The sequence below is a fragment of the Narcine bancroftii genome, chromosome 14 (assembly GCF_036971445.1).
Source record: "Narcine bancroftii isolate sNarBan1 chromosome 14, sNarBan1.hap1, whole genome shotgun sequence".
NCBI classification, from domain to species: Eukaryota; Metazoa; Chordata; class Chondrichthyes; order Torpediniformes; family Narcinidae; genus Narcine; species Narcine bancroftii.
This window is the reverse complement of record NC_091482.1, coordinates 41,706,742-41,975,803: the sequence shown is the minus strand read 5'-3', so window position 1 is coordinate 41,975,803 and position 269,062 is coordinate 41,706,742. Positions and strand designations below refer to the sequence as shown.

The following is a 269,062-nucleotide window of genomic DNA, read 5'->3' as shown; positions in this document are numbered from 1 at the left end:
ATCTTAGCAATGTAGGGGGAGATAACCTGCCAGAGGTAGCGCCAAAGGAGACAGTGGTACGGAAGGAGAAGAAGGGGAACAAGGTGGTCATTGGGGACTCCATCGTTAGGGGAACGGACAGAAGATTCTGCGAACCTGACAAGTGTTCCCGTATGGTGTGTTGCCTCCCAGGAGCCAGGGTACGTGACGTCTCGGATAGGGTTCAGAGTATCCTGGGGGGGGAAGGAGACCGGCCAGAGGTCCTGATACACGTGGGCACAAATGACGTAGATAGATTGAAGGAGGAGATCCTGAAGAGAGACTACCGTGAGCTCGGAAGGAGGTTGAGAAGCAGGACCTCCAGGATTGTAATCTCGGGGCTGCTTCCTGTACTGTGCGAGGGTGGGGGCAAGAATAATAAAATCAAGAGGTTAAACGTGTGGCTGAGGGAATGGTGCAGAGTGCAGGGATTCAGGTTCATTGACCATTGGGATCTCTTCTGGGGAAGACGCGACCTATACAGGAGGGATGGTTTACACCTGAATGCGAAGGGGGCCAATATACTGGCAGTTAGGTTTAATAAAGCTGTCGGAGCTGATTTAAACTAATTTGGCAGGGGGAAGGGAACAGGACTGATAGGGAAGTAGATAGGAGAGAGAATATAGGGGTGGTTCCGATAGACGGTGAAACAATACGGAATAAGGGAGCTAAAAGTGATAGGAGAATAAGAACGAATGCACCAAGAACCAAGGTGGAGGGAGAAAGGAGGTATGGCATCAAAGTATTGTGTATGAATGCTATGAGAGTAAGGAATAAAATGGATGAGCTTGAGGCGCAAATGGCAATGGGAGGTTATGACATTGTCGGAATAACGGAGACATGGCTGCGGGAAGGGCAGGATTGGGAAATAAATGTTCCAGGGTACACGTCCTTTAGAAAGGACAGAAAGTTAAGAAGAGGAGGTGGGGTAGCTCTGTTGGTAAGAAATGAGATTCAGGTGTTTGAAAGGAAGGACATTGAAACAGGTGAGGTAGAGTCTGTTTGGATTGAATTAAGAAATTGCAAGGGCAAGAGGAATATAATGGGGGTCATTTACAGGCCTCCGAAAAGTAGCTCAGATATCGGTAGTAGTATAAATCAGGAATTAAGAGTGGCATGTCAAAGTGGTAGCAATACGGTAGTTATGGGGGACTTCAACATGAAGGTGGACTGGGATAATCAGACGGGGGCACAAGAGAGCGAGTTTATAGAATGTCTACGAGATATTTTCTTGGAACAGCTAGTGGAAGAACCTACCAGGGGGAAGTCGATTCTGGACTGGGTGCTGTGCAGCGACGCAGACTTAATAAGTGACCTTGATGTAGGGGAGCCATTAGGGAATAGTGACCATGGTATGGTTACTTTTAAGCTGCAATTAGATAGGGAAATGGAAAGGAAGTCGGAAGCATCTGTACTTCAGTTAAATAAAGGGAATTTTGCAGCTATGAGGGAGGAGCTATCCAAAATAAAATGGGAAGATACACTAGCTGGGAGAACAACTGGGGAAAAATGGCAGGTTTTTATGGACATTTTTCACAGGATTCAGGACAAATTTATTCCAAAGTGGAGGAAAGGCTCTAGGAGATGCAAATGGCAGCCCTGGCTAACTAAGGAAATCAAGTGCATTATCAAGTCCAAAGGGAGTAATTATAAGATAGCGAAGCGGAGTGGGAAATTAGAGGATTGGGAAATCTTCAAAGAACATCAGAGGGTAACTAAGAAAGCCATAAGAGACAGGAAAATGAAGTACGAAAGGAAATTAGCAGATAATATTGCGGAGGATAAAAGCTTTTTTAAGTATGTGAAGAGGAAGAAATTGGTTCGGTCTAAAATTGGCCCTTTGAAAATGGGCAAGGGTGAAATTATTACCGGAAACAAGGAGATGGCAGAGGAATTTAACAAATACTTTGGAAGTGTCTTCACCAAGGAGGATATAGGTTATAGTCAGTTAGGGGGTAGTGGTCATGCGGTACCAAGAGACTTGGGGAACTTTACTGGGGAGGTAGGGGATCTAATGGATATCCGGATCCAGAAGCAGGAGGTTATGAGTAAATTGTTGGGACTGAGGGCTGATAAATCCCCAGGGCCTGATGGGCTGCATCCTAGGGTGCTTAAAGAGGTGGCTATGGAAATTGTGGAGGCACTGGTCGACATTTTCCAAAGTTCCATAGATTCCGGGGAGGTCCCTGAGGATTGGAGAGTGGCTGATGTGGTGCCGCTTTTTAAGAAAGGAGGGAGGGAGAAAACGGGAAATTATAGACCGGTTAGCCTGACATCAGTGGTGGGGAAGATATTGGAGTCCATCATAAAAGGAGAAATAGCAGAACACTTAGTCAGTAATAATAGTATAAGGGCTAGTCAGCATGGATTCCTTAAGGCTAAGTCATGCTTGACTAACCTTCTGGAATTTTTTGAGGATGTGACAAAGAGGGTGGACTCGGGAGAGCCAGTGGATGTGGTCTATTTGGACTTCCAGAGGCCTTTGATAAGGTACCGCACGGGAATCTAGTGGGCAAGATCAGGGAGCATGGTACTGGAGATAAGGTGCTGACATGGATAGGAAATTGGTTAAGAGATAGGAAACAAAGGGTTGGAGTGAATGGGTCTTTTTCAGAATGGCAGGATGTGAGGAGTGGAGTGCCTCAGGGATCGGTGTTGGGTCCTCAGTTGTTTGTAGTTTATGTTGATGATTTGGATGAGGGGATTGTGAATAACATGAGCAAATTTGCAGATGACACTAAACTGGGTGGCGGTGTGGGGTGTGAGGAGGATGTAAGGAAAATGCAGAGGGACTTGGACAGGCTGGAGGAGTGGGCGGCTAAATGGAAGATGAATTTCAATGTGAACAAATGTGAGGTTATTCATTTTGGGGGAAATAATAGGAAAGCTGAGTATTATTTAAATGGAGACAAGCTAGGGAGTGGGGAAGTGCAAATGGATCTGGGTGTACTTGTTCACCGGTCACTGAAGGCTAGCATGCAGGTTTAGAAAGCTGTGAAGAAGGCAAATGGAATGTTGGCTTTCATGAAGAGGGGATTGGAGTATAGGAACAGAGACGCCCTTCTGCAGTTGTACAGGGCCCTGGTGAGACCCCACCTGGAGTATTGCGTCCAGTTCTGGTCTCCAAACTTGAGGAAGGACATACTAGCTATAGAGGGTGTGCAGCGCAGATTTACAAGGTTAGTTCCAGGGATGGCAGGGTTGTCATATGCAGCAAGGCTAGAAAAACTGGACTTGTATCCATTGGAGTTTAGAAGGATGAGGGGGGACATGATTGAGGTATATAAAATCATCAGGGGGATAGACAAGGTGAAGTCTGATTACTTGTTCCCAATGATGGGGGAGACGAGGACTAGAGGGCATAGTTTAAGAATACAGGGTAGGCCCTTTAGGATGGAGATGAGAAAGCATTTTTTTACCCAGAGAAGTGTGAATCTGTGGAATGCTCTGCCACAGAGGGTGGTAGAGGCGGATTCGCTGACTATGTTCAAAAGAGAGTTAGATAAGACTCTTGTGGGTAATGGAGTTAAGGGTTATGGGGATAAGGCTGGAAAGGGGTACTGATGGTAATGATCAGCCATGATCTAAAATGGCGGTGCTGGCCCGACGGGCCAAATGGCCTACTCCAGCTCCTATTGTCTATTGTCTTTGAAATCATTCAATGTAAAATACCACTTTGTGCTTTTTATTATGTTATTATCTGGATATCATGAAAGGCTATTTTTTTTTAAACTTTTTGTATACTTTTACCCTTTTCACCAATATTTCTCCCTCAAATAAAAATTATAATTCATTGTAAACAGCACAAGAATTATTATGCTGCATTTGATGGATCTTTTTGGTAGGTGCAGGTAAAGAGTTTAAGAAGGTTCTATATGGAGAACATTGAAAAACTTGGAGACCAGGGCAATTTTGCACATTGGGTCTAAAATTAGCTTGCCAGGAGGTGATGAACGTAGAACATTCCAGAACACTGCAGGCCCTTCGGCCCATGATGTTGCGCCAACCTGTACAAACCTACTGAACAAACGAAACCTTCCTTACCTCACAACCATAACCCTCTATTTTTCTTGCAATGTCTTTTAAATGTCCCTATTGTACCAGCCTCCACCACCTTCCCTAGCACCCACTGCTTTATGTGTTTAAAAAAAAAACTTCCCCCCCTTAACTTTGTACATATGTCCTTTGGTCTTTGCTGATCCTACCCTAGGAAACAGGTGCTGGCTGTCTGCCCTTTATGATTATGAAAGCCATGATTGGTAAGTTCACGGTATTCAGAGGCTTCAGCTACAGAACAATATTGATTGATTGGGTGACAGGCAGAGAAAGAGCAACTTTGAGGAAGAATGCCCTATTGGGAATTAGCAGCTCTGGCCAAGTCGCTCATGCCATGATTGACTGATGCTCAGCTGGGAAGGGTGGTTAAATAGAATTATTGAGGATAGGAGACTCCATTGTCAGGGGTACAGACACATACCTCTTTTGCTACAAACAAGTCTCTGGAATGGTGTGCTGGTTTCCCGGAGTCAGTTTAAGTTAAACCAGTAAAAACATTGCTGGAGAAACTCAGCAGGTCAAGCAGCATATTTTATATTGCAAAGATAGAGATATATGACCAATATTTTGGGCCTGAGGCCCTCATTGAGGTATGACAAGGTATAAAAAGAGCTTAAACTAGAATGACATGGAGATGGGAACCAGGGCAGCAAGTGGAGGAGTTGAGGGATGGCAGATGCTTTGGCAGGTAAGTGTGAAAAGAAGGACAGGAAGGGACCAGCAAATGAACACAGTGTGACTGGTGAGCTGAAGTGTATTTATTTAAATTCAAGTAGCATTATTGATATGGTAAATTAAAAAGCCTGTTTTAGTCCTTGGAATAATGATTTCATAGCCCATTACAGGCTGCAAGGGACAGGATTCGCAGCTCAGTATTCCTGGGTTTCATTGCTTTAGATAGGATGGAGATTATGTAAATGAGGTGGAAGGGTTGCATTACTAACCAGGAAGAGGGCTACAGCCACACTCAAGAGAGGACTGAATGGAATAAGAGGCAGTGTGGTAGAGACCAAAAATAAGAAAGGTACAGAGATGTAGAGGAACAGATATGTTGACAGATAGTGGAAAGGTGCTGAGCAACATGATTGTTTTAGTGGGTGACCAACTTCCCCAATATTGTCTGGGATATCCGCAGTGCTACAGGCTTAAATGGGGTAGAATTTGATGAATGTATCCAAGAGGATGCCTTGAAACAGCTTGTAGATAGTCCAATGAGGTAAAGGGACCTCATCAGACCTTGTATTGGGAAATGACCCTGGCCAAGTGATCAGAGTTTGAGTGGAGGAGCATTTTGGGAACAGTGATCACAAATTTGAAAGTTTCAAGATAGTTATGAATAAGAATAAACCTACATCAAGTGGGAAAATACTAAACTGGGGAAAAGGTAAATGATATTATTAGGTAGGGGTTAGAGAGGGTCATGGCCATGCTAATGAGCTGAGCAGGTGTTTTGAAAGCTCTCCACAAAAAGTATTAAACATATGGTTTAAAAGCTCAAAAACCAGATCAAGGAACTGAAAATAACAGCTCACCCAGGAACATCGAGTAGAAGGCTGATGAGGGTCCTTGAGACTGGGTGAAGCCTGCAGAGCTGGGGAGTCAGCCCAAGATATAGCCACCATCCTGAGCATATTGGAAACTTTATGCAGTCATTTCACAAGTACGGAATCAGCGATTAGAGATATATCAGAGAAGGTCATGGAAATTAAAGAATATGTTGAAGACAGGCTAAAGGCACTGGAAGAAAAACCAAAAATATGGGACACAAAAAAGAAAGAACTGAGGAACAAGATCGACCATATGGAAAATTTTAGCAGACGTAACAAGGTAAGAATCATTGGAATGAGAGAAGGAATCGAGGAAAAATATGCAATGAGTTTCTTTGAAACATGGAGCCCACAAATGCTGGGACAAAATATGTTAAATGTAAAGCTGCAAATTGAAAGAGCCCACTGACACAGAAGAACCGGCGTACAGCAACCACGACCAGTTACTGGGAGAGAGATGCGATCTTGAAGAAGCATATAAAATATTTAAAAAATAATAATAGTGGTAGACAATGCAAAAGTAATGTTTTTCCAGGACTTCAGCCTTGCTTTGGTCAAATAAAGAAAGGAGTTTGAGGAGGTAAAGAGACAACTGCAATCTAAAAACTTTACATATTCAATGATTTATCTAGCAATGCTGAGGGTGGATGTCTCAAGGTAATGGACAAAATTTCAAGAATAAAGAAGTGGAAGAATTTTTAAGAAAGTTATGAAAAGATTAAGGTCACCAGCTGAAAGGACTGAAAAGACCATTTCAAAATGGAATTAGCTGAAAGACATATCTTTTTATTTATACTAATAGTACTGAGAGGTCTTGTTTTCACTGTGAAAAGCAATAAAACACTGTGGTTTATATGGAGAGCTCTGAAAAAATAGAAAGGTGGTAAGGAAAGCAGCAAGATGGGAACTCCGATTTGGGGGGGAAGATGGTGCCAGGAGAGGAGCGATTTTAACAGATGACGCCTATAGTGGCAGCTGGGTGGCAGGACTTTATGTTCTCATTGTCCCTGTAATGCCGGCTGACCACAAGTCCCAGGGGGCCTGCACTGAGATGGCATTGGGAGCATCATTATGTCACTTCTGGTTTTAGTACGGCTGAACTGGAAGTGACTTAAAAGTGATCTAAAAAAGAGATTAAAACAGTTGTTAGCTGATTACAATGTGAGTCAGTGTTTTCCTTTGCAGTTCTGCCTTTAAAGCACCACATTGGTGATCCCAACGGTTCAGACATCTCTGAACCCAATACAATGGCCGACGAACCAGCGTTGAGTGTGGTGGCCATTAAGCTGCCAGTGTTCTGGCCACACAGACCACGTGCATGGTTCATTCACAATTCAACCTCCACAATATCACCAGTGAGGCTACAAAATTTTGGCATGTCACATCACTAGACAAGGAGTTGACCACTAAAGTTGAACCTTTCCTAAGCAATCCTCTGGCAGAAGATCTTTATGAGGCTTTCAAGGCCCACCTCCTATGAACTTTCACCATGATTGAGTCACCAATGTATATAGTTACAGTATCTAGAGTGTAATGACTGTGCTTACAGCGATTGGCTGAGAGCTTAGCCACACCTACTGTCTGGGCCTTAAAGGGTTGTGTCCCTAGCCAGGTCGGATCATTCCGGACTGGTCGGCCACCTGTGAAGAGCTCCTGTCTTTTGCTAATAAAAGCCTTGGTTTGGATCAACAAGTCTTTGGTTCTTTCGATGAGCTCTACACCGAGCTGGAGAGAGGCACACGCCTTCTACATCTAGATGAACTTGGATGTCCCCCTCTGATCTAATGACCGAAATGCTCACACTAGCTGACGGACACTCCAAGTGCTGAATGTTCAAGGCCACATTCTTAGAATGCCTCCCCTGCAATATCGCCTTATTCCTGTCTGATACAGACTTTTCTGACCCTCAGGCTATGGCAAATGAAGCAGACAGACTATACAGAGTCCCCAAAAATTCTGTCCCAATAGTCCAACAGGCAGTCGTGTCTGACAGAGCGACTATCTTGTCCATTTTGACATCCGCCACAACCTTCAGGCAAGAGGGTCCAAGGGCAAGCAGCGGGGTGGGGCCGGAACACCCGCTGATGCATCCGATTGTGTACTTACTCAGTTGACATCCAGGGAAATGGTACCGCCAGCCACCAGTAATGGCCACGGTGGTTGGCGAACACACAGGCCTCTTCTGCGCTGTTGACCAAATCTCCAAATAAAGGTTTTTAGTCGACACGGGAGCCGAACACAGCATCCTGCCACCGAACACCTTTGAAGTAGTCCAATCTACTTGCAGAAAACGGGATGCCTAAACTCAGATACAGCACCAGATCAGTCCGTTAGCTACTAGGACACTCAGCTTACAGGTGGGATTTCACTATTTTGGTGGTATACCAACTGATCCTGGGAGTGGATATCCTGAGGGCCAATAACCTACTGGTCAATGTGAGGGGGTGACAGTTAGTCCATGCCTCCACTTTCCAAACATGCCCACTCTTGCCTAATACATGGCCAGCCCTGTGTGTACAGACCCTGTCCACGTACAAGTTTGCAAATGAGTTCCCTGAGTTCCTTACATGGGATTTTCATTTGAACACCCCGCTGCACAACATCCAACATTATGTGATGATTGAAGGACTGCCCATTCACGCCAAGGTGAGGAGACTCCCTCCTGACTGTTAACAACAAGCCAAAGAGGAATTTAAAAGAATGGAAGAGCTGGGCATTGTCAAGCATTCCGACAGTCCCTGCTTTTCTCCCTACATATGGTCCCTAAAGCAAGCAAGGGCTGGCGACTATGCGGGGACTACCAAAGTCTGAACAGTGCAATGGTACCAGATTACTATCCAATACTGCACATTCAGGATTTCGCTGTGAATCTTCACAGGAAACAGTTCTTTGCCAAAGTGGACCTTATGAAAGGTTACCATCAAATCCCAAGACAGCCATTATAACCCCATTCAGGCTTTTTGAATTTTTGAGAATGCAGTTTGGGTTAAAAATTGTGGCAAAAACCTTTCAACATTTCAATGGACAGTTTTCAGAGACCTCCCCTCATTTTCTTCTACCTGGACGATATCCTGGTAGCCAGCACTATGGAGGATGAGCATGTCCAGCACTTTAAATTCCTATTCCAGAGGCTCTGTAATTTTGGCTTACTATCATCCCAGGTGTGTGACTTTAGGAAGGAGACCATGGACTTTTTAGAGCACAGAGTTACATCCACCAGAGCAGCCCCATTGCAAACTAAAGTGGCCAGAACTTCCCATGGCCCTCCACCGTCAAGAGTTTTTAGGTATGGTGAACTTTTACCACCATTTTATCCCCATGGCTGCCAAGATACTACTCTCATTTTTCCACCTGTTGACCGGCAACAAAAACTGTTAACATGGATGCCTGAGGCAAAGACAGCATTTCAGGAAGCTAAAGAGGCACCAGCCAAAGCATCCATGATAGCACACCCACTAACATTGGACGCCTCCAACACAGCAGTAGGAGCAGTCCTAGAACAGTGAGCCACTCATCTTTTTCAGTCGCCATCTACGTACCCCAGAACTTAAATACAACACTGTAATGGACAGACAGCATCCAACATCTGGTGGCGCTGCTGTGCTCCTTTTTGGAGGACACACTACCTGCCAATCCAGGTCAAAGACTCACCCCAAGCCATCAAGGTGACCCTTGCGATTGGCCCACCTAAATCACCAGGTGCTGCAATCCAGGCAGCCTGCTCAAACTCAGCCTTGACCTTCACCTAATTGGCCCAGGTGAATCACCTTTCCTGACTGCTGCTGAGCCTCTGAAGTTGGCTTTGAACCATTGGCCACAGCAGCCAAATGATTGCCCCCCCAGAACTGCCAGCAGACCTATAAAGGACCATATGCCCCTTTGTTCTGCCTCTTTGGACTCCTTGTGGTACGTAAGTAGCACCTTTCACACTAGGTTGGGGTGAGTCCTGAGGCCAGGTAGCAAGAGCCGTGTCCGTTCCGGTCAAGGGATGGAGGCATGTAGTATCACCTTGATCCTGACTGTTGAATGTGTATGTTCACGTAATTTCCCAGTCACTGTTGGTTCCTCCCTCATTATCCGAAGTGTATATTTAACCCTTGCATATTGTGTGTATATGTGTGTATAGGTTTGCCTAGCATATTGACCTTGTTGTCCCGTTTGCATCAGTGAAATAAATGTGTGCTTTGTACCTCAACTCTAGTCTGGTTCTTAACCTGTGGGACCCACACGAACTTGAACAACAAGCACAATCAATCGGGAACTGTTGGTGCTTTACCTGGCCATGAAACCCTTCTGCCATTTCTGGAGGGACGACAGTTCATTGCATTCACTGACCATAAACCCATCACCTTTGCCCTGTCAAAAAATTTTGGACCCATGAATGGCGAGACAACAACGACATCTGTCTTTCGTCTTAGAATTCACTCAGATATTCGCCATGTGTTGGGGAAAGACAACGTCATTGCAGAAGCCCTTTCTAGACCCGAGATCAGCTCCATCATGGGGGCCTGGACTTGAATGCTTTGGCCAAGGCCCAGCAAAAGGATGCAGAGGTGCAAGCTTCCTGGACTTCAGCTGCAAGGCACAGAAATGGGCTCAGATAGGACTACATTACTCTGTGATGTTTCCACAGGAAGAGCCCGGCCCCTTGTATCCACATTGTGGCACGAAAGACTTTTTGACCATGTAATGGATTGTCGCACCTCTTGATATGCACTACAGTCAAACTTATAACATCCAAATATGTCTGACATGGGTGGAAAAAAAACAGGTCTATTGGTGGGCAAAGACTTGTCTAGCTTGTCAAATGATTAAAGTCCATAAGCATACCAGGGGCCCAGTGCAGCATTTCCTTCCCACCACCGGAGGTTTCAACACATCCACATCAACATTGTTGGACCTCTACCCATGTTGCATGGCCCAAATACATTTTCACCATGGTCGATTGATTCACCTGCTGGCCGGAAGCTGCATCCATGGTTGACATAAGACTTGTGCCAGGACATTTTAATCTACCTGGGTGGCACATTTTGAGGTACCTGTGCATATCACCTCCAACAGAGGCACACTGTTTACTTCTGCACTTTGGGCCACACTGTCACGCCTCTGCAGCGCATGTCTCCATTTCACCATGTCCTACCACCCGCAAGTCAACGGGCTCATGGAGCCATTTCACCAGTGGTTGGACACACTTCCCTGGGTGATGATGGGAATACGGACCGCTTCAAAAGAGGTCTTGCAGGCTTAGTCAGCTGAGCTGGTTTATGGCACACCCCTGTTAGTGCCAGCTGACGTTCCACCCCCGACAACGGTGCTGATTCCACAGCATTGCTTGTGCCACCATCTGCAGGGCATTGGCTCCAGTCTCAGCCACAAGACGTGGCTCACCATGGATCTCAACCCGATGCCTTTTGTTTTTGTCTGCCGCCCAACTCAGGGACAAAGCTTGAGCATCCCTACCTCAGACCGTACAAACTGCTAAAAAACAACAGGTCCACCCTGCTACTGGGCATTGGGTGAAAACACGAGCTGTATACAAGAGACCACCTCAAACATTGCTGAGCTAGTGCCGGTTCCACTGCCGTGTCGCCATGGTCACCCACTAAAAAAGCCTAAGACTCAGACTATCGTACCGGGGAATGATTCTGGGGGGAGGTTACTGTAGCGGCAGCCGGGGGGGGTAGGGCTTCATGTTCGAATCATCTCTGTAATGCCGGCCAACCACAAGTCCTGGGGGCCTGCGCTGAGATGGCACTGCACCCCCTCCACCTCGGGGACGAAGCCCACTGGCTGAGAAACACATCAAGAGTGTCACGATGACACCTTCCAGCTTCAGAATGGCTGAATCAGAAGTGACTTAAAAGTGGTCTAAAAAAGAGCTTAAAACAGTTCTTTGCTGATTACAATGTGAGTCAGTGTTTTCCTTAAAAGGCACCACAGCACCAAAGAGAGGGTTTCTTCTTCTTCGGAAAAATCCACATGCTTTTTTTTCGCAGGCTTCTGAGTACTATTGTCAGTGTCACCATCAGAGCTAGGGATGTGTGTGTGTGTTTTTAAAGGAGAAATGTATGTGTTGTTAATGTCTTTTAATAGGGAAATTTTACAACAGTATTTAGAAAATTGGGAAGATATTATTGTTATACAATATTTGTGTGAGAAATGGTATGGATAAAACACTAAGGTTTATTAGTTTTAATATTACAAAAGAGCCAGTGAAAAGGAATAGGGTCTTGGCATACTTAAAGAAATTAAAAGTGGATATAATCTTTTTGCAGGAAACACATCTTACCAAATTGGAACATGATAAATTAAAAAATAAATTAATTAATAACATCTTCCTTTGGTTCAAAGGCAAGAGGGTGACTATTCTAATTAATAAAAAATACACCAGTGTTCATAGAAGATACCTCAATTGATCAAGCTGTAAGGTGTGTCATGGCACACTGTAAAGTCTATGAAGAAGCATGGACATTTATGAATCTTTTGCACCAAATTATGATGATGAAGCCTTTATGAACGATATCTTAAAAACAGGAGAGAGAAGACAAAATATATTAGTTGGAGGAGACTTTAATTTCTGCTTGGACCCAATACTAGATAATTTTGCAAGAACAATAACAAGGGCAAAAGCAACAAATCCACAATTTTGTATATGAAATCTAAATATTATCAATGTACGGAGGGAATTAAGTCCCACAGAGAGAAATTACTCTTTTCATTCAAGGGTGCATGACTCACATACAAGGATTGACTACTTTTTAATGTCTCCCCAGTTAAAAAGTAGAGTGATAAAAATAAAATATCTAGCGAGGCTTCTATCAGACCATTCTCCATTAACATTAACTATAGCACCAATGGAAAAGCAAGAGTATGTATACAGATGACATCTCAATACTACATTGCTTAAAAGAACAGACTTCTGCAAATTTATAAAGAGACAGATAGAAATATCTGGTGAAACAAATCTGCCATCTACTAATAATAGTTTTCTGATATGGGACATCCTTAAAGCTTATTTAAGGGCACAAATTATATCCTATATGTGTGAATGGGTGCACAAAATTTTAGCTTGGTACATTAAAACAGAAGTCATCAAGAATGATAAATGCTATAAAAACAGAAACAGACACTTAAAAGAAATTAATGACACTTTTAGACAATATTACACAAAACTATACAAATCAGAATTACTAGGAGATGAGAATGAAATGGAAGAATTTTTGCTGAATGTCAAATGTCCAAGTCTGGAAGAGAGAGAAAGGATAGAATTATATATTCCCTTCACAAGGGAAGAAATTGAAAAGACCCTGGGCTAACAAATCACTGGGAGAGGATGGATTTCCTCCTACATTTTATAGACAATTCAAAGAATTATTAATGCCCCTTCTAATGGATGTCCTGGAGCAAGCTGTGGAGTCATTCTCAATTATTACAGTGTTACCAAAAAAGAAAAGGGAACCCACAAAAAAACTTCATCATACAGACCAAAATCCCTGTTAAATGCTGATTATAAGATACTAGCAAAAGCATTGGATAATAGGTTTGGACAACACTTGCCAAAACTGATATATATGGACCAAGCAGAATTTATTAAAGTAAGGTATTCCTCAAATAGTCTAGGAAGATTATTTAATATAATGCATATGGCTAAATATGAATGAAATCCATGTATTACAGTTTCCCTAGACACGAAAAAGGCATTCACCCTTTATTTAAATCACTGGAAAAATTTGGCAGAACATTTATAAATTGGATAAAAACTTTATACCATAAACCACAAGCTAAAATAATAACAAATAATCAGATGTTGGCAGAGTTCCCCTTGAGTAGATCATGCAGACGGGATGTCCCTGTCCCCAGTGCTTGTTATTTAGTGATTGAACTGCTAGCAGAGATAATAAGAAGGGATCTGGATATAAAGGGCTTCAAAGTCGGGCAAGAAGAATACAAAATGTGTCTATTTGCCAATGATGTGTTATTGCACCTATCAAAACCGGCTAAATCTTTGGAAAAATTATGTAACACTAGAAAAATATGGAAGAATATCAGGCTACAAAATATATATATGGATAAAAGAGAGATAATGCCATTAACAAATTTTGAATATGAAAGATACCAAAAAGGAAGTAAATTTAAATGGAAGACTAATGGAATAAAATATAATGGAATAGCAACTGACAATAACTTGCAAAATCTGTATAAACTAAATTATTTTCCTCATCTTGGGAAGATAGAAAGAGACCTACAGAAATGGAGAGACTTACCGATTACTTTGGTGGGAAGGGCTATCTGTGCCAAAATGAAAGTGATGCCAAGACTGCAATACCTTTTTCATCCTATTCCGTTATCTGAAAACTTTTTTTAAGCCACTAACCAACCATATTTGATAGTTCCTATGGAATAATAAGGTACCAAGAATTGCATTGGAAAAACTAACATGGGACTACGGGGTAGGAGGACTTAAACTTCCAGATTTAAAAAAAATATTACCTAGCTACACAGGCTAGATTTCTTGCAGCCTTCTTCACTGAAGACAACCACCAGACTTGGGTTCAAATGGGAATGTACTCTAAGGAGGAGGGGGAAGCAAAGGACTTTCTCTATAAATGGAGTTTCAAATCACTAGACAAAAAGACGGATAACCCCATTCTAATACATATGATTAGAACATGGCATGAAATTAATGAATGTATCAGAAAAAAAGTAGGGGTATCAATAAAAGCACCATTGTGTAAAAATGTATTATTGCCGATGAACATGGGCAATAGAATATTAAATTCATGGTATGACAGTGGTATAAGATATATTAAGGACTGTTACACGGAAGGAACTCATGTCATTTGAACAATTAAAACACAAATACAGAGTGACCAATGGAACTTTCTTCTATTTTCTCCAGCTTAGATCATTGTTAAGAGAAGGATGGGGACTAACGTTGACTCCACCTGAAATTAGTGAAACTGAACGAGCGGTTTGGATGGCGAATACACCCAAACTTCTAACAAAAATATATTATGCTCTTCAGACCAAAAGTGCAAAACCATGATTGCAGAGGTCAAGGGAAAGATGGGAGTCAGACTTGATTTCAGAAAGAAGCTGGTCAGATTGGTGTCAGGGCAGCTGACATCAATTATAAATGCAAGATATGGACTGGTTTTGTATAATTTTTTTGCACCAATTATATCTCACCCCACAAAAGTTATACAGATCAAAAGATGAAATTTCAGAGATGTGTTTCAGATGTGGAACTGAAACAGGAATTATTTTTACATGCTACATGGCCATGTGTGAAAGTAAGACCATTTGGCAAGAAATTGCGTAAAAATTGATCAGGATAACGTGAGTGGCCTTCACGAGCTATATCTATTGGGTAATTCCAGAAATAAGAGACAAATTGACCAAATATCAAATCTCATTTCTAAAAAGATCACCGGCAGTTGCAAAAAAATGTAGTGCAATCACTTGGAAGTCCGACTCCCCTCTACTCATAGCACAATAGACTGTGGAAATGAAAATCACATACACCTTAAAGAATAAATATGGCATTTTTGTTAAGGTCTGGCAGCCATTCCTGGACCATACATGGCCCAGATACAAATAAAAAGGAACATAAAAAGTATAAATGTAACCATTTTAGCTAGCTGCTATAAGCTATGGCTCTGCAGAGCCTATAGTGCAGAAAAGGTTATAGCTGTATGAAGGTTAGCTCAGAAAGAACACGCTGTTCACAGAAAGAATGTCACAAATCCCAGATGAGTGTAGTTCACATTGAGTTTTATTGGGCTCACAGCTCCGCTTTTATTCTCAAGCTGAGGGACATGGTCAAAGACACCTCAGCACTGATTGGTGCATTTGCGATCTACTTTCCTTGATAGGCCAGTTAGGGTCCTTTAGTTGTTGCCAATTGGAGGGCAGCACTGTGGGCTTTGTGCAGTTTGCTGGATTATTGCATTCATCCTTCATTTTGTGAGCCCCCCGAGGGGGCTGTGAGGGGCCACCACACGAATATATATGAAACCAGAGACAGCGGGTCCTTTCCTGTTTTTGGAATACTGAGATTATTGCCATTTTGCATGAGTCAGGCTGATTCTAGGTCCCTTCCACTTGTTTCATTACCTCTAAGAGGTGCAGAATTAGTAGATTATTAAATCCCATAATATTATGTGGGAAATCCATCTTCACCTGGTGCTTTATTATTTGGTAATGTCATTAGTGCATCGTATATTTCTGTGGTTGTCAGGGGTTTTAGTAATTTATTTTGTCTTTCCAATTTCAACACTCTTCCCTAGGATTTCAGTTTGATATAGTTGCTTATAAAATTTCCCAAAATTATCATTTATCTTCTGTGGATTATATGAAATATACTTATTCCCCTTCCCTGTTGCCACAATAGTCCTTGTTTCTTGCTCTGCTTTTAATTGCCAGGCCAAAATTTTGTGGGTTTTCTCTCCTAATTCAGAATATCTTTGTTTTGTTTTCATAATATTTTTTTCCACTTGGTAATTTTGTAATGTGTCGTATTTTAATTTTTTTCTCCATCAGTTCTCTTTTTCCATATCCTCTCTTTTCATTAAATCTCTTTCTATGGTTACTTTATCTTTTCCAACTGTTCTATTTCCCGGCAGTATTATTTTTAAATTTTGTTCGTATAACTAATTATAGGCTTTCATTGCGTCCCATTTGTCTGTTGGTGAATTTGCATTTGTCTCAAAGTATATTTTGATTTGTTGCTCTATATACTCCTGAAAGTCTTACCTTTTAAACAACATAGGATTCAGCCTCCATCTGTATCTTTTCAGGGAAATATACTCCAGAGCAATCGACAATAGCAAAGGTGAATGGTCTGATAAAAGTCTTGCCTTATATTCAGTCTTTCAGACTCTCCCTTGAATTTTGGCTGTCAATAAAAACATATTGATCCTAGAATAAGTTTTATGCCTGTTAGAGTAATTAAAATAATCTCTTTCTTTTAGAGAAAAAAATATTTTTTTATCCAGACATAAGTTTTGAACTCTTAAAGAGGAGGGAGGAGTTTAATACAGCAAAAATGATTTTATGGAAAAAAGGTTACAAATTCATATTAAGACATCCAGCTGTGCTTAAAATATATATACCCGGGAAGCAAAACAGACTGTTCTCGGATCCAGAGGAAGCGCTAGAATTCGCAGAAGGTTTGCAGGACAGAAGAGATGAAGAGGTGTAATAAGAATGAAGAACGGCGATAAAGTATATATAAAGATGTAAAAACAATGTATATGTAAAGAACTAAAGAAGGAAAACTGAAGGGAAGGAAGGAAGTAAGGGTGGAGAAAAAAGAGAGAGACCTTTGTTATATGTGTTAAAAAAGTGTTTTCTGGGAAGGGCTGGAGGGGAAAGGGAAGAATAGTCACTGCAAAATCAGTTGACACTGCGAGCAAGATCGCAATCTGAATGAAAAGGGGAGTTGTGGTTGCCCAGCAAGGGGTAAGGGGCAACTCAGAGAGGGAGGGAACTTTTGGGGTTAAGGTATTAATGGGTGTGGGAACCGCGGGGGTACTTTATGTTTTAAATGTGTTGTCATACATTAAGTTTAATAAGAGAAAACTAAGAGATGAAATTGGGGGAAAGGGGGATGGAGGTGACAAAGAAGTGGAAAAGAAATATAAGCAAGATATAAGATGGCAATGTTGAACTATATGACTATAAACATTAATGGAATACATAACCAAATTAAAAGGAAGAGGCTACTAAATTTATTCCAAATCAGATACTAAATGGAGTTACAGAGAATAGAATGCCAGAAAGACTGGAGATATTTCTTTTGAAAAATATAAAAGGTGGGGAATTGGGTCTCAAATTGGATAAAGCACAAAGGAAATTCATTGCGATGGCCTTGGCAGTAGCAAAGGAATGTGTGGTGTTGGCTTGGAAAATGGAAGAGAGCATGAGTATACAGCAGTGGTGCATGGAGATGAATAGGTGTGTTCCATTGGAAAAAATAACATAATTTTTAAAATAAGGTCACAATGTTTAGACAAATTTGGGGGCCATAAATGGAACATATCAAAGAGGGTGTGCCTAGGACCTCCATCCCCTAAAATGAAAATGATAAGAAGGCAAAACAACTAGATTCAGTGTGTAATAAGTAGTCGGTGCATTTTTCTTGTTTATTTTCCTTTGTGTGAAGATATTGTTTTATGGTTTATTGTATTGTATATGTTGAATACCAATGGGTGGGGGAGGGTAGAGGGGAGGAAGGGAAAGGGGGAAAAAAGGGAGAAAAGATCACTATAAATTTAATGAAAAACCTTTGTACATATTTTGGTTGACATGATTCACAGTGTGAAAAAATTAAAAATTATAAAAAAAAGGTTCTCTGACTGAATTATCTTTCTTCTCAGAGAACACTTAGTCATTTTTTTATAGAACACTTTCTGGACTTCCTGCCAATTCTTCAATCAGAGCTCTTTAACTCTCTCCAAGGTTACAGGTTTCTGCAGTAACACAGGCATGTTCTCATGGAGGCCTCTGGAATCTTCTCACAGACAACTAAACTTCTTTGAAGCTTAAATTATTTTAACAAATTGTTTTTTCCAGATATATTTCACAATCCCAACATTTCTTTGACTAAGAATATAGACGACACTTTCCAAGTTCAATTATTTCCCAATTTCAAAACATCATCTTCATGGAAACAAAAGTGACGATATTCCAAATTACCATCTTATTCAATTCAATAAATCAAACTTTGTAGTTGCAACTGTAAGTAGCTTTAATTCGTTGATAAATACTGATAACCATTTTGCTTATCTTGGTATTGAGATTTTAATAACTATGAGCAACAAAGCATACTGTGACAGAGTATATAGAAATTTTTTTGGAAATAAATTGGGAAAGGTTTCTTAGAGTAGGTTACATGCCAACACTTCAAAACAGATCTTATTTGAAATACTGGAGACATAGTGACTTTCCACACCTTTTTGCAAGAGCTCTTAAGAGTGCCCAAGAGACTTCACTAATGGATTATGTTTATCAAGGCAATGGTTGAAAGAGCAGGCTGGAGGAAAGTTTTTCTGTTGTAAGAGGGTCATATGGTTTTGCAAGCAGAGAGAGTCAAACAGGCTTTCTCTCAGTCTGTGTGTGTGTGTGTGTGTGTGTGTGTGTGTGTTTGTGTGTGTGAGTGTGAGAGAGAGAGAGAGAGTGTGAGAGAGACAGAGATCACTTGTACAGTGTTGAATAGGACAAGCTGGTAAGAAGCCCAGTGTGGAAGATGGCCTAGTCACAGCCCTTGTGGTTCATGCAAGAAGAAACCACTGGCTGTCTAATCTTTAACTTGGAATAAGAGAAACAAAAAGGCACTCTGTGGTGACCTGAATGAAAGAGGTTATCATCTGGAGAACCCTGATGCGGCAAGTTTCATCAGCAAGACACTGAGGTGACTGATGGAAGTACATCAGTTGTGGATGTCTTGGAACAACACATCTCTCTCTGAAAACCAGCAAGAACCTTCCTAAGTGGTAACCGTTTACCTTTCAAGCACCAAAGCCTGGTGAACTTCATAAATGTTAAATTTTGTGCACAGTATAAGAATTGCCTGCAACCAGTGAACTTGGAGGAATGAGAAGTGAGATTGGTCTGTGAACCAAAGAACTTTTCTGAACTTACATACACATTAAATACACGTGCGCTTCGAATTAGAGGGGGGTTAAATTAGGTTAAGTAAGTAAATAGATAAATTAAAGTTTGATTCTGTTTTCATGTTTAAAGATAATTAAAAGCAACTCTTGTTTAAGTAACCATTTGTCTTGGTGAATATCTACTGCTGCTGTGTTTATGGGTCATCTGGGCTCATAAAATTTTATGGGGATCGACTAGGCTCGTAACAATACTATATAATAACGACATTCAACTTTAAACAAATATAAAAAAAGTAAACAAAATAAGATGATTAAGATGAATTCAAAGAAAAGTATCTCGAGAGCTTACATCTGTCTCATGATTCTTTGAAGAATGAGAAAGCAAGCACCTGGTCCGTTCGGAAATTATGATATATAACATCATAGTATCTATGGTAACATTACAAACAAAAATTTTCCTTAAAGGGATAGGAACAAAATTTACAAAAACCAAAAAAAAACACAAGGTTTTAACCTTTACACCTTTATTCAAGAAAAGAAATTCCTTCTTGAGGCTCATATCAGACACATGGAAGCAAAAGGAGATAGAGATAGGAATTACACAAGGCATGGTCAGATTTGAGATAGCCAACATGGCTTTGGTTGTGTCTTTACAAATTTGCTTGAGTTTTTATGAGAAGGCAACAAATGTGGTTGATGAGGTTGGGGCAGAGACATGAACTTTGGTAAGACATTTCACCACGTCCCCCCGTGGTCAGCTGAACCAGAAGCCATAGATGCGTGGGATCCATGGTGAATTCGTAGGTTGGATTTAGAATGGCCTAGTCCATGAAAGACAGAATAGTGGTGGAAGAGCGTTATTTTGGCCAGAGGGCCATGGCTAATGGCATTCTGCTTGGAATGATATCAGGATCCCTGTGATTTATATAAATGACTTGAATAAAACAGTGGGTGAGTGGGTTAGTAATTGGCAGATGATCCAAAGTTTGGTGAAATTGTGGCAGTGTAGAGGCCTATCAAAGTGTATAACAGGCTATATATAGATTGTTTACAGATATGCTCCCACCTATATCCACCTCTGACCTCTTTCCTGTTAGCCTGTCCCCTGTCTCTTCCTCCCTGCTCTCCCCACCTAACAAAGGTACCAGCTTGCTTTTGCTCAGGCACAAAATGTTGGTTATGCTTTACTTCCTATAAATGCAGCGTGACCTGCTGAATATTTGTGTTTTCCACAATGAAAGATAGAAATGCTATTAAGAAATTTTTTTTGTGATGCATGTCCAAGTATCCATGAAGGCAGCAATGTAGTGGTTATGAATGTCTGAATTAGCCAAGCTTAGTATACCAATGAGGCCATAGCTAGACTACTGTGTGCATTTCTTGTTGCCACAGTAAAGGATGCAATTGTCATAGAGAAGTTTCAGCTCACTATGACAAAAATTCTTGGATAAAGTATTTTAGCTATGAGGAGAGATTGGCTTTCTTTCTTTGGAGTAGAAAAGGCGAGAAGGAAGCTGACTTAGGAATACAACATTAAGGGTATAGATGGGGTATATATTGAGCTACTCTCCTGCCCCCACTCACCAGAAAGCATGGGTTTACAGTAAGAGTTATATTTACAAGATAGATCTTTTCACCCAGGAAATGAAACACTGCTGGAGGGTTTGGTGAAGACACTCTCACAAATCTAAGATAGAAGATGCTGGCTGAGTGTAGACAGATGTCTCACTGACAGCTAGCATGGACACAGGTCATACTCCATCACCACATCCCTGTAATTAAAAAAAATCTCCTTAGCATCTTTCACATTTTCAGTTTAAATTAATGAGTTATCTGGAATGCATTGCTGGGAGTGGTGGTAGAGGAAGGAATAATAGGAGCATGGCACTTGGTTGTAAGAAAAAAAGTTATGGGGTGTGGGGAGGGAGCAGGTCAGGACAACCTCATTGTGCACCTGAGGCCATTATGAGGCTGTGAGATCACACAACTATCTGCATTGATGAAATGGAGGTGGAGAAGGTTAACATCTTCAATTTATTCCATATATCAGAAGACCACTTCCAGAAGGGAACATTGAGGCAACCTTGAAGTAATTGCTACGGCTGCTCGAATGGCCATATTTCCTCTGATACTGCAACACTCCTCCATGGGGTCATTATGCTGACAAGCCCTTTGTTACACTGATCATGGACTGCTTGAAAAGCACAAGAAGACTATCTGCACCCGTGGAATACCTCTCTTTTTTTCTTGAATTGCAGTAACTATGAATATTAATGATCAATCCTGCTTTTGTATTCATTATTTATTTTTTCAATTTAATGCATATTATTGTGGTTGCTTTTTTAAGAGCTGATTGTTTGGCTGCAACAAGTAAGAATTTTGGTGTATTTGACCATTGTTCAATACATTCATTGTCATGATGGGCTGATGGTCTCATACTGTGCTGTGCTGCTCCGTGCTCTTAGTTCAAATAAGGTTTCAACAGAGACTGATAAGACATTGAAATACAACAATTGAAAATGCTGTTGATACTAGGGAGGTGAGGCCATTTGAGTATCAGAACAAAAATTAAAATTGCAGATACTAGAAGCTCTGGATCACCTCAAAAACAGCAATTCATACATATGGCTGCTCTTCATCGACTGCAGCTCAGCCTTCAACAACAACAACATTATTCCCTCAGGGCTGGTCAAGAAGCTACAAACTCTAGGCCTCTGTACCCCACTCTGCACCTGGATCTTTGACTTTCTCATCAGAAGACCACAGTCAGTATGATTTGGAATCAATGCCTCATCCTCACTGATCATCAACACAGGCATACACAGGATGTATGCTTTGCCCACTGTTTTATTCATTATACACCCATGACTGTGTCATCAGGCACAATTCCGATGCTACCTACAAATTTGCCGATGATGCCAGAGTTGTTGGCAGAATCACAAACATCAATGAGGAAGTGTACAGGAGGGAAATAGATCAGATCATTGAATGGTGGAATTTCAACACCTTGTGCTCAATGTTAGCAAAACCAAGAAGATGATTGTGGACTTCAGGAGGAAGTCCAGAGAACACGACCCAGTCCTCATTGGGGGCTCAGTAGTGGAGAGAATCAAGAACCTCAAATTCTTGGGTGTCAACATCTCTGAGGATCTATCCTGAAGCCTCCACATTGATGGAATCACAAAAAAAGCTCACCAGCGGCTATACTTTGTGAGGTGTCTGAGGAGATTTGGTATGTCACTGAAGTCTTGTAAACTTCTACAGGTGTACCATGGAAAGCATTCTGGCTGGTTGCATCACTGCCTGGTATGGAAACACCAACACTCAGGATAAGAATAAACTACAGAGGGTTGTTAACTCGACCTGCACCAGACTTCACTCCATCGAGGACATGACATGAGGCGGTGTCTTAAAAAAGCAGCCTCTATCCTCAAAGACCCCCACCACCCAGGCCACTCTGCTACCATTGGGAAAAAAGTACTGGAGCCTGAAGATGACCAGTGCAAGGACAGCTTCTTTCCTGCTACCATCAGATTCCTGAATAATCAATGAACCAAAGACACTCCCTTACCTTTTGTGTACAATTATTTTAATGTTTTTATAGTAATGTTGTAAGATGGTTATAATTGAATGTTTGCACTTTAATGCTGCCACAAACACCAGATTTCATCACTTGTTTATGGCAATAAATCCTAATTCTGATTCTAAAATGTCAAAAAACTTGTATTCAACCTCAATGTGAGTGTAACTTTCATTTGGAATGAAATGGTAAATGTCACGTTCGCATATAATGGTCCAAGGGATATTGTTTCCTTTTTTTTTAACATTATTTACACATTATTTAGTAAACCCAGACCACATGTCCCTTCATGCTTGGGTTTAACTCTATTCTTCACTTCAATTCACCAATGTCACATCAGGTCAGTGGCAAATGCACCTTGCTGGCCCTCCGCTGTATTATATCACTGAGACCACAGGTACACCCAAGTAAGGTGTTGAACATTGACTGCAGCTCAGCATTCAACATAGCATAAAACATAGCAATTAAACATGATCAAAGGGATCTGAACTCTATTCATCCTTCTGCAACTGGATCCCTGGCTTTCTCATCGACAGACCTCACTCAGTGCAGATTGGCAACATTGCCTCCTTGCTGACCGTCAATATAGGTGTTGTTTGGTTATAATAGAGCCTCTATTCCCTATAGGGTAGACCAGTACAACACAGAAACAAGTTGCCAGCCCATCTAGTTTGTGCCAAACTATTATTCATTGGGGATTACATTGACCTGCACCTGGACCATAGTCCTCCACACCTTTCCCATCCAAACTTCTCTTAAATATTGAAATCGAATCAACATTCTGCTGGCAGCCCATTCAACATTCTCTCTACCCTCTGAATGAAGAAGTTTCCCCCTAATGCTCCTCTTATAGGAACATTTGTGGGCAATCTAATGGAGAGGATACTTAGAGGGAAATTAGGAGCCTTTAGAGAAGCATAGTCTTCCCAGGGATAGTCAGCATGGTTTGGAGAGATGCAGTTCATGCCTTACAAGCTAAATTGAATTTTTTGAAGAGGTGACAAAAGAAATTGATGAAGATAAGGTGATGGATGTAGTGCATATAGATTTTAGTTAGGTGTTTGACAAGGTCTCCCATTATAGTCAAGTGCCATGGAATCCAAGTAATCTTGGATGCTTGGATTAAGATTTAGCTTGCTGCAGAAAGCAGGGGGTAGTGGTAGATGGAAGGTATTCTGCCTGGAGGTCAGTGACTAGTGGCATTCCACGGGAATCTGTTTTGGGTACAAGACTCTTTGTAAATGATTTGGATGAAGAAGAGGAACTGTGGGTCACTAAGTTTTCAGATGATACAAAGGTTGGAGGAGTTGTGGATTGTGCAGAAGGGATGCAGAGTTTGGCAGAGAAGTGGCAGATGGAGTTCAATCTGAGTAAATGTGAAGTGATGAATTTTGGAAGGACAAACTTCAAGATGGAGTATGTGTCTAATAGCAAGATTTTTAAACAGTGTAGAGGAACCGAGAGACTTTGGGAGTCAGGTCCATAGATACCTTAAAATTGCTGCTTTTGATTAAGATGGCAGGTCCATAAGGATGATGATACTACATTTGTAGAGTTTGTGTTCAGTTTTGGTCACCTCATTAAAGGATAATGCTTTTTTGAGAGGGTGCAGAGGGGATTTACCAGGATGTTGACTGGACTGGTGAAGATATCTCATGAAGCAAAGCTGACAGAGCTAGGGCTTATCTCTTTGGAGCCACAGAGGATAAGAGGTGACTAAATATACAATGCCCTCCATAATGTTTGGGACAAAGACACTTTTTTCTTTTATTTGCCTCTATGCCTCAGTTTTAAATCTGTTATCAAACAATTCACATGTAATTAGGGAGCACATTCCAGATTTTTTTCAAGGTTATTTGTTTACATTTTGGTTTGACCATGTAGAAATTGCAGAACTTTTTATATATTGACCCCTCAAGGCACCATAATGCTTTGGACATTTGACATTGAGCTAGGCTTGCTTCTAAACTTTTGATCACCTTTAGAGTCTGTAATTGTCATTTTTCAACATGAGGACCAGAGTTGTACCAATGAAAGGCAAAGAAGTCATGATGAGGTTGGAAAAAGAAGAATAAAACAGTAAGAGACAATATTCAAACCTTAGGATTACCAAAACCAACAGTTTGGAAAATCATTAAGAAGAAAGAATGTACTGGGGAGCTTAGTATCACAAAGAGCCTCGCATTCCAAGGAAGACCACCACTGCTGATCACAGAAAAATTCTCATCATAATGAAGAAAATATCCCAAAAGTATGTCTGACAGATCAGAAACACTCTTCCGGAGGCAGGTGTGGTTGTATCAATGACCACTGCCCATAGGAGACTTCATGAACAGAAATACAGAGGCTACAATGCAAACCATGGCAAAGGTGGTATACTTTGAAGCTGGGCAGTTCCTTTGTGTCTCCACACTTTGCTCACCATCACTCTGATACGGGTTAATCTTGGTATCATCTGTCTACAGTCCCTTTTCCAGATTCTTCTTGGCAAACTGTAATCTGACCATCCTGCTTCAGTGATTATTAAATAGAGGTTTGCATCTTGCAGCATAGCATCTATATTTTTGTTCATGAAGTTTTATATGGACAGTAGTCATTAGGCCCTTTTAAACTGCAGCACCTGGGTAGCCCCCCTGGAACCAGGTGCAATTACTGGGCCAAAGCACCTTTCAAATCGCAGGGTGATCAACCCATTAAATCGCCAATCCAGCGATTTAAGGGGGAATCCTGCCCCTGTGATAATGTGTCAAATGATGTGTCACGCACTCATCAAAAGTACTGCCGGTAGTTAAGAATTGAAGTCTAAATGGTGACCAGGAATTATGTACAGATGCTGGCTACAGTGCTGTAGTAGAGCAAGCAGCTATTTTGACCACCGCTGTCAGGTGAATGCAACATTCAGTTGAGGAGCAGCAGGATATAAATGCTGTGAAATTCGAGACATGGTTGGAGGAAGATGCAGAGGATAGGCAGACTGGCATACGGAGATGTAGGCGGCTGGCTTATGTATGCTTCTTTCACCGCCTGATGGAAACCAGAGTGAGAAGGAAGATAGATAGAATACTGTGGGAAACATCCAGTCCAAATTTGATGATGTGAAGTGGTGGACTAATTTCTGAATGTTGAACAGCATCTTCAAATTCATATGTGACCTCCTCAAGCTAGATTTGAAGCATCAGGTTACAAACTTCAGAAGACCTCTGGAACCTTCTGTCCAATTTGCCATTGCCTTGTGGTGATGTGGCACCCCATGTGTTCTTTTTGGTGTTGGTTTATCCACTGTGTGGATGGTCGTGGCACAGGTAACTCGTGCCTTGAAATGGACCCTCAATGAAGCATTTCATTCAGCTACCAAGTTGGACACAGCTGCAGGAGGCTACAAATGGGTTTGCAGATAAAGAATATCCGATGTGCGCTGGGGCTATCGTTGGCACACATATTCCCATCATGGCCCCACAAGATTATGAATCATTCTACTACAACCATAAGGGGTGGCACTTACAACTCTTCAACCTGTTGTGGACCAAGAAGGACGGTAAGAGAATTCTGCACTCTTTAATAGATCTATGCCCATGGAAGTAGGTGCCCACAGGTTGTCACTCATTGCATTGTGCTGTTTGTTTTCAGGTTTACAGATGCATTTGATGGATGGCCCAGCCGCACTCATGATGCTCGGGTGTTAGCCAACTCACCTCATTACAGGAAGGCAGAGGATGCGGTGGATATTTGTTCCCATAGGAAGAACGTATCCAAACCACAATGGACAGATAGTATGCAGGGATGAAACAAATGAATTGGTCCACCATGACACACGTGCACAGACAACAGAGTACATGTTAAATGTGTGCATGCATTAAACACTGGGTGAGCTATATGTGACACTCACACCTCTGTTTTGGACTGCTTATAGGTATCCATGTGAGTTTACAGTGTGGAGATTCCAGCACATCTGGTCGGGGACCCTGCTTACTCCCTCAGGAATTGGCTTATGAAGGGGTTCACATAGCATCATGCTCTCAACCTCCAGAAACAGAAGTACAACCATTATCTGAGCTCAGCATGGATAGTGGTGGAGAATGTCTTTGGTTGGCTTAAAGAGCGATGCAGGCATTTGAGCAAGCAGATGGATTCAGAAGGTCTTTCATTTCTGATGTTGTTATTGCCTGCTATGTCCTGCATAACATTTGTGAGATTAACAAGGATAACTACCTGCCTGAGAGGAACATCACAGAGAGAAATCCTTTGCGTGGTTCTATAGTGAGTGTTGCCAATGCTGTCCGTGATACCATTGTGTCAAGTATGTAAACATTGTAGACTGCGACGATGTCAAAGTTCAGCAGGTAATGTAAAGTTACCATGCAGCAAAATGCAACATAGCTCAATAAAGAATTGTGCTGGCACAGAGTGGAGTGTTTAAAAACTACCAGTGCAAATGTACAATTGTAAAGTGGCCTGGATGTCTCCATTTAACATGTGTTACTGGCCACGTGCAAGTAATATCTAATGTATACATATGCTGATTTAACACCATTCATTCTTTATGTGTCCTTCAATATAAGATCCTTAATAAAAAAGTTGTAACTGACATCATCATATGAATCTTTTAATGAAACAGATGTAAACCTTTCCTTAGCATTAATGTTCCCTGCTGAACATTGGTAAAAAGTACTCCACAATAAAAGCGATAAAGAATACAATAACAGCTAACCCTCATTATTTCAACCCCCCCACCCTGCCGAACAATGGCTTATGAACCTCTATACTTTCATGTCGTTGCAGCAATATAAGCTAACAAAAGACAGCTTTGGTTTAGCTGATACCTCTGCGTGTCTGTGTCCCAACGTAAACATATCAACCATATAACCATCTAACAATTTACAGTACAGAAACAGACCATCTCGGCCCTTCTAGTCCGCACCGATTTACGTGAAACTCCATTAGTGCCACGTACCCACTCCCTTGCCCATAACTCTCCAACCTCCTCACATCTATGTACTCATCGAACCTCCTCCTAAATGATAGAATTGACCTTGCCGCAACTACCTCTTCCAGAAGATCATTCCACTCAACTACCACTCTCTGAGTGAAGAAGCTTCCTCTTATATTACTCCTAAAGTTTTGCCACCTTACCCTTCACTTATGATCCCTTGTTCCAATCTCCCCTACCCTCAAGGGAAAGAGCCTATTCACATCTACTCTATCTATTCCTTTCATAATTTTAAATACCTCTATCAAATCCCCTCTTAACCTTCTACGCTCCAATGAATAAAGTCCCAGTCTTTCTCCACATTCAAGATACTGCAATCCAGGCAACAATTTCATAAGCTTTCTTTGCACCCTCTCTACCTTATTGATATCCTTCCAATAAATTGGAGACCAGAACTGCACACAATACTCCAAATTTGGCCTCACCAATGCCTTTAATAGACTCAACATCACTTCCAGCTCCTATATTCTATGCTATGATTTATAAAGGCCAGAATACCAAAAGCCTTCTTCACCACCCTATCTACATGGGAATCCACTTTCAAGAACGCTGAACCATTATTGCAAGATCCCTCTGTTCCTCTGCATTCCTCAACGCCCTCCCCTTCACTGCATATGTCCTATTTTGGTTATTCCTCCCAAAATGAAGCACCTCAGACTTATCTACTTTAAATTCCATCTGCCATCTTTCAGCCCACCTTTCCAAACAGTCCAAATCCTTCTGTAGTTTATGAAAACCCTCCTCAATATCCACAACTTCCCCCTAATTTTGCATCATTCCCATATTTACTCACCCAATTTACCACCCCGTCATCCAAATCATTATTACCTGCTAATAAGGTGCAACACTGAGCGTAAAAAGGTATGATGCACAGGACATTGAAATACAAAACACTCATTTACTGACAACTACAGCACTGCAGAAAGATGATGGGAGGGGTAAAGGATGTAGGCAATTTCCCCTTGGGACTGGTTGCCATCCACAGCAGCGGGATGGAAGTCCTGCTGTGAGGTGCCCTGCAAATAATGGGTATATTGCAGTTGGGCCTGTATTGGGACTAGGGAGGAGGTGGAAAATTGCTGTTGGGTGATGTTGAGTGAAGAAGAGTGTCGGGGGGCCGCGTGGAGGGGACATTGCAGAAGTCTGGACTGAAGTGCAATGAAGCAGTTTATAAGGAGCACTGTTATGAGCCCAAAGGACCCCAAAACCCAGCAGCAATAGATATTCACCAAGCCAAATGGTTACTTAAACAAAAGTTGCTTTTAATTATCTTTAAACATGAAAACAGAATCACACTTTAACTTAGCACTATTGACTTAACTAACCTAACTTAATCCCCTTCTAATTCTAAGCATATGTGTATGTAATGTGTGTGTAAGTTCAGAAGAGTTCTTTGGTTACCTCATTTCTCCAAGTTCATTGGTTGCAGACAATTCTTATAATGTGCACAGAATGTAACATTTATGAAGTTCACCAGACTTTGGTGCTTGAAAGGTAAATGGTTACCACTCAGGAAGGTTCTTGTCGGTTTTCACAGAGAGATTTGTTGTTCACTGGACACCCATAACTGATTCCTTTTTAATCAGCCACTTCAGTGTCTTGTTGAAGAAACTTTCCCCCTCAGGGTTCTCCAAATGATAACCTCTTTCTTTTAGGTCACCACAGAGTGCCTTTTTGTTTCTCTTATTTCAAGTGAAACATTAGACAGCCAGACCTCTCGTCTTGCATGAACCACAAGGGCTTTGACCAAGCTGAACTAAGTACTCACAACCCATCTTCCAAATGGAGTTTTCCACAAGCTTGCCAGTTTGTCCTGTTCCAGTCCCAGCTGCTGCAACTGACTGTCATATTGCAGGACTGAATTCCCTCTCTCTCAGTCAGAGAGAAAACCTGTTTGACTCTCTGCTTGCAAAACCACATGACCCTCCTAGAACACCAAGTTCCACTCCAGACTGTCTGTGGCTCTGACGTTCTTTCATCTGTTGCCTTTTAACATAACATAACATAACAATTACAGCACGGAAACAGGCCATTAGGCCCTTCTAGTCCACACCGAACCAAACACCCCTTTCTAGTCCCACCTCCCTGCACAATGCCCATAACCCTCCATCTTCTTCTCATCCATATACCTGTCCAACCTTTTCTTAAATAATACAATTGACTCCGCCGCCACTATTTCTCCCGGAAGATCATTCCACACGGCTACCACTCTCTGAGTAAAGAAGTTCCCCCTCATGTTACCTCTAAACCTCTGCCCCTTAATTCTTAACTCATGTCCTCTTGTTTTAATCTTTCCTCCTCTTAACGGAAATAGTCTATCCACATCCACTCTGTCTATCCCTTTCATAATCTTAAATACTTCTATCAAATCCCCTCTCAACCTTCTACGCTCCAAAGAATAAAGACCTAATCTGTCCAATCTCTCCCTATACTCTAGATGCTTAAACCCAGGTAACATTCTGGTAAACCTTCTCTGCACTCTCTCCACTCTGTTTATATCCTTCCTATAATTAGGCGACCAGAACTGCACACAGAACTCCAAATTAGGCCGCACCAACGTCTTATACAATCTCAACATCACCTCCCAACTCCTATATTCCATGCAATGATTGATAAAGGCCAGCATACTAAAAGCCTTCTTCACCACCCTATTCACGTGAGTTTCTACCTTCAGGGAACGATGTACCATCACTCCTAAATCTTTCTGCTCTTCTGTATTCCTCAATGCTCTCCCATTTACCACGTATCTCCTATTCTGATTCTTCTTACCAAAATGAAGCACCTCACACTTATCAGCATTAAATTCCATCTGCCATTTTTCAGCCCACTTTTCTAAGCAGCCCAAATCCCTCTGCAATCCTTGAAAACCTTCTTCATTATCCACTATTCCACCTATCTTAGTATCATCTGCATATTTACTAATCCAATTTACCACCCCATCATCTAGATCATTAATGTATATAACGAACAACAATGGGCCCAATACAGATCCTTGAGGCACACCACTGGTCACCGGCCTCCAACCTGACAGACAATTATCCACTACCACTCTCTGGCCTCTCCCTTTCAGCCGATGTTCAATCCATTTGACTATCTTAAAATTTATACCTAAAGACTGCACCTTCCTAACTAACCTTCCATGTGGTACCTTATCGAAGGCCTTACTGAAGTCCATATAGACAACATCCACTGCGCTACCCTCATCCACATTCCTAGTCACCTCTTCAAAAAATTCAATCAGATTGGTCAAACATGACCTTCCTCCCACAAATCCATGTTGAGTGCTCCTGATCAGACCCTGTCTATCCAGATGTTTATAAGTACTATCTCTAAGAATTTTCTCCATTAATTTTGGTGAAGTCTCTTGGGCACTCTCCAAAGCTTTTGCAAAGGCTCTTGGTGCTGATATGTCTAGCATGGGGCAGAGCGCCAGTATTTTAAATAAGATCTGTTTTAGTGTTTGTATGTGACCTACACTAAAAAACCTGCCCCAATTTATCTTCCCAAAACATAGCTATATACAATACAAACACAACATAATCTTTCACAGCACCATCTCCTGCATCATTGACGTCTGCTCTTGTATGGCATCCTGAAAGGTGGTCAAGAACCCCCATTCGCTGTCCAGGTTGCACCTCACTGCACCCTGTTGATCACCCTGTAGATACCTGTACTGTTCTAGTCTTCTCTTGTGCCACACACGGTCATGCTCCATTTCTCTCATGAAGCTCCGCATCACCTCATTCAAGCACTGTCCCTGGGTGGGTCTCCTCTTCCCCCTCCTATCGAAGCCTGCAGGGCAAAGAACAGAATTTACAGAGCACATGTGTCAGGTCCAAATTAAAAGTAATATAATATTTGAAGGACACTAGCATGGAATGGTGTTCCTGTATGCACTGTTCAGGCTTACTGTTCACATGTCCTGCCTCATCATTGGCATGCTTGGACCACACGGAGTGTCCGTGAGCATTTCTGCCCACGATGGCAGCAGGTCCGTGCTTGACATTCCACTGACATACTGTCATGCACCTGGCTGCTGGGGTCCTCTTCCAGGGTGTCCTCCATCTCACCCCCACCAGTCTGAGCAATTGGCTTGGAGGGGTCCATGGTTTCACTGGGAGTGGATGCTTCAATGGGACCTTCCAGCTGGGTGAATGTCTCACTGGCATGAGGGCTATCAGAAGTCAGTGGGCTATCAGGGAAATAAGGGTTGCAGATAGGCTAGCGCCCCAGATCTGAAGTGCCTACTGACTCGAAGGCCAGTCGAAGTGCCCTTTGCCACTATGAATGTTGTGGTGATGACCTGCAGAAATCTCTTGCAAAGGTTTTTTAGTTTGTTTATTACCTATGCTTTTGTCTTCTTGTACCCTGTCTCCCTCAGCCTCAAGACAATGAGGTTGTGCATACAACCATTATTCATGGTATGAGATAAAAGTTGACTTACATCAGGATCTCCCCTTATGCTGAGCAGCTCTCTGGCCTCAGCTTCCAATTATACACCAGCCATTACTCAAATTAGTAGAATTTCTGATTCAGGGTATTCTGTTTAAATACCACAAAAATTATTGCTCGGAATATGCTTGAATTTATATTTTCCTGTACAATCCCAAAAAGGTGAGCTAGATGATCTGCAGTCACAATTAAGGTGGCATAGACTGCAGGTTTAAGGGCCTGATCTCTAAATGAGCACACACACAGAGCCCACTGTAGCAGATACAATCACCACAGATGAAATGAAGTTAAAAATCAGGATCAAACAATTATTTTGAAACACACTTCTGCCATGTTTTAAAGTCCCCTTTAGCTAACCTACACTGCAGACTTCCCCTCTACATTTGTGCCAATGTGCTGACAAGGTGACACAAGCGTCATCGGAACATTTTCCTTTTCCTTTTTAAATCACCTGTCGACGAGACCTAGGTAAGTTTAACTGGGTTCCCTGACTACGTCTTAGGTTAGGGACCCGGTTGGGTTCCGATGGGGTTGTCCTGGCTGGACCCTTTCAAACTAGTGCATAACTGGGGTGCTTGTGGTGATAGGTAATTACACCACTAGGTCACCACGGGTCATCCCAAGCACTCCAGAGCTACAGTCTAGCGTTCCAGGTTTGTCTTGCAGAGACAAGACCTCTTAGTGTACATATTAGTTTATTAAAGCTGTCTTATATTTGCACTGTTGGTGTGGCTATTGTCAGTACAATTTAATAAACTAATATGATAGCTCCATCCTCAACCGATGGTCAGAACACTTCCAATCTCTTTTCAGAGCCAACCGCTCAGTCCAAGATTCCGCCCTGCTCCAGCTCCCTCAACAGCCCCTAAGGCTAGAGCTGGATGAGGTCCTCACCCAGGATGAGACATATAAGGCAATCGAACAACAGAAAAGTGGCAAAGCAGCAGGTATGGATGGAATCCCCCCAGAGGTCTGGAAGGCTGGCGGCAAAACTCTGCATGTCAAACTGCATGAGTTTTTCAAGCTTTGTTGGGACCAAGGAAAACTGCCTCAGGACCTTCGTGATGCCACCATCATCACCCTGTACAAAAACAAAGGTGAGAAATCAGACTGCTCAAACTACAGGGGAATCACACTGCTCTCCATTGCAGGCAAAATCTTCGCTAGGATTCTCCTAAATAGAATAATACCAAGTGTCGCCGAGAATATTCTCCCAGAATCACAGTGCGGCTTTCGCTACTGACATGGTCTTTGCCCTCAGACAGCTCCAAGAAAAGTGCAGAGAACAAAACAAAGGACTTTACATCACCTTTGTTGACCTCACCAAAGCCTTCGAAAATGTGAGCAGGAAAGGGCTTTGGCAAATACTAGAGCGCATCGGATGCCCCCCAAAGTTCCTCAACATGATTATCCAACTGCACGAAAACCAACAAGGTCGGGTCAGATACAGCAATGAGCTCTCTGAACCCTTCTCCATTAACAATGGTGTGAAGCAAGGCTGTGTTCTCGCACGAACCCTCTTTTCAATCTTCTTCAGCATGATTCTGAACCAAGCCATGTAAGACCTCAACAATGAAGACGCTGTTTACATCCGGTACCACACGGATGGCAGTCTCTTCAATCTGAGGCGCCTGCAAGCTCACACCAAGACACAAGAGAAAATTGTCCGTGAACTACTCTTTGCAGATGATGCCGCTTTAGTTGCCCATTCAGAGCCAGCTCTTCAGCGCTTGACGTCTTGTTTTGCGGAAACTGCCAAAATGTTTGGCCTGGAAGTCAGCCTGAAGAAAACGGAGGTCCTCCATCAGCCAGCTCCCCACATGACTACCAGCCCCCCCACATCTCCATCGGGCACACAAAACTCAAAACGGTCAACCAGTTTACCTATCTCGGCTGCACCATTTCATTGGATGCAAGGATCGACAAATAGATAGACAACAGACTCGCCAAGGCAAATAGCACCTTTGGAAGACTACACAAAAGAGTCTGGAAAACAACCAACTGAAAAACCTCACAAAGATAAGCGTATACAGAGCCGTTGTCATACCCACACTCCTGTTCGGCTCCGAATCATGGGTCTTCTACCGGCATCACCTATGGCTCCTAGAACGCTTCCACCAGCGTTGTCTCCGCTCCATCCTCAACATTTATTGGAGTGCTTTCATCCCTAACGTCGAAGTACTCGAGATAGCAGAGGTCGACAGCATCGAGTCCACGCTGCTGAAGATCCAACTGCGCTGGGTGGGTCACGTCTCCAGAATGGAGGACCATCGCCTTCCCAAGATCGTGTTATATGGCGAGCTCTCCACTGGCCACCGTGACAGAGGTGCACCAAAGAAAAGGTACAAGGACTGCCTAAAGAAATCTCTTGGTGCCTGCCACATTGACCACCGCCAGTGGGCTGATATCGCCTCAAACCGTGCATCTTGGCGCCTCACAGTTTGGCGGGCAGCAACCTCCTTTGAAGAAGACCGCAGAGCCTACCTCACTGACAAAAGGCAAAGGAGGAAAAACCCAACACCCAACCCCAACCAACCAATTTTCCCTTGCACACCGTGTCTGCCTGTCCCGCATCGGACTTGTCAGCCACAAACGAGCCTGCAGCTGACGTGGACATTTACCCCCTCCATAAATCTTCGTCCGTGAAGCCAAGCCAAAGAGATGATAGCTACTAGGATGGAAGCTGCTTCTGCTCCAACCCATCTTCAGCATATTTGGGTACCCAAACTACATACACACCGACAGGGGAGCTGCATTCATGAGCACAGAAGTACAGCAGTACCTGCACGAGAGAGGGATTGCTATCAGCCGCACTACAAGTTACAATCCCAGGGGGAATGGATGTAGAAAGGGAAAATGCCACTATCTGCAAAACAGTCCTCTTGACTTTAAAAGCAAAAGACCTGCCTGTTACTAGATGGCAAGAAGTGTGGCCAGAACCCCTACTCTCTATATGTTCTTTATTGTGTACTGCCACTAACATAACCCCACATGACCATATCTTTTCTTTTACAAGGAAAGCCATGAAGGGCACAGTGCTGCCTAAATGGATGATGATACCAGGATGTGTTCTCCTCCGGAAGCACTGCAGACCCCACAAAGCAGACCCGCTGGTGGATCAAATGGAGTTGAGGCACGCGAACCCTCAGTACACCTTCGTCACATTCCCAGATGGAAGTGAAGACTCGGTGGCTCCCAGGGATCTCGCACTGGCCGGATGTGCAAACAATGTGGAGGAAACACAGATGTCTATGGATCCACAAGGAGTGCAGCAGCAGTCACTAAAACAGTCGTCTATCGAGTCACCCCAGAGGACTATACCACCCACCCCGGAAATCAGGGCCCTGGGTACGTCCGCCCCACAAAATATCACCACCCTAGACATGATGGCAGGACCTAATCCCATACAAGAGGATCCCTAGCCCACATGGCCATCTAGTACTTCCCACTCCCACACCTCCACCAAGAAGGGCCGAAAGGCAGACCGCACTCCCCACCCCTATACCACTACCGAGGAGGTCCAGAGGCAATGGAAGCCACGAAAAACTTTGGACATAAACTTACAAACAAGGGATAACAATTTGAAAGGGCCTATTGACACATGCACACCAGCCTCCTGAAGAGTGTTTCTGATGTGGCAGACAGGAGTGGGGGGATTTTTCTTCATTATGACAATTCATCCCTCTCGTGTCTGACAGCTTTGTACTTAACAAACTTTTCCTGTCCTCTGCTACCCACACAAATGGACACTTCAGCTCCAAGGCCACCGACTTATAGCCAATGGACAGCCGCCCGCTTTCAGCCAATGGGGAGCCGCCCACTTTCAGCCAATGGGGAGCCGCCCTTTTCCCGCGGCCTCGGGCGCCCACTCGAACGGACCGGAGTAAGTCCCGCCTCCACTCCGATTGGACCACGGTCCGCTTCCTACGTTTGTGCTGCTCCGTGTGTCGCTTAATTGGACATCAATCATTGAACGTCATCACGTCAACGGTTCGCGGTGGATTCATGTGGCGTTCATAGACGAGCGGCAAGTTGGAGAGTGCGGGCATGACCATGGTGGTCCCTGGAGTGTGATCTCGTCCCTCGGGCCGCTCTAGGCAGCGGTAAGTCTCACTCACCCGTCTCGTCGTTGCAGCTGGAGGCGGTTGTTCAGCGTGAGGACGATCCGTGTGTCCTTAACCTGTCAACGCTTTGATGGTTGTAGTTGAGCAGAACCAGCAGTAGATGATACTGTGCTGGTCCCCCGCAAGCATCTGGACGGATGCACTCGGCCCTCGGCCAAGGTGTGAACAGAAAGCAGGAAAGCGTCTGGATAAAAAGGTTGGGGAGTCGCGAAGGGGTAGGGGAAGGAGCGCAGGAGGCCGGGTGGGGAGGGAAAAGGGAACCAAAGCTGAGAGGGAGGGGGGCGCGTCCCTGAGTGGGAAGGGGGAGATGGGGGGTTGGGGGGAAGACGCGTCCCTGAGTGGAGAGGGAAGGGGGGCAGTGTCCAAAAATCTGTAGACATGGTTGAAGTAGAAACACACAATGCTGGAGAAAATCAGCCCTTAACCTGCATCTCCTCCATTTCCTGCTCATCTGGCCTGGTTCCCTCTGTGCCCAGATGCAACAAACAGAATCCTCTTCATTCTCACCTACCACCCCACCAGCCTCCTCATTCAGTACATTGTCCCCTGGAATAGGATCCTACCACCAGACAGATCTCCCTCTTTGCCTTCTGTCAGGACCACTCCCTCTTTGCCTCCCTCTTGCACTCATCCCTCCCCACCAGTCACTCCCCCTCCCCCCCCAGCACCTTCCCCTGTGGCCATAGCAGGTGCCATGCTTGTGCCCTCACTGCCCTAAACAGCCCCTTTGTGAAGCACCACCATGGTCATATCCACACTGCAACTCGTCGCTCGTCTAGGAACTCCACACAGACCCACCCTGAACCATTGACATGATGATGTTGATGCAGGACTGATTTACTGCATCCAGTGCTCCCTTTGTGTCTTTAACCTGCTCACCTCTCCTCCCTCCCTTCACCTATCCATCCCTCCTCCCCTTGATTGCTGCTATTCCCTCTCCTCCACCTATCCCCTCCTGTCAATCACTCCTTACTCTTGCATGGATGCCTGGTGACATTTTTCCATACCTTGATGAAGGGCTTAAGTCTGAAATGTTAATGATGTATTTTTACCTTTGCTCTATAAAGGAAACTGTTTGACCTGCAGAGCATTAATGGCATGTGGTTGGAGATGGAATACAAGGTGGTGTTCCTCCAATTTGTTGGTAGACTCTGTTTGGCAATGCATGAGGCCATGGATAGGCATGTCAGTAGGAGAATGGGGCGTGAAATTAAGATGGTTGTCCACTGGCAGGTTCCCATTATTGTGGCGGGCACAGAGGTTTCCCAGTCTGCGTCTAACTTCCGATATGCAGGAGGCAACAATAGGAGCACATGATGCAGCAGATGACAGTTGCAGATTCACAAGTGAAGTGTTGTTTTACTTGAAAGGACTGTTTTTGAGGGAGGGGGAAGTGGGTGTGTATAATATTTCTTGTGGTTGTAGGGTTAGGTGTTGAGGGGGTGATTAGTGGGAAGGGACGTGGATGAGGGAGTGGAGAGGGGAAGATGCCTCTGGTTGAGGGATTACTTTGTAGGTGGCGAATATTGCAGAGGGTAATGTCTTGGAAGCAGAGGCTGGTGGGTTGCTAGTTGAGGACAAGAATTCTGTTCTTGTTCCGTCTTGGGTAGAGGGGGCAGGACAGATGTGCGGAAAATAGAGGAGATGCGGGGAAGCCACAATTTTTTTTTTAAGAAGATGTCCTGGAACATAGGAGCTTATCCTGGAAGTCAGAGGAATTGTGAGAAAGGAATGGAATCCTTACAGGGGACAGGGTGAGAGGAGGTGTAGTCGAGGTAGCTGTGGGAGTTGGTGGGTTTGTAGAAGATGTCTGTGGAGTGTTTGTCTCCTGAGATGGAGACAGGAAGGGAGAGTGTTGCCAGAAATGGACTAAGTGAATTTGGGTCAGGGTGAAAGTTAGCAGTAAAGTGGACAAAGTTGATGAGCTCATCATGGGTGCAGGAGACAGCACCAATGTAGTTGTTAGAGTTGAGGGGCCTAGCCCGTGTAGGGTTGTAGCATGGATTGATCTGCATTGCCACTACAATCACAGATTCTGCAGACTTTTCTGTTTAGCTCCATCTCTAATACATTCTGCAGCATGTATATGGTGAATCCAACAGCTGCTTCAACTAATCCATGCGGTTTAAGAGGAGACACTATACAGTTCCTTGATATCACGGAGGAGTATACTTCACCGATTGCCAACACTTTTTTAAAGGAATATATTGAGGGCTGAAGAGCCTGTACTGTGTTCCCCTTTTAACCAATTAGTTAAAAAAAAAATTCAACTTTGCCTTTGCTTGGAGATTCAATTTAATTTTAATTTGGAGATAAGGCATATAGTAATAGGTTCTCCGGTCCATGATCCTGTACCACCAATATGACCATTTAATCGACTAACCCTACATCTCTTTGGAGAGTGGGAGGAAACTGGAGCACACAGTGGGAATCTCCATGGTCATGGGGAGGACCTACAAACTCCTTACTGATAATGGTAGATTTGAACTTGGGTTACTGGTGCTGTGATAGCGTTGCACCAACTGCTATACTAACCATGCCACTTGAGGTGAAAGGCTGGTGGAGCTGCTGCTCTTATGGACTCGGGAAACAGAGACCAGTTCAACTACAGATGGCCTAGTACAGGCTTTAAACAAGTCTGTTTATTTTAAAATCCTGCGACCGTGACGCCAAGATGGCGGCACCTGTGTTGGCAGCGGCCTCGAGGGTTGCAGATTCCACGGAAGTGCAGAGCACCAGAAAACAGGGAGAAGGCCCCCCCGCATTTGAGAAGGAGTAAAGGAGGAAACCCTACTGGACAGTGACCACTGTCACAGACCAATGAGTGGTTATGCTACTGAAGATCACACAGGCGATAGCTGTTGGTGACTTTTAAATTAAATTTTAAAAATTTAGACATCCAGCAAGTCTGTATAGTCTATTGGAGGGCTGGAGGCGAATCCATGGACACTCAGTGACTTTGAAGGCACTCTTTTCGTCTTCTCTTTAAGGGGTGCCGGGTAATATGACATCTTTCTCATTACATTGGCAATAAACTATTCTTGAATATAATCTAGAGCTGAAATTTGTGGAGGTTGCAGCTTGATGAGATATTTGAGGGTGCTGAAAGTGTCGTGCTTCAACCGATGAGGTAATTCTGTAATAACGTATTTACTTGTACAATAAATGTTATTATAATGATGAAACCAAAATATTTCTTGAAGTTCTGTGGGCCAGATTGTGATTTATAATTTGATTTTAAGCAATGGCGTTTGAATTTTATTACTTTGTTAGGTTCATTTCACTAAGTCATTGGAATATGTCTATGGACTTTGATAATGCAACTTTGCCAACCCAACATGAAGATGAAGAGTATGACAAGGAAGATTATGAACGAGAGCAAGAGGTAACCATCAGATTCCTCTGTCTCTGCCACTTTTTCTATTTTTCTTGGATCCATTTGATTGAATTAAAAGTTACACTCATCACCCATGTCCTCTAGTTCTTGTCAGTTTTACTCTTAGTTCTGGATGGCATTAATATTGATTTATCTGGCTTTCATTTAAACCTCCCCCGCACCCCCCCTTCCCAATCACCTTTCCCCACCTCTATGCCTCTCCCTTTTCCCTGTCTTGTTACGCACAGACATAATCCGTTCTCACCTCTCCCCTTATCAAATCTAATTAACACCTTTTGTTGGTCTCGAATCCTCCCCCTGCCAGCACTGTCTATATTCTAAGATTTCCTGTTTTCTGCTTATTCCTTGAAGGGCTCAGGCCCGAAACCTCGGCAATACATCTTTGTCTCCTATAGATGCTGAAAGACAGCTGAGTTCCTCCAACATTTTGGTGTGTTTTTACTACAATCACAACACCTGTAGACTTTTGTGTTTCATTCTTAGATCTGGATACTGGCTAAAGGAAAAAAACTTCTTAGTTTCTATCCCGTGAATCTCAACATCTTGTATGTCTCAATGAGATCCCTGGTATTTTAAATTTTAATTACAACATGGTAGAATCCGATTCTGGCCATTTAAATGCATGGTGCCCAGTTACACCCAAATTAACCTACCACCCCATATGTTTTGGAAGTTGTGGGGGGGGGAACCTGGAGCACCCATGCAGACATGAGGAGAACATACAAACTCCTTACTGACAGTCCCAGAATCGAACCTGGGTTGATGGTGCTATAATAGCATCGAGTTAACCTCAAGAAGTCTTGCTCAGCCTTGACTTATCTAGGGTTCATTGTGCTAATGCTGGCAAGAAATGGGTGCTTTGGATCGCAGTGTTCTGCAGTTCTGTCATTCAGCTATAGCAAAACGATCAATAAATTGGAAGGGATGCAAAGCAGATTCACCAGGATGTGGCTGCGACTGGAGGGCTTGAATTACGGGGGATGTTTGAAAGGCTGAGCCTTTCTTCCCCAGAATGTTGGTGGCACAAAGGTTTGTGGGTATTGTGTTTTGCATGTATAATAAAGAACTACATTTCACAGTAGGCAATGTGCCTGGTTGGCATGGGAACAAAAAGTAGACTATGACAGAAGACGAGGCATTGTTGTCCCAGCAGCTGCAAGAGGGTTGAATGGAGCCCAGCAAAATATTCCAATATGGTTTCTCTCAGACTTTGCTGAGGATTTTATCCTTTGCTTGTTGCACTGAAAGCAACAGAGACAGATGAAACAATGAAAAACCTCAAAGATACAATACAGAAGGGATGGCGAGCAACTAAGAATGTCTGTCCAATGGGTATTCGGGATTATTCGGCATGCAGAGATGAACTGTCAGTTGTGAAAGTTATGATCTTCAAAGGGAGCAGGTCTGTGATTCTAGTGTGGCTACGCAAGGAAATGCTCCAGAAGATACACGAAGGACACTTTGTTGAGGGAAAATGCAAATATAGAACTCGAGAGATGATGTACTTGCTGAGAATGGACCAAGACCTAAGACAGACCACTGCTTCATGCGAAATGTGCCTTGCCTGTAGATCAAAGAAGCAAGCAGAACTGCTTACAGCACATCCTGTACCAGACAGGCCATACTTCAAAGCTGTAGTAGATTCTTTTGACTGTCATGGGAAGAGTCATATAGGACTGTCGTGGGAAGAGTCATATAGGACTGTCGTGGGAAGAGTCATATAGGACTGTCGTGGGAAGAGTCATATAGGACTGTCGTGGGAAGAGTCATATAGGACTGTCGTGGGAAGAGTCATATAGGACTGTCGTGGGAAGAGTCATATAGGACTGTCGTGGGAAGAGTCATATAGGACTGTCGTGGGAAGAGTCATATAGGACTGTCGTGGGAAGAGTCATATAGGACTGTCGTGGGAAGAGTCATATAGGACTGTCGTGGGAAGAGTCATATAGGACTGTCGTGGGAAGAGTCATATAGGACTGTCGTGGGAAGAGTCATATAGGACTGTCGTGGGAAGAGTCATATAGGACTGTCGTGGGAAGAGTCATATAGGACTGTCGTGGGAAGAGTCATATAGGACTGTCGTGGGAAGAGTCATATAGGACTGTCGTGGGAAGAGTCATATAGGACTGTCGTGGGAAGAGTCATATAGGACTGTCGTGGGAAGAGTCATATAGGACTGTCGTGGGAGGAGTCATATAGGACTGTCGTGGGAGGAGTCATATAGGACTGTCGTGGGAGGAGTCATTTAGGACTGTCGTGGGAGGAGTCATTTAGGACTGTCGTGGGAGGAGTCATTTAGGACTGTCGTGGGAGGAGTCATTTAGGACTGTCGTGGGAGGAGTCATATAGGACTGTCGTGGGAGGAGTCATATAGGACTGTCGTGGGAGGAGTCATATAGGACTGTCGTGGGAGGAGTCATATAGGACTGTCGTGGGAGGAGTCATATAGGACTGTCGTGGGAGGAGTCATATAGGACTGTCGTGGGAGGAGTCATATAGGACTGTCGTGGGAGGAGTCATATAGGACTGTCGTGGGAGGAGTCATATAGGACTGTCGTGGGAGGAGTCATATAGGACTGTCGTGGGAGGAGTCATATAGGACTGTCGTGGGAGGAGTCATATAGGACTGTCGTGGGAGGAGTCATATAGGACTGTCGTGGGAGGAGTCATATAGGACTGTCGTGGGAGGAGTCATATAGGACTGTCGTGGGAGGAGTCATATAGGACTGTCGTGGGAGGAGTCATATAGGACTGTCGTGGGAGGAGTCATATAGGACTGTCGTGGGAGGAGTCATATAGGACTGTCGTGGGAGGAGTCATATAGGACTGTCGTGGGAGGAGTCATATAGGACTGTCGTGGGAGGAGTCATATAGGACTGTCGTGGGAGGAGTCATATAGGACTGTCGTGGGAGGAGTCATATAGGACTGTCGTGGGAGGAGTCATATAGGACTGTCGTGGGAGGAGTCATATAGGACTGTCGTGGGAGGAGTCATATAGGACTGTCGTGGGAGGAGTCATATAGGACTGTCGTGGGAGGAGTCATATAGGACTGTCGTGGGAGGAGTCATATAGGACTGTCGTGGGAGGAGTCATATAGGACTGTCGTGGGAGGAGTCATATAGGACTGTCGTGGGAGGAGTCTTATAGGACTGTCGTGGGAGGAGTCTTATAGGACTGTCGTGGGAGGAGTCTTATAGGACTGTCGTGGGAGGAGTCTTATAGGACTGTCGTGGGAGGAGTCTTATAGGACTGTCGTGGGAGGAGTCTTATAGGACTGTCGTGGGAGGAGTCTTATAGGACTGTCGTGGGAGGAGTCTTATAGGACTGTCGTGGGAGGAGTCTTATAGGACTGTCGTGGGAGGAGTCTTATAGGACTGTCGTGGGAGGAGTCTTATAGGACTGTCGTGGGAGGAGTCATATAGTAGTAACAGACTATTTTTCCAATTACAACACTGCAGTCAACATCCAGCAAAGCAGTTATCACTTACATGAAAAATGTGTTTACGAGGCATGCAGTTCTTTGTGAAGTAGTTTCAGACAATGGTCTACAATTTTCAAGCAGTGAACATGAGTCCTTTTGCCAATACTTGGAGGTTTTGACATAGAACTGCAGGCCCACATTACCCAAAGTGTCATGACCTAGCAGAATTCTGTCAAGATGCTAAAGAGCCTCATGAAGAAAGTGCATGATTGCCTACATTGCCAAGTATCTTTTGGGTGTTGAAATTATATCATGTCTACAGTTTCCTGTGACAGCTCGTTCCAGATACAGAACACCCTGAAGTAAAAGAAGATGCCTCTCGGGTCTCTTAAATCTCTTTCCTTTAAACTAATGCTCCCTCATTGTAGACTCTTCTACCCTGGGAAAAAGACCATAGGCATTCACTTTAACAATGTCATTCATTATTTTGTATACCAAAAGTTCATGCTTAGAAGAGAGAGAAGTATAGGTGTATTGTTTCTTGAAACTGATGAGTCAGATAGTCAGGGTGGTGAAGGAGGAATTTGGCATGATTTCTTTAATTGGGAAGGTATTGAGTGCAATACATACCCAATAACATCATGATTCAGTGGTACAAGATGTTGGTGGGACACAGTTGAGTACTGTGTTCACCTTTGGAGCCCAGCTATATAAAAAATGGCTGTTACATTAAAACAGTAAATAAAACATTAAATATATACAGTAAAACCTCAATAAAACGCGGTAGTTAGGGTCCAAGATTTCATACCACGTTACAGCCGAGTCGCGGAACAGATGTGTATACGTCATGATTCAGGAAGAAGGAAAACAGAAAATTGTGACTCAAACCCTATAATAAGACCTTTAAACTCCACATTAACATACACATCTTGTAAATGAGTCACAAGAATCCATTTTAGAGTTTGTGGCTGTTGGCCTGGCCTCCTAAAATCAATGTTCGGGGTCCACAGACACCTGCGCTATAAGTGATTCAGCGGATTAATGAATCACGTTCTAACGCGGTTTCACTGTATTTAAAAATAAGCAGATAATAGGGAGAGGATAGATGAGAGAATTTCTGTTTGGAGTCTGAGGAAGTACTTGGAGTATTAGGGAATATTTATTGCATGGAGTTCTGGTTGCCTCATTATAGGAGGATGTGGAAGCTTTAGAGAGGGTGCAGAGAAGATTTACCAGGATGCTACCTGGATTGGAGAATGATGAATGGTTGAGCAAGGTGGTACTTCTGACGTTGGAAGATGAGAGGAGACTTAACACGTTTATAAGATTATCAGAAGCATAAGACGGGGTGGGCTGCCAAATTTATTTTTCACCATGGTGGCAATGGCCTATACCAGAGGACATCTGTTTAAGATGAGTGGAGGAAAATTTAGGGGAGATGCCTTTAACGTGGAGAGTAGTGGGTACCTGGAATGCATTGCCAAGGGTGGTGGAGGTGGATATGATAGGAACATTTAGGCAGACATATCTGAGAAAAATGGAAGTTTATGGGCTGGGAGGGAGGGTTAGATTGATGTGGGGTTGGATTATTGTTACGGAGTCCAGAGGACCCCAAAAACCAGCAGCACTAGATATGCACCTCAACGCAGGGTTACTTAAGCAAAAGTAGTTTTTAATTATATTTGAACAAGAAAACAGAATTAAACTTTAACTTATTACTTAATCTACCTAATTACTTAATCCCCCCCCCCCCCCCCCCTGCCCACCCTAATACGAAGCGTAGGTGTGTGTAATGTATATTTAAGAATAGAAAAAATCTTTGGATCACAGTCCAATCTCACTGGTTGCAGGCAATTCTTGTACTGTGCACAGAAATTAGCATTAACAAAGTTCAGTCTTTGGTGCTTAACATGCAAATAGTTACCACTCAGGAGGGTTCTTGCTGGTTTTCAGAGAGATTCCTTTTCCATGATATCCACAATTGATTCCTTCTCAATCAGTCTTGCTGATGAAACTTGCCCCCTGCAGGATTCACCAAATTATCCTCTTTCTTTCAGGCCACCTTTCAGACAGCTAGCCTTCTCCCTTGACCAGACAGTCTTCCAAAAGTTTGCCAGCTTTGTCCTTCTGGAACTGATTTCTGTCTCCTCTCTCTCTATTTCACACCCTCCCTCTCTGAGAGCAAAACTGTTCTGTCTCTGCCTGTAAAAATCACATGCTCTCCCAGGCAAACTGTATGCTGCAACTCTGTTGCTCCTTTGCAAAAATCACTCTGCAAAAGTTCTGCAAAAATTCTGTGTTTTTAAAATGTGTGTGCAAGCTGCTCTAGCAATTCCTCCCAAACCACCTCAAAATACTCTTGTCACATTATAAAGGTCAAGTCAGCATTGTGGGGTGAAGGGTCCATTCTTGCTGTGGTATTTTGTGAAGTGGATGAGGTACCAAATGAGTATTTTGCATTGGTATTTACCAATGAAAAGGACATGGACAATAATGGGGAGCATAATGTAGAGAATGCTCATGTGCTGGGGTATTGAGTACCTCTACTCTCCATGTTAAAGACCTTCTCTGACTTCTCCACTAAACTTTCCTTCACTCACCTTAAACAGAAGTCCTCTGGTATTGACCATTGCCATCCTGTGAAAAGGGTTTTGGCAGTCTAATGCTTCTGATAATCTTTACACCTATACAGTCACCTCTCAAGATCAAGAAAGATGTTTTTCTTTTGATGAACAAATCCCTTGGGTACATTCTAAATATTGAAAGAATCAAGTGAAGAGATTGCTGGGTTCTTAAAAGATCTTTGCATTCTCCCTGCAGCAGCAAAGGTTCTGGAGGACTGGAAAATGGCGAATGCTGTCCCTTTGCTTGAAAAGGGGAAAAAAGAATAATCCAGGAAATTGTAGACCATTAAGCCTCATGTCAATGAGAGGGAAACTATTGGAAAAGATTTGTGCATATTTCAGAAGTCAAAGTCATGTTGAGGATAGTCATTATGGCTTTGTGAGGGGACAGGTCATGTTTCCCCAATTTGATTTTTTTTTGACGAGGTGACGAAGATGGGTTTTTTAATACTTTATAAATTTTAAACCACAATATCGTTACATTACATTAAATTGTACATTATTGTTAAAAATTACATGTAGTAATATTTTCCCATATCCCTCATCCCACACCTCCCACCTCTAAAAATAAGAAAAACCTGGAGAATGCCAAGAGATAAAAACATTTATACAGAAAAATCTATTGGAGGTGATCAAGAAATGAGGTCTTCAGAGAGTCAATCACAGAAACAAACCAAATATTTGTAAATATGGGCCCCATATTTTCCAAAAAATATAATATCTTGCAAATTATGTAATTTTCTCTAACTGTATACGACTACAAAGTTCTGCATGCCATCTTTTCATGCCTAAATCTAATTCTGACTTCAATGATATTGCTATACATTTCCTAGCAACTGCAAAACAATTAACACAAATTTAATTAGATAAATATTTAAATTTAATTTTGGCCATATAATCATAATATTACTCAGTAAAAATAACCAGGTCCTGTGGGAATTTGACCCCAGTAATTCATCTCAAAAAATGTCTTCCTCCTAATCAAATTTGTCTAACTTTAGGACATTACCAAGTTGAATGTGTGTGTATATATATATATATATATATATATAATATATATATATAAATATTAAAAAAAAGTTTCCCACCTCAGAACTATAGCTAAAGCATAAACGTGATATGGCAGAATTTAATCTATTTAATTTTTTCAGAGTCAAATATAACTCATGTAAGAAGTTATATTGAACGAACCTCTATCTTAAATTTATGTTTAGTCATATTATCCTTAGACAAATCCATTCAATTCTTTTCACTTATTTGTATATTTAAATCTAATTCCCATCTTAATCTTGATTTATGCGCCCCAACTTTGGGGGCCGTAGTTTGAAGTAAATTATACATTACTGAAATAAATTTATTTACAGTGGTGTTAGAAATCAATCATTCTAATTCACTTTGATTAGGTAACATCAAAATAGAACCTATTTTTCCAGATAAAAAAGCTTTAACTTGGTCATAGCAAAACAAAATATTATGAGGTACATTACATTTTTTCCTCATTCTTTCAAATGTTATAAATCTCCCATCCTCAAAAGAATCTTCAATCCTCTTAATACCTTTCTGTCTCCAAATCCTCAAGAATCGGTTATCCATTGAAAAAGGAATATGGCTTGACATAAAGGTGTTTATCTAGATATTAAACTTTTCATGCCAATTTCATTATCAATATTATTCCACAACTCTCAATCAAGTGTTTCAACAAAAATGATTCCCTACTTCCAAATAACAGCTTAGAATTCCATTTATAAATAAAATCTTGGGGATCCATATTGCATTAAATTCAAAAGAGGCCCAATTTGAAACATATTTATAAATCTCAATTGAGCTGTTTATAAATAATTCTTAAAATGAGGAAGACGCCAAGCCTCTCAGTCAAATTTCCAAGTCAATTTTTCCAAAGAAATATTTGCATTTTATCTTAAAAATTTTCAAATGCTATATTTAAATCCCTAAATCCTTATAAAATTTTGAAAGAATTAGAATGGGAAATTATTGAAAAAGATATTGAATTCTAGAAAAAACATTCATTTTAACACTTTACCAATTAAAGTAATTAAATTAGGTTACAAAGATGGTTGGTGAGCTTAGGGCAGTGGATGTTGCCAACATGCCTCAGGCAAGTGTTACTCTTCCTCCAGATGTAGTGGACAATACCATGGGTAATGAAGAAGTGGGTGGGGAGGGATAAGCAAACAAGGGAATCACAGAGTCTAATCCCTGCAGTAGGCAAAAAGGTGGGGAGCAGTAAATGTGTTGTTAGGCGGTGTGTGTATATATATATATATATATATATATATATACACACACACATATACACCCACCCCCACACACACATACATACAAGTGTTTTGGATTGATTTAAAAAGGGTGCGCAGTGGGACTTGGGCCTTCTCATTCATTCCCATTCAAATCCGAGTCAAGGGTGGGACTGGGAAACTGTAAAAACACAGAAAAAGACAAAGAAAGTCATTAGAAAAGAAAAGATGAATTGTGAAAGGAAGTTGGCAAATAACATACAAAATGATTTTGAGTTATTTAAAATATATAAAGAGTAAAACTGAGATGGGTAGATATAGGACCGATTTGAAAATTATACTGGAGAAATTATAATGGGTATCAAAGGGATGCCAAATGAACTAAATAAGTATTTTGTGTCATTCTTCACTGAGGAAGACCATAGCAATAGACATGATAGTCAGAGGTCTCAAGAGAATAGAATTAAGTACAGTCAGGATTACTAGAGAGAGAGTGTGTAGAAAGATGAATGAACTAAGGATAGATAAGTCTCCTGGACTGGATGAGATGCACCCATGGGCTCTGAAGAAGGTGGCTTTGGAGATTATGGAAGCATTGGAATTGATTTTATAGAAATTAATAGAAACTGGCATGGTTCAGGGGGATTGGAAGGTTGCAAATGTAGTTACGTTGTTTAAGAAAGGAAGCAGATAAAAGGAAATTATAGACCTATTAGTCTGTCGTTGGTAGTTGGAAAGTTATTGGAGTTGTTCCTCAAGGATAAGCTTATGAAATACCTCGAGGTGCATGGCATGATGGGTTCAAGCCAGTATGGTTTCATGAAGGGAAGATCCTGTCTGATCAACCTAATGGAATTTTTTTGGTTGTAATTCTTTATTTATCGCACTATGAACCATATCAACCAAAACATTTACAAATGCATCTCTTTAAATGCACATGGTGACATTTTCTCTTTTTTCCCCATCCCTCCCTCCCCCCTCCAAAAACAGAAATATTGAACATATAAAATACAATAAAACAACATCTTTATACAAAAGGAAAACAAACAAAAAACACATGTCATCTACTTATACACATTAAACCTGATCGTGTTTATCTTATCATTTTAGGTGGTGGTGGTCCGAGGCTGGCTCTTTCTGTTATGTTCCATGTATGGTTCCCAGATTTTTTCAAACAATGTAACTTTGTCTTTTAAATTATATGTGATTGTTTTCTAATGGAAAACACTTATTCATTTCCATGTACCATCGCTGTATTCTCATTATTTTGTATACCAAAAGTTCATGCTTAGAAGAGAGAGAAGTATAGGTGTATTACACTGAATGCTATGTTGGCGTTCATTTCAAGAGGAATAGTGTATAAGACTAAAGAGGTGTTGATGAGGCTCTATGGGGCACTGGTGAGACCTCATTTGGAGTATTGTGTACAGTTTTGGGCTCCTTAGAAGGCATGTAATGATGTTGGAGAGAGTACAGAGAAGATTTGCGTGGATGATTCCTAGAATGCAAGAACTAATGAGGAACATTTGGACTGTATTCATTGGAGTATAGAAGAATAAGAGAGGATCTCATTAGAAACATTTTGAATGCTGAAAGGATTGGACAGAGTAGAAGTGAATAAGATGTTTCCCTTGGTGGTGAATCCAGGACAAGAGAGCCCAGTCTTAGAGTTAGAAAGTACCCATTTAAAACACAGATGAGGCGTAATTTCTTTAGCCAGAGGGTCGTGGATTTGTGGAATTTGTTGCCACGTACAGCCGTGGAGGCCAGGTCATCGGCGAAGTTTAAGTGGGTGATTGATTGATAGGTATCTAATTAGTCAAGGTCTCAAGGGATATAGGAAAAGGCTGGAACTTGGAATTAGATGTGAGAAGTTTCGCTCAGGGGGATTTGTGGAGAAGATTGATGGGCCAAATGGCCTACTTCTGTTCCTTTATCTTGTGATCGCTTGACTCTGCTAACTTTGAGTTCTATCTAACTCTTTCTTGAAAGCATCCAGAGGATTGGCCTCTATTGCCTTCTGAGATGTAAAAGCTTTTCCTCAACTCCGTTCTAAATGGTCTACCCCTTATTCCTAAACTGTGGCCTCTGGTTCTGAACTCCCCCAACATCGAAAACATGTTTCCTGCTTCTAGTATGTCCAGTCCCTTCTCATCCTTCTAAATTCTAGTGTATATAAGCCCAGTTGTTCCATTCTTTCAACATATGACAGTCTCGTCATCTCGGTAATTAACCTCTTGATCTTAGGCTGCACCCTCTCAATAGCAAGAATGTCCTTCCTCAAACGTGGAGACCAAAACTTCACACAACACTTCAGGTGTGGCCTCACCAGGACCATGTACAATGCAGAAGGACCTCTGCTTCTATACTCAACTCCCCTTGTTATGAAGGCCAACATGCCATTAGCTTTATTCATTGCCAAATGTACCTGCATGCTTACTTTCAGTGACTGATGAACAAGGACACCTAGCTCTTGTTGTATTTCCCCTCTTCCTAACTTGACACCATTCAGATAGTAATCTGCCTTCCTGTTCTTGCCACCAAAGTGGATAACCTCACATTTTTCCACATTAAACTGCATCTGCCCACTTGCCTCATCTTAAGAGTGGATGTGACAAAGAGAAGAAACTGGAAGAAAGAGGTGATATCCTTACAGGAGACCGTATGGAAGGAGGGCAAGGCAGCTGTGGGAATCAGTGGGTTTGTGGTAAATGTTGGTTTATATCTTGACTCCTGAGGTGGAGTCAGATCTAGAAAGGGGAGAGAAGTTTATGAAGTGGTCTGAATTTTGGAGCGGGGTGGAGGTTAACAGCAAATTTGATGAAAGTGGCTGAGTTCTGCATGGGTGCAGGAGGCAGCCCCAATGCAGTCATCAATGTAGTGGAAGAAGAAAGTTGGGGGTAGGTGCCGATGTGTGTGCAGAACAAAGGCCATGTCTCTGCATGATCTCTTTTTACGTACTTGGATACCTGTCTAACAGTGTTAAAATAAATCCCCCAGAAACAACTTTCATTCATGAGAACTGGGTATAGAATTATTGTGGACTGATGTGGAATTGTTTCTGCCATAATTGAATCTGATGGTAACCCTGTGGGTCAGACAGCATTAACTGGATCTCTTGAAGTTGTGATTAGAATCACAGTCATTCAGCAGGGAACTGGCCCTGCAGCCAAAGTAGATAGAGTAGTCCTGTTTGTCTGCATTTGTTTCCTATCCATATGTCTGTCAAATGTTGTAATTGTATCAGTTTCTCTCAGTTCTTCTGGGAGATTCTTCCAGATACAAAAGTTGCTCCTTGGATCCCTCTTAATCTCTCACCCCCTGACCATAAATCTATGTGCTCTGCTTGTGGAATCATCTACCCAGGATATCCATGCTCTTTGTGATTTTTGGATACCTCCAATAAGATCATCTCTCAGCTTTCTGTGTTCTGGGAAATAAAGACCCAGCCTATCCAAACACTTCTTTAAAACTCAAGCCCACCACTCCCAGTAACATCCTGTTGAATCTCCTCTGCATCCTTTCCAACAAATTGATATGCTTCTTGTAGCTGGGTTAACCGGGTCTGCATACAATACTCCCAAATGTGGTCAATTCAATGAATTGTAAAGCTGTATCATGAAATCCAAACTTCTGTGAGTAAAATGCCCTGCTCATGGAAGGCGAGAGATCAAATGCTATTTTTACCATTCTGTCCACTCAAAAGAACGAAGCACCCACTCTTGGGTCTCTCTGTTCTTTGGCCCTCTCCAGTCCAGATCACTGCAATTTACAGTGTATGACCTGCTCCGGTTTAATTTGCCAAAGAGCACTACTTCATACTTGTAACTTGTCAGAGAAGAGGTAGTTTTGATGTATGAGGTGGGACAAGTCTTGGGCATTACTTACTTTTTATTGTCCATGAACAAAACATGGCATATGCCAACTATTTAATTGTTGATTTCTTACTCAGCTACATCATTTGTTGATGACTGATCTTCCTGATGATATGTTGGACGACAGCAGAGACATTTCTTCTCCTGAGCTGAATTACTCTGGTTGCAATGTTAATAGAAGGTTAGTACAAAAATGTAATTCTAATAATTTAATGCCCAGTTGGCTAAGTGGGAAAATGGTATCTTGGGTACATATATGAACTAGAAGAAAGGAAATAAGTGATAAATACCTGGAAAAATAATTAACTGAGATCTAGAATGAAGCTCCAATACAGTAACAGTCATTCTGATATCAGTGTCATTGATGAGAAGAAAACTCAAGAAATTTGGAAAAGAAAATAGAAGAGCTCAGTAGGTCAAGCAGCATCTGTGGAGGCAGAAGGAGTAAGTTGACATATTAGATTGAGGAATAGGAGCATAGGAAGTAGGAACAGGACTAGGCCAAAAATGGCCCATCGAGCCTGCTCCACCATTCAATACGATCATGGCTGATCTAATTTATGACCTAACTCCACCTACCTGCCTTCTCCCCATATCCCCTAATTCCTCTATCATGTAAAAATTTATCTAACCGAATTTTAAATATGTTTAATGAAGCAGCCTCAACCACTTCCCTGGTTAGAGAATTCCAAACATTCACTACTTTCTGGGAGAAACTTTTTCCTTATCTCTGTCCTAAATCTACTCCCCCGAATCTTGAGACCGTGTCCTCTCATTTTAGTTTCCCTGGCCAGCTCAAAAAACCTTCCGACATCTATCCTATCTATACCCTTCATAATCCGATATGTTTCTATAAGATCTCCTCTCATTCTTCTGAACTCGAGCGAATACAATCCTAGATGATTTAATCTTTCATCATAAGTCAACCCTTTTATCCCAGGGATCAACCTAGTAAACCTCCTCTGGACCGTCTCCAAAGGGCTGAGAGGAAAGGAAAGATTGCCAGAAGGCAGCAGTTTGATGGGAGTGGGATATTAGATAGGGTGGGGAAGGGATTATGAAGAAAAAGAACCAAGTGTGAGGAGTGGGTAGGAAAGATGAACAAAGGGAGAAGAAAACTAGGTGGGTGGGTCCACTTTCCCACCCTTCCACACCCATTCTCAATCTCTTTTTTGGTTCCACCCCCCTTTACTCAGATCTCCCCACTGGATTATTCTGCTCTCTCCTCTTCCCTCCTGTCCCCTTCCATTTGGTTCTAACTGGTCTTTATGCCCCCATTGTTGTTTCCTCATCTGATTCCAACACTGCAACCTTTGTTTCTACATCAACTTCCATCTACCTGGCTCCATCTTTGCCCTGAATGACTCATCTTCCTCTACTTGACCCCCTTTTTTTCCCTCTTGCCTCTCTCTCCCTCTGCCTGGCACCTGCCACTCAACTCCCTTGGTCTCCCCACTGCAATACTCTTCCTCTCAATCTGTGTCATCCTTCACCGATCCTTACTGGCCAATCACCAAATCAGCCCCTCCTAACGTGTCCTCATTATACTGCCTAATTCTCCTCTATACTCAATCTTGAAGGATTCCAACCTGAAATGGTGACAATATTTTCTTCCTCCTCTCTTGCAGCTTGACCCACTGACTTCTTCCAGCAGACTATTGTTCTGTGGACCAACTTGGATTGTTTTCATTGGAACATGAGAGGCTGAGGTGTGACCTGATAGAAGTTTATAAAATTATGAGAGGCATGAGAAAATTGTAGTTAGTATTTTCCCCAGGGTTGAATTATTAAATGGTGAGGGGGTAAGTTTAAAGGAGATTTATTCTGCAATTTGTCCTTCCTCCTCCCCCACCCCACACGCACGCACGCGTGCTCGCTCACTCGCTCGGTGCCTGGGAGGCAGAGGATGTTGATATAACATTTGAGGCATTTTGAAATGTGAATGCGGATGATGTACAAACATGACATTAATTAGATTGGCACAGGCAGAGTGGGCCGAAGGGCCTGTACTATTCTTTGTTTTAATGATGTGTGCAGAAAGCAGCTGAACAAATGCTTGGAGGAAGAGCCCAATTGTGATTGACTCTTGGGAAGTAAGGCAGCCAATAAAAGGATATTCAATTTTTAAGAGTGGCTATTTTGGAACAGCCATAGTGGAGTAGCCAGGGCAGCACTGGGATATTGAAGCTTCAGTGAGCAGAGGTTGCAGGGCTACAGCAGGTGAAATTAAGTTAAGGCATTCGAGATGGCAGTGAAGGTCATCTTGTGCTCCTCTACAGGATGTGGGAAATCAGTGAATCATCAGGTGTCTCTGACGACTACACATGGAGTTGCAACTCCTGATTGAGCAGATCAAGAAGCTGTACTTTCAACTGGATATACATTCATAGTATTTGGGATGTGAGGACATCATCGATAAGAGCTTAAGTGAGATAGTCTCGCAGAGCAGGTTGGAACTGGGTGGTGTTATGAGCCCAGAGGATCCCAAAACCCAGCAGCAATAGATATTCACTAAGACAAATTATTACTTTTTAAAAGAAGTTCCCTTCAATTATCTTTAAACATGAAAATAGAATCAAACTTTAAGTTATTAACCTAACAACCCTCTTCTAATTCTAAACGCACGTGTATGTAATGTGTGTGTAAGTTCAGAAATGTTCTTTGGTTCACAGTTCAATCTCACTTCCCAATCCTCCAAGTTCACTGGTTGCAGGTAATTCCTGTACTGTTCACAGAATTTAACATTTATAAAGTTCACCAGGCTTTGGTGCTCGAAAGGTAAACGGTTACCGCTCAGGAAGGTTCTTGGCGGTTTTCAGAGAGAGATATTTGTTGTTCCAGGACATCCACAACTGATGTATTTTAATCAATCTCCTCAGTGCCTTGTTGACAAAAATTACCCCATCAGGGTTCTCTAGATGATAACGTCTTTCATTCAGGTCACCACAGAGTTCCTTTTTGTTTCTCTTATTCCAAGTGAAACATTAGACAGCCAGTCCTCTCTTCTTGCATGAACCACAAGGGCTTCAACCAGGCTGTCTTCCAAAAGCTTTCCATCTTGTTCTATTTCAGTCCCAGCAACTTCTGCTGGCTGACACTTGTCAAGTGACCTCTGCTTCTCTTTCTCTCACACTCTGAGAGAAAGCCTGTTTAACTCTCTCTGCTTACAAAACCACAAGTTCTTTTATACATGATCAATTTTAAAATCTTGATAAACAATATCCTATCATATTATTAGTACCTCTGATATTAATTTGCAGATTATATTCTTGTAATATTAAACTCTAGTTTAACAATCTTCTGTTTCTATTCTTCATTTTATACAAAAACACCAGAGGATTGTGGTCAATGAATATCACAATTGGTTCATGAGAGAAAATTCTGCAGAGCAATATGATTAGTTGTTTTTCAAAAGAGGAAAATTGAATTTTTTTAAAAGTAGGTAACTGGATGGTCAATTTCATTGTTTTTGTAATAAAACTGCACCTGCTGCTCCCACACTGGAATTCACTGCGAAAGAAAATGTTTTGTCAAAATCAGGAGATTTTAACATAGGACAATGGCATAGAGGCATCTCCTTTAAATTTTCTAAAGCTGTCTGACAAACTTTTTTTAAAATTTTTTTATTTTTCACACCATAAATCACATTAGCCATGATACACACTTTTTCTTTTTCACACATGTACAGTGACTTTTTCTCTTCCCCCCCCCCTCCCTCCTCCCAAGCCACCCCCCCACCCCCCCTCCCATCCATTTTAGGTATACAATCTAGGTTACATTAAACCAGTCAGACAATGTTGTCATTCAACAAAAATACACCAGAAATTCTACTGAGTCCATTCTTTTCTTTCCTTCTCCTTCCATCAACTTAGGTAATGTTTGTCCCCGGTAGGTTTTCGCTATTGTATTTAATGTAAGGCTCCCATATTTGTTCGAATATTTCAATATTATTTCTTCAACTATATGTAATTTTTTCTAATGGAATACATTTATTCATTTCTATATACCATTGTTGTATTTTCAAATTATCTTCCAATTTCCAGGTTGACATAATACATTTTTTTGCTACGGCTAGAGCTATCTTAACAAATCTTTTTTGTGCATCCTCCAAATCAATTCCAAATTCTTTGTTTTTTATGTTACTTAGGAGAAAGATCTCTGGATTCTTTGGTATATTGATTTCTGTTATTTTATTTAATATCTGATTGAGATCTTCCCAAAATTTTTCTACTCTCTCACATGTCCAGATTGCATGAATTGTTGTTCCCATTTCTTTTTTTCATCGAAAACATCTATCAGATACTGTTGGGTCCCATTTATTTAACTTTTGAGGTGTAATGTATAGTCTGTGTAACCAATTACATTGTATCATACGTAGCCTCGTATTTATTGTATTTCTCATCGTTCCAGAACATAGTTTCTCCCATGTTTCGTTTTTTATCTTTATATTTAAATCTTGTTCCCATTTTTGTTTAGTTTTACCATTTGTTTCCTCATTCTCCTTTTCTTGCAGTTTAATATACATATTTGTTATAAATCTTTTGATTGACATTGTATCTGTAATCACATATTCAAGGTTACTTCCCTCTGGCAAACTCAAATTGCTTCCTAATTTATCCTTCAAGTAGGATCTCAGTTGGTAATATGCCAGCGCTGTATCTCCAGTTATATTGTACTTATCTCTCATTTGTTCAAAGGATAAGAATCTATTTCCTGAAAAACAATTTTCTATTCTTTTAATCCCTTTTTTTTCCCATTCTCTAAAGGAAAGGTTATCTATTGTAAAAGGGAGTAACTTATTTTGCGTCAATATTTGTTTTGGTAATTGATAATTTGTTTTATTTCTTTCTACATGAATCTTCTTCCAAATATTGAGGAGATGATGTAATACTGGAGAAGTTCTATGTTGTACCAATTTTTCATCCCATTTATATAATATATGTTCAGGTATCTTTTCCCCTATTTTATCTAATTCTAATCTCGTCCAGTCTGGTTTTTCCCTTGTTTGATAAAAATCTGATAGGTATCTTAATTGTGCGGCTCTATAATAATTTTTAAAGTTTGGCAATTGTAAGCCTCCTTGTTTATGCCATTCTGTTAATTTATCTAGTGCTATCCTCGGTTTCCCCACTCTCCATAAAAATTTACTTATTATTTTCTTTAACTCTTTGAAGAATTTTTCTGTCAGTTGTATTGGCAATGCCTGAAATAAGTATAATATCCTTGGAAAAATGTTCATTTTAATACAGTTTATCCTTCCTATTAGTGTTAGTGGTAGATCTTTCCATTGCTCTAAATCGTCCTGTAATTTTTTCATTAGTGGATAATAATTGAGTTTATATAATTGGCCTAGATTTTTGTTTATTTGTACACCTAGGTATCTTGTTGCCTGCATTTGCCATCTAAATGGAGATTCCTTCTTAAATTTTGAGAAATCCACATTATTCATAGGCATTGCTTCACTTTTATTTACGTTTATCTTGTAACCCGAGAGTTCTCCATATTCCTTCAATTTCTTATATAATTCTTTTATTGATAGTTCTGGTTCTGTTAAGTACACTATAACATCATCCGCAAATAGACTGATTTTATATTCCTTGTCTTTTATTTTTATTCCTTTTATATTATCTATTCTTATCAATTCTGCTAGTGGTTCTATAGCTAACACAAACAATAAAGGTGATAGTGGGCATCCCTGCCGCGTTGACCTGCTTAAGTTAAATTGCTTTGATACATGTCCATTTACTGTCACTTTCGCTAACGGTCCCTTATATAATGCTTTAATCCAATTAATATACTTCTCCTGTAAACTGAATTTTTGCAATACTTTGAACAAATAATTCCATTCTACTCTGTCGAAGGCCTTCTCTGCGTCTAAAGCAACTGCTACTGCAGGTGTTTTATTTCCTTCTACCGCATGAATTAAGTTAATAAATTTACAAATATTGTCTGTTGTGCGTCTTTTTTTGATAAATCCAGTTTGGTCTAAATTTACCATTTTCGGTACCTGTTCTGCTAATCTGTTTGCTAATAGTTTAGCTATTATCTTATAATCTGTGTTTAGCAAAGATATTGGTCTATATGACGCTGGTGAGAGAGGATCTTTCCCTTGTTTTAGTATTACTGTAATTATTGCTGTTTTACATGAATCTGGTAAGCTTTGTGTTTCATCAATCTGGTTGATTACATCCAGGAGGGGCGGAATTAATAAGTCTTTAAATATTTTGTAGAATTCTATTGGAAATCCATCCTCTCCTGGTGTCTTATTATTTGGTAATTTTTTTTTACTATCTCTTGTATTTCTACTGTTCCAAATGGTTCTGTTAATTTATTTTGTTCCTCTATTTGTAGTTTTGGTAGTTCAATTTTAGTCAAAAATTCATCTATTTTCCCTTCTTTCCCTTCGTTTTCAGTTCGGTATAATTGTTCATAGAATTCTCTAAAGTTTTCCTTAATTTCTTTTGGATTATATGTAATTTGTTTGTCTTTTTTCCTTGATGCCAATACCAATTTCTTAGCTTGTTCTGTCTTAAGCTGCCATGCTAGGATTTTGTGCGTTTTTTCACCTAGTTCATAATATTTCTGTTTTGTCTTCATTATATTCTTCTCTACCTTATATATTTGTAATGTTTCATATTTTATTATTTTATCCGCCAATTCTCTTCTTTTAGTTGTATCTTCCTTCATTGCTAATTTTTTTCTATATTTACTATTTCCCTTTCCAACTGCTCTGTTTCCTGATTATAGTCTTTCTTCATCTTGGTTACATAACTTATTATTTGCCCTCTAATGAATGCTTTCATTGCATCCCATAGTATAAACTTATCTTCCACTGATTCCGTATTTACTTCAAAATACATTTTTAATTGTTTTTCAATAAATTCTCTAAAATCCTGCCTTTTAAGTAGCATGGGGTTTAATCTCCATCTATACATTCTTGGAGGGGTGTCCTCTAGCTTTACTGTCAATATTAAGGGTGAATGGTCCGATAGTATTCTAGCTTTATATTCTGTTTTTCTTACTCTATCTTGCATACGAGCTGATAACAAAAATAGGTCTATTCTTGAGTATGTTTTATGTCTAGCCGAGTAGTATGAATATTCCTTTTCTTTTGGGTTTTATTTCCTCCATATATCCAAAAGTTTCATTTCTTGCATTGATTTAATTATAAATTTGGTTACTTTGTTCTTTCTGTTAATTTTTTTCCCAGTTTTATCCATATTTGAATCCAAATTCAGGTTGACATCCCCTCCTATTAGTATGTTCCCTTGCGTATTAGCTACCTTCAAAAAGATATCTTGCATAAACTTTTGATCTTCTTCGTTAGGTGAATATACATTAAGTAGATTCCAAAACTCCGAATATATCTGACATTTTATCATAACATATCTCCCTGCTGGATCTATTATTTCCTCTTCTATTTTAAATGGCACATTTTTACTAATTAGTATAGCCACTCCTCTTGCTTTTGAATTATACGATGCTGCTGTTACATGTCCTACCCAATCTCTCTTTAATTTCTTGTGCTCCAATTCAGTTAAGTGTGTTTCTTGCACAAATGTTATATCAATTTTTTCTTTTTTCAGTAAATTTAGCAGTTTCTTCCTTTTAATTTGGTTATGTATTCCATTAATATTTAAAGTCATATAGTTCAGTGTAGCCATTTTATACTTTGTTTATCTTCTCTATCCGTTTTTCCATCATTACCTTTCCTCCTTTTCCATTTCTGTTTTCTTATTTTAAACCCTTTATAAGACAACATTCCTACAACATCAAACATTTTCCTTATTCTCCTATTTATATCTTCTTTAGCCCCAATCTCCCCTTCCCCTCCTGAGTTGTCCTTTATCCCTTGTCGGACAACCACATCTCCCCTCTCCATTTGGGTTTGCGAATTCACTCGCAAGCGTCAACTGATTTTGCAGTGACCGCTATTCCCCCCCACCCAGCCCCCCCCAGAAAAGATTTCACTTTTCATATGTAACAAAGGTCACTCTTTTAATTCCCTCCTTATTCTCTCTATTCCATTACCTTCCCTTATTAATTCTTGTCTATACTATCTATATTTTCCTCTAAGTACAGATACATTCACGTATGCACATTATATCTATTCACTCTTATACCTCTTTACCCACATACATATCAATCGTGATCATTTTTACTCTCTTCACCCGTCTTCATCCCTCCGTCTATTTTGTAATTGTTCTGCAAATTTTCGTGCTTCTTCTGGATCCGAGAATAGTCTGTTTTGTTGTCCTGGAATAAATATTTTCAATACCGCTGGATGCTTTAGTATAAATTTATACCCTTTCTTCCATAAAATCGCCTTTGCTGTATTGAACTCCTTTCTCTTCTTTAGGAGTTCAAAACTTATATCTGGATAAATGAAGATTTTATGCCCTTTATACTCCAGTGGCTTGTTGCCCTCTCTTACTTTTTCCATTATCTTCTCCAGTACCTTTTCTCTTGTAGTATATCTTAGGAATTTTACTAAAATAGATCTTGGTTTTTGTTGTGGTTGTGGTTTAAAGGCCAATGCTCTATGTGCCCTTTCTATTTCCATTTCTTGCTGTAGTTCTGGACATCCTAGGATCCTAGGGATCCAATCTTTTATAAACTCCCTCATATTCTTGCCTTCTTCATCTTCCTTAAGGCCCACTATCTTTGTTATTTCTTCTGTTATAATTTTCCATTATATCTATTTTTTGAGCTAGTAGTTCTTGTGTCTCTATAGCTTTTTTATTAGATTCCTCCAATTTCTTTTTTAAGTCCTCTACCACCATTTCTGCTGCTACTGCCCGCTCTTCCATCTTGTCCATTTTCTTTCCCATTTCTGTTAAGGTCATATCTATTTTATTCATTTTCTCTTCTGTGTTGTTTATTCTTCTTCTTAAATCATTAAATTCCTGTGTTTGCCTTTCTTTAAATGACTCCATGTATTCTTTAATAAGAGAAAGTATATCCTTTATCTTGCCTTTCCCTTCTTCTATTTCACTGTACTCTTCCTCTTCCTCTTCTCCTTCTTCTTCCTCTGGGTTGGCCATCTGTTGTTTCTTTGTTGCCCTTTTCTTCTCTTCTTTCTTGTTTCCATTGTCTTTTGTGTTCTCTTCTTGCTGCAGGTGTTCTGCAGCTGTCGTTGCCGGCTGTGGAGATCGACTCCCCAGCTGGTCCCCCCTCCCGTCGGTGTGTTTTTTTTCATGCGCATGCGCGGTTGCGCACTTTTACTCGGCTCAGCGAGCCATTTTTGTAGTCCACTTTCTACCGACCTGAGGGAGCGGGTTTCTCTCTCCACCGCGGGCCTCTTCGAACAGGTAAGGCCTTCTCCTTCTTCTTCCGTTGTCTTCTCTTCCTACCGTTGATTTCGATTTTTCTTTTTTGTCGCCATCTTCTTTCCACCTTTATACTCACTTTTCTTTAACTTTTATTTCTGTGCCTTTGTGTTTTCCTTTGTTTTTCCCGACTTTTCTGGAGAGTGCTGGAGTTCACCGTCCGGCCACTACTCCATCACGTGACTCCTCACATCGCTGTCTGACAAACTTTAGTCTACAGAAATTTCTCCCCTTCAAAAGGTTAGTTAAAGGAAGAGCAACCTCAGCAAAATTTCTGCAAAACTTTCTATTATATTCTGCCATACCTAAAAACCTTCTCGCTGCTTTCTTGCCATTGGGAATAGGAAACTCAGAAATTGCATTCACCTTAGCTTGAATAGGTGCAACTTTGCTTTTGATAATCTTGCAAACAATTTGTCCAATTCTCTTAGATATTCTTCCTGTGTTATCACTTTTTGTGACCAATTCATCTGTATGTTTTAACCCTTGGATTATCAAATTAATCATCCTTTGGAATGTTGCAGGGGCATTTTTCATGCCAAAAGGTAACACATTGTAACTCCATCCGGTTTATAGGGGTACAAAAGCTGAAATATTCTTTCCTCTCTCAGTTAAAGGCACACACACCAGTAACCCTTGAACAAATCCAACTTGGTAAGAAATTTAGCTTTTCCAATTTTATCAATACAATCATCTATTTTCGGAATAGGGTAAGCATTTGTTTTAGTTACTGCATTAACCTTCCTATAATCTGTACAGAACCTAATAGTTCCATCTTGTTTTGGTACCAGAGTACAAGGAGAACTCCAATCTGAGTTCGAAGGTCTAATAATATAATTTCTTATATATTCCACTTCCTGATCTACGATTTTACTCTTCCGAATGTTTATTCTATATGGGTGTTGTAGAGGTAGGAGAAGCAAGTCCCATAAAACATCACTGATAACCTTTTTTGAACATCAGGGAACAAATTTGTACATTTCAAAATTAATTCTTTCAACTGCATCTGCTCTTGTGACTTAAGATGGTATAACTTTTCCTCCAAATTTTCCAAAATTGCTGAGTTAGACAGGTGCACAGGAAACATGGTTTCTTTAAGGCTACCCTCACAAGATTCTATTTCCATAATCTTGTGATACATCCTCAATCCTGACAACAACTAACACCTCTGATACAGATTGTTCTCCACTACCCTTATCCTCATAATAAGGTTTCAACATATTTATGTGACAAATCTGAGTTTTATTCCTTCGATCTGGAGTGTTAACAACATAGTTAACATAATTCAGTCGAGAAAACATAGCTCTCAAAGGATTGTCATGTGTTGGAAACAAAATCAAAACTTAACTTCCTACCTTACCCTGAGCCATTTCTAAATTATCTTGAGCCAAAGTCCACACTTTTTGTAACCTATCTTTAAATTTAGAAACATAATCCAGCAAGTCCAACTGCATATCCTCATTAACTCACTGTTCTTTTTATCAACATTAAAGGTCCTCTAACCTGATATCCAAAAGGGCTGAAACCTAATGACTCCTGCACACCCTCCCTTGCTGAAAATAATAATAAATGAATCCCTTCGTCCCAATCGTTTCCAATCTCCAGACAACAAATCCTCATCATATTTTTAAGAGTAGAATGAAATCTTTCCAAAGCTCCCTGAGTTTCAGTAAGGTATGCAGATGAAGTGATCTGTTTTATTCCCAACTCATAAATCAACTGGTGAAACAATCCAGATATAAAGTTAGATCCTTGATCACTCTGGATCTCTTAAGGTAATCCAATAACTGAAAAATCTTTCCAGAGCCTTTACCGCCATTTTGGCTTTAATATTTCTTAATGGTATAGCCTCTGGAAAACTCAACGCTGTACACATAATTGTTAATGTACTGATTCCCAGACTTAGTTTTCGGCAGGGGACCTACACAATCCACAATAACCCTAGTGAAAGGTTCCCCAACAACAGGAATAGGTTGCAATGGAGCCAGTGGAGGACCCTGGTTAGGTTTCCCCACAACCTGACAAAAGTGACATGACCAGCACCAATTTACAACATCCTTCCTCAAACCAGGCCAGAAAAATAGTCTCAAAATCTTATTCATGGTGTACCGTGGACTAGATTTAAAATTTTCTTCCAGTAATTTCTTGGAACAACCACCTGATGAATCACCCCCCCCCCCCCCCCCCAACTCTTCATTAGCAGGAATATCAAGAGGTCTCCATTTTCTCATCAACAATTCACTCTTTAAGTAATAACCACAAGCCATTTCTTTAATCTCCTGTTCAGTTTCTGCTTTGTCCCTTAAGACAACAAGATTTGTATCTGTTTTCTGTTGATGAATTAACTCTTTCCTTGACAAAAATAAATTCTTACTCTCACAATTACTCTGCTCTTTCAAAACTATTTCAGAAGCACTGGGCAAATCTCTATCAACTGGATCTTCCTCAGCTCTCATAGCACATGCAGGATATATCTCACAGTCTATTTCAAACTCATCCTTACCAGGCTGATTTGTTCATCTCAAAACTGACCCAACTTTATCCTCTGCCAAATCATTCCCTTATAAAAACACCTTTAATCAAAGTTGTCTCCCCTGTGTCAGTCTTCTGATCCAGAGTTAAAATACTTTCCAACAACAGTGACTGAGCATCCCCAGTATCTCTAAGAATTTTAACTAGAACCTGTAATTCTCCCTCCTTTACTGAAACCAAGCCCTCTGACACAAAAGGTTTGAAAACATCCATGATACCCTTACCAGGTTTGGAGCATCTGCTCTCCTTAAATTCAACTGTTTGAATATATGCATCTGGTAAAACCTCTTTACTCCTCTCTTTTTCAATACTAGACAATTTGCAATTACATGACCAGGTTTCTTACAAAAATGACATACAAATGCAGAAAGTTCTGTCCATTCCCACCTTACCTTCATCTTTTCTCTTAACATTCTTTCCAGACTTAATTTCAGGCTTATTATTCTGCTCCACATTAACCTACTGAACAGGCTTATTAATTGTTCCACATTCACTCTCTGAAAATGCCTACTATTCTAAAATGTACCTTTGTGAATTAGAGCAAAGTCGACTGCTAATCTAGCCATTTTCTGCCACATCCCCATGTCTTTCTTATCCATTTGGAACACACCTTTTAATATCAGTTCTCTCAATCTGTCAAAATCATTATTTATTCCATTTGAGGTGCACCAATGGTCAAAACATACAGATTTTTTTCAGAGCAAAATCCATGTAAGATTAATTCCATGTTTTCACCAAACTCCTAAATTTTTGTCTATATGCTTCTGGAACCAACTCATAAGCTTTCAGTACTGCTTGTTTAACAGAATCATAATTTGCCACTTGCTCTGTAGTCAAACTAGAGGATGCAATTTATGCTTTTCCTTTCACTACACTTTGGAGCATAAGCGGCTATTTCACTTTTGTCCATCTTGAGCTCTCAGCAACCTTTTTAAAAAGCTGAAAATGTGTATCTATATCTCCCTCATCAAAAGGAGGAACTAGATTTACCTACTAGCCGAAAACCTCTCCCCAGGAGTTACAGCCTCAATTCTCTAACTTCGATCCATCTCAATTTTTAACTTCTCTAATTGAAACTGTCTGTCCCTTTCAATCTTTTCCGTCATATTTTCTTTGTTTTTCATCCTCCCTCTGTTTTTCAGCTATCTCTAACTCGTATTTCTTCTGTTTTTTTTGCTTCCTCTGCCTCATAGTCTCTGTTTTTCAGTCTTCAACTCCCTCTGTTTTTCTTTCTTCTTCCATCCTCCATTTTCCTTTTTCTTCTTCTACCCTCAATTTCTCTATCTCAAATTGCAATTCAACAGATCTATCCTCTTGAAAATTTTCTGTCTTTCTCAACAAATTTTCCCTCACCTATATATTTTCCTATAAGTCTCTGTATTTGTATTTTCCTCATCCAATGCTTGACTTCAGTCATCTTTATTGCCTGAGAAATAACCATCAGTTCCTCTTTTGCTCTGCAGGTTATGGTTGTGACAAAAATGTATCAACATCCATTGCTGCTGTTTTCCCAAACACAAGCTTTAAATTAGCTTGAAAAAAAACAATTAACTAATATTACATAAACTTCAATTTTCGATCTGAACGGATGAGTCCCCATAAAATGTTACGAACCCAGAGACCCCAAAACCCAGCAGCAATAGATATTCACCAAGACAAATGGTTACTTAAACAAAAGTTGCTTTTATTTATCTTTAAACATGAAAATAGAATCAAACTTTAACTTATCACTATTGACTTACTTAACCTAACAACCCCCTTCTAATTCTAAGTGCATATGTATGTAATGTGTGTTTAAGTTCAGAAAAGTTCTTTGGTTCACAGTCCAATCTCACTTCTCATTCCTTCAAGTTCACTGGTTGCAGGTGATTCTTATACTGTGCACAAAATTTAACATATATGAAGTTCACCAGGCTTTGGTGTTTGAATGGTAAATGGTTACCGATCAGGAAGGTTCTTGTCGGTTTTCAGAGAGATATTTGTTGTACATTTACTTCCATCAGCCACTTCAGTGTCTTGGCCAAAAAAATTTGCCCCTTAAGGGTTCTCCAGATGATAATGTCTTTCTTTCAGGTCACCACAGAATTCCTTTTTGTTTCCCTTATTCCAAGTGAAACATTAGATAGTCAGTCCTCTCCTCTTGCATAAACCACAAGGGCTTTGACCAGGCTGTCTTCCAAAATGGGGCTTTCCATAAGCTTGCCTGCTTGTCCTGTTTTAGACCCAGCTGCTGTCTGCTGGCTGTAACACTGTACAAGAGATCTCTGTGTGTGTCTCTCTGACTCACTTAGAGAGAAAGCCTGTTTGACTCTCTCTGCCTGCAAAATTACATTACCCTCTCGGAACAGCAAGCTCCCTTCCAGACAGAAGGCGGATCCGACAAGATCTTTTATCTGTTGTCTTTTGTAAACAACAATCCATTAGTGAAGTCTTTTGAGCACTCTTGCAAAAGCTGTTGGCCCTGATATGTCTAGCATGGGGCAGAGCTCCAGTATTTCAAATAAGATCTTTTTTAGTGTTTGTATGTAACCTCTAACAAACCTTTCCCAATTTATCTCCCAAAAGCATATCTATATACTCTGTCACATTAGTCTTCCTGAAGTCCATGATCATCTCTTTCATCTTGTCCAAGTTTAGATGTGGGTTGTTACCCTCATCTGCAAACATTCTGACTCATCCTTCCACTTCTTCATCTAGGTCTTTTACAAAAATCACAAGAGGGCGTCCCACTAGTCATTGACTTCTAGGCAAAATACTTGCTTTCCACTACTATTCTCTTTTTACATGCAAGCCAATGTTTTATCAACGCAGCCAAGGTTCCATTGATCCCATGCCTCTTGACTTTCTGAACGAGTTTCTCATGGGGAACCTTGTCAAATGCCTTACTAAAATCCATATAGATCTCATCTACCGCCCTACCTTCATTGATTTCCTTTTTGGCCTCCTCAAAACACTCAATTGTCTTGTGAGGCATGACCTTTCCTTCACAAATCCATGGTGACTATTCTTGAATATCCTGTACTTCTCTAGATTATCAAAGATCCTATCATTTAGTTTGCGTGCCACTGATGTAGACTCCCTGGTCTATAATTTCCAGGATTCTCTCTATTACCTTTTTTATCTTCTCTTTCCGTTTTTCCATCATTACCTTTCCTCCTTTTCCATTTCTGTTTTCTTATTTTCAACTCTTTATAAGACAACATTCCTACAACATCTAACATTTTCCTTATTCTCCTATTTCTATCTTATTTATCCCCAATCTCCCCTTCACCTCCTGAGTTGTCCTTTATCCCTTGTCGGACAACCACATCTCCCCTCTCCATTTGGATTTGCGAATCCACTCGCAAGCGTCAACTGATTTTGCAGTGACCGCTATTTCCCCCCACCCCGCCTCCCCCAGAAAAGATTTCACTTTTCATATGTCACAAAGGTCCCTCTTTTAATTCCCTCCTTATTCTCTCTATTCCATTACCTTCCCTTATTAATTCTTGTCTATACTATCTATATTTTCCTCTAAGTACAGATACATTCATGTATGCTCATTGTCTCTATTCACTCTTATACCTCTTTACCTGCATACATATCAATCGTGATCATTTTTACTCTCATTACCCGTCTTCATCCCTCAGTCTATTTTTGTCTTTACCCACATACATATCAGTCGTGATCATTTTAACTCTCATTACCCGTCTTCCTCCCTCAGTCTATTTTTGTAATTGTTCTGCAAATTTTCGTGCTTCTTCTGGATCCGAGAATAGTCTGTTTTGTTGTCCTGGAATAAATATTTTCAATACCGCTGGATGCTTTAGTATAAATTTATACCCTTTCTTCCATAAAATCGCCTTTGCTGTATTGAACTCTTTTCTCTTCTTTAGGAGTTCAAAACTTATATCTGGATAAATGAAGATTTTTTGCCCTTTATACTCCAGTGGTTTGTTGCCCTCTCTTACTTTTTCCATTGTCTTCTCCAGTACCTTTTCTCTTGTAGTATATCTTAGGAATTTTACTACAATAGATCTTGGTTTTTGTTGTGGTTGTGGTTTAGAGGCCAATACTCTATGTGCCCTTTCTATTTCCATTTCATGCTGTAGTTCTGGACATCCTAGGGTCTTAGGGATCCACTCTTTTATAAACTCCCTCATATTCTTGCCTTCTTCATCTTCCTTAAGGCCCACTATCTTTATGTTATTTCTTCTGTTATGGTTTTCCATTATATCTATTTTTTGAGCTAGTAGTTCTTGTGTCTCTTTAGTTTTTTTATTAGATTTCTCCAATTTCTTTTTTAAGTCTTCTACCTCCATTTCTGCTGCTACTGCCCGCTCTTCCATCTTGTCCATTTTTTTTCCCATTTCTGTTAAGGTCATCTCCATTTTAATTATTTTCTCCTCTGTGTTGTTTATTCTTTTTCTTAAATCCTTAAATTCCTGTGTTTGCCATTCTTTAAATGACTCCATGTATCCTTTAATAAGAGCAAGTATATCCTTTACCTTGCCTATCTTTTCTTCTTCTATTTCACCATACTCTTCCTCTTCTTCTTCCTCTGGGTTGACCATCTGTTGTTTCTTTGGTGCCCTTTCCTCCTCTTCTATCTTGTTTCTATTGTCTTCTGTGGTCTCTTCTTGCTGCAGGTGTTCTGCAGCTGTCGTTGCCGGCTGTGGAGATCGACTCCCCAGCTGGTCCCCCCTCCCGTCGGTGTGTTTTTTTTCATTCGCATCGCGCATGCGCGAAACTTCGCGCATGCGCGGTTGCGCACTTTTGCTCGGCTCTGCGAGCCATTTTTGTAGTCCATTATTTACCGACCTGAGGGAGCGGGTTTCTCTCTCCGCAGCGGGCCTCTTCGGACAGGTAAGGCCTTCACCTTTTTCCTCCTTTGTCTTCTCTTCCTCTCTTCTTACCGTTGCTTTCGACTTTTCTTTTTTTGTCGCCATCTTCTTTCCACCTTTATACTCACTTTTCTGTAACTTTTATTTCTGTGCCTTTGTGTTTTCTCTTGTTTTTCCCGACTTTTCTGGAGAGGGCTGGAGTTCACCGTCCGGCCACTACTCCATCGCGTGACTCCTCCCTCTCTATTACCTTTTTTAAACAAGGGTAACGCATTTGCCATTCTCCGATCCTTCGGCACCTCCCCTGTGACCAAGGAAGACTTGAAGGTCATAGCCAGTGCCCTAGCCATCTTCCCTCCCTTCCCATAGCAACCTAGGGTATATTGTGTCCGACCTCAGGGACTTGTTAATCATAACATTTTTAAGAAGATTGAACACTTCCTCTTCTTTAATATCAACATCGTCCAGCATACAAGTTTGTTCTATTCCAACCTCACCCTGATCAAGGCCCCTTTCTCTTGTGAATACTGAAACAACATATTCATTTTGGGCCTCCCTAACCTACTCCACCTCCAGGCACATCAGACTTTATTGTCATGAACAAGTCATGAAATTCAGTGTTTTGCGGCTATATCATAGTGCAAACTTTCATAATCTAATTTTGTTACTATAAATAAAAAAAAAAGTAATGAAAAGCCAGTGTCTTTGTTTCATTAATTATTCACAAATCTGATGGAAGTGGGAAAGAAGCTGTCTGTGTGCTATCTTAGGCTCCTGTACCTTTTTCTCGATGGTAGCAGAGTGAACAGGCACGGCCTCCTTTGTTGCTTCCTTTATCCTTTCTGTTGCCTCCTTTATCCTTGAGTGGCCCCACCTTTATTCCCATCATTCTTCTGTTCTTCACATACACATACAGGTAGAATGACTTGGGGTTCTCCTTAATCCTACTTGCCAAGGCTTTCTCAGGCCCCCTTCAAGCTCTCCTAAGTCCTTTCTTAAGCTCCTTCCTGGCTACTATATAATTGTCATGTACCCTTCCTGCTTTCTAAACTTAATGCATGCTTCCTTCTCCATCCTAACAAATTGGTTCACCTACTGTTCCCTTTTCCTACCCTATTTTTCTGTCCCAGTGAGATAAAGCTATCTTGAATCCAGCACATGGTCCCTAAACTTCCTTCTCATTAGTTCTGTGCCTTCACCCTTGACCATCTATTTCCAATGTATTGTGACGAGTTTCTGCCTCATCCCATCAGAATTAGCCCCAATTTAACACTTACCCATTTTGTCTCCTTTTCTCCTTGTCCCTAACCCTATGCTAAAACTCAGGGAGTTGTGGTCACTCTCACTGAAATGCTCCCCTTCTGAGAGGTCCGCCACCTGACCAGGTTCATTGTCCGGAATTAGATCCAGTGTGGTCACTCCTCTCATCGGCTGGTCCACATACTGTGTCAGGAATCCTTGAACACACCTGACAAATTCAGCCCCATGTATCCCTCTTGCATTTAGAAGTGCCAGTCAATATTAGGGAAGTTGAAGTCTCCCATATCAACACCCTTGTAATTTTTGCACCACTTCAAAATCTGCTCGTTTATCTATTCCTCAGTGTCCTAAGGGCTATTTTGGGGTCTATAGACTACAGTGATTGCTCCTTTCCTATTTCTGACTTCCATCCACACTGACTCCGTTGACACTACCTCTCCAGTATCTTCCCTATCTATAACTGGAATACTAAACCTGCCCAGTAATGCTACCCGCACCCCACCTTCTTTAACCTCCCATCCTATTCCTTTTAAAACATCTAAACCCTGCATCAGCCAATCCTGCCCTTCATCCAGACAAGTCTCTGTGACGTCCATTGTAGTTCCACATACTGATCCTTGCTCTATTCATCCCTTTGTTCCTAGTACTCATAGTGCTGGAAATGGGCTCATTTCAAACCTTTAACTGGCTACATTTATGTTTTGTCCCCTTTCTGATCTTCCTCACAAATGCAGAACACATTCTGCCCTATTCTTTGCACTTGCGTCTGGTTCCCATTCCCTTGCCAAGCTACTTTAAACATTCCCCAATAACTGTGGCAAACCTGCCTGCCAGGATATTGGTCCCTTTCCAGTTCAGATGCAGCCTGCCCTCTTTGTAGATGCCCGACCTTCCCCAGAGGATGATCCACAAATCTGAACCTGCACCAACACTTCAGACATGCATTCATCTGCCACGCTTCCTTTTCCTACCCTAACTGGTACAGGCAGCATTCTTGAGATTTCCACCTTTGAGGTTCTGCTTTTCAAACTCTTTCCCAACTTTTTTTTAGCATTCTCAGGACCTCATTCGTACTCCTACTTATGTCATTGGTCTCCACGTGGACTACATCATCTGACTGCTCATCCTCCTACCTGAGAATGCTGTGGACTCGATCAGAGATGTCACTGAACCTGGCACCTAGGAGGCAACATACCATCCAGAAGCCTTGATCTCGATCATAGAATCTCCAATTTGTTTGCCCAATCACTATAACTCTCCTCTTCTCCCCCTTCCTTTCTGAGCCGAAGGGCCGGTCTCTGTGCCAGAGACGTGATCACTACCACTTGTCCCTGATCGATCGTAACCCCTAACAGTATCCAAAACATTTACTTATTGTTCAGGGGAACAGCCACAGGGGTGCTCTGCACTGTCTGTCTATTCCCTTTCCTTCAGCTACTTGCCTCCTGATCTTTGGGGATAGAAGCTCCTGTCTATCGTGGCCTCTGCCTCTCTAATGAAACTGCATCTCCTTGGAGACCGAGTTAGGGAAATGGAGCTGGATGCACCTTTTATCAGTGTAGTCATCAGGGACAATTGTGCTGTTCCAGATTTCTCACATCCTATATTTGGAGCACTCTACAGCCCTAACTATTGTTTGTTTAAAAGCAAAGCTCTTACCTGACCTTTGCTTACCTGAAAGAAGCTAGTCCTCAGTTTCTTCTCGCCGAAGCCTTGCAAGCCAAAGCCACTCCTACCTTGAGCCACTCAAACTTGCCGCTCCTCACTGGAGCCAAGATTATTGAGGCAAATAAAAGATCATGTCTTATCTGACCTTATTAATTCTTGGTCTTCTCGTTGAAGCTACAACATCTGCTCCTCAAACCCAGCAGCCTCTCTCACAATGGCATCAGCAAAATGCTGCATTGCTGAGGCCCAGCTCTTGTTAAATAGCTCCTTTCCTTCTTTGATTCTTTCAAGATCAAGATTCAGTTTACTGTCATAATAATAAAATAGTGTCATATTACATGAAATTCCTTTTTACCTGCAGAAAGGCAGACAGATTCACCACTGGCAGGAATTGCCTAAGTGCCACTTATATTTAGAATTACAGTCAGTCAGAGAGTGAGAGAGAGAAGCAAAAGAGAGTCCAACCATTGGCAACCTGAGTTCCAAATCCCAACCTCCGATACGATCAGGCACCCTTGGCACCTCCTTGCATCCCGGTTGTAATACCTGGTGCTCCTCTAGTGAATTGGAGCCAGTCTCCAGCAGTCCGCAGCCCAGCATGAATCTCCCAACAGCAGTCTCTAGCAGCCCACAGGTTCCTCACCTCGAGTTGCCAGGAGTCCTCAGCCGCAAAGCCCCCTTACTGGTCTGCCACCATGGTCACCGTCACCGGGGTCATCTCCTCCACTTCTCCCTCTCAGTGCACGATCTTCCTGTCCTCTGGTGCCCTACTCCATCCTCCACTTCCCCGGAGCCTGCAGCCCCTTGTGGCTGCTGCTAATTAGTAGGTGCTGCCATCTTGGGCACAGACCTGCGGTCGTAGGATTTGAAATCAACCCCCCCACCGTCGGCTCCCTCAATTGGCTGATCAAAGTCTGTGTGGAGCTGACAGCAGTCAACTGGGTGGCTGGACTCCATGGGAGTGCTGCATGTCTGTTTCCTCACTCCCTGTGAGTCCCCACCACCGGTAACACTTCAGCACTGCTATCTTTTGATTAATTAGGCATGTCAGGAGCAAAGTAATATTTTAATGTTCTTGCAAGAAATTTGCTGCAGCATATGCAAGATTAGCTGGTTACTCTATATCCTGGAAATGTCAAGTGTGCATGTATTATTGTTTAATTTCTTATAGAGAAGAACAAATCTGGGAACAGAAGGAAGATTGGAATGATCAATATGCAAACAACAGTCCAACAGATAAAGTTAGTTATTCTGCAGAAAATCCAGTACCTAATGGAGGGAATAGGGTAAGTTATGTGTCTTCAATAAAGTTATTTATTGAATTAGAAGTTTTGGAGATGGGGAAGAAGAAAGTGATTTTTTTTGTTAGTTTTTGTTTTTTTTTTCACATGTTGATGCTGCACAGATCTGTAACCTGTCTAATTTAAATTAAGATTTTACCAAGCTTTTCTGATACTTTCTTTGTGTGAATTGCTTTGCTGATAAGAAATACAGTGATTGATTCTTAGTTTGATAACTACTTGTTGATTCATGTAATGGTGGAGTTGGGATTCAGTCATTCAATTAATTTTCATCACCAAATGAACATGTAACGCGGTTGGTTGCACTCAGGGACAAGTGAGGAGTACAAACACGCTTTTAATAGCTTACAATCAATGGCCGGTCGACACAATAGACCCCGGGTGAATCTGAGGTAAGGCGGGAAAACCAGGGTTTATATTGGTGAAGGTGGAGGCAAGGAGCCAGCCATCTGAACAATACACAGGCAGTGAATTCCAGTTCACTGCAAACATGTTAAATTTCAACTTCTTGTGCAACTCTTAGCGGAGAATGCACCTGAAGAAGCCTAAGGGAACGTACACACTCGCAGTGTGGGAGGTTAAGATCTGAAATTTATTGAGGCTGGAAAAGCTCTTTTTATAGAGTTAGAGTTCCCGCTGTTTGATTGGCTGACATCAGCCGCATGAATAACAATAGCGGGCGGGAACATTCTTGCATGTTAATACCCTTCTTCCCCAGCCTGTTATTGATCTGTTAGCTGGGCGGCTTGGCCAGTGCTATTTTAGGGCTGCTGGTCTTGTTCTGTTCCAGCTTTCAACCGTGCTGATTTGCTGTGTTAAGGACTGCGTTATTGTTGCTGTTTACTACCATGCGCCGGCTTGATCTCCACAGTGGCAGTCCTCCACACGTGCATATTGCAGAGAGCAAGGATCATTTGCACCAATTCCAATGGGATGCCATTAAATAATGGACATCCATTTATAAAATTAGCTGTCTACCGTCTCCTGTTGAAGTTAATATGCCAACTTGCCCTGGATCTCACACTCTTTGGTCAAGTCTCCTGAGTGGGACATGTGCAGTGCCTCCATTAATAGGTTTGTTACAGCTTCAAAAAAATATAACTTGTGTTGGTCAGACAGGATCTGCCTTTGAATAAGCCATGCTGGCTGGCTATCTCTGATCAATGCTCACTTTTCTAAGTAATCGTGAATCATTTCCCTCAGAAATTTTATCTTTTTACTACTCCACTACAGATGTTACACTCGTAGGTCTATAATTGCCAGGCTTTTCTTTGCTGCTCTTTCTGATAAAGGGAATATATTTGTCATCCTCCAGTCTTCTGCCTGCTCATGCTACACGTATCTTGACTCCATCCTCTTTCCCCTTGTCCATGCCCTTTACCTCTTTGACAACTTCCAATTTCACCAGGCCCAATTATCTGACTTTTCGCCTTGTTTAGTCTCTGTACCACTATATTCCCCGTCAGTAAGGTCTGAGAGCCCACTACACTTCTTGGAAAAATATTGCATCAACTTCCTTCCAACAAAGCTTTTATCTGCTTGGCAGAAAATGCTATCACCTTCAATAATTTCCCTTTTGACACTTCTCATTTCCTTGAAAAAAAGTGTAACCAGCTACTACACCTGCCTTTTGTTGGCTTTGTGGAACAGTGTTTGTCCCTGCACCACTCCCCAACTTTCTTCCTCTGCTACATTGATACTGCATTGGGACTTCTTACTGCACCCATGTAGAACTTGTCAATTTTATCAACTTTATCATTAAATCTCCACCCTGCTCTGAAATTTACCTGGACCATCTCACAGATATCTCTATATCTCTTTTCTTGATTTGCCTCCATCTCAGGAGACCTGCTATATTCATACATTTGCCACAAACTCACAACTGCCTCATCTGCACTTTGTCCCAGCTTCTCCTCCATCACATCTCCTCAACAGATGAGCTTATCATTTCAGGACATCTAAAATGACCTCCCCTCCACTGTAGTCAGTTGAACCATCTACTCCATTTTCCTTGTCTTGGAGTTCTTTGCTTACTCTCCCCTTCCTCCAAACAGAACGGGGAAAGGGTTTCCCTCTTCTTCATCTTTCACTCCATCAGTCGCTGCATTCAGTACATCACCCTCCATCACTTCTGCAGGCTGCAACTAGACCCCATCATCAGGCACATCTAACCCTCCCCACTCCTTTCCACAAGGATCACTCCACTTCACACACAGGAAATGTAATACTTGGTCCTGCATCCCTCCCCATCACCATCCAGGGACTCAAACAGCCCATCCATACGAAGTGAAGATTCACCTGCACCTCCTCTATCCTCATCCACTGAATTCAGTAATCTCAATGTGGTCTCCTGCAGATTGGTGAGATCAAATGCAGACATTATTTTACAGAGCAATTGCACTGTCCACAGTGGGATCCCTCCAATTTCAACTCCCATTCCTGTTCCCACCCTGACGACTGTTCTGCGCCTTCTCCACTTCCAGAGTTAAACAAGAAAGTCTGCAGACACTGTGATTGCCGGTCAATACACAAACGTGCTGGAGAAAGTCAGCAGGTCCTGCAGCATTCTTTATGTAGCAAAGATTCATAACCAATGCTTTGGGCCTGAGCCTTTTGTCAACATATGAGCAGAAAGCAGACAGGTGCCTGAATAAATTGGTGAGGAAGGGGCAGGGGCAGGGGGAGGAGCACAGACCCACAGGAAGGAGATCAAGTTGGATATGGGTGGGAGAGCACAAGAGAAAAATCTTCAAAGTGATGGAGGAGGGGATAATTCTGAATGGAGAGGCAAAGAAATGGGAAGCTGGATGAAAGAAGACGGAGGGTCAGAGAGAGAGAAGCAGGAGGGGTCTGAAGGAGAAGTTGATGTTAATGGATCTGCTTGGATGTGCCCACGTGGAATATTAAGTGTAAAAAAATTTTTTTGTGTTTGGTGACGTACCAAATCTTTGATAACCAATGATTACAGACCACCAATGAAAAGAGCATCCCTCCTTCTCTATCCTCTGCTTTCTTCCACTAAGCCAATTTTGAATCTTTAACAGTCTAGCTCACTTTGGCTCCCATTTGAATTAGCCTTCCAGGCTAATCTACTCCAAGGAGCCTTGCGAAAGACATTGCTAAAGTTTATGTAGATAACATCCACTGCCCTGCCCTCATCAATCCGCTTTGTTACCATCTCAAAAAGATTATCGTACTAGGACCATAGACCATTATAGCACAGAAAAGGGCCCCTTCGGCCCATCTGGTCCCTGCCAAACTATTATTCTGCCTAAACCCATTGACTTGCAGTTCTTAGAATTCTTCTTTCTTTGGCTTGGCTTCGCGGACGAAGATTTGTGGAGGGGTAAATGTCCACGTCAGCTGCAGGCTCGTTTGTGGCTGACAAGTCCGATGCGGGACAGGCAGACACGGTTGCAGGGGAAAATTGGTTGGTTCAAAGTGCATTATTGTTCAAAAATGTCACCTAATTTTCAAAATAACACATGTATATTATAGAATATTTTGAATTTAGACATTCAGCACAGCAACAGGCCCTTCTGCCCACAAGCCCCTGCCCCCCAAATACACCAATACAATCCTTATGTTTTTGAAAGGTGGCAGGAAGCCGGAACACCCGGAAGAAACCCACAGACACATGAAAAATGTACAAACTCCTTACAGACAGTTCCAGATTTGAACGCAGGTTGGCTATTGCTGTAATGTTGCATTAACTACTACATTAACAGTGCCATCCTATGTTAAATTTTTATTAATATTTTCTTTGTTTTCCTCCTGCAGCATTTTATTACAAATGAAGTTACTGAGCATCATCAAGTGAAATATAATCCTTATCCTGTTGCCTGTCTACCTGGAGGCCTCTTTAAAGCAGATGAAACCCAAGGGAGTGACAACGGGTTTGAACAAATGCAGAGCAAGTTCCTGGAGAGTGAAGGTCCATAATAGTTCCTTTGATTTTACGTGCTTTGTTTTTTTTCCAGAAATTATTATAGTTATTATAGATTTTCTTTAAATGCTTGCAAATAAGTTGAGGAAAAAATGGAAGAAGCTGCTTATGTCTTATGTACATGCCATGTTGCTGTTTGCACAGGCTTGCTGTGTGAAAATAGGCCACACTGTTTCATAGAAACAGAATAGCAGTAAGCGCAATGCCTTTACAGCGCCAGCGATTGGGACCTGGGTTCGAATCCTGTGCTGTCTATAAGGAATTTGTACATTCTCCCTGGGTCTGTGTGGGTTTTCCCTGGGGGCTCTGGTTTCCTCCCTCTTTTCAAAAACGTAATGGGGTGTAGGTCATTCGGGTGTAATTGGGTGGCACAGGTTTATGAGCTGAAATGCTATGTCTTTAAAAAAAACATGGATGCTCTTGGCCTACCTTGTTCATGATGCCTGTTTACATTAATCCCATTTGATTGCATTTCCCTCTCATCCTATGCCTCTTCAAGAACTTGTCCAAATGTTTTTTAAATAATTTGATGGCATGGTTAGTGTGAAAGCTGGTACAATGCCATTACAACACCTGCGACCTGAATTTGAATCTACCACTGTCAGTTTGTATGATCTCCCCATGTCCAGGTGGCTTTCCTCCGGGTTTTCTGGTTTCCTCCCATGTTCCAAACATCTTTAGGTTAATTGGTCACGAGTTAATTAAGAACAGTCATGGATCCCTGCCACTCTCCACTCATCTTTGATTCTCAATAAACCCCCATTTATCCCAACTCTGTAGGGTCCTACAGTGTGAAAACTGGGACTTTGGCCCAACTTTCCCATGCTGACCAAAATATCCCACCCACACTTAGTCCCACCTGCTTGCATCTGGCCCAAATCTGTAAACCCAACCTAACCATGTCTCTATCCAGTTTTTCCTTAAACATTGCAATAGTAACTGCCTCAACTACCTCCTCTGGCATCCCGTTCTATACATCCACCTCCTTCTATGTGAAAATGTTACCCCTCAGCTTCCTGTTAAACCTTCTCTTCCCCCCCCCAACCCCCCCCCCGCCAACCTTAAACCCATACCCTCTGGTTACCAATTTCCCGATTCTAGTCAAAAGTCTCTGCCTTCTGTTGGTTAACCAGTTCTCTGTTAATGTCAACATTTTGTCCCCAATTCCTTGTACCTTTTCATATTCAGAAGTCTTGCCCAACCGTGTCTTCTGGATGTCTATCATGTCACATCCACCTGGTTTCCTCTGTTGTATCTTAACTCTTGATGTTAAGCTTCCCACATTTTGCCTACCCTCTTATTTTAAACAGTTAAGTTACATTTGCTGTCGTTCAATTCGCTAGTTCTTGCCTAGAATCCTTAGAATTCTGTTAAATTATTCACCAATATTGTAGCTTCCATTTCTTTCAATGCCCTGGGATGCATTTCATTAGGATCGGGGGACTTGTCAACCTTCAGACCCACTACTTTACCCAACACTACTACCTTAGAACAATTGTACCCATTATTAATTTCACCTTTTCATCTTTTAAGGGACCTTTGTTTACTTTAGCTGATCTTTTCTGTTTTATGTATTTATAAAAACTTCTATCTCCTTTTATATTTTGTGTTAATTTTCTTTCATGGTCTATTTTTCCTTTATTGCTTTCTTAAGAATTTTTTTGCTGCTTTTTAAAGTTTCCTAAAGTTAAAGCTTCTAATCTTCTAATTTCACACTCAGCTCTTGTGAATGGATTGCCTTTTAATTTTATGTCTTCCTTAGTTATTCACAGCTAACCATCCATATCCTTACAGTCTCATTTTAAACTAGAACATATTTTGGTTGAGGAAATATTTTTCATTGAACAAAGGGGAATAGAATGGGATGAAGGAGGAGTTGGCCAACATCAACTGGGAGCATAGGCTGCATGACAGAAAAGTGGAGGATCAACAGAGGACTTTGAAAGATCAATTTCCCTGTCATATAGCCTTGGGTCCCAGTTAACATTATCCACCTCCTTCATCCCATAGTCAAGGAATCAGAAAATAAGTTCTGTGGAAGAGATAGAGAATCCCAGATGGAATGTTTCTTCCTGGAGCCAGGGTCCGTGCTATCTCAAATCGAGTTCATGGCATTCTCATGAGGGAAGGTAAGCACCCAGATGTCGTCCACGTGGCAAATCAATGATTTGGGTAGAAAGGGTGATGAGGTCCCGCAAAGAGAGTTCAGGGAGTCAGATGCGAAGTTGAAGGACACGACCTCCAGGTTGTGATCTCAGGAGTGTTGCATGTGTCATGTGGTAGTGAGTTAGAAATTGGATAATGCAGCTTTACATGTGGTTATAGAGATGGTGCAGGGGGGAGGGCTTCAGATCTCTGGATCATTGGGCTCTTTTCCAGGGAAGGTGGGATCTGTACCAGTGGAACATTTGCATGTGAACTGGAGAGGGACTAAATATCCTTGTTGGAAGGTTTACTAGTGTTGCTCTGGGTAGAGGGTTTAAACTAGATTTGTTGTGGGATGGGAACCAGAATGCAAGAGCAGATAGTGGAGTGGAGGTGGCAAAAAGATGTTGTTAAGCCTGCATACAAAGATCAAAGGGTTGTGCATGATGGGAATAAATGTTATGAAGTGCATCTATTTCAATGCAAGATGTATTGTAGGAAAGGCAGGTGAGCTTACCCACAATAGATCTTGGATAGGAACATGGAATTATGATATTGTGGACGTTAATCAGACTTGGTTGCTGGAGGAGCAGAACTGGCAGCTCAGTGTTCTGGGGTTCCATTATTTTAGTTGTGATAGAGCAGAAGGGATGAAAGGGGGAGGGTGGAATTGCTTGTCGAGGAAAATGTCACATCAGTGGTTAAAAACAAAGGATTGATGGGTAAGAAGAACAAGACCCAGAAAAATAAAACTGAAGAAGCTCAAAAGTCACCGAGATCGTCGACTGCAAGTCCATAAGGGAATGGTGAAGGTGCAGCCACGATATTGGCACAAACCTAAGGAAATAGGGGATCGACACAGGATTTCCAAAAAAAATGATAGAATCTATGAAGGATCTGAGTGAATGATTCTCCAAGGTGGAAGATGTACAAAGAGATGTGGCAGGAAAAATAACTGTAATGACGACAGCGTTTGAAAACCTGACTACTCAAGTGGGCCAGGTTGAAAATGACTTGATAATGACTCAAGTACAGTTAATAACCTGGAGGGAAATGCAAAGAAGTGGAAAGCGGATAAGTCACTGCTGTTGGACAAAATTGACCACATGGAAAATTTCGGGAGAAGAAATAATGTCCGAATTGTTGGGCTGAGAGAAGGGACCGAGGGGAAAGACCCAGTGAATTTCTTTGAAGAGTGGATCCCACAAGCACTGAGAATGAGAAAATTTAAGGAAAACCTACTTATAGAGAGAGTTCATCGGCTCCTTGGCCACAGGAGAGCGGACGACCAAAAACCAAGACTGGTCCTGGTGATAATTTTGAGTTACCGGGATCAGGAGGCAACATTAAGGGCAGCAAAGGCATATGCCATGGAAAACGGTGGCCCAGTCGAGAAGGAAGGAGGAAAGGTGCTATTCTTTCAGGACTTAATCACTAACAGAGACCCTGAAGATTTTATAAAACAGTAATGAATTGGAGAGATTTCTACAAGAACTGTAAAGGGGACCCTAAAATAAATGCAAGAAAGATGAACAAGAATAAAGACAAAGTGAACTGAAAATGTTAAAAATCAGTTAGAAAGTAAAACGATAGTTATAATTTTGAACTATTATCACCCCTAACGTCGAGGTACTCGAGATGGCAGAGGTCGACAGCATCGAGTCCACGCTGCTAAAGATCCAGCTGCGCTGGATGGGTCACGTCTCCAGAATGGAGGACCATCGCCTTCCCAAGATCGTATTATATGGCGAGCTCTCCACTGGCCACCGTGACAGAGGTGCACCAAAGAAAAGGTACAAGGACTGCCTAAAGAAATCTCTTGGTGCCTGCCACATTGACCACCGCCAGTGGGCTGATAACGCCTCAAACCGTGCATCTTGGCGCCTCACAGTTTGGCGGGCAGCAGCCTCCTTTGAAGAAGACCGCAGAGCCCACCTCACTGACAAAAGGCAAAGGAGGAAAAACCCAACACCCAACCCCAACCAACCAATTTTCCCTTGCAACCGCTGCAATCGTGTCTGCCTGTCCCGCATCGGACTTGTCAGCCACAAACGAGCCTGCAGCTGACGTGGACTTTTTACCCCCTCCATAAATCTTCGTCCGCGAAGCCAAGCCAAAGAAAAAGAAAGATATACAGAGAGCTCAACAGAGAGTAAATATTTAGTGAAAGGGGATTAATGGTGCCGGAGAGGGAGAATTTTTTCAAAATGGCACCAAAGCTAAGGGGTTCTTCTTTGGACAGTACCGTGGGCTTTTTTTGCGGGATTCTAGGGTTTCTTGATTATATTACCGTCAGAGCAGGGGCAATGAATGTGTTTGTTAAAAGCAGAAAATCACTTTATTGTATAACTGATCAAAAGGGTCTAATAATAGAGATGAATATGTGCAAATGTAAATATAAATAGAATGTTAAAAAGTCATATCCTCCTCTTTTAACACCAGAATGAGGGAAGGTTTGGAATGGTACATTTTAAGGTGTATGCAGAATCCTGAATGCTCATGAATATCTCTGCTCCAAATTTTGATGAATCCTTAATACAAAATGTCTTCTTAAAATCAGTAGAGGGTAGACAAAATGTACTGATTGGAGGAGATTTTAATTTTTGCCTGATCCTGTCCTTGATAAATCAGCAAGGAGAGTGACAAAGGCAAAAACTGTGACAGTTATTCTATCTTTTATGGAAGATGTATGGAGACAGTTACAACCCACAACAAGAGATTACTCATTCTACTGAAAGGTTAATGACATCTATACACAAATAGATTTTTTTCATTGTGTGCACAATTGAAAAACAGAGTGGCTGAAATGGAATACCTAACCAGACTACTCTCTGACCTTAATGATATTGATGCCTGGGGCGCAAGAGAAATTTATGCAGATGGTATCTTAACTCTACAGACAAGGACAGATTTCCATAATTTATCAGGGAACAAATAGAATTGTTTTGTGAAACAAACAGATGGTTTACTAATATGGGATATATTAAAAGCTTACTTGAGGGGATAGATATTTCATATATGATAAAAATAAAGAAGGAATATATGGCAGAGATCAATGGCCTGTAGAAAGAAATAATAGAATTGGATAAAGAATATCAGAGAATGGGTTTGAAAGAAAAATACAAAACTTTGGTAAATAAAAAATTGTAATATAATACTTTACAAGCATACGGAATATAAAAGAAAATCTTAAAGTCAAAGCAGATGTATTATGAATTGGGAGATCACAGCAATTTTGTCATGGCAATTAAAGGTAGAGGAGACATCAAGGATGATGAAAGCAATTCAAACATAGCCTGACAAATTAACATTTAATCAGAAGGAAATCAATGATGCATTTAAACAATGCTATATGAAGCTGTATGAATCAGACTTGAGAGGGGATTCTACTGAAATAGATGAATTTCTTTCAGCAATTGAACTACCAAAATTGGAAGACAGATCAGATGGAATTAGATGCTCCTTTTACAAGAGAAGAGATTGAATACATTCCAGGCAAATAAGTCACTGGAGGAGGATGGTTTCCCATCTGAGTGTGTTAGAGACTATTTAAAGATCTTTTAATACCTCTCATAATGGAAGTATCCTCAACAGCTATTATTATGGTACTACCAAAAAATAAACCAGAGACCCACTAAAATTGTCTTCATACAGACCTATCTCCTTGTTAAATGTGGCTTTCAAAATTTTGGCAAAACTTGGGCAATAAAATTTTAAATATTTGGCATGGTAAAGGAATTAAATATATTGAAGATTGCTAAGAATAAGGTTAAAACAGAAATACAATCTGTCAAATGGATCCTTCTGTTTTCTTCAGTTGTCCTTCTTGTGAGAGAGATGGGGTTCTACAATGGTTCCCACCCTCAAGTGGAGGGGATGCTTCCACTAGGAAACCCTCCTAAATTTATAACTAGGATGTATTCTGCTATCCAAGACAAAAGTGTTAAACCAGGCCTACAAAGTTCGAGAGAAAGGTGGAAGTTGGATCTAGGTGTTACAATACCAGAGGAATGCTGGTCTGATTGGTGCATGGACAATATGACATCAATGATTAATGTGAGATATGGATTGGTTCAATATAACTTTCTACATCAATTATATCTCATGCCACAAAAACTACATAAATCAAAATCTGAAATATGCTTTAGATGTGGCATCGAAATTGGAAACTTTATACATTCTACATGGTTGTGTGAGAAGGTAAGACTATTCTGGCATCATATCGCTGAAACACTAACAAGAATAACAGGAGTGACCTTCACATACAACCCAGAGCAATACCTTCTGGGCAACCTTGAGTGACAAATTGACTAAATTTCAAATCTGTTTTGTTAAGGTAGCCCTGGCTGTGGCCAAAAAGTCTATATCAATTACTTGGAAGTCCAGTTCTCCTCTACTTGTTGCTTGATGGGCCAAGGACATGAGTAGTTGTATACCCATGGAGAAAATCACAAAACTTAAAAAAAAAATGACACTTCCATTAAGATATGGCAACCATACTTAGATTAAGTAGGGGTCAAATTGTAAACTTGGCCCTTCAAGGTATGTAAAGACATGATATCGCAGAAAAAAATTGAAAGAAATGAGAGCTCTGATGGTATGAAAAGTTGTATTCTACAGATGGGTGGTGGTGTGGAAAATTTATCTTTTTCTTTTGTTTGTAAACATTTAATATATATTTGAATTGTATAGGAGAAATGAAAAAATAAAATATTTAAACAAAAAGGATGTGTGAGGTAAGTGGAAGGCCTTCAAAGGTGAAATTTTGGGAGTACAGAGTTTGTTCCTGTTAGGATTAAAGGCAAAGTTAACAGGTGGTTTTTGAGTGATATTGGGGATCTGGTTTGGAAGAAGAGAGAGGTGTATAGCAGGTATAGGCAATATGGAAAAAATGAGGTACTTAAGGAGTATAAAAATGCAAGAAAAAAAACTTAAGAAAGAAATCAGGAAGGCTAAAAATAGAAAGACATGAGGTTGCTTTAGCAGTCAAGATGAGGGGAAATCCTAAGGGCTTCTAAGGTATATTATTAGCAAAACTATAGTAAGTGACAAAAATTGACCTCTTGAAGATCAGAGTGGAATCAAAAGAGATGGGAGAGATCCAAAATGTTTTTTATTTGCATCATTATTTACTCAGGAATCTGGTACAGAATCTAGGAAAGTGAGGCAAGCAAACAGTGAGGTCATGGAACTTCAACAGATTAACAAGGAGGAGGTTTGCCGTCTTGAGGAGATACAGTTGGGTAAATGCCCAGGGCCTGACAAGGTACTCCCTCGGATCTTGAGGAAGACTAGTGTAGAAATTGCAGGAGCCCTGGAAGATGTATTTAAAATGTTCTTAGCCACAGGTGAGATGCCTGAGGATTTGAGGGTAACTGATGTTCTGTTTTTAAAAAAAAAATGCTCTGAAAATAATCTACGAAGATGGAGGCTGATGAGCCTGTTGTCAGAGATAGGTAAGTTATTGGAAGATGTTCTAAGAGATCGGATATACAAATATTCGGAAAGTCAGGGACTGATTAGGGATAATCAACTTGGCTTTTTGCATCGTACATCATGTTTAACCAATCTTAGAGTTTTTCAAGGGGGTTAACCAGGAAAGTCAATGAAGGAAAAGTTGTCAATGTTGACTTTAGGAAGACCTTTGACAAGGTTCCGCACAAGATGTTGGACAGGAAGATTCAGTCGTTCAGTGTTCATGGTGAGATAGTAAAATGGATGATTGCCTCTCTGACTGGAGACCTCTGACTAATAGTGTGCTTCAAAGATCAGTGTAGTCCACTGTTGTTTGTCATCTATAACCAATGACCCAGATGATAATGTGGTAAATTGGATCTGCAAGCCTGCAGCTGATAGGAGCCATGGACAGCAAGGAAGACTTTTAAAGCTTGCAAAGGGATCTGCACCAGCTGGAAAAATGGGCCAGAAAATGGCAGATGGAATGTAATGTAGATAGATGTGGGGTGTTGCACTTTGAAAGGAGAAACCAAGGTAGGACATATTCAGTAAACAGTAGGGCATTGTGGAGTGCAGTAAAACAGAGGGATCTGGGAATACAGATTCATAATTCCCTGAAAGTGGCGTTACAGGTTAATCGGGTCATAGAGAGATCTTTTGGCATATTGCCTTCATAAATCAAAATATTGAGTGTAGCAGTTAGGATGTTATGGTAAAGTTGGTAAGACATTGGTGAGGCCAAATTTGGAGTGTTTGCAGTTTTGATCATCTAACTATAGGAGAGATATCAATAAAATTGAAAAAGTGTGATTTACTAGCATGTTGCTAGGACTTGAAAAATTGAGTTACAGAGAATGCTTAAACAGGTTTAGACTTTATTCCCTGGAGTGTACGAGAATGAGGGGAGATTTGATAGACGTATACAAAATTATGAGGGGTAAGATGGAACAAATCATAACAGGCTTTTTCCACTGAAGGTAGGAGAGATAAAAGCTAGAGAACATGGTTAAGTGTGAAAGGGAAAATGTTTAAAGGGAACATTAGGAGGAACCTCGTCACAGACTAGTGGGAGAATGAAACAAACTGCCAGCTGAATTGGTAAATACCGGTTCAACTTTGACATTTTTGAAAATTTTATTTATAATCAATAATGTCAAGCATTCAAAATACAATCCAATACATATTTAATCCATAAAATCCCCCACCCCATCCCTATCCCTCCAACCCTACCGAACTCCCTCTAAACTACCTCAAAAAATAAAAGAAAGAAAAGAGAAAGAGGAGGAGAAATACTAAAGCAATACCTTCAATTATGTATCATGGTTTGGGACCACACCACCAATGCATGGGAAAAAGAAATTTAATTGCATCCAGTCCATCTTTTAATGAAGAAAGGATAATTATTTGGTAAATTGTTATTTTCTCAAAAGGAATACATGATCTCATCTCCACATGCCATTGTTGAATATTCAATTTAGTGTAATTTTTCCATGTAACTGTAAGACATTTCCAAGCTACTTCTGAAGCAATTTGAAATTTATCTAATTTTAACTCCAAACTCAATGCTTTAATATGGCCCAATAAAAAATATAGTAGGATCAAATGGAATTTTAAATTTAAACATAACTTCTAAAAATTCTTTGATTTTAATCCAAAAAGGCTTAACTGTCTCACATAACCAAAAATGTTCCCACTTTTATGACATCTGAAACATAGATCTGAAGTGACATTTAAAAAAAATTCTGTGGAGTCAAGTATAAAATTATAACGAACCAATCTATATCTTACATTCACAATTATACTGTCCTCGCATCTCGACGTCCAATCATCCAGGGAAATAGATATTTCCAAATCGTATTCCCATTTCACTCCAGTTTTATCGACATCTGGCTTAGGCATTTCAATATGCAATGAAGTATACATATCTGATTTAAAACCTTTCTTATTATCAGTAAGCAAAATTTCAAATTTAGATCTTCTAGGAAGCCTCAAAGTGCATCCAAATATTTCTAACAGTAAAGCTTCAACTTAATTACATTTAATTCTAGTCAATAAAGGTAAATAATTCAATGCAAATAAATGATTATAATTGCTATCAATAATAATACCCAAATACTTAATATGATCAGACCATTTAAATTTCACAACCTGTCTTCACGACGAATAATCCATATCAGCTAAAGGCATAATTTCACTCTTCTCCCAATTTATTTTATAACCATTGCTGTTCCAAAAGTTTATTTAAAATCTCCAAAGATTGCAAAGGATGTGTTAAATATATCAAAACGTCATCCGCAAACAAGTTTATATTCATCAGAATTTAATAGCACTATCTTGCCTAATCATCTGCGCCAAAGGCTCAATAACCAATGCAAACAGCTGGTGACAAGGACAGCCCTATCTGGTTGATTGAGATAATGTAAAAGATAAATGCATCTGTCCATTTGTCACCACTCTCGCAGTGGGATTTGTATACAAAGCCTTAATCCAACCAGTAAAAAGAGACCTACTTTATCAACGCAGCCTGCGGACTTGATTTCCTCTCAACCCAGACAGCAACGCCAGTCCAGCGGTAAGGTGTATTCAACACCAGCACCGACTTTGCGTGCGGTCGTGCAAGATGGCGCTGATGTGCAGCATCGACCCACTCCCGACCAGGAAGATCAACTGTGCGTGTGCAAACCTTCGCGCATGCGCACAACGCTCGAAGAAGCCCAAGCTTTCATGGGGACCTGGGGAGGTGGGGATGGGGGGAGGGAAAGTGTCCACACCCATAGTCGGACTGAAGTGGCCTTTTTATCAACGGAGGAAGAAGATCAATATTTGACTGAAGGCCTATGGTGAGACAGACTTCTAAGTTTGAATCTGGGCCTTACCAGTCAGATATGTCTTCAAATGCTGATTTGGCTTTGCAAATAAGTCAAGGCTTTTCCATTATGAAGGATCAATTTGCTGAGATGAAAGGGGAAATAGCAACAATTAAAATGAATGTGAAAAAATGTTTGAAAGCAGTGGATAAAGTTTAAAAAGATTGAAGAAGAATTTATAAACTGTAAAGATGATGTTGACTTTTGCAAGGAGAAGATGGGACAGATGGAAGATACATTCACTGGTTTGGAGATTCAGAAGACTGATACTTTGGAGTCTTCCGGAAGATTTTGAAGGTCCAGACCCAGTCCAGTTTATTCAAAAGTGGATTTTCGAAGTTTTGGGAACGATGCATTTTCAGAATTGTCTGGAATTGGACGGGGCTCATCGGACAATACGAAGGAAGCCATTCCCTGGCCAAGCACCATGGTCTATTCTGATTTGTTGCCTGTGTTATCAAGATCGAGAACTGATTTTGAGACTTGCAGTGCAGAATATCAGAAACAATCAGGTGTTTTTTTTAAAAAATGCTGTTTTGAGCCAAGTTGTGAGTAAATATCACAAAGCCGTTCTTTGGTGGAAGGGTTACAAATTTGCTTTCTGTTACCCTGCTGTGTTTTTTAAAAAAAAATTATGGTGATTATCAATCTCATTTTTTTTTCTGATGATGCTGAAGCTTTGGCTTTGCTAATTCTTCACCTGATAATAAGCAGGGTCAAAATTCAGATAAATTTCATCAGTAGCTCGTTGTTATTCTGAAGGGGAAGAACGGTAAACAAGAGATGGAATCTCAGCAGTTGATTGATATTGGTATTGATGATGATAAAGTGAATCGTGATTTAGAGGAAGTGTTTCACACTTGAGATGATTTTTTGTATTATTTTTGATTGTTCGGGGGGGGGGGTCCAACTGTGGATCCTTCTGAAGACGTTGGCCACTTTGTGGCACCTGTCACTCCCGCGTAATTGAGGGAGGTAATACCATTGGATATTAATTTTTTTGTGTTGGGGTTTTTCTTTCATGTTTCCTTTTCTAGAATAGGTTTCTTTTTAATATCAGCACAATTGCAAGGTTGAATTTCTGAAGCTGTATCCAAACCCAGGATTTTGTCTGACCATTCTTTGTTGTGGATCACTGCAGTGGCTTCCGAGAGGGTGGAGAATGTTTATCGTTGGCGTTTTAACTCTTTTTCATGAAACGATCCAGAATTTTGTAAATTTATACGAGACCAAAATCAAAGTTTTTTCAAAATAAATGTAGGTTCAGTTGACTCTAGATTTGTTGGATGCTTTGAAGGCTTATTTATAAGGACAAATCATTAGTTATATGGTTAAAGTTAAGAAACGCCAAATGGCTGAGGCTGATAAGTTGGAGAAGGAGATAGAGATTTTGGAGAAAGATTTACAATGTGCTCTGTCAGAGTATTTAGAAGGGGTTTGGGATAATTGCTAAAGCAGGTTGCATACAAACATTTTAAAACAGAATTTTTGCAGGACTTTTGCGAAGTGCTATTTTGCAAAAGGCAACAAAGTAGCAACATATGGCAGCAGCTTGCCTGGAAGAGCATGTGATCTTTGCAGGCAGAGGGAGAACAGCTTTGCCCTCAGAGAGGGAGGGAGTGAGAGAGAGGAGAGACAGAACTTCGATTCCAGAGGGACAAACTGGAAAACTGACTGCCTGGTCAAAGGAGAAGTCTAGCTATCTGAAAGGGACTCTGTGGTGACCTGAAAGAAAGAGGATCATCTGGAGAACCCTGAAGGGGGCAGGTTTTGTCAGCAAGACTGATTAAAAAGAAATCAGGTGCGGATGTCCTGGAACAAAAGGAATCTCTGAAAACCAACAAGAACCCTCCTGAATGGTAACCATTTGCATGTTAAGCACCAAAACCTGATGAACTTTATTAATGCTCTGTACAAGAATTGCCTGCAACCAGTGACATTGAACTGTGAACCAAATAACTTATCTACATTTATATACACATTACACACACAGATTTAGAGGGAGGTTAAATAAGTTGATAGTAATAAGTTAAAGTTTGATTCTGTTTTCATGTGCAAAGATAATTAAAGGCAACTTTTGTTTAAGTAACCCTTTGTCATGGTGCATATCTATTGCTGTTGGGTTTTGGGGTCCTCTGGACTCTGTAACAGTGCTTTGACTGTAGATTAAAAAAAATATGATTAGTTAATTTGAAATTACAGTATAATATGTTACAAATGTATAAATTTGTAAAACTCTTACAGAGGACTAGGCAAAGGTAACTATGAGTTAGGGGTGAGAGCTCATAAAGTGTTAGCACGTCAGTTAAAAATGGAACAAGTGTCTAGAGCAATAAATGCTATTCGGCATCATTCAAAGGTTACATATAAACCCCCAAGAGATTAATGATGAGTTTTATATGTTTTACGAGAAATTGTATACTTCTGAGTTAGTGCAAGATGAGGATAATAATGAAGAATTTTTATCTGGTTTAACTTTACCTTCTTTGACAGAAGATGTTAAGGAATTGGATGCTTTTTTTTCCCTGTTAAAGAATTAATAGATGCACTTTGATCTATGCCGGGTGGTAAATCTCAAGGTGATGATGGGTTTACTTCTGAATTTTATAAGGAATTTCAAGATTTATTAGTTCCTTTGTTGATGGAGATTTTAGATCAGGTAGGGAAAACTGCTTCCATTCTGGATTCCTTTTCTAAAGCAGTTATTATTGTCATTCTTAAGAAAGATAGAGATCCTTTGAAGATGGGATCCTATAGACCTATTTCTTTGTTAAATGTGGATTATAAGATAGTAGCCAAGGTTCTAGCTAATAGATTGGCTAAATGTTTACCTGATTTGGTTCATGTAGATCAGGCAGGTTTTATTAAGAACCATTATTCAGCGGACAATGTAAAATTGATTTCCTTAATTAGTATTTCTCAGCAGCAATCTGACCAACCAGTGGTAATTTCTTTGGATGTAGAAAAGGCCTTTGATAGAGTTGAATGAGTTTTTTGTTTTAAGGTTTTGGAAAAATGTAATTTTGGTCCTCTTTTTACTGGTTGGATTAAGGCTTTGTATAAACTTTGACATTTAAGAAAAATTTGGCAAGTACATGGATGGGAGGGATATGGTCTGGGTGCAGATCAGTGGGATGAGGCAGAATAATAGCGCAGCCTTTCAGGGCTGAATGGGCTATTTTTGTACTGTAGTGTTCTATGGTTCTATCTTATTGTAGTTTCCTTTGTCTAGGCATAAGGCGCTGTTTGGGATCTTACTTTCTCAAGCTTCAAATGTGTTTGAATTTCAGCCATACCTTAATCATTCTTTCTGAGAGGATCCCTAACAGTGAGTGGTACACAGTAAATAGGACCAGGTCTGAGACCAGATGCTCTCTTGTCGGTTTTGTTACAAGCTGTTCAAGAAAATTCTATAAACTCCTCAAGGCTGCTTTAACAAACTTGTTTTGCCCAATCTCCGTGAAGTACGGTCTTACTTGTCAAGTTGTCATAACTGCCATTGCAGTTTTTTATTTATTGTCTGTGTCTCCATAATGTTGTTATTTGGTTCCCTGTAAATTACTCCCACTAGTGATTTGTTTTCCCCTTGCTACTCTGAACCTCTACCCAGATCAATTCAATATTTGCTCCTTGGATCTTGTGTCATCTCTCACTATCACCCTGATCTCGTCATTAATGAAGAGTGCTACCCCACCTCTTTTGCCTTCCTGCCTATCTTTTCGAGATACCTGAATATTTAATTCCCAATCAGCTCAGGCCTGTTTCTGCAATGGTCACTAGATCAAAATTCTTTTTTTACTGATTTGTGCCATAGACTCATTGACCTTGCTTTGAATACTACATAGAAAGTGCATTGTGATGAAGTGCCCTTGCATGTGTTGATTTTTTAGTCATGTTGTATTGTGGCTCATTTGATCTTTTGCATTTGATTTTGCTGCCTTCCACTTTTACTTTTTTCTAACTGCTGTCTCCATTTTACTTCTTTCCTTCTGCAAAGGTTCCCATCCCTGTCGTATTAGTTTTAACCCACCCCATCAGGAGTCTGCCTGTTTCTAATATGTAATAAACATAATTTAAACATTCTTTTCCTTTTCCAAATCAAATAATTAGCATTTCTGTACAAATTGTGTTCTAAATTGGAGGGATGGTGCTGGGCCCACTATTTATCATCTCTTCACAGCTTGGATGACCATGAGTTAGCGTGGTTCATGAGTGTGCACATGACATCAAAATTAGTGGACAGTGAGAAGGTTATCTGAGATTATAATAGGGCCCAGATGAACTGGCAAAGTGTAGCAAGGAATGACCGATTGTATTTAATTCAAAAAAAGTTCAGGTGATGCACTTAAGTAGGTCTAATCAGGGTAGGATTTACATGGAGAGTGGTGGAGCCTGGGTTGGGGGGGGGGTGTTGTAAAACAAAGTTACTTTGGGATACAAGTACATAATTCCCCGAAAGTGACCACGCAGGTAGACAGGTGTTAAATGAGAAAACCTGCAGACGTTGGTGTTGAGTCCAATGCAAAATTGCACTGGAGAAACTTTGCAGGTTTCACACCATCTATAGGAAGTGGGTATAGATGGCGCTTTCTTTATTCTATAATATCCTAATTTCAAAGTATCATCTTCCAAGGCGTGAGCTACGATATTCCAAATTTAGATCTCTTTAATCCAACAAATCAAACTCTGTGGCTGTAACTTTATGTAGTTTAATTTGCTGATAAAACGGATAAACATTTTGCATAGTTTCGCATTAAGACTTTCATAACGATGAATAACAAAGTATTTACTGTATAATGAAGATATAAAATGTATATAATGAAACTTAGAGATACAAAATGGTATTTAAAGAGATGCAAAAAATTCAAAGAAAAATTTCTTGTGCTCACACTTCATTCATATCTGGTTAAATAATGAGCGAGCCGTTAGTCTGGGCGGATATTTTGACATTATATCATAGTCATTATGTGAAGTAGACAAAGACGATGTAGTCAAACAATAATCATGGCTTTTATTAGCAAAAACTAACAGTACAGTAATGAAAGACAATGGGTGCAGACGCAGTTATACCCAAGGGGAGTGTCTTTAACGGTAGAGATAATGCACAGCCAATGTTAGTATAGCAAGGCTAGCTGAAGGGAAGACAGAGAGCTTAGCAGAGATTCACCACAGTATCTCCCCCAGCAGAAGAAGGGTTAAAATCAAAAGGACAGCTGCTTGGTAAAACTTAAAACTTGGTAAAAACTAAAACTTGGTAAAACTTGCAAGAAATACATGCATACCATATTTGGCATTGAGAATTCTCTTGACAGCCAAAATACGCCAGTAACTAGTAAAGCAATCAAAATATAACATGTTTTATAAATACTGCAGCCTCTTGGGTTGTTTACGAATTGTAGTTGATTTTCTCAGAGGAACAGGTGCAGGTCTTGTACGCTTTGCAACCTTGGGAACTGACACAGGTCCTGGGTCTGTAGTGTGGGAAGGTTGGACTTCTGTACCTGCTCCAGAATTGCCAACGTGAGACAGTGGAGCCTCAGTATGGCCATCTGAATGCTTACTACGGGTCACAGGCTGGGGGATCTCTTAGGCTCACTCTGAATAGGGGTGTGAGGAAGGGGCGAACCAGGTGGGGCCAGATCTCTTAGGGGTACAGTGTCAGTGCTTCCATTTGGGAATTTAACATGAGCATAATTGGAGTTGGTATGTAGTAGCTGAACTGGTTGGACTAGAGCGTCCGTTTTACGCGTCCGAGCGTGGCTCTTCAGCAGCACGGTCCCAGGCTCAGATGAACAGGCTGGCCAGACCATCACAGTTCCTGATTTCTTATGAAAGCAAACACATTCATGAGGTGTTTGATTTGTTGCATAACACAATAAAGACCGAATAGAATGTAGCGCCTCAGGCAGCACCTCCTGCCACCGGTTAACAGGGTAACCATGTGCCTTTAACGCAAGGTTAATAGTCTTCCACACTGTAGCATTAGCCCTTTCGACATGCCCATTGGCCTGTGGGTTGTAGCTCGTGGCATGGCTAGTGGCAATCCCCTTTCGTAGCAGGGCTTGGCACAGCTCAGCGCTCATGAATGCTGAGCCTCTGTCTGTATGAATGTATTAGGAAAACGAAAAACACTGAAAATTCTGTCAAGTGCCTTAATGACAGACGCTGACGAGACATCAGGACAGGGTATCGCAAAGGGAAACCTTGAATATTTGTCGATTACAGTAAGGAAATATACATTTTTGTTGTTGGAAGGTAACAGCCCTTTAAAATCCAAACTAATCCCTCTCAAAAGGTTGGGTTGCCGTATGAGAGTGGCTTTAAAATACTGCGGTTTGGATTCTGCACAAACAGGACAGCTTTTCGTCAGTTTTCTGACTTCTTCCAGGGATTGAGGAAGGTTGTTAGCCCTTATCTAGTGGAAGAATCTTGTGACCCCTTTGTGGCTACTATGGATCTCTCTTAGCCCCTCAAGCTGAGCACTGGCAGCACCTCGAGACAGTGCGTCAGAGGGATCATTTAGCCTGCCAGGTCTGTACTGGATCTCATAATTGTAAGTTGAGAGTTCTATTCGCCAGCGTGCCATCTTATCGTTTTTGATTTTACATTTGTGTTTAGTACTGAATATATAGGCTAAAGATTTCTGATCAGTGACCAGGGTAAATTTTATGCTGGCTAGAAAGTGTCTCCAGTAGCGAACAGCTTCAATGATAGCCTGTGCTTCTTTTTCAATGGCAGGGTGTTTTAGTTCAGGTCCGCGTAACATGCGGGAGAAGAATGCCACCGGTCTGTCCTTTTGATTAAGGGTTCCTGCCAAAGCACAATCTTGAGGCATCAGTTTCCACTTGGAACGGGACCTCTTCGTCAGTGGACGAGAGAGCAGCTTTGGCAATATCAGCTTTAATTCTCTCGAAAGCCTTCAAGGCCATTGAAGAGAGAGGAAAAGATTTAGTGTCAGAGAGCGTGCCTTCGTAGCGTAGTCACGTACCCATTTGCAGTAGTAGGAAAAGAATCCCATACACCTTTTAAGGCCTTTTGCTGAGTGTGGGGGTGGTAACTTCTTAAGGGGAGCCATTCTTTCCGGTTCGGGGCGGATTTCAGTAACTCATTACGGTAACACTACAAACAGTGGTTCTTAAAGAGACAAACACAAAATTAACTAAAAATCAAAAAACACAAGGTTCTAATCTTTACATTCCGGCTCCTAATTATTATAATGGACAATAATGGCTAATATATAATTACTATTACAGATACACAAAGTAACTATAGTAAGTACAAGATTAGAAATCAAAACTTTCGGCTTCCTGTAAAAGATTTTAGTAATAGGCCTATTTAAGTAACCTGTCTTGGTTTTAATCCGCACTTGCCAATCGAATCCTTTCTTATCTGGAACTGTATTCCCAATTTTTCCCAGCAACCAAGAATTTTTTGGTGAATATTCGTCCATATTAATTACAACATCTCCGCATACAAAATTGCGTTTAACTTGAGACCATTTTTGTTGTTCTCGTAATAACATAAAATATTCTTTGATTCATCTTTTCCAAAATAAATCTGCAATAAATTGCACTTATTTCGATATGCGTCTTACATAAATATATATTTTTTGAAATTGACCTGAAGGCATCAAAAGTTTAGATTTAAGAAGTAGGAGATGATTTGGTGTAAGTTCCTCGGTGTCATTTGAATTGACAGATATTTTTGTTATTGGACGAATACTTAAAACATCTTCGAATTCACACAAAACTGGCTGAAGATTGCCATTATTGATAGATTTAACTATTCAAAATGGAATTAAGAATTTTTATGATTGATCTAATCATACTTTCCCACACACCTCCATGATGTGATCTTGTGGGCAGGTTAAATATCCAATTAATTTCTTTCTGAAGTAATGCATCATGAATTTGATGTTGATTCCAATTTTGAATTGCTTTTCGTAATGCTAGTTGAGCTCCTATAAAGTTAAATCCATTATCAGAATGTAATTCTTTTACTTGACCACGTCTGACTATAAAACATCTAAGAACATTGATCCTACCAAGTGATGATGCGACTTCAATATGATTTGTTTTTGTAGTCAAACAGGTAAAAATAGCTCTGTATCGTTTTACTTGCAAAGGACCAAAATAATCAATTCCCATGTATGTAAATGGCGGTTCATCAGGTATGGTAAATCTGCCATTTGTTGTTGTTTAAGTTTAGCATTTGCACATCGACATTTAACACATTTTGATCAATGTTGAAGCACCAAGCATCCAATATTTCTGGCGCAGTTCTGGTAACACATGATAACAACCACCATGACCTGTTTTGTCATATATATGCCAAACAATCAAAACAGAAATATGAAATTCATTAGCTGATATAATTGGATGTTTCACTGCTTCTGGCATTATTGCTTTTTCCATTCTTCCTCCTACTCTCAATACATCATTTACAAGAATAGAATTTAGCTTGTAAATGACTTATTTTTGTAACATTCAGATTCTTCAATTTTAATATTTCATTATCAAATGCCTTTTTTTGACAAAAACAAATGATCTCCAATTCACATTCATCAAATCATCACCTGTTAGGTAACAGCTCTTTTGAGTCTTTAGATTCTCTTTTGATACGATTTAAAAGCATAGTTTTTAACCTAAGAATCCATGCTAGAGACATTTTCAAATGAAACCATGAAACATGATAGCAAATTAATTGAGAGATCAGATCATTTTCATTAGATATTTGAATAGTATTTACATTAATGTTTTGGATTTCAAGATCCTCCAGAAACTGCTTGTCCTCCTTCAAAGGTTCTTGATTATCTGTGAGACATTCAGGGAAATCAATTTTAAACTGTTGTTCCCACAGATCATAAAGTTCCACAACTGAAATTCTGTTGACATTCACAATCAACGTCTCCTGATCATTATTCGTTTTTCTTCCTAATGGTCCATTAATCCTTCTTTCTGAGCAACGTTCTCACAGCACATGGTCCGTTATTTTGACTATTCTAGAGGTTTGAGAGCCTTTGGTACATCAAATCCAATAAACATCAATCTTGGCATCAATCTTAGGTAAATAAATTTCTTTTAGATGAGCCCACTGTTGATATCATCCTAATATGGAATATTCTCCTCATTCACAGGCATAGTGTTCTGAGTTTATACACTTGGAAGATCGTAAAATGCATTGCTATTCAATCCAGCAATCTGTAAACTTAAAACTATATTAGTTTTAAATGTTCCTTTCATCATTCATTGTCTTCAATAAATTCTGTGATCTTTTTCCATGAAGGTTAAGTTTATTTATTAATTCAACAGTACAAAATGATGCAGCACTTCCTGGATCAAGAAATGTGTAGGTCTTCAGTGTGAGGTTCCCCTTTTATATTTAATCTGCACAGAAACTATTGAGAGGGCTTTGTCACTGGCCCCAGTAAGATTGTTTGTCTGAACCAAAGCTGAAGCAATCCCTCTGACTGTCTCGACAATCAAGGATATAGATTCTTTGACATCCTCAGCTTTACTTCGTTGAGTCTGCAGTAACTTGGGATGCTTTAAACTGCATATATCACAACTGAGTCGATTATTACAAGTTTTGCTGATGTGTCCTTTACACAAGCAGTCAAAATCTAATCCATTCTTCTTTAAAAAGGTTAATTTCTCATCAAGCGAGTTTTTCTCCAACCGTGAACATCCTTCTAAAGCATGTTTATCTTTGCAATACAAACAGCTTTCCTAAACAGTCTGATCTTCCTTTTCCTTTGTTTCCTTGTTCTTTCTTGTGCTTGTATCTGACACAGCAGTAACAAAGGTTCTTCCCTTTGGTTTCTGTTGAGATAATGACTTAGACTTCTTTACATCTTTTGGAACTGTTGAAGTATCCTTAATATTTCTAAATACTGGTAAAGTGTTAACGTGCACATGCCATTCCAAAAATTGTACAACATCCTCAAAAGTGGCATCCCTTCCAGGAAGCATTTTAAGCTCTGCAACTTTAGTTCACCATAAATCCCTCTGGTTATAAGGCAATTTGTTTGTAATAATCAAAAAATTAACAAGCAAATTAAGCTCTTCCAAATGTATATTACTTCCCATTGCGTTACAACATGCTCTCAGAAAGAGTGTCCTCTGATTTTATTGCTGACCAAGAAAGAATCTTGGCTACATGGGCCCTTGCGATTTTATGTTCATTGCCATAATGATGATGTCATAATTCTTTTGCCCTTTTAAAACCTTGCTCTGGATCCATATATTGGCAAGTTTCATCTAACTCGTTAACCTGTCCTCCAGTATACTGTTCCGGGTAATACAAACAACCTTTAGTGTTTTTAGTATTACTTTCAATGTGATGTTCAAAGGAATTTATGACTGTCAGATATTGTAATGGATCTCCATTAAAAACTGGAATTTCCTTCTTGGGTAAACCGTATGAATCTTGTTGCTTTCCTAACATAGCAGAGATTTCACTTTGTTTTGCTACAAGTGATATGATATTGTCTTGTCCACCAAAGGTTGAGGTGAATGGAGAAAACAGAACTTGAACTGGCGCCATAGGCGAAGGACCTTGAGTTGTAAGTGAGTTGTAAGTGATGGCATTGCAGCTGGTTCTCCATCAAATTGAAGAGTCATCAATAGTTGAGTATGATCAATTCGCATGGTTGAACTTTTTAAAAATATCCTCCTTTCGGGAAGATCCTTGTATTGTGCGTTCTGGAATGTCACTAGTCCTTTCCATAGGGTTGGTCATTGTCATTTGAGCACTAGCAATGACACCCTTGTCTCCTTGCTCAAGTATATATGTTTCTTGTGGCTGCGTTACCCATGACTCTGCTGGAAGGTTAGGAGCTAGCTCTTTGGATATGCCACTTTGAGTGACAAAGCTAGTGCTTTGACTTTGGCCGTATTCATAGCACGTTGTTCCTCAAGTTCTAGTCTCTTCCTTTCTCTGTTCAATAATCTATTTTGTTCTTCTTGCTGTTTCTTGATTTCAACTTCTTGCCTCAGTTGCTGATTCCTGATTTGAACATCCCTATTCTCTAAAGCACACCTTTTCTCCAACCACTGTTGTGCACAGACAATGGCCAAGTCTGCTTGCATCTTAGCATGCACAGCTGATATGCTTGAAGCACACAAACCTGTACTTCAGATGCCTTTGAAAACTTTGAAGATCTTCCTGTGCACATAACCTTGGAAATATTACAATCAGGATTGATATCTGAAGTTTCAGATACCGCTGATTGAGTCTCTATCTTCTGCATTTTGATTGGTACAGTACCAGTGGGACTTTGCAACATACATTCATCTGTTCCAGTTTCACTCACCTTTAAGCCAGCTAATGAGGCCTACAGTGCCTTATCGGAGTCTTCTTGTTTGGTAGTTGAAGCCACTGCTTCAGTGGTGGCTAGGTCCAATCTCCTGCCAAGCATTGTCGGTCTGCCTTGCTGGCTCAACTGACGATCTTTGAGAAGAGGTGTTTGTCCAAAGTCTTTAGCCCGCCGCGACTTCTGGGTTCTTCACAGTACAACCTGGCTTCTGTCCTGGATTCTCCTGGTTCCTGGGAACTGTAAACAAATTTTGTATCTTGGTCCCTTTAAGAGAGTTGATGCTGGCTAGAATTGTCACTGTGTGGTTTTGCTCACAAGCCTTCATATCTCATGTTTATAATACCATCTTCTGTGCTTCCCGCCAATTCTACTGCCAAACCTCTGGCTTATCTTTTTAAGCTTGAAGGTGTCTGGCCAGATCTTGGCTCAATTTCAAACAATTCACAGACAGGTTCTCATGGTTTCTGCAATATTCTGTTATTGCACCTTGGATGCCTCTTGGCTTTAAATCAAGTTGTTAATTTTTTAGACAAATTTTACGAGCCTTTCTTCCAAACAAAGTTTTACAATTACATATTTCTTTGAATGAAAATAGACACTTTCCTTATTTTAATATATTGTAATTTCAAAGTATCATCTTCCAAGGCATGAGCCTTGGAAGAATGATCATATTCCAAATTTTGATCTATTTAATCCAATAAATCAAACTCTGTGGCTGTTACTTTATGTAGTTTAATTCGTTGATAACGAAAAAAAACAGATAAATATTTTGCATAGCTTCTCGCATGATGATGAATAACAAAGTATTTACTGTATAATGAAGATATAAAATGTTTAGAAATAAACTTTTAAAGTGATAAACAAACTTTAAAGAGATAAAAAACAGTATTAAAAGAGATCCAAAAAAATTCAAAGAAAAATTTCTCGTGCTCATGCTTCCTTCATATCTGGTTGAATAATGAGCAAGCCGTTAGTCTGGGCAGATATTTTGACATATTACATCATTGTCACTATGGTAACACTACAAACAATAGTTCTCTTAAAGAGACAGGCACAAAATTAACTAAGAATCAAAAAACACAAGGTTCTAACCTTTACAATGTTTTGGGGCTGGGCCCTTCGTTATGTATAAGAAAAAAGACAGGCAGATGCCTGAATAAAAAGGTGGGGAGGAAGAGAGGAGAGCAGAAGAACTTGGAGTATAGACTGTCATAGGAGGGTATAGGTGGGAGGGTTGAAGAGAGAAAAAAAGGTGAGGAGTGATGGGGAGAGGGCAGAGGGTAGCTTATGACAGGAGAAAGGGAGCAGGGTGGACAACTGGAGGGAAGGATATGGATAAGGAAAGAGAGACATGGGGAAGTTGTTAACATGAATTGGAGAAGTTGATGTAATGCTGACTGGTTCGTGTGCCAAGATAGAATATAAGGTGCTATTTCCTCCAGTTTGTGGGTGGCCTCAGTTTGGCATTACATCAGGCCATGGATATAGATGTTTTAAGGAGGATGCAGAGGAGATGTATGAGGATGTTGTCTGGATAAGAGAACATGTCTATGAAGCAAGGTTGACAGAGCAAGGATCTCTTTGGAATGCTGAAGGATGTGAGGTATATAAGATTATGATGTACTTAAAAGGGTGGACAGCTAACATCTTTTTCCTGGGGCGACAAGAGTCAGAATTTATTGTCATGAATATGTTTTCACAAATTTGTTGTTTTGCCATATTATTGTGCATTACAGTGTAAATTTGCTATCAATTACATTTCTGTAAATATGAGATTTTTTAAAAAATAATGCGAAAGAAGAGAAAAAAATGAGGTTGTGTTAATGTTTCATTGTCCATTCAGAAACCTTGTAGTGGAAAGGAAGAAGCTGCTTCTGACCCATTGGATATTTGTCTTCAGGCACTTCTGCCTCCTTCCTGATGGTAGCAATGAGAAAAGGGCATGGTGGTGAGGGTCCTTGATGATAGTCATGGCTTTCTTGTGACACTGACTCTTGCAGATGTCCTTAATGAAGTGAAGGCTCATGCCTATGCTGGCACTGGTTGAGTTCACAACTCTGTAGTCTTTTCTTGTCCTGTGTATTGACCCCTCCATACCAGACAATGATGCAACCAGTCAGAATGTTCTCTATGGTACACCTGTAGAAATTTGCAAGTCTTTGGTAACATTCCAAACAAACAACTTTTTACATTAGATATAAGAAGCATGGAGTTAAGGAGATGTTTGAAAGATACATTGAATGTAAGAGGAATCTTAAGAGAGGAATTAGGAAAGCTAAAAGAAGGTAAGAGAAAACTATGGCAAGCAGGGTGAATACTAATCCAAAAGAGTTCTACAAATATGTTAATGGTAAGAGGAAAGCTAGAGACAAAATTGGTCCCTTAGAAAATCAGAGCGGAAAACTGTGTGTGGAGCCTAGAGAAATGGGGGAGATATTGAACAGTTTCTTTTCTTCGGTATTCACTAAGGAGAAGGATATTGGGAGATGTGAGATAAAAAAAGCAAATTGGGTAAATATGGGGAATCTAGAGATTACAAAAGGTGTAGTTTTAAGGCTTTTGAAGAATATAAAGGTGGATAAGTCTCCGGGACCAGACGGGAACTTCCCTAGGACATTGAGAAAAGTGAAGGAGGAAATAGCAGAGGCTCTGGCGGTAATTTTCCAAATGTCCTTAGATATGGGGATAGTGCCGGAGGATTGGCGCATTGCGCATGTGGTTCCGTTATTTAAAAAGGGTTCAAGGAGGAAGCCTGGCAACTATCGGCCTGTAAGTTTGACATCTGTGGTAGGTAAATTAATGGAGAAAATTCTTAGAGATAGTACTTATAAACATCTGGATAGACAGGGTCTAATCAGGAGCACTCAACATGGATTTGTGGGAGGAAGGTCTTGTTTGACCAATCTGATTGAATTTTTTGAAGAGGTGACTGGGAATGTGGATGAGGGTAGCGCAGTGGATGTTGTCTATATGGACTTCAGTAAGGCCTTCGATAAGGTACCACATGGAAGGTTAGTTAGGAAGGTGCAGTCTTTAGGTATAAATTTTGAGATAGTCAAATGGATTGAACATTGGCTGAAAGGGAGAGGCCAGAGAGTGGTAGTGGATAATTGTCTGTCAGGTTGGAGGCCGGTGACCAATGGTGTGCCTCAAGGATCTGTATTGGGCCCATTGTTGTTCGTTATATACATTAATGATCTAGATGATGGGGTGGTGAATTGGATTAGTAAATATGCAGACGATACTAAGATAGGTGGAATAATGGATAATGAAGAAGGTTTTCAAGGATTGCAGAGGGATTTTGGCTGCTTAGAAAAGTGGGCTGAAAAATGGCAGATGGAATTTAATGCTGATGTGTGAGGTGCTTCATTTTGGTAAGAAGAATCAGAATAGGACATACATGGTAAATGGGAGAGCATTGAGGAATACAGAAGAGCAGAAAGATTTAGGAGTAACGGTATATTGTTCCCTGAAGGTAGAAAGTCACGTGAATAGGGTGGTGAAGAAGGCTTTTAGTATGCTGGCCTTTATCAATCATTGCATGGAATATAGGAGTTGGGAGGTGATGTTGAGATTGTATAAGACGTTGGTGCGGCCTAATTTGGAGTTCTGTGTGCAGTTCTGGTCGCCTAATTATAGGAAGGATATAAACAGAGTGGAGAGAGTGCAGAGAAGGTTTACCAGAATGTTACCTGGGTTTAAGCATCTAGAGTATAGGGAGAGATTGGACAGATTAGGTCTTTATTCTTTGGAGCGTAGAAGGTTGAGAGGGGATTTGATAGAAGTATTTAAGATTATGAAAGGGATAGACAGAGTGGATGTGGATAGACTATTTCCGTTAAGAGGAGAAAGATTAAAACAAGAGGACATGAGTTAAGAATTAAGGGGCAGAGGTTTAGAGGTAACATGAGGGGGAACTTCTTTACTCAGAGAGTGGTAGCCGTGTGGAATGAGCTTCCGGGAGAAATAGTGGCGGCGGAGTCAATTGTATTATTTAAGAAAAGGTTGGACAGGTATATGGATGAGAAGAAGATGGAGGGTTATGGGCATTGTGCAGGGAGGTGGGACTAGAAAGGGTTGTTTGGTTCAGTGCGGACTAGAAGGGCCTAATGGCCTTTTTCCGTGCTGTAATTGTCATGTTAAAAAATTGCCACTGATGAGCCTTCTTCATGATTGCATTGACATGGAGGCCCCAGGATACATCTTCAGAGATGTTGACACCCAGGAATTTAAAGTTCTTGATTCTTTCCTTTGCTGACCCCTTGATGAAGACATGTTTGTATTCTCCTGGTTTCCCACAATCAGTTCCTTAGTTTTGCTAACGTTGAGTGCAAAATTGATGTTGTGACACCACTCTATCACGCTCTTTTCTTTTCAGAATATTTTTATTGAGTTTAACAAATAAACTTGCATACAGAATATTAGAAAAGAAAGCACATAAAAAATACATAATTTTATATACATGCAAGGACACAAAAAAGAAAAAAAAAGAAACTAAATCAAAAGTTCCTGAATAATCATAAGAAACAATAATTTGAATTTATCCTGTATAAATCTGTTTACTAAAGTTAAGCCAAGTTTTAAAAAAATTTGGGAAAAGGAAAAACAACCCTAAAATCTGCATCTCATCTCTCCTTTCCCTCTAATCAAGGTTACCTTATATAATAAACAAAAATGAAAATATGGATCCAATGGTGACCCCCAGACATCAGACAGTGAATCTCTGGCACACACGATAATTCTTAATTATAATAAAATTCGGAGAATGGGATCCACACCTTTATAGATTGAAACTTTCTATTGTTAATATTACACCTAATTTTCTTCAAACTTAAATAGGACGTTACATCACGTAAACCACTGTGTAATAGGACATTACATTATGTAACCACTGTGTAATAGGACGTTACATCATGTAAACCACTGTGTAATAGGACATTACATCATGTAAACCACTGTGTAATAGGACATTACATCATGTAAACCACTGTGTAATAGGACATTACATTATGTAACCACTATGTAATAGGACGTTACATTATGTAACCACTGTGTAATAGGACGTTAGATCATGTAAACCACTGTGTAATAGGACGTTACATTATGTAACCACTGTGTAATAGGACGTTAGATCATGTAAGCCACTGTGTAATAGGATGTTACATCATGTAAACCACTGTATATGTGTAAGGGATGAATCATCTTTCCATTTCAGTAAAATTGCTCGTCTGGCTATCAATGTGGTAATAGGACATTACATCATATAACCACTGTGTTTGTGTAAGGGATGAATCATCTTTCCATTTCAGTAAAATTGCTCGTCTGGCTATCAATGTGGTAATAGGACATTACATCATATAACCACTGTGTTTGTGTAAAGGATGAATCATCTTTCCATTTCAGTAAAATTGCTTGTCCGCCTATCAATGTGGTAAAAGCTAAAACATTTTCCTGAGATGCAGGCAAAGGTTTATCTGGGTCACGAGAAAAACCAAACAGAGCAATTAATGGGCAAGGTTCCAAATTAATTTTAAGAATTGTTGATGAAGTTTGGAAAATGTCTTCCCATTATCTCACTTCTGTATGGTTCCTTATTGCCATCTGTGACTGCTGAGATCTGTGGTGTCATCGGCAAATTTGTAGATGGCATTTGAATTGCGCTGAGCCACAGAGGACTACTGTTTAAGGTAAGTGGTGGAAAGTTTAGGAGAGATATCAGAGGTAATTTTTTTTTTTACACAGAAAGTAGTAAGTGGCTGGAATGCATTGCCAGGGGTGGTGGTGTTTGCTGGTAAAAAGGCTCTCAGACAGGCACATGGATACAAGAATAATAAAGGGTTATGGGTAAGAAGGTTTAGGTTGTTGAGTGGGTTTATAAAGGTCTACACAACATCATGGAATGAAGGGCCTGTACTGTAATGTTGTATGTTCTGTTTATTGTAGTTGTAGGGGTAAATACTGAGGATACGATTAGTGGGAAAGGATGAGTGGATGAGGAAAAGATACATACATCAGGATGCTCTTTATCCTCAAAACTGATTAGCAAATTCCAAAACCTGGGAGTTAACATCCCCACTATGAAATTAGATCATGGATTTCCTCCCTCCAGACCACAATCAGTGAAGATTGGTAAGAAATTCTCCACAATCTTCGTAGCCCCCTGCTTTACTCATTTTACACCTATGACTGTGTGGCTCAGTATGACAAAAATATAATCTACAAATTTGCTGACAACACCATGGTAGTGGTTTGTATAAAGGAAGGGGATGACCAATCATCAAAGACCCTCACCACTCATCACACATTCTGTTCTCCCTGCTGCCATCAGGAAAGAGATATAGGTGCCACAAGACTCACCATCAGGTTCAGGAACAGCTGGTACAGCTCTACCATCAGATTCCTTTACAACAAACTCAGAGACTAATTTAGGAACTTTTATTTGTGCATTTTTTGATTTTATTTGCTCTCTGTATTGCACAGTCAGTTTGTTTACATTTGTCATTTGTTTAGTTCTTTTGATTGTTTACATGTTCATGCTGTGTACAACTTATTTTTGCACTACCAATTAGTGGTAATTCTGCCTTGCCCACAGGGAAAAGGAATCTCAGGGTTGTATGTGAATGTCATGTATGTACTCTAACAATAAATCTGAAATCAACAACCCTGTAATTTCTGCACTATTCCAAAATTTGCCTACTTATCTGTCCCTCAGGGCCCTGAGGGCTACTTGGGGGCCTACGGACTATTCCCAGTACAGTGATTGCTCCCTTCCTTTTTCTGACTCCACCCACGCCGATTCAGTAGTCATTCCCTCTATAGCATCATCTCTTTCTACTGCAGTGATACTATCCCTGACTAGTGATGCTACTCCTCCCCCCCACCTCATTTTCCTCCCATCCTATAACTTTTAAAACACCTAAACCCTGGTACTTGCATCAGTCAATCCCGCCAGCCAAACCTCTATAATGGCCACAACGTCGTAATTCTATCTACTATTTCATCTCCCTTATTCCTAATACTTCCTTCAGATGGGCTAAGTGAATTTAAGGTCAGGGTGAAAGATGGCAGCAAAGTGGATAAAGTTGAGGAGCTCATCTTGGGCGCATGAGGCAGCACCGATATAGTTATCAGTGTAGCAGCCAAAGAGTTAAGGAGCCTTGCCTGTGTATGGTTGTAGCATGGATTGCTCTGCATTTGCAGACAAAGAGGCAGGCATAGTTGGTACCCCAGTGAGTACTTTTGTAGGCAGGATGTTGAAGAAGGTATTTGGCACACTGCTTGCCACATGCCTTCTTCAGTCAGAGAACTGAGGACAGGAGCAGGATCGTCATGTCACAACTATACAAGATGAAAGGACAGATTGATAGTCAAGGAAAATGTCACAGCAATGCTCAGACAGGAGATAACAAAGGGCTCATGTACTGAGGCTATGTGGGTGGAACTGAAGATTGGGAAAGGGATGACCAGGTTAATAGGATTTTATTATGGACTATAGTCAGAAGCAAATCTGCAGAGGAGTAGCAGAGAGCTGCTGGAAACTAAAACAATCCCAGCAAGACAGTGGAAGACAGGATCTCCGATGGAGAACAAGACAAACGGCTGATGAAAGTGTGTGAGGGAAACACTTTGGGTCCTGTGATCATAATGCCATTGTTTTCAAGGTAATTATTAGGAACTTTTATTTGTGCATTTTTTTGATTTTATTTGCTCTCTGTATTGCACACAGTTTGTTTACATTTGTCATTTGTTTAGTTCTTTTGATTGTTTACATGTTCATGCTGTGTACAACTTATTTTTGCACTACCAATTAGTGGTAATTCTGCCTTGCCCACAGGGAAAAGTATAGGTCAGGTCCTTGGGTGGAGATTTTAAATTGGAGAAAGGCCAATTTTGAGGGAATGAGAAAGGATCAGGAAAATCAGGGTTACATTTTATTGTTTTTTTTTTCTTTTTGCAACTATTTTCAAATATGTAGGCTTTCAAAATAACATTTGAATAACAGTGTAACGGCTTAATTTGTTTTACTGATTGTAATGTTTCCTCTGTTCTATAGGCTCGACAGAAGCCCATCGGTTTGCACAGTTACAAACACTTTATAATGCACGAGGAAGGGAGTTAGAAAGAATGCAACGCAAACAAGTGGAGTACACCTGTGAAATTAGACATTTGAATCATCAGCTGGCAATGAACAAAGGTAACAGGATAATTGTAAGGTGTTATCCAAATCTTGGTAAGTCACTCAGCACTCCTGGTGAATAACCAGGCATGAAGTCGCGAATGGAATTAGCACTAAATAGGTTATTTATGAATTTTATGCATATACCCTCTCAATGACCGATTGTACCTGCTGTAAATGTGGTGTGAATCTCTACTGATCCCCCTCCCCGTTGATGTTTGGTGTTGAGAAGCCGATACAGCTTGCTGGAGTACATAGACCACAGTTGAAACCTCTAGGTTGGAGAATGCTGTGCAGCCAAAGGGAGGAGTGGATGCTTTCTTGCAATGAATGAAAGAGATTATCTGTTAAGTGAACAGATGCAATGTATGTAAAAATACACGAACACAACAGGGAACAGACCCTTCAGCCCACATATCTGCACTCAACATGACTCCCATTAAACTAAAAGTAGTTGCTTGTACATAATACCTAATGATTTCAAATTTATTGTCAGAGTACATACATGATATCACATACAACTCTGAGATTTCTTTTATCTGCGGGCATGGCAGAATTACCACTAATTGGTAGTACAAATTAATGACTACATAAAAATGCATATTCATGTGCCTATATAGAAAGCTCTTAAATTTACTAATGTATCTGCTTCCACCTCTACTCCTGCCACATACTTGCCACATACATCTTTCATTAAACCTCCTCCCCCCCCCACCTCCATCATCCTCACCATAAACCCATGTTCTCTAGTGCCATAGGACACTACAGAAGTGAAACATGTCCTTTGGTTTATCTAGTCCACGCCAAACTATTCTATCTCAATCCTCTGAGTTGCACCCAGTCCATAGTGCCTCATTCCATTCCTTTACACTTACTGAGCCATATTTTTCTAAAATGTCAAAATTGAGCCCACATTCTCCATTTCAGCTGGCAGGTCATTCTACTTTTCTGTGTAAAGAGGTTCCCCAATAGTTCCTTTTAAATATTTCACCTTTTTCCCCCTAAACCAATGACTTCCTCTTCTTGTCTCACCTAACCTCGGTAGAAAAAGCTTGCTTGCATTTTCTTTATCTATGTGCCTCATAATTTTGTATACCTCTATCAAATGTCCCCTCAATCTTTCATGCTGTTTAACCTTTTGCTGTTACTCAGTTCCTCAAGTCCTGGCAACATGTAAATCTTCTCTGCACTATTTCAATCTTACTGATATCTTCCCAGTGGTTAGGTGACCGAAACTGTGTACACTACTCAAAATTTGACCTCACCAATGTCTTGTAGAACTACACTACATTTATGAAGGCCAACATGCCGAAAGTATGTGACATTTTTACTTCAGGATGAACCTTATACATACCTCTCATGATCTTGCAAACTGCTATTAGATCACCTCCAACTTCTGATGCTTTAGAGAAAACCCCAACATTTTTCAACCTTTCTTCATAGCTTCTGATTTCTTTCTAAAGCCTCCATGCCCTTTCTGTAATGGGGAAACTAGAATTGCATATAATATTCCAGTGTGGCCTAGCCAAATTTTATATAGTGGAAACTTCATTTTCTTAATTTTATACACAATGCCCTGCCCAAGGAAGACTAGCATACCACCCTATCCACTTGTGTGGTCATTTTCATGGATCTTTGGACCTGAACTGCAAGATCTCTGCATATTAATGCTTTTAAAAATCCTGTATCTGTTCCCCATAACTTTGACCTCCTAAAGCACAAATCCTCACACTTTATTAAATTAGACTCAAGTTGAAATTCATCTACCATTTCTCTTCCTATTTCTTGTTTTCTTTGATAGCCCTACATATTATCCACAACTCCACCAACCTTTGTTGCCTGCAAACCTTGTTGGGGTGAGAGTCTGCAATTAGGCTGTCAGGAGCTCGGATGGGTGGTGGCTGGAGCAAGGGACCACCATCATGACCTCAGGACCTCTGGTGGGCGGACAGTCAGGGCCTTGGCAACTCTGGTGAGCAAGCAACTCGGTCAAGGATCCACGTCTGGTGGCGGCTGAGGCAAGGATTTATGATCGGGACATCGGAAACTGGTGGGTGGATGGCTGAGGCAAGGATCCATGGCATCAGGAGCTCTGGTGGGCAGGCGGCCAAGGGGAGGATCTGTGGTCAGGCTCTGGTAGGCGGGTGGTCAATGCCTCAGGAGCTTGGATAGGTGGGCAGTTGAGGCAAGGATCCACATTCAGGGTATCAGGAGCTCAGATGAGTGGGGAGCTGGGGTGAGGGACTGAGATCGGTGCCTCAGGAGCTATGCTAGGCGGGAAGTCGGGGCATCAGGAGTTCGAATAGGTGGGTGGCAGAGCCAAAAAAGGAGGGTTGACGACGATTACACGAGTACATATGGTATATAAAACGAGAGGTGAGAGTAGATATAGGAGACAAGGAGATGGTAGAGGAACTAAATTGAGTATTTTATATCAGTCTTCACTGTGGAAGACAGCGGTGTACCAGATGTCAAAGAATATCAGAAGGGAAGTGAGTGCAGTTATTATTTCAAGGGAGAAAGTGCTCAAATGCTGAATAGTCTAAGGGTGGATAAGTCTCCCAGTCCAGATGGATTACACCATTGGATCCTGAAATAAGTAGCAGTAGAGATTCTAGATTATGGTATGGTCCCAGAAGACTGGAAAATCACAACTCTTACCCCACTATTCAAGAAGGAAGGGAGACCACCAAAAGGAAATTATAGATTGGTTTGCCTGTTGGTGGTTGGAAGATGTTGGAGTCGATTGACAAGGATGAAGTTACAGAGTACTTGGAGGCACATAACAGGATAGGCCACAGCCAGCAATGGTTTCCTTAAGGGAAAATCTTGCTTGACAAACTTATTGAAATTCTTTTTGTAATGTATATATATTTGGGAGAGAAATTGGTGAAGTTAGAGTAAATTACATACATACACACACTTTAAAACAGATCTTATTTGAAATATTGAAGAATCATATTCAGTAATTTTACAAACTATGGAGAATGCTGTGCACATTTCACAAGTAGGTGCTAATTGAAATGACATCATTAAAGCAACAAGCAGGAGACATTATGGCTGTTGGAAGCTCTTTGAAAAGTGTTTGACAGAGTGCACAGAAAGGTCACTCCTGGGTTTTGTTTACCTAAGACAACAGCTTGACCAAGAAGACTAACTCCTATTGTTTGCTGGAGAAGGTCAGGGGTTTTGCAAATGAGAGAGTCACATGGGCTTTCTGGCAGTTGGAGAGAGAGAGAGAGAGGTGAAACAAGCTCTCTCGGCTAGTGTGTGTGACACTGAAAGCATCTGAGCAGTGCAAGCCAGGAAGCTTGCTGGATCTGAAGAAAAGCTCCAGAGCGGCGGATGGTTGGATGTGCTATCTGTCTGATGTTTCTCTTGAAATAAGAGGAAGTCTGAAAGAAAGAGATTATCATCTGGAGAACCCTGAGGGGGCAAGTTTCATCAGCAAGACATTGAGGAGACTAATGTGGTACCTCAGTTGTGGAAATCCTGGAACAACAAATCTCTCTCTGCAAACCTCCAAAGAACCTTCCTGAGTGGTAAATATTTTCCTTTCGAGCACCAAAGCCTGGTGAACTTTATACATGTTAAATTCTGTGCACAGTATAAGAATTGCCTGCAACCAGAGAACTTGGAAGAAAGAGAAGTGAGATTGAACTGTGAACCAAATAACTTTTAAATTTACACACACATTATACATGTGTGTTTAGAACTAGAATGGGGTTAATTTGGCTTAGAGAGATAAGTTAAAGTTTGATTCTATTTTCATGTTTAAAATTAATTAAAAACAACCTTTGTTTAAATAACCATTTGTCATGGTGAATACCTATTGCTGTTGGGTTTTGGGATCCTTTGGGCTCGTAACATTTTAAGAAGTGATAAGTAGGCTAGATAAGGGAGATGGAATGGATGTTGTGCATTTGGATTTTCGCAAGGTGCCGCACATGATGCTGCTTCACAAGGTGAGAGCCCGTGGTATAACAGGAAACATACTCGTGTGGGTAGAGCATTGGCTGATTGGCAGGAAGCAGAGTTGGACCATATTCTGTTTGTTTTCAGTTGCTAGTGGTGGTCCACAGGAATCGGTGTTGGGGCCGCTTTTTATGTTGTATATTAATGATTTGGATTATTGAATGATTAGCCTTGTGGCCACATTTGCAGATCATATGAAGGATATATGGAGGAGCAGGTAGTGGTGAGGAAGCTGCCAAAGGACTTAGACAGTTGAGTGCAGGATAGTCTCAAAACTTGGATGGTGAAGAAGGCAAATGCAATGCTGGTATTCATTTCAAGAGGAATAGAATTGAAGAATAGGATGTGATGCACTGGTGAGCTCATTTGGAGTATTGTGAGCCATTTTGGGCTCCTCATTTTAGAAAGATGTGCTGATTTTGGAGAAAGTTCACAATGATGATTCCAAGAATGAGGAGTGTTTGACAGCTCTGGCTTGTGCGTGTTGGAATTTAGGAGAATCTCATAGAAAGATTTCAAATGTTAAAAGGCGTGGACAGAGTAGATGTGGAAAAGTTGTTTCCCATGGTAGGAGTGTCTTGAACAAGAGGGCACACCATCCAGATTAAAGGGCGTTCGTTTAGAACAGGTGTGGAAGAATTTCTTCAGCCAGCGAATGGTGAATCTTGGTCACAGGTAGTTGTGGAAACCAGGTCATTGGGTGTATCAAATTTGCAGATGACCACAGTAGTTGGCCTTATCAGCCACAATGATGAGTCAGATTTCCGATTTATTGACAGAGTACATGCATGACATCACATACAATCCTGAGATTCTTTTTCCTGCAGGCGAGGCAGAATCACCACTTATTAGTCATGCAAAAGGTCATGCAAATGTAAATAAATAAAGAAATGTAACAGATGGTGAATGCAAAGAAACTGCAATACAGAAAGAATTAAAAAAAAATGAATAAAGGGCACAAGTAAGCTTCCTTAAATTAGACCATGATTGAATTTATTGTGAAGAATCTGATGGTAGAAGGATAGCTGTTGTTACAGAACTGGTGGTACGGGTCTTGTGGCACCTATAACTCTTTGCTGATGGCAGCAGTGAGAACAGAACATGTGGTGGGCGATGTAGATCCTTGATGAAGCTGCTGCTCCAATGGCAGCGATCCCTGTTGATGTACTCTATAGTGGGAAGGGTTTTGCCTGTGATGTCCTGGGTTGTGTCCATTACGCTCAGGGGGTATTGGTGTGACATACCAGACTGTGATGTAGCTGGTGAAAACACTTTCCACCACTTTTCTATAGAAATTTGCAGGGTTTTTGGTGTCATACCAAACCTCCTCAAACTCCTACAGAAGTAGAGACGCTACCATTAGTGTATTGGGTCCAAGAAAGATTCTCTTATCTTCTGATCCGTCAATGATCACTGGGTCATACACCTCTGGTATTCCTTTCCTTTTTAATTTTTAAAAAATTTTTCACACTATGAACCATATTAACCAAAATACACACAAACATTTCCCACTTGAATATACACAGTGTCATTTTCTCCCCTTTTTCCCCCCTCCCTTCCCTCCCTTCTTCCCACCCCCCTCCAAACCAATTAAATGTTCAACATATACACTACAATAATCCCATTAAACAATGAAAATAAGCAAGAAAATTGTGTCATCTACTTTTACACACTGGGTCAGTTCATTTCGTCTTCTCATTCTATCATTTTAGGGGGTGGAGGACCACGGTAGGCCCTCTCTTTTGTGTTCCATGTACGGTTCACAAATTTGTTTGAATAATGTGACTTTATTTTTTAAATTATATGTTATTTTTTCCAATGGAATACATTTATTCATTTCTATGTACCATTGCTGTATTCTTAAGTTCTCTTCTGATTTCCAAGTTGACATACATTTCTTTGCAACAGCGAAGGCTATCATAATAAATCGTTTTTGTGCTTCATCCAGTTTGACGCCTAATTCTTTACTTATATTACCAAAATATCCGGAGATCTTTCTTCTAAGTATGTTGGTTTTTGTGATTTTATTTAATACCTGATTTAGATCTTCCCAAAACTTTTCCACTTTCTCACATGCCCAAATTGCATGTACTGTTGTTCCTGTTTCCTTCTCACAGCGAAAACATCTATCCGATACTGTTGGGTCCAATTTATTTAACTTTTGGGGCATGATATATAGCTTGTGTAACCAATTATATTGTATCATGCGTAACCTCGTGTTTATTGTATTTCTCATAGTTCCGGAGCATAACATTTCCCATATTTCATTTTTTATCTTTGTTTAGATCTTGTTCCCACTTTTGTTTGGGTTTACAGCTTATTTCATCATTTTCTTTCTCTTGCAGCTGGATGTACATGTTTGTTATAAATCTTTTAATTATCATTGTGTCTGTAATCACATATTCAAACTGCTTCTTGTCCTTTAAGTAGGTTTTCAGTTGGTGATATGCAAACATTGTACCATGAGTTATTCCATATTTGTACTTCATTTGTTCAAATGATAATAAATTATTTCCCAAAAAACTATTTTCTATTCTTTTAATCCCTTTTCTCTCCCATTCTCTAAAGGAAAGATTATCTATTGTGAAAGGGTTTAGTTGATTTTGCATCAATAATAATTTTGGTAGTTGGTAATTTGTTTTTTTTTCCTTTCTATGTGAATCTTCTTCCAAATGTTGAGCAGATGATGCAGTACTGGTGAACTTCTATATTGTACCAGTTTTTCATCCCACTTATAAAGTATATGTTCTGGTACCTTCTCCCCTATTTTATCTAGCTCTGTCCTAGTCCAATCTGGTTTTTCCCTTGTTTGATAAAAATCTGATAGATATCTTAATTGTGCTGCTCTATAATAATTCTTAAAGTTTGGTAGCTGCAAACCCGCTTGTTTGTACCATTCTGTTAATTTATCTAGCACCATCTTCGGTTTCCCCCCTTTCCATAAGAATTGGTAACGATTGAAATAGGTATTGTATCCTTGGGAAGATATTCATTTAATGCAATTTACCCTTCCTATCAGTGTTGGTGGTAAATCTTTCCAATGTTCTAAGTCATTGTGTAATTTCTTCATTTAATGTCTGATAATTTAATTTGTATAGATGGCCTAGATTATTATCTAGTTTAATATCTAGGTATTGGATTGCTTGTGTTTTCCATTTAAATGGTGATTCTTTTTTAAACTTTGTGAAATCCGCATTATTCATTGGCATCGCTTCACTTTTATTTGCATTGATCTTGTACCCCGATATTCCTTCAATTTCTTATGTAATTCTTTTATTGATAATTCTGGTTCTGTTAAGTATACTATGATGTCATCTGCAAATAGACTGATTTTATATTCCTTCTCTTATTTTTATCCCTCTTATTTTATTTTCTGTTCTTATCAGTTCTGCCAATGGTTCTATTGCTAAAGCGAACGGTGAGGGAGATGGTGGACATCCCTGACTAGTTGACCTGCTTAATTTAAATTGGTTCGATATATATCCATTTACTGTCATTCGCCATTGGACCTTTATATAATACTTTAATCCAATTAATATATTTCTCTGGTAGGTTGAACCTCTGTAATACTTTGAATAAATAATTCCATTCTAACCTGTCAAAGGCTTTCTCAGCGTCTAAAGCAACAGCCACTGTTGGCGTCTTATTTCCTTGTACTGCATGGATTAAGTTAATGAACTTACAGATATTGTCCATTGTTCGTCTTTTCTTAATAAATCCAGTTTGATCTAGTTTTACTATTTTTGGTACACAGTCGGCCAACCTTTTTGCTAATAGTTTAGCTATTATCTTATAATCTGAGTTAAGTAGAGATGTTGGTCTATACGATGCTGGTGTTAGTGCATCTTTCCCCGTCTTTGGTATTACTGTAATTATTGCTGTTTTGCATGAATCTGGCATGTTTTGTGTTTCTTCAATCTGGTTCATTACTTCCAGGAGAGGAGGAATTAGTAACGCTTTAAATGTTTTATAGAATTCTATTGGGAGTCTGTCCTCCCAGGTGTTTTATTGTTTGGTAGCTTTTTTACTATATCTTGTATTTCCTCTATTTCAAATGGTTTTATCAATTTGTTCTGCTCCTCTTCTTGCAATTTCGATAGTTCAATTTTAGCTAGAAACTCATCTATTTTGTCTTCTTTCCCTTCGTTCTCAGTTCAGCATAATTGCTCGTAGAATTCCTTAAAGTTTTCATTGATCTCTGTTGGGTTATATGTAATTTGTTTGTCCCTTTTCCTTGATGCTAATACTGTTCTTTTAGCTTGTTCTGTTTTAAGCTGCCAAGCCAGTATTTTGTGCATTTTTTCTCCTAGCTCGTAATACTTCTGCTTTATTTTCATTATGTTCTTCTCCACCTTGTACGTTTGTAGTGTTTCGTATTTTATTTTTTTGTCCGCCAATTCTTTTCTTTTTGTTGTATCTTCCCTTGTTGCTAGTTCTTTTTCTGTACTTACTATTTCCCTTTCCAGCTGTTCTATTTTCCAATTGTAGTCCTTCATCTTAGTTACATAACTTATTATGGTTTTCCCTTCCTGAAGTTAACAATCAGTTCCTTGGTTTTGGTGACATTGCGCAAGGTTGTTCTTGGTGCACCATTCAGCCAAGTTTTCAGTCTCCCTCCTGTATGCTGACTCATCGCCTTTCTTTACGCATCCCCCTAGTGTGGTAACATCAGCAAATTTGTAGATGGTTTTAATTGTCATACCGAGCCACATAGACATAGGTGTAAAATGAGTAGAGCAGGAGGCTATGAATGCAGCCCTGTGGTGCTCTGGTAGTGATGGAGATTGTGGCGGAGATGTTCTTAACCAATCTTCACTGATTATGGTCTGGAGGTGAGGAAATCCAGGATCCAATTACACAGTGGCGTGATGAGTCCCAGCTCTTGGATATCAGTTTTGAGCGGATGATGATGTAAAATGCTGAACTGTAGTTAATAAAGAGCATCCTGATGAATGCATCTTTGCTGCCTCGGTGTTCCAGGGCTTTGTATAGAGCTAGTGAGATGGCATCTGCTGTAGACCTGTGGCTATGATAGGCGAACTGGAACTTATTTCTTTTTTTTTAAACTTTATTTAAGATTTTATAACATGAATAACATATAGGATTACATTAAAAAAACATTAAAAATAAAATAATAAAATTACAATACAGTATCAGTAATCTAAATAAACTTTACCCTCCCCAATAATTATTACACATTAATAACCCAACTCAAATTAGTCCAACCCCCTCTTTCCCCCCCGAAAATAAAGAGTGAAGAATTAATAAAGTTAATAATATATGTGAGAAAAAAACCCACTTACAAAAAAAAACCAAAAACATAACCGATTAAAATACTAACGAAAAGAAAAGTAATTAATACTAAGATATCAGACTTAAAAAACATATTTAAATCAAACTTAAATGCATATATTTAACAAACGGAGTTAAGATGAAACATATATTTAACTCAAACTTAATATAAAAAATTAGTAAAGTTAGTAATATTATCTATCAAAAATTCTTAAACAATATCAGTTCTTAAAAAAAATGGTAGCATGAAAAAAAATGAAAAAAAAACTTTCTCTATAGAGATAAACCTTCACCAAATATCAACTAACTTCACATCTATCATCATATTAGTCACATAAACCACCATCTTAAAACAAAATTCAAACCTCATTAAACATTGTACAATTCAATTTTAGTACTCTTCCACCATTTTTCCCTTTTACTCTTGAATAGTTATCCAATAAAAGCTCCAATACCACATTTAAATATCCCCAATCATTACGTTAAAATTCAAATATCCAAATAATAAAAACACATCTACAACGAAATCTATATCTTCAACAAATGGAGCATAAACCACAAACAAAATTAAGCCTCATTAAGAATTGTACAATTCAATTTATAACTTTCACCATTATTCCCTTCGTTCTATAACTAAAATAGCAAAATAATATACACCAGAATTACCACTCCTTTCACCTTAAAGTTAAAGAAAAAATATAAAAAAAACTTATCCATCCCATTCACATTTAAATTTAAAATATTCCTTATCTACTGAATAAACTTTACAAAAAAAACCACATCAATTTTTAGTTTTTTAAACAATCAAATACTTTCTTATGCTTTTTAAAAATAATTTAAACAAAAAAAAACCCTTCACTCTTTAATCTAATAATACAAAAAAAGGAAAAAAAACGGGTAGGAGCTTAAAAATACCCCCTCCCGTCTAAACCGCGCAATGCGGTAACTCCCAAAAAAAATGGGTGAGATAACTCACACGTAGCAGATGACTTTCAGGAAATAGTGCCTATCCAGTTCTCTCCCCCAACTCTCACTTCATCTTAAACTAACATCATCATTATTTAATATCCCTTTTTTAAAAAAAAAAGGACAACTCTTCTTTTAATCAGCTCCAACTGCCGAGTCACCATTACAACCATTCCTTCTTGGAGCACGGCTCTTTTCTTCCATCTCTTGTCTCCTTAGAGATCGCGGCGGACTATGTCTCTGTTAAAACTAAGTAATTGGCAGCTCTTGAGCAAATGCTATAGCTTCCTTTGGAGAATCAAAGAACTTTGGTTGGCAACCATCTTGGAAAACCTTCAAAACAGCTGGATATCAAAAGGTTGCCTTGTAACCTTTCTTCCACAACAACTCTTTAGCAGGATTGAATTCCTGTCGTTGGAACATAACTTCTTGACTCAAATCTGCATAGAAGAAAACTTGATTATTTTGAATCATCAAGGGTGATTTTCTCTGTTGTGCGTTTCTAATAGCCACTCGTAAAATTATTTCTCTGTCGTAATAATTCAAGCAACGAACCAAAGCAGGTCTTGGACTTTGACCTGAAATAGGTCTTCTATGCAAGGCTCTGTGAGCACGTTCCAGTATTATACCTTCCGGGAAATGTTCTTGACCCAGCACCCGCGGAATCCATTCAGTAAAAAATTTTCTTGGGTCTGGTCCCTCCATACCTTCCGGCAAACCAATAATCTTTATATTGTTCCGTCTGGATTGGTTTTCCAAATAATCAATCTTTTTCACCAAATTTTTATTCTGAGTTTGTAAGTCTTCGACCATTTTGGTCACATCAAAAACTTGATCCCGTATTTCGTCTATATCTTCTTCACACGAATTAAATTTATCTCTCAGTTCAAGCTTAAAAGCTCCAAACTCAGCCATCTGTTGAGAATGAACTAGTACCAAGTTCAGTCATAATCTTGGATAATCCCTGCATTGTATAAGATAATTTAGATTCAAGATTCACAAAAATCTTTTCAATTGGAAGAGATTTTGGCTCAACAAATTCCTGTTTCTTCTGCATAACCAAAGGATCTTCTGTTCCTTCCTTCATTCTGGTTGCCTTCCTTGTAGTATGACTGCGTGTGGAAACCCCAGCCACAGCCTCTCCAGCAATGACTGGAGGACGCTGGCCGGGGTTTTCCCCAGTCCATAATGTATTAAGTTCTCCCAGTACATCAAGTTGTATAGGTTTTTCTATCTCAAGAGATGTAGTTTGCAGCACCACTCTACAGTTGACAAATGCCTTTGAGTAACTCTTTGTTCTAAAGGCTGTTTGGCGCCCTCTTTAGGGGGCTCTACCGATGTAACATAGAGCTCTACATCTGAACACTGTACCTCTCTCCTGGGATCCATTTCATGCTGAGTCCCGGTGTCTTTCCTGTAGGTAGGCTCCAAAACTTGAACTTTTGGAAAATGTAGTTTTTTGATGATCTGTTGTCGTTTTTTTTGCTCTTTTCCACCAATTGTGCCATCATAAGTTAAATTAACAGCACTGAAATTATCTAAACTTTTAAAGAATTTTAACAGGCATTTCTAGACAAAACAATAAGATAGAGTCAGGAGAGGACTGGAAGGCACGTCTGATCCTTACGCCATCTTGCCACGCCCCCGGAACATATTTCTGTCGCCACTTGGACAGGAGCTGATAGACTTCAACACTACAGAGGAGGTAGAAAATCTCTTGAAATAGTGTGAGAGTAACAACCTGAGTCTCAACATGGATAAGAGAAAGGAGATGATCGTGGACTTCAGGAACGACCGCCCTCCACTACACATCAACAACTCTATGGTAAGGAGAATAGAGAGCACCAAGTTCCTTGGTGTTCACTTAACTACTGACCTATCATGGAAACAACATCTCCTCAGTTGTCAGGAAGCACTTTCTGGGAAGACTGAAACAGGCAAGTCTACCAGCAAGCATTCTGTCAGTTATCTATAGGAGCTCTATTGAGAGCGCTCTGGCTGGCTGCATGCATCACAGTATGCTGCAGATAAATAGATCAGAGGATAAAAGTGGCAGAAAGAATCACTGGAGTCCCATTCCCACCCCCAAATTCGACGTGATATGCTGGGATCGTTGTCTGAAGATCAAAATCATTGAGGACTCCTTCTATCATTGTGACAGATTATGTTATATTTTATATCGTATATAGATATGTTTTAAAGGAGATAAATTGTGGCAGGTTTTTGTAGTGTAGGTCACATACAAACTCTTCAAAACAGACCTCATTTAAAATGCCAGAGTTCTGCTCTAACTAGATAGTCCAGGCTCATGGTGGCTTTGCACAAACTTTGAAGGATACCTATAAGGACTTCACAAGTAGGTGTTAATTGGACAAGCTGTGGAGTAATGGATTACTGTTTTAGAAAGCAACAGATGAACAACTCAGAAGATTAGGTCCGGTGCTGCAGTCTGATGTTCTAAGAGGCTCGTGTGTCTTTTTCTGAGAGAGAGAGAGAGAGAGAGAGTTCAGCAGCAGGGACTGGAATGTGACAAGCTTGTAGAAAATCCCATTTTGAAGGCGGGTTGTTAGTTCAGCCTGGTCAAAGCCCTTGTGGTTCATACAAGAGGAGAGGACTGGCTGCCTAATGTTTCACTTGAAGTAAGGAAAACAAAAAGGAACTCGGTGGTGACCTGAAAGAAAGAGGCTATCATCTGGAAAACCCTGATGGGGAAAGTTTCTTCAGAAAGACACTGAAGTGGCTGATCTAAAGGAATCAATTGTGGGTACCCACAGGCAACAAATCTCTCTCTGGAAACCGACAAGGACCTTCCTGAGTGGTAATCATTTACTTTTCAAGCACCAAAGCTTGGTGAAATTCATAAATGTTAAATTCTGTACACAGTATAAGAATTGCCTGCAACCAGTGAAGTTGGAGGAGTGAGAAGTGAGATTGGACTTTGAATCAAAGAATTTTTTTGAATTTATATACACATTACATACATATGTGCTTAGAATTAGGAGGAGGTTAGGTTAATAGTCATAAGTTAAAGTTTGATCCTGTTTTCATGTGTAATTTTTGTTAAAGTAACCATTTGTCTTGGTGAATTTCTATTGCTGCTGGGTTTTGGGATCCTCTGGGCCCATAACACCCTGGACACAGCATCATTCAGCTGCTCCTGTTGAGGAAGAGATACAGGAGGATCAGAGCCAGCACCATTAGGCTGAGGAACAGCTTCTTCCCACAGGCAGTGAGAATGCTGAACGACCAATGGAACTGCTCACACTAACCATCCGAGACTCGCGTATTCATGAAACAATTTTTAATTGTAGATATGAATGCTTGTCCTACATATATATTAATTGTCTGTATGTGGGTTATGTCTGGTTGTGTGTCTGCATGTTTTGCCCCAAGGATTGGAGATGCTTTTTCATGGGGTTGTACTTGTACAATCAGATGACAATAAACTTGACTATTTAAGGGAGAGAAAAATAGGTTCTTAATTATCTAGGGCATCAAAGCTTCAGGGGAGAAGGCCGGGTAGTTGTGTTGATTGGAAAATGGATCAGCTCATGATTAAATGGCTGAATAGCCTATTTATGATCCAATGATAAAAATAAATAAATATCAATTATCTACTTTAAAAGGACATCTCTTTATACTGGTGCCCAAGAATAGCAAGATGGCCTGTCTCAATGACTATTGGCCAGTGGAATTTGCATATACCCAATGAACCATCACACAGATCACTGGCACACCTCAGGGCTGTGTGCTCAGCCCGCTCCTCTTCACGCCATTGATCCACGTCTACATCACCAGATCCAGCTCCAACAATGTCATCAAGTTTGCAGATAATACAACAGTAGCTAACCTCATCAGCAAAAATGATGAGTCGCCCTGCAGAGAAGAGGTGGAATATCTTGTGAAAAGGTGCATGGGTAACAATCCAAGTCTCGATGTGGACAAGACGAAGGAGATGATTGTGGACTTCATGAGGACCAGAGATGACCATTCTCCACTGCACATTAATAGCTTGGTAGTCGAGAGAGTAGAGAGAACCAAATTCCTCAGAGTCCACTGCATCACAGTATTTTACAGTGGAGCATCATATAAGAAAAGCAGAGAGTATCACTGGGTCTCCCTCCCCTCACATTGAAGTGATTTACTGGGATCATTGACTGAAGAGGGCACGCAAAATTGTTGAAGACCCTATCACCCACACGCAAAACCTACCAGCTACTCCTGTTGGGAAAAAGATGATGGAGTATCAGAGCCAGAACCACCAGGCTGAACAGCAGCTACTTCCCACAGACAATGAGATTGCTGAATGACTGATAAACTGCTTATATCTGTGATATTACAGATCTTGGACCCTATATTCGTTTACTGAGCTATCTTGTAAATCAGCGAGTTCATTCCTCTCTGGGGCCTCATTTCAATGAGGGGTGCTTGACAAAGTGGCGACTTTCTGTCTTTTCGGTAGACACCAATTTGAATTAGAATTTATTTTCTGCTAATATAGCAAAAAAGCATGATACATCATAAATTAATATAAATCTAATTCAAATCCTTCTATGTTTGTGGATTAAACATCAACCAAATGAATTACATCATAACACAGAGCAATATCTGCCTAATGTGATAATATGATCTCGGACAACCATAACCAAACCCATATATAATTGGTTAATCGAAAAAAGGAAAAAAAAGTAATCTACCCCCTCCCTCTAATCAAGGTAACCTTGTTGAAAAAAAGTAAACCTATGGGTCGAAAAGTGACCTTCAGAAACTAGACAGAGCATCCAAATTACTTAAATCTGCCAATCATGATGGTATTCTATGAATGGGCCCAGTATCTTTGGAAATTGAAACTTTCTATCCATAATGTTGTATTTAATTTTCTCCAAGCTTGAATATGACATTACATCATGTAACCACTGTACATGAGTAGGTGAATATTCATCCTTCGATGGGCAACGTGCTAAAAGCTAAAACTTTCTCTTGAGATGCAGACACAAGTATATCTGGTTCATGAGCAAAAACAAACAAGGCAATTAAAGGGCATGGTTCTATTTTGATCTCAAAAATTGTTGAAGTTTGAAAATGTTTTCCCAAAATCTTCCTCAATTAGGGCACACCCAAAAAAAATGGATCAATAACGCTTCAAAAATTTTGCTCTTCTCACATAATGGATCAACATCTGTATAATAAGTTTGGATATATGCATTTTATGTGCCACCTTAAATTGTAATCAACAAATGAAGAATCATTAATTAAACTGAGAGTCGAGAACCAGTCTTCATCTGAAAATATTATATTGCGATCATGCTCCCATTCATTCTTAATCCCAGCCATTGAGGCTGATCTTAAATTTAATAAATCGTTAGAAATACATGATATTAATCCACTGTGAACAATCTGTAAATTAAAAAATGTATGAAGAATATTTGAATTTGCGATTCACGGAAAATCTTGTAATTTTGAATGAACAAAATGCCTCACTTTTAAATATCTAAAGAAATGTCTATTTGAAAGATTAAATTTAGCTGACATTTGTTCAAAAGATATGTTGAATAAAAAGATCTTTTTAATTTTTGATACCTAATCTGTCCCATTCCTTAATACTGATGGTTATCTATAATGGGACTAGCAAGAGATTTGAGCCTATATTCTCACCCTATTTCTCGTTATTGAATTAAGTGTCAATTTAGAAAAGGGAAAGGGTAAAATGGAACGTAAAATTGCCAACATAGATGATTTTTTTTTTAGAAAACTTCAGTTCCATTTCTACCCAAGATTCACTAATTTATCAAAATGTAATAATAAAAGTAAATTATGTATATTAATCACAAATTTGGAAGTGATAATTCCCCCGTTCCTTTTAGTTTTTTTGAAGATGGGCTTTACGTATACGTGGTTGTTTTCCCTGCCATATATATATGAGGAAATCACCAAATCTAATAAGTTAAAGAAAGAGTTGGGAATGAAAATTGGTAGGGCTTGAAAAACGTACAAGAATTTAGGTAAGAATTTCATTTGAATTGAATTGATACATCCAATCATTGTAGATAATGGGGACAATCCCAATAATAATACTTTAGTCAGATTAAGTAATACTAAGAAATTTTCTTTCAATAAATGTTTGTAACTTTTTGAAATTGTAATACCTATGTATTGAAATTGGACTTTCATTACTTTGAATAGAAAATTTGAATACATTGAAAAAGATCCCTTTACAGGTAATAGTTCACTCTTGTATAAATTTAATATATAACCCAAAAACTGGCCAAATTGGGAAGCAAAGTTAATATATTTGGTATAGAAACCTCTGGATATTAAATAAAGAGCAGATCATCTACGTAAAGAGATCTTTCTTCTTCTTCTTCTTTGGCTTGGCTTCGCGGACGAAGATTTATGGAGGGGGTAAATGTCCACGTCAGCTGCAGGCTCGTTTGTGACTGACAAGTCCGATGCGGGACAGGCAGACGCGGTTGCAGGGGAAAATTGTTGGGGTTGGGTGTTGGGTTTTTCCTCTTTTGTCAGTGAGGTGGGCTCTGCGGTTAAATTCTCTACATTATCAGGGGGTAACAGCTCATTGTTCCAGTACTATGTCAAAAAGAAAGGTCTTAAAGGGCATCCTTGACGTGTTCCCCTATACAGCCAAAACATCTTCTTTTGTTGTGAGTTAGAAGGAATGAAAGCCATGGGACATGAATATAATAGACATGGTAGACAGAGTTAAAGAATTTCATGTACGTTACATTCTAAAAGTAGTATTACATGACAATAATGGAACCTTTACCTTTTCTGGAAATGGATTTTCGACTTTCTCATCAGCAGGCCATGTCTGAGTGTGAATCCTCAACATCACCTCCTCTTCACTGACCATCAACATAGGCACCCCAAGGCTGCATGCTTGATGAAGGGCTCAAGCCCGAAACATTGGTTATCTATCTTTATCTTTGATATATAAAGTACTCTGTTTGACCTGGTGAGTTTCTCCAGCATTGTGTTTTTACTGCATGCTTGGTCTCCTGCTCTATTCCTTGTTCACTCATGACTCTATTTAAATCGCTGTATTTTTACCTTTACATAAAGAACACTGTTTGATCTGCTGAGCTTCTCAGCATTTTGTCTTTTGACTTCAATCACAGATTTTTGTGATTTACTTTATAAAATTGCTAATCATACCATTGTTGTTGGCCAAATAATGGAGTAATGATGTGTCAGAGTACAAGATGGAGATCGGTAACTGGTTGAGTAGTGACAGAACAACAATGTTGCTCTCAACACAATCAAGAACAAGGAGCTTATTGTTGATTTTGGGAAGGGGTGCATGGACCACAAACCTGTCTACATTGATGGGGTGGGGATGGTTAGTTAAAATCTTTGTTCCTGGGAATCCATACATCTCTTCTGGAGCCATGTGACATGGTTAGCATAGCAGTTAGAGCAATGCTATTGCAGCGCCTGAGACCCGTCTTATAATCCGGCGCTGTCTATCAGGAGTTTGTATATTCTCCTGTGTCTGTGTGGGTTTCCTCCCACCCTTCAAAACATATGGGGGGTGGTGTGGAATGGTTGTATTTAATTGGGTGTATTTGGGCAGCATGGGCTTCTGGGTCTGATAGGCCTGTAACTGCTGTATGGCTCCAAAAAATGCATGTAGAATGCTGCTAAGGTGGCAAAAATAACTAGCTTCGTCGGAGGCTCTGACTTCCCAGCCGTTGAAGACAGCCAGCTACAAGACCCCCATCACCTTGGTCACAACCTCCTCTCATTGATACCTTCGGGTCTGAAGATCAGCCCCTTTAGGTTGAAGAACAATTTATCTCCAATGGCTATATGGCTCAAACAGTCTGACTACACTATTCTAATGCCAGTTTTTTCTTGCATTATGTTAACTGAATATTCTTTCTTTGGCTTGGCTTCGCGGACGAAGATTTATGGAGGGGGTAAAAAGTCCACGTCAGCTGCAGACTCGTTTGTGGCTGACAAGTCCGATGCGGGACAGGCAGACACGATTGCAGCGGTTGCAGGGGAAAATTGGTTGGTTGGGGATGGGTGTTGGGTTTTTCCTCCTTTGCCTTTTGTCAGTGAGGTAGGCTCTGCGGTCTTCTTCTAAGGAGGTTGCTGCCCGCCAAACTGTGAGGCGCCAAGATGCACGGTTTGAGGCGATAACAGCCCACTGGCGGTGGTCAATGTGGCAGGCACCAAGAGATTTCTTGAGGCAGTCCTTGTACCTTTTCTTTGGTGCACCTCTGTCACGGTGGCCAGTGGAGAGCTCGCCATATAACACGATCTTGGGAAGGCGATGGTCCTCCATTCTGGAGACGTGACCCATCCAGCGCAGCTGGATCTTCAGCAGCGTGGACTCGATGCTGTCGACCTCTGCCATCTCGAGTACTTCGACGTTAGGGATGTAAGCGCTCCAATGGATGTTGAGGATGGAGCGGAGACAACGCTGGTGGAAGCGTTCTAGGAGCCGTAGGTGGTGCCGGTAGAGGACCCATGATTCGGAGCTGAACAGGAGTGTGGGTATGACAACGGCTCTGTATACGCTTATCTTTGTGAGGTTTTTCAGTTGGTTGTTTTTCCAGACTCTTTTGTGTAGTCTTCCAAAGGCGCTATTTGCCTTCGCGAGTCTGTTGTCTATCTAAGTTAATCATCATCAGTTAACATAACATTACATTAAGATGAGAGCAGAGATACAGTGCTCCTGCAGGGTCAAACCGCCCAGTTAACTGCCATCGGCTCCACACAGGCTTTGAATGACCTGTTGAGGGAGCTAACGGTTTTATTTGTAATCCTGCGACCGGGTTTGCGCGCAAGATGGTGGCGCCTATTAATCGGCCGCAGCCATAAGGGGCTACAGACTCTGGGAAAGTGGAGGACTGGAGAATGGTAAGATCCCCCCACCCCATCTGAGAAGGAGAAGTGGAAGAAATGACCCGCAGGAATGGTGAGGGAGCTCTGCGGCTGAGGGACCAGTGTATGCAGCGGGCAGAAGCTGTGGGCTGCTGGAGACTGCTTTCGGGAGACTTGCACCAAGCTGGAGACTGGCTCGAACTGGCTGGAGGGGTGCCAGCTATCGGAACTGGAATGCGAAGAGGTGCCGAGGGCGCTGAAGGGTTTCTATCCATGTTGGAGGTTCGGAATTGGAACTCACCAGTGGTTTGCCTGTGGAAGTGCTGGAGGCGAATCTACGGACACTTGGTGACTCTGGGGGGGGGACCTCTCTTTTGCTTGTCTCTCTGACTGTATCTGACTGTAATACTGTAGGAGGCACTTAGGCAATTGCTGCCGGTGACAAATCTGTCTTCCTTGCAACAGGCAAAAAGAAATTTCATGCAATTTGACACTGTTTTATTACTTTGATAATAAATTGAATTCTGAATTTTTTTCTTTTTAATTTAAAGTTTGTAATTGTCATTATTTAAAATTAAGCTCCTGTTTGGCTACAGCAAGTAAGAATTTCAGTGCATTTGTATATTGTACAATGTTTATGATAATAAACTTTATCATTTTCACTTATTATCATTACTGGTTTGAAATGTCATCAAAAACATTATCCTGACATGGCCATTAGTTGACATTATTGTCAGAAATAAAACTTCTCACACATGAGTCTCTTTAAAACTGATGACACGACAAGCTTTATTTACAAGTCTGCAGAGTTGGACTCAACTGGTTTCTCACCAGTTAAGCCCCGATACATACAGTGCATTGATTTTTATACCTTTATTATTTGCCCTTCCCCTTCTTATTAATACTGTTTTAATTGGTTAGTATTACAAAAACATTCTAAGTATAACTGCATTATTAATTATCACGTTCGTTACGTACGCTGTGAACTCTACATTCACTGAATTCTGTTTCTCACACTTCTTATCAATCCTTTGTCTCCTGCATGTCTCTCACTATGACCATGAAAAGATAGGTTTAAAAAAACATATTCAGCAGCTCCTTCTGTCCTTGACTGCTAGTAAACTCTCTGTCCGTTCTGGCTTCCCTGTTTCTGATTAATCATCACATTTTAACTTAAGTCTTTTTAACCTAAATTCTCTATATCACAATCCACCCCTTTCTCTCTTTAAAATGTGTTGAATATATGTATAGATATAAATGGGGATTCTAAGCTAGGGAAGAAAAATGTTTTATGATACATTAATCTCACGCTGAAAGAAAAGTCTTACAGGGTCACCCATCCCCCCTGGTTGCATAGCTTGTTCGACCATGGAAATCACCAGGCTGCGTAGACAGGGAATAATACAGGGCAAAATAAGTAGGAGGAATAAAATACCTCCGATGACCCACAAGAAGGTACGCCACCAGGTTCCTCCAAACCATTTGTCCATCCAATTAAATTGTGGGAAAGGATGCCAGGTTTGAACCGGTACATGGGACAATGTACGAATATTATCAGCGATTTTACGAACGGCTTTTCCATTATCATCAATCTGTAAGCAGCAGTTAGTCAAATTAAGTTTGCCACATACACCTCCTTCCGTGGCTAGGAGATAGTCTAGGGCTAGACGGTTCTGATATATAGCAGAGCGCATTTGACCTTGCTGGGATGCAAGTAATTGCAGGGCTATAGCTGTTTGATTTGTAACAATTTCAAGCACTGCTTGTAAGCGAATTATACGATTTAACATATATATAGGAGTACGATAACCCCAAGATCCATCTTGAGCCCATGTAGCGGGACCATAATATTGAATTATGCGCTCTGGAGGCCAATCATCTCTCCATTCTCCCAAATGTACCGTGGTAGAGCGGGGTGCACGATGTAATGTATCAAAGATCTTCACGCCTAATTTATGACCGTGATCGTGGGGTAGAAGGAAAAATTCTGGGCGGATTATTCCTAGGAAACAAGTTCCACTCCACTGTGAGGGAAGACGAGTATAAGCTTTATTACCACATATCCAGAATAATCCATTTGGGGATACTCCATACCCCCTTTCCCAAACTCTTTTAAGAACAGAATTTGATTGGTATGGTCCTGTGATGGTGGAAGTGGTACAATTCCAAAACTGAATACTGCTATTAGACAGGGGTAGGCAATTAGTTTTAAAAACAGTAGATAAGAACCAAGTCTGAGGTTTAGGAAACCAAGTGAAAACACCAGGTGAAATGCGAATCCATACAGCCTTGCAGGGACTTTCTCCTACTGGGTATTTGCCGGCTCGTGAGAGACAATAAAAACCAGAGGGGACGTTAGAGAGAGACCAGGTTTCTCTTGATCTTGTTCGGTTAGTTGTCCAAATGCGGGAAATCATGGTCAATGAATTGAGAGGTTCTCCCCACCAAGGCCATTGTTCTGACATCCGTGGACCCCCGCAGACCCAACAATTGGTTACATTAAAAGTTCCTGCAATTTTAGTTGCCAGATCTACAAAAAGGTTTTCTCCCCCAATTGCATTTCCGAAACTTACATGGTTATTTGGATGGACTCGAACTAAGTCCGGCTGTCTTAAAGGGACAGGCAATTTCAAGTGTGGAGTGTAACTTCTCATTGGAACAGTACGTTGGTGTATGCAAAACCAGAGTCCATCAGGGCATGGTGGGCTTGAGTCACCTTTCCAACCATTAAGAGGGAAAGGAGTGGTATTAGGAATCTGTATATAATGACCTATATTATTTCCTTCTTTTTCCACACAAGGGGTATATGGATGTTGGGTGGTATTTTCTGCCCAGCATTTCTCAGGAACTGAGGTATGGGAAATGAAATTACCTTCCTTTCTTCCCCAAATGTGGTCCTGAAACAGGACCACTGTATCTCTGCATTTCTTACATTTCACACCTGATAAAGACATAGGCAAACTAAGAAAAATCAAAGAACATAACAATAACATTGTGAATTAAGTCTTTTTGCGAAATCGTAAGGTAAGAGGTTTTTCTCCAGGAATACAAGTCCAATCTGAGTTCGTATCAGGGTCCTGTGGCGCCTCTACAGGTCCCTTAAATCTGGATGCGTGTGTCCACCCCTTCTCTCTTGTTCGTGCTGCAGCTTCTGTAGTTAAGAGAACTTGGTATGGACCTTCCCACTGGGGCTGGAGTTTTTCAGTCTTCCAGGTCTTGATAAGAATCCAGTCTCCCGGTTCCACTTTGTGTAAAGAAAAGTCTAGAGGCGGTGTTTGTGCCAATAGTCCTCTCTTTCGTAAATCTGTAAGAGAGCGTGACAGTGCCTGTAAATAGTTCCTAACAAATATATCCCCTTCCCCCAAGGTGGGACACCCCTCAACTGTACTCCAGAAGGGAAGCCCAAACATCATTTCATAAGGGGACAGCCCTACATCTTTTTGTGGGGCAGTACGAATTCTTAATAAGGCTAGGGGCAGACACTTTATCCAAGGCATTTTAGTTTCCACCATTAACTTTGTCAATTGGATTTTTAGTGTTCCATTCATACGTTCGACCTTCCCTGAGCTTTGTGGATGCCAAGGGGTATGTAATTTCCAAGAGACCTGTAATGCATCACAAATCAATTGCTGGATTTTTGAAGAAAAATGTGGACCCCTGTCTGAGTCTATAGAATCCATTATACCATATCTGGGGATTATCTGCTCTAGGAGGAGGCGAGCTACTGTAGAGGCTGTAGTATTTATTGTTGGGAAGGCTTCTACCCATCGGGTAAAGTGATCTATTATCACCAACAGATATTTCCATCTTTGAACTTGAGGTAACTCTGTGAAGTCGATCTGGATACGTTGAAAAGGGCGTATGGCTAATGGTTGACCTCCCATGGTCCCTGTCCTCATTATCTTCTTATTAATTTTTGTGCATAGGTAACAATTTTGCACCTCTTGTTGGGCCAAGGTGTAGATTCCCTTACACACATAATCTCGAAGCACTGTGTCACATAAGGCTTGGGTGCCCCAGTGGCTCTGTTGATGCAGGTGTTTTAAAATATTGCGAGTTATTTCTTTATTTAGAACAATTCTTCCATCTGGTGTTTTCCATGTTCCATCAGGTAACTGGCTTGCGCCCAGCTGATCCATGTTCTTTTCTTCCTTAGCAGTGAAAATGGGAGCTGTCTTTATGCCTTGCCTTATTGGGATTAAAGTCAGCAAACGGACTTCTTGTTGCATGGCTGCTCTTTTGGCTTCTTCATCAGCCAGTCTGTTTCCAATTGCTGTTGGGTTATCTCCCCTTTGATGGCTTGGTATGTAGACCACTGCTATTTCTTGGGGTAATGTTAAGGCTTCTAGAGTCAGAGTAATCATCTGTTCGTGTGCCAATTCCTTTCCTCTTGATGTAATTAGACCACGCTCCTTCCAGATCTTACCAAAGGTATGCACTACCCCGTATGCGTATTTGGAATCTGTGTAAATTGTTCCAATTTTCTTTGCCAGTATTCTGAGGGCTCTCTGCAAGGCATATAGTTCACAGGATTGTGCTGACCAGCTTCCGGGTAGTCTCGTGGATTCTACTACTTTCCAAGTATTTCCTTCTATTATAGCATACCCATTTCTTCTCATTCCGTCAACACATCTGGCGGAGCCGTCAATGTAGAATTCATATCCTTCTCCCAGCGGAGTATCGCAAAGGTCTTCTCGGGTCTTGGTCTGAAGATCTGTCAACTCGACACAGTCATGCTCCACCTCTTTCTCTGTTTCACTGCCGTATAAAAATTGAGCTGGATTGCAGCTATTAATTTTTGCAAACTGTAAATCTTCTCCAACCATTAAAATGGTTTCATACTTTAATATGCGAGAATCAGTCAGCCATCGATGGGCAGTTTGTGTTAATAAAACACTCACAGAATGGGAGGTGTACACAGTCATCTTTCCTCCAAAAGTAAGTTTACGTGCTTCCTCTACCAACAGAGCAGCAGCCGCTACTCCCTGGATACACGTCGGCCATCCGCGAGACACTGGGTCCATCATTTTGGAAAGGAAAGCCACTGGGTGTCGCTGACCGCCTTTTTCCTGTGTTAAAACTCCCACAGCTGTTCCTTGGTTATGAGTGACAAATAGCTGGAAGGGCTGTTTTAAAGAGGGCAGAGTGAGCACTGGGGCTCGTGTTAGGCGATGTTTCAAGTCCTCGAACCATCCCTCCTCCTCCTGGGTCCATTTCAATGGATAGTCATTTTCATTTGTCAGTTTATCATACATAAACTTCACCAAAGCTGAGTAGTCCTCTATCCATAACCTACAGTATCCTAAGAGTCCCAGGAATTGTCTTATTTCCTTCTTATTACGGGGTAAAGGCATTCTAGTGATTCCCGCAATTCGTTCAGGGGTAATTCGTTTCTGTCCTTTACTTATCTGGTGTCCCAGATATATTACAGTTTTCTCAACAAACTGTAACTTGTTTCTGGACACTCGTAGACCCTTTTTCCCCAGATAATTCAAGAGTCTAATGGTCTCTCCCCTCATTTCTTGTTCCTTGGGTCCTGATAATAGTAAATCATCCACATACTGCATTAGTTGGGAATCATCAGATTGTGGATAGTCCATCAGGATTTGTTCTAGCATTTGTCCAAACAGGTTTGGAGATTCAGTGAACCCTTGGGGCAATACAGTCCACCGAAACTGTCTCCGTCTACCTGTCCATGGATTTTCCCATTCAAACGCAAACATATCTCTACTTTCCTCTTCTAACGGACAAGTCCAGAAGGCATCCTTCAAGTCGATAACACTAAACCACTCATGGTCTGGGGGAATCCGACTCATAATAGTATAGGGATTAGGCACCACTGGGTGGCGGGTCTGAACAATAGCATTCAAACTTCTTAGATCCTGAACTAGGCGATAGGATCCATCTGACTTTTTTACTGGGAGTATAGGGGTGTTATAAGGTGACATGCATTCTTCTAATAGTCCGTCTCGTATTAAAGTCTCAATTACCGGCTGTAGCCCTTTTCTCCCTTCCAAAGAAATAGGATACTGACGTTTCCTTACCGGCTGATGACCTGGTATTAATGTGACATGTAAAGGTGGGATGTCCAGACCTCCTCGATTTCCCTCCTTATACCAGACTCTCTCGTCAATCTGCCGTTCATCCTCTTCCTTTAAAGCGCAGAGGTGGACTCGCACTTCTCCGTCCACAGGGAGAGCACCCAAACCTAGGAGAGCCTGTAAGTCCCTTCCTAGGAGGTTAAATCCAGCCGAAGGTAATAACAAGAGGTCTTGTACCCCTTCTCTTTCTTCCAGTTTCACTGTTACTTGGGGAATTATTGATACCATTCTGGGAGCCCCTTCTATCCCAGAAATTGTCAAATTACTTTTTATAGGCTCAGTTCCGATTGGCACAGTTATTACACTACTTCGTTCCGCTCCTGTGTCCACCATAAACACCACCTCTTCTCCCTTGGGACCAATTTTTAGTTTTACCAGCGGTTCCCTCTTATATTTGGTCCCTAACATTTGGAACCCCTGACACCCCTAATCTTCTTCCATAAGTTCGAGGGCACGCAATTCCCTCTTGTATCGGGGGCATTCCCTCTTAAAGTGTCCTTCCTCATTGCAGTAATAGCACTTAACGAACCTCCGGGGTCTTCCCTCTCTTGGATATTTTGGATTGTTTAGAGGAAGGTTTTGTTTTCTTTCCCCTCTGGATTCAGCATTCATCTGTCGGATAGTCTGTACCATAACCTTTGTCGCCTTCTTTTGATCTTCTTCTTCTCTCTGCACATATACTTTTTGTGCCTTTTTTAACAGTTCACTTAGGGGTTTTTCACTCCAGTCCTCCTCCTTTTCTAGTTTCTTTCTAATGTCTTGCCATGATTTGGAAACAAATTCAATTCGAATAAGCTGTTCACCCATTGGTGTACTAGGGTCCACACCAGCATACTGTTGGACATTCTTTCTCACCCTCTCCAAAAAATCAGTAGGGGACTCGTCTTTCCCCTGGTGGTTCCCAAATGCCTTGGTAAAATTGTGACCCTTTGGCACAGCCTCCCGTATCCCTTTAATTGTCCACTCTCTATATTGTCTCATACTTGCCAATCCCTCGGGTGTTCGTTTGTCCCACCTGGGTTCATTTAAGGGATATTTTTGTTCATGGGGTCTAGGGTCCCCAGGTTGTTCATATTCCCACATGAGGAGGGCAGCCCGTCGAATCATCTGCCTCTCCTGGGGTGAAAATAATGTTCCCATTATTGCCTGCATCTCTTCCCACGTATATGTGTTTGGTCCCAAGAATTGGTCAAGCTGTTCAGCCAGTCCTATAGGATCTTCCAATAACTTTTTCATTTCTTTCTTAAATCCCCGCACCTCTGTACTAGTTAGGGGAACATTCACATATCCCGTTCCCCCTCCCGGTCCTCCCATAGGAACTTCTCTTAGGGGATTTAGGTTTATTGAAAACTTTGATGGTCCTGGACCAGTCTGGGATCTTGTCCAGGGTCGGTTTACCGGTGGAAGTTTAGGGTACGACTCCCTTAATTCATCCTTTTTATCCCGGCCCCCTTGGGGGCAATCAGATTCATCACCTTTCCCCTCCGGTAATAAGCTTTCCTCGGGCGCAGTAGGCACCGGGGGAATATAAGGAGGGGGAAGGTTGTCCAGAGGTTCCCATTTCTTTTCTCCTGCCACTCTCAATTTAAAACATTCTGTTAAGGATCCTGGCCAGGGAACCCAACAAAATGCATATGCTGACTCTTCTTGATTCACCTTTGGTCTCGAATTTACATATATGTTTAATGCTTGTCTAACCCAATCCTCATCAGATCCAAATTTCGGCCACCAGACCGAGGAACCTTTAATAGGTTGTTTTGACCAAAGGAGACAATATTGGATCATCTTTTTCTTGTTTTTGTCCCGATATCTTTTACTATCCCAATTTTCAAACATTCTCCCCAAAGGGCTGTCAAGGGGTACTCCCAGGAATTGTCCTGAATTTTCAGACGAGCCCTTAGATTTTGATCCTCCCATTTTCCCACCTAGATCTGTTTATCGTTGCTGAGGACCCTCTCGCTCTGGACCCTACTCCCTTCCTCTCAGACGCCTCGTCGGAGGTGCTGTCCCTCCTTCGGTTACCGCTGAGGTTTTCCTGGGGTTGACCCCTCTCTTCTCGGCACTTCGTCGGAGGTGCTGTCCCTCCTTCGGTTACCGCCGAGGTTTCCCTGGGGTCTATCCTAGAGTCCCGCGACAGGGTCCTCACACAACGACAAAAGATCTATACTTAATCTATTCCGTTAGGTTTTTATCCAAACAGGTGTATCCCGTTACACCTGTTACCCAATCCCCACACCACAATCGTAAGTCGTCACTTACCGGTGTCTTCCCGGGGATTGAACCGTCACCCTTCTCCTCTCCGTCTTGTCGTGTCACCCTGTCCGGATACCACTCGCTCAAGCCGCCCGAAGCGACGAGCAAGGGACTAGGAGCCGCTGAACTCAGCGGGGTGCACCGCCTCCGATGTCCCTCTTCTCGCCTCCCCTCACGGCCGGAGTGTAGATCCCGGACGAGCCCCCATTTGTCAGAAATAAAACTTCTCACACATGAGTCTCTTTAAAACTGATGACACGACAAGCTTTATTTACAAGTCTGCAGAGTTGGACTCAACTGGTTTCTCACCAGTTAAGCCCCGATACATACAGTGCATTGATTTTTATACCTTTATTATTTGCCCTTCCCCTTCTTATTAATACTGTTTTAATTGGTTAGTATTACAAAAACATTCTAAGTATAACTGCATTATTAATTATCACGTTCGTTACGTACGCTGTGAACTCTACATTCACTGAATTCTGTTTCTCACACTTCTTATCAATCCTTTGTCTCCTGCATGTCTCTCACTATGACCATGAAAAGATAGGTTTAAAAAAACATATTCAGCAGCTCCTTCTGTCCTTGACTGCTAGTAAACTCTCTGTCCGTTCTGGCTTCCCTGTTTCTGATTAATCATCACATTTTAACTTAAGTCTTTTTAACCTAAATTCTCTATATCACAATTATGACTATCGTGACTAGTGCTGATGAGCTTTGATGGACATGGTTGGTAAATGAGTAGTTTTTCACAAATATGTGTTGCTTTGCAGGGGTTAAAGAAGGTATGGCTATTAGTTGCCAGGAATTACAAAAGTTGCTTCAAGAAGCTAAAGAACGTGAAGTTGAACTGGAGGGCCAAATTAAAGCATTGGAATACAGAATTGAAGATCTGAATGGAAGTGAAAAAGAGGCAAGCATAACTAACATTAGATTTCCGGATACTTGAAACAGTTTATTCATATAACTAATTTTAATCTCTCAATATTAAGTGTTTACCACAGTCATTAAGTTATTATTCAGTTAAACCGATTTGCCTTTAATATTTCTTAATGTAATTTTTTTTTCTGAACAAATCCCATTTCTTTTATCTGTGGAATTAATACCTTTTTATTCAAGGCATTGAGTTTGTTTGGTGTTAAAGGAATTGAGGCATGTAGTGTTCCTGAGGTTAATGATGAACCATGATTTCATTGAATGCTTCTGATAATTGTGTTCTTGCATGAACAATGTATCTTCAGAAGCTAGTTTCAGAGAGTTCTCATGATTTTGCACTTGAATATTACTTTAGATGTGAGGGTTGTCAATGTTGCAAATTTGAACATTTTCAACTGCAGGGACCCAATGTCAAGATAGTCCTTAAGATTGGTGTAACTCTGCCCCAGCTTGTGCCTCAGTTCATTATTGTCTGCTTCACCCATGAGACACCGCTTTTCAACTTCCCTGTCTACTTGCTAATTTGGGTATTGTTAAATGATACTCGAGATGGCAGAGGTCGACAGCATCGAGTCCACGCTGCTGAAGATCCAGCTGCGCTGGGTGGGTCACGTCTCCAGAATGGAGGACCATCGCCTTCCCAAGATCGTGTTATATGGCGAACTCTCCACTGGCCACCGTGACAGAGGTGCACGAAAGAAAAGGTACAAGGACTGCCTAAAGAAATCTCTTGGTGCCTGCCACATTGACCACCGCCAGTGGGCTGATATCGCCTCAAACCGTGCATCTTGGCGCCTCACAGTTTGGCGGGCAGCAACCTCCTTTGAAGAAGACCGCAGAGCCCACCTCACTGACAAAAGGCAAAGGAGGAAAAACCCAACACCCAACCCCAACCAACCAATTTTCCCCTGCAACCGCTGCAACCGTGTCTGCCTGTCCCACATCGGACTTGTCAGCCACAAACGAGCCTGCAGCTGACGTGGACATTTACCCCCTCCATAAATCTTCGTCCACAAAGCCAAGCCAAAGAAGAAGAAAAAAAAGAAGAAAATGATGTCATCAACTGATGCCAGTTATCTGGCAGTTGTGTCATGCTGCCATGGCCACTGGAGAATGAATTAAGGTACCATAAACAAAAGTATGGTAGAAATAGCAGTTGGCATCTCTGATCCTAATCTTTGCCATTCCAGAAATTGACTGCTGACATTCTATGTTAGTTATATTTTCCTGCACTTAGTCCTTATACCATGATTCCTAAAATGGTTGTTTTCTCAAAACCAGTATATGAAGAAGAGGCAAGCAGAAATAATATTAGATTTGCAGATACCTAAACTCTTAAGAAGTGTACCTAATTCATTTAATTAAAATTATCACTTCCTGCAAACAATAAGTAATTATTCAGGGAAACAAAATGAGAGTAGCAGACATTCCGGCCTTTGAACCTGCTCCATGGTTCAATATGATCATAGCTGATCATACAACCTCAGTCCCCTATTTCTGTGTTGTCTCCCTACCCCTTGGTCCCTTCAGCTATGACAATGTGCCCAAGACCATCATTACTTGCTCTAATCAGAAGCCATGAATGACTACGGAGGTGCATGTGCTGCTTAGGAACCTAGACACTGCCTTCAGAGCAGATGATAAGGTAGCCCTAGCTATTGCAAGAACCAAGCTGTCTAAGGCCAGCAGGGATGCAAAGCGTGCAAATGCCCAGGGCATTCATAGTCACTTCCTGGACACGTAATGCAAGTGGAAGAGTAACCAAGATATTACCAACACAAGACTACACCATCTGCCTGTGCTGGTACCTCTCTCCCAGATGCATGTGTTTTGAGGCAAAGATACTACATGGTGGTGAAGAAGACCACCTCTCCTCCAAATGATCAGGTCCTGAGTCTTGTAGTGGCTGACATGAAGAGAGAGTTAGGCAAGTTCAACCAGCAGAAAGCTGCTAGATCAGATAATGTTCTCGGCAGAGTGTTCAGGTGATGTGTAGCTCAGCTAGCTGATGTTCTCACCGACATCTCGAACATCTCCCAGAGAAGCACTGTGGTCCCAATGTGCTTCAAATGCTCCACCATTGTTCTCCCCGTGCCGAAGAAGTCATCTGTGTCCTGTCTCGATGACTGCCCCCTGTCACACTCTCATGCATTGTCATGAAGTGCTTCGAGAGGCTTCTCATGGGGCACATCAAGCTCCTGTTGCCCTTGTCAACTGGACTCTATACAATTCGGATCCAGATCCAACCGCTTTACGAACAATGTCATCGCTACCACCCTCCATCTAGCTCTCACCTACCTGGAAAATAAGGACTCGTATGTTCAAATGCTGTTTATTGACATACAACACAATCATACCTCAGTACCTGATAAGGAAGTTGAGGTCTAAATGCTTCCCTCTCCAATTGGATTCTTGACTTCCTGTTGGGGAGACTTGAAGCAGTCCGTATCGGTAACAGCACTTCCAAGGCCATCATACTGAGCATGGGGGCCAATGTTGTTCACTCTGCTGACCCACCACCGTGCAGCTAAACACAGCTCGAACCATATCATCAAGTTTGCTGACGACACGACCGTGGTGGGCCTTATTAGTAAGAATGAGGAGCTAGAACACAGAGATGAGGTGCATTCTAATGTACTGGGGCAAAGTCAACAACCTGTATCTGAATGTTAATAAAAGGTAAGAGATGGTTGTTGACTTCAGGAGGGCCTGGGGAGACTACGCTCCGCTGACCATTGATGGCTCGACCATTGAGATCATCAAGAGTATCCTTGGAGTGCAATTGTTGGAGAATTTCACCTGGTCCCTTAACACCAGCTCCATAGCCAAGAAAGCCCAGCAGTGCCTCTACATCCTGCGAAGGGTGAGGAAAGTGCATCTCCCACTCTCCATCTTCACTACATTCTGCAGAGGATATATTGAGAGCATCCTGTGCAACTGCATCACCACCTGGTTTGGAAGCCGTACCTCCTTGAACTGCAGTCAGCGGAAAAGATCATTGGGGGCTCCCTTCCTATCGTGAAGGACATCTACAACACTCGAAGCAGGGAAAAGGCAATAAACATTGTGAAGGACTCCACACACCCTCGTGTTCTCCCTTCTGCCATCTGGTAGGAGGTACCATAGCACTCGGGGCCCTTGCGTCAAGATTGGGCAACAGTTTTTTTCTCCCAAGCCATCAGGCTCCTGAATTCGTAGATCGCGCATGGATAATGTACCATGAACTATTATTGTGTACATCTTAATATTTCTGTGCGTTTAACTTCTTTCCCAACATATTTATGTAAATATGCTCAGTGGTTCTGGAGAAACGCTATCTCGTCTTTACTCTGTGAGCATGGTATGAATGATAAATAAAGGTGACTTGACTTGAGCTTCATCCAAATCTCTCCCGAACCTAACTAATGAACTGGCCTCAACAACTTTCTGTGGGAGGGAGTTCCAGAAATTCACACCTGAATGAAGAAGTTGCTCATCATCTCAGTTCTAAATGGCTTCCCCATCATCATTGCACTGTAACCCTTTGTTAGGACTTGTACTACATCTGGACCATCCTTTGATCCTGTCAAAATTTGATGTCTCAACGAGATCCCCTTTCATTCTTCCAAATTCAAATGATTATAATCCTATTAACTCCAGTGTTTCTTCATTCATCAGTCCTGCTATCAGTCTAATGATCCTTCTCTGCAACTTCTGAACAGTAAGAATATCCTTCCTCACAATACTGTCGACAATACTTTGCCACTACTGCAACCTTCGCCACCTTCCCGATGTGGCTCCCCACCCTGCCACATTCTTCGACTTTGTTTTCATTTGCAGAGGACAGTGAGGAACATACCTCCAATGCCCCTACGAAGGCCCATTCAAGGTGTTACAGCGCGACAGTGTCATTTTCACTCTGGACATTGGTGGGTAGCAGGACATGTTTACCATTGACTACCTCAGGGTAGTGCATTTGGACTCAAGCCAGCCTGTCCTGGCCATCCAGGTCAGACTCAGAGGCTGCCTGCCTAAAGACAGTACTGTGACTTGCTCAAAGGGTAGCAGTGATTCTGGGTCGGGTGATGTAGTGGGCCGAGTGACTGCACTGTTAGATGAGCCAAATCACCACCCTAGTTGGTTGGTACAAGATGGCGTGGGGCCCCCTTCTCTTTTGAGGAGAAGCCCGTGTTTGGTGGCATGTGTTGCCAGCGAGATGTCACCACTTCCTGGTTGCACACTGAAGGGTAGGCAGGGACTCTACAACATGCTGACGTCACTCCCATAGACCAGCACGCTCCAGACAGGAAGTGGGTTGTCCACTTAAAGCAGTGCGAGAGATTCAAATAAAGTCAATTCCTGGTTCAACCTTGTGTTGTGTGGATGTACTTTCATTTCAGTAGCGCCACCATTAGTAGCCACTACGCTCGTATCTTTACATCAAGAACTCTTTAGTGGAGAGCACCAAGTTCATTGGAGATCACTCAACTGGTGACCTAACGTGGACTCAACATCTCCTCACTTCTCAGGAAGGTGCAGGAGTAAAGATGACATGATGGTGGCAATGCTACTGGCCACCTTTATGTCAACCTTCTATAGGTGCTCTTTTGAGAGCGTCCTGCATCACAGTGTGGTATGGTTGCAGCAGAGAAATGGTTTGGAGGTCAATCCACAGGACCACAAGAGTGGCAGAGAGGATCACTGGAGTCTCCTTCCCCTAACCCCATCAATGTTATCTCCCAGGATTGTCTAAAGTGGGTGGGCAAAATCATTGAGGACCCCTTCCACCCTGCACACTGCATCTTTCAGCTGCTCCTATCGGGGTAGAGATACAGGAGCCAGCACCACCAGGCTGAGAAACAGTTTCTTCCCATGGGCAGTGAGAATGCTGAACACCAACTGCTCACACTAACCATTGGAGACTCTTGTATTCATGAAACAATATTTATTTGATTAAAGAAATACTTTACATGTATGTGTGTTGTGTGAATGTATGTCATGTCTGGTTGTATGTCTGCATATTTTTGCATTGAGGAGTGGAGAATACTGTTTCATCGGGTTGCACTTGTATAATTAGATGACAATAAACTTGACTTGATAAGGCGGGACTTTGGAGAGTAAATTGGGAACAGATGTTCGCAGGAAAATGCACAATAGAAATGTGTAAGTTGTTTTGGGACCAAATGTGTGTGGCCCTGGATATGCTTGTCTCACTGACATAGGGAAAAGACATGGTTGACAAGAGAGGTTTGATAGCGAGTCAAGAGGAAGAAGGAAGCATTCACAAGGTTCATGAAATAAAAGCCAGGAAGGGCTCATGAGAATTTCATGGTAGTCAGAAAGGAGCTTACAAAAGGATAGGAGAGCCAGAAGGGGGCATGAGAAGACCATGGCAAGAAGGATACACATACGTGAAAAAGAATGATGAGAGTGAAGGTTGGTCTGATAAGGAAAAAGAGAATATGCCTGCAGGCAGAGGGGGGAAAAGAATACTGGCTTCAGTGTTCACTAGGGAGAGGATCTTGTGAATGTGAGGTCAGTGTAGAGCAAGTTAATGTGCTGAGTATGTTGAGGTTAAGAAATAGGAAATGCTGGATATTAAAAAATATCTGGACAGATAAGTCCCTGGGACTGGAAGGCCTGTACCCCAAGTTATTACAGGATGCCAGGGGAGAGTATGATGATAATATTTGTGTCCTCCCTGGCCCCAGAGGATTGAAGAATGGAAAATGTCCCCTTGTTTAAGAAAAATAAAAGGGAAAATTTTAAGAATTATAGATTAGTGAATCTTATGTCAGTGGTGGGCAAACTATTGGAGAGAATTCTTGGGAATAGGATTTATAAGCATTTAGAGAAGCGTAGTCTTCTCATAGTTATTCTCAGGAATGGTTAGCATAACATTGTTACAACAGCAATGACCTGGGTTCAACAGTGGATCTATCTGATCGTTCTCCCATGTTTGCGTAAGTTTTCTTTGAGAGTTCTGGTTTCCTCCTACGTTCCAAAGACATACAGGGTTAGTAGGTTAATTGGTCACATGGGTATATTTGATCTGCACGGGCTCATGGTCTGGAAGGGCTTGTTACTGTTCTGCATCTCTATATTTTAAAAAAAATAGTCATCATGCCTTAGTGAAAAGCAGGTTGTTCCTCATGAGCCTAATTGAGTTTTACGAGGAGATGACAAAGGAAACTGATGAAGGTAGCTTGGTTGTATACATGGATTTGACAAGGTCCACGATACTATGCTCATCCACAATGTCATTCGGCTGTTTGCACAAGGAATTGGCTTGCCTGCAGAAAGCAGAGGGTAATGGTAGATGGAATGTATTCTGTCTGAAAATCAGTGACTAGTGATGTTCAGCATAGATCAGTTCTTGGACCTGTGCTCTCTGATATTTTATAAATGACTTTGATGAAGTGGAAGGGGTTGGTCAGTCAATTTTCAGATAGTACAAAGATTGGAGGTGTAGATAATTTAGAAGGTTGTTGAAGGTTCAACAGGATATAGACAGGATGCAGAGTTGGCAGATGGAGTTCAATCAGAACTGATGAAATGTGAAATGATGCATTTTGGAAGGTTGAACAAAGGCTGAGTGTGTGGTTAATGGCAGGATTCTTAAGTGAGAAAGAGCAAAATAATCTTCGACTCCAGGTCCATAGATCCATCAGGGTGGCTGCGCAAGTTGATCAGGTGGTTAAGATGGCAAATGATGTGTTGGTCTTCATTAGATGGGGGATTGAGCCATGAGGTAATGTTACAACCCCATAAAACTCTGATTAGACCACATTTGGAGTATTGCGTTTCCTTCTGGTTGCTGAGAATGTAGATGCTTTGGAGAGGGTGCAGAGGAGATTTACCAGGATGTTGCCTAGATTGAAGAACATGTCTTGTGAAGCAAGATTGACAGAGCTGGGTTTTTGTCTTCGGAGTGATGAAGGATGAGAGGTGACTTAATAGAATTAAATAAGATTGAGGGGCCTAGATAGGATGGACAGGCAGTAGGATTTTCCTGGAGGGACAATAGCGAATACCGGTGGATATTGGCTTAAGATGAGTCAGAGAAAGTTCAGGGGACATGTCAGAAATAAGTTTTTTTAACACTGAGAGTGGTATTTAGATCGTGTGACATCTACAGTAATGGCATTGTGAAGAAAGCATGTCATCTCCTCTACTTCCTTAGGAAATTTCTATAGATGAGTGGTGACAGTGTGCTCACTGGTTGCATCATGGTCTGGTATGGGGACACTAATGCTCCTGAGCATAAAGCCCTTCAAAAGGTAGTGGACACAGCCCAGGACATCACAGGCAAACCCTCCCCACTATTTAGAGCTTCTACGGGGAACACTGCCGTCGGAGAGCAGCAGCCATCATCAAAGACTCTCACCACCCAGCACATGCTCTATCCTTGCTGCTGCCATCAGGAAAGAGGTCTAGGTGCCACAAGGCTCACACCACCATGTTCAGGAACAGCTGCTCCCCCTCCACCATCAGACTCCTCAACGGCAAACTCAATCAGGGACTCATTTAGGGTCTCTGACTTGTCCACTTTATTGATTATTTTTAAATTCTCTCTGTATTGCACAGTAAGTTTGTTTACATTTGCTTACAGATCTTTATTTGTTTAAATGTACAGTCTTTTTGCACTTCAGCAAGTAGAAGTCAGTGAACCAGAACACAGCAGCTAAACCCTTGTCTGAGGGTTTTACAGTGAGGTTAAGACTGATGAGGAGAGAATGGAGGCCACAGTGTTTCGAGGGGGTGAGACTGGAATGAGTGAGCAGAGTGGTGAAGTCAAGACTGTTGATGTCTCAGCAGTAGTTGGATATAGATACAGTCCAGGCAGAAGGCCAGAATGAGATGTCCCAGAAGAGGGAGAAGGGTCTTCAGTGGGGGTGTGGAGAATTTGGTGGAATAATAGGGACGGAGATGATGGAAGAAGAGTTCGGCATCGTGTGCGTGGAACTGTGAGGGGCAATGGTGAAGAGGGATGAAGGTGAGGCCTCTATTGAGGACAGACGGTTCTGTCTCTGAGAGGGGAATGCTGGAAGGGATAATGAAGACCTGACATGTTAGAATGGGTTTCAGGAAGGGTAGGGAAGATAAGGGGGGAGGGGTAAGTGGAAGGTTGGTGAGGTCAGGGAGAGGTGGATTGTTATGGTGTAGGTTTACATAGCTCTGAACAATATTGTGTGCTGAACGGCCTGTTCTGTGCTGTAATGTTCTAGGTTCTTCAGGTGGATTCCAGAAATGAGGGGGTTAGCCTGTGAGGAGTGATTGAGTAGCCTGGACTAGTACTGATACTAATTTTTGTTTTGAGACATGAGAAAGGATTTTATAGAAACATATAAAATTATGAAAGGAATTGATAGAAACTGGGAGATTATTTACACTGGTAGGTGAGACTTGAACGAAGGGAGAGAGAATGAAAATTTGTGGAAGTGGATTAAAGATAAAGATCAGAGGAAATGCGTCTCCAAAGGACTCTTGAATTGGTGGAATTCTGTGCTCGATGAAGCAGAAGAAGGTGCCTGATGTTGCATTTGAAAATCACCAGTTTTATTAGTTAGCATTTGCTTGAAATTCACTGTTGGATACTCTTGTGGTTTCTTTGACATCACATGCAAGGTGTTCTTGATTCAATTTCAAAGGAACTCAGAATATTAATTATATTCTCATTTTAATTGGCTTTCTGTTCAGGCATTGAAGAAGCAGAAGATTGCTGAGGCAGCTATGGAAAGCATTCAGCAGCAACTAAGGGAACTCAGTCGTTCAGAATCTCTTACTCGTGCCAGAGAACAATATGAAAATATAATTGGTACATTGAAAGAAAAACACGAAGAATCTATCTTGGCCTTGCAGCAGAAGCTTGATGCAACTAGTAGTTCTTTGGGAGAACAGGTTAGATTTAGAATATTTTTTTCTACATTTTACACATTACTGACAACTGCTCAAAATGATTGCCCATGACAGGAAGGATGTAGAAGCTTTAGAAAGGGTACAGAAGAGGTTTACTAGGACTTCCATGCCATATTATCAGAAATGTTCTCCTTCAAACAACATGGCTTTCCCTCTACCACCATCAATTTGGCACTCACCCGCATATCCTCCATCTGCCCTGGCCCTCCGCCCTACACGCAACAAGGACATGATTCCTCTTCTCCTCATCTATCACCACACCAGCCTCTACATCGAACACATCCTTCTCCACCATTTTCACCATCAACTATGTGATCCCACCACTAGACACGTATTCCCCTCTTCACCTTCCTCAAGGATTGCTCCCTCCTTGACTCCCTTGTCCACTCTTCCCTCTACAACAATTGTCCCCTTGGGACCTACCCCTGTGATTGCAGGGGATGCTCTACTTGGACCCACACCTCCTCCCTCAGCACCATTTGGAGCCCCAAACAATCCTTCCAAGTGAAGCAACATTTCACTTGTGAATCAGCAGGGGTCATCTATTGCATCCGTGCTCTCGCTGTGATCTCCTCTACGTCAGAGATTGGACCCAAACTGGGAGATCGCTTTGTTGATCATCTCAGCTCTGTCCTCTGCAATAACATGGATCTCCCAGTGGCCACCCATTTCAATTCTCTATCCCATTCCCTTGCGGACATGTCCGCCCATGGTCTCATCTACTACCAGATTGAGACTTATCTGCAAATTGGGGAACGACACCTCATCTTCCATCTGGGAACCCTCCAACCAGATGACATTAATGTTATCATTCATTAGAATCCTCCCCCCTCGCTTTCCCTGTTGTCTCTCCATTCCATGTCTCCTCTCGCACAGACATGATAAATTCCACCTAGTCCCTTATCACATCTAATTACTGTAACACCTTTTGTTGGTCTGGATTCCTCCCCCATTGTTTGAATTCTGAGACTTTCTGTTGTATCCTGATTCTGTCTTTTCTGATTTTTCTTTGAAGAAGGGCTCAGGCCTGAAACCTATCGATGCTGAATAGACCAGCTGAGTTCCTCCAACATTTTGATGTTTTTATTACTACGATGCTACCTGGTTTGGAGGGTATGAGCTTGGTGGGTGAGATTGGACAACATTGGGTTATTTTCCCTAGAGCATGGAGGCGGGTTGGGGGGGAGGGGTGCTACCTGATAGAGGTTTATAAAATCATGACAGATTAATAGGGTGGATTCAGATTATTTTTCCCAGGGCAAAAGCATCACACATCAGTGGTCATGGGATTAAGGTGAGATGGAGGAAGTTTAAGGGAGATGTGCAGGGGAAATACATTACACAGAGAATGGAAGACACCTGGAACAGGCTTCCAGGAGTAGTGATGGAAGCAGAGACATAGTAGCATTTAAGAGGCATGTACATAGACATGTGAATATAGAGGATGTGTATGAATAGGGAGGAATATGTGACAAAGTGGTGCACTGGACAAAGCAGTGGCTCTGTCTGTCTTATGGTAGACAAAAGTTAAAGAATTTCATGTATGTTACATTTTGAATGTGTATTAAGTGACAATATGGAACCTTTACCTATCAAGTGCAAGCAGCAGAATTTTAGCTTGATTTGAGCATCATGTTCAGCACACACACAAAGACCTGTTGCTATGCTGTACGACTTCATATGGTTGGGCTAAATCTAATATTGTAATGTACCATATAAGAGTACAGTAGAAGTCAGACAAAGTGAGAGGAAACTTCCAGGCAAACCTCAAAGCAAAGCTCGACGATGCAATCCGCCTCACGGACTCGTCCCCTGAAACCCTCTGGGATCAGCTGAAGACTACCATACTGCAATCCACTGAAGAGGTACTGGGCTTCTCCTCCAGGAAAAACAAGGACTGGTTCGACGAAAACAGCCAGGAAATCCACGAGCTGCTGGCAAAGAAGCGAGCTGCCCACCAGGCTCACCTTACAAAGCCGTCCTGTCCAGAGAAGAAACAAGCCTTCTGTCGCGCATGCAGCCATCTTCAGCGCAAGCTCCGGGAGATCCAAAATGAGTGGTGGACTAGCCTCGCCAAGCGAACCCAGCTCAGCGCGGACATTGGCGACTTCAGGGGTTTCTACGAGGCTCTAAAGGCTGTGTACGGCCCCTCACCCCAAGTCCAAAGCCCGCTGCGCAGCTCAGACGGCAAAGTCCTCCTCAGCGACAAGATGTCCATCCTCAACCGATGGTCAGAACGCTTCTAATCTCTTTTCAGTGCCAAACGCTCAGTCCAAGATTCCGCCCTGCTCCAGCTCCCTCAACAGCCCCCAAGGCTAGAGCTGGATGAGGTCCTCACCCAGGATGAGACATATAAGGCAATCGAACAACTGAAAAGTGGCAAAGCAGCAGGTATGGATGGAATCCCCCCAGAGGTCTGGAAGGCTGGCGGCAAAACTCTGCATGTCAAACTGCATGAGTTTTTCAAGCTTTGTTGGAACCAAGGAAAACTGCCTCAGGACCTTCTTGATGCCACCATCATCACCCTGTACAAAAACAAAGGCGAGAAATCAGACTGCTCAAACTACAGGGGAATCACACTGCTCTCCATTGCAGGCAAAATCTTCGCTAGGATTCTCCTAAATAGAATAATACCTAGTGTCGCCGAGAATATTCTCCCAGAATCACAGTGCGGCTTTCGCGCAAACAGAGGAACTACTGACATGGTCTTTGCCCTCAGACAGCTCCAAGAAAAGTGCAGAGAACAAAACAAAGGACTCTACATCACCTTTGTTGACCTCACCAAAGCCTTTGACACTGTGAGCAGGAAAGGGCTTTGGCAAATACGAGAGCGCATCGGATGCCCCCCAAAGTTCCTCAACATGGTTATCCAACTGCACGAAAACCAACAAGGTCGGGTCAGATACAGCAATGAGCTCTCTGAACCCTTCTCCATTAACAATGGCGTGAAGCAAGGCTGTGTCCTCGCACCAAACCTCTTTTCAATCTTCTTCAGCATGATGCTGAACCAAGCCATGAAAGACCTCAACAATGAAGACGCTGTTTACATCCGGTATCGCACGGATGGCAGTCTCTTCAATCTGAGGCGCCTGCAAGCTCACACCAAGACACAAGAGAAACTTGTCCGTGAACTACTCTTTGCAGACGATGCTGCTTTAGTTGCCCATTCAGAGCCAGCTCTTCAGCGCTTGACGTCCTGTTTTGCGGAAACTGCCAAAATGTTTGGCCTGGAAGTCAGCCTGAAGAAAACTGAGGTCCTCCATCAGCCAGCTCCCCACCATGACTACCAGCCCCCCCACATCTCCATCGGGCACACAAAACTCAAAACGGTCAACCAGTTTACCTATCTCGGCTGCACCATTTCATTGGATGCAAGGATCGACAATGAGATAGACAACAGACTCGCCAAGGCAAATAGCGCCTTTGGAAGACTACACAAAATAGTCTGGAAAAACAACCAACTGAAAAACCTCACAAAGATAAGCGTATACAGAGCCATTGTCATACCCACACTCCTGTTCGGCTCCGAATCATGGGTCCTCTACTGGCATCACCTACGGCTCCTAGAACGCTTCCACCAGTGTTGTCTCCGCTCCATCCTCAACATTCATTGGAGCGCTTTCATCCCCAACGTCGAAGTACTCGAGATGGCAGAGGTCGACAGCATCGAGTCCACGCTGCTGAAGATCCAGCTGCGCTGGGTGGGTCACGTCTCCAGAATGGAGGACCATCGCCTTCCCAAGATCGTGTTATATGGCGAGCTCTCCACTGGCCACCGTGACAGAGGTGCACCAAAGAAGAGGTGCAAGGACTGCCTAAAGAAATCTCTTGGTGCCTGCCACATTGACCACCGCCAGTGGGCTGATATCGCCTCAAACTGTGCATCTTGGCGCCTCACAGTTCGGCGGGCAGCAACCTCCTTTGAAGAAGACCGCAGAACCCACCTCACTGACAAAAGGCAAAGGAGGAAAAACCCAACACCCAACCCCAACCAACCAATTTTACGCTGTAACCGTGTCTGCCTGTCCCGCATCGGACTTTTCAGCCACAAACGAGCCTGCAGCTGACGTGGACATTTACCCCCTCCATAAATCTTCGTCCGCAAAGCCAAGCCAAAGAAGAAAGAAGTTGGGTGACAACCCCAGTTGAAAGTAATGTTTTCCTGTGAATGGGGTGGGAGCAGAATATGTTCTGCTACCAAATTTGAAACATACAATGCTTAGAAATCCAATAAATTTCTCTTAATTTTAGAAAATGAATCATTTAGAGCTTGTGTATAATTGTACACATTTAAACTGACAAATAATCTGATTTTTATCTCATCTGTTTCTTTTATAAGAAAGAGAAATCTATACGACTTGCAGAACAAGTTGAACAGTTGCACCGAGAGCAGGAAGAAGCCAAAGTGAAAAAAGCAGACATAATTAATGGTCTGACAAAAAGTTTAGAGGCAAGCCAGCAGCAATGCAGGGATTTACTGCAAACAGGTTAGAAGAACAGTTTCTAATTTGCTCTCCTCATCTGCTGTCGGTGTTGTTTTGGGAATAACCTATTTAAACTTACAATTAGGTAGACCAGAAGAGCTTCACCAGGATGTTTCCTGGAACAGAGACCTGTATTCACAAGGCTCGATTTACTCGCACTTGGGGATTGAAGTTCTCAAAATTTTGAGGCACTTAGACAGGATAGAGTCAGAATCTATTTCGCAGGGCAGAAAAGTCGATAACCAGAGGGTACTGTTCATGGTGAAAAGGGAGAAAATTAAAGGAGGGCTGAGGGAGTACTTTTTTTTCCAGAGGATGACGAATATCTGGAACGAGCACCAGAGAAGGTAATGTCTCATTGGAAAGGCATTTGGGCAGGTACTTGGATAGGAAAGGAGAAGAGCGATATGGGTCTGAAGTAGGCAGATGGGGTCAGCGTGGGAATCATTGTTGCATGGACAAGGTGGGCCATATGGGCCTGTTTCTATGATTCTAATAGAGTTATGTGGCATGGAACAGGCCCTCCAGACCAATTTGTCCATGTCAACTAAGGTGGCTGTCACATTTGTGGCCCGAAATGTGAAGTTAATAAAACATTAAACACAAATATTATCAGGTAAACTTCTTAGTGTCTTTTTATTCTCCGGTTTCCTTTGTTCTCCTGCTTGTGTTCTTATCTCTCTCATACCACGTGACTTCCGGTACATCTCATACATATTCATTATCATGACAGTGGCGTTTTGGGATAGTCTCATTTTCTTACATTTGGTCTAAGCCCTTCCTATCCATGAATCTTTCCGTATCCCTCGAATGTCAGAGTTGTGCCCATTTTGAGTTTCCTCTGGCAGCTCTTTCTGGATATGGACTGCCTTCTGAGTGTAATTTTGCTCCTCAGGTCCCTCTTAAATCTTTCTGCTCACCTTAAACTTATTCCCTCCACTTCCAGAATTTTCTTTTTCTACCCTGGGAAAAAGACTGTGAGCATTCACTTGAGCCATTCAGCTTCTGATTTTATAAACCTCTAAGATTTCCCCTCAGCCTTCTTAATCCTCAGGAATAAATATGCAGCCTATCTCACTTCTCCCAAAACTCAATCCCTCTAAATCTGGCATGATCCTATGCATCCTTTCCAATTTATTGATGACCTTCCTCTAGCTAGGAGAGCAGAACTACACACGTGTGGTCTCACCAGTGTCATTTACAACTGAATCAAGCCTGCCAAACACCTTCTGCATCACCTTATCCACCTGAGTTACCACTCACTATATATTTATACCCCCAGGTCTCTGTAATACAACACTCTCCAGGGCCCTATCATTCATTATGCAAGGGCTGCCATTGTTTGACTTACCAAAGTCAAAGTACCAACCTTCCCAACTGATCTAATTGTTATAAACTTAGATCACCTTTCTTATTGTCCACTCTAACATCAATTTTGATGTTATCTGCAAGTTTATAATCATGTTAATGAAAATTGTTAATATAAATTATAACAAAGAATCCAGTACACACCACTGGCTCCTTGCACTGTCGGTTTGGAATCCACTGGGCTATCTCTTCTCGAAACCCATGAGATTTAATCTTTCAGATTAACCTGCTGGGCAGAACCTTCTCAGTCCATATGTACAACGCCATTGCCCTGACCTCATCAATGAACTTGTCACCTCTTCAAAAAAACTATCAGATTTGTGGACATGATCTTCCATGCAATTAATCCATGCTGACATCTCCATTCAGTCCCTGACTATCCAAATGCTGGTAGATTCTATCCCTCAGAATTCCCTCCAGTAACTTGTTCTGACCACTGACATTAAGCTCACTGTTGCCTGGCTTGTCCTTGATGTCCTTTTTAAATAATGGCACCAGTCTCTCCCATCTTCTGGCACCGCTTGAGGCCAAAGATTATGTAAGTACCTCAGCAAGCACCTCCACAATTTCTTCCCCAGTTTCCCAAAAGGTGAGAGGTTATGCTTCATCAGGGCCCTGGAGATTTGTTCACAAAGCTGCTGAGACCTCCTCTCTGATTGTTCTAATGTATTTCAGGACATTACCACGCATTTCCTTCAGATCCATAGCTTCCATGATCTCAGTGAAAACAAATGAGAAACATCCATTCAAAATCCCACCCATCTCCCTTGGCTCTGTACAAAGTCAGCATTGTTGACCTGTAATGGGACCAATTCACCACCGTTTTCCCGTTTTCCTCTTTTTCTATTTTATTTTTGATTTTTCAGATTCATGCATTTCAAACACAGGAGAACATTCGTCCCCTTTTACAGCATATAATATACCAAGTCTTTTTTTTTTCCTCCCTCCTCCCCTTGCCTTTCACCCCTCACCCCCTTCCCACCCCAAAATGATAAATCAACAAACACACCCAAATAACCCAAAGGTAACATAAGCCAAGAAGCTACCTGAGCAATCTAAAGTACACTGAAAAAACAAAGCAAAAAGAGACAATACCAGCTCACAGAGTAATTTTTTTCCAACCTGCCATTCTGGGACTGGCGTGAGCTTACCATCCACTCATCCTTTTTTTTAAAAGAAAGGAAGTTTGGTGGGGGGGGTTGTAATCATACCTGTGTTCCAATGTACCTCAAGTGTGGTTGCCAAGGCGACCTTTATAAACTGAATTTGATACTTGGACCATCTCAAACTCGTGTCCATGATATTCCCCAGCAGGAACAATTCTGGGTTCTGTGGAAAGTCCACACTTGTGATTTTTTTTTCCCAAAATATGTCCTAGATCTACCCATAAGGGTCTCACCTTGGTGCATCGCCAGATTGAATGTACAAAGGTTCCTGTCTCTATGCCACATCTAAAACACAATTCTGAGATTTCTGATTTTGCTTTGTGTAATTTTTGTGGTGTAAGATACAGCTGGTGCATGAAATTGTACTGCAGCAGTCTATATCTGGCATTAATGATTGCTGTCATGCTGTCCCGACATAAAACAGACCAGCACTGCTCTTGAATTGTTCCTAAGTCTCACCACCATTTTACTTTTCATATACCTGTAGAATTTCTTGTGTTTTTTGTTTATTCTGCTTCACTGGCTTCATCCTGTATCCTTTTTCTACCCTTTTCAGCTCATCTTAAGTCTTATTTTTCACCAGTCTCCTTGCCTGAAAATGTCCTCTCCCAATGAACTTCTGCAATTTTTGTTGACAATTGTGGGAGGGGCTTATCATACCATCTCATGAGTGATCATTCTCTTCTTATTTCCAAGTCCTATCCATATAACTTCATTGTACAATCCCCGCCCCCCAAGATTCCTTTATTGTCATGTAATAATTCAAAAAATGTAATACACAAAATTTTCTTCTGCCTACTGTGACAAAGTTGTCATTAGTATTGCCTGACACCTCTTACAGTAAGAGTGAAAGAGAAACAAAAGAGTCTCCTCAGAGCCCCTAAGTATCTGGGGATTCACCTCCAGTGCTCCCATAGCCTCTGTCGCTGAACAGACTCCAGTTCAAACCATTGGTAACTCGAGCTCCAGATCCAAACCTGTGACACGATCAGGAAACCTTCAGCGCCCAAGGCCATTCTTGTCCTCAGCACCCTCACGAATCCTGGTTTCGATACCTGGCTCCCATGAGCCAGTCTCCAGCAGCCCGCTGCCCGTGTTTGACCCTTGACCATAGATTGCTGACTGCCTATGGCCTGTGTGGGTCCTGAGCGTCTCGCTGGTCTGCTGCCATGGTCAATATCCGGTAGGTTAGTCTGTTTCTCTTTCTCAATGAGGGATCTTTATTACCCCATTTCTAGTGCCCTGCACCGGTCCACTGCTCCCCTGGAGTCTTCAACCCTTTGAGGCTGCTCCAGAGCACATGTGCCACCCTCTTAGGCACAGACCATAAGGATTTTAATTAAAAAAGGATTTTAATTAAAAAACACCCTCAGCTTCTTTTAACAGGCCATTTAAATCCCGTATGGAGCCACTGGCATTGGGACTGGACAACTAGCAGTGCTGTATCTCCACTCCCAATCTGCACCAGTGGTAGCGTAGCCGTTGCAGCAACTCCAGAAGAGCCATTATTTTGTTAAACACAGTTGTGTCTTATCTCATCAATAAGATCACACTTTCTCTCCCCCCACCCCCCCCCCAACCACCAACCTTCTCTTTCTGCTTCTAATCCCACCTGTAGCATCTGTACCTGGAACATTAAACTGCCAATCTTGTCTGATCTCAGCCACGTTTCTGTAATAGTTGTAATATTGCAGTCTCCTTGAGTTAGGCCTCTTGCATTGAAAAAAATGTAGTTTAAACCTCAGGTGTTTCCCTTTGCTAAGATCCTACCTATCCTGAGTGATACACAAAAGTCTGCTGATACTGTGATTGTAGTAAAAGGACACTGAATTGCTGGAGGAATCCAACTGGTCTTTTCGCATCCATAGGAGACAAAGATATATCCCAAGTGAAGCAACATATCACTTGTGAATCTGCAGGGGTCATCTAGTGTTCCTGTCGTGGTCTCCTCTACATCAGAGAGACTGGGCGATCGCTTTGTTGAGTACCTCAGTTCTGTCTGCTGCAAATAGCGAGGATCTCCCAGTGGCCACACATTTCAATCCTCCATCTTATTCCCTTGCTGACATGTCTCTCCATGGTCTCATGCACTGCCAAAATGAGACCACTTGCAAACTGGAGGAACACCACCTCATCTTCCAACTAGGCATCCTCCAAATGGATCGCATTAATATTGACTTGTGGCCACTGGAATCTCAGTGCACATGATGAAATAACCACATAAGGTGTTTCTTCAGTGAATGCGCAACCTTTTAAAAGCCCAAATCACGCGCCCGACACATGTTGATGTCATCGCTCACTGACGCCATGTAGCCAGGTCGATGTCTTCTGGGAGTTTAGTGCTCCTCCCCCCCCCCCAAAATCAGCAGAAACGTTTGTCTGTCTTTTAGGTGGATGACATCTTGATGTCATCACTTACTGATGCCATGTAGCCAGTTCGATGTCCTCTGGGAGTTTAGTGCTCCCCACCCCCCCCCCCCCCCCCAACCCTGCCAGAATCAGCAGAAATGTTTGTCTGTCTTTTAGGTGGTTGACCTCTGCAACGGACTTGCCTGCTGCAGTGGGGAAGACATCCATGTAAACTGGGTTAAGCCTATCACTAGTGAAAGACTGTGGCTTCCCTCCATTGTCCAAAATACCAGTTGATCTAGTTTGTCTGAGTATCCTATAAGGTCCATCGTAGGATGTCTGTAAAGGTTGACTACTGCTCCCCTACAGACAAGACATATTCGCAGTTTTTGATGTTCTCAGGCACAAAGGAAGAGTGTTCTCCATGCGAAGATGGTGTTATAGGGGTCAATTTTCCTACAGTCTCCCTTAGCCTGGTCAACAGTTCCTTAGGATCATTGTTGGAATTGGAATAGTAGGGGATGAATTCCCCTGGGACCACCGACGATGCACCATACACAAGCTCGGCAGATGAAGCTTGGAGATCTTCCTTTGGAGTTGTTCTAATGCCCATTAATACCCAGGCCATGTTCAGGCCATGTAACCGAGCCATCAAGGCCGACTTTTGATGTCGATGAAATCTTTCCACCATTCCATTAGCCTGGGGATGATAGGCATTTGTGTATGATGAATTGTTGTACTGAGTAAGTGAGACAAGGCTGTCCACGTGACGAAGAAAATTGTGCTCCTCTATCCGAAGTAACGTGCCAGTAAACCAAAAGGAGACCCAGGGACTGAGGGACGCCCGAGCAAAGTGTCTCGTAGCATCTACCGCAGGCATGGCCTCGGGCTATCGCATAAACCTATCTATTACTGTAAAAAGGTAACAGTGTCCTCTTGAAACAGGAAACAGGCCAAGAATGGCATGAACAAAATGACGAGTAACTGCTGGGAAGGACTGCAGTGGTGCCTTAATATGTTGCTGAACTTTTGCTTTATGGCAGACAATCCAGGTCCTTGCCATTTGCATAACATCGTTTTTAAGACCGTGCCACACGAATCTGTCAGAAACCATATGAACAGTCGATCTAATTGATGGATGTGAGAGACCATGCACAGAGTCGAATAATCAACGTTTCCATGATGCCGGAACTACTGGGCGTGGGAGTCCTGGTTGATATATCACAGAGGAGTAGTTTGCCATGAAGGCCAAACTGGACATTCAATAAGCATTCATCTCATGGTTATGTTCTTGGGCCGTAGTCAAAACCTTGATCTACGGACGAAACCTCAAGTAGAGCAGAACGGGACAGTGCATCAGCTACGACACTGTATTTTACAGAAAAATTTATTATTTTTGTGGAAAATTCTGAAATGAATGATAATTGCCATTGTTGTCGTACTGACCAGGGCTCTGCAACCTTGGAAAACGCAAATGTTAAGGGCTTGTGGTTGGTGTACAGAGTAAAATATTTGCCCTCCAAAAAATAACGTCAAATAGACAAGTAAATGGCCAAAAGCTCCTTATCAAAAGCACTGTGTTCAGCCAAGATGGTGGCTGAAGAATGCTAGCGGTTTCCATTGCCCATTGACATATTGGAAGCGTCTGTGAAAAGGGTGGTGGCTGCATTTAAAACTGGGCAGCTGAGCACAGTGACATGAGTCAGCAGATCTTTCATCTTCAAGAAGGTGTTGTTTACCTATTTAGTCCAATAGATAGTTTTTGTATGACTGGACAGTAAATCAGAAAGAGGCTTCATGATCTGAGCTGCTCCAGGAAGAAACCGACGATAAAAATTCACCATTCCCAAGAATTTGCAGGCTTTTAACCATAGCAGGCTTTGAGTATTTGGTAATAATCTCAATTTTGCATGGTAGCAGAGTCATGCCCTCCAGAGCAATTCTACTCCCCCAAAAAATCAATAGTTTCTTGTCCAAAACTAATTTAACTAGATTGATTGTCAGTCCAAATTCTTAAAGATGGATAAAATGTGTGCAAAATGTTCCAAATGTTTCTCCTTGGTCCCACTGGCCACTGAAATGTCGCTGAGGTAAAGACATTGGTCATACCATGTCCTAAATGATTGGACAGCATTCTTTAATCCAAATGGCATTGTTAAAATTTGAACAACCAAACCCAAATTGGGGAATTATTGCTGCTTTTGGAATGTCTTCCTGCTCTACCAGCACTTGGTGATAGCCATGCACCAGGTCTACTTTGGAGAAGATTTTTGCTCCATGCAAATTAGCTGAGAAATCCTGAATATGAGGTATCGGATAATGATCAGGATTGGTGGTGTCGTGAAGCCAACTGTACTCTCCACATGGTCACCAATCTCCATCGTGTTTTGGGACCATGTATAATGGGGGATGACCAGGGGCTGTCGGACCTACGAATTATGCCTAGTTCCTCGTCTAGGAAAACTCATCCTTAGCTAAATGCAGTTTCTCTGGCGGCAAGTGATGCACTTTTGCATGGATAGGTGGGCCCTTACTACAAATGCAGTGAGTAAACCATGCTTTGAAGTGGAGGCAAAAAATTGTAGAGTAAAATAGTAGAGTAGTAATTTCAGGGAAATCTTCCAACAGCTTGTAGAATTCACCCACTGGTCTACTTAATGTTGGAGGCGCAGGGCAGGGGTAGAGGCGTCTGCCAGAGGAATGGTCTGAAAAGTAGTTCCATCTATTAGCTGACACCCTGTTAAGCGATGAGGAATAAAGGAGCCCGAAGAAAATCTCCACCAAGCAAATCGGGATACTTTTGCAATAATGAATGGCCAAGTGTAAAGATGATTCTTGAACTTGACATTCATCTTTCTGGTGCCGAAGGTCAGAATGTTGGAAATGTTAACTGCTCGTAGTTGCAAGTCCGGGGTAGGATAGAGTGTGTCAAAATCAGTGGGTGGGTAACTTCTGAACTCGTGTCCACCAGAAATTTTCGCTGGGACAGTTGATCCCATAGATACAGTAGTTTTGCAGGTTTCTTGACAACCACTGCAGCCCTTACTGATGGTTGGCCTGAGCATTCCCTGCAAACGAGCAAGGTGGAAGACACTTGCGGACATTTACTCCCTGATGCCTGTGATAATAACATCAAGACAAGGTGTCCACATGCTTCTTACCCGTTTTGGGGAATTGTTTGCTTGTAGGGAGTGCTGTGTTAAGAGCACTAGATTGTAACATGGGGTCAAGAGTGGAGGGGTTGGTTGAGCGGACTTGTTTTTCCTTGCTGTCTTTTTTAACCAACCATAGAACATCTGTTTCTGCTGGTACAGCTTTTGGGTCTTCAAATGTCCACTTGGATAATAAGAGCCTAATATCGTCTGGCATTCATTCTGAAAATGGCTGCTTGAATAGCAGATTTAAATTTTCACCAGGTGCCAGGAACAGCATTTCAGCCATTAGTTCTGAAGGGATGCAGTCTCCCAACCCATCGAGGTGTAGTAGTTTGGCTGCTCTTTCTCAAAGTGACATACCATTTACCCGCAATAAAGTGCTTTTAAACGTCATACTTGCTGGAATGTGGTGGATTTCGTAGGAAGTCGCTGACCCTCTTGGGGACGGCCTGGTCCAGGACACTGATGAGATGGTAATAATAAGTGGTGTCCAACTCGACTTTGCGAAGGTCAAATTGTGCTTCAGCCTGCTGGAACCACAGTTCAGGGTCAGTCCAGAAAGGTGGTAGCTTCACAGCAATGGCTGCAGAGTCCATGTTTGTCGAAAAATATGTTTTTAGACTCATCAGGGTCACCAATCACAGTGGACACGATGAAATAACCACACAAGGCGTTTCTTCAGTGAATCAAATGGATTTACTGTTCAGGTCGTGCGCAACCTTTTAAACGTCTGAATCATGCGCCCAGCGCACATTGATGTCATCACACGCTGCTGTCACGTAACTGGTTCGATGCCTTCTGGGAGTTGTAGTGCTGCCATAGTGCTGCTACAGACTTCTGGTTTTCGTTAAACCCCACCCCACTCCCCCCTTGCTTGTTCCCCCGTCGCCTTCTCCTAGTCCTGTCTCTCTCTCTCTTGTCTCCTTTTGCACAAACATGATTTTACCTTGACCCTTATCATATCCAAATCACTTCTTTTGATTTGCTCCCCCAGCCAGCATTGTCTAAATTCTGAGATTTCCTCCTTCTGGCTCCTTCTGCTTATTCCTTGAAGAAGGGCTGAGGCCCAAAATACCGGCAATATATCTTTGTTTCCTATGAATGGTGAAAAGATCAGCTAAGTTCCTCCAGCATTTTGGTGTGTTTTCCTACCTATCGTGCCTGGTTTGTCCCACTGAGACAGGCAAGAGATGGCAAGATAAGGGATCCTATCCCTTAAGGCGAGATAGGTAGTTAAGAGGAAGAAGGAAGCATACATAAAGTTTGGGATGCAAAAGGCAGGAAGTGCTCAAGATAATTATATGATAGCCAGGAAGGAATTTAAGAAAGGACAGGAGATTTAGAGGGGGCTTGAGAAGGCCTTGGCAAGTAGGATTAAGTAAAGCCCTAAAGTATTCTAAGCACAGAAGGATGACTAAAGTGAAGGTGTGGCTACTTAAGTATAAAGGGGGGAACATGTGCCTGGAGGCAGAGGAGGTAGGGGTGGTCCTAAATTAATTATTTGGTCAATGTGAGGTCAGTATGGAACAAACTTGTATGCTGGAGCACGTTGAGGTCAAGAGGAAGTGCCGGATCTTTTTAAAAGCATTCACATTGATGTCTCCAGAACCGGATGAAATATATCCAAGATGACTACAGGAAGCAAGAGAAGAGATTGCTGGGGCATTGGCAATGATCTTTGTGTCCTCCCTGGCCACATGGGAGGTATCAGATGATTGGAAAATGGCAAATGTAATCCCATTATTAAAAAAAAAATTTAAGAACAAAAGAGTCATGAGGGAAAGAATAGGTCCCCACGTCTGCATCAGAAGGGAAGAGCTATTAGCAATCTTAGGTCGTTTCAAAGACGATAAATTTCCAGGCCCTGACCAAATGTGTCCCAAAACATTGTAGGAAGAAACATAGGAAATTGTTGGGGTCTTGTTGGCAGACTTTTTTAACTCATTGTTGAGGGCAGGAGAAGTTCTGGAAGATGGAAAATGTTGCACTGTTGTTTAAAAAGGGCTGCAGAGATCATTCTGATAACTACATATCTGTCAGTCTGAAGTCAGTCATTGGGAAATTGCTGGAGTGCATTCTGGGTGATAGAATCTATCAGCACTTCGATGGGATGGGGAAAATTAGGAGGTAGGGTTTGTCCTTGGGAAATTGTGTCTTCTGAATATTTGGAAGAGGTGACAGGGTAGATGAGGGTAAGGCAGTCGCTGTTATTTGTATGGATTTTAGTGAAGTGTTTGATCAGATACCACATGGTAGTTTGGTGTGGAAGTCAGGGGACAAGGGATGGGAGGGGATTGGAGGGGTATGGGCATCAAGGGACTAAATCAGGAGGGCACATTTTTCAGCATGGAATGGCTGGGCCTGTTTTTGTGTAGCAACACTCTGACACTCTATCACTTTGAGTTAGTTTTGTTTGAATACTAAATTTGAGAGCCATTAACAATATTGTGTGTGTTTCAGGTTCAGTGCAGGAGATTACTCAACTTCGGATCGAACTGCAGCAAGTTCAGTCTGCCAGGAATATCAGTGACAACATGAACAAAGCCTTACAGGTCATTATGCTTATCACATTACATTGTCTAAATTTCAAGGGTTATTTTATTTAATTATCATGTGTCTGGACTAGAGGGTAAATTTGATTTTCTGCCTATTTAAAATTACAGTTGAAATGAAATTTCTAATGAGAGTTGACCAAAGTGAAAGGATTAATAATGGAATAAAGCAAACAAGGATAAATAAATGTAAATAAAAGACCCCTCTGATTTTTGAAGATGTATTTGAACTCTTATTTTAGCGCGTATCCAGCTTCTGCTTGTTTGGACTGTTTGTGATCATTTTTGCTTATTTTTACTTATTTTGTTGAAACATATCAAAGTACTGTTCAAATGGAGAGATCTGCTGTTTTTGCAGAAAACGTATCCTTCCATAATCATGTGTTTGTCTGGAAGCCCCTGAAATATTCCGAGCAGCCAATTCCAGGCACCTATCACTCTCTGTATAAAATATTAGCCCCGCACATCTCCTTTCAACTTCCACCCCCTCTTCTTGAATGCATATCCTCAACTCTGTGATGCTTTTAGCCTGAGGAAAAGATTCTGACTGTTCACCTTGTCAATGCCTCTAGTGATTTTATACACCTCCATCAGGATGCCCCTCAGTCCCCTGAGCTCCAGAGAAGATAACCAAAGTTTGTCCATTCCTTTTCTATAACTCATGGCCTCTAAGCCAGGCACTGTCCTGATGAACCTCTTCTGTAGCCTTTCCAAAGATTGCACATCCTTCTTGTAATGGGGCAACTAGAATTGCACACAGTATTCGAAGTGTGGCCCAACCAAAATTTTATATAACTGCAACATGACTTCCTCATGTTTATACTCAATGGCCTGCTCAAGGAAGCCAAGCATACCATACACTTCTTTATTACTCTATCTGCTTGTGTGGGCACTTTCAATGACTGTGGACCCCCAGGATCCCTCTGCACATTAATGCTTTTACCACACATTCCCCTTACACGACCTCCCAAAGTGCAACACCTCACACTTCTCTGCATTAAATTCCATCTGCATATTTCTCTGTCCACATCTGTAACAGATCAAGTTGAGTATTTACTTTGAACAGATATGCTTCCTTCCATTTTTTTTCTAATGTGGTTATGCAAATGTAATGTAAGTTAAAGTTATCCGGACATTTATTTTTAGGAAGAACTGGCTGACTTCAAAGAACAAATCGCTCTGTATGAGTCTGCTGCTAAATTCAGTGCTATCAATGAAGATGTGTCAGAAGAAACAGAAATACCATTATTAGGTTCCGACACGGGCCTCTGCATTAAGAATGAAAACTTGAAAATGTCCAGGTTACAAAGGTAGAAATTGGAAAAAAGTTTTCATGATACCCCATTGTTTTGTATCTCTTCTTGAATAAGAATTTTGCAAAATCCTTTTTTTTAATCTTTTCTAAATTCATTGTTATATAATGGCCTTTTGGGAGACAAATGCATTGTTAATTATACTTGGCTTTGTTCAGTGATAAAGTTGACCTACAGTAACGAACATCTGAAGTTTTTGCTTGTAACAGAAGGTTCACTCATCTTTCTATACATGGAGCTAAACAGCAAAGGTAATATTTTTTTCTCTCCCTTATTTGCAATAAATGGAGAATAATAACTGGAAGTTGAGGGACAGATAGTGATCTGGCATCAGACATGGAAGATGAACTTAGTTCTTGGCGTTAGGTTTCAGTGAAGGCTCCTGTCAAATAAATTGCAAATAACTTAATACAGTAAAGAAATTTTACAGTGGCTGAAAAGGCCATAAGGATTGACAAAAGAACCAAAGGCAAAGCAAGAACCATTTATAGCAGTGAAGAGCTGAGATTTGCAATGCATTGGATGGTCGAAACAGATTGAATAAAAATATTCAAAATGGAAGTAGGAAATACTTGATGGAGAAAATATGGCATAGATTTGGGGAAAGAGTTGAGAAATTGGATTAAAAGCCAGTGGAAAGAAACTGTTCCTCAGTCTGGTGGTGCTGGCACTGATACCTCTGTATATCTTTCCTGACGGGAGCAGCTGAAAGAAGTGTGCAGGAAGGAAGGGGTCCTCAGTGATTTTGCGCGCCCTCTTCAGATCACGATCCTGGTAAATCACATCAATGGCAGGGAAATGGACTCCAATGATTGTCTCTGTCACTCATGATCCTGTGGATTGACCTACGATCCATTTCTCTGCAGCAACTTCTAACTTGTGATGTAGCCAGCCAGGACACTCTTGATAAAGCTACTGTACAAGGTTGACATGATGGTGGCCGGCAGCCTTCAGTCTTCTCAGGAAGTGATGTTGTGCCTTCCTGACAAGTGAGATGTGGGTCCATGATAGGTCACTAGTCAAGTGAGCTCTTCAGCACATTATAGACAATGTTGTGCCGACCCATATATCTCTTCCTAAAAAAAAAACTAAACCCTCCTTACCCCATAACTCTTTTAATTTCATCCATGTATCTGTCTAAAAGTCTTAAATTCCCCCAGTGTTTCAGCTTCCACCACCCACAACTCTGTGCTTTTAAAAAAAAACACTTCTGATGTCTCCCTTAACTTTATACGTATGTCTTCTGGTGTTTGCTGATCCTGCCCTGGGAAACAGGTGCTGCCTGTCCACCTATCTGTGTCTCCCATAATCTCCATTGTAGACCTCCATTAAATCTCCTCTCATCCTTCTAGCTCCAAAGTGAAACATCCCAGCTCTGCTAACCTTGCCTTATAAGACTTGTTTCCCAATCCAGGCAACATCCTGGTAAATCTCCTCTGCACCCTCTCCAAAGCTTCCACATGCTTCCTATAATGAGGTGACCAGAACTGAACACAATACTCCCAAGTGTGATCTTATCAAAGATTTGTAGAGTTGTAACATGCCCTCTCCTGAATTCTTGAATTCAATCCCCCATTAATGAATCCCAGCATCCCACAGGCTTTCTTAACTATCCTATCAACCCGTGCAGTGACCTTGAGGAATGTATAAATTTGGATCCCAAGGTCCCTCTGTTCATCCACACTCTTAAGTAACCAACCATTAACCCAGTACTCAGCCTTCTGGTTAGTCCTTCCAAAATGCATCCCTCACACTTTTCCATATTGAAATCTATCTTCCACTTTTCTGCATCCTGTCTGTATCCTCTTGTAATCTTTGACAACCTTCAGCTCCATCTACAACTCCTCAAACCTTCGTGTCATCTGCAAACTAACTGACTCAGCCTTCTACCTCTTCATCCAGGTCATTGATAAAAATCACAAAGAGCAGGGGTCCCAGAACAGATCCCTGCGGCACTCCACTAGTCCCCAACCTCCAGGCAGAATACTTTCCTTCCACGACCACTCTCTGCTTTCTTTCTACAAGCCAATTTTTTTATCCATACAGCTAATTTTACACTGATCCCATGACTCATGAGTTTCTGGATGAGTCTCTCCAGGGGGACCTTGTCAAATGCCTTGCTAAAATCCATGTAGACCACATCTACCGCCCTCATCAATTTCTCCTCAAAAAACCTAAGTACCTAAGTAAAGATCAGGACCCACGGCAATTTGCCTATCGTCACAATCGCTCCACAGCAGATGCAATATTACTGGCTCTTCACTCATCTCTGGATCACCTCGAAGACAGCATATGGCTGCTCTTCATAGACTACAGCTCAGCCTTCAATACCATTATTCCCTCAGTGCTGGTCAAGAAGATACAAATTCTAGGCCTCTGTACCCCACTCTGCAACTGGAACCTTGACTTTCTCATCGGAAGACCACAGTCAGTACCAGTTGGAAAGAACGCCTCCTCCTCATTGATCATCATCACAGGCGCACCCCAATGATACTTGTTTAACCCACTGCTCTACTCATTATACTCCCATGACTGTGTGGCCAGGCACAGTTCCAATGTCATCAAGTTTGCTGATGACACCACAGTTGTTGGCACAATCACAAACTGCAATGAGGAAGCGCACAGGAGGGAGTTAGATCAGCTTGTTGAATGGTGTAACGACAACAACCTTGCGCTCAGCAAAATCAAGCAGATGATTGTGGACTTCAGGAGGAAGTCAGGGGAACATGACCCAGTCCTCATCAAGGGCTCAGTAGTGGAGAGGGTCAAGAACTTCAAATTGCTGGGTGTCAACATCTCTGAAGATCTGTCCTGGTGCCTCCATGTTGATAGAATCACAAAGAAGGCTCGCCAGCAGCTATACTTTGTGAGGGGTCTGAGGAGATTCGGTATGTCACCAAAGACTTTTGTAAACTTCTATAGGTGTACTGTGGAGAGTGTTCAAGCTGGTTGCATCACTGCCTGGTATGGAGGCACCAACTCTCAGAGGGATAAACTCCAGAGGGATCTTAACTCATCCTGCGACATCACAGGCACCAGAATTCACTCCATCGAGGACCTCTACATGAGGCAGTATCTTAAAAAAGCAGTCTCTATCCTCAAAGACCCCCCCCACCATGCCCTCTTCACTCCGTTACTATTATGGAAAAAGGTACAGGAGCCTAGAGACGAGCACTCAATGGCACAAGGACAGCTTCTTCCCCGCTGCCGTCAGATTCCTGAATGATCAATGAACTAAAGACACGGCCTCACTTTTCATGCACTATTAATGTTATTTTATTTTTTAATGGTAATGTCGGAAGATGGTTATAATAATGATGTTTACACTGTGATGCTGCCGCAAAACACCAAATTTCACGACTTGTTCTTGACAATAAATTTTGAATCTGAACTCAATTAAATTTGCGAGGCATACCTTCCCTTGACAAAACCATGCTGATTATCCTTGAGTGGACTGTACTTCTCCAGCACAGTTCCAAAATCTGCCTGCTTATCTGTTCTTCCGTGTTTTGGGGCCTATAGACTACTCCCAGCACAGCCCTCTCCCTTTCTATAGCCGTGATACTATCTCTGAACAGTAATGCTACTCCCCTCCTCCCCCCAACCTTTGCTATCTCCCAGCCTATTCTTTTAAATTTAAAACACCTCAACCCAGGTTCCTGCATCAGCCAATCTTCCTCTTCCTCCAGTCAAGTTTCAACAACATCGTAGTTCCATTTATTGATCCATGCTCTAAGTCCATCCCCTTTATTCCTAATACTCCTGGTGTTGAAATTGAAATAGACACATTTCAAACCTCTAACCGGCTACCTTTATGTTTTGTCCCCTGCCTGTCCTTCCTCTCCAACTCAGAGCACGTAGCATCATACTCTGTACTTCTACTCTTATCTCTACACTCACATGCTGATTCCCTCCCCCCTGCCAAACTAGTTTAAACTTTCCCCAACAGCTCTAGCAAACGTGCCCACCAGGATATTGGTCCCTTTCCAGCCCATCTTTTTTGTACAGGTCAGACCTTCCCAGAAGAGATCCCAATGATCCAGAAACCTGTACCCCTACACCAACTCTTCAGCCATACATTCATTTGTCACAACTTCCTGTTCCTACCCTCTCTGGTGCATGGCATAGGCAGCAATCCTAGCATCCTGCTTTTTAACTTCCTTCCTAACTGCCTATGTTCCGTCTTCAGGACCTCATGCCTTCTCCTCTCTATGTCATTGGTCCCCATGTGGACCATGACATCTGGCTGCTTGCCCTCCCCCTCCAAAATGCTATGAACTTGATCAGAGATGTCCTTGACCCTGGGACCTGGGAGGTAACATACTATCCAGGAGCCTCAATCTTGTTCACAGAACATCCCATCCACTTGTTGGTTAGACAATCACCATCGCTCTCCTCTTCTTCCCCCCTTCCCTTCTGAGCCGGGGGTGGGGGCAGTCTCTGTGCCGGAGATGTGACTACCTCAACTTCTCCATGGTATGTCGTTTTCCACCTCCGCAACCCACCCACCCACCCACCAGCAGTATCTAAAACTACTGTTGAGGGGAATAGCCACAGTGGTTCTTTGCTCTTTCAGCCTCTTCCCCTTCCCTCCCCTGACATTACTCTCCATTACAGAATTATTGATATGTGGTAGGTGGTCGTTCCTGGTCCTCCTGAAGTCCATATGTAAACTGGATGACACTATTGGAGCTGGAGCTGACTATGCAATCACGGGTCAGTAGCGTGAACAGGAGTGAGCTGAGCTCATAGCCCTGAGATGCGCCAGTGCACAGCATGACAGTACTCAAATGTTTTTCTAATGATCCAGACAGTCTGGTCTTTTTGTGAGGAAGTCCAGATTCCAGTTACAGAGGAGGGTGTTGAATCCCAGCAAAGACAGTTTCTCCACCAGCCTCTGGGGAATGATCATATTAAATGCCAAGCTGAAGTCGATACACAACAGTGGTGTCGTTCTCCAGATGGGTCAGGGTGCAGTGAAGGGACAAGGCTATACAAGTACAAGATCCTTTATCCAGACATCTAAAATCCGGAAAGCTCCAAAATCTGGCAAGTCGGGAGAGAGGTGGCAGCGTGTCGGGCTGGTGAGGGGGGAGAGACCGGCAGCGTGAGTCGGGCAGCTGAGAGACCGGCAGCATGAGTCGGGTGGCCAAGAGACCAGCAGCGCGAGTCGGGCTGTCAGATGGGGGGGGGGGAAGACAGGCAGCATGAGTCGGGTGGGCGAGGAACTGGCTGCATGAGTCGGGTGGGGGGAGATGGCAGGGCGACTGGAAGGAGATGAGGATGGATACGGCAGCACAATTCTGGTGGGCTTAAATCTGGCTTTCAAAAATCCGGAAATCGGAACACACTGTCCCCCAAGGGTTCCGGATAAAAGATTGTGTACCTGTAACATCATCAATGGAATGGTTTCTTCTATAGGCAAATTGAAATGGGTTCAGCATCTCTGGGTGGTGTGTTTTGATGCATTCCATCACTGGATGCTCGAAGGATTTTAGGATAATGGCGGTTAGTGCCACAGGGCAGTAGTCACTGAGGCCTGCTCTTGTTTCTCTCTTGTGTCTGGGATGATGGTGACTGACTATTTTGAACCCTCCAGGAATGATTGTTCAGTAATTCTATAAGCTATTTAGCTGTTATGGTATATTAACCTTTCTCTTTCCCACTCTCTTGTCAGTTCATCTGTAATACAGCCAGGTGATTCAGTGAAGACATTGTGTAAGAATGAGATCATACGAGAACTGAAGGCTGAACTGGGTCGATCATTAAGTAACATCAGAATGAAGCGCCTTCAAGTGACTCAACTTCAGAATGAAGCTAAAGAAGGTCAAAGACAAATAGCTGAACTAAAGGAATTGTTACAAAATGCTGAGAGTTTGGCAAGAAATCATGAGGTCAGTTGAAAGCTTCAATCTTAAATCTAAATACTAAAAGTAAGTGTGCCAGAATGTGTTTCAATTACTTGTTTGGGATATTGAAGGGATTCATTGGATTCCTTGGCTTGGTAGTTTGGTGTTTGGTCGTACCAGAGAGATAAATGACAAAGCCAAATATATCTTCATTTCCATTATCACTCCTCAAAGAAACTCAATTCAGTTTGCGAGGCGCAAGCTGTCCCTCACAAAACCATGCTTCTATAAATGCTCTTAATTCCTGTCCTTGAGAATCCTCTCCAATATTTTGCCCACCACTGACTTGAGACTCAATGGTCTATAATTCCCAGGATTCTCCCTATTACCTTTCTTAAACAAGGGGACTATATTTGCTATTCTCCAATCCTCTGTATCTCTCTTGTGACCAGGGAGAAGGCATAGATCGTTGCCAACATCCAAGCAATCTCTTCTCTCTCTCTTCCTGTAATAGCCTGGTATTTATCCCATCTGGTCCAAGGAACTTTTTTATCCAAATATTTTTAAGGAGATCCAGCACTTCCACTTTCTTAGCCTCCACATACAACAGCACAATGCCTGTTTTTTTAAATTTATTCAAACAGCGGGACTAGAAAATTGCACAAACTATGCATAGAACTACATCTAAACATACTAAACATATTTTGATTATCAGGCAATTACAAGAGGCAGTAATCAATGATTCCCGTTTGTTACATACACAGATAAAATAAACTACACACTTTATATTTTAAATTAACATTGTGTTATTAGAATATACAGTGCACTTGATTCCCTGGATGCCCACCATTCCCGGAACTCATCTATTGTCCCCTCGGGTATTGAGTGCTCCCTCACTAATGATGCTCCTCTCAGACGTAACCCCAAAAGAGGGGTAGGCAGTCACTTGTCCAGAATCCTTGGCTCTCCATTGCTTCGACCTGTAAATGGTCAGCTTGACCAAGACCAGCAAAATCCCAACAAGACCACAAGACAGGAGCAGAAATAGGCTGTTTAGCCCATCAAGTCTGCCCCACCATTTAATCATGAGCTGATCCTGGCCTTCTCCCCATAAGCTTTGATGCCCTGGCTACTCAAGGACCAATCAATCTATATCTTAAATACACCCAATGACTTAGCTTCAACTACTGCCTGTGGCAAAAAATTTCACAGTTTTACCACCCTCTGGCTAAAGAAATTCCTCCGCATCTCTTTTCTAAGCAAATACCCTTCAATCCTGAAGTTGTGTCCTCTTGTCTTAGACTCTCCCATCATGGGAAACAACCTTTCTACATCTACTCTATACATGCCTTTCAACATTCAAAATGTTTCAGAGATCCCCTCTCATTCTCCTAAATTCCAATGAGTACAGGCCAAGAGCTGATAAACGCATGTCATAAAACCTTGTCTTTCCCGAAATCATCCTTGTGAATCTCCTTTGAACCCTCTCCAACATCAGCACATTCTTTTTTTAAAGAAGGAGCCCAACACTGCTCACAGTACTCCAAGTAAAGCCTTACCAGTGTCTTATAAAGTCCTCTGTAGCCTCCCTATTTCCTCCACACTAACTGCCCCTTGTGTCATCTTCAAACGCAGCCACAAAGACATTCTTCCATAATCTAAATCATTAATATATAACATAAAAAGAAGCGGCCCCAACACCAACGCCTGTGGAATGCCACTACCAACTGGCAGCCAACCAGAATATGATCCATGTCTTCTGACTCTCTGCTTTCTGCCAATCAGCCAAGGACAGGGAGATCCTCTGCACATTAGCCTGTTCAACACTAACCAGTGAGTCTGAGGAATAACAGGAGGAGGATGGAGTAAAATGTGTGCTCTTTAATGCAAGAAGTATTAAGAATAGGAGCGATAAGCTTAGAGCATGGATTTGTACATGGAATAACAGTGTAGTCATTACAGAGACAGCTGATAGAAGGACAGGATTTAGGGTATAGATGTTTCAAATGGGAGAGGGAGAGTGAGTGCTTATCAGGGATAAGTTGCAGAAAGGGAGGACATTGTGGAGGGATGGCTTACAGAACTATTGTGGGTGGAAGTCAGAAACAGGAAGGGAATGATCACACTATTGGGAGTATTCTATGAGCCCCCAAATAGCCACTGGGACACTGAGATACAGATAAAAAGGCATATTTTGGAATGGTGAGAAATAACAGGATTGTTGTTATGGGAACTTCAACTTCCCGTACATTGACTGGCATATCCTTACTGCAGAATGTTCAGATGCAGAAGAATTTGTGAGGTGTGCTCAAGAAGGATTCCTGACACAGTATGTGGACAACTCAATAAGAGGAGAGGATATACTAGATCTAATACTGGATAATGAACCTAACAGACCTCTTAGTGGGGGAGCATTTTGGAGATAGTGGCCACAACACCCTGACTTTTAGGACAGGATAGGAATAGACAAAATGGGAAAGTGTTTAATTGGCGAAGAGCTAATTACCAAGGGATAAGGTGGGAACATGGGAGTGTCAACTAGGGACATGTTCTCAAGGAAAAGCACAGCAGAAATGTGGAGAATGTTTGTGGACCATATGTGTGGGATTCTGGATAGGTTTGTCCCACTGAAACAGGGAAATGATGGTGGGGTAAAGGAGCTATGTTTGACCACAGAGATGGGCCACTCGTCAAGAGGGAGAAGGAAGCATACATAAAGTTTAGGAAGCAAAAACCAGAATTTCTCAGGAGAATTTTATGGAAGCCAGGAAGGAACTTAAGAAAGGACTAGGAGAGCTGGATGTGGGCATGAGAAGGCCTTGGCAAGTAGGAATAAGGAAACCCCTAAGCAATTCTATACTTGCATGAAGAACAGGAGGATGACCAGAGTGAGGGTACGACCAATGGGGATAAAGGGGGGCGGAACATGTGGCTGGAGATAGGGAAGGTCCTAAATGAATACTTTGCTTCACTGTTCACTTGGGAGAGGAACCATTGTGTAGGAAAAGGCTTATACGCTGGAGCATATCAAGGCTAAAAAAGAGGAAGTTCTGAATCTTCTTAAAGTTATTCCTGGGTCTGCATGGGATAGAGCCCAGGTTATCACAGGAAGTGAGGGCAGAAACTGCTTGGATGTTGGCAATGATCTATGCATCTTCCCTGGCCACAGGAGAGGTACCAGAGGAGTGGAGAATGGTAAATGTAGACCCTTGTTTCAGATGGGTAAGAAGATACAGTATTGTGCTCTCTCTATACATTGATTTAGAAAACCTTCCTGAACACATTTGACAAACTCCAAGCCATCCATCCAGTGAATATGTGGAAAGTTAATTTGCATTTACCACATCAGATGGCAGCTCATTCCACCACTTCCAACACTGAGTGAAGAACTTCCCCCAAAACATTTCCCCTTCAGCTTAAAACTATGGCCTCTCTTATTTATCTTCTCAGATCTAAATGGGGAAAAAAACTATTTGCATCCACTCTGTCTATACTTCTCATAATCTTGTAAACCTCTATCAAATCTCCCTTCATTCTTCTTCACTCCTAACCCATTTAATCTTTCCCTGTAGCTCAATTCCTGATGACCCAGCAACATCCTAGTAAATCTTCCCTGCACTCTTCCAATTTTATTGATATCCTTCCTAGTTAGGTGCACAGAGTGCACATAATATTCCAAATTTGGCCTCATCAATGTCTTAAAGAACTTCAACGTAACATCCTAATTCCTATACTCATTATTTTGATTTATAAAGGCTAAGATGCCAAAAGCTTTCTTTACAATCCTGTCCACATGAGGTGCTACCTTCAGGGAATAATTCATTTGTATTCCCAGATCTCTCCACAATTCTCAGCGCCCTATTATTTACTGGATATATCCCACTTTGGTTTGTCCTTCCAAAATGCATCACCTCACAGTTGTCTGCATTAAACTCTATCTGCCATTTTTTGTCCCGTTCTCCCAGTTGGCCCAGATCCCTTTGCCAGCTTTGAAAATCTTCCTCGCTGTCCACTACGCCTCCTGTCTTTGTGTCATCAGCAAATTTGCTGATCTAATTCACCATATTATCATCCAGATCAATGATATATGCAACAAACAACAATGGTCCAAAAACCAATCCTTGAGGCACATCACTAGTTAAAGGCCTCCAGTCTGAGAAACAATCATCCACCATCACTCTGTGTTTTCTCCAACACAGCCAATTTCAAATCCAGTTTACGACCTCTCTTTAAAAACCTTGTGACGTAATCTCCTGAACTACCCTCCCTTGTCGGACCTTGTCAAAGGCTTTACTAAAGTCTGTGTAGACAACATCCACAGCCTTTCTTTCACCTATCTTCTTGGTAACCTCCTTGAAAAACTCTACAAAATCAGCTAAACACAACCTTCTTTATGCACTCTGCCAGTTACCTGAGTAAATACTGATGCAAAAATGCTATTTAAGATTTCCCTCATTACTAGAGGCTCCACACATAGTTGACCACTCTGATCCTCTAGGGGACCAATTTTGTCCCTTACTATCCTTTTACCTTTTACGGGTTTACCCTCATATTATCTGCCAGACCAACCTTATATCTTGTTTTTGCCTTCCTGATTTCTTTCTTGAGTATTATTGTGCTTTTTTTTTTGTACTCTTCAAATACCTCATTAGCTCCTTGTTGCCTATACAGGTACACAATCCTTTATCCGGAATCCTTGGGGGAGAGTGTGTTCCGAATTTCAGAATTTTCAGGATTTCGGAAAGCCCACCCGAATTGTGCTGCCATATCCACTTCCAGCCGCCTGTCCGTCTCCCCCAACCGCGGTCCCTCAACCGCTGGTCCCTCGGCCGCTCAGCAGTGTCCCCCGACTGCTGGTCCCTCAGCCGCCTCCCCCGACCACCCGGCAGTCTTCCCCAACAGCGGTCCCTCTGCCGCCTCCCCCGACCACCCGGCAGTCTTCTCCCACTGCGGTCCCTCAGCCGTCTCCCCTGACCGCCGGTTCCTCGGCTGCCCAGCAGTCTCCCCCAGCCACCTCCCCCAACCGCTGGTCCCTTGACCGCCTCCCCCGACCCCTGGTTCCTCGGCCATCTCCTCCGACGGCCGGTCCCCACTTGCCAGATTTTGGAGCTTTCCGAATTTTAGATGTCTGGATAAAGGATCGTGTACCTGGACATACTTAACATCTCCCTTTTTTTCTTAACCAGATCACCAATTTCCCTTGAAAACCAGGGTTCCCTATGCCTGGTAACTTTCCTAACAGGAACATGCAAATTCTGCACTCTCAAGATTTTGCTCTTGAAGGCCATCCACTTACTTAACAAGGCCTTGCCAGAAAAACGACATATCCCAATCCACTCTTCTTAGATCTTCCCTCCTTTCTCCATCTATAATCTCCTGCATTTGCCAACCCCCCACCACACTTTTTTGTTCAGACACTTGCCGTGTCTGAATATCTTGAAGGGCTCAAGCTTGAAATGTCTGTTCTGTATCTTTGCCGTTGCTACATAAAGGTCACTGTTTGACCTGCTGAGCTTCTCCAGCATTTTGTGTTTTTTACTTCCTTGATCCTTTCTCACTGCCACAAAATTTGCCTTCCTCCAATTTAGAATCCCAACATGAGGACCAGACTTATCCTTTTACATAAATAATGACATTATTGTCACTGAACCCAAATGTTTCACTAACACCTGACCTGTCTTTTTCCCTAATAGGAGATCAAGTCCTGCATCCTCTCTCATTGGCAGCTCTATGTATTGATTTAGAAAACTTTCCTGAACACATTTCACAAACTCCAAGCCATCGAGGCCTTTTACAGAATGGGAGTCCCAATCAATATTTGGGCAATTAAAATCTCCTACTACCACAACATTTGCTTCTTAGATTGGTCTACTATCTCTCTACAGATTTACTCCTCTAATTCTCTCTGACTATTTTGCGGTCTATAATACAACCCTATCAGTGTGGTCACACCTTTCCCGTTCCTCAACTCCATCCATATGGCCTCCAGACAGGTCCTCCTGGCTGTCCTAACTTTGCACAACTGAGATATTTTTCCTAACTAGCAATGCCACTCCTCCCTTTTCACCTCTCCCCCTCTGTCATGACTGATGCAACGGAACCCTAGAACATTAAGGTGCCAGTCCTGACCATTCTGCCCCACTCTCTCTACCCCATCACTACAACCACCTCTGCCCATAGTGTTGCTCCTGGAGGAGGCAAGAAATGTGGCCGATTACAGGAAAAAACTTTGGAAAATTCCTCCCTGACTCCCTCGTGGCAACCTAGCAAAGCTCTCGTGATTCACTACCAGCAAAACTAGTCCTAATATTTTATAACTATTATATTCTACAACAAAATTAGACCGAGTCTCACTGGCCTGAACTTCATTGTGTGGCTACTGCTGCTCCACTGGGCCTGGGCTCTGTGCCACTCTTCACACACAGACCACTCGACTCCGCCTCATCTGCTGCCGCTGCTCCTGTCAGTGCTCACCTCTGCTGCCCCTGCTCACCACTGCCCATTCACATCGACGTTCTCTTTAATTCTTTAATGCACTTTGCAGCTGAATAGCTGGCAATTGTAGATGTGATAGCAGTGAATTATTAATGTCTTCTTGTGCAGTGCTTTTTTCACACAATCATAATGCTGTACTCACTAAATTAGCTATCAGTGAAACAATTCAGAGCATCATAACTGAATTTGATCATGTATATTCAGGTAAGAGCCACTTCTTTAGAAAAGCAGCTGGAAACAAAAGGATCTGCTTCTGAAAAGGCCCTTCGAGATGAAGTTAACCAACTACGATGTCAGATTCAGGTTCTACACAAAGAAATAGAGGTGAAGAGTGAATGTTTGCTCAAAATGCAAATTTTTTGTATGTCTGTGTGTGTGCACACACGTGCTTGCAAAGATGCATCTGTACACATTTGTATACGGTCCTGTAAGTGCGCACATGAAAAGCCTGCATCCAACTGTAGGTCGAAGCTGGAACTCCCAATTGCCAATCATTTTAATTCCCTTCACCATTCCCACATTTGCATGTCCTCTTCCATTCCTGGGGTGAGGCCAAACGGTGATTTGAGGAACAACCTATCACATTGCTCTTCTCCACCTCCCGTATCTCCTTCTCCACCTCTCATCACCTTCTCTACTTCTCTCCCTTCCTTTATCTCCTCTACCTCTCCCACCTTCTATACAGTATCCTATTACCTCTTGGCTTCTTCCCAGTCCCTCCCCTTTCCCCTTCATATCTTGAATAAAGGTCTCGAGCAGAAACATTACTCCATGGATGCTGCCTGGTACTCTACTACGTGCTTCCAGCTTGTCTTTGTTCGCTCAAGTTATCAGCATCTGCAATGTCTGTGTGTCTCTTCTTGTTTCTTGTTCAGGATAAACAACAAGAGGTTGGAAAACTAACCAGTAGTGAGAAACAGTTCAAAGAAGCAAACCAAGAATTGTATAATGAAATGCGCCAGATTATCCAGGAATTTGACCAGGATAAGCGGGAGGCAATTGACAGGTACAGAATGAAGCATCAAACTTAATGAAATGGACAGAGGTGTTCTGGAAAATTCCATCCCTTCTGGCCTCAAAGTTGCACAAGACCTACAACCACTCAGATCCAGCTGTTTCAATTATTCTGCAAATAGAGCGATCTGCTCGTGCAGGAAAGTCTTCATTAATTCATACCAATACCCTTGAAAATCAGGGCCAGTTGGAATTAGTTGGAAAACAATGTTTTCCATTATTATCTTTTTATTGGGGGGGGGGGGGGGGTAGCAAATGCATTCAAATGATGACTCAAAGGTGGTGTGAAGCTGTGGGGCCAGATCCACATTTTTTCTCAATTATGGTTTAATGAGGTGCAATCTTAAGATTTTAAATGCTGACTTTAATAGAATTTAATGCTGAATGAAAGAACAAAGCAAAGTCATACACATGTTTCTGACTTCAATATATTCCTGTTGGTGTCCCATCATGTTGTCCATCATTCTGTTTGATTAAGTCATGTTTATTGTCATCTGATTGCACAGTCATCCTGAGGAAACATTGTTCCAGATGACAGTGCAAAACGTGCACACAACCAGGCATAACACACATACAGACCAATATTCATATATGCAAATGAATAAATAAATATTATTTTGTGAATATGACAGTCTTGGACGGTTAGTGAGAGTAGTTCCTTTGGTCGTTCAATATTCTCACTACCTATGGGAAGAAGCTGTTCCTCAGCCTAGTGGTGCTGGCTCTTAAGTATTTTTCTTGTGCTCGGTTGGAGCAAAGAGGGTAATGTGCTTAGTGTAGCAGTTAGTGCACTGCTATTACAGGGTCAGTGACCTGGGTTCTAATCCTGCATTTCTGTAAAGTGTTTGTACATTCTCCCCATGTCTCTGGATGCTCTGGTTTCTTCCCACATTCCTAAAACGTACAGGGTTTGTAGGTCAATTGGGGTATTTGGGCAGCATGGGCTCATGGGCCAGAAGGGCCTGTTACTGTGCTGTATATCTTAATTAAATTTGAAAAACTAAACTTTAACAAGAAACTTCTTTGGACAGGGTCCTTCATGGACTGCTCATCCAGAAAAGATTCATGATGAATTGATGGTTTAGATTTGGAATTAGCTGACCCATGGAAGGCACAGTGGAGGTTGTTATTCTGGCTTGAGGTTCGAGACAAATGGAGTGCTGCAGAGATCATTGATGGGTTTATGCTGTAAATGACTTGGATGAAAAAGTATGTGGGTGGACAAGTACATTTGTAAGTGATACAAAGATTTACTGGAGGAACTCAGAGGGACAGACAGAATCCATGGGTAGAAATGGTCTGTCAACATTTTAGGTCTGAACCTTTTGTTAAAGACCAAGATAGAATAGGTAAAACTACCTGTACAAAGGGGAAAGAAGTTGGTGTGAAGATATAGGACAGAAGGTGTGGGAGTTGCAGAGATAGGCCATTCAGGAGGATGGTAAAGAAAAGTTAGAAAGGAAAAAAAAGTACAGGAGTAGGTAAAAAAAAAGAGATGGAATGGAATCAGATGGGGAAGGGATTACCTGAAATGAAGATCATTGTTCATGCCATCAAGGAGGAATATGGTGTGTCACATTTACATTTGGGTTCACCCTGGCAGTGGATGTTTCCAAAGACAGACACATCACTGCAGGAATGGTTAGGAATTATGATCTTTGACTGCAGGAAGGTCAAGTTTAGACCCACATCTGTTCAGAGAAACAGTAACCCAATCAGTAGAACTCATTGATTGCAGTCATTTAGTTTGGACAATGCATATGTGGATGAAGGTGAGGGAGAAGATGTGAGAAACACATTTTGTATTTTCTGCAGTTACAGCAGGAATTTTATGAGGGGTGGAAGTGTGGGTGGGGGGGGGGGGTGAGCAGAGCAAGGTATCTGCAGAAAGTGGATAGGAGCAGCATTTCCCTCTCTTCATCCAGAATCCCTCCCTCCAGGACACCCTTTCTTCACCTCCATCGAGGTCAGCTCCTCCCTCATCTCATTCCAGATTATTGCCTCCCTCCATCCAAGACACCTTGAGCTAGAGACCGATACATGGCATCTATGGCAGGAAATGCTGGCCATTACATTGTACAAAGCAAATTGAGCACCATAAATGACAGTGATGCTTCACTACCCGATGAGCGGGACACCGTCTATGCCCACTATGAGGAAATCTCAACAGTGCCTATGAGAATCCCTGGAAGATAGAGTACCCTGTGATATCTGTCTCTGAGGCCGTCATCAACACATTATTCAAGAAGGTGAACCCTCGCAAGGTGTCAGGCCATGATAGTGTACCTAGTACTGAAAATCTGTGCCATCCAACTTGCTGGAATGTTCATGGACATTTCAATCTCTGCTGCAGGTGGAGGTTCCCACCTGCTTCAAAATGGCATCAGGAACCTCCGTGCCCAAAAAGAGCAGAGTGAGCTGTCTCAATGACTATCGCCCAGTAGCACTAACATCTACTGTGATAAAATGCATTGAGAGTTTGGTCATGGCCGGAATTACACATACCTCAGTTAAGGACTGGACCCATTGCAAATTGCCTACTGTCACAATTGCTCTGCAGCAAATGCAATATCACTGGCTCTCCACTCAGCTCTGTATCACCTAGACAATGGCAACTCATTCGGCTCCTCTTCATCGACGACAGCTCAGCCTTCAACACTATTATTCCCTCAGTGCTGGTCAACAAGTTCCAAACCCTGGGTCTCTGCAACTGGATCCTTGACTTCCTCATCGGAAGATTATAGTCATCATGAATTGGAAACAAGGCCTCCTTCTCCTGATGATCAACACAGGCACACCTCAAGGATGCGTGCTTAGCCCACTGCTCTACTCACTCTACATCCATAACTGTGGTGCCAGGCACAATTCCAATGCTATCCACAAATTTGCCAATGACACCCCAATTGTTGGCAGAGTCACAAACGGCAATGAGGAAGTGTAAGGGAGGGAGATAGATCAACTCTTTGAATGGTATCCCACCAACAACCTTGCACTCAACATCAGCAAAACCAAGGAGCTGATTGTGGACCAGGAGGAAATCAGGAGAACACGATCCAGTCCTCATCAAAGGAGGATGGCACAGTGGAGAGGGTCGAGAACTTCAAATTCCTGGGTGTCAACATCTCCGAGGATCTGTCCTGGAGCCTCCATGTTGATACAATCGCAAAGAAGGCTCACCAACAACTATACTTTGTTAGGCATCTAAGGAGATTCTGTACGTCACCAAAGATTCTTGAAAACTTCTGGGGTACCTGGGCTATCTGGTATGCAAGTGCCAATGATCAGGACAAGAAAAAAATCTCCAGAGGGTAGTTAACACAGCCTGCAACAGGACAAGCACCAGTCTTCACTCCATTGAGGACATCTGCAAGAGGCAGTGTCTTAAAAAAACAGGCCTCTATCCTCAAAGACCCCCACCACCCAAGCCATGCCCTCTTCACTCTGCTACCATTGGGGAAAAGGTACAGGAGCCTGAAGATGAGTACTCAACGGCACAAGGACAGCTTCTTCATCACTGCCGTTAGATTCCTGAATAATCAATGACACTGCCTGATTGTTGATTTTGTGCCCTACTTTTATTTATTTTGTATGGTGGTTAGATAAATTTTTGTCCTGTGATGCTGCCACAATAGAATTTAATTTCATAATGTGTTTATGATAATAAATTCTGATTCGTCCTTCCCTCCATCCAGGGCATCTCTCCCCTCTCCCTCCATTTTTTTTTGAAAATTTTATTTAAGAATTTTACAAAATATTACAAAAATATGAAAATACAAGATAAGAATACAGATATATAAAAAAGGAAGAAAAATATAAAAAATAATAATGGTAATGATAATAACCCCCCCACTCCTTCTACTAACTACATCATCTTGACTCCCTCCCTCACCCCTTGGAGCCTTAAAAAAATTATACATTTAAAATTAGTTAATCAACATGCCAACTCTACATAACTTTTACCTAAGATCGGTAACCATACAATCCAAATATAAGCTCCACATTTTAATAAAAAAAAGAATAATTATTTCACAAATTAAGTTATATTTTTCAAATATAAACACGTTTGTAGTTTGTAGTTCATTATGCCATCTTTGTATATTCAATTCCACATCATTTTTCCAAGTTATCGCAATACATTTTCTTGCAACCGCTAACCCTAACCACAAAAATGCTTATCAACCAATCCTAAAGTAACAGCATTTATATAACCCAAAAAACAAATAATTGAATCCATTTGCAAATTGATTGTAAATAAATCTCTCAAAAATTTAATAACTTTTTCCCAAAAAAGTTTAACTTTCTTACTTGTCCTTACACAATGCACAAAAGTTCCTGTCTTTTCTCCACATCTAAAACACAGGAGGGAGTTAGATCAACTCATTGAATGGACTAAATCCATATTTCTTCAACTTCTCAGGAGTCAAATATAATTGATGAATAAAATTATAATTAACCATACTATATCTCACATTAATATCTCACACTCCATACACATTTTTGACCATTCTTCCCAAGACAATTCAATATCTAAATCTTTCTCCAATTTCTCTTTTGTCCATCTTTATCCATCTTTTCTTGCAACAACCTATACATATCTGATATAAATCCTTTTGTTTCCTTGCCAACCATTAAAATCTCAAACTTAGATTGACTTGGTAAAGTTAATTCCTTACCAAATTGTATTCACAAAAATATCTCGAACTTGATAAGCAAAAATAGAATTTGCAGAAATACTAAATTTCTCTTGTAATCTATTAAATGTAGAAAATTTACCCACCTCAAAACAATCTTGTAAAATGTTAATTCCTTTCAATTTCCAATTTTTCAAATAAGGATTCTTTAAAGAAAACAGAATTAATTTATTCTAATACAATGGTGATTTAATCAAAATTTTCTCTTCAGAACCTATAAGCTGATCCTGCTTATACCAAATATCCAGTATATATCTTAATACTGGTAAATTATATTTGTAACATAGAAACATAGAAGATAGGAGCAGGAGTAGGTAATTCGGCCCTTCGTGCCTGCTCCGCCATTCAATGAGATCATGGCTGATCTTAAAGTTCAGTACCCTGTCCCTGCCTTCTCTCCGTAACCCCTAATTCCCTTGGACTGAAGAAACATATCTAATTCCCTTTTAAATATATTCAATGAACCTGCCTCTACTGCTCTCTGTGGCAATGAATTCCACAGATTCACCACCCTCTGGATAAAGAAATTCCTCCTCATCTTGGTTTGCCTATTATCCTTGAACCATGGCCCCGGGTTCTTGACTCCCCCACCATTGGAAACATCCCTTCCGCATCCATTCTGTCCAGTCCTGCCAGAATTTTATATGTCTCTATGAGATCCCCTCTCAATCTTCTAAACTCCAGTGAGTACAATCCCAAATTGCGCAATCTTTCCTCATAAGTTATTCCTGCCATTCCAGGTATCAGCCTGGTGAATCGCCTTTGCACTCCCTCCATTGCAAGAACATCCTTCCTCAGATAAGGCAACCAAAACTGCACACAATATTCCAGGTGTGGTCTCACGAAGGCTCTGTACAGCTGCAGTAAGGTATCCTTATTCCTATACTCAAACCCTCTTGATATGAAGGACAACATACCATTTGCCTTTTTAACCGCCTGCTGTACCTGCATGCTCGCCTTCAGTGACTGGTGCACAAAAACCACTAGGTCTCTCTGCACTACCCCATCTCCCAATCTATTGCCATTCAAATAGTAATCTGCCCTCCGGTTTGTATTACCAAAGTGGATAACCTCACATTTATCCACATTGTAGTGCATTTGCCATGTATCTGCCCAGTCCCCCAATTTATCCAAATCATACTGGAGCTTCCTGACCCCCTCTTCAGTGCACACAACCCCTCCTAGCTTAGTGTCATCTGCAAATTTGGAGATATTGCATCCAATCCCCTCTTCTAGATCATTAATGTAAATTGTGAACAGTTGGGGTCCCAGTAAATATCCCTGTGGCACCCCACTGGTCATCACCTGCCACTCAGAAAACGAGCAGTTTATCCCAACTTTCTGTCTTCTATCTGCCAGCCAGTTCTCAATCCACATCAATACCTTGCCCCCAATCCCATGAGCCTTGATTTTGCATGCCAGTCGTTTATGTGGGACCTTATCGAAGGCCTTTTGGAAGTCCAGGTACACCACATCCACTGGCTCTCCCCCATCTATTTTACCTGTCACCATCTCAAAGAATTCCAATAGATTTGTCAAGCACGATTTACCTTTTGTAAATTCATGTTGACTCTGTCCGATCCCTTCTCTGCTAGTCATATGCTCTGCTATTACATCCTTAATAATGGATTCCATCATTTTGCCCACTACTGATGTAAGGCTCACTGACCTATAATTCCCCGCTTTTTCTCTACCCCCTTTTTAAATAGTGGGGTAATATTAGCTACCCTCCAGTCCATGGGTACTGATCCTGAGTCTATCGAGTTCTGGAAAATAATTCTTAAAGCATCTGCTATCTGAATGTCCACTTCTTTAAATACCCTAGGATGTAGATTATCAGGCCCTTGGGATTTATCGGCCTTTAATCCCTTCGATTTCCCAAGACCATGTCCTTAGAGATACTGATTTCTTTCAGCTCCTCCCTTGCATTAGTCTCTGTTTCCCAACATCCTTGGGAGGTTATTTGTATCCTCTCTTGTGAAAACAGAACTAAAGTAAGAATTTAATTGGTCTGCCATTTCCTTATTCCCCATTATATATTCCCCTGATTCTGACTGCAAGGGACCTACTCTAGATTTCACCAATCTTTTCCTCTTGACATATCTATAAAAGTTTTTGCAGTTGGTTTTATGTTTGCTGCAAGCTTACTTTCGTAATTTATTTTTGCTCTCTTGATTAATCCCTTTGTTCTCCTTTGGTGCATCTTGAACTGTTCCCAGTCTTCGTATTTGGTACTTTTTTTGGCCAATTGTTATGCTCTCTCTTTGGACCTAATGCTGTCTCTAATTTCCCTTGTTATCCACGATTGAGTCACCTTTTTTGGTTTATTCTTATTCTTAATTGATTTCTGCAATTCTCCCATTAGATCTTTGAATGCTTTCAATTGTCTATCCACCGTCAACCCCCCCATAAACACCACCCAATCAATCTTACTCAACTCCTGTCTCATAACATCATAATTTCCTTTATTTAAATTCAGGACCTTAGTCTTGGTTTTAATTTCTTCACTCTCCATGTCGAGTGAGAATTCGATCATATTGTGATCGCTCCTGCCCAAAGGGCCTCGTACAACAAGATTGCTGATTAGCTCCTTTTCATTGCATAATACCCAATCTAAAATGGCCTGCTCCCGAGTTGGTTCCTCGACATATTGGTCTAGATAACAGTCCCGTAAACATTCAAGGAATTCCTCCTCCTCAGTATTTTTACTAATTTGGTTAGTCCAATTTATATGTAAATTAAAGTCTCCCATGATGACAGCTGTTCCCTTATTGCACGCTTCTCTAATTTCTTTTTATGCCTCCCCTCACCTTTACATTACTATTTGGAGGCCTATATACCACCCCCACTAACGTTTTCTGCCCCTTGGCTATTCCTCAGTTCTACCCATATAGATTCCGCATCTTCCGAGTTAATATCCTTCCTGTCAATCGTGTCGGTCCCTTCTCTCACCATCAATGCTACCCCACCCCCTTTTCTTTCTTGCCGATCCCTCCTAAATATTGTATACCCCGGGATGTTAAGTTCCCAGGCTTGCCCACCTTGCAGTCTTGTTTCTGTAATCCCAATCAAATCGTATTTGTTTGTCTCGATTTCCACAGCCAATTCATCTACCTTGTTCCAAATGCTTCTTGCATTAAGATATAAAGCCTTCAGATTTGCTTTTTTTCACCCTCCTTGCTCTTTCTAATTTTTTACTTTCGCTGCCTAACCTAACTTTTCCTGTTTTATCTTTCCTGTCCTTTGCCCCATCATACAGTTTCCCATCCCCCTGCCAAATTAGTTTAAACCGCATCCGACGGCTGTACCAAACCTAGCTGCCAATATACTGACCCCTTTTGGGTTTAGGTGTAGCCCATCCTTCTTGTAAAGGTCATGCCTTCCCCAAAAGAGATGCCAATGGTCTAAGAAGCCAAAACCCTGTCTTTTACACCAGCCCCTCAGCCACACATTCATTTGTCTTAACCTTCCATTTTTGTCCTCAGTTGTACTTGGCACAGGTAGCAATCCAGAGATCACCACCTTGGCGGTCCTGTTTCTTAGCTTCTGTCCTAGCTCGCTGTAATCCTTTTTTAGTACCTCCTCCCTCTTTTCATCTATGTCATTGGTACCCACATGTACCAAGACATCAGGCTGCTCGCCCTTTCCTTTCAGAATACTCTGGACCCGATTTGAGATATCCCGTACCCTTGCACCAGGGAGACAGCACACCATGAGGGTATACCTATCTGGCTCACAGAATCTCTTGTCTGTACCTCTGACAATGGAGTCCCCAATGACCACTGCATTCCTCCTTACCTTTTGTACCACCGTGCCAGGCTCAGTGCCAGTGACCTGGTCACTGCGGCCAGCTTTTGTCAGGTTATCTCCCTCAGTAGCATCCAACACAATATACCTGTTGCTGAGAGGGGTAGTCACAGGTGTGCTCTCCATTTTCCAGGCATTTTTCTTCCCTCCCCTGACAGTTACCCATTTACCTGACACATCTGGTCTCGGGGTAACTATCTCCCTGAAAGTTGAATCTATTAACTCCTCACTCTCCCTTACCAATAACGGATTTCATTTATAAACAAATTGACTCATTTCTTTTTCAAAAATTTGATCCAATTCAACTTTAGCCCTGGCTGGTGATTGTTGAACATCAATCAACTTATTAATGAATTTCAACTGTGCCACTTCATAATCATTTTGAAAATTTGGTAGTTGAAGTCCTCCCCATTTATACCGCCACATTAATTTATGCATAAAGATCCTAGATAATTTACCCTTCCTAAAAAATAATCAAATTACTTTATTTAATTCTTTTAAAAATTTCTTTGGAATCACACATGGAATAGATTGAAAAACATTGTATATGAGGATAAATATTCATTTTTATACAATTTACGCTCCCAATTAAAGTTAATGGCAAATCTTTCCATTTCTGTAAATCAATTTTAATCTTATTCAACAAAGGCATATAATTCAAAATATATAAGTCCTGATAATCTGTATTAACTATAACTCCTAAATATTTAATCTTATCAGACCATTTAAATTTAGTAATCTGTCTACAATCTAAATAATCCTCATTTAATATCAGCAATATTTCACTCTTCTCCCACTTAACCTTATAACCTGACAGTATGCCATATTGATGTAATAAATTTTACAGCATCCTCAAGGATTCTTTAGGATGTGTTAGATATATTAAAACATCATCATCAAACAAATTAATCTTGTATCCTTGTTCACCTACTTTAGTACCTTTAATATCCAAATTTTGCCTAACATTTTGATCTATTACCAATGCAAACAACGCTGGTAAAAGAGAACAACCATGCCTAGTTGATCGAGATAATGTAAAAGCCGATGAAATCAGACCATTTGTCATTATTTGTGCTGTACGATTAGTATCTAAAGCTTTCACCCAAGTAGTAAAGGTTGGTCCTAATTGGAATTTTATAAAACCTTAAATAAAAATTTCCACTCAACCCTATCAAAAGCCTTTTCCGCATCTAATGCCACTATCGTTGGTTGGTTAGGTTGTTGTCTAGCAACATTAATTATAGAAATCAATTTAGTGACATTATCAACTAAATATCGACCTTTTATAAATCCAGCTTGGTCAACATGTACTAATTTTGGCAAATAATTCACCGTTTTTAATCTGTTAGCTAATACTTTTGCAACAATTTTATAATCTATATTTAATAACGATATTGGTCGATAAGAAGACACTTTTAATGGATCTCTATTTTTCTTTGGAATAACAGTAATGAACGTCCTCAAACAATTCTGGAAATGAACCCATCTCTGTTGCATGCTTCAAAACATCCATATAAACCAGAAACAACAAATCATTAAATTCTTTATAAAATTCTACTGTAAACCCATCTTCACCCAGGGACTTTCCTCTCGACATTGATTACAATGCTTCCTTTTATTCCAATTCCATAAAAGAAGAATCTGAATCATTAATATCCTTCCCAGTCAATGTTGGCAAATTTAAATTAGCCAAAAATGAATCAATTTGCTCAGTTTTTTGTCTACTTTCAGATGTATAAAAGTTCATTATAAAATCTAAAAAATTCCTCATTAATTTCCTGAGGTTTATATGTTATCTCCGAATTTTTTGTTCTTGATGCTTGTTCCATTTTTAATTGCCAAGCTAAAACCTTATGTGCTCTTTCATCTAACTCATAATAATGCTGTTTCGATCTTTGAATCATTTTTTCATATTTATATGATTGCAAAATATTATATCATAACTTTTATTTTGATAAATGGATCTTATTATCTTCAGTAGAATTCTTCTGAAATTCTTTTTCTAACCTTTCAATTTCTTTTTCCACATTTTGACTTTCAATCAAATATTGTTTTTTAATTCTAGCTGTATAACTAATGATCTGACCTCTCAAATATGCTTTTAAAGCATCCCATAAAACAAATTTACTTTGAACTGAATCCTGATTCGTTTGTAAATTAAAAAAAATTTGTTCCCTAATATATTTAATAAACTCGTCTTTTTAAAAACTTCTCGTAATCTCCAATGATAAATATTTGCTGCCTTCTCAGTACCCAAACAGGAAGCCAACAACGACGAATGGTCAGACAAAATTCTACTTTTGTACTCTGCTTGTATAAATCTACCTTGCAATTGAGCTGAAACTAAAAATAAATCAATTCTAGAAAAAGAATTATGCCATGCCGAATGAAGGAAGTAATCTTTTTCAGTAGGGTTCAATTTTCTCCGTATTTCCACGAAATTTAAATCCTTCATTACCTCAATAATTCTCTTCAAAGTCTTTGAAGTACTCTTCAAAGTCTTTGGAGATTTATCCAACAAAGGATCTAAACAACAATTAAAGGCCCCTCCCATAAGATATTTCCATTCGATTGGTTCAGATTAAAAAAAAGTATCTGTAATAAATACTTCATCATCCTCATTTGGTGCATAAGCATTCATCAAAGTCCAAGCTTCCAAAAATTTTTTACAGTTCACCACCAAAATCCTACCAGCATTAACAATAAAAATCCAAAATAAACGGTACTTTCTTATTTATCAAAATGGCTACTCCTCTGGCCTTCGAATTAAAGATGATGCAATCACATGTCCTTCCCAATCTCTTTTCAATTTCAAATGTTCCTTCTCAGTTCAGTGAGTTTCTTGCAAAAATGCTATATCCACCTTCAACTTTTTAATATAATCCAATACACGTTTCTGATTTATCGGATGATTTAACGTTGCCAAAGTCAAATTTTTCATTATCACCTATAGAGTGGCACTTAGCAAAATTTACTTTTATAATTAAACCAGCTCCCCCTCTAAACTAATAAAAATCCCAAAAGGGAAAAAGAAAACAACAAAAACTCACCCCTACTTACTAACTTATCAAATACAATCACAAAAATTCCCCTCCTCCCTCCCAAACTGCTAAGCAGTACCCCCCTCGTCGACCGGATGTGGTCGATACCACTAGTGGCAGATAACTTCAAATTCAATGGGTCATCTGCCTCTCCCCAGCGGGACTTCTAAAAAAAAAAGAAAAAAAATCAAAGTTATTGTCCAGACTGCTTTATAATGTCTTCCGCCACATCAATCAGCTGTAGCATCTGCATCTTCTGCAATTCATTCCCATTTCCATTCTTGACATTAGGAACGTTGATTGCTGGCTTCTTGGAAAGATCAAAACTCAGCTTATTATCTGGTAAAGAATTAGCAAAAGTTAAACCATCTTGAGCTTTCTCAAAAAATTGAAATTGAGACGCCCCATAGAACACTTTCAGAACAGCTGGATATCTAAATGTCGACCTGTAACCCTTCTTCCACAACACCGACTTAGCTTGATTAAACTCCTTACGTCGCTGTGTAACCTCCTGACTTAAATCTGCGTAAAAGAAAACTACTACCTTGAAGCATTATTGGATTCTGATCAATTCAGGCTTTCTGTACTGCAAGAAGCAAAATCGTCTCCCGATCTTGATATCTTAAACATCTAATTAAAACTGCTCTTGGAGGTTGACCAGGAAAAGGTTTTCTTCTTAACGCTCGATGAGCTCTGTCCAATTTCAATCCATCGGGAAATGCTTCCACCCCTAATATTTCTGGAATTCATTTACAAAAAAATTTCATAGGGTCTTGACCTTTAAAGTCCTCTGGAAGTCCAATTATCTTTACATTATTCCTTCGACTTTGATCTTCCAAAGAATCAGTGTTTTCATAAACAAATTCTTTTGCATATCCCACCCAGATACTGATTCTTCCACTTGATCCATTCTATCTTCCACATTCTTGCATCTTTCCTGTACTTCGTCCACTTTATTAAGATCATCTTTCGTAACTGCAATTTCTCCACGCACATCTGATATTTTACTTTTTACATCCACAAGTTGTTCATCAACATCATGAAAACCCCAACATTATAAAAACCAGTGGTTATATAAGTAATAATATTTTCATTCTGTTTCGTTAACTCCTCAAGCATTGTAACCACATCAGGTCCAGGTGAAGGATTAGAAGTAGGTGAAGTAACAGATTTAAAAGAAGAAGCCATTTTTGTAGTTCTGGGCCTACCTTCCATTGCTTCAGCTGCCATCAATAATAACTCTTTATCTTCTTTGTCCAAGTATTCAATTTGTTCTTCTTCCTCATCTTCTGGTACAAAATATCCTCTCTAGTCGCCATGCTGCGCGTTGAACCCTATCCAATGTTGGGCCGACTTCTTCAGCTCTACGTGGAGCAGGTCCCCCCGCAGCCCAAAATCGATGCAGGACTTCATGGAATCACTACGTCGGACGCATGCTCATTGGGCCCATTGTGTAGTAGCGGGCGCTTGCAGGCATGTCGGCACGCACCAAAGCGCTATTTGTAGCACTATCTCGCCCGCTGCCCTGCGCTACCCCACTCGACTCACCCCTCCCCCCGGCCATGCTGATGGCGCTGTTTCCATGGGCGTCCTGGCTGACGTCGGCGCCATCTTTGGTCGGTCGAATCCCCGGAGACGTAGATCTTCTTTGAAGTTGATCCAGGGACATCCTCTACAGCTTGGGTTCCATACTTAATTGATCCTGATGCTTCTCCTGGTCAGTAGGCCCAGATTTTTCACTTTTTCCAATATCCTTAATAACTAATTTCTTCTCTTTCTGACCTTTTCTTCATTTCTTGCAGCCCCAACACTTAATAGTACATCTAATTAACTTTTAAACTGTTTATATAACTCGGGTATTAATCAGTCCTTCCAGGGAGAGACAGAACCCACATCTTGGTTCTACGCCAACTTACCATGCCCCCCCTCCATCCATGAAGAAATTAGGAGATAGGTACATGGGACTGAGAAAAATGGAGGATTGTGTAGTAGGGAAATTCTAGACAGTTGTTAGACTAGGTACAGGCCAATGAGCTTGACATTAGTAGTAAGTAAATTATTAGAGGGTCTGAGAGTTCGGACATACAAGTATTGGACAGCCATAGGCTGACTAAGGATAATCAGTACGGCTTTGTGCGTGGTAGGTTGTGCTTAACAAATATAGAGATTTCCGAGGAGGCTGTGGATGTCGTCTATGTGGACTTTAGTAAGGCCTTTGACAAAGTCCCACATGGGAGACCATCAGCAGTCATCTGGTCTAGCCTCCGATCACGCGGCCTGGTGACACACCATTCACCAGTCTGTCTCCTCCTTCGAGAAAGCACGTAGGGCTGACCTTGAGGACAAAAGGCGATGGGGGAAGAACCGTGACACAGCAGCATCAAACCCAGATCAGAAGTTCTCTTGCAGCCGCTGCAGCTGGACATGTCTGTCCTGCCATCTGCCTTGGCCTCGTCAGCCACCATCTTTGTTCGCAAAGCCAAGCCATGACATGGGAGGTTAGTTCTGAAGGTTCAGACCTGAGTTATCCACGGAGAGATTGTAAACTGGATTTGAAATTGGCTGAATGGGAGAAGACACAGTGGTAGTGGATAATTGCTTCTCAGACTGGAGACCTGTGATTGGTGGTGTGCATCAGGGTTGTTTGTTGGGACAATTGTTGTTTGTCATCTGTATCAATGATTTTTATTGATAATGTGGTAAATTGGATCAGCAAGTTTGCAGATGACACTATGATAGGAAATGTTGTGGACTGCAAGGAAGGCTTTCAAAGTTTGCAGAGGGATCTGGACCAACTGGAAAAATGGGCCAGAAAATGTCAGGTGGAATTTAATGCAGAAAAGTGAGGTGTTGCATTTTGGAAGGACAAACCAAGGTAGGACATAAATGGTAGGGCCCTGAGGAATGCAGAGGAACAAAGGGCTCTAGGAATACAGATACATAATTCCATGAAAGTGGCGTCACAGGTGGACAGGGTTGAAGAGAAAGCTTTTGGCATCTTCACCTTCATAAATCAAAGTATTGAGTACAGGAGTTGGGATGTTATGGTGAGATTGTATAAAACATTGATGAGGCCAAATTTGAAGAATTGTGCACTTCTGGTCGCCAACCTACAGGAAGGATATCAGTAAGATTGAAAGAATGCAGAGAAGATTTACTAGGATGTTGCCAGGTCTTCACAAGATGAGTTACAGGGAAAGATTATGCCTTGGAACGTAGAAAGAAGAGAGGAGATTTGATCGAGGTATTTAAATTATGAGGGGTATAGACATAGTAATATGAATAGGCTCTTTCCACTTAGATTAGGAGATATAAATACAGGCTTTAGGGTTAAAAGGGAAAGTATTAGGGGGAACTTCTTCAATCAGAGAGTGATGGAAGTGTGGTCAAGCTGCCATCTGACATGGTAAATGTGGGCTCACTCAAGTTTTCAGATTAAAATGGATAGATACATGGATGGAAGGGTTATGGAATGAATGCAGGTCACTGGGACTAGCAGAATGATGTTTCAGCACAGACTAGAAGGGACGTATGGCTTATTTTCTATTCTGTAGTTTTCTATGGTTATTGGTTGGTATAACACTGGGCCGAAGAGTAAGATAGACTATCAGAATCTTTCCCCGTGTAAAAATGTCATATATCAGAGGTCAGGTGTTTAAGGTAAAGGAGAAGTGGAGAGAAATGTTTTCACACATAGAGTCGAAGGTGTCTGGGAATGGGCTGCCAAGAGTAGTAGTGGAAATAGCTCCAATAACATCATTTAAGGGACGTAGTTAGAATATACTGAGCATAGAGGGATATTAGAGTCAGAAATTATTTCAGAGCTCTGGAAAATTGCAAATATCACTGCACTCTTTATGAAGGGAGAGGGGCAAAGGAAAGGAAACTATAGCCCAGTTAGTCTGACTTCAGTTGTAGGCAAGATTTTGGGGTCCATTATTAAGGATGAGATTTCAGGGGACTGGAAAACATATGATAAAATAGGCTGAAGTGAGCATGGCTTCCTTCAGGGGAGATCCTGCCTGACAAATCTGTTGGAGCAATGGGCGGGACAGACGAAGGAGATGTTGTTTATTTTCACTTTCAGAAGGCCTTTGACAAAGTACTACACATAAGATAAGTGCACAGGATATTATGGGAAAGATACGAGCGTGATAGAAGATTGGCTCCCTGGCAAAAAGTGGGAATATATATGAGCCATAATTTGAATAGCGGAGCAGACTTGATGGTCTGAATGTCCTTATTGTATCTCCTGTGGTCTTTTTTTAGACATGCAGATCTTTTTTAGATCTTGTGCTGCCCAATTACACCCGACACCCCCATTACGTTTTGAACGGTGGGAGAAAACCAGAGCCAAAAGGGAAAGCCCATGCAGACATAGGGAGAAGGTACAAACTTCTTACAGACAGCATGGGATTTGAACCTCGGATTTGATCGCTGGCACTGCATCAGTGTTGTGCTGACGGCTTCATCTTGCATGTATCATGGAGGTTCAGTTTACCATGGAAATCATGTTAAGCAGATACGTTGGCTGAAGGGCCTGTTCCTGTGCTGTACTGTCCTATGTTTTAAATTAATATGTTTTTGTGCTATTTGTGACTGTTTCAAATGGTATAGGTGTGAACGAATTCATCGGCAACATCATGAGGATTCCAAATGTCGTTTGGTACAGGATCTGAAGGAACAGCATAAGCTGGAAAAAACTCAAATGACTCAATTTTATAAACAGCAGATCACTCAATTAACGTAAGTTATTAAGTTATCTCCATGAAGTCGTTCTGGCGAATTGAATTAAGAATTGAAATTGTTAACCGAACAGAGAAGTGATGGTTTTTTTTATATCATCATTCTCTTTAATGAAGACTATGATGCATGCATACACTATGAAGTATATTTTGATGTATATTTACAAGCTTCTAGCGCTGTTCAAGGGTTTAGTGCTAACTTCCTCTGTTTGGAATTGCATGTTCTTTCTGCCTCCCTGTCATTATCCAAGCTGATTAAGATGCAGCTCACTACTGATCTAATTTTCTTATCTGTTGTCCAGATCCCTTTATTCCTTTCCTATCCAAATGCTTTTTAAATACATGTATGCGCTTCCATTCAAGCAGCGTCCGACCGCATATACGTCTGCGGTCCTATAATTATTCAGTTACTGCAAGCAAGTCATCAGCAATGTAGACAAAGTGATCACTAGCTGTAGGAAGTTGTATACTGTATACCCACACTGATCCCACTGCCGTGTGGTCTCCCCACAGCCCCTTGTCACTCCCCACACTGATCCCACTGCCGTGTGGTCTCCTCACAGCCTCGTGTCACTCCCCACACTGATCCCACTGCCGTGTGGTCTCCCCACAGCCCCGTGTCACTCCCCACACTGATCCCACTGCCGTGTGGTCTCCCCACAGCCCCGTGTCACTCCCCACACTGATCCCACTGCCGTGTGGTCTCCCCACAGCCCCGTGTCACTCCCCACACTGATCCCACTGCCGTGTGGTCTCCCCACAGCCCCGTGTCACTCCCCACACTGATCCCACTGCCGTGTGGTCTGCTCACAGCCTCGTGTCACTCCCCACACTGATCCCACTGCCGTGTGGTCTCCCCACAGCCCCGTGTCACTCCCCACACTGATCCCACTGCCGTGTGGTCTCCCCACAGCCCCGTGTCACTCCCCACACTGATCCCACTGCCGTGTGGTCTCCCCACAGCCCCGTGTCACTCCCCACACTGATCCCACTGCCGTGTGGTCTCCCCACAGCCCCGTGTCACTCCCCACACTGATCCCACTGCCCTGCTCTCTGCCCATAGCCCCGTGTCCGTCTCCACACTGATCCATACTTACAAATAAAGAGCTTACAGATTCATTACAGGGTCTCATAGAGATAGATCTATAATATGGTGTTCAAAAAACATCCACATCGCATAACGCCCAATTTCACAGAACATTTTGTGAACATTAGGTGATGCATACTGCACCTGCATTGTGTTTGTAGCTTGCTCTGCACCACCTCCTCTGTATGGAAAAAAATTGCCCCTCAGATTTCATTTAAATATTTCCCATTCACCTTAAATCTGTGTTTAATTTTAGACTCACTTACTCTGGGGTTAAAGAAAAGACTGACCATCTTCCCTATCCATGTCCCCAGAAGTTCATCCCTTCAACCAATGAGGTCAAGTGAGAATAATGCCAAACTGTTCCAACTCTCGTGGTAACCAGAACACTCTGTTACATGTAATGTCCTGGTGTATCTTTTCTGCACACTCTCCACCATTACATCCCTCCTTGCACACAGTGAGCTGAACTGCATGATATTCGAAGTGCGGCCACCAGCAGTCTGTAGCAGTTGCAACATATTGCAACTTTTGTCCTCAAAATTCCATCCAGGACAAGCAAGCTGAATGTTTTTTTTAAATTAGACCTATAGCTCTATAACAGGCCAATTCAGCCCTAAGAGTCCATGCCACTCAATTTACACCCTATTAACCAACACCCGTTTTTGTAGGGTGGGAGGAAATAGGAGCCCCCAGAGAAAACCTACATGGGAAGAATGTACAAACTCCTTACAGACAGCACAGGTTTCGAACTCTGGTATTGTGCTCACTGCTTCGCCAACCGTGCCACCTATCCAGCTTAAATGAGAATAACAATGAGTTTATAAGCACAGACTCCCACACGCAAATTCCCCTCCCCTTCTCTTTCTCACTCACTGACCTCCCCATTTTATCTAACCTTTTCTCTTTTATCTTTTCTCTCCTTTTCTTTCTCTCTTTCTCTCTTGCTCCTTTTCTCTCTTTCTTTTTCTTTCTCCCTCTCTCTTACTCTCCCTTTCTTTATCTGTCTCTGACTGAAATCACCACAATGTCATGGCATGAAAGAACTTCAAGGGAGTTGATGAGAACATAGAGAACAAAATTGATTAGTGGTATAGTAGGAATGGTCTCATTGGGCCAAAGGACCTATTTCCATCTTGTATTACATGATGATTTTATAAAATAAACCGTAATGATCAAAAGTCACCTGGCGAATGTACTTCACCTCATAATTTTTCAAAGCCCCCAAAATTTAAATGCACATTTTCATGGAATTGGAGAGATAATTTACCCAATAAATCTTAATCTTTTCATTGACTAACCAGAAAGCAATTCAACATCACAGCAGCAAAGTGCAAGCATGATCCTCAATGCATTCCAAACAAATCTAGAAATGACTGTGCATAATATAATCCAGCATGAAGTAGTATATTGTGAAATATCGCCATATATTTCAGTTTCATTATTGTCCCATTCTTTTTCATTTGTTAGTGCTCAGCTTCAGCAGCTCAATCAAGAGATGTCTGGAGTTCAGGAGTGTTACATTGCTATCTGTAAAGAAAAGGACTCTTTAGAGAACCAATTAAGGGAGGAAATATCCAGCAAGTTAACAACTGAACAGAAAGTTAGTAAAAAAAAAAATTATGTGTGTGTTATTTGTATATCTTCATAAGGTATGTGTTTATTGACACTTTCATTTCATTAAAGTTTCAAATGTCCCTTTTATTGTCATATAACAATAAAAAATGTAATGTACATGATATGCTTCAACTTTTGCCTGCCGTAAAGGCAACCAAAAGATTCATCATGAGCAATGCCCGACCCCCTGTACAATAGGAGAGAGAGAAGCAGAGCCCCTTTGGAAACACTGAGTGACTGTGGATTTGCCTCCAGCACTCCTGCAGCAGGACAGAATTCTGTTCAATTGGCAACTCCAGCTCCAATTCCAGACCTCCAATATGATCAGGAAGCCTTCAGTGCCCAAGGCCTTTGGAAACCTCCAAACCTCCACCCCAATCTCAAATTCACTTGGTTTATCTCACAAAGCTCTTCCCTTTCTCAATCTCTCCGTCTCCATCTCGGGAGACAAACTACAGATATTTTTTACAAACCTACCTACTCCTACAATTAGCTGACTAAATCTTTACCCCCCCCTCTCCCTTGTAAGGGTTCTATTCCTTTCTCAAAATTCCTCCATCTCTGTTGTATCTACTTCCAGGAGGTCTTCCAGTCCAGAAGATCAGAGATGATCTTCAAAAAACGTGCTTTCCCCTCAACTACCATCAACTCAGCCCTCACCCTTATCTCTGCACATTTCTCTGACCATAGACACCACAAGGTTTGGAGCATATGCGTAAGACTGCATGGTTTCTCCTGCATCTATACTCTAGATGTCTTTTCTATGAATGGCGTGTGGAGAAAACTTCCAAAGAGAAATGGTGGGATAGAAATGGATCTGTGAGAATGACTAAATTAAATACAGTATCTACTTATAATGAAAATATGGATTCAAATTTTGCATAAATATGATGAGCTGAAGATATGATCCTAAGTTAAAATCTGGGGGAAAAAAAATTCTCAACTCCTTTTAATGATTTTGTATCAACTAATAGATGGCTCTCCTTTGAGAAATAGTAATATTCCACTGAAAATTTTGGTGTGCATTTGAGAATCTAAAAAACATTAGCATGGTGCCATTTTTCCTGATTTGAAATGCAATATCAAATCTCCACATATTATCATTTCATTAAAATAGCTTTCTGTACCTTATCCAACATAATATAACTGATTGAACAATATAGTTTTTGACAGAGGTTTTATTTTTCAGTCTTAATGCTTGTAATATCTGGAGTGCTTGCACTTGGTCTTAAATACAGTTATTGTATTTCAAGTATAGCTTGAATTGCAAATTTTAATTTTTCAGTTGAAAAGCACATTTTTAGCAGAATTGCAACAGAGTTTAAAAAAGCTTCATGAAAAGCATGAGGTTGCAATGGAAGATGCAAAACAACAATGGATGCGAGAAAAAGAAAGTGAGATCAAGTTGCAAGTGGAGAGCCAATTGGAGCTCGTCAAAACACAATGGCATGAAGAGCAGCAGAAGGTAACCCCCATGGCCACTGGTGCTGGTTGGCCAAATGTCATTCTTTGCTGAGCCACGCAAGTGGGCATAAATTTATTCTTGACTCCAAAGGTAAATCTTTTGTTTGCTGCAGATTTCTTTGATATTTCTGAAAGAATTCTTGTTTTTTTATTATATTTTTATTTAATTTATATTTTGATTGTGTTTTGTTTTTTTTCCTAAACTACTTTCACTCCACCAATGGAAAGTACTTCATTATTTTTACAACATTAAATACCATATGTCCCATTATTTTTAAACCTTCCATTGTTATTGTTTTTTTGTACTTGTCCTCATTAATTATATCTATATAATCTATCTGAGAGAGCAGTGTTTTACAGTTAATGCGTCATAAAACTTTGAGCCCCAAAAAATTGACAGAGTGAAAACTTTTAAATGTAGTTTTCAGGATCAGAGCCCATTTTTACTGGTTGCATGAGAGAGAATGGAAGCCAATTGGCCAGCGTACATGTGCGAGCCACATCGCCTGTTTCCATGCTGTCTAACTGTCAACATCCGATATCTCTGCTTTATCTGACTATATTCTAAAATAAATTCCTCATGTGACCAGGATGCAGAACAGAGAATCTGAGGGTATATTGCCAATATGATAGGCAAGACATTAAAGCACAGGAACAGGCCATTCTACACCAAAACGATGCCCAAAGTAAATTTTATCCTTGCTGCATTTCCCTCTATTTTCTACATTTGTTACTCAAGAGTGTGAATAAACAGAGTGACCTTGGGGTCCAAATCCATACATCCCTCAAGATTGCCACACAGATTAATAAAATAGTTAAGAAGGCCTGTGGACTGCTGGGCTTCATTAATAAGGGGACTGAGTTTGAGTAGAGGGGTTATGTTGCAACTCTACAAATCTCTGGTGAGACCTCATTTAGAACATTGTGTTCAGCTTTGGTTACTTCCAAGGATGTGGAAGCTATGGAGAGGGAGCAGAGGAGATTTACCAGGATGTTGGAGGTTTGGATCGAGAACTTGGGCTGCCAAGAGATGTTGCCTGGATTGGAAAATAAGTCTTATGAGGCAAGGTTAGCAGAGCTGGGACTTTTCTCTTTGGAGTGTAGAAGGATGAGAGGAGACTTAATGGAGGTCTACAAGATTATGAGAGGCATAGATAGGGTGAACAGCCAGCACCTGTTTCCTAGGGCAGGATCAGCAAACACCAAGGGAGGGAATTTTAGGGAGACATCAGGTGTAAGTATTTTACACAGAGAGTTGTGGGTACCTGGAATGCCTTGCCAGTGATGGTGGGGTAGGGTGAAACATTAGGGGGATTTAAGAGACTGTTATACAGCCACTTGGATGGAAGAAAAATAGAGAGTTTCAGGGTAGGGAGGGTTTAGTACTTTTTTTAAGGAATCTATGCATTGTCCAACATCGAGGGCCAATAAGGGCTTGTAGTGTTCTAGATTCATGAGTCTGTATCGAAGCTTTCATCACTATTATTGCTTCTGCTTCCACCAGCATCACGGCAGCCCTTTCCAGGCACTTACATTCTCTATGCAAAAAGAAAAATTAACTGCACATCCATGCCCTTTAACGCTCCTCCCACCATCATTTCGAGGTATTGAACAGAAAAGCAGAGAAGTAATGATAATATGCTTAGGCTTTATTTGTCAGACTACAGTTGGAGTATGGGAACAGTTTTGGGCTCCTTATCTAAGATTCAAGATTCCTTTATTGTCATGTAATGTACAGAACATGAAATTACCTTCTACCTGCTGAAAAGAGTTTCCTCAAAGAGAAAAAGAGAAGTAAAGGAGAATTCCTTCAGAGTCATTGAATGTCTACGGATTCGCGTCCAGTGCTTCTGCAGCAGAACAGAGTCCTGTTCAATCTCTCAGAAGCCCAAGCTCTCGATCCAAACCTCCAACACGATCAGGAAACCTTCAGTGCTGAAGGCCTTCAGGAGCCCTTCTTGCCCTTAGCTTTCTCTTGAATCCTGCTTCCAATTCCTGGTTGCCATGAGCCAGTCTCCAGCAGCCTGTAGCCTGTGTGGATCCTCTGACTACAAGTTGCCCACAGTCTGTGTGGGTCCCTCAGCCACTGAGCTCCTCGCTGGTCTGCCACCGTGGTGATTGTACTGTAGGGTTATCTCCTCTACTTCTCATTCTCAATAGAGGTTGTTCTGGTACCCTGCGCTGATCCGTTGCTCCTCCGGTCTGCAACCACTCACAGCCGCACCCAGCACAAGCAATGCTGTCTTGTACACAAGCCTCTGTGGTTGTGGGGTTTTTCTGTATGGAGTCACAGCATTAAGACTGAGCAGTGCTCTGTCTCTGCTGCCGTTGTTTTTGTAAGAAAGAGATGATCCCCAGAATGAATGGATTATCACATGAGGAGAGTTTGAAAACCCTGGATTGAGTGGAAATGGAGAGGTTGCTTTGTACAGTGGGAGGGGGGGGTGTCCTGAGACCAGAGTACATAAGCCTCAATAATGTCCATTTCAAACCGAGATGAGGAGGAAATTTTTTTAAACCAGAGGTTGGTGCAGAGGGACCTGGGAGAGACCTCATGCAGGTTAACCTTCAGATTGAGTCAGTGGTGAAGAAAGCAAATGCAATGTTGTCATTCATATCTAGGAAAAAGAGGATTTAAGAGCAGAACTGTGACATTGAGGTATTATAAAGGCACTGGCCAGGCATTACTGGGAGTACAGGGTACAGTTTTCAGTTCCTTCGTTAAGAAAGGATGTGCTGGCATTGGACAAGATTCAGAGATGATTTACAAGAATGATTTCTGGATTGAAGGGATGAGTATATGAGCAACGTTTTAGGGCTCTTGGACCATACTCATTGGATTTCAGAAGCATTTTGAATGCTGAAAGGCCTGTACAGAGTAGATGTGGCAAAGTTGTTTTCCATGATATGTTTAAGATAGAAGTAAGTTCTTGATTAGGAAGAGATTAAAGGTGTATTGATTCCAGGAAGAAGGCAGGAGAATGGGGTTAAAAAGGACTGTGTGATGACTTAAATTGGCCGAATAGCCTAATTTCACTCGATCTGTAATTTTATAACTCATCAGGTGTCCCATTTCATAGAACACAACAGCAAAGAAACTGGCCCTTCACCCATCTAGTTCATGCTGAATAAATATTCTACCTGGACCGTAGCCCTCCTGATGCTCCAGAAAAACAACCTGCCCCCTCCCCAAAGCTCATACTCTTTAATCCAAGGAATCTACTGATAACTCTCTTCTGTGCACTTTCCAAAGCTTCCTCATCCCTCCCTATGATGGGGTGATCAGAAGTCCATTCTATATCATGTGCACACTAACCAGTTTTATATTGACCATAAGACTACAACACAAAGCCATTCTGTCCATCGAGTTTGATTCACCATTCCATCATGAGCTGGTCCATTCTTCCATTCAGCCCCACTCCCTTGCCTTCTCCCTATGACTTTTGATACATTGACTATTCAGAGAGCTGATCAATATCTGCCTTAAATATACCCAATGACCTAGAATCCACAGATGTCCATGGCAGCAAATCCCAGAGATTCACCACTCTCTGGCTGAAGAAATTTCTCTGAATTTCTGTTTTAAATGGGCACCCTTCAACCACGAAGTTGTGCCCTCTTGTCCTGGATTCCCATTCCATGGAAAACAACTTTGCCACATATACTCTGTCCAGGCCTTTCAGCATTCAAAATGTTTTTTTCTTCATTCTACTGAACTCCAAGGAGTATAGTGCAAGAGCCATAAAAAGTTGCTCATACACTCATCCCTTCAATCCAGAAATCATTCTTGTAAATCATCTCTGAATCTTGTCCAATGCCAGCACATCCTTGCTTAACGAAGGAGCTGAAAACTGTTACCTGTACTCCCAGTAATGCCTGGTCAGTGCCTTTATAATGCCCCAACGTCACAATTCTGCTCTTAACTCCTTTTTTTCTAGATATGAATGACAACATTGCATTTGCCTTCTTCACCACTGACTCAATCTGGAGATTAACCTGCATGAGGACTCTCCTAGGTCCCTCTGCACCTCTGAATTTTGAATTTTATCCCCCATCCATATAATAGTCTGCCTTTTTATTTCTATAGCTGCAACATGACCTACTTGTTCTTATACTCATTATCTGAACTCATGAAGGCAATCATGTAAAGAAAAATTCCAAGAGAATGTAGAAAACAAAGAATTAAAGGATGGTTGGGGAGGGAACTGCGTCTCTTAAAGATCAACTTTTTTGTGGTTGCAAGAGATTGGTGAGATATGGAGAAGATTATGGAGGCTAAGGAACTAGCAAATAGTTTGCATTGTCTTAGAACATGTTTGAATTTACCAGGGAAGAATTGTTGAAGCTATTGGAGAACAATAAGATGGATAAATTGCCAGGGCTGGACACTGGTGAGGCCAAATTTGAAATATTATGTGCAGTTTTGGTCACCTAATTATAGGAAAGATTGAAAGAATGCAAAGAAGATTTAGTAGGATATTGCTGGGACTTGAGGAACTGAGTTCCAGGGAAATGTTAAACATTCCCTGGAACAAAGAGGAATGAGGGGAGATTTGATGTACAAAATTACAATAGGTAATGACAGAGTAAATGCAAGTGGCTTTTTCCACTTGGTTCAATGAGATATAAACCATAGCACTGGTTTAGGATGAAAAGGGAAATGTTTAAGGGGAACTTCTTCACACAGAGTGGGAATGTGGAATGAACAGCCAGCTGAAGTAGTGAATACGAGCTCAATTTTCACATCTAAGAAACATTTGGCAGGTACATGGATGGAAGAGGTATGGAGGGTTATGGTCTGATAGCAGATCTGTGGGATTTGGCAGAATAATAGTTCGGCACAGACCAGAAGAACTGAAGGGCCCGTTTCTATGCTGTAATGATCTAATATTCTATGGCAGGACTAAATGTATCCTTGAACCTTGTGGGAAGGCAGAGAAGAAATTATGAAGAACCTTGGAAGCATATTTGCTTGGCCTTTGAAAACAAACGAAATTTCAGAAACGGAAGGGTGGACAATGTTGTGCCGTTATTTAAAAACATCAGAACTAAGATCAAGGATAGGCCGTTTGTCTGTCGACTCAGCTCCACTTACCCTCCTGAACTCGTATCCCTTAATTCCCCTATTCTTCAAATTCTACCTATCTATGTCTTAAATGCAGCCATTGAGGCATTAGCTTGCAGAGATCCCACAGATTTACTTGGGAGAAACATTTCCTTTTAATCTCTGTCTTAAATTTACTCTTCTGAATCTTAAGGCTACTTTTCCTAGTTCATGTCTCACTTGCCAGTGGAAACCTCATCGATCTTATCTTTTCCTTATATTATTCTGTTTGTTTCCATAAGATCCTCCCACATCTTCCTCAACTTCACTGAGTACTGTCCCAGGCTAGTTAATTTCTCCCCGTGGGCTTACCCCACCATCTCTGAAATCAACCTGGTGAACCTCCTCTGCACCACCTCCAAAGCCAGCATATCCTTTCTGAAGTAAGGAAACCAGAACTATGTGCAGAACTCCAGGTGCGGCCTTACCAGAACCCTGTATGGTTGCAGCAGACCCTCCCTGCTCTTAAATTCAATTTCTCTAGCACTGAAGGCTAACAACCCAGAAGGGTAGCAGCAAGGATAGGCCAGAGAGCCTGATGAGCGTCATGGAAAAATACTGGAGGTGATTCTGAGGGACAGGATCTACCAGCAGATAGATAGGCTAACACTGGTCAGAAATAGTCAACATAGATTTGTGTGTGAAAAATAGAGTCCAATCAGTCTGATGCAGCCTTTGAAGAGTTAACCAAGAGTATTGGAGTGGGCAGAGAGGCAAATGTTGTCTATGTGAACTTTAACAAGGACTTTGACAGGGTCCAACAGGGAGGGTTAAATCTCACGGATCCAAGGTGAACTGGCCTATTAGATTCAAAAATGGCTTGGTGGGATGAGTCAGAATATAGATGGAGGGTTGCTTTTGTGATTGGAGACCTATGACCAGTGTTGCGCCACAGGAGTCAGTGCTGGGACCACTGCTGTCTGTTATCTATATTGACAATGTGGAAGGTGTGATGCATAACATTGCGGATGTCACCAAAATAAGTAGTAGAGTGAGGATGGATATCTAAGCTGCTAGATCTAGGAATTCAGGATCTAGATCAGCGTGAAAGGTGGGATAGGGAGTGGTAAATGTGAATAACTCATTAGGTTGGAAAGGGTGCAGAAGAGATTACTGTAAAATCCAAACCTTGACGATGAAGTTGCAACACTGCTGTCATCCAGCTGGCTCCGACGCAATCTCACACATGCTCTATTCATGATCAGTGCTCCCCTTTTGGGTCCATTCACCCAGGCTGACAGCTATCAGCCCTATACAGGCTTTAAAACGTCTGTTACAGGAGCCGACAGTGGTTTATTTTAAAATATCCAAATAAAATTTAAACCTCTGAATGATAATTTGTTATTAAAATAGTGATTTGCTTTGAACACCATCTACTGGTCAGCAATAAGTGCCAGTTTTGGGGCATTGTCTTATACAAAAGGTGTCACTCAAAACCAGCAAATTGGATGAAAATTCCTGGGTCTTCCTAAACACGAGTCATTCTATAAAACAGCATATATGGCATCAAGATGTGACTAGGAGTTGAAGGCTTGAGTTTGAGGAAGAGACTAGATATACTGGGTCTTTCCCTGGAGCATAAGGAGCTGAGGAGTGATTGTATAGATATACATCAAACTATTTCGGGCACAGATAAAATGAATGTTCACAGTCATTTTCTCAAGGTAGATTATTCTAAAATAGGATTAAGGTGAGAGAGGAGAAATTTAATAGGGACATAAAGGATAACTTTTTCATTCAGAGGATTAATTCATATTTGACAGGAGCTTCAAAGGAAGCGAGAGAAGTGGCTTCCATTTTAAGGTTCAGAAGACATCTGGAGAGAGAAGGATAGGAATAGTTTAGAAGGACCAAATGCGGATAAGTGGGACTAGCCCAGAATCCCACTTTAGTCAGCATGGACAATTTGGTGCTACATGACCCGATGACTAAATTTTTATTCAATTGTATCAAAACCTGAAGTAAACACCTCAGACACTGGAAAATTGACAAGGTATTCGCCACTTTACGTTGCATAGCCTGTGCTCTCATTTGGGATTCCTGCTTACTACAGCTACATAGGCACAGAGAAACACACTAGCATGCAATAAGTATAAATTAAACTAATAAAATGCACCACACCAAGAAAAAATATATGAAAACGTAAATATACACAGTTGCAGTTATGCTAAACATCTGTTGAAGCGACAACTCATGAACAGTTAATAAATTTTCCACATATTCGTATAAATGACCTATCTAGCGTTAAATTCAAAATTTACAGCATTTTACTTGCAGGTGCTGGTTTGTTGTTGCAAATATCTTTTTTGATTTTAGGTTAAAGAACAAGCAATAAATGGAGTTGAAACAGAGTGGCAACTTTGTCTACATAAAGCTGTAGAGCAAAAGAAACAGGACATTTCTCCAAAGAAGGAATCCTCTGACAGAGAGTGCCATGTGTGCCAAGGGTTAGAAACTCAGCTCGCCAATTTAAAAATAACAATGGAGCAGAAAGTGAATGAGGAAAAAGTAGTGGCAGTTGACAAGGCATTACAGCAATATGAAGTTGAACTGCAGAAAAAGCATGAAGATAATGTCGCCAAACAGGTAAGAGTTGAAGTATTTAGCCAGAATAGACCCAGATAATGAAAGGCCCAATGATAAGGCCAAGCATGGGTCTGATTGGCAGGAAATAGACAGTGGTAATAAAGGGATCCTATTCTGGTTGGCCAGTGATGTTCCACAAGGGTTGGGGCCTTTTCTTTTGACGATGTATGTTAATGATTTGGATTGTGGAATAGAGGGCTTTGTGGCTAAGTTTGCCGATGATACAAAGATCAGTGGAGGGACAGGAGGAAATGAAGATTAGGAGAATGGGAAAAGTGGCGGCCAATGGAATACAATGTTGGAAAATCCACATCTGTAGAAATCTGTATTTTTGAAGGATTTTTAAAATTTCTTTAAACAGTGATATTGTGAAGAAAAGGGGTTTGATAGTAAAAGTGGTTTAAAAAAAACATTTTGTTTTTAAGGTTGAAATAGCATTAGCAAAAGCTCATAAACATTGGTTGGAAGAAATGACTGGCATGCCTGAATACCAAACCAACTTACAAATTGAAGAAATTAAATGGGAGAGAAAGCATGCAGAGGACGTAAGAATGCAGGTAAAATGTTTCACATATTGACTGCCAGTCTTAAAAAAAATGAGCTGAAAAATCTTTACACATCTTATTTTAACCAAAGATGTTGATCTTTACTACAACATTAAAATTTAATTTTCAATCCTTCATACTTGACATATTTAGAAGATAGAACTTTACAGCAAAGTACAGGCCCTTCAACCCATGATGTTGTGCCGACCCATATAAACCTACACAACAAATTGAACTTTGAACTCACAACCATAACCCTCAATTTTTCTTGCATCCATGTGTCTGTCTCTTTGAAATGTCCCTATTGTACCAATCTCCACTATGACCCCTGGCAATGCATTCTAGGCACCCACCACTCTTTTATATAAAAAAAACTTGCCTCTGACCTCTCCCCAAACTTTGTTCCCCTCCTCTTGTTTTAGATGCCCTCTGGTGTTTGCTACTCTTGCCCCAGAAAAAAGTGCTGGCTGTCCTTTCATAACCTTGCAAGCCTTTATGAAGTTACCTCTCATCCTCCTTTGCTCCAATGAGACATCATAATACATAGAAGCAGAAATAGGCTATTCAGCCCATGGAGTTTGACTCGCCATTTAATCATGAACTGATTCATTTCCCCACTTAGCCCCACCACCCAGCCTTCTACCCATAACCTTTGATGCCCTAGCTAATCAAGAACCTATCAATTTCTATCTTAAATACACCCAATGACCTGGCTTCCACAACTGCTTGTGGCAACAAATTCACCATCCTCTGGCTGAAGAAATTCTTCTGCATCTTTGTTGGAAGTGACACCCCTCAATCCTGAAATTGTGCCCTCTTGTCCTGGACTCACTCACCATGGGGAACAACTTTTCCACATCTACCCTGTGCATGCCTTTCAACAATTCAAAAAGTTTCAAGGAGACCTCTCCTCTTTCTCAAAAATTCCAATAAATGTACTCCAAGCTGTCAAAAACTCCTCATATCATTCTAGTGAACCTCTTTTGAGCCCTGTCCAACATAATCATTTCTTTTCTTAAATGAGGAGCCCAAAATTGCTCCAAGTGAGGTTTTACCTGTGCCTCATTAAGCTTCAACATCATATCCCTGATCTTCTATTTAAATGAACGCAAGCATTGCATTTGGCTTCTTCACCAAAACATGGGTATCCTGCTCAAGGGCTCCCAGGACTCTTTGTATCAGGGAATTTCAGTTTTCCCCCAACTTAAAAAATACTGTCTTTTTTTTTTCTATAAAAGTACATGACTGTACACCAGTAGTTTTCAAACTGCCTCCCAAGCTCACATTCCACTTCAAGCAATCTCTATGCCATAAATGCTCTGTGATTGATATGTGAGTGGGAAGGGAAGGTTGAGAACCACTGCTCTAAACCCAATTATTACTGAAATATTTTGCTTGAGAAAAATTGTCATTTGCCCCTTTGGAGTTATGAAACTGTGTACATAATTAGGTACGATTAAAACAGTGGTTTTCAAACTTTTTCTTTCCACTCACATATGACCTTCAGCAATCCCTTACTAATCATAGAGCACTTACGGCATAGGGAATACTTAAGGTGGAATGTGTTTAGGGGGGCAGTCTGAAAACCACTGCTGTACACTTTCTGATATTATATTTCATTTGCCACTTCTTCATCTGTCTAAGTCTTTGTGCAGCCTCCTCTGCACTACCTGCTCCTCCACCTACCTTTGTATCATCTGCAAACTTGGCCACAAAGTCATTCATTCCATAATCCAAATCATTAATAAACACCATGAAAAGAAGTGACCCCTGTGAAACACTACTAGCAACTGACAGCCAATCAGGACATGATCCTCGTATTCCAACATGTGCATTTTCCAATCCAGGCAACATCCTGGTCAATCTGCTCTGCACGCTCTCTCACAGCTTCCACATCCTTCTTGTAATGAGACAACCTAAACTGAACACAATATTTACATTCAGATTTCAGATTTATTGTCAGAGGACATACATGACATCACATACAACCCTGAGATTCTTTTTCCTGCGGGTGTGGCAGAATTACCACTTATTGGTAGTGCAAAAATAACTGTCCTCAATGTAAACAAAGAACTGTAAACAGATAATGAATGTAAACAAACTCTGCAATACAGAGAGAATAAAAAAGAAAATCAATAAAGTCCACAAGTACGAGTCCTTAAATGAGTCCCTGATTAAGTTTGTTGTTGAGGAGTCTGACGGTGGGGGGGGGGGGGGGGGGAGCGGGACAGCAGCTTTTCCTGAACCTAGTGGTGCGAGTCTTGTGGGCACCGATACCTCTTTCCTGATGGCGACAGTGAGAAATGGGCGTATGCTGGGTAGTGTGGGTCTTTAATGATTGCTGGTGCTCTCCAACGGTAGCGTTCCCTGTAGATGTACTGAATAGTCGGGAGGGTTTTGCTGTGATGACCACTGTTTTGGAGGGCTTTGCACTCATGGGTATTGGTGTCTCCATACCAGACTGTGATGCAGCACACTTTCCACCACACCTCTGTTGAAATATGCCAGGGTTTCTGATGTCATTCCAAACTTCCTCAAACTCCTGATGTGTTTTCTTCACAATGCCATTGGTGTGCTGGGTCCAGGAAAGATCCTCCAAGTATGTTCCAACCAGAGTTTTATAGAGCTGCAACATCACCTCAGAATTCTTGAACTCAATCCCCTGACTAATGTAGGCTAGCACACCATAAAATTTAACTACCCTGTTAGCCTTCACGGCAACCTTGAGAGATCTTGGCATTTGGACTCTGAGGTGCTTCTGTTCTGCCACATTGTTAAGAATCCTGCTATTAACCATGTACTCTGCCTTCATGTTTGACCCTCTAAAATGCATCACCACACTTATCTGGATTGCACTCCATGTGCCACTTTTCTACCCAACTCTATATCCTGTCTAAATCCTGTGTAATCTATGACAACCTTCTACACTGTCGACAACACCTCCAACCTTTGTGTTATCTGCATCCTTACTGACCATCCTTCTACTTCATCCAGGTCATTTATAAAATAATCGCAAAGACCGGGGGTCCTAGAAAAGATCCCTGCAGAGCCCCACTAGTCACTGTCGTTCAGGCAGAATACATTCCATTTACTACTACCCTCTGCATTCTGCAAGCAAACCAATTCTGAATCCACACAGCCAAGGTTTCATGGATCCCATACCTCATGACTCTGAGTCTAGCATGGGGGCCCTTGTCTAATGTCTTACTAAAATCCATATACATTCACTGCACTACCTTCATCAATTTATTTTGTCACTTCCTCAAAAAACTCAGAGGCTCATGAGGCACAACCTTTCCCTCACTAAACCATGCTGACTATCCCTGAGAAGACTATACCTCTCTAAAAGCTCGTAAATTCTGTCCTGAACATTTCTTCCTTGTTATTGCTAAACATTCTGCTTATAAACTTGCTCTTTTTAAATTTGGTTTTTAAAATTGATGCAGGAGTTGCATGAGACCCTGAGGCACACCATAGGTCATAGGCTTCCAATCTGAGTAGAACCCCTCCTGTATGACCCTCTGTTTCCTTCCATCAAGCTAATTCTGTGTCCAATTGGGCAGCCTACCTTGTCAAAGGTCTTGCTAAAGTTTATGTCTACTGCCTTGCCCTAATCAAATCTTCTTGGTTACCTCTTCAAAAAAAAACTAAAATCAAATTTGAGACATGATTTTCCATGCACAAAAACAAGCTGATCCCTAATCAGTCCTTGTTTGTACAAATGCAAGTAGATCCTGACTCTTAGGATCCCCTCTTTGACTGACGTTAAGATCACTGCATCCTTTTTTTTAAACAGCAGAATTTTAGCCATCCACGATTCTTCCGGCATTTCCTCTGTATTCAGTGATGATATAACTACCTCTGCCAGGGCTCCTGCAATTTCTTCCATGACTTCCAATAACATCTGTGGATACACTTGATCAAGCACCAATATGCTTGCACTTTTCAAGTTCCTGTCCAAATCCATCAAAGTTGCCCAGTTCAGGACTTTAACCTGTGGACCAGTCTTTTTAATTTCTATTTTTAAAATAATAGAATTACATCAATGTTTGGAGGAATGGAATATTGTTATATTGGTGTATCTGAACATTGTGTGACAATAAACTCATTCCTCATGAAGATGGATTTGTAAATTTTATCATTACTTGTATTTACAGATAGCAACAATAGTGAAAGAAAATGAAGAAAAATGGAAGGACTATGCTTTGAAAGAAATTGAGAAAGCTGGATCAAATGTTAAAACAATAGAATTACAGGAAAAGATACACATTCTTGAATGTAAAATAGAACTTCAGAAAGAAGAAGCATCAGCACTTGCTAAAACTGAAATGGCCAGAGTTCAAGCCCAGTGGAATAAAGAAAAACAAGAAGAGATCAATAGAATTCATGAATTGAATGAAAATGATTATCGAACCTTCTTTGATGAACATAAAAATAAACTTAATGAAGTTCTTAAAGCAGCTAAAGAGGACTTCATAAGGCAGAGAAATGAGCTACTTGCACAAAAAGATGCAGAGTTAAATCTACGTATCCAGGAAAAACAAAAGGAATGGGAAGTTCATCAAAAGGAACAGTTTAAGCGTGAAAAACACCAATATGAATCTGAGCTTGTTGCTGAAATTGAAAATTATATGAGGCAGATCTCGAAATATTTTGTTAAAAGCTCTGAAAGTTCACCTTTCAGAATTGAGAAACAGTTTAACCCTATCAAACCCATTCATGCACAGATTAATGAACGTTGGGCAAAACTAGTTGAAGAGATTATAGACATTGTACGCAAAGAGGTAATGGAAAGTAACTTTATGTTGACAATTCTGGCCTAACATGACAGCATTAGCTATAGAAATTGTTTCTTTTTTTGCCAAAAGACCCTCTTGCATTTACTCTGTCTGAAAATAACTATGCAAATAAGACCTCTATATCTTCCAAAATATATAATATTTGTCTCTTAAATTATGTAATTTTCTCAAGTGGCAAACAACTCTGGACTTCAGCATGCCATCCTTCTATACCCAAATCCATATCAGATTTCCAAGTTATGGCAATACATTTTCTTACAATTTGAACAAACTTCTTTTGATACATATTCAATTTCAACTTGGGTTCAATATTCTTAATGTCACCCAATAAAAATAACATTAGATTCTGTGGGAATTTAATCCTCATTATTTATTATTTGTTCCAATAATTTATTTATTTCTAACCAAAAAGGTTTAAATTTGGACCAATTTCCTGTCTACCTCTAAAACATAAATCTGAAAGGGGTCTGATTCGATTCTTTTCAATATATATGGTGTTAAATATAACAGATGAATGAAATTATCTTGCACCATTCTATTTCTCACATTTATTGTACTTTTCATATTTTCTCTGCATATCCCAAACCAATCTCGTTCATCTACTTGTTTATTCAAATCTACTTCCCATCTTTGTCTTGAATTATGAAGCCCTATTTTCAGACTTTCTTTTGTATTAACCTATACAAAATATGGTGTAAACTTTTAAATGAAGCTCTGACATTCCCTTCTCCTTAAGGTCTCCTTATATTATGAGAAACTTTAAAGTAATAGGCATCCCTGTTGAGGACTTTTTGGTAGGGGATAGAAGGGGAAGGGGTGGTATATGGGGGGTGGGGGGGGGGTTCATATTTTTCTCTCTATTTTATATACCACTCGTATTTGTATGGTTTTGAATTATCTTTAATTATGTTTTATTGTGTGATTTTACTCATAAATGAAATTCAAAAAAACAACTATGCAATGTGTCATTTTCAAATTTCCTTCATTTTAGAAATTCACGTGGGCCTTAAGTTTGTTGATAGCATTGCTGTAAACTAGTATGCTTAAGTATTTGAGAAAGACCTTTTTTGAATCGTAAATTTGTTCCTTTCCCACATGTATTTTCAGATAAAAAAGAGACAATTCATATGTAAATTTCTTATTCTTCCTACTTGACGAACAAGCCTTCATTCTGAGTGATTTGTGCTTTATTTTTAAATGTTTTGTTTCTTACAGAATAAATTGGATCTGCAAAATGCATTGAGAGAAACAGAAAAGCAACACAAAGAATATAAAACTGAAGTGCAGGTGAAGCTCGGAAAGCTTGAGCTATCAGAACTTCAGCTCAAAGAAGAACGAGATAATTTGCAGAACAAGTTGAACACCATCACACAGCAAAAGGAAATCAAATGTGGTATTTCAGTTATTCTTTCTAAATTCAAAAATCAAAAGATGGTTAATGTAATATGAATTAGACATTGGCCTGACAGGAGAAGCTAGAGAGTGATAGTGGATGACTGCCTCTGACTAGAGGCCTGTGATTAGTGGTGTGCCTCAAGGATTGGTGCTTGTCATCTGTATGAATGATCTGGATCACACATGTCAAACTTTGGCCCGCGATATAATTATATTTGGCCCGCAAGATCATTTCAAAAATGTATTAGAGGTGGCCCGCCCTGCAGCGAGAGCCGATGCTGTTTTTTGGTAATGTCACCCCCACCATCCTCCCCCTTCATTGCACATCCTTCCCCACCCCCTAACTATCCCTTCCCCCCTAAAACCACCCCCCTTAAAAGATGGCCAGAATATTCTCAAAAAGGAATCCAGAATGGTAAAGTTCCACAAACCTTCTGCTGGGAATCCTAACAACTCCCGGGCATCCGATCCACAGGACGCGGAGGGAGCAAGAGTGTTGCAGGTTGACCGTGCAAACTTTGAGAACGGGGAAATCAAAATTGTAACACGAGAAGTCTGTCAATGTCATCAACCGGCAAGCCAGTTGGAAGGCTCCCCGCACAACCAATCACTTCTCCCACCTGTCGAGCGGTGCGGTGGATTGGCAAGCACCTGTGATTTTCTGTCGGCGCGACGGACATGACAGGCTGCACAAGGCCCCCGCTGTTCCGCAAAGGCTGATCGGCAGTGCGCTGGGCCTGAGTGGGTGCGTAAGCAGGGGTGGGCAGAGGGTGTAGGTGAGGAGTAATGGGCAGGGGAAGTTATGGTGGTGCGAGGGGCAGTTAGAGGGAGGGATGAGTAGAAGGAGGGGTGGATAGGGAAGAGGTAAAAGGGGAGGGGCAGGGCGAGTAGGGGAGTGGTGATTAGAGGGTGAGAGACGGGTAGAGGGAGGAACAGGTTGAGGGGAGAGGCAGTAGAGGGGCGTGTATAGGATGGGGTGGGTAGAGGCAGAGCGGATGGAGTGAGGGATGAGTAGAGGTTGGGTAAAGGACTGGTCAGGTAGAGGGATGGTGGGTCGAGGGTGAATAGAGGCCTAGAGCCTGAGAAGTGAGCAGGAAATGCTGAGTCCTGATGCAGGCCAAAATGGACACAGCCTGTGAATGCTGACTACATCTCCACAGGGACCAAATATGTTTCCCTCAGGTCAAGCAAAGGGTGAACTTGAGCTACCTACTCCTGACCTGTAACATTATCCTCCTAAAGTTATATCCTAAAGTTTAACATTACATATGTTGAAAGAAGAGAAAACATGCAGATGTTGTTGAAAATTTTCAATAAATATTTAGTTCGGCCCTCGACTTAGTCCAAGTTTTTAATTTTGGCCCTCCGTGAATTTGAGTTTGACACCCCTGATCTGGATGATAATGTCGTAAGTTGGATCTGCAAGTTTGCACCTGACAAAAGTATCATAAATCAAAGTATTGAGTGCAGGAGTTGGGATGTAATGGTAAACTTGCACAAGACATTGGTGAGGGCAAATATAGAGAATTGTGTACAATTTTGGTCATTAACTACAGGAAGGACACCAATAAGATTGAAAGAGTGGAAAGGAGATTTACAAGGATGTTGCCAGGACTTGAAGAACTGAGTTACAGGGAAAGGTTAAATAGGTAAGGACCTTATTCCCTGGAGCTCGGAAGAATGTGGGGAGATTTGATATTGGTATGCAAAATCATGATGGGTACAGATAGAGTAGATGCAAGCAGGCTTTTTCACTGAGGTTAGGTAGATAAAAACTAGAGCAAATGGTAAAGGGTGAAATGGAAAAAGATTAAAGGGAACATTAGGGGGAACTTTACATGGAGAGTGGTGGGAGTGTAGAACGAGCTACCATCTGAAGTGGTGAATGCAGGCTCCTTTTTGACATTCAAGAACTATTTGGACAGGTACGTGGATTGGGGGCGGATATGGTCTGGGTGCTAGTCAATGTGTCAAGGTACTGACTGGAAGGGTCGAAGCATCTGTTTCTGTGCTGTAGTGTTCTATGGGTCTATTTTAATAGAACTGTTGATCTTGTCAAAGATCCCATTGATTTGTTTCATGGAAAGCAAAGATTTCCATGACAGTTGATTGCAAATATGGACGAACTGAAGAGCAAGGAAGATGTTCTATTTGCACCCTCATCAAGAGAGTAAAAGTTTAGGATGTATTTAAGAAATTAAATCTCACTTTAATCCAACTTGACATTTCATTTAATATCTTCTTTATAACTGAACGAATTTTCACGCAGTGATGCAAAACCTTGCCCAATTAAAAAATGCAATTCCTTTTAATATAGTATTGAACATTTATGAACGTTTCCCATTGAAAATTTCATTTTGTAGATCATGTCACTTTAAAACAAAACTTAAATCCTGAATATCAGCCACGTGAGGAACAACTGCAACTCATCAGCAAAGAAATTTGAATAAGAATGTCAGCAACTCCAGAAAAGGTTGGAGAAAATGAGTTGGCAGCTGCAACTCACCATCCACGAACACAAAATCAATGTACTGCACCTTAAAGGTCAGCTGTAGGTCGACTTGACTTGCTGATACAGGGGAGGTGGGAGAAATATTAGACAACCGTTTCCCTTGAGGCAAGATTTTAGACTGACTGCATCAGGAGTACAAATTCACTATTTGTTGGTATTTCCCACATGTATATAATTTGACTTGATTTATATAGAAATAGTCTGAACAACATTTTGAATGTTCAGTTTTTGCATGTGGTCCTTTCCATGTGCAGGTTTGTTTATTATTCCTGCACCTGAGTTTTAACACAAAATTTCTGTTGTACTTGATTCCTTTATACTGTTCAGTCAATAGCAGTTTCTGATTTCAAAATTATACCCTGAATCCTTCAAAATGAAAATGTATTTGCATTATTTTCTTTCTCCCAGGCTTTAAGTGTTGCTTCTCACTATCTACTCCCTCCTTTTAGATGATCCCCAAAACCTATTCCCTTGATTGAATTTCTTTCCTGAGAATGCCTGATGTGGTTTGGGCCAAAGTTATGTTATCTGCACAACAGAATATAGAATATTACAGCACAGTATAGACAATTCAATGCACAATGTGGCACTGACCTGAAGAACCTATTCCATAACAATCTCATCATTTCCTCAACGGTGGGACAGGTGGATGAAGTTACTTTGAACTCAATGGCTGTGAAGGAGGATGAGCTCTAATTGACGTGGTTTCCATGCCATTGGAACTAGTTGGTTTATTTGTGAAGTATGTTAGGTCTGCTTTGTTCATGAATGAGTGAGACAAACACCAGACTGAGTCGAAATCAGGGTTCTTTGTTCTTTATTACCGGATTGTAACACTTGCGACTAACCATGTTAGTCGGAGAATGCATTCTGCCGTTATCAGCAAAATGGTGATTTTTTATACCCTTGGATATGTGCTTAGAACATCATCATATCATTACTTGTCCAATGACTAAAACTGTTGCTATCCTTTCCCTGCTAGCTTCCTGCCTCTCAATCCATCAATGTCTCTCTTATCTTGTAAGTACAAGGATGCATTCACATCTTGTTACAGCCCTGCACATTCCCATCTCATGATGTTTTACCTTACAAGTATCATGTGCTTCTTGGAGTGCAACATCAAGTACACGCACAGGTGTCTTCGCTTGGTGGGCCACTTTCCAGGATTGGACTCATAAGCTACTTGAGAGCCCATAGGAACAAAAACCGTCACCCTCGACCTTGAGAGATGGTCACGAAGCTGACGAATCATTTCTGACCTCTTATCCCATAAGCCTCTATATTTCCTACAGTCATGTGCCTTTTAAATTTCCCCATTGTACTAGTCACCACCACCACTTCCAGCAATATATTCCAGGAAACTACCACACTCTGTGCAAAGAAAAATGACCTCTGACGTCACCACAAAACTTTCCTCCACTTACCTTAAACAGATGGCCTGGCCTCTGATATTTGCTTTTGTCAACCTGGTAAAAATGTGCTGGCTCTCCACCCTGTTTATGCCCCTCATAATCTTAGAGAGGGTTAGAGAGAGTGGGGTGGATAGGGAGAATGTGTATCCTCGGGCAGGAGAATGCTCCTCTTGTAGGATGTGGATTGTTAAGGAAATAACTAGTTTCCCTGATGACTACAAATGCGAGGTGCATCCAGCTGATGCTCCTGACAAGTTCTGTTGAGGCTTTAAAACAAGCAGTGGATAAACTCCAGAGCATCCGGGAGGCAGAGGGTGTGATAGATAGGAGTACAGGGACACTATTACACCTAGGAGACAAGTAGAGGGTAGTTGGGTTACAGTTAGGAGAGGGAACATGCAGGCATAGCAGGGAAAACCAGTCTATTATTTTGGATACCGTTGAAGGAGATGACCTACTGGGTACAAGCCATGGCAGTCAGGTCTCTGGGATGGAGTCCGATGCTGTGGCTAAGAAGGGAAGGGGAAAAAAGAGGTGGGCTGTTGTGAGAGGGGATTCCATAGTTAGGAAGACAGGTGAGAAGTTTTGTGGAAGAGATCATGAATCCCAGATGGTATGTAGCCTCCCTGGTGCCAGGGAAATATCTCAAATCGAGTTCATGAAATCCTCAGGTGGGAAGGTGATCAGCTAAATGTCATGGTCCACATTGACAAAGATAGGAAGGGTGAGGAAAACCTGCAAGGAGAGTTCAGGGTATTAGGTGCTTGGTTGAAGAAGCGGACCTTCAGGGTAGTGATCTCAGGATTGCTACCCATGCCATGTGCTGGAGAGATTAGAAATAAGAGGATAAGGCAGCTTAAGACGTAGCTGAGGTCATGGTGTAGTAGGGAGGGCATTTTTCTAGATCACTGGGCTGTGTTCCAGGGAAGGTGGGATCCGTATCGATGAGACGAATTGCATCTGAACTGGAAGGTAGGTTTGTTAGGCGTCCTGATGAGTTTAAACTAGATTTTCAGGGGTTGTTGAACCAGAATGTTGGAACAGATCATGAGAAGGACAAGGATAAAGGTCATGTGAGGACTGCATGTATAGAGAGAAATCAAAAGTCTGTACATGCTATAAATTTCCTCGGGTGTATTTAATGCAAGGAGTATTGTTAGAGAGGCTGACAATCTTAGAGCATGGATTGACACGTGGGATTATGATATTATTGCTATTAGTGAGACTTGGTTGTAGGAGGAACAGGACTGGCATCTTAAGGTTCCAGGGTTCCGAAGCACAAAACATGACAGAGGGGAAGGAATGGCATTGCAAGTTGGTGAAAATATCTCAGCTGTGCGGTGACGACAGCCAGGAGAAATTGTCTATAGAGGCCATATGGATGGAATTGAGGAGTGGGAAAGATCTGGCCAATAGTCAGAGAATTGGAGCAGCAAATCGGTGGAGAGATAGGAGATTGATGTAAGAAGCAGAACATTGTGATAGTAGGAGATTTTTACCTTTCCAAATATTGACTGGGGCTCCCATACTGTAAAGGGCCTGGATGACTTGGAATATGTCGAATGTGTTCAGGAAAGTTTTCTCAATCAATACATAGAGGTGCCAATGAGAGAGGATGCAAGACTTGATCTCCTGTTAGGGAACAAGACAGATCAGGTGACAGATGTATGTGTAGGTGAACATTATGGGTCCAGTGACCATAATGTCATGAGCTTCAAGTTATTAATGTAAAAGGATAAGCCTGGACCTCGTGTTGGGATTCTAAATTGGAGGAAGGCAAATTTTGTGGAAATGAGCAAGGATCTAGGGAGAGTGGATTGGGATATGTTGTTTTCTGGTAAGTAGATGGCCTTCAAGGGAAAAAGTTTGAGAGTTCAGAGATTCCATGTTCCAATTAGAATTAAAGGCAAAGTTACTAGGCATAGAGTTTTCAAGGGCTGCTGGTGATCTGGTTAAGAAGAAGAGGGAGATATATAGCAGGTATAGGCAACAAGGAGCTAATGAGGTACTTGAAGAGCACAGAAAAATACTCAAGAAGGAAATCAGGACGTCAAAAAGAAGCCATGTGGTTGTTCTGGCAGATAATATGGTAAACCTGAAGGGTTTCTACAAGTATATTAAGAATAAAATGAATAAAAATGATAAAATGTAAGGGACAAAACTGGTCCCCTACAGGATCAGAGTGGTCAACTCTGTGTGGAGCCTCATGTAATTAATGGGGGAGATCTTAAACAGTTATTTTGCATCAGTATTTACTCAGGAAACTGGCAGAGTGAATAAGGAAGGAAGGGAGACAATCAGAATGGTCATGGAACATATGGAGATTAAGGAGGAAGGAGTGCTTGCTGCCTTACAGTGAATAAAGGTAGATAATCCCTCGGACCTTGAGGGAGACTAGTGTAGAAATTGCAGAGAGCCTAGCTGATGTATTCAAAATGTCATTAGCCATGGGTGATGTGCCAGAGGATTGGAGGGTAGCTCATGTTGTCCCATTGTTTAAAAAAGGCTCCAAAAATAAACCAGGTAATTCTAGGTCAGTGATCCTGACACCAGTAGGAGGTGGAATATTGGAAGGAATTCTGAGAGACAGGATATAAAATATATATAAAGGTATTTGGACAGTAATGGGCTGATTAAGTATAGTCAGCATGGCTTTGTGAATGGTAGGTTGTGTTTAACAAATCTGGTGGGTTTTCTTTGAGGAGGTTACCAGGAAGGTAGATGAAGAAAAAGTTGTGGATGTTGTCTTCATGGAATTTAGTAAAGCCTTTGACAAGGTCCCATATGGGAGGATAGTTCAGAAGTTATGACACTGGATGCGTAATTGGCTGTGTGGGAGAAAACAGAGAGTGGTAGTGGATGGTTGCTTCTCAGACGGAAGGCCTGTAACTAGTGATGTGCCTCAGGGATCTGGGACCATTGTTGTTGTATATATCAATGATATGGATGATAATGTTGTGAATTGGATCAGCAAGTTTGCAGATATTACGAGTTCCCGTTTTAGTAAAATGAGATTATCTTTGTAAGGGATAGTATAGACAGGATGGACTGAATGGCCACATCTAGCATTTAACAATTCAATACATTGGAAGAACTGAGGGAAGACTTGTCACAGTCTGTTCCAGAATTCAATACATTTGCAAAGACACTGATTTTGCTGGGAGAATCATTCTGGCTGCTGAAGAAAAGTAGCATTTTGAAGCAGCGCTCGTGGCCAGTCATTTTTGTAGAATTCAGAGCAAAGCCGGCTCTGTGAATGACTGGGCCTTTTCAGTGGATTAACCTGTGCTAGGAGGGTCTCTTGCGAAGCAAAGTGCTTCATTTTGATTGTGACTAACAGTGGAAGTCACTTGGAGAGACTGGTTCATTTTAAGTGTGACTTGCAGTGAAGTTACTTGGAGAGACTGGTACCAAAGTCTTGGAAGCCATGGAGGCCACCCAGTTTGAGTCTTGCCAACAAAAGGACCAGGAGTGTTATGACCACAGCTCTTGTGGATAGACATTTCTTCAAAGGCAGTGCAAGAAGAATTCGTGAGTCCTGTAGCAGCCACAACTCCAGTCTCCCCATCACTTCAACATTAATTCTGGGCATTAAACTTCAAAGGCTTCAACACTGAATTTGAAAGACTGAACTTTGAAGTAACTTTCTAGATGTTGGCTTGGACAGTAATGGCTTGGGTATCTCTCTTTTGCACGCACTCACTCTCTCTCTCTCTCTCTCTCTCACACACACACACACACACACACACACACACACACACACACACACACACACACATTAGACACTTGCGCATAGCTGGGGATAGATTTAGTGTTAAGGATAGTTTAAGAGTAAGAAATAAAATTAGTATTTTAAAATTAAACACTGGTTCATTGTCTATTGCCGCTCATTACATATGCTGCATAACACTGATGTCACAAAGATGGGAGGCGTTGTGGACAGTGAAGTAGATGCTCAAAGCTTGCTGAAGGATCTGGACCATCTGGGAGAATGGGCCAAAAAATGGCAGATGGAGTTTAATGCAGATGAGTGTCAGGTGATGCATTTTGGAAGGACAAACCAAGGTAGGACATACACAGTAAATGATAGGACACCGAGGAGTGCGGAGGAGCAGAGTGATCTGGTAATGTAGATACATTGTTCCCTGAAGGTGGCATCACACATGTACAGGTTTGTAAAGAAAGCTTTTGGCATCTTTCCTTTTATAAATCAAAGTATTGAGTATAAGAGTTGAAATGATATGTTGAAGTTGTTTAAGACATTGGTGAGGCCAAATTTGGAATATTGTGTGCAGTTCTGGATGCCTAACTACAGGAAGTATATCAATAAAATTGGAGAGGGCAGAGATTTACTAGGATGTTGCCAGGTCTTCAGGAGTTGAGTTACGGGGAAAGATTGAACAGGATAGGACTTTATTCTTTAGAGCAAAGAAGAATAAGGAGAGATTTGATGAGATTTGATGTATTAGATTGCCGGCTGGAGCATGCACAGTGCATTACTATATTAGAGTGACAGCTGGAGCATGTGCAGTGTGTTCGTCTATTAGATTGCCAACTGAAGTATGCGCAGTGTGTTAGTACAATAGAGTGTCGGTTGGAACAATGCGTTAGTATATTAGAGTGCTGGCTGGAGCATGTGTGGTGCGTTTGTGTAACAGTGACAATTGAAGCATGCACATTGTTGTCTATTAGAGGTCACCTGGAACGAATCCCGGCTGGAGTATGTGCAGTGCATTAGTATATTAGAGTGCTGCCTAGAATATTAGAATATGTGCGGTATGTTTGTGTATTGGAGAGCCAGCTGGAGCACGCGCAGTGCGTTAGTATATTAGAATGCTGGTGGGAGTTTGCGCGGTGTGTTCATGTATTAGAGTGCCTGCTGGAGCATACGTGGTGTGTTCGTCTATTCGAGTGCTGGATGGAATATGTGCGGTGTGTTCGTTTATTTGAGTGCCAGCTGTAGCATTCGAGTGCTAGCTGGAGCATGTGCGGTGTGTTATGTACTCGAGTGCCGGCTGGAGCATGCACAGTATGTTTGTATATTAGAGGGCCGGTTGGAGAATGCTCATTGTTTTCGTGTATCATACTGCTGGCTAGAGCATGATTGGTGCGTTAGTATATTAGAGTGCTGGCTGGAGCACGCGCGGTATATGGCACAAATCGGGGGCTTCAGAATATATATAAAAACACAGCGACAGGGTGACTGAGATTGTCATAACTTTTGTTGATCTTCTTCATGAATGTTGCTTTGTAATTATAGAGCTTTATTCATGTTATTAAAAGTCATTTCGTTGAATGTTGAAGAACATAGTTACCAGTTTATGTAATATAAAGGATTTAAATATATCTGTACTTGGAAATAATTGAAAGCCATCATGAAGAAATGTCTCACCTAGCTGCCAAAAGACTATTTTATGGATTGAAGTCACTACACCCCTTTCTGGACAAGTAACTATGTATTACGAAGACAGAAATATAAGAATTAGGACCAGGAGTAGCCTACTCCTCCATTCAATGTGATCAGGGCTGATAGGCTCATCTCCACCTACCTGCTTTTTCCGCATATCCCTTAATTCCCTTACTATGTAGAAATTTATCCAACCTTGTCTTAAATATATTTACTGAGGAGCCTCCACTGCTTCAATGGGCAGCAAATACCACAGATTCACCACCCTCTGTGAAAAGCAGTTCTCCTCATCTCCATCCAAAAAATTTAATTACGGCTATGTCCCCTAGTTCTGGTCTCCCCTACCAATAGAAACAACTAAACTACCTCATTCTTATTTATGCCTTTCATAATTTTATTTGTTTCTATAAGATCCCTTCTCATTCTTCTAAATTCCAGCGATTTCTGTTACAGATTACTTTATTTCTCCTCGTAGGCCAACCCTTTCATCACTGGAAACAACCTGGTGAACCTCCTCTGCACCACATCCAAAGCCAGTACATACTTCCTTAAGTAAGGAGACCAGAACTGCACACAGTACTCCAGATGTGGTCTCACCAGTATAACCTTCAGTTGCAGCATAACCTTCTACTTCTAAATTTAATCTCTCTAACAATGAAGCCGAGTATTTCATTTGCCTTCTTGATAGCCTGCTGCACTTTCAAACCAACCTTTTGCCATTCATGCACAAGCACTCCCAAGTCCTTCTGCACGTCAACATGCTGAAATTTTCCTGTATTTTCTGTATAAAAAATTGAACCCCCCTCTCTCCCGCCCATTTTGGCCACCTGCCATCCGAGCTCCTGACATGCCGAACGCGGACTTAGCACCCAGTCCCGGCCATCCGCACTTCCAAAAGACACAAGTACTTACCACAGTCAAGTCTGCATAAAATTCAACCACTCAAATTTAACCCAAAAAATTGGTCTCCAAAACATGAGTATATACGGTACTCTATCAACGTTTGTGGTAACTTGGAGGCAAGATCCCTCATTGTTAGGGATTTTTTCTCTCATTTTTCCCATTGTTAGGATCCTCCATTAACCATGTACTCTATCTTCAAATTCAACCTTCCAAAGGGCATCACTTAACACTTGCCCAGACTGAACACCTGTCACTTCTCCACTCAACTCTGCTTCCCCACCATATCACCTTCCACACTGTCCACAGCACCTCCATCCTTTGCAATATTGTGAAATGTTTTACAGTTTAGAAATATTAATTGTAATTAATTTTGCAGACATTGGTTCGCAAAAAATGTATATGTCCTTGATTTTTTTTTAATCAAACTAAATTCTGAAATTATATCAATGTTTTGCAGAGGAACATGAAAGAATAATAAAGATCATGCAAAATGAAAAGGATGATCTTTGGAAAAGACTGAAAGAAAATGAATCCCTCAACAATAAAACAAATCCTTGGTATGTGTGTAATCCAAAGCATTGCCTCATGTAGAAAAACATTGAGGTTAATTTGGTGTTTTGTTACTTCACAGGTTTGTTTTATGACAAAATTAGTTACTATAAATTTTCTGTGCAATGCACAAAATTCCTGGAGAAACACAGCAGGTCATGCAGCAACAATAGGAAACAAAGGGTAACCAAAGTTTTGGGCCTGAGCCCTTCAAGGTATAAGCAAAAATCAGCCAGGCCCATGAATAAAAAGGTGTGGGGAGGATAGGAGGGAGGAAGGAGCAGGGGGAAGAGCACAGGCTAACAGGTCAGAGGTCATAGGTGGGAGAGTAGAAGAGAAAAATGCAGAGAAATGAGAGGTGGAGGGGGTAGCTCTCTGAATGGAGAATGGAATATTCGAGAGCTGAAGGAAAGGATACAGATTGGGAAAAAGATAGATGGGAGAGGGTGAACAGAAGCTGGAGAAGTTGATGTTAATGCCATCTTCTTGGAGAGTGCCCAGTCAGGTGGCCTTGATTTGGCACTGCAGGAGGCCATGGACAGACATGTCAGTGTGGGAATGGGATGTGGAATTGAAATGGTCAGCTACTGGGAGCTCCCCATTATTGCAGAGGACAGAGAGAAGGTGATCAATGAAATAAACTTCCAGTCTGAATCCAGTCTCCTCAGATATAGAGGAGGCCACATCGGATGCAGTGGATGATCCCTGCAGATTTACAAGTAAAGTATTGCTTCACTTGGAAGGGCTATTTGGAGCCTTGAATGGTGGTGAGGGAGGAGGTGTGGATGCTCGTCCACTCATCCTTTCCCACTAATCGCCTCCTCGGTACCAACCCCTATTCCGCAGGAGGTGCTCACGCACAACATTGACTTTCATTTTGCTTGACTGTAGTTCACAGGAAAATTGGTGCTCTAAAACTTCATCCAAGTTGATCTCCACAAAAGGGTTAGAAGAAATCCGCCATCAATATTTGAGAGCTGTGGACAAAATTAGAGGTATCTGCTTCCAATTTAATTTGAGTCTGTATCTTGGTAAGAAGAAAACAAAAAAGTCTTTAGTTTCCTTTGTGTACATTCTACTTGCTGCATAATATAATTATTGACTAATGGTAATCAAGTCATATGGGTTTAGTAAATGTGATCTATTGACTTAAGTTTTATGGTTACTTTTAAGGTTTTACTCTTAAGGTTGCTTTTTCAAAATTAATGTTGCATTAATTTTGTATTTATTCACTAGCTAGATGATACTATAAGTGGGACTATGTACAAAAAGCCCAAACCACACATTTTACTTCAAAGTGCATTTAAGCCCTTAAATCTAGGGTTTTGTTATTTTTGTGATAATACTATTTGAGTAAGAGATCAAAATGTCTGCATTAGAATGTAATTCACCAAACATTCTGGCTGAGTAAGATTCTTCCCTTTATCAAAAAGCAAATCATCTGTGGCATTCAAAACAAAACTCTTATTTTTGTCAATATAAAATCCTGAGTTTTGTTGATATAAAGCTCAAGACCTGTTTTCTTACAGAAGTTGTCCAAGATCTTGGGGTTTTCAGACATGCCTTTACGACAATTCACAACAGAAATTTATTCAGATTAGATTTCTTATACTTCTCATTCCTTGTGGTGAAGGAAAACTTGAAATTATTTGAAGTATGCCAAATTTTTAAAGGACCTTAACAAGTAAATTAAAACAAGTTTTAATTAGCCAAAATGTTTCTGTTTTAAGTTGATCTGTGACATTTGCACATTCTTATCAGGATAGGCCCTTGTATGTTGTCTGTGCCATATCTGCACAGAGCAGAGCATCCAAATCGCACTAAAACTGCTGTTAAACTTGAAAGTCTGCAGACACCGTGGTTGAAGTAAAAACAATAGTGGAGAAACTCAGCAGGTCAAACAAAGAAAAAGTTACATAACCCTTCAAAGCAGGTGTCTGAACAAAATGGTTGGGGTGGAGGGGAAAGACAGGAAGTAATAGGTGGATGGGGGGGGGCACCACCAAGCAGGGGGAGGAGGAATGCTCAGTGAATAGGGAGGGGAGGGGCTGGGCTGGAGGAAAGAATATGTAGGGAAAGGGAAGAGAGGGGGAACGGAGAGTAAGATAGCAGAAACTGGAGAAATGGATGTTAATGGTTGGAGAGTTCATGTTGTTCCTCCAATTTATGGGTGGTCTTGGATAGACGTATGAGCATGGGAATGGGGTGTGGAATTGAAATGGGTGGCCACTGGGAGATCTCTGTCATTGATGCAAACAGAGCGAAGGTTCTCAGCGAAGTTATCTCCCTGTCTGCATCCAGTCTCTCTGATGTCAAGAAGGCCACAAAGGGACCACTGACTGTTGTAGATAACTCCTGCAGATACACAAGTGAAGTGTTGTTTCACTTGAAAGGACTGTTTTGTGAATGATGGTGTTGGAGCAGGTGTGACATTTCCTGCAGCTGCGGGGGTGGGGTGGGGGGGGGGTGCGGGCGACGCGGGTTAATTGAGGAAGGATGAATGAACGAGGGTGTCAGGGAGGGAGCAGTCGCTAAGGAAGATGGAGAGGGGAAGATATGTCTTGTGGTGGGATCCTTTTGTCAGTGAAGGAAATTACAGTGGATATGCGTTAGATGCGGAGGCTGGTGGGGTGATGGGTAAAGACAAGGGAAATCCTGTGTTTGTTACTTCTGAGGGCTGGGGTGGTGGGTGCCAGGGCAGATGAGCGGGAAATGGAGGAGATGCAGGTAAGGGCTGAGTTGTTAGTGATGGAGGGGAAGCCATGTTTGTGGAAGAAGGCAGACATTTTAGATGATCTGGACTGAATGACCTCATCTTGGGGACAGATGCGACGGAGGTGGAGAAATGACGAGAAAGGAATAGAATCCTTACAGGTGTGAGGAAGTGTAATCAAGGTATTGTATATGCTGTTGTACAGGGTGACTCGTGAATAGAAGTACCCTGGATTTTTCACTAAAATGTTGGTTTTGAGCGATAACTTGGAATAAAATGACCCCTCCCCCACCCCAATCTAGCATTTACCACTGAACAGTGGATTGAGTTAAAGCAAATCAAAATATTTTAATAACAAAGGTTTAAATTTTATTTGGATATTTTAAAATGAACCTCTGTTGGCTCCCTTAAGAGGCCATTTAAAGCCTGTACAGAGCCAACAGCTGTCGGACTGTGGGGATTGATCCAGTAGAGGAGTGTTGAGACTTTGCAAATAACTAAATGGGCATGCATGAGATTTTGTTGGAGCCAGAGGGAAGATGGCGGTAGTGTTGCCAACTGCATCATCAAGGCAAGAATTTTATACATTTTGTATAAGGCGACTGATTTTAATGTGAAATTTTTAAGTTTCCGGCATTGTCCTATACAATGGCATATATGGTAGTGTGGGAGTTGGATTTGTAAAATTTGTCAGTGGAGAACTTGTTTCCCGAAAAGGGAGAGTGTTGCTGGAGATGGACCAGGTGAATTTAAGATCGGGGTGGAAGTTAACAGCGAAATGAATGAAGTTGACGAGCTCATCGCAAGTGCGTGAGGCAGCCCCAACAAGATCGTCAATATAGCGGAGGAAGAGTTGAGGGGCCTTGACCGTGTAGGGTTGCAACATGGATTGCTCCGCAAACTTTGATTTGAAGAAAGTGGGATGAGTCAAAGGAAAAGTTGTTGCTTGTACCTGGCAGATATCGCTCCATTGCTTGGATATTCATGTGTCTACGAGAAGCCTTTTAAACATCTCAATAGCATCTCCTACCACCATTACTGGCAGCCTGCTCCAGGCACCCACTATCACTGTATAAAATATTCATCCCACACATTCCCTTAAACTTCCTCTCCCTCACCTTAATGTACATCTCGAGTATGTGATGCTTTTTAGACCATAAGACCATATGATAGGGGAGAAGTAGGCCAATCTACTATTCATTTATGTGCTGATTCATTCTCCCACTCAGCCCCACTCCCCTGCCCTCTCCCCATACCCTTTGATACCCTGACTATTCAGATACCCATCAATCTCTACCTTAAACACACCCAACAATCTGACTGCCACAGGTGCCTGTGGTAGCAAGTTCTAGTGGTTCACCACTCTCTGGGTAAAGAATTCCTCTGCATCTCTATTTTAAATGGACACCCTTCAATCCTGAAGTTGTGCCCTCTTGTCCTAGACTCTCCTACCACAGGAAATAACTTTGCCACATTTACTCTGTCCAGGCCTTTCAACATTTGAAATGCTGCTATGAGGTCCCCCTCATTCTTCTGAACACCAAGCAATACAATCAAAGAGCCATGAAATGTTCCTCATATGCCATTCCCTTAATTCCAGGAATCACTTGTATTCTCTGAACCTTCTGCAAAGTCAACACATACTTTCTGAAATAAGGAGGTCAAAACTACACCCTGTACTCCAAGTGAGTGCCTTATAATAGCCTCAATATCATATCCCTGCTCTTGGATCCTATTTTTATAGATATGAATGCCAACATTCCATTCATCTTCTTCAGCACTGACTCAACCTGAAGGTTAACCTTTAGGATATCCTGCATGAGGACTCCCAAGTCCCTTTGCATCTCGGAATTTTGAATTTTCTCCCTATCTAAATAATAGTCTGCCCTTTTATTCCTTCTACCAAAGTGCATGACCATACACTTTCCACCATTATTTCATTTACCACGTCTTTGCCTGTTCTTCTAATCCATCCGTCTATGTAGTCTCTCTGTTTCCATGTCATTACCTGTCCCTCCACCTATCTTTATATCATTTGCAAACTTAGCCACAGAGCCATCTATTCCACAATCTAAACCATTAATAAGCAACGTAAAAAGAAGTGTCTCCGACACCAACCTCTCTGGAATGCCACTGGCAACCAGTAGCCACCAGAGTAGGATCCTTTTATTCTCACTCTCTGTTCCCTGCTGATCAGCCAGTGCTTTACTCATGCAAGTATCTTTCCTGTAAATCCATGAGCTCTTATCATGTTAAGCAGCCTGCTGTGTGGCACCTTGTCAAAGGACTTTTGAAAGCCCAAAATATACAACATCCATTACGTTTCCTTTGTCTAGCCTGCTTGTGGTTTCCTCAAAGAATTGCACTAGGTTTGTCAGGCAAGATTTTCCCTTAAGGAAAGCATGCTGACTTTGACCTCTCTTGTCGTGCACCTTCAGATATTCCATAACTGCATCCCCGACAATTGATTGTAACAACTTCTCGACCACCAATGCTAGGCTAAAAGGTCAGAAATTTCCTTTCTGCTGCCTTTTTAAATAACAGAATGACCTTTGTAACTTTCCAGTCCTCTTGGAAAATCATTATTAATGCTCCCATAATCTCTAGCTACCCCTTTCAGAACTCTAGGGTGCATTCCATCTGGTTCGTGAGACTAATCTACCTTTCATCCTTCAGCTTCCAAGAGCTTTCACTCAGGTGAGCGTGACTGCACTCATCTCTCTTCTCTGATACCGTTGAAAGTCCGGTATACTGCTAATGTCTTCCACAGTGAAGATTGATGCAAAATACTTATTCTGTTCATCTGCCATCTCCTTGTCTACCTTTATAACTTTTTCAGTGCTATTTTCTATTGGTCGTATATCTATTCTTGCCATTTTTTAAAGACAATATACTGAGAAAACTTTTTGTATTCTTTTGGTATTATTTGCTCGCTTCCTATCAAAGTTCATTTTTTCCTTCCTCATGACCTTCTTAGTTCCCTTCTGTAAGCTTATAAGTTTCCCAGTCCTCTACCTTGTTTCCTTGTATCCCTTTTCTTTTGCTTTTACTTTGGCTTTGGCTTCTCTTGTTAGTCACAGTTGTATCATCTTTCCATTCAAATATTTCTTTTTGGAATTATACCTGTCCTGCACTTTACTTATTTCTCACAGAAACTCCAGCCATTGCTTCTCTGTCATCCTCCCTGTTAATGCACTTTTTCACTTAGATTTTCTCAGTTAGAACAAAAGGGCAGTGTATAGGCCAGAAGATGCACAAGACCATCAGAAATATGAGCAGACCCGGCCTTCCCATAACCTTTGATGCCCTAGCTAATCAAGAACCTATCAATCTCTGCCTTAAATACACCCAATAACTTGGCCTTTGCAACTGCCTGTGGCAACAAATTCCATAGATTTATCATCCTCTGGCTCAAGGAATTCCTCCTTATCTCTGTCTTGAGCAGATTCCCTTCAATCCTGAAGTTGTGCATTGTCCTGGACTCTTCTACCAAAGGAAACAATGTTTCCTTATCTACTCTCTCATACCTTTATTCCACTAGAATACTGACACGATTTTATTTCTCCCTCTCAAACTGCAGGGCAAATTCTATCATGTTATGATCACTGCCTCCCAAGGGTTGCCTTCAGCTCCCTTATCAACTCTGGTTCATTACACAATACTCAATCCAGAATTGCTATTCTGGATCAGCTCATCCATAAGCTGTTCTATGAAGCCATCCTGAAGACATCGATAAATTCCTTCTCTTGGGATCTAGAACCAACCTTCTTTTCTCAATCAACCTGCATATTGAAATTCTCCATGACTATTATTACATTCCCCTTTTTGCATGGTTTCTCTATCTCCCTCTGTAGTTTGCATGCACATTCTGCCCACTGTTTGCATGCTTGTATTCAACCCACAGTGATTCTATATCTTCTAATCCAATGTATCCTCTGTCCAAGGATTGAATTCCATTTTTAACTTGTATAACCACCACACCCCCTCTGCCTATCTTTCTGTCCTTCCTATACAAATATTTAGTTCTCAGCTGTGGTCATTTTTTAGTCATGACTCAGTCATGGCTGTAATGTCATACCCTAAGATATAGGAGCAGAAATAGGCTTTCTAGCCCATCGAGTCTGCCCACCATTTAATCATGAGCTGATCCCTCTGTGCTACTAGATCATCAAACTTATTTTTTTTATACTCCAGGCATATAAATACAAGACTTCAGTTATTACCCTTTCCAATTTTATTTCCAAAGTACTTCAAATTAAATCTTTAATCTTACCCTTGCACTTTTGCCCTATCGATTGCCTGTATATCTACTTGTGTATCTTCTTCCCTATACACTGCCCTTTTATCCTGGTTCCCATCCCTCTACCAAGCCAGATTAAACCCTCCCCAACAGTAAAGCTTCTTGGTCTCCGTCGGTCATGGTCGACCATGGGTTCTGCGCCTCTGGTAGTCTGGTTTGTTGAGCAGTATCAACTGTGCCTATTGAGGCCAATTCTGGAATACAGGCTCTGCAACATTTGCTGCAAGTATAGAGCATCATTGAATTGTTGTTCGCTATCTGCTGTGCTCTTCGCTTAGCTCTTCGCTCCTCAAACTGACTCAAGATCGCCATTTGTTGTGGTCATCTACTGTGTCCTCCCAGCACTCCTGTGTTGGTTTTTAAAACTTTCATGTTGCACAGTCAGTGGGCCTTGAAGTGAAGCTGAGGTCCACCATCTTTCCTCTTGCCTATTGCTAGTTATCTGTAAAGGATGTCCTTTGGCAATCTGCCATCCTTCATACGACGGACATGACGCAGCCAGCGCAGTCTGCATTGACTTAAAAATGTGAACATTATCTGAACCCCTACTTCCTGCACGAAGTCTTCAGTCACGTATTCATCTGCCATAACTTTCTATTCCTGCCTTCACTGACGTGTAGCACCGGCAACAATCCAGAGATACTAACCTTGAAGTCCTGCTTTTTAGCTTCTTTGCTTTTATTTTTTAAATATTTTTATTGATTTGATAGAGAAGTATTACATGTTATATGTTGTCCATATATTAGTTACATAATTTTTATATAATGCAATACAGAAAATGAATCGTAAGAGATAGTCTTGTACACAATGCTCAAATAAAATGGAAATTCCCTAATGAAAACTGCACCTCATATTCTAATATTATGACATGTATATTGCTGGTTATCTAATTGGACTAATAGCTTCTACATAAATAAAAATAGAAAATAAAAGAAAAAGAAGAAACTCTCCTACCCTGTTTTCATTCTACCCTCCCACTAAACACGGTCATCAGTGAATAATATGTGAAGAATCGAGTCTCAGCTCCCAGACATCAACAGGAAACCCCCAGCGCATCCTTGCCTATGGTTGAAGGAAGGTTGTGACAGCTAAATATTCCGGGATTTCGCTGCTTTAGACGTGACAGAATTGATGGGGTACAAGGGGGAAGTGTGGCGTTGCTTGTCAGGGAAGATATTACTGCGGTGCTGAGGCAAGATAGACTGGAGGACTCTTCGCGCGAGGCTCTGTGGATTGAACTAAAAAATAAGAAAGGTGAGGCTACAAATATAGGGGTATATTATAGGCCGCCAAAAGGGGATAGGGAACTTGAAGAGCAAATGTGCAGGGAAATAGCTGAGATGTGTAGTAGAAATAAGGTTGTGATAGTTGGGGACTTCAATTTCCATAAAATTGATTGGGAAACACAATCAGTGAGGGAGCAGGATGGCTTAGTCTTTGTACAATGTGTTCAGGATTGCTTTTTACAGCAGTATGTTGAGGTGCCTACTAGAGGGGAGGGAGTGTTAGATCTATTATTAGGGAACGGAATAGTACAGGTGTCGGAAGTGTGAGTTGGTGAGAACTTTGGATCCAGTGATCATGGGTCCATTAGCTTAGGGATAGGTCAGGTCTGAGGTTGAAGGTCTTCGAGTAGGGGAAGGCTAGATTTGAAGAAATGAGAAAGGATTTGCATAAAATTATATGGGCTGATCTTTTTTCTGGAAAGGATGTAGAAGAGATTTGGAGAATATTTAAAGAAGAGATATTGAGAGTACAAGATCTTCATGTGCCAGTCAGATCGAAAGGCAAGGACAAAAGCTTAAGGGAACCGTGGTTTTCTGGAAAATAAGGAAGTTGCTTAGTGGGGGGGTGCATTTACTAAATTTAGGAAGCAAAAAATGGATAAGATGTATGATTATTACATAGATTGCAGAAAAAACCTTAAGAAGAAAATTAGAAAGGCAAAAAAAGGTATGAGGTGTCAATAGCTGAAAAGTTAAAAGAGACTCATAAGGGTTTTTACAGATATGTGAATACTAAAAGGAGGGTTAAGGATATAATAGGACCGCTGGAAAATGAGAGCGAGGAACTGTATCAGATGGGAGAGATATTAAATGATTTTTTTTTCTTATCTGTGTTCATGAAGGAAAAGGACATTGGACTATGTGAGATAAGTGAGGCAAATGGCTTAGTTATGGAAAAGATAGGGATTAGTAAAGAGAGGGTTTTGGAGCTTCTGGGCTCAGTAAAAGTGGATAAGTCTCCAGGTCCTGATGGGATTTTCCCCAGGACGTTGGGAGGTCAGGGAGCAAAGAGCGGAGGCACTGTCAGTGATTTTTCAACGATCACTGGAGGAGGGTGTAGTGCTGCGGGATTGGAGGGTTGCTAATGTAGTTCCGTTGTTTAAAAAAGGCACAAGGTGTCGGCCAAGTAATTATAGGCCTGCAAGCTTGACTTTGGTGGTTGAGAAAGTTATGGAGGGTATTCTTAGAGATGGTGGGTATAAATATCTAGATAAGCAGGGATTGATCAGGAGCACCCAGCATGGGTTTGTGAAGGGGAAGTCATGTTTGACGAATCTTGTTAAGTTTTTCGAAGAAGTGACAAGAAAAGTGGATGAAGGTAGGGCAGTTGATGAGGTCTATCTGGATTTTAGCAAAGCTTTTGATAAGGTTCCACATGAAAGGTTAGTATGGAAGGTTCTGTGGATTAATAGAGAAATAGTAAGATAGGTTCAGAGGTGGCTGGAGGATAGACAGCAGAAGGTCATGGTGGACAACTGTCTGTTAGGATGGAAGCCTGTGACGAACGGTGTGCCTTAAAGATTTGTGCTAGGTCCCCTGTTGTTCATTTCATATTAATGATTTGGATAATGGGGTGGTTAACTGGGTAAGTAAATACACAGACAATACGAAAATGGGGTGAGTTGATAGCGAGGAAGGTTTTCAGGGATTACAGAGGGATTTGGTTTGTAAAGTTAGGCTGAAAGATGGCAGATGGAATTTAATGTAGAGAAGTGTGAGGTGCTTCATTTCGGTAAAAATAATCAAAACCAGGCATATGTAGTAAAGGGGAGGACATTGGGGAATGCACAAGAACAAAGAGATCTTGGAGTTACGGTGCAGCATTCCTTGAAAGTGGATTCCCATGTTGACATGGTTGTTAAGAAGGCATTTGGTAGGCTAATCTTCATAAATCATAGTATAGAGTATAGGAGCTGGGAAGTGATGGTGCGACTGTTTAAGGCGTTGGTGAGGCCAGGTTTGGAGTATTGTGTCAGTTCTGGTCTCCAAATTATAGGAAGGATATAGATAAGGTGGAGAGGGTGCAGAGAAGGTTTACAAGGATTTTGGCTGGCTTAAATTACCTCGAGTACAGAGAAAGATTGAAGAGGTTAGGACTTTATTCATTGGAATGTAGACGGATGAAAGAGGATTTGATAGAGGTGTTTAAAATTATGAAGGGAATAGATAGACTAGATGCAAGTAGACTCTTCCCCTTGAGTGCAGGGGAGGTTGAAACAAGAGGACATAAGTTGAGGGTAAGGGGGCAAAATTTTAGGAGAAACATTAGAGGATGCTTCTTCACTCAGAGAGTGGTGGCTGAATGGAATAATCTTCCAGAGGAAATAGTTGAGGCAGGGTCAATTCTTTCATTTAAGAGGAGGCTGGATATATACATGGATGAGAGGGGGTTGGAGGGTTATGGGCGGAAAATAGGAGGGGGGATCTAGCGGAATTGTTTGAGTGAACCGGCGTGGACTTGAAGGGCCAAGATGGCCTGTTTCCATGCCATAAACTTATATGGTTATGTATTTAAATTATAATAATTCATAATTGGACCCCATATCCTATCAAATTCAATCTTAATCTTTTTAATGTTATTTCTAATTTTCTCCAAACTCAAGCAAGACAATAATATCCTGTACCCATTGCATACGAGTTAGTTGTAAAATGTCTTTCCATTTCATCAAAATTGCTTGTCCGGCTATCAATGAAGTAAAGGCTACTATTCTTTTTTGAATTAAGTTCAAGGGAATATTCTTCTCTTCTCTTGAGAATAACCAACCAAAGCATAGTTCTAATTTAATCCTAAGAAACTTTGATAAAGTTTGGATAAATTGTTCTCAAAATTCTTTTAGTTTTGGAATTCACAAAGCATATTAATTAGAGGGGCCTCAAAGATTTTACATTTGTCACATAGTGGATTAACATCAGAATAAAAATGAGATCATTTAACTTTGGACATGTGTATTCTATGTACCACTTTAAATTGTAATAAACATTGTCATGCACAGAATGAAGTATTATTAATCAGATCAAGCGTGATATCCCAGTCTTCATCTGGTATTGATATATTCAAATCTCATTCCATTCATTCTTGAGTCCCCTCCCTGAATATATTCTTAAATCCATCAAATTATTATAAATAGTTTCTATCAATCCACCATGAAAAAACTTTAAATCAAAAAATAAATCAAGGATATTAATTTCAGGAATTCGAGGAAAATTGGGAAGTTTGGACTGAGCAAAATGCCTAACTTCTTAACTCCCTTTATTCCCTATTTTAGACATCATCCTTTTTCCTATCTGTGTCATTGGTCCCAATGTGTACCACAGAACCTGGTTGCTCTCTCTCCTTGAGAATGCTGAGGCAACATACCATCCGGGAGTCTCGAACTTGTTTGCAGGACCTTTAAATTGTTCGAAGGACACAAGATTTCCTTCGGTGTTGCTGTCTTTAATATATCTTATGCCTTTGTCATACCACAAATGTAATATTCTATTGCCTCATCAGCAATAACAAATTTTTACACAATGGTGCTTTTATTGATGTTCCTACTTTTTTTTCCTACACATTCATTAATTTCTTGCCAGGTTCTAATCATATGTATTAGTATAGGATTATCTGTCTTTTTTTCTAGTGATTTGCCATTCCATTTATAGATATAATGCTTTGTTTCCTCCTCCTCCATCTGAACCCAAGTGGGGGGGGGTTGTCTTCAATGAAGAAGGCTGCGAGAAATCTAGCCTGTGCAGCTAAGTAGTATTTTTTTGACATCTAGTAGTCTAAGTTCTCCCAACGCGTAGTCCCATGTCAATTTTTCCAGTGCGATTCTTGGTACCTTATTATTCCATAGGAACTATTTAATATGATTGTTAAGTAATTTAAATTTGTTTTTAGGCAATAGAATAGGCAGAGATTGAAAAAGATACAGCAGTCTTGGCATTACCTTCATTTTGGCACAATTAATCCTTCCCACTAAAGTAATCGCTAAGTCACTCCATTTCTGCAGGCCCCTTTCTATCTTTCCAAGATAAGGAACATAATTTAGTTTGTACAGATTTTGCAAGTTATTGTCAGTTGCTATTCCATGATATTTTATTCCATCTGTCTTCCATTTAAATTTATTTCCTTTTTGCTGTCTTTCTTAATCAAAATTTGTTAATGGCATTATCTCACTTTTGTCCATATTTATTTTATAACCTGATATTCTTCCATATTTTTCTAGAGTTGCGTGAAATTTTTCCAAGGATTTAGCTGGGTCTGATAGGTATAGTTGCAGATCATCGGCAAATAGACTAATTTTATGTTCTTCTTGTCCAATTTTGAAGCCCTTTATATCTGGATCCACTCTTATCTCCACCAGTTCAATTGCTAAAATAAAAAGTGCTGGGGACAAGGGGCATCTCTCTCTACTCGATCTACTCAAGGGGAACACCGCTGACATCTGATTATAATTTCAGTTTGCAATTCCATTTTTATCTAGTTTATAAATGTTCTGCCTATGCCAAATTTTTCCAAAGGGCCAGTCCAAACAATCAAATGCTTTTTCCGCGTCCAGGGAGACTGTAATACTTGGATTCTGATCGTATTTTGCCATGTGTATTATAGTAAATAATCTTCCTAGACTATTTGAGGAATGTCTTCTTTTAACAAATCCTGCTTGATCTGTATGTATCAATTTTGTTAAATGTTGTCTTAGCCAATGCTTTCACTAGTATCTTGCAATCAGCATTAGTCTATATGATGACGTTTTTAATGTGTCCCTATGTTTTTCTTTGTAATACTGTAATATTTACAGTTGAGAATGATTCAGGGAGGGTCTGTGTTTCCACTGCTTGGTCCAGAACACCCATTAACAGGGGCATTAATAGTTCTTTAAATTGTAAATCTTAGGTGGGAATCGAACCTCCCCTGGTGATTGAATAGCCTATAGGGTACCCAGGTCCTTTTCAATTTCTTCCCTTGTAAACGAAGTGTCTAGTTCTATCCTTCCTCTCTCTTCTAGTTTTGGAAGTTCTACATTCGACAAAAATTCTTCCATTTAAATCTTGTCACCTAGTAATTTCATGAAACATTGTCCAAAAATATCATTGATTTATTTTTGTTTATATGCTAGAGACTGTTTTTATAGCATTTATCATTCTTGATGTCTCTTCTGCTTTATTCTGCCAAGATAAAACTTTGTGTGCCCATTCACCTAACTCATAATATTGTTGTTTAATTTTTAATATAGCTTTTCCTGTTTTATTTGTTTGTATTATATCTTAGCTTTATATTCTTCAGTAATCTGTATTCTTCTTGTAGTCCTTTTCTTTGATTTTTTTTTCTAATTCTATAATATCTTTTCCAACTGTTTATTTCTGCCATATATTCTCTCTTAATATTTTTTTGTCTTGGATATAATTTGTCTCCTCAAATATGCTTTGAGCATGTCCAATGTCAAAAAAATTATTTTTAGTGGACAGCTGATTTGATTCACAAAATATTTCTGTCTGTCTCTGTATAAATTTGCAGAAGTCTGTTCTTTAAAGTAATGTGGTATTAAGACTATCTGTATTCTTGTTTTTCCATTATTGCAGTAGTTATTGTTAGTGGTGAGTGGTCTGATAGAAGCCTTGCTAGGTATTCTGTTTTTATCACTCTACTTTTTAAAATTAAAAATAAGTCAATCCTTGTAAGAGAATCCTGCATCCTTGAGTAAAAGGAGTAGTCTCTAGTGGGATTTAATTGCCTCCATATATAGATAAAATGTACCTTCCTTCATAAATGAAATTGTGGTTTTTGCGTTTTCACCTCATTACTGTTCTTGCACATTTTTCTAGTTTTGGGTCCAAGCAAAAGTTAAAATCTCCTCCAAACAATATATTTTGACTTCCCTCTGCTGTTTTTAAGAAGATCCTTCATAAAGGCTTCATCATCATAATTTGGAACATAAATGTTCATGCTTCTACATAAATTTTACAATGTGCCATTACATACCTTCCGGCTTGATCAATCAAGTTTCTTCTATTAATACTGGTGTATTTTTATTAATTAGAATCGCTACGCCTTTTGACTTTGAACCAAAGGTGCCTTTGTCCCACCCATCTTTTTAATTTATCATGTTCCAAGTTGGTAAGATGTGTTTTCTGCAAAAAGATTATATCCGCTTTTAATTTCTTTAGGTATGCTAAGACCCTTTTCCACTTCACTACCCCATTTATCCCATTAATATTAAGACTAATAAACTTTAATGTTTTATCCATACGATTTTTCAAATATATTATATAACAATAAAATCTTTCCAGTTTATTTAAAAAAAAATACATAACATTTCCCTTTTCATTACACTTATGAGGAACATTCCCCTTTTAAGAAATATACACATTTCCCCTTTAAAAAAACACACACACATCCCTAGCTCTGACAATGATGTTAACAATAAAACCTGGAAGCCTGTGAAAAAAACCTGTGGAATCTTTTGAAGAAGAAGAACCCCCTCCCCTTAGCGCCTTCTTTTAAAACTGCTCCTCTCTCGGCACCATTTTCCTCTTAAGTCGGAGTTCCCACCCTGTTACTTTCATCTCCACTTTCTTTTCTTTTCAGAGCTCTCCATGCAAATGATAACTATTTTTCTTTTAGCAGTGAAAACAAGACGGTTCAGTACTTACTAAATATAAATTAAAAAAAGATGGGTCTTTTACTTCATCCCTTTTTAAAATAGACTTTTCAGTCTTCTCATCTGGTGACTATGAAAGTTTTTTCATAGCTTTCTTAAAAATTCTTCCACTTCTTCATTCTTGAAAATTTGTCGATTACCTTCTGAGAGATCCACCCTCAATGTCACTGGGTAAGTTATTGAATATTTAACATTTTTAGATCGCAGTTGTCCCTTCTTCATCAAATCCTTTTTTCGTTTGACAAAGGCAGGGCTAAAGTCCTGAAAAAAAACATTACTTTTTCATTGTCCCAGCATTTGTGGAAACCATGTTTCAAAGAAGCTTACCGGGCCTTTTCCCTCGATTCCTTCTCTAAGTCCAATGATTCTTACATTGTTATGTGCTGAAATTTTCCATATGATCGATCTTATCCATCATTCCTTTTCTGTCTGTGTCCCATGTTTTTGCTTTTTCTTCTAGAGCCTTTAGCCTGTCTTTTGTTTTGTCCAGTTCAGCCTCCACTTGAGTCATTTGTACCATTAAATCCTCCACAATTTCTTTAATTTCCATTTCCTTTTCCGATATGTCTCATCACTGATTCAACACTTGTGAAACGAGTGCACAAAGTTTCCATCTTGTTCAGGATGGTGGTTATATCTTGGGCCGACCTCCCAGCTCTGCCATGCTCAGCTGGTCCCAAGGCTCCTCCTGAGGCGCTCCTCATCAGGCTTTCACTTAATGTTCTTGGCTGAGCTGTTGATTCTTCATTTTTTGTTTTTGGTTGCCTTAGTTGTTTAGCACTAGTTGTATCTATTTTTGATGATAAAATTCTGGGGTTTTTTGAGCTTTCTGAGCCTTTTTAATATCTTTTATGGAGAGCTCTTTCAAAACATGTCTACTCTGATCCTCAATATGGCCACGCCTCCCTTTTTCATGACCTTTCAATGTAGTGAAATGTTTGAAGAAATCAAATTTAGATTTTGTTGACTAACTGACAGGTATAGATTATTTCATTTAAACTCTAATTTTGGACATTGTTGTGAGTTCAGACCTGCTCCAGAAGGCTTTTTATTTCCAACTGATATTTCAGTGCTGTAGTAGTAGAAATGATCTCAATATTAATTCTGTGTTGTAATTTTGGCACTAAAGATATTAAGGCACCATCAAGGAAGAGCAGGGAAGTGGACAAGGTTACCCAGTTCATATTAATTCCCTCATTCCATGCCACAACAAATGGAGGATGCCATTCCTTTCATAGACTTCTCACCCAAGGCCTTGTGATTGTTTTCAGATAACAATGAAAAGGCTTGAAATGTATGTCACGAGATGTAAATCATTTGAGATGGTTGATGTCTCGAGATTGCTATATAAATGTATTTTTTTCAAAGATAAAAATGAACTTTGCTTTATATATTCTGATAAAATTTGTATTTTAAGAGATTTGTTTGTTTTGTGCAGAAGATATGATGCATTACATTCAGGAGAGCAAGGTACGGGCTGCTGCAATGATTCGTACAGAAGTGTTTAGAGAACGGCAACAAACTGCACGGAAAATGCGAAAGTACTATTTGACTTGCCTTCATCAACTCTTGGCAGATGGTGGAACGAATGAAGGGTAAACATTTTAACTTGGCCATGTTTGTTCGAATATTAAAGAAATGTAATATATTACCTAGAGAAATCCCAAGACCTGACAAGATATTCCCTTGGACCTGGAGAGAGGCTCGTGTAGAAATTGCAGGACCCCTGGGAAAGATATTTAAAATTTGAATGAGAGGACATGAGTTAAGGATGAAAGCTGAAATGTTTAAAGTAAATTTCTTCATGCAGAGAGTGGCGAATGTGGAACGAGCTGCCAGCTGAAATGGTGAATTGAGACTCGATTCTTGTGTTTAAGAAAAATTTAGATAGGTCCATGGTTGGGAGGAGTATGGAAGGCAATGGTCCGGGTGCAAGTTAGTCAGACTGTGCAGAATAATAGTTTGGTGCAGACTAGATGTGCTGAGGGGCCTGTTTATGTGCTGTTGTATGGGTCTAAACACAAGAACTGCAGATGGAGGACACTTTCGTGAACAAAGAGAAACTGGGGGGATTTAATGGGTCACTCTGTTCGAACATCTTTTGCTGTGATTACCGGTAAATGGACCGTAGCATTTGTTTGATGAACATTTGGAAATTTGAGACAATCCAAAAATATGTTGTCTTAAAGTGAACCTTTTTTTTCTGCAGTTGAAGATGTATGATGTTCCAAACCAGAAAGTTGTCCACTTTATCATTCAAATCCAAAATAAGTTTGAATTTAAATATTTTTTTTTGAAAAACAGCAGTTTATTTGGTAATGTCTTGAAAGTATTGATGAATAATTTAAAGCATTCTTATAAAATACAAGTGTTTGAGTGCATGCCTGTGATGCTGAGTGCAGGGGGGGAATAGGTCAGGATAGCCAGCATTTTACCTCCATCTTGTCACAAGTATCCACACACACTCAATCAAATGCAAAAATCTGAGACAAGCTGGCAACCTTTGGAACTACCTCCTGTCAGTCAGCTAGCTTAATTAATTGTTATTGACAACTGAGGAAATCGTTGAAGAGAGTTGATGAGAGCAAACGTAGTTCACATGAGCTTTAATATTCAAGCTTCAATTTATTGTCCTACAATAAAGACAATGCAATTTTACACAAAATTTGTTTTCATCTGCTGTAAGAATGACATATTTGCCATCGGAAGAAATTGCCTGAAGCGCCTCTTGCTTTCAGAGGAGGTTCCTCATGGTGGGTTGGTCCAGAGGGTGAAAAGGACAGGCATGTTGGCAAACTGAATCCAAACTAGCTTCATGATGGGAAACAGAGGGTCATTGTGGAGGGTGTTTTTCTGACTGGAAGTTGCAGCATGGGTATTGGTGCTGGCACATTTGTTGTTAATAATATTACAAATGAGTTCGATGAGAATGTACTGGGCCAATTAGTAAGTTCACCAATGACACCATAATTGATAGAGTTTAAGGTAGCAAATAGAGCTGTCTAAAAATAAGTTGGGTTGAGTGATAGCAAATTCATTTCATTAAGTGTAAGGTTATGCACTTTTTCGGTGTCAGTGCTGCACAATTGCTCAGCAAAAGGAGGTGTAAGGTGATCCTTCCATGCGATAGCCTACAGGACTCCCTTGGGCAAAGTGTTGGAGCTGTTTAGCCTACCAAGCAGGGTCACATGAAGCCGTGGATTGCAGGTTTTTACAAGCAGGCTCTACAAATTGGAATTTATGGTTGTAAAAATAAAAACACTGGGCAGATGAATCTACTGATCAATGTCCAGGGTTACCCATCCTGAATGGACACTGCAACTGAAGAAAGCAACAGGAAACCTCTTCAGTATTTTTCCCTTGTATAATCATGAACTCAACATGGACTACGGTCTCAGCTCAAAGATGGAGCTTTTACTGAAGGAGAACAGGGGAGGCAAGAACTACAATTTGGAGAGTTGGAGAGCGTGACGGATGGAGAGACATGATCGCCCACGCTGAACAGCAAGGCACCTGAATGATGAATGAATTCACTTTGAAAAGCGATGGGGCAGAGATATCAGGAACAACAAGGATCAAATCCATTGCTCCCTGAAAATGGTGACACAGGTGCATGGGGTAGGGAAGGTGGCATTTGGCACATTTGCCTTACAGGCTGAAGTTGGAATGTCCATGTTGTTACTCAGAATGTGATTAGATTGGACTTGGAGGATTGGTCCAATTCTGGTCCAGATTGCTAGCAGCAGAAAAGGAAATTGCCAGGATTGGAGGCTGTGCTTAGAAGAGATTGAATGGAGAGTCTTTTTTCCAGGACTGAATGAGATATTTAAAATGAGAGGGGAGAAATTGGATGGGAAAATTTTGCCTCAGAGGGTCATGGCTATCTGAACGGAGCTGCTTAAGCAGGAGGTAGAGGTAGAAGCAGAGGAAGAAGAAATTACAGTGTTTAAGGAAGGGATCAGGTGTTTTGTGAACAAGGGGATTAGTGAGTAGACATACTGGTTGTATGAACCTTTTCTGCCCAGTACAGTTCCATTGGAACTCATGGCTAGTGTACAAATTAGATGGTTAAGAATTTAAGGCCACAAGCATATTTTGAATTACACTGGCAGATTAAATTAATACTGAAACACCCACATAAATCTTCACAGTGCTGAAAAGAGGATCATGAGTGCTGCTGGCAAGCTGGCTGCAATGGCCAAAGCTATAGAAACACCTCAACCGAAGGGAAAGCATGATAAACCTGAAACCCATGCTGGTGTGTATAATTATTCACAAAATTATTTCTTAATAGTTTGATTGAATAAAGTTTATATATTTTTTCCTTTTTCTTTTACAAATGAATGTTAATAATCAAGAATAAGTGAACATTTCCTCAATTTGCTCAAAACAATACCTTATTTTCCATCTGGGCACTCTCCAGCCAGATGGCAGGAACATTGACTTTACTGCCTTCCACTAAATCTGCTTGCCCTTTCTTTTACCCCTTCCCCGTCTTTCCAGTTCCTCCATCCAGCCAGCCATCCCTACCTCCCCCACATTGCTGCTGTCCCCTCCCTCCTTTCCCTACTTATCATCTCCTGCACTGAAGAGGGGAGGTCAGGAAGCTCCAGTGTGATTTGGATAAATTGGGGGACTGGGCAGATCCATGGCAAATGCACTACAATGTGGATAAATGTGAGGTTATCCACTTTGGTAATACAAACCGGAGGGCAGATTACTATTTGAATGGCAATAGATTGGGAGATGGGGAAGTGCAGAGAGACCTAGGGGTTTTTGTGCATCAGTCACTGAAGGCGAGCATGCAGGTACAGCAGGCGGTTAAAAAGGCAAATGGTATGTTGGCCTTCATATCAAGAGGGTTTGAGTATAGGAATAAGGATACCTTACTGCAGCTGCACAGAGCCTTGGTGAGACCACACCTGGAGTATTGTGTGCAGTTTTGGTCGCCTTATCTGAGGAAGGATGTTCTTGCAATGGAGGGAGTGCAGAGGCGATTCACCAGGCTGATACCTGGAATGGCAGGAATAACTTATGAGGAAAGATTGCACAATTTGGGATTGTACTTGCTGGAGTTTAGAAGATTGAGAGGGGATCTCATAGAGACATATAAAATTCTGGCAGGACTGGACAAAATGGATGTGGAAAGGATGGGGGAGTCCTGAACCTGGGCCAATGGTTTGAGAATAATAGGCAAACCATTTAGAACTCAGATGAGGAGGAACTTCTTTACTCAGAGGGTGGTGAATCTGTGGAATTCATTGCCACAGAGAGCAGTAGAGGCAGGTTCATTGAATATATTTAAGAGGGAATTAGATATATTTCTTCAGTATAAGGGAATTAGGGGTTATGGAGAGAAGGCGGGGACAGGGTACTGAACTTTAAGATCAGCCATTGAATGGCGGAGCCGGCTCGAAGGGCCGAATGACCTACTCCTGCTCCTAGTTTCTATGTTTTCCCCCCCCCCACATTCTTTTGCTTGGAAGCCTGCCGGTATTTTCTCATACTTAGATGAAGGGCTCAAGCCCAAAACATAAAAGACACTGTTTTACCTGCTGAGCTCTCCTGCATTTTGTATTTTACTTTGCTCAATTTATGACACAGCCTTGCTCTTCTCAACAAACAGCTTGTTGGGAAATGGTCACTTTTCTATCTTATCACAATCCGAGTCACCTTAAATGATGTTTATCATTTCAGAACAGAATTACAGACAGCAAAACAGAAACTGATTGGTTACCCTAGGGAATAGAATAAAAGTCTTGAAAAGCTATTATCGATGGGAAAGTGTTTAATTTGGGAAGGGCTAATTATAATAATGCAAAGCAGGAACTAGCAGGAGTAAATTAGAAACAAATGTTCAAAGGTGTAAGCACAGAACTAATGTGCAGGAAGTTTAGGGACCACTTGTGCTGGGTTCAAGATAGGCTTGTCCCAATGGGATTCGGAAAAGATGGTAGGAAAAGGGAAAAGTATGTTGAAACAGGTGAGGTAGCTAGTCTAGAGGAAGAAGGAAGCATGAATTAGATATAGGAAGCAAGAAACAGAAAGGGCTCTTGAGAAGTATATGTCAGCCAGGAAGGAGTTTAAGAAAGGACTCTGGAAAGCTCAAAGGAGGCACGAGAAGGCCTTGGCTTTAAGGATTAAAGAGAATCGCAAGGCGTTGTGTACGTATGTGAAGAATAGAAAGATGACGAGAATGGAGGTGGGGCCGCTAAAGGATAAGGGGGGCAATGTGCCTAGAGGTGGAGGAGGTTGGGGAGTTCCTAAATTAATTATTTCCTTTAGTAGAAAAGGACCTAGATCAGGGTGAGGTCAGAATAGATCAGGGTTGTGTGCTGCACAATATTGAGATTAAGGAAGAGGATCTTTTTAAAAACATTAAGATTGATAAATGTCCTGGGCTGGATACGCTATACCCCAGGTTGCAATGGGAAGTGAGGGAATAGAGAGCTGTAGCAGTGGCGATGATCTTTGAGTCCTCTTCAGCCACAGGGAAGGTGCTGGAGGATTGGAGAATGGACAATGTGGTCCCCTTGATTAAGAAAGGTAATAGGGAAAATCCTAGGAATTAAAGAACGGCGAGTCTTACGTCAGTGGTGTGCAAACCATTTGAGAGGATTCTTAAGGATAGGATCTAAGAGCATTTGGAAAAGTACAATCTACACAGGGATAGTCGGCATAGCTTTCTGAAAGGTACCTCATGAATCAAAATGAATTTTTTGAGGAGGTAACAAAGGAAATTGATAAGGTTAGAGTGGTAAATGTGGTCTCTGTGGATTTTAGTAAGGCATTTTACAAGGTCCCCCATGAAAATCTCATTCAGAAAGTCATAAGGCATGGGATCCATGGAACTTTGGCTGTGTGGATAAAAAAAAATTGGCTTGCAAGTAGAAAGCAGAGAGTAGTAATGGAAGGAAAGTATTCAGCCTGGAGGTCAGTGACTAGTGGAGTGTTGCCCAATTAACTTCCACCCCTAGTACGTACTTGTGGGCCAAAGCGGCCTGTTCCCATGCTGAATGTCTAAATTAAAAGGTTGGCCATCCCTGATCTAGATGAAGAAGCTTTTATTGAGGGAGAGTTGGAGGAGGGGCGAACGTCTTGTTAGTGAGTGTTAAGAATTTAGTTGCATTTAAAAAGGTGTAGAGGGCAAAGGGTTAAGCAGAGTGTTGGTTTATGGGTGTGAGTAATTGAGGTAATTGGCAAGGACAAATAAAGGGAGGGGAAACTAAAGGAGTGGCCAGAGAGTGAGTGGATCAGTGAAGGAGTGGAGCTCCTTACACGACTGGGGAGTGGTCATGACAAGAACAGGTAAGAGGTGAGAATTATAGTAAAAGGGTAAGTTACAGGTTCTTTTATATCAGACAGTAGCATTGGCAGTACACATCTAGGATTAGTGTTGTGCTTGGAGTGCCAGATGTGGGGACCCTGGGAAACTACAATCCTCCCAAAGGACCTCATCTGAACCAAGTGCATTGAGATGCGGCTCCTTAAGGACCATGTTGAGATCTGGAGCTGCAGCTCTAGAGAGAGAGAGAGAATAGAGAACACCGATGCAACAGTCTCCCTCAGAAATTGGTATATTGTTTTAGATACTGTTGGAGAGGTTGACTTGACAGAAAAAGGGAAGAGGATTCTGGTGCTGTACCCAGTGCTGTGGTCAAGAGAGAAAGGAGAAATGCAGTAGTTATAAGGATTCCATCGTGAGGGGAACAGACAAGAGATTGTACGAGCATGGTAGGGATATCAGGATGGTGTATTACCTCCCTGGCACCAGGGTGCGGGATGTCTCGGATTGGGTCCAGAGTACTCTGAGGGGAGAGGGTGAGCAGCCAGAGGTCTTGGTACCAATGACATAGACAGAATAAGAGAGGGGGTCTTGAAGGAAGATTACGTGGTTTGGGAAGAAAGTTGAAAAGCAGGACCTCCAGAGTGGTGATCTCAGGATTGCTGCTTGTGCCACGTGCTAATGAAGGTAAGAATAGGAACATTAGACAGATAAATACATGGCTAAGAGGCTGGTTCAGGAGACAGGGTTTTAAGTCCTTGGATCATTGGGATCTATTTTGGGGGAGGTATGACCTATACAAAAAGAATGGGATACACCTGAACTCAATATCCTGGGAGGGATGTTTAGGGAAAGATGATAGCTATCAGGGAGGGTTTAAACTGAGCTGGAGGGAAACCAGGGTGTTAAGGTTAAGAAAGAGGAAAATAGTCAAAGATACCGTGCTGTAAAGATGGCAAAAGGGGCAGGCAGGTCAAAAGACAGCATAATTTGCTATGTAATAGAAATACAGCAAGATCGATAACAGATAATGGTATAGGTTTACTGTTCTTAAATGCATGTAGCATTAGAAATAAAGTGGGTGACCTTGTTGTACAGCTACAGATTAAAATATATGGCATTGTGGCATTCACCAAGACATGGCTGAATGATGGATGTAATTGGGAGCTGAATGCCTAAGGGTACACTGTGCGGGAAAGATAGGCATGTAGGTGGAGAGGGTGGCGTGGCCCTGACGGTAAGCAATGATATTAAATTACTAGAAGGATTAGAATCCTTATGGGATGAGTTAAAAATGGCAATGATAAAAGGACTCTAATACCAGTTATATACAGATCCCCAAACAGCAGACGGGGTGGACTATGAGTTACAGCTGGAAATAGTAAAAGCATGTCAGAAGGAAAATTTCAAAATAATTTTGGGAGATTTTAACATGAAAGGGGATTGGGAAAGTCAGGAAGGTTCTGGATCCCAGGAGAGAGAGTTTGTAGAATGCTTACAGGATGGCTTTTTGGAGCAGCTTGTCAATAAGCCCATCAGAAGATCAGCAGTTTTGGATTGGGTAATGTGTAATGAAAGGTTTTGATAGAGTGAATGGGGATAAGATGTTTCCCTTGATGGGTGAATCGAGGACAAGGGGTCATAGTCTTAAAATTAGAAGTTGTCCATTTAGAACAGAAAGGAGGAAGAACTTTAGTCAGAGGGTCGTGGATCTGTGGAACTCACTGCCGCACAAAGCAGTGGAGGCCAGATCACTGGGAGAATTTAAACAGAGAATGGATAAATATCTCATTAGTAAGAGTATCAACGGATAAGGGGGAAAAGGCTGGAAATTGGAACTAGGTGTGAGCATAGTTCAGCTTCGTGTAGAGTCGCAGAACAGACGATGGGCCTAATGACCTGCTTCTGCTCCTTTAACTTGTGAACCTGAGGTGAGTGGGAGGGGAAGGTTGAGATTCACTGCTCTATACCCAATTGTTACTGAAATACTTTGCTTGAGAAAAATTGTCATTGGCCCATTTCCTTTGGAGTTATGAAACCGTGCACATAACGAGTCAATTAGGTACAATGAAAACAGTGGTTTTCAAACTTTTTATTTCCACCCACATACCACCTTAAGCAATCCCTAACTAATCACAGAGCACTGATGGCATCGGAATTACTTAGTGGTATATGAGTGGAAAGAAAAGGTTGAGAATCACTGCCTTGACTTCTCTTGTTGGTCACATTTGTGCCATTTTTCCATTCATAATTCTCTTTTTTCTTGGCATATAAAAATGCAGAAATTAGTGAGAAAACAGGACTGGGAATCATTTAAAAATTTACAGAAAGAGAGAAAGTCATTAGGAAAGAAAAGATGAATTATGAAAGAAAGTTAGCAAATAATATACAAAAGGATACCAAGAGTTTTTTAAATATATGAAGAGTAAAAGAGAGACACTGGTAGATCTAGGACCGATTGAGAATGATGCTGGAGAAATTGTAATGGGTAACAGGGAGATGGCAGAGGAACTAAATGAGCATTTTGCATCAGTCTTCATTGTGGAAGACATTAGCTATATACCTGATAGTCAGAGGTCTTAGGAAATAGAATTAGGTACAGTCAAGAGTACTAGAGAGATAGTCCTTGGGAAGCTAAATGGATCAAGGATAGATGTCTCCCAGGCCAGATGAGGTGCACGCACAGATTCTGAAGGATGTGGCTTTGGAGATTGAGGAGATATTGGAATTGATTTTCCAGAAATCAATAGACTCTGTCATGGTTCCGGAGAATTGGAAGATTGCAAATGTAGTTTCACTGTTTAAGAAAGGAAAGAGGCAGAGGAAAGGAAATTATAGGCCTATTAGTCTGATATCAGTGGTTGGAAAGTTATTTGAGTTCATCCTCAATGGCGAGGTTATGAAATACCTCGAGGTGCATGAAATGATAGGTCCAAGCCAGCATGGATTCATGAAGGGAAGATCCTGCCTATCCAAACTATTAGAATTTTTTGAGGTGCTTTCTGGTAAGATGGACAAGGGAGAGGCAGTGGATGTCATGTATTTGGATTTTCAAAAAGCCTTTGATAAGGTGCCACATAAGAGGCTGGTTAATACGATGAGACCCATGGAATTACAGGAAAGATATTAGATTGGGTGAAGCATTGACTGATGGGCAGGAAGCAAAGGGTGGGAATGAAGGGATCCTGTTCTGGTTGGTTGTTGGTTACTAGTGGTGTTCCGCAGGGGTTAGTATTGGGTCTGCTTCTTTTTACCATGTATATTGATGATTTAGATGATGGTTTTGTTGCAAAGTTTGCAGATGACACCAAGATAGGTGGTGGAGTAGGAGGAAGTGTTGAAGAAACCGAAAGGTTGCAGAGAGACTTGGACAGTTTAGGAGAGTGGGAAAAGAAATGGTAAATGAGATACAATGTTGAGAAATGTACAGTTGTACATTTTGGAAGAGGAAACAAACAGGCAGATTATTATTTGGATGGGGAGAAAATTCAAAATTCACAAGTGCAAAGGGACATGGGGGTCCTCGTGCAGGATACCCTAAAGTTTAACCAGCAGTTTGGATTGGCAGTAAAGAAAGTGAATGCTACGTTGGCGTTCTTTTCAAGAGGAATAGTGTATGAGTAAAGAGGTGTTGATGAGGCACATAACGAGTCAATTAGGTACAATGAAATTTGGAGAACTGTATGCAGTTTTGGGCCCATTTTCTTAGAAGGGATGTAATGATGTTGGAGAGAGTACAAAAAAAGATTTATGAGGATGATTCCTTATGTTAGCCCTTGCATTCCAGGAGTGTATATCGATTCTTGGACTGTTTTCATTGGAGTATAGAAGAATGAGAGGGCATCTCATAGAAATATTTTGAATGTTGAAGGGTTTAGATAGAGTAGATGTGAATAAGGTGTTTCTCTTATGTGGCACCTTATCGAAGGCTTTTTGAAAATCCAAATACATGACATCCACAACCTCTCCCTTGTCCATCTTACCTGAGAGCACCTCAAAAAATTCTAATAGTTTGGTCAGGCAAGATCTTGCCTTCATGAACCCATGCTGGCTTGGACCTATCATGTCATGCACCTCGAGGTATTTCATAACCTCGCCATTGAGGATGAACTTAAGTAACTTTCCAACCACTGATGTCAGACTAATAGGCCTATAATTTCCTTTCCTCCGCCTCTTTCCTTTCTTAAACAGTGAAACTACATTTGCAACCTTCCAATTCTCCGGAACCATGACTGAGTCTATTGGATGAATCCAGGTCAAGAGGACACAGATTTAGAATTAGAAGGTACCCATTTAAAACAGAAATGAGGAGAATTTTTTTTAGCCAGAGGGTTGTGGATTTGTGGAATGCTTTGCCACATACAGCTGTGGAGGCCAGATCATTGGGAGAGTTTTAATTAATCAGGGCATCAAGGGATATGGGGCAAAGGCTGAAAATTGATGGGCCAAATAGCTTATTTTTATTCATTTACCTTGTGATCTTGTGAAGGATGGGTCAGTAAGTTTGCAGATGATACAAGGGTTGGAGAAACTGAATAATGCCGAAGATTGTCGTAGGTTACAAAAGGATTACAAAAGGTTGCAGAGTTTAGCAGAAAAGTGGCAGGTGGGGTTCAATCAGGATAAATGTGAGGTGATGCAATTTGGAAGGCCAAACGTGAAGTCAGAGAACAAGGCTAATGGTCAGATACTTAACTGTGTGGAGGAACAGAGGATCTTGGGATCCAAATCCATGCATCACTCAAAGTTTCCACACAGGTGATAGGATATTTAAGAATGCCTATGGGAAATTGGACTTTGTTAATAGGGGGATTGAGTTCAAGAGTCAAAAGGTCATGTTGCAACTGTACAAATCTCAGGTGAGACCACACTTGAAGTATTGTGTTCAGTTCTAGTCACCTTATTATTAGGAAGGATATGGAAGCTATGCAGAGGAGATTTACCAGGATGTGGCCAAGATTGCAAGATAAGTCTTATGAGGCAAGGTTAGCAGAGTAGGGACTTTTCACTTTGGAGCGTAGAAAGATGAGAGGAGACTTAACAGAGGTCTACAAAATTCTGGAGGGCCAGCACCTGTTTCCCAGGGAAGGAATAGCAAGCACCAAATGACATATGTACAAAGTGAAGGGAGGGAAGTTTAGGGGAGACATCAAGGGTGTTTTTTTTAAACACCTGGAATGCCTTGCCAGGCGTGGTGGTGGAGGCTGAAACATTAGGGGGATTTAAGAGTCATGTGAATGGAAGGAAAATAGAGGGATACAAGAGTAGGGAGGGTTTATTTTTTTAAAAGCAATATATGGGTTGCCACAACATCAATGGCCTGTACTGGGCTGTAGTTTTCTGTGTTGACTAGAAATATAGTTATGAACCAACACTATTTTTGACTCATTTCATTATTCCACAAATCTTAACAGTGAATGTTTGAGAGCATCTTTAATTTTGAATCAGCGATTTAGGGAAGGAATGATGTGGAGTTCAAGTTTCAGTTTGTTGTCACGTGCAGTGATAAAATTTGTTGTGAGTAGTCCAGCAAGAGAATTCAAATAAGATGAGTACAGAATTGCAAAATTGTAAAGAGAGATCAGTTGATACTCATGTAAAAGTCAACCCAATTTTTGGCCAAAAGATCTGGAATTTTCCATACCTTTCATGTAAAGGTAGACCCTCGTCTCTCCTCGGTCCCGGCCACCTACAGACTGGAGTTCCCAATGCTTCAAGCGCAGACTTCCCACCTAGTCCTGGCTGACTGCCCATCGGATTTTCCGACACCTCGGCCCCAGCTTCCTGCCCATCGGAGTTTCTGACGCCTCGAACACGGATTTCCCAGCCACCTGCCTATAGGAGCACCAAAAGACTAAAATACCTTACTGCGGTCCCAAATTCTACTGTGAATTTTGGCCCCTCAAAAGTAGTATCAATATAAAGTAATAGTCAATTTTACATGAGTATATACAGTAATTCTGCTATGTTGATGTTTGGGTAGAAATTGTCCTTGAATCTGGTGGTGCGTGATCTCACACCCGTGAATCTTCCAAATGGACGTGGGAGAGTGGCCTGGGTGGGATTGATTGGGGAGGGGTGGGGGTTGTCTGACAGTCTGAGCTGCATTCACAACTCTGCAGTTTCGTGCTGTCTTGGGCAGAGTACTTCTTGTCCCACTCAGTTATGCAGCCCCTCAGGATGCTTTCAGTGGTTCACCTGTAGAAGTGATCAAGGTTTGCAAGTCAAATTTCCTCAGGTTTTTGAGAAAGTAGAGTGTGTTTTTGATCATCATATCAATGTGAGTGGTCCAGGACCGGTTACAAAGTACAGGTAAGTGTCACTTAACATCCACAATGAGTTCTGTGAAACTGGACGTTAACGTGATGTGGATGTTGTGCGAACACCATATTACTGTATATACTTAGCAAATCTTTATGGGATATTAAACTTATAAATTAAACTGTTTAATTTTTTTTCACTTGTATGCGAATACTTTCTTAGCCTGTATTACACACAGTTTAAGAAAGATTATTGGGATCATCCACATCATCGTTAACTTCCTCATACTGGAAGCGTTTCAGGTGGAATAACCTCCATTGATGAACTGTCACTCTGTAATGCCTGAAGGACCTGGCTGAGGTTCTTCTTGGGAAGGTGTTGGTTTCTTCAGGATATGTCCATTGTTGTTTGCTTTTTCTTTATAAGTGTCTTTATGTGCAGCAAATACTGAATGAGGATTCCTCTAGCAGTGAAAAGCATTCAGTGCTTGGGTCCATCTCTTCAGCAAGCTGTTAAGGTCTACAAAAAATTTGCTGACCCCTTAACGGTGAACCACTTCTGCACCTGTTCTTCTTCTCCTTCTCTAGTTTCCTTTTCCCTCGCCTCTTCTTCAGTTCTGGTTATGTCCTGTTCTCGCGTTCTCCAATCGGGATTTCTGACTGAACTCCATTATAACCTCTATAGGACAACAGATATATATGCGGTCGGACATTAAGATGTGCACACCTGTATTTCCAAATATTTTGAAATGAATATTTGTTTTTTTTAATTGTGAGTGATTTAGTTTCAACAATATTACAATCTTTTTAATGATTAATCAATTTTATGAGTCGCTAGTAATTTGCAAGTAAACTTTCTGTATTTTTTAAAAATGTCATATTACATTTGACATGATTATGATGAAATGAGTACAATTTTTATCTAAGGCCAGGTGTGAAACATTTGCTTTGCAATCTGTTTGTAAGACATGGATGAATGTTTTTCTTTTATGTAATATTTCAGTATTACAAAAATCCCAAAAATTCACAGCTGACTCCATGATGCCACGACATGTGAACAAGTCATTGTTTGGTGCTGCAACAGGGAATGGTGCACCAGATGAAGAATTGTCAATTTCTAGTGAACAAGATGATTTGCATAAATGTAAAAGTAAATCTGACGCCAAGACGCCTACTTCCACGTTAGGTGATGCTGTTTCAAAATCAAAGTGTCAGGTTACTATTGCAGGCCATTGTCAAGGTTCAGCCGTGTATCCATCCCAAATGTCAGTCAATAAAGCACGTGTTTTCAGCTCAATTGATGAGCATGAAAGGACAGCACCATTACAAGCATTACAAGTTACACAGAAACAGAAAAGTGTCTCACCCTCAAAAGAATTTGTGCCTTTACAAATGACAGGTGATCAGAATAGCTTTCCATCTTCAAAATGGATCTGCTGTGAAGCTTCTGACATGCGGGCAACTCTTGACAGAGACAAAGATAATTTTGTTGTCAACCTTGAAGCTGCTGAGTTATTTAAAATGGACACTTTCGGTTTCCGGCATGCTGAAGCTTTTCATCTGGATGACTATAGTGGCCCCATCAAACATAGCAAGTCAAGCGGGGCTTCTCTGCTCCAATCATCCACGGACTTACAAAATCCAACAGTCTCTACACCATTTGATACTGGACATGTATGTCCTTCCTGTTGCTCTTGTTTAGATGAAAATACTTGTTTTTTAAAGAAAACAACCCCAGATCTTCCAAGCTTGTACTCTGAACAAGTGCAAGATGTCACAGCAACTGTCCTTGCAACAAATAACAGGGACCATTCACACACAGGGACAGGTAGATCATGCCCAACTAAAGATTCCATTCAAAAGAAGCACCTGCCAGTCACCTTTCAGAATATTGACAATCTTCATCAAGACAGTGGCTTTGATAGTCCATTCCTCAACTTTTCATGAGTGCAAAGCCACTCCCTTCAATCTTTAAGCTGTTTGATGCCACTGAACCTTTTGTGGAGATATTTTAAGTAACTCTGCAGTATTCTTCGATTCATGATTGTTAAATTATATTTGATATAGTGTATAAATATGTAATTATGTATTTACGTATTTTTGTAAAATTTTATATTTGTTTATATTTCTTCATTTTGTATATGGGGATAAGTGTTTCTTTTATGATTACTTTGCTAATAAATTTTTCTTTTATTTTAAAGATCATTTGTTTTGAAATGTTATGTGAATACATAGGTTGGTGCATTTGTGGATAGGTTTGTTAAAGAAATGGCAGATGGAGTTAAATCCAGTGGTGCGCTTAAGGAGGGAGGCCAAATGTAAGGGGATTGATTGTACATAGTTAAAGGCGGGGCTGTTAAAAGCATTAATGTGTAGAGGGATCTGGGGGTCCAGGTTGAAGACTACACAAGTGGATTGGATGGTAAAGAAGGGGAATGGTATGCTTGGCTTCAATTGGAAGGAGCATTGAGTATAAAATAAGGTGATGCTATTGCAGCTACTCAAAACATTGTTTAGGCCAGGGCTCCCCAAATATTTTAGACCTTTAACCCCTTCTAATCCCTCATCAACCCCCAGGAATGTACAAAGAAATAATAATAAAAATGACTAAGTAGACATACAGTTTCCATATGCATTAGTGAGGGAACTGAATACCAAACCCTGCAACTTCTTCTGTATCCCCTCCCCCTGTGAGTATCCCTCATGAAATATAGGACACAAAAAGGAAAAAAAACTGTTTATTATCATTGTGGAAATCATGAGAAATGTACAAAATATTGAATATAATGTTGGAATTCAACATAAAAGTGTTCAATAAGTGGAAATATTTGAAATCCAAATTTCAAATGCTCTCATGAATATTCTTAGCATTAGTGGCCGCCATTGTGCTTACTAGAAATGTGGCAAACTTACTCAGTAAATGCACAGCTACCAGTTCAATAGCTGCTGGTGTTAAGTATGCACTGACTGTCTCTGAACTAGTTCGTACCATTGGACAGGAAATGATGAGGCCAGGATACTCAGCCTAGCATTGCTACAACCCAGATTTTTGTTACGTATTTGAAAATAAGCCTAAGGCCAAGCTAAAATGTTTCAAAATGTTACAAGACTACAATACTAATGATGAATAATACAGTTCATATGTTTATCAAGTATTTAAAAAGAAGTGTGTAAAGAAAATCCAAGTCAATTCATCCATGTGGAAAAAGGTATTACAACAGTTCATTGCCTTGTGATTTCAACTAATAATAAATTATTGTAACTATATTATTACCATTATGTTTCAGTAAACAGAATATATATTTGTATATAAATTATATACAAATCAGAAATGTGTATCAGCAAGTTGTATTTTTATTTCTTTTACGAATGTCATCTTTTGACCCCAGAATTTCAATCAACCCCAATCCTGGCATTTATCCTAACCCTAACCCCTGGGGTCAATATCAACCACTTTGGAGACCCCTGGTTTAAGCTATACTTGGAATATTATGTGGAAATGCAGTCACCCCATTATAGGAAATATTGGAGACTTTAGATTCACCAGGATGATGCCTAGTTTAGAGGCAATGAGTAATGGGGGAGAAATTAAGCAAATTTAAATAGTTTCCTCTGGAGCGTTGGAGTCTGAGGGGAGACTTGGAGGTTCAAAACTCCATGAGAGGTATTGAAACATTGGACCGTCAGAATACTTTCCCCAAGGTTGGTGTTTACATTCATTTTTAAGAGTTGAATCTCGTGCGTAAGAGTCAAAGGCTTGGTTCTTAACTATCGTGGCCACGGGTGTTCTGGGAGCTGTAGGCAGGCTTCTCCCTGGCAATATATGCACAAAGGCCAGCACCATTATGGAGCCAAAGGAGCGTGACTACGCATATACAGCTCAGTGCTGGTGGCTGCAACTGTAGCTGGCGTGTCCTCCAGCGTGCATGCGCCCTGGACTGGAACCACGTCTGCGTGCTTGGGTTGGTCATAGCAGCAAGGGGTTGGAGCCAAGGCCACCGCATTCTGCAAGGAACATGCGCAGAGTTGGGTGGGTTTGCATGTGTTAAATATAGGTTCTCCAGCCCATGTCATCTGTTGGCGATTTGAGGAAGGTAAGTTATGCTTCCTTAAATTACAAGTTATTTTACATGGACCATGAAATAGAACGTTATAGGGATGTTAGTACGGAAAATTACTTGTTAAAGATTAATCAGTATTTACAGAAGTTAGCCCTTTTGTGTTTGTTATTAGATTTGTTTGAGAAAATTCAACTGGGTTTCGTTACGAAATGTGTCGCAGACAATCGCCTAATTTAGTCTCCAAGCAACTATATTTTATTGGAACGAAGTCGCTATATTAGTTAACATAAAATTTGTTTTCTTGAAAAACATTTGCACTGCTGTAAGGGAAATTGAATTGTATTGAAAGCATGACAGTGGCCATCTTTAGAAATGTGGAGTTGCTTTGCAGTTTGTAATCCACATCCATCGGCCTGAGTAGTGGCCAGAAAAAGAGTTTGAAATTTCTAATCTGTGAGAAGATTTTGTTGATAAAACCATTTCTTGAAAATTACAGTCGTGATATTATAGACAGATGCTGCATTGGAAACTTCCTTGTTTAACAGCAGCACATTATAGCCATCAGAAGCAGCAGGCTTACATTTGTGGACTTGTTCTCCTGTGTATTGTGGCAAGTTTTGAATAGAGTATGGGTTTGCTGCCACTAGTCCATTGTGGACTGCTGAATTGGCTTGTGATGTGCGTGCTTGGTGCTCGAGCTCAAAGGACAGGGGAACAAGAGGAGTAAAATAGCCACAACTGCTGCCAGTGTTGGTGTTGAGGAGCACCATACTGAAACCTAGAAAAATGCAGATTTTAAGAAAGAACTGCACCAACAGGGCGAGATACAACAGGTGACAAAAGTGATCCCGACGCTAGATTGAAGCTGGCAGTTAAAGTAGTCAGCTTTGGTTCATGAAGGCACTGCAGATGACAACAGCTGATTCTAGAGTCATTGGTACAGAAATGGCTAAAGAATTGGAAGAGGATATGTGATTTGAATTAGAAAAGGATTCCAATATTAAGGCACCTCTGAAATAGAGGCTGATATACGACCAGGTAATAATGCGTCCAATACTGGTAGGAGAAGCCAGCGGAGTTCTAGTATAAGCTCTAGTTTCAAGTACTACATCTACACATGTAAAATGGTGGGCTGAAATGGCCGCTATTGAAGCAGAAAAAGAGTGGCTTAAGAATAACTATGCCTTGGAAGAACAGAATGTAGGGCATTACCAGTAATCACAAAGACGAGCTCTAATATACAGAAGAACCTTGCTGGCCCGGATCCCAGGATAGGAATGGCTGCAAGGAAAAGATGGCTCGACTTTATTGCCCAGGACCACGGGGGAGGTGTCATAGGGTATAAGTCATCCGTGGGCAGGCCAGTTCCATATATGCAACCAACAATGATAACTATATACAATGGAGGAAACATAACACCACGCAGAAGGAGTAACTACGGAGAAAAGAAGAGCAGCTAAGGAAGCATCTAAGGAGGCAAGGAGCAATTGGAACTGAGAAAAAAATATCTATTAATGATTCCAGGCCAAGGGTATTAGAAGGCTCAGAGGTATCTGGTGCTTGAATTAACTAAAAAAAGGAGAGTTTGCCCGCTGAAGATCGCTTTCTTAAACTAAAGCAGAGTATGTTTTGGCTGTATGTGTAATGGACTTAATTTCAGGCTTACTAATCTCTTCCACATTAATTCTTGGAAAGTGCTTACTATCCAGAAATGTATTTTTGCGAATCAGGGCAAATTCATCCGCTAACCTTGCCATTTGCTGCCAAGTCTCCACATCTCTCTCATCCAGGAATAATTTAATCTCCTCTGGGACACACCTTTTAATTTTCTCAATTAATAAAATCTGTCAAAATCATCATTTATTCCTTTTGGGGTGCACCAATGGTCAAAACATACAGATATTCACAGAGCAATCCATATAAGATTGATTCCATATTTTCACCAAACTCCTAAATTTTTGTCTATATACTTGAACCAACTCATAAGCTTTCAATACTGCTCGTTTAACAGTATCATAATTTGCAGTTGCTCAGTAGTCAAAATAGAGGATGCAATTTGTGCTTTTTCTTTCGATTAACTTTGGAGCATAAGAGGCCATTTTTCTTTTGGCCACCTTGAGCTCTCAGCAACCTTTCCAAAAAGCTGAAACTATGTATCTATAACCACCACCAAAAGGAGGAACTAGATTTACCCGCCAAAAACCTCTCCCTAGGAGTTACAGCCTCAGCTCTCTTACCTCACTCCATCTCAATTTTTAACTTCTCTAATTGAAACTATCTGTCCCTTTCATATTCCATCATATTTTCTTCATCATATTCCCTCCGTTTTATAGCTACCTCTAACACATATTCCCTCCGTTTTACAGCTACCTCTAACGCATATTCCCTCCATTTTACAGCTACCTCTAAGTCATATTCCCTCTGTTTTACAGCTACCTCTAACTTATATTTCCTCCATTTTACAGCCTCTTTTTATTTTTCAGCCTCCAACACCCTCAATTTTTCTCTTTCCTCTTCCACCCTCAGTTTCTCAACTTCTATGCTCCAGAATATTTTCTAAGTCTTTATCAACAGATTTTCCCTTATCAATATAATATTTCACTATAATTCTCTTTATTTGTATTTTCCTCATCCAATGCTTGACTTCAGTCAGTTTTAATCCCTTAGAAATAACCATCAGTTCCTCTTTTGCTCTGCAGGTGATGGTTGTTACAAAAATGTATCAACATCCATTACTGCTCTTTTTCCACACACACAAGCTTTAAATTAGCTTGGAAAAACCAATTAACTAATAAATTACAAAAACTCCAAAAGTTTAAGATCCCAAAATTCCAATTTTCAATCCGAAAGGACGAGTTCCCAAAAATGTTATGAGCCCAGAGGACCCCAAAACCCAGCAGCAATAGACATTCACAAAGGGTTACTTGAACAAAAGTTGCTTTTAATTATCTTTAAACATGAAAACAGGATCAAACTTTAACTTATCTCTATTAACTAACCTAACTTAACCCCCTTCTAATTCTAAGTGCATGTGTGTGTAAGTTGAGAAAAGTTATTTGGTTTACAGTCCAATCTCACTTCTCATTCCTACAAGTTCACTGGTTGCAGGCAATTCTTATTCTGTGCACAGAATTTAACATTTATGAAGTTCACCACTCAGGAAGGTTCTTGTTGGTTTTCAGAGAGAGATTTGTAGTTCCTGGAAATAAACTGATGCCTTTTAATCAGCCACATCAGTGTCTTGCAAAAGAAACTTGCCCCAGCAGGGTTTTCCAGATGATAATCTCTTTCTTTCAGGTCACCACAGAGTTTCTTTGTGTTTCCCTTATTTCAAGTGAAACATTAGGCAGCCAGTCCTCTCCTTTAGCATAAACCACAAGGGTTTGACCAGGATGAACTAAGCACTCACAACCCATCTTCAAAATGAGGTTTTTCCACAAGCTTGCCAGCTTGTCCTATTCCTGTCCCAGCTGCTGTAACTGACTGTAGCACTGAAGAACTGATCTCTCTCTCTCTCTCTCTCTCTCTCTCTCACACACACACACACAGAGAAAAAAACTATTCCATGCTCTCTGCTTGCAGAAACCACATGACTCTCTTAGAACAGCAAGCTGCACTCCCAGACAGCCTGTGGCTCCAAACTACACCTCCGATCTTTCAACAGTTGCTTTTCAAAACTACAGTCCATTAGTGAAGCAACTTGGGCACTCTCCAAAGTTTTTGCAAAGGCCCCCAGGAGCTGCCTTGTCTGGCTTGAGCAGAACTCCAGTATTTTAAATGAGATCTGTTTTGAAGTGTTTGTATGTGACCTACACTAAAAAATCCACCCCAATTTATCTCCCAAAAACATATCTATGTACAATACAAACACAACATAATCTGTCACAACACCATCTTATATTTGTCCCAAACTAAACACAGTTGTACCAAAATTAATTAAATGTCCAAATAAAAGAAAGGCTCTTTACATTACGCAAGGCATCATTTAATCTGCATGATTCAAAATTTATGCAGAGGTTTGTTTCAAACATGAAGCTGATCCTGGACCCACAACACCTCCTCATTAGTCCCAAAGGCCGACAACCCCGACACTTTCTAAAGAGATTGTGGAGGGCAAAAGTAGCAGCCTCCCCATCTTGACAACATTATTCAAGAGCACAGTTATGTGTGTTCTGTCTGGCTGCATCATTTTGTGGGACAGTACCATTTTCAGGGTTTTTTTTTAAACACCTTGCAGGCACATTTTGGATTTTGTTGAGCTTTATGCTCTTTTTGCCCTTGGCCTTCTGTTTTAAACATAAAATACAGATATTTGTGCACTGTTTTAAGTGCATAAACATTTTGAGCACATCTTAGATTTTGTTTGCTGTTTGTTGTAATCCCTGTGAACACACACTGCAATGGACCATTGCCTTGTTTTGGTGTTTTGTTAACTCTGCAAATGCATATTCTAATACAGAGCCTTACCTTTTTTGGGGGGCTTATTTGTTGAATACCCTGCAAACATTTTATGACAATTTGATTATTTTTCATTAAAAACACCGCAGAAAATTCTGCATGACTCATCCTTACTTTTTCTGGATAGGGGAGATAGAAAACATTGCACAGAAGTTTTGCAACACTGTACCTTGGTTAGTTTTGTAAGGTACATTCATTTTTATTTAATATAAAACCACGAGCAAACATAACACAATATTTCAAACTTAATCCAAATACATGTATTTTATAAAGAAAAGAAAGAAAAACCTCCTATAAATCCCTCCACCCCCTCCCCAACAAACTAGAAAAAGGACAAGAAAACCACAACAGGAGAACTTCACTTTCTGATACTTTTAAACATGTAAAAATTCATAGACATCTATAAGAGAAAGGGTATGTTTAAGATTCATTTAAATTTTTATACCAGTTTGTAAATATGGGCTCCATATTTCACAAAATGTATGATATTTATTTCTTGAATTATAAGTAATTTTCTCAAGGAATACAACTCCAAACTTCTGCATGCCACCTGTGCATTCCTAAATCCATATCTGATTTCCAAGTTATAGCAATACATTTTAAAGCTATTGCCAAGGCAATTTGAAAAAGTTTTACCAGATACTAATTCAGTTTTAATTTAGATTTAATTCCTCAGTAAGGTATATTCAAGTACCATTTTATGCAAACCTCATTGCACACCATTTGTGAAGCACTGGGTAATTTTTATAAATCACAGCCATGGTTACTTTTAAAATCAAAAACAATGCTGTCACATGTTGCCAATCACAAACTCTTTTTAAAAACTTCAAGTACTTTATTCAAAACCCTGCCTTAGTAGGTTTAAAAGACTGCACACAATTTTGATAAAACAAGGACTAGTGTGATTTGGGCTTCTTGGTTTTATACATGACTACACATTTTGTAAAACAACCTGTTTTTGTTGTGCTGTTTTACGTTTGAAACTCTGTATTCCTTTTCTGCACACAGCCTGCCTTTTTTGCACTTTTTAAAACAATGCACACACTTTTTGCTTGGCTCAGCCTTTGGTTTTTATTTTTGCTTTTTATGCAACATTGCACGCATTTTTCAAACACTTGTTTTTGTTGTTTTTAATTTTAAACAGTGTTCACATTTTGTAAAAAAAAGCTTCCCTTCCTGTGGTTTTTAGTCTAAATATATGCACATTTCATAACAGCCTTTTGTGCACTTTTTTGAGAATCACATTCACATTTTGTTGAAGACCCATGGTTTTCCAGTTTTTCCAACTGTACATGCACATTTTGCCAAGTACATGTTCAAACAAGTTTCCTTTTGAATAGTGCACACACATTTTCAAAAACAGGCTTGTTTTTGTATGCATTCTGTTTTAACCACTGCATGCATCTTTTGTAAAAACAGTTTATAGTAGAGGTTCCCAAACTTTTTTTCAGGCTGCTCCCAGGCCGCATTCCTAGCACTCACTCCAAACACACACACATATGCAACAAACAAACACCTCTCTTGGTATTAGGTCTACAACAAATTTAAAACAACTAATCTAACACTATAAACAAGCATATGTATTTCACAAATAAAACTTAAAGTAAACCAATTTATTTAGCAATATGAAAGGGTAAATTTACATCTCACCTGATATGTCGCAGTTCCCAGCGCGAGTGGTCCCATCCCAGCCAGTCACCATCCCAGTCCGTCCTGAGCAGGCCTGTCCCAGCCAGTCACCATCCCAGTCTGTCCTGAGCAGGCCCGTCCCAGCCAGTCACCATCCCAGTCTGTCTTGAGCGGTCCCGTCTCAGCCAGTCATTCGCCATCCCAAGTGGTCCTGTCCCGTTGGTCGCTGTCCCGACCATCACAATCCCAGGCAGTCACTCCCACGCCCTCCTCACCTGACAGATAGCGCATGATGAGCGTTGACAGCTGAGTTTGCTGGAATATTCAGACCACCCCCATGAATCGTTCCACTCCCTCCAGTTCGGGAATCACTAGTTTATACCTTTAAAGGCTTCTATTTAAATGCATTCACATTTCAAATCTTTCTTTGTGCTCCTTCTCTAAAACTTTTCAGACATCTTGAGAAAAAGCCTTGCTTTTGTTAGCTTCCTTGTCCTAAACAATGTGTGCCCACCTAACGAGACTCCCATGGCTTTTGTTGTGTAGTTTTTGATTTGAAATCTATATGCAAACTTAACTTTGTCAGCCAGCCTTGAATTTTTGTAAAGAAGGCATTAATGTTTTGAACCTGAGCTATATTAATTTACACACACATTGTGTAAAACATAGCTTTATACTTGCTCACATTTTGAAACAGCAGCACACACATTTTGCCATAACTTTCCTTTTAACTCACTCCCCTTTTTGTATTATTCTCCCTCACTGCAAATCTCACACCTGGAAAAACGTTTTTAAACACTGAAAATTCACTTGCCATTCCACCTTGGAAATTGTGAGCATTTTTATTAACTGCACATTTTGCAAAACATCCTTTTACCCCCAAATGAGTTTTCTAAACACTACATACACATCTTTCAAGAAACAGCCTTGTTCGAGAGATAGGTTTAACCCTAGTTCAACATGTTCTGACACATACGTGTTTTTTAAAACTGCATTATTTCTAAAGAACATTGCATATGTATTTTGAAATAAAACAACCTTAGGTTCTAAGAATTTGTTTCAACACTTTGATGCAATAAGAATGGAGGTTATGAGGGAAGGCAGGGTTACATTGGTCAGCACAACATTGTGGGCCAAAGGGCCTCCATCAAATTTCCTCTGACACTTCAGAGAATAAAGTACCAGCTGTTCAAACTTTACCCACAACTCTTCCTCAAGCCCCAGCAATGTCCTTGCAAAGTTTCTCTGCACTCCTTCAATCTTAGTGAGATAGATCTTTACTGTCAGTTCTTGACCAAAACTGCACAAAATGCTACCCGTCTGACCTCAATGTCTTATGCAACATCAGTCTAACCTCAACTCCCATGCTCGATACATTGATTCATCAAGGCCAATGTGCCAGATTGTCTATACAACCCAGCTACTGTGACATGACTCAAGAATTGGAATCTTTATTCCCAAACCTCTTTTTGCACACTGCATATTTCCAAAGTGCAGCACTTCACAATTGTCTTCATTAAATTCCATCTGCCATTTGATAGTCCATTTTCTCGCTCCCCAGATCCCATTACAGGCTTTGAAAGCCTTTGTCTGGACTACTTTCTGAATCAACAATCTGAGTGACAAAGAACTCAGCACTGATCCTGGGCACACCAGTCAGGCAAACCTCTCTCACTTTCACTTCACCTTGAAAACCAACTTGAGCAGGATTGAAAGATATTCTTACAACTAATAAAAGGCATTCAGGATAGATATATTCCAAGGAAAATGAAATTAGTCAAAGGAAAGATGGTACCATTGCGGCTAACAAAAGGCCAAGATAAAAGCAAAGAGGAGGGCATAGAAGGAAGCTAAAACTAGTGGGGAATCAGAGGACTGGGAATCCTTTAGAAACTTACAGAAGGAAATAAAATCATTAGATATGGAATGAGATTGGCAAACAATATAGAAAAAAGATACAAAGAGTTTTTTTTTAATATATAAAGTCTAAAAGAGAGACAAGTATTGACCCAGAACCAAAAGAAAATGATGCTGGGGAAATTATAATGGTTTATAAAGAAATGGCAGAAGACTTAAATCAATATTTTAAGTCAGTATTCACTGTGGAAGACATTTATAATATCCCTGGGAGTAAAAATTGGATACAGTTAAGATTATTAGAGAAATTGTGCAAGGTAATTTGAATGGATTAAAGATTGATCAATCTCCCTGACCGAACGAGGTGCATCGCAGGTTCTAAAAGAGGTGGCTCTGGAGATTGTGGATCCATTGGTGACAATCTTCTAGAAATCAAAGTTCTCTGGCATATTTCCAGGGGATTGGAAGGTTAGGAATGTGGCTCTGCTGTACAGGAAAGGTGGGAAACTGAAAAAAGGCAACCATAGACCTGTAAGTCTGATGTTAGTGGTTGGGAAGTTATAACCTCAAAAATGAGGTTAAGAAATATCTGGAGATGCATGACAGGATAGGTCCAAGTCAGCATGGTTTTTTAAAGGGTAGATCCTGCCTGACCAATGTTTTTTTGAAGAAATCTCAGGTAGGATCAACAAAGGGGAGGCTGTTGATGTATATTTGGATTTTCAAAAGGCTTTTGATAAGGTGCCGCATGTTCGGCTGATAAATAAGATGAAGGCCCATGGAATTACATGGACGCTATTAGACTGGATAGAAAATTGGCTAATAGGCAGAAAGCAAAGGGTTGAAATTAAGGGATCCCATTCAGGATAGCTGCCTGTAACAAGCGGTGTTCCACATGGGTCGGTCTTGGGGCCGCTGCTGTTTACAACTTATATTAGCGATTTGGATTGTGGAATGAATCGTTGTGACCAAATTTGTGGATGACACTAAGATAGGTGATGGAGCAGGAAGTGTTGAAGAAACTATAAAATTGCAGAAGGATAAAGACAGATTAGGAGACTGGGCAAAAAAATAGCAGATGAAGTACAATGTTGAGAAATGTTTGGTTCTACATTTTGCCAGTGGAAATAAACAGGCAAAGTACTCTCCGAATGGGAAGAAAATTCAATCCTCGGAGGTGCAAAGAAACCTGGGTGTCCTCGTGCAGGGAAATCTAAAAGTTAACGCCCAGGTGGGATTGGTAGTGAAGAAAGCGAATGCTATGTTGGCCTTCATTTCAAGAGGAATAGTATATAAGAGTAGAGAGGTGTTAATGAGACTCTATGGGGCAGTGGTGAGACCCCATTTGGAGAACTGTGTACAGTTTTGTGCCCCCTATCTTAGAAAATGTGTGATGTTGTTGGAGAGGGTGCAGAGATTTACTAGGATGATTCCTGGAATGCGAGGGACTGGTGTATGGGGAGCGTTTGACAGCTTTTGGGTTGTATTCATTGGAGTACAGGAGAATGGGGGGGGGGGGGGGAATCTCATAGAGCCATTTCAAATATTGAAAGATTTTGATAGAGTGAATGCAGTTAAGATGTTTCTCTTGATGGGTAAATCGAGAACAAGGAGTCACAGTCTTAAAATTAGAAGTTCTGCAATTAGAAAAGAGAGGAGGAACACCTTTAGTCAGAGGGTTGTGGATCTGTGGAACTCATGCCGCACAAAGCCGTGGAGGGCAGATCACTGGGAGTATTTATCCATTTCCTGTTTACTATCTCATTAGTAAGGGTATCAAGGGATCTGGGGAAAAGGCTGGAAATTGGAACTAGGTGTGAGCAAAGTTCATCTTAGTGTAGAGTCACGGAACAGACTCGATGGGCCTAGAGGCCTGCTTCTGCTCCTTTATCTTGTGATCTTGCGAAATGGGAGTGGAGCAGGAGTGGAATAGGGACTGTCCTACACAACTGACATGGGCAGGCTTCTGGGGCCCACATGTGACACTGCACCCTGGATTGGACTGATAGTCTCCTTGACTGTCAGGTTGGAGTTGGGAGATCGCCTGAAGCAATGAGATCTATGATTAAATTGGAGATACTCTTCTGGGATCCCCATCTATGGGGGCAGGTAAGAAATGAGATGTCAGAGAGCTTCATACTGGACTCCAAGGAAGAGATCAAATGCAAAGTGGACTTATGCCCCAGTTTTGCTGACCTCATTCCTTATGTGGGGCAGTCTCTGATCCAGTTTGACTCCTGTACCACTCCCCACATCTTCCTCTGCTGCATCTCTGTACCCAACTGTCAATGTAACCCTGCCCTGAAATTTACATGGATTCTTTGCAACACCTTTGAGATCTCCAGTTTCCTCTGAGAAACCATTATCCTTGGACATGACCTGAACTCTCTTCACACCTCTCTTCACACCTCGTAGGATTCAGCTGACTGAACAACCTCTTCACTGCAGCCCCTAGCTGCCAGCCACTTTAATACCCCCTTCTATACCCTGCAGACTTCAACCAGCTTCAGAGGGAAAGAAAGGAGTGGAGTTTCCAGCAGGAATTTCCACCACTCCTGATAGAACCATCTCGAGACAACCTGTAGTGCTGGACACAGCCAAGAAAGGCTCAGCCACCACATTGAAAGTCGTTAATGACTGTTTTTATTCAACTTCAGCGCACGCCCTTTTAAGGGCAGCATGAGCTCAGTCACCTCATGCATTGTGACATCATAATCACTGTCCCAGGTGCATGCTGGGCAGGAGACTTGAGGCAGGGAGAAACCCTGATAGCGCCATCTTACCATGGCTGTCCCACCATGTGGTGTTACACATGGGGCAGGTTCACTATGAGAGAGTGTGCCGCCACACAACCCCCTCCAGAAGTGGCTACGCGTCCCGCCGCTAGGGCAGGTGGCCCCGGCGTTTGGGCATGGGCGTCTGCACCGGTCGTGATAGGTTTAAATGTGCCGCCTTCAAATGGTCCACAGTGAAAAGTTTGTCTTTACCCCCTACGTCCAAAGTGAAAGTCCTGCCAGACCGCTGGAGGACCTTGTATGGACCTTTGTACAGGCATTGTAAAGGTGCCGTATGTGGGCCACGCCAAACAAATACGAATTCTGTCCCAGCTGCAGCTTCTCGGGTGGAAGTCATCTGGGCTTGGCGTGCAGTGGGGGCCCTGCATGGAGATATGGTGGTATAGCCTGTGCTGGGGTAAGGGTGCTGAATCGTGGTTGAAAGATGGCGGGGAACTCATGGATTATGTTCAAATACTCATCCCTGGAAGTGGCGATGGTGGTGATCTCAGACCTGCAGTCATTCATGGTGCCCAGCCTCTTGCCCTTCATGTTGACCAACAGTCCCTGTGCCCTCAGGAAGTTGGCCCCTAACAACGCAGTACCCGCTGAGGCTAACACGAAAGTCCAGCGGAATTTCTCTTTCCCCTGCGGGTACCGAAGGTCTTGATTACGGAACAATTGGCTGCCCGCACGGTGGGACCACGAGATCGGGTGCATATCTTGAGGGCGGTGGGTGGAAGAACACTCAGCTCCGCCCCTGAGTCCACCAGGAAACGTCGGCCGGTGGACTTGTCAGTAACGTGAAGGAGGCTGTCCACGTGACCAGCCATTGCAGCCATCACGGTGGCTGGCCGGCTCGTTTCCCCTGGTAGTCACATGGTTGTTGGCACTTACGAGCTTGTGCTCCCCAGCGCTGATGATAAAAAGCACCAGGTGGAATGGTGCTCCACCGGCTCGTGCTTGGGGGAGTGTTGTGGCTGGCTGGCTGTTGGTCACGCAACCTGTCTGAGGGCTGCTTCATTCACCCTCTTGGTGTGCAAGAGAGTGTCCACTTGGGCTGCGACTCGGCCTGGATCTGTGAAATCCTCATCCGCCAGGAGTAGTTGGATGTCCCCGGGCATCTGCCCAAGGAAGATCTGACGGAATTGGAAACTAGATTTGTGATCCTCCACCAGTCCCAGCATCTTGTCGATTAGGGCCGATGGTGTGCGGTCCCCAAGCCCGTTGAGGTGCAGGAGCCTGGAGGCACGCTGCTGAGGGGAGAGCCCGAAAGTGCCAAGGAGCAGGTTCTTGAGGGCAGGATATTTACCCTCGGCTGGTGGGTTGTGTATTAGATTGTCCACCCTGACTGTCGTTTCTTCATCCAGCACGCTCACGACATGGTGGAACATCGTGGCGTCTGCTGAAATGTTCCTCAGTTGAAACTGCGCCTCCGCCTGCCCGAACCACGTAAGGGTTTAATGGCAACGGCGTTGATCTCTGCTGGATCCATGTTCTTGAGATCAGAGAGGCATCTGGGCTCAATGGGGTCACCAATGTAGTGCTGGACACAGCCAAGAAAGACTCAGCCACCATATTGAAAGTCGTTAATGACTGTTTTTATTCAAATACAGCGACCGCCCTTTTAAGGGCAGCATGAGCTCAGTCACATTGTGACATCATAATCACTGCCCCAGGCACGCGCTGGGCAGGAGACTTGAGGCAGGGAGAAACCCTGACAGCGCCATCTTCCCATGGCTGTCCCGCCACATGGCATTACACGTGGGGCCAGTTCACCATGAGAGAGTGCGCCGCCACAAACCAGTCTTTTTCTTCTCTCAGTGAAGCTGTTCAACACACTGAAGCCAAGCATAACTTTGAATTTTGTTTGTGTTTTTGATCATTGCACACATTTTACAAAATAGGCTTCTTTTTGTTTTGTTTTAAATACATAATTTGTAAAACTGCACTCAATTAAAAAAAAGGAAGGCTCTGTTTTTGCCAAACACCAGCCTGGATTTATTTTGAACATTGCACCAACATTTTATAAAACTGCCTTGTTTTTGACATTGGTTGTTTTAAATTTTGAATACTGCATGAATAAAACCCTTGCTTTGTGTTTCCTGAAAAAAAAACACTTCAGCTTTTGTTTTAAACACCATGCACAGTTATTACAAAAGTCAATCTCTATTTTGGTGGACTCTTTTCAGTGTATCAGCTATTTGAGCACAAGTTTGGTTTTGTTTGCCATCTGTTGTAAACATTGCAGGAGAGTCTTGCCTTGTTGCTCTCAACACTTCAGATGCATATTGACAAAGTCGTGCCTTATTTTTCTGGAGGGTTTCTTAGTTGTCGACCCTGCAAACGCATTTAAGACTAGGTAAATTTTCAATTTCAATAAAAATACTGCAAGATGTTTCTTCAAGACCCATGTATTTTTTTAAAATGCAAAATTAACTCTTTTTGCAAATGACAGCCCTGGCTATCTTTTTAAAACAAAATTGTCACATGTTGCCAATCACACCAACAGTTTTTTTTGGACACTTCAAATGTATTATGCAAAACCCTACCTTTGTTAGGTTTAAAACATTGCATACAATTTTGGAAAATCATAACCTTGTGATATTTGGGCTTCCTTGTTTTAAATATGCATGCACATTTTGTGAAACAGCTTACCTTTTTGTGGCTTTCGTTTAAATGCACGCATATTTCATAAAACAGACTTTTTGTGCACTTTTATAAAACATCACTGAAATGCCAGTTAATGAAGAAAACGAAGGCTGTGTAGTTAACCAGGAATCATGGCTTTTATTAGTAGAAACTAAGTAGTACAATAATGAATAATAATGGGTCCATACACAATTATAGCCAAGAGGAGTGTCTTTAGTGGTAGAGATAATACACATCTAATGACAGTAAAGCCGACTAAGCACAGCGAAAGGCTGACAGCAATACACATTCATCACAGTCTCCCCCCAGCAGAAGTTGGGTTAGAATTAAATGAACAACTTCTCAAGTCATATTCAAGCGAGCAAGCACTTCTACTGTAAGCATAACACAAAACAGTCAAATAAATGGCATTGAGAATTTACTGACGTAGCCAAGACAGTGCAAGAGTGACGAACTTGGGAACTGGCGGTATTGATACAGTTCCCTGGTCTGTAGTGTGAGATGGCAGGACCTCTGGACACGCTCCAGAATCACCTGCGTGAGGGTGTAGGGCCTCAGCATAGCCATCTGAATGCTTACTAGGGGTCACAGGCTGGGATCGTGCGTCCAACCTCTCAGGATCACTCTGAGTGGGGGGGGGGGGCGTGTGGAAGGGGTGAGCCAGGTGGGGCTAGGTCTCTTAGGGGTTTTCTGTCCATGCTTCCGTCTGGAAATTTAATGTGTGCAATAGCTAAACTGGCTGGACTAGAGGGTCTGTTTTGTGCGTCCGAGCGTGTCTCTTCAGCAGCACGGTTCCAGGCTCAGATAGACAGGCTGGCCAGTCCATCACAGTTCCTGATTTCCTAGGAAAAGTAAACATATGTTCATGAGGTGTTTGATTTGTTGCTGTACATAATAGGGACCGAATAGAATGTAGCACCTCAGGCAGCACGTCCTGCCACTGAGTAACAGGGTAACCATGTGTCTTTAAAGTGAGGTTAACAGTCTTCCAGACTGTGGCATTAGCCCTTTTGACCTGCCCATTGCCCTGGGGGTTTTATCTCGTGGTGCGGCTGGTAGCAATCCCCTTGCATATCAGAGTTTCGTGCAGCTCTGCGCTCATGAATGCTGAGCCTCTGTCTGTATGAAGGTAGCTGGGAAGACCAAAAATACTGAAGATTCTGTCAAGTGCCTTAATGACAGGTGTCGTTGAGACGTCAGGGCAGGGTATCGTGAAGGGAAACCTTGAATATTCATCGATTACAGTAAGGAAAAATGCATTTTTGTTGTTAGAAGGTAATGGCCCTTTAAAATCTAAACTGATCCTTTCAAAAGGTCAGTCGCTTTGATGAGAGTGGCGCCCGGAGCTTTAAAGTACTGCGGTTTGCATTCTGCGCAAACGGCAGCTTCTAGTCGGTCTTCTGACTTCTTCGAGGGAGTAAGGAAGGTTGTTATCCCTTATAACCATATAACCATTTACGGAGTGGAAACAGGCCATGTCGGCCTTTCAAGTCCGCACCGGTTCACTAGAACAACTCCACTAGCTAAACCTCCCACTCACCGCCAATAAACCTCCAACCCCCTCACCATCCAACCTTCTCTTAAATGACAGAAGGGACCCTGATGCAACTATCTCATTCGGAAGTTCATTCTATTCCGCCACCACTCGCTGAGTGAAAAAGCCACCTCTAATATTTCTCCCAAAGTGTTGCCCCCTGACCCTAAACTCATGGCCTCTTGTTCCAACCTCCCCTGCCCTCAGGGGAAAGAGTCTGTTTATGTCTAGTCTATCTATTCCTTTCATAATTTTAAATACCTCTATCAAGTCCCCTCTCAGTCGTCTACGTTCCAATGAATAAAGACCCAGTCTCCTTAATCTCCACATTATCTACATCCTTTCTATAATTTGGAGACCAGAACTGAGCACAGTACTCCAAACCTGGCCTCACCAATGCCTTAAACAGCTGCAGCATCACCTCCCAGCTTCTATACTCTATACTATGATTTATGAAGGCCAGCACACCGTATGCCTTCTTAACCACCCTGTCTACATGGGAATCCACCTTTAGTGAACTCTGTACCATAACCCCCAGGTCCCTTTGCTCCTCTTCGTGCCTCAATGCCATCCCCTTGACTATATATATGTATATATATATATATATATATATGTATATGTAGTAGAAGAATCTCGTGCCCCTGGGTGGCACAGTCTGCTAAGGATCTTTTTTAGCCCCTCAAGCTGAGCACCGGCAGCAGCTCGTGACAATGTGTCAGAGGGATCCTTTAACCTGCCAGGGCTGTACTGGATCTCATAAATGTAAGTTGAGAGTTCTATTCGCAAGCGTGACATCTCATCATTTTTCATTTTACTTTTGTGTTTAGTACTTAACATGTAGACTACATATTTCTGATCAGTAACCAGGGTAAATTTTCTGCCGGCTAGAAAGTGTCTCCAGTAGCGAACAGCTTCATTGATAGCCTGGGCTTCATTTTCAATGGCAGGATGTTTTAGTTCAGGTCTGCGTAACGTGCGGGAGAAAAATGCCACTGGTCTGCCCTTTGATTAAGGGTTCCTGTTAAAGCACAATCTGAGGCATCGGTTTCCACTTGCAACGGGACATCTTCGTTGATGGATGAGAGTGCAGCTTTGGCAATATAAGTTTTAATTCTCTTAAAAGCTTTCAGAGCTGCTGGAGAGAGAGGGAAAGATTTTGTGTCAAACAGAGGGCGTGCCTTCGTACCTAGTCACGTACCCATTTGCAGTAGTAGGAAAAGAATCCCATACACCTTTTAAGGGCTTTTCTGGAGGTGGCAACTTGCTAAGGGGGACCATTCTTTCAAGATCAGGGCGGATTTCGCCCTCGCGAACAATGTAGCCCAGAATGGGTAGTTCTGTTGCATTGAAAACACATTTACCCTCGTTAAATGTAAGGTTGAGTTCTTTAGCTGTTGCTAGAAATTATTTTAGGTTGTTATCATGCTCGATCTGGGTCTTACCACAGATAGTGACTTTTTGATATTGTCCAGATAGGGAAACATACCCTGTAACTCATACTTTCTAAGCATTTTATCCATCTCCCTTTGAAACACTGACACACCATTAGTGACTCCAAAAGGCACCCTCCTAAACTGGTATAGCCCGCCATCAGCCTCGAATGCCGTATAGGGTTGTTCGCTTTTTTTAATGGGGATTTCATGGTAGGCTGCCTTAAGGTTGATAGTCGAATACACTTTATATTGTGCCATCTGATTAACCATTTCATTAATGCACAGCAGTGGGTAGGCGTCCAAGTTAGTATAACAGTTAGTTGTCTGGCTATAGTCAATAGCCAGTCATTTATTAGTGTGATTTTTCACCACTACCACCTGGGCTCACCACGGACTCCTGCTGGGTTCAATCACCCCCTCTTTAAATAGTCTCTGAGTCTCAGCCCTAATAAACTCACGGTCCTCTTTGCTGTAAGAATGGCTCAGAGGCAATCAATCGACACTCGGGAGATAGATTACTGAACAGGGAGGAAGCTTTGATCTTTAGTGTGGACAGACTGCAGTAACCAGTGTGGGGGATTGTAAGTGAGGGTAGTGGCCCATTGAAATTTAACACTACACTTTTCATCTGAGATTGAATATCCAACCCCAGTAACATGGGAGCGCAGAGATCAGGCATTACAAAGAGCCAAACATTAGCAAGACAATGTCCCTGCAAGTTCAAAGT

At 41.2% G+C, this 269,062-nt stretch overlaps 1 protein-coding gene across 2 annotated transcripts; it reads left to right on the top strand.

The window, feature by feature from the left end:
- Positions 1 to 36,258: 36,258 nt before the first annotated feature.
- Positions 36,259 to 250,079, top strand: cep152 (centrosomal protein 152). 2 transcript variants are annotated; one of them, XM_069911317.1, is made up of 26 exons: positions 36,259 to 36,359; positions 39,654 to 39,765; positions 52,032 to 52,135; positions 72,738 to 72,852; positions 76,648 to 76,801; positions 106,653 to 106,793; positions 134,983 to 135,122; positions 143,825 to 144,025; positions 148,383 to 148,530; positions 159,026 to 159,117; positions 160,264 to 160,427; positions 166,108 to 166,324; positions 172,979 to 173,098; positions 173,650 to 173,780; positions 189,945 to 190,073; positions 192,630 to 192,762; positions 194,062 to 194,241; positions 201,661 to 201,930; positions 202,356 to 202,487; positions 206,633 to 207,259; positions 208,490 to 208,667; positions 219,361 to 219,460; positions 220,344 to 220,447; positions 235,831 to 235,987; positions 238,544 to 238,650; positions 248,941 to 250,079. In XM_069911317.1, the coding sequence occupies exons 2-26, from the start codon at positions 39,679 to 39,681 to the stop codon at positions 249,882 to 249,884; spliced, it is 4,875 nt and encodes a 1,624-aa protein (XP_069767418.1). In that variant the 5' UTR covers positions 36,259 to 36,359; positions 39,654 to 39,678; the 3' UTR covers positions 249,885 to 250,079. The 2 variants fall into 2 exon arrangements, with proteins under 2 accessions (XP_069767418.1, XP_069767419.1); XM_069911318.1 differs by lacking the exon at positions 248,941 to 250,079 and adding an exon at positions 240,090 to 240,566.
- Positions 250,080 to 269,062: the final 18,983 nt, after the last annotated feature.

Excerpts from the sequence above, each read along its gene's own strand:
- cep152 (XM_069911317.1), top strand. The coding sequence starts at position 39,679 with ATGTCTATGGACTTTGATAATGCAACTTTGCCAACCCAACATGAAGAT. Across the intron at positions 39,766-52,031 it reads ATTATGAACGAGAGCAAGAG|CTACATCATTTGTTGATGAC; the intron begins GTAACCATCAGA and ends TTTCTTACTCAG. Across the intron at positions 159,118-160,263 it reads ACATGAACAAAGCCTTACAG|GAAGAACTGGCTGACTTCAA; the intron begins GTCATTATGCTT and ends ATTTATTTTTAG.